Source organism: Lepus europaeus, chromosome 2 (assembly GCF_033115175.1).
Source record: "Lepus europaeus isolate LE1 chromosome 2, mLepTim1.pri, whole genome shotgun sequence".
NCBI lineage: Eukaryota > Metazoa > Chordata > Mammalia > Lagomorpha > Leporidae > Lepus > Lepus europaeus.
Window position 1 is genome coordinate 96,392,238 of NC_084828.1, and position 268,697 is coordinate 96,660,934.

Genomic DNA, 268,697 nt, shown 5'->3' on the forward strand with positions numbered 1-268,697 from the left:
CTCTTTCTGACCCACTTTCCCCTAACAAAGTCCCCATGTTCCTGTGTATTTTTTTTCACTTTCCAAATAAATCCTAAACTTTACCATGTTGCATGTCTTGTTTGGGCCAGTGCTCAGAATTCTTGTCTAAGTAAATGGCAAGAACCCAAAATATTAAATTCTGGCTCAAGGTAAACCATAAGGCACTGCTGACCCTTACCTGTGCTGTGAACTTGTACCAGTGGACGTCATCCCACATCCTCAGGGTTTTCTCCTGCATCTCTTGTCCCTCCCTTTCAGGCTCCAATCAGGTTGCTCTCCTCTGGCTCAGCTCTCAGATGCCACTTCCCTAACTGTCAGTCCTAACAAGCTAATGCACATCCTTCAATGTCAAGTCCTAGTGATCAAACAATCAGTGGTTTATAACTTGCTAACACAAATCCGCTGAAACTTTAGCAGGTCAGCATTTGTAGTCAGGTGGCGTTAAGAATTAGCACTGATGAAGCTTTGAAACCATGGAGAAATGGACAAAAGATCTGAACCTTACCAAAAAGGACAGGAAGATGACAAGTTAGCATATGGAAAGATGCTGAAATTGCACTCATGTCATCAAGGAAATACAAATTAAAGCAATAAAATGCAAGTACACACCTGTTAAAATATTCAAAATCCCAACCACTGACAATATCAAATGCTGGTGAGGACCTGGAACAACAGGAACCCTCCCATTCTATCACTGATGGGAATACAAAATGGTACAGCACTTTGCAAGGAGCTTTGGCCACCTCCTCCAAAACTAAATACTCTTGGGGCCGGCGCTGTGGCACAGCGGGTTAACGTCCTGGCCTGAAGCGCCGGCATCCCATATGGGCGCCGGTTCAAGACCTGGCTGCTCCACTTCTGGTCCGGCTCTCTGCTATGGCCTGGGAGAGCAGTGAAGGATGGCCTGGGTCTTTGGGCCCCTGCGCCCGCATAGGAGTTCCAGAGGAGGCTCCTGGCTCCTGGCTTTGGATGGGCACCGCTCCGGCCGTTGCAGCCGTCTGGGGAGTGAACCCTCGGATGGAAGACCTCTCTCTCTCTCTCTCTCTCTCTCTCTCCTCTGCCTCTCCTCTCTCTGTGTAACTCTGACTTTCAGATAAATAAATAAATATTTTTAAAAAAACCTAAATACTCTTAACCATACAATCCAACAATTAGATTCCTTAGATTTTATTCAAATAAGTTGAAACTTATGTCCATGTTCACACATGGAAGTTTATAGCAGATCTATCCCTAATTGAAAGCAACAAGGTGTTTTATAGGAGGTGAATAGATAGATTGTAGGCCATCCAGATAATGCAGTATTCGGTGTAATTCAGGCTCAGAAAACAATACCCTGACATATGTCACTACGACTTCAAACAGATCCCCCAGGAAGCAGCAAATGCAGGCAAGGGTGTTCCCTATGTCCCTATCTCCCACAAGACCAGTCTGCCAAACAGGAACCCAATTGCCTTCAAGTCTCCTTGCTGAAATGTTAGCAAACCAGGAACATTAAACTCCTGTCAGAGAGGAAGAGACTGAAAACCGCACACCACGCCCAGAGCCCAGGGCGCTTTGTTCCAGGACATTGTTCTTTGGCCCCTAAAAATCATTCACTTCCCCTCTGAGACTGCCCATGGCCACCTACTTCCCTCCCTACTGTGCAGAGGGTATTTAAAGCTGTTATATGGGTTTCATGCACATATGTACATTAATAAATTTGCATGTTTTTTCTCCTGTTAATCTGTCTACTGTCAGTTTGTTTCAATAGACTCCGTTACCAACCTGCAAAGGGAAAGTTGGAACTTCCCTACCACACTTTTAAAAAAGCAACCAGGAGCTATCAAGCCCTGGACAGACATGAAAGAACCTGAAATACATATAACTAAATGGGCTATGCCACTCTGAGAAGACTACACAGAGCCCAGCTCCATGCAGTGTGAATCTGGAAAAGACAAAACTATGAATCGGCAAGAAGATCGGTGGTTTGCAGGGCCTAGAAGAATGGGAGGGATGAATGACAGATGGAGCACAGAGAGTATTCAGGGCAGTCACACCGTTCTGCATGATACTACAATGGTGGGTACAGGTCATGAGATATTTGTCAAAACTGACTGTAAACATCAAGGGTGAACCCCAATGTACACGATGGACTTTGGGTGATTGTGATGTGTCATTGTAGTTCTATTGATTGCAACAAATGTGTCCTCATCCAAATGTTTATAGTGGGGGAGGCTGCCCGTGGGTGTGGGGCAGTTGGCAGGGATGTGGAAACTCTCAGTACTTTCTGCTCAATTTTTCTGTGAACCTAAAACTGCTCTGTGAAAGGAGACTATTTTAAAAAATAAATTAATAACACAGGTTCTTTATATATCTGATAAAAATTGAATATTTTTTTACAAAGTGACTCCCATTACAGAAAAATCTTGAATGTTATAAAAATTCTGTCAACTGATCAGGAGACTCCCAAAGAAATGATGAGAGCTTTGAAAGGATGTCCACTGTAGTGTTACTTATAACACTATAACAAATGACTGGAAACATACATGGTCTGGAATAAGAGAATGTTAAAAACATTAACACATATACAGCACAAAATACCACATACTCGCTGAAAATAGTCTTTTTGAAGAATATCTAACCTCAAAGGAAAATATAGTTTAAGTCATATATAACAAGGGATTGTTCAAAGTCTTTGGGAAAGGGTTTGAGTTAATGGAGATAGACCTCATTTTTATTTACAATATTCTCTAAGACTCTGTTTTTTGTTTATTTTGTGCCGGGATTATGGTTATGTTTAAAATATGCATAAATAAAACAACTCAAAATTTTTAAATCCTGAAACAAGACATAAACAGCATTTCTGATACCGACAGCCATGTGATTTTGATTAATACCTGAAAAATTAGAGTTGTAAGTGAATTAATACTCAGCCTCAGAGGAGGAACACAAAGCACTTGTCTACATAGAATATGTCCAACAATGCCAAACACACACATGGTATGTAGTCAAGTTAAAAAACATGAGGAAGGAGCCAGCACTGTGGCTAAGCCTCTGCCTGTGGCACCAGCATCCCATATGGGCACCAGTTCGTGTCCCAGCTGCTCCTCTTTAATCCAGCTCCCTGCTGATGGCCAAGGAAAACAGTAGATGACCCATGTGCTTGGGCCCCTACACCAGTGTGGGAGACCCGGAAGAAGCTCCTGGCTCCTGGTTTCGGATCAGCCCAGCTCTGGCTGTTGCGGTCATTTGGGGAGTGAACCAGTGGAAAGAAGACCTCTCTCTGTGTCTCTCCCTCTCTCCATCTGTAGCTCTGCCTCTCAAAATAAGTAAATAAATCTTTTAAAAAATAGAGAAATTGGGCCGGCACCACAGCTCAATAGGCTAATCCTCCACCTTGCAGCACCGGCACACCGGATTCTAGTCCCGGTCGGGGCACCAGATCCTGTCCCGGTTGCCCCTCTTCCAGGCCAGCTCTCTGCTATGGCCTGGGAAGGCAGTGGAGGAAGGCCCAGGTGCTTGGGCCCCTGCACCCGCATGGGAGACCAGGAGAAGCACCTGGCTCCTGCCTTCAGATCAGTGTGGTGCGCCGGCCGCAGCGGCCATTGGAGGGTGAACCAAAGGCAAAAAGAAGACCTTTCTCTCTGTCTCTCTCTCTCTCTCACTGTCCACTCTGCCTGTCAAAAAAAAAAAAAAATAGAGAAATTATGTATTACACGTAGTTGATTTTTCTCATGGTGATGGGTTTAGAGGTGAATTCTCCTTACACTTCTTGTGTTTTCCACATGTTTTGTAACGAGCATACATTCTATTCTGAGTGAAAACATTTTAGGGTAAAGATTCTGTTTGCTTTCTGGTAACGTGGTCAGGCCATCTAGGAAGCGGAGATCTACCCACATGGGGGGGGGCCGGATACCATCTGATGAAAAGTCACCATCCCCTTCTCATTTTCACATCTGAGGCCATTCTCTGGCTCTGGATTGCCCAGGAAGCATCCCTGAAGCCACGCATGACTTCCTACATCATCATGCAGTTCCTCAAGACAGAATCTCTCTCCTCCTCTCCCACTGTTCTGCCTCCTCCTGACCATCACCATCACAACCTTAATAGGGTTTCTGAGACAACTCGCCTGAAGCTACCCAGTTTCTGAGATGGCATTGTTGGCACCATCTCTAAGATTTGATAAAGTTAGGGCAGGCGTGATGGCGCAGTGGGTCTTGCCACCACTCGAGATGCCAGCACCCCACATCAGAGTGCTGCTCCAAGTCCTTGCTACTCCGCTTCTGATCCAGCTCCCTGCTAATGCACCTGGGAAGCAGTGGACGATGGCTCAAGTACTTGAGTTCCTGCCACTCATGTGGGAGACCCTAATGGAGTTTCCAACTTTTGGCTGTTGCAGCCATTTGGGGAGCAAATCAGGAGATGGAAAATCTCTCTAATCTCTCTCTCTGTCATTCTGCCTTTCAAATAAATAAATCTCTTTTAAGAGGTTGCATGACTCCCACAGGTACCTCTAAGTCTTGGCAGAGGGAAAGTACATTTTCATTCTTAGCACTTCTTTCCATCTAGCCAGTATTCCCACCTCCTGGTGTCAACCATTTATTTTTTATTTTTATTTATTTATTTATTTATTTGCCCAGGGGACCACATCAGGTGTAGCCAGTACAGCAATTACAGCAGCTATGGTTTGAGTGTGGGGTATGTCCCCCAAAGTTTCCTTTGCTGGAAACTTGATCCCCAGTGCCGCTGTACTGAGGGGTACTAAAAGGAGGAAGTGGGGCCAAGTGGTGGGTGATTAGGTCACTGGGTCATCAGCCCCAGACAAGATTAACAGTGTTCTGGTGGGAGCCTGGTTACTTCCTGAGAAAGCAGGTTTTCCTGGGACTGGCGCTGTGGTATAATGGGTTAAAGCCCTGGCCCGCAGTGCCGGCATCCCATATGGGCATCAGTTTGAGGCCCGGCTGCTCCACTTCCCATCCAGCTCTCTGCTATGGCCTGGGAAAGCAGTAGAAGATGGCCCAAGGCCTTGGGCCCCTGCACCCGAGTGGCAGACCCGGAAGAAGCTCCTGGCTCCTAGCTTCAGATGGGCACAGCTCTGGCCATTGCGGCCAATTGGGGAGTGAACCACTAGATGAAAGACCTCTCTCTCTCTCTCTCTCTCTGTAACTCTGACTTTCAAATAAATAAATAAATCTTTTTTTAAAAAGTGGGTTTTTCTAAAAAGAGCAAACCTGGCCCCAGAATCCCTCTGGCTTCCTTTCTCCTTGGAGATCTCTTCCATACATACAAGGGAAGACCCTTTCTTCCGGGTCTTCCATGTGGTTGTAGGGGCCCAAGCCCTTGGGCAGTCCTCTGCTGCTTTCCCAGATGCATTAACAGGGAGCCGGATCAGAAGTGGAACAGCCAGAACACGAACCAGTGCCCGTATGGGTGCTGGCATCACAGGTGGCGACAGCCTACTATGCCACAATGCTGGCCCCAAAGTAAATCTTTCAGAAAAAGGGTCACTCTCAAACAGTATTCAGAATGTGTTCTTTCCTTTTTAGCACTCACAAAACCAACATGTGAGTCTTGAGAGGATTGTCTACTTTTCATTACCTGCTCCCTTTTCTTTCTCTCTTCAAGGTTTTTCCTTCCCTTCGGTTCAGGCTGGAGTTCTTGTAGTGCTCAAATGTGACTGTTACCTGGAGGTTCTTGGGAACTGTAAAACTTTCAGGCCTTGGGTCCACCCACAAAGATTCAGGTGTAGCTGTTCTGGAGGGAGTCTTGGACACTAGGACTCTCATATGAAGCCGAGGCTGGGAACCACTACCCTACACCCCACAGGCACTCAGGGGTGGGAATTCAGATTCTGATCAGATTCCAAGCAAGGGCTTCTGGTCACTCTGCCCCACCTGAAGTCAGTTCCCTTCATGATGCTGATGGCCTAGGCCCTCCCTTAGATAGCACTCTACTGAGTGTGGGTGCCTAATCCAAAGAGGGGAACCACGGTGACCGTGTCCAGCTGAGAAGACAGACAGAAGAAGGCTACTTTACTCCTACTCCAGGCGCCATACCCACAACAGGCAGTGCTGTAGGCAAAAGCACACTTTGGATCCACTATGAGCCGGAAGTATCCAGATTTGTGCAGATCACGGTTTCACCTGTGGCTCAACTCTCTGCCCTCGGGACCCACTAATCATTTACAGCCTGCTGATGAGTATTTGAACCAGGGGTCAAGGTGAACAGCCCCAGTTACACAACAAAAATGTAGAAAGACTTTGGTCACATGAGTGTGTGTGTGTGTGCACGCGCGTGCGTGCACATGGTGTGGGTTTCAGAAAGCCTGTATAAAATTCTCTGCTGTTGAAGATCACATCAAAGGATGGTTTGACACAATGAAGGCGCTCACTGCAGCACTGCTTTTGGCCACACTGCAGTGTTCGTGGGCTTTGACTCCCACCGACTGCAATGCTACCAAGCCCTTGGCTGAGAAAGCTCTAGACCTGATCAATAAATGGCGACGGGATGGCTACCTTTTCCAGTTGCTGCGAGTCGCTGATGCCCACTTGGACGGAGCGGTGAGGAATCACCAATGGCAGAGCTCAGCTGGGAGATCACACCCAGGCGAATGTGACTGGCCCCCAAGCCTGCTGCTCTGCACAATGAATGGCTTTCTGTTTAGTTTTGCAGCTGCTCTAGGTTGTTCTTCCTTCAAATGTATGCTTGCTGTTCTTATGTCCTTATGGATAAGTCAATCCCTCAGTACTTACAAGTACTCGTGCAGAGAAAAGTTACAATAAACCGTGGGCCTTGCCTTCAAGGGAATAATAATCTGCTGGCACACACAGGCAAATGTATAAGAGCTATTCTAGTGCCAAGAGTGTGCTATAGCTGTGCAGCAATGTGATGAGAGGAGGGCTGAGGGCTGGGTGGGAGAATGCTTCAATTGCATGCTGAAGAATGGGGAGGACTTGAGTAGGAAAGAAGGCCCGGGTAAAGGTGAGTCCTGGGCACATTGTCTCCGGGCGGGCGGGTATCAGGTCAGGAAAAAGGGTGTTAGGCAGGAATTGAACCTAATCAGGCGCAATCCAGAAGTGTGGTATGGGCTCTGGAGCAACCAGAGGGTGCAAGAAAGACTGTGGGTTTATCTGAAAGCCAAGCAAACTGCCCGCGCCGTGGCTCAACAGGCTAATCCTCCGCCTTGCGGCGCCGGCACACCGGGTTCTAGTCCCGGTCGGGGCACCGATCCTGTCCCGGTTGCCCCTCTTCCAGGCCAGCTCTCTGCTGTGGCCAGGGAGTGCAGTGGAGGATGGCCCAAGTCCTTGGGCCCTGCACCCGCATGGGAGACCAGGAGAAGCACCTGGCTCCTGCCATCGGAACAGCGCGGTGCGCCAGCCGCAGCGCGCTACCGCGGCGGCCATTGGAGGGTGAACCAACGGCAAAAGGAAGACCTTTCTCTCTGTCTCTCTCTCACTGTCCACTCTGCCTGTCAAAAATAAAAAAAAAAAAAAAGAAAGAAAGCCAAGCAAACTACTGTCCTCACTCAGCTCTATGCTTCTTTGGAGCGAACTTGGGCTGACAAAGATTTTGGAGGGGTGCTGAAATCTCCACTCAACCCTGCCCCCAAATAACCTACCCTCTCTTCGGTGGAATGGCAGGACATTAGGGAGGCCAGACTGTGGCGTACTACTGGGAGAAGCGGAATAATCACCGTGTTAAAGTATTATAGAGGGAGGCCTGCGCCGTGGCTTAACAGGCTAATCCTCTGCCTTGCGGCGCTGGCACACCGGGTTCTAGTCCCTGTCGGGGCGCCGGATTCTATCCTGGTTGCCCCTCTTCCAGGCCAGCTATGGCCCGGGAAAGCAGTGGAGGATGGCCCAAGTGCTTGGGCCTTGCACCCGCATGGGAGACCAGGAGAAGCACCTGGCTCCTGGCTTCGGATCAGTGTGATGCACCCACTGCAGCGGCCATTGGAGGGTGAACCAACGGCAAAAAGGAAGACCTTTCTCTCTGTCTCTCTCTCTCTCACTATCTACTCTGCCTGTCAAAAAAAAAAAAGTATTATAGAGGGAGGCACTGCAGGTTGCAGAGAACAGGAATACAGGAACTGTCCCATTCCAGGCTCTCTACTACAGGTGCAGGACAGACGGGGAATCTGTTGAGCGCTATCTGGTGGGGGAGGGGAAGCAGGGAGTGGTGGGGAAGCTGGGGAGATGGAGGCAGAGACCTGAATTAGGAAGCAGGTGCATGCGTTCAGAAATGAGGAAATGAGGGCAAGCACCAGGCAGTGGGAATCAGGGCACTAACAATGAGGAATAGACAGGAAAGACATTTCAAAGAAAGACCAGTCATCATTCACTTCTGTCCAGTGGTTACCAAAAGCAAAGCAAAGGGAAAAAAATCAAAATTGCCGTACATCTTTTAATCTAGAGCTTAAGGCATTAAGTAATTAAGGGTTGCCATTGACAAAGACAAGGGAATTGAGAGAGGCAGCTGCTTTGTAAGAGAAGAGAGTAGACTTAGCTTTGGGTGAGTTGAAATCAAGGCTGGAAATTCAAAATCAGGAACAGAGCCGGACCAGCGGACACAGTTGCTAGTGTAGATTGGAGGCATTGGTGTGGCTGTCATCATTTGCAATTCTGGGCGTGTACCTTCACCACTTCCACCCAAACCCCTGCTACCATTTAGTGACTAGCTTTTTCAAGCTCATGGGTAGAAGAAACATCACAACCAGTTGAAAAGAATATTTGGGAAAAACTCTTTGTAGCTATTTATTTGAACAAACAGATCAAATGACTAAAAGGTAGGATATCAGCCAAGATTTGGAGAGGAGCAAGAATTCTGTTTAAGAACTAGAAAAATTGCATTTATTCTTAAAAATCTCTGGCTCCCACATGCTACTCACCTGTTACTCTCTTTGTGCTCCTCAGGAATCTGCCACTGTCTACTATTTAGTCTTAGATGTGAAAGAGACTGACTGTTCAGTGCTAACCAGGAAACACTGGGAAGACTGTGACCCAGATCTTACTAAACGTCCATCGGTTGACGTAAGTACACAGGGTGCCATGCCCCTCCATCCATCTACTCTGCTTCCTCCAGGTAGCCACTCCTGAGCTAATCCAGCACAAAGAGTAAGAGCAGCATGTGCCCTGAGACTCAAGAAGTTGACCTTGAGGGTGCTCTCATGAGAGCCGTCCCTGGGAACCCAGCTCAAGACAAGTCAGCAGGGTTTGTGGTCTTGTGGGACCATGCATCCTGAGATTCAACCTCCTCCACTGTAAGATAGGAGAAAGGATTTGGAGTAGGTGGACTCCAACATCCTTTCCATCGCTGACAGTTAATGGGTCTGAGAACAGTGAACTTGTCATTGTGTCCCATGAAGACTGGTCCCATCCACCGCGATGGCCAAAAGGATTAGCTGTAGCAAGGATGTGGGTCCTGCTCTGCACATTGGGAAGGATATCCAGGTAGCAGCTCTCTGCTCCACAATGGACAACACAAAGACCAAGAAGCCCAGATACGAGATTTCACTTCTGCGAAGTGAGAGATTTACACACCTGGCCGTTTTTAGTAGCTTTTCCCCCTTAAAAATTCTTGAAATATGGTCATGATCCATTTAGACAATTTCTCCCTGGTTTTCATGAGGGTTTGACTAAGAAAACGCAGGCTTGAGACAGGCTTTGGTGAAGGAAAGCCCAAGCACATTTTAAATGGATAGTAGGAGTACACTGCATGCCCTCCTTGTTCCATTCTATTAACATCAGGAAGGACTGTGCCATGACTCAAAATCCCCTCTCTTACAGGTGATTGGGCAATGTAAGGTGATAGCTACCATATATTCGGATGAATATCAGACGCTTAGAATGAATGACTTTAACTGCACCACGAGTTCCGGTAGGTCATCTATTACATGGCTGATTCATTCTAGAGCAATTTAGAATTCAATCATCTCATGGCACTCATTACATCCCACGGTGTACATGTCAGAGAGACCCTGCCGTCATGGATCCTGTTATCTCTCACTCTTGAGAACAGAAGGGAGAGAGTTTGCCCATTACTGGAATACTTTCCTTGAAAGAAACTCAATACAAAAAAAGAAAGATCTGTAAGAGACAGTGTAGCATCAGTGGAGAAACAGGCCCTGAGGCCATACTTGCTTGAGTTGGAATCCCAGCCTTATCATTAAATAGTTGTGCGGTCTTTGGAGCAAATTACTTAAAATTTTAAGTGAGTCTTCTTTGTAACATGAGGGTGATAAGGGTAATAATAGTACTAGGTCTTAACGTTCTTACTAGAATTAAATAAGATGTCCGCACTTCCCAGAGTACTTAGCATTCAATGAGCATTGACTTCAACATTTGAAAGGGATGTATTACTGAACAGTTTACAAAGCAGTTATACATACGATCTCAATCTCACTGCGGGCTATGAAGTAAAGATCAGGCTACTTTCTATTTTAGAGACAAAATATGTAGAAGCTCAAAGAGGTCCAATGACTTGGTCTGGCGACACAGCCAAGATGGAGCAAAGACATGACTAGCTTGGCAGTGTTACTCTGAGTCCTGTGCTCTTCTGATTTACTTTTGCAAAAGAAGTCATCTCAGAATTCCTTCACACAGCAGCAAATCTTAACATGACTCAATAGCTAAAAATTCAACACCCTTAAAAAAGATTCAACTGTGTCTTCTTTCTCTGGGCAAAACTTTGTGTGAATGACGCTTCTGCCTCCTTGGCAAAGACAGGAGGAGTTCGTTAAAATGTTAGCGCTCCATGAGCGTTGGATGGGGGTGCACCAAGAACAGGGGTCACAGCAGAGACTTGGGCAGTTAGCTCAGCTGCCTGTTGGCTAATTGATCTTGAACAAGTTACTAACTAAGCTTCTCCAACCCTTAGTTGGTCTATCGGTAAAATTTTGTGGCCCAGCGTTGCCATTGCTGGGTTTGTGGCTCAGTGAGTGTGACTCTGCCATTTTCTTCCTCTAGTCTCTTCAGCCCTGGCCAACACCAAAGACAGTCCTGTCCTCTTTGATTTCATCGAGGACACGGAGCCCTTCAGAAAATCCGCCGACAAAGCACTGGAGGAGTACAGAAGTGAAAACGAGGCGTATGCCTCTTTCAGAGTGGACCGGGTAGAGAGAGTCACAAGGGTGGTGAGTCTCCACTCGCGCCCAGCTGGAGCCCCAGGGCCCCAGCTCCAACCTAATAGGTGTGAGCCGGCAACACGTCCTCTCTAACTGCTCCACTTGACAGCTGCCTGTTAGATGTTTGCAGCCTTTGGGGTATGATGGATCACAAGTCTCAAAGCACTGCTTTCCTGCAAGGTTTCCACTTCTTTTTTGCGGGTGTGGGGCCGGGGGTGCTTAGGGAGGGCAGCAGATGTCTGACATAAAGGAGGAAAAAAATCCAAAAAGGAAAAGAGGAAAAACAAGAACATATTAGGGTTATGTGAGCCATTAACCTCTGCATACCTTTAATATTTTATGGGAAATGAAATTAAATGATGTTTATTTGCGTACAAGAAAGTTCTTAAATGCATGCATCATTTTCCGTAATACATGTTTTCCATGACCTTCCGAAAGACCTTTCATTGTAGGATAGAAAAGTGAGGCTTGGAGGAATTACCTCTCCACACTTGGTGATGGGGCCAGAGCTAGACTGTTCCCTGGGCTCAGCCCAAGGACTCCGGCAAGTCCCTGCCACAGTTGCCATATGCAACAGCTGGTTGATGTTTATCACACATTTTGCAAATGCAAAGTTAAACAGATTAAGGGGCACAGGAGCCATGGAATGAATACAGTGCAGTTGTTAAAAAGAATGCTGTGGACCCATGTGCATTGGGGGAAGTTGGAGATGTATTGCTAACGGGAAGAGCAGGTTACAGAACAATACCTAGGAAATTAAAGACTTAGTTGTACACATTGTAGGGCAGCATATCTGGGGAAAGGCTAGAAGGAGAAATACACTAAATGGATGTGGGGATCTGTGCTTTTTTTTCTTTTAGTTTTTTCTCTTCTGAAACTGTCTGGATCCCCTGTTTTTCTAGAGAGGAGGAGAGAGAACCAATTACTATGTGGACTTCTCCGTGAGGAACTGCTCCAGGTCTCACTTCCACAGACACCCCGTGAGTACAAGAGACGTCTGAAACCCTGGGAGCGCCCAGAGAAGCCTCCACCCCACCCCGCAGCCTTCCAAGTGCCTCACACATGTTCCTCACCCTCACGCCACCCTATGGGCCACGTGCTATTTTGAAACCTTGATTTGCAGATGCAGAAACTGAGGCACAGAGCCTTAAGTGAATCACAAGAATGTAATTTTTGTAATATACATCGCATGTGCCAAAATCTAAGCCTGAGGTTTTGAACCCATGGGGATCAAAAGCTGAGCTAACAGCCAGCCTGTGTGAAGACCCTGTCCACCAGGTGCCTTCATTCATCCCATCTCATTGACACCCACTGGGATCCCACTGGACAACAAGGAGGTAGCCAAGAAGGGGGAATAGAATTCAGTTCTCATGTCCCTACCAGTGGGATTCCCCCCAGTCACATACAAATTGCTACCCCTGCACCTGCAGGAAGATCTTAATAATACCAGACATTTGCATGGTGAATTATGGTTTACACAACACCTATTGTGTGCTGGCACATACACACACACACATCCTGTTGCCTTGTAGAAGCCTCTTAACAACCATGCTGGGAAGTAGGAAATGTCTCCTGGATTTCCTTGGGACACAGGGTCTTAGAATTGTAGCCATTTGCCCCAGGTCACTTCACTAGCGAGGGTCAGGAGGTGAGACAGTTTCAAGTTCAGGACTTCTCTGAGGTTTAACAAGACATTCTTTCTGACTGGAAGCATTCATTAATTCCTTTTTGCTTTTTCAAATTTTCAACCTGAGCCAGTTCTGGAATCCTGCTTAGGGCCACTGGAAATGATACCGCCCTCCCCTCCCCCAGACCTCCTATAAACACTTGACTGTCTTTGTGGGGGTGATGACAACCCAGTGCAGAGCTGTGGGGCTGGACACGAAGAGGCTCTGGGCAAAGTGTTCCATGGCATTTTCTCATTGAATTAGGCTCTCCCACAATCTGAGTGGATAGCGTGATGCCCAATGTACAAAGAACGATTTTCTGAAATTCGTGAAACTTGCCTGCATCCACACAGCTGGTAAATGGTGAAACCAGGTTCAACATAATTTGGAACTGGGTATTCAGTGCAGAAGGCTTGGCTCAAAGGCCAGGCAGCAGCGACGTGGAATCCCTGTCCACCTGCCGCGGGGAAGCCCAGTGCTAGTGTACTTGCAATGAATCCCTTGGAGCGTGCACTTTTCCCCAAAGTGTGATTAGGAAAGCTTGCAAAGTAACAGGAGGGGATATGTGATGTTGCCCCGATTTTTCCAAAGCTCCTGTTTCTTTCCTGAACATCTGGAATTTTATGCCTCTAGCTGGACACACACACACTAACAGGATCTCTCTCCTTCGTAGGACTTTGGGTTCTGCAGAGCAGATCTGTCCTTTGATGTAGGAGCCTCGGACTTGGAAAACCCAGAAGACGTTATTATAAGCTGTGAAGTCTTTAACTTTGAGGTGGGTTGCTAAGTAGCCATTGTCGTGAGCAGCGCCAGACTAAGTGATATTTTCACACTCATAGGCTATTTGTTTTTTATAGCTCTGTGGGCGCAGCAGAGTGGAGGTGGGGGTTGGGGGTGAGGGTACTGAGAAATAAAGAGAGAACAGGCCTCTAGGCAAAGGAGTGAAATTGCTAACATAACATAAAAGTATGTAAAAATTCTAAGAATTAGAAGGGATAAGATTTGGCAGAGCCGGCGCCGCAGCTCACTAGGGTAAACCTCCGCCTGCAGTGCCGGCACACTGGATTCTAGTCCCGGTCAGGGCGCTGGATTCTGTCCCGGTTGCCCCTCTTCCAGGCCAGCTCTCTGCTATGGCCAGGGAGTGCAGTGGAGGATGGCCCAAGTCCTTGGGCCCTGCACCTGCATGGGAGACCAGAAGAAGCACCTGGCTCCTAGCTTCGGATCAGCGTGGTGCGCCAGCCGCAGCGGCCACTGGGGGGGGTGGTGAACCAACGGCAAAAGGAAGACCTTTCTCTCTGTCTCTCTCTCTCTCACTAACTCTGCCTGTCAAAAAAAAAAAAAAAAAAAAGATTTGGCAGAAAATTAAAATCATAACCAATTCAAAGCTGCCCTGAGTGAATTTGATAATGTTCCTTGTAATCCATAGTGAGATTTGGTGATTTTAATGTTTATTATTAGGTGTAAAACCTAAAGAAAATTCATCAGCCTCAATTTTATTACTTAAAGGAATAGAAATAGCTAGCATTTGGCATAGTGGTTATGTTGTCACTTGCGACACTCACCGCCCATGTAAGAGTGCCTGGGTTCAAGTCCTGACTCCATTTCCAGTTCAGCCTCTTGATAACAAACACCCTGGGAGGCAGCAGGTGATGGTTCAAGTGGCTTGGTCCTTTCCACCCACACTTCAGGCTCCTGGCTTCAACCTGGCCCAGCTCTGGCTGAGTGAACCAGCAGAGAGAAGATACCGTCCTTCCCCCCACCTCCTCTCTCCATTTCAAATAAATAAAATAATTTTTTTAAGTTATATAAAATAAGAAACAATTTCTACATACACCCCAGAAAGTTTTGTTCTGTTTTATAGGTGACCACAAAGCTAATCTGTATAACACTTCAACTTTTTAAACTTTTTTTATTTATTTGGGGGGTGGGGTGAGGAATGAAAGCTTCTATTTGCTAGTTCAATCCCCCAAATGCTCAGAATAGACCCTGGCCACAGAAGAAGCCAGGAGCCAAAAACCCAGTCCAGGTCTCCACATGAGTGGTGGGAATCCAATTACTTGAGCCATCACCACTGCTCCCAGGGTCTGCATTAGCAGGAAGCTTGAGTCAGGAGCTGAAGCCAGCGGTCAAACCCAGGTACTCCACTGCGGGGTGGGATGTCCTGACCTTTGTCTTAACCACTGGGTAAAGCCCACCTCTACAGTATTTTTTTGTATCAGCAAAACAACCTGAAAATAATCCAAGTATCCATGTTCCAAGTGAATAAAGGAAAGGGAAACTTCCCTATGGAAGTGACTTTATAGATTTATTTTTTTAATTAAAATTTGGACAAAGAGAGTGACAAAACCAAGTGTTCATTCTTTAGGAGTAAAGGAGGTTGATATCATCAAGTCACAGAACTATGTTAAGAATACCAATGATGGCCGGCGCTGCGGCTCACTAGGCTAATCCTCCGCCTGCGACGCCGGCACACCCGGTTCTAGTCCCGGTCGGGGCGCCGGATTCTGTCCCGGTTGCCCCTCTTCTAGGCCAGTTCTCTGCTATGGCCAGGGAGTCCAGTGGAGGATGGCCGAAGTGCTTGGGCACTGCACCTCATGGGTGACCAGGAGAAGCACCTGGCTCCTGGCTTCAGATCAGCGCAGTGCGCCGGCCGCAGCGGCCATTGGAGGGTGAACCAACGGCAAAAAGAAGACCTTTCTCTCTGTCTCTCTCTCACTGTCCACTCTGCCTGTCCAAAAAAAAAAAAAAAAGAATACCAGAATACCAATGATAAGATACTCATTTTCCAAATGTTAGTCTACAGGGGGGTGCCATCCCATAATAGTTTCTCCACTTTCTGCTAAAATGACAAAAATAAGGAGAATAAAGCTTTTCGTGATATAATATTTATTCCATCTAAAAGACTCTCCTTTACGCTGAGATTTCCCCTTCCTTCCTCCCTTCCTTCTTTCTCTCTCTCTCTTTCTTCCTTCCTTCCTCTCTCCCTCCCTCCCTCCCTTCTTTCCTTCCTTCCTTCCTTCCTGCCTTTCTTTTGTCGAAATATTACTCCTTTGGTGAAATACTGATGGTGGTAGGTGACAAATTTTGTTTATATTTAAGATGTCAACTTTGTTGGATAAAAGTTTAAAAAATTGGTAACCCACTTTTTAAAAAAGATTTATTTATTTGAAAGGCAGAGTTGGTAGGTGGGGAGGCAGCGAGAGATCTTCTACCCATTGGTTCACTTCCCCAAATGGCCACAATGGCCAGAGCTGGGCCAGTCTGAAGCCAGCCTTGGCCCCAGGTAACCTACTTTTTAAACTGATTTGTGAGGAGCTGGCGCTGTGGCATAGCGGGTAAAGCCACCACCTGCAGCTCCAGCATCCCATATGGGTACTGGTTCAAGTCCTGGCTGCTCTTCTTCCAACCCAGCTCCCTGCTAATGGTCTGGGAAATCGGTAAAAGATGACCCAAGTACTTGGTCCCCTGCACCTGCATGGGAGACCCAGAGAAAGCTGCTGACTCCTGGCTTTGGCTTGGCCCAGCCCTGGCCATTGTGGCCATCTGGGGAGTGAACCAGCTTATAGAAGATTTCTCTCTCTCTCTCTCTCTCTCTCTGTAACTCTAGCTCTCAAAATAACAAGAATAAATCTTTAACAACAACAACAACAAAAAACTACAGATACGATTGTTTAAAAAATTGATGTGCGAAATCCAGAAGTTTGGGAACCAGTGTTCTAATGAAGTTAAACACCTAACTTCTCCTTTAATACCACACAATGACACTGACTTTTCTGTCCTTTACCAGGAACATGGAAACATCAGTGGTTTTCGACCCCATTTGGGCAAGACTCCACTTGGGGCTGACGGATCCAGAGATCATCATCATCCCCACAAGCCACATAAGTTTGGATGCCCGCCTCCCCAAGAAGGGGAAGATTTCTCAGACAGACCACCATCTCAAGGTGGAACGCCCCCACTCTCTCCCCCTTCAGGGCCCAGATGTCGTCTTCGCCCTTTTGGCACCAATGAAACCCATCGGTTCCCTCATCATCGTAATTTCAGTGAACATCATCACCATGGACCCCCTCCCCATGGACATCCTCCCCATGGGCATCACCCCCATGGGCCCCCTCCCCATGGGCATCACCCCCATGGGCCCCCACCCCATGGGCATCACCCCCATGGGCCCCCTCCCCATGGGCATCACCCCCATGGGCCCCCACCCCATGGGCATCACCCCCATGGGCCCCCTCCCCATGGGCATCACCCCCATGGACCCCCACCCCATGGGCATCACCCCCATGGGCCCCCTCCCCATGGGCATCCTCCCCATGGACCACCTCCCCATGGACATCACCCCCATGGCCATGGTTTCCATGACCATGGACCCTGTGACCCACCATCCCATAGAGAAGGTCCCCAAGACCTCCTTCAGCATGGCCATGGCCCACCACCTAAGCACCCAGGAAAAAGAGGTCCAGGTAAAGGACACTTTCCCTTCCACTGGAGAAGAATTGGGTCTGTTTACCAACTGCCTCCACTGCAGAAAGGTGAAGTCCTTCCCCTTCCCGAAGCCAATTTCCCCAGCTTCTCCTTGCTGAACCACACCCACCCTCTAAAGCCCGAGATCCAGCCCTTCCCTCAGATAGCCTCTGAACGATGTCCAGGGGAGTTCAATGGTGAGTTTGCACAACTCTCCAAGTTTTTCCCATCTACATTTCCAAAATGAAATCTGATTTCCTTGATGGGGAACAATGAATGATATTCTGTATTAGAACCATAAATAAAATGTGGCCGTGATGAATGCAAACCAGTTCTTTGAACTTCACTTTCATGCCCTGAATAGGAAAATGTGAGTAGAGGAGGAGAGACTGTGAGAAGAGAGACACGGGAGAGGAGAGGAAAGGTCTTGGCATTGCAGTCAGTAGGTCATTCTGCCACTGGTGTATGTCCCTGGAGGCAAATTTCTGATCCTCAGAATTTCCTTTTTTTTCTTGGACTTAACTCCTCTTATTTTGGACTGTCTCTTACTGCTTCCACTACAGCTGGGCACAGTAAGAAGGTATGTATGGTCATTTAAATGATTATTATTATAAAAGAGGCCCAAATTCTCTTCCCATAGCCATTTACAGTCATCTACCTTTCCTTTTGGAAAAGTAAATTCTAAATTCAATTACGAAGCGAACGAAACTCTGGCTACATATTGCAAAGATGGTTGCAGGCATGAATCATGATCATACATTTTGGTGCATGGAAATACCACTTTATTTTCAGAGTAAATTAATTTCTATCTCATGTAGCACTGGGGAGCATAACCCCAGTCCTTAGTGGTGTCCCCTCACCCAGCTACTCCCTATGCAAACTGTACTACAGTTCCCAAAACTCACTCAGTGCCAAGGTGTTTGGGGTGAGAACGAGAAAGAGATCTGGTTCTTGATGACGGATGCACCAAGCCCCCTGCTGAGGGATCTCACCTGCCTGTTGATGCCATTCTCTGAGTCCAGCTTTTCAGCCACTTCTGTAAAAATTGGGGAAACAGAGGACTGTGAGACAGCCCAGGGTGCTGACTGCCACCGCGTCCACATAGCTGTTTCTCCTTGGGGTCACACACCTTTCAGGTTGCATGCCCAGGAGACAAGGCAGAGAGAGGTCTCCTCAGCCTCAGAGCCCAGACCTCGCTGTTCTCCTCTCTCCTCCTCAGGCAAGGGCCTCCTTTTCTAGTCCAGATGTTACTTGATCCATTTTTTTTTTTTCCAGAAGGCTTTTCCCATAGTGTAATCCCGTTTCTTCTCCCTTCTTCCCAAATCAGGGAGTAAGCATTTAGTAACAAGCTGATAAGATTTCAGAGTCTCTCTCCCTTCAGCCACATGGTGGTACTCAAAATCTTGAATAAACAGATACATCAGCCAGTCAGAAGGGTTGCCAGCCATGCACAGCCAGTGTGGCCACGGCGGTGGGCACCAGCTGATTGTCACTCTGCGGGGTCCTGGTCCTCCTCAGAGGTATGAGCACAGGGTCAGCTTCTGGAGTGGGGAATACAGAGGGGTGAACTCCAGGGGCCCCCAAAATACACAGGTGCATAACTCAAAATGCTGTTCTACTTAGAAGCAATTACCATCTAACAGGGGTGGGAAGAGCTGGCCTGTGGGCCATATAAGGCGCATGAAATCTTTTGGCCTTGCCAAGGCAACCACAGGTGAGATTCGAAATTCACTAAATCCATAGCAGGCTAATTTTTAAGTTAGTAATTTTGCATGGCCTGCAAATGATGTTGTAAATATCCAAATAGCCCTCACAGAAAAAAGGTTTCCTGCCCATGATGGTATTTTTGCAACGTTGCTTGAGTTAACAAAAGTCTTGGAAAACACAGGGATTAAAAGCTCTCAGTTCAAGTAAATGCATTCATTATGTGCACAGTTGCTGCAGATGAGTTATGAGGTAGGAGCTGACATTCTGCTCTGGTTTTAGACACTATACCAATGATTGTTACTTTTCTAGACTCTTTGTCATTGTCATGATGGCTAAAAAACACATACAGGTTAACGTGGAAATATTCCATCAACTTTCAAAGGTGATGTGAACTGGACAACAGAATATTACTTATTACCGTCTCAAAAGTCTAAAGCCCAAACTCCTCACTCTTAGCCAGATCATTTCTTTCACTTCCTGCCACTACTCTTTCTGTCCACAGCACTACCATTCTTTAAGTCTTACAGACTAGAAATAGCTACCGCGTCTTCGCTTTTCCTTATCCCCAGTGAACACCTATGCCAGCACATACTCTGTTCGTCAGAGTCTAGCACATGTGAGGGGTTGAAGGAGTGCTTGTTTAACAAATATATAAACCTAAGGGTACAGGATTCAATCCTCTCTCATGTAACAATCAGTAAGTGGCCATCCACATGGTGATTCAGGGCCCCAGGCTTCTTTTGATTCTGGCTCTGTCCTCACTCGGAGCCCCTGCATTTTCTCCTAGATCTTCTGCACCCAGCCTACTTGGGGGAAGAGTGGAAGATCATGAAGGTGGTTTTTATGGGCCTGGCCTAGAAGTGGCCAGCATAATTTATGTTCACATTTCATTGGCTAGAACTCAGGCTTGTGGTCATACTTAGAATGCAAGGGGGGCCGGCGCAGTGGCTCAATAGGCTAATCCTCCGCCTGCGGCACCAGCACACCGGGTTCTAGTCCCGGTCGGGGCACCGGATTCTGTCCCAGTTGCCCCTCTTCCAGGCCAGCTCTCTGCTATGGCCCGGGAAGGCAGTGGAGGATGGCCCAAGTGCTTGGGCCCTGCACCCCATGGGAGACCAGGAGAAGCACCTGGCTCCTGGCTTTGGATCAGCGCAGTGCACCAGCCTCAGCGGCCATTGGAGGATGAACCAACGGTAAAGGAAGACCTTTCTCTCTGTCTTTTTCTCTCACTGTCCACTCTGCCTGTCAAAAAGAAGAAGAAGAAGAAGAAGAAGAAGAAGAAGAAGAAGAAGAAGAAGAAGAAGAAGAAGAAGAAGAAGAAGAATGCAAGGGAAATCAGGAGGTGAAGTCCAGCTGTATTCCAAGAAGAAAAGGGAAATAGGTTTGGAAAATGGGCAGCCACATAATTTTTTTAGAGATGGACAGTGAGGCCCAAAGAAGTTTAATTACTTGCATAGGACTTTAGGATTAGTAACTCTTGGAACTGGATTAGAACTCTTCCAGGGGCCAGCACTGTAGCACAGCTGGTTAAACTGCTGCCTTTGGCACAAGCATCCCTATAGGCATTGGTTCGAGTCCTGGCTGCTCCACTTCCAGATCCAATTCCCTGTTAATGCCCCTGAGAAAAACAGTGGAGGATGACCCAAGTGCTTAGGCTAGTGCACCCAAGTGGGAGACCCAGATGAAGCTCCTGGCTCCTGACTCCTGGCTCCTGGCTTTGGCCCGGCCCAACCCTGACCATTGCAGCCATTTGGGGAGTGAACCAGTAGATGGAAGATTGATCGATCTCTCTCTCTCTCTCTGTAATTCAGCCTTTCAAATAAAATAACTAAATCTTTCAAAAAATAAAGGACTCTTACTGCACTCCTGGAAATCTACATCCACATTCATCCCTCTTTATTTATTGCGCTGCCTGAACTCACCACCAAGTCCTGGTCCCGAGCCTTCATTTGAAACACCCATGCTGGTGTCCACTGTCCCCTTCAGCTCCTCCCGGATGTGCACTCATTTCCTCACCCACCCAGCTCTCAGCTCCTCCATCTCTTCTGCCTCCTCCTTCCTCTCAGCCTGAGAGCTTGCCCAACTGTCTTGCCCCCTTAATTTTGTTCCTACATCTCCCATTAGCATCTATCTCCTGCCATCACCATGCAGTTTAAGCTACTTCAGTAAGTCAGATTCCCAACCATCTCCCTCTAACATTAGACACAATTTATAACAACTAAGTACCGGGTCCTGCACGCATAAGACTTCATTCAATCCCAACCCCGAATAACCTTTTTAAGATAGGATGAGGGGGCTGGCACTGTGGTGTAGCGGGTAAAGCTGCTGCCTACACTGCCGGCATCCCATATGGGATGAGTCCCAGCTGCTCCACTTCCGATCCAGCTCTCTGCTGTGGCCTGGGAAAGCAGTGGAAGATGGCCCAAGTCCTTGGATCCCTGCATCCATGTGGAAGACCCAGAAGAAGTTCCTGGCTCCTGGCTTTGGATTGGCACAGCTCCAGCCATTGCAGCCAGTTGGGAAGTGAACCAGTGGATGGAAGACCTCTCTCTCTCTCTCTCTCTCTTTCTCCTTCTCTCTCTGTATAACTTGGACTTTCAAATAAATAAGTCTTTAAAAAAAAAAAAAAAACTAGGATGACTTTATACAAACCCTCCTTGCTCAGGGTCACATAGCTGTCAAGTAGCAGAGCTAGACTGGAATACAGATTGACCTCACTGCTGCGTTCCTGCTACACCACTCTACCGTCACCATTCAGCCCCCACCGACCCCTCTTCCCTAAGGAGTGGGGGGAGTCAGGCAAACTCAGTTGCCAAGCTGAGATCTTATCAACAGCAACAAAGAATTCAACCTTTGTTTTGGCAAGACCTGAAGGTAAACTTCTACAAGGGCTAACCCACATCTTTAACCTAACTCACAGCCTCCTCTCCCCTTTGGTTTAATTCTATCAAAAAAGTTACTCAGGCTTGGTGACTGAAAGACACCTGTAGGCACCAAACCAGAAACAAGGGCGAGAACTGCACGGCTGCACTCAACCCATCTCTTCCTATGCTTGTCTCCTGCCTCTTCCACTCTGTCATGAATTTTCCTTTACATTACCAGTGCAATTGAACTGAGAGAGAGACCAGCTTGACTGCCCATATTTTATCTTCAGTTGTGCCAGTGTTGTGGGTGGGACTCCCAGAACTCACTTGGTCCTCCTGTGCAGGGGCTTCCCGGACACGGATATCAGCTGGTGGCAGCCTGCATCTATGCAAACAGATGAGCTGCCTGGAAAGTTTCCGGGCAAAGGGACTGCACTTTGTACTCTGCTGCACTGTGTACACATGTAGTAACCTCTGTAAATGGCTTTGGGAAAGTCATCAGGGAATAACAGAGCTAGTTGGTGGTGCTTTCTCCTCCTGTATTGGATTCCGCTGTAATTTGCAATGCAAAGTGGTGCAATCGCCTACTGTAAATACGATCTGTGCTCCCACATGCTTTTCAAAGGCCACTGGGCATGTCAACAACCCCAGGGTCACAATGTTCTAGCCAGAAGTCTACTTGGGTAACCAAGTAGAGGCATTTGTCCTTTTGGAATAAGGGCAAATAGCATATGGAAGCAGGAATCCAACCAAGTCCCCCGGGTGCGGAAATAGAAGAGAAGACGACAGAGGAGACAGAGGCTGTGGACTGTTGAAATCAGCATCTGAGCGGGCCCCAGACTCTGGTGAAGGAGAGGGCGGCCGGTAAATCATGAGACTGATTGCCATCCTTTTCCTCTGCTCCAGGCTGCTGCCCGGCGGAACCCAGGAACCGCTCTCCCAGGAAATTGACTGCAATGATGAGGATGTGTTTAAGGCTGTGGACGCTGCTCTGAACAAATACAACGATAGAAACAAAAGCGGCAACCAGTTCGTGTTGCACCGCGTAACGGAGGTCACAAAGACGGTAAGTGGGCTGTGCTTCACCTTGGAAGCATTTGGGATCTGTGCTGACACTCAGACACCAGGCACCTGCCCCTACACACACACACACACACCACTAATATTAAAGGTAGAGCCTCACAGCTCTTGGAAAAGATCAACTCCACTCTCTGGCCTGGGAGGGATGGCAGGGTGTGACTCGTCCTTGGACCACCTCGGTTGGTCTTCAGTTGCTCTGAGAACAAAATCTAGGGTGAAATGAAACAAAGGGAGGTGGAGTGATGGGAAAGGGATTCTGCAAAGTGGGAGAATTCAGGAACCCAGGGAGGCTGCAGCAAGAGAATCCACTGGGTCTCTGGGACTGTATGAAAATATAAAGCCCTGAGGGCTCTAAGTGAGATGGAGCCCTTAAAAAGATCTGTCTAAGCGGAGGCGGGACCAAGATTAGCCTGGGTCTGCTGCTTCGACAAGATACCTACTGCCAAGTCCAGATGCATGAGTGTGTCCAGGCTAACAGTCGTGATTTAGCTGGTTTGTAATGTTTTTTTAAAGATTATTTGAAAGTCAGAGTTACACAGAGAAAGGAGAGAGAGAGAAAGAGAGAGAGAGAGAGAGAGAGGTCTTCTATCCGCTGGTTCACTCCCCAATTGGCCACAATGGCCAGAGCTGAACCGATCCAAAGCCAGAAGCCAGGAGCTTCCTCCAGGTCTCTCACGTGTGTGCAGGGACCCAAAGACTTGGGCCACCTTCTACTGATTTCCTAGGCCACAACAGAGAGCTGGATGAAAAGAGAAGCAGTGGGGTCTCGAACCGGCACCCATATGGGATGCCAGCATTGCAGGTGGCAGCCTTACCCACTATGCCCCAGCGCCGGCCCCTGTAATATTTTTTAATCACTGCACTGATGCACTTAGGTAGCAGACAAATCCTGGCAGTGTGTGTGATCCAAAGAAGTAAACTTTCACGGATTTATTTAAATAAGTTTCATATAAAAAAAAAACTATGTGTCTGGGGTAGTTAAGCAACTGGTAACTCCAGTGAGGGGGAAAAAAGTCCAACCATGTGAGGTCACAAAGTTAAAGAAGAAAACCACAGTGGGAAGGTTGGGGTTTTTTGGTTTGTTTTTTCCTGAGGGTAGAATCACGCCAGTCTGGTGCAGACGTGTACGGAGCTCCCAAAACCACAGTCTGCCTCTCGTGTCTTCATGGTTGATGTTTGTGGAGTTTGCTCTGAAATGTTCGCACCATCCTCTCTTTTATTTTCACTTTGCCAAGTGCAGGCAGTGCCTGCCACCTCGTGTCACAGGTCCACATCGCCAAAGCGGAAGGCACCTTGGAGACTGTCTTGGGTGACTGTCTTCTCCTGATGACCAAGCAGGCTGCAGACGGCTCTGCTCCTGAGCCCCGCCCTCCGGGGGCGCCCCTGCTGTCAGCTACAAAGAGAGGCTGCAGGATATCACCCTCTGGGTCCCTTAGATCTGAAAGCCCACCTAAAGCAGCATCTTTGCAGTGAAAGAAAAGTGTTCTGTGACAGCCTAGAAATAATAGTAGACCGGGGCCAGTGCTGTGGCGCAGCTGGTTAACGCCCTGGCCTGAAGCGCCGGCATCCCATGTGGGTGCCGGTTCAAGTCCCGGCTATTCCACTTCCAATCCAGCTCTCTGCTATGGCCTGGGAAAGCAGTAGAAGATGGACCAAGTCCTTGGGCTCCTGCACCCACGTGGGAGACCCGGAAGAAGCTCCTGGCTCCTGGCTTCGGATCGGCACAGTTCTGGCCGTTGCGGCCAATTGGGGAGTGAACCAGCGGATGGCAGACCGACCTCTCTCTCTCTCTCTCTCTCTCTCTCTCTCTGCCTCTCCTCTCTCTGTGTAACTCTGACTCTCAAGTAAAAAATAAGTAAATCTTAAAAAAAAAAAAGAAACAATAGTAGACCAACCATAAAAGGAATGAAATATTAAATGCACCCTACCACATGGCTAGCTTTAACACATCATGCAAAATGAGAGAAGCCAGACAAGTGACCAGCGGCACGGCCCACCGATAGCGAGTGGCCAAGTGCTGGCTTTGGCAGCAAAAGCGCATAGACTCAAATTGGAAGCAAGGGCCCGGCACAGACAGACACAGAATGAGAAAGTGGATTACTGGTTGCCAGGGGCTGGAGGCGAGGAGGAATTTTTATGGGAGTAACTGCTGGTGGGCACAGGGTTTCTTCCAGGGCTGATAAAATGCTTCTAAGAATACTAAAGGACATTGAAGTGTATATATGAGTGCGTGAATTGTATCTCGATACATCTATTTAATATTAAAAGAAGAAAAATTAGAAAACGAAACAAATAAAAATACTAAAATTACCCCCAAATTAACCCCACCATCCAAAGATAGCTGTTCACATTCCTTTTTTAATGAAGGTGCCTTGCTTTGTTTTTTAAATTGTCAAAAGTAATTCATGTGCATTAGAAAAAAAATGTCAGATGATGTAGGAATGTGTGTTTAAAGATGAAAGGGAAAGATGATTATAAGCTCCTCACTGAGAGACACACATTTTAACAGTTTGCTACATATCTTTCTAGTCTTTGTATTTTTTTTTTAAAGACTTATTTATTTGAAAGGCAGAGTGACAGAGAGAGAGAGAGAGAGAGAGAGAGAGAGCGAGCTTCCGTCTGCTGATTCACTTTCCAAATGGCCACATCAGCTGGGTTTGGGCCAGATCAAAAAAAAAAGTAGGACCCAGAATTCCATCTGGGTCTCCCACATGGGTAGCAAGGGCCCAAGCACTTGAACCATCTTTCTTTGCTTTCCCAGGTGCATTAGCAGAGAGCTGGCTTGGAAGCAGAGCAGTAGGGATCCAAACAGGTGTCACAAGCAGCAGCCTAACCCCCTGTGCCACAAATCCTGCCTGCTTTCTGGCCTATTTAAAGGCATACAAGGGATCTGCAGAAAGTTTGTGGACAATGCATATAATGAAAAACTATGCAAGAATTTCAAAAGTGTGTTTGGTGCAAATAAACTTAGCTTTCATTCCATTTTCCTATAAACTTTTTGAAGTATCTTCATCCGTGGACATATAAAACAATCTTCAAAAATGGGCTAATTCTATGGATGTTTCCTTGTAACCTCTGAACATAAATGTATAAGTATTTGTTTTTTTTTTTTTTTTTTTTTTTTTTTTTTGTTTTTTTTGACAGGCAGAGTGGACAGTGAGAGAGAGACAGAGAGAAAGGTCTTCCTTTTGCCGTTGGTTCACCCTCCAATGGCCGCCGCGGTAGCGCGCTGCGGCCGGCACACCGCGCTGCTCCGATGGCAGGAGCCAGGTGCTTATCCTGGTCTCCCATGGGGTGCAGAGCCCAAGCACTTGGGCCATCCTCCACTGCACTCCCTGGCCACAGCAGAGAGCTGGCCTGGAAGAGGGGCAACCGGGACAGGATCGGTGCCCCGACCGGGACTAGAACCCGGTGTGCCGGCGCCGCAAGGCGGAGTATTAGCCTGTTGAGCCACGGCGCCGGCCAATGTATAAGTATTTGATATACCTTTTTCCACATAAGTACGCGTTTGCAAATCCCTGTAATTCTAAGGAAGGCTTTGCTCTCCCTGGCTCACATGTACATCAGTCGTCCTGACTACACAAGGACCCACTTGGGGGGCTGCCCCCTGGGGAGCTGAATGCACCATAAATCTCTCTGGTTTCTTTTTCAGGTTGGCACTGACATATTTTATTCCTTAGAGTACCAAATCAAGGAGGGCGACTGTCCGGTTCAAAGTGGCAAAACTTGGCAGGATTGTAACTACAAGGACGCTCTGGAAGCTGTAAGTGTCGCACCTGCTAAACTGTTTTGCTTGCACAGTCCAAAAAAAAAAAATCATGGAGAAGCCAGAAGTTAGAGAGAGAGAAAGCCTACCCATGAGAAGGGGGCTCTAGTGACCAGCCAGTGCGTGATCGAGGGTCAGCCTCAGGAGAACAACGGAGCAACACATGAAAGCCGAAGGGCTGGTGAGGGGAGAGTGGGAGGGCTGCCATCGAACAGTCCTGAGAACAAATGTGCACCTGCTTTCCAATGAGCTTGTGCCCGCAGGCAGGTTGGCTGACCTCTCTGAAATGGTGTTCTCCCTTGCAAAAGGGAGGTGGAATTGACCTCTTCAAGGTTGTTAGAGAATGAAAGGAGGTAATTTGGTAAATGATCTTGTAAATAATAGGCCATCCCAACCAAACCCCTAACAGCTGCCTGGCACAGCACGGCTGCTCGGGAGATTGCAGTCAGCGCCTGCCGCAGCCGCAAGCGCAAACCTCTTCCCCAGCCTGTGGACAGATGTCAGATGGCCCGCAGCCTGCAGGTGGATTAAGCATAGCCGTCAGCTGCAGTTCTAAGTGGGCTCTGAATTAGGAGCCCTCAGTGATCTCCTCTGGAAAGTGGGGACAGGAGGCTGCTGGGCCCTGTCCGGCCTGCCTCCCAAGGCTGTGGAGATAGAGAGAGCCTGCAAACCCGTGGATGTGGCTGAAGAATGGCGAGGCAAGACAAAACAAATGCCACTGTTCAACACGGCAAACAGCTGCCACCCATCCAGTGCCTCCTGGGACGAGCCTCTGTTAGGCACTTCCATTGCGTCTGCACGTTTATTGCTCACGCAGCCTGTGCGATGTGGTGTGTCTCCTACAAGAAGGGGAACCTGAGACTCCAAGACACAAAGGTACCTGATGGCAGTGACCACTAGCCAGTGGCTGAGCAGGAACAAGAAGACACGGGGGCATCAAGTCTTTGCTCTCTCTCGTGAGTTAAACTGAGCTTCGTGAGAATCGCATTCATCCAGGGGAACCGAGAGGTGAGTCGGGAGATGGTTCTGAGAAGACTGGTTCTAAGGTACTGTGTATGGAACATCTGGTGAAAAAGAGGGCTCCGCAGGGCTGGAAACAAAGACACAAGCTTGGAAACCCACCGCTCACGGATCTCAGTGACTTGTGCAGAATCGTTAGGCTACAAAAGCACACATTGTCGCGTTCTCGAGGGTCAAAACTCTCTTAGGAAAAAATACGGGCAAATCTGTAGGTGTCCGTGTTTCCTAGAGAAAGCCGTGTTTAGCAGAGTCCCGGGTGGGCCCCTCCACGCGATGGATTAGGGTGAATGTTCCCTTTCTGTTCTTCGTAGGCCACAGGAGAGTGCACAGCGACCGTGGGGAAGAGGAGCAACGGGAAATTCTCTGTGGCAACACAGACCTGCCAGATTACCCCAGGTAACTGATATACCCATGGCATTGCCCTGGTGGGGGGGTGGGGTGAACCATTGCTGTGCACCAGCTACACGGCCCAGACTGGGCCCTCTCCCCTCCCAGAGCAGGCAGGAGCAATGCCACTGGCAGCAGAGGGGGGCACGTGGGCAAGGGTGGGGTGAAGTGACAGAGTGCCAGAGTTGGGCCAGGCATCCCCTCTAAGAATTATCCTAACTCTTTAGTGGGCTAGGGCCCTGCCTAAGAGTGAGAAGACTCAAGACCTGCCCTTAGTTGGTGGTGGGATCCTGTTGGGAAGCACAGACTAAGCTCAGACTCGACCTGGAATCGTTCAGGGCTCTTCGCCTTCTTGGCTTCCCTTTGCCTTGTGCAGACAAGGGAGCTGGCCGGACTTTCCACTTCCTGGGGTGGTCGTGAGACTGAAATGAGGTGGAATGGGAGGGTTCCTGTCTGGCACGTGGCACAGAGGCCAGTGCAAGCACACAGGCAACCGTGTGAGCCGTGAGCACAGAGGGATAAGGCTCAACTGGCTAAGCCAGGAGCAAGACGATCTCCTGACTGAAACCCTGGCTCTCCAAAGAGCGAGGAACTACAGGTTGAAGCGGGCTCACTTCCAGGAAAGTCATCCATAGTAAGCTGAGCGGGCATGTGTGCCCACCAGGTTCTCACGCGTGTTGCTTGCAGTCCATGTGCAGTTGTGGGTGGAGATTGAACGCCAGCAGGAGGTAGGAGCTTCACCAAGGTGAAGTGAGGGTGAGGGTACCATTGCCAGCTGTGCCAGGTTCCTCAAACCAGCCATGGCTGGATCAGGGCTTGCAACTTCCTTGTTTTAACTTTTTAAAAACTATCTATTTGTGAGGCAGACAGACAGAAAACTCCCAGTGGCTGGTTCACTCCCCAGATACCTATGACTGCTGGTGTTTGACCGGAACAGGACCAGGAGCTAGAAATTCAACCCAGGTTTCCCAGGTGAATGGCAGAAACGCAACGATTTGAGCCATCACCTGCTGCCTCTCAGGGTGTGCTGTAGCAGGACACTGGAGTCAGGAACCAGAACCAGAACACTGAACCCAGGTACTCAAATATGGGACCCTGGTGTCTTAACTGGCTTAGCTTAACCACTAGGCCAAATGCCCACCCCAGGACTCGCAACATCTTAATGAAAAGTGTTAGCCATTGAGTTGTCTCCTTCATCCATTAAGCAGCCTCCTGTTTATCTGCAGGAACATGAGGTTATTATCAATTCAGGTTTAGCCAAGTTTTTTTTTCTTTTTCTTTGAGGGGAGGGTCAAAGGCATAATGCCTACTAATCATAATAATGTATTGATGATCAGCAGAATAAAACAAATAGTGACATTATGGAGTCCTTCTGTGGCAGCCATAGTTGTAAACACAATACATGCCTTAACCTGTTTAACCCTCACATCAACTCCAAGAGGTAGAAACCAATATCGTCACGTTACAAAAGAGGAAGCTGAAGCCAGAGCAGTTAAGAAACTCACCCGGGCCGGCACTATGGCTCACTTGGCTAATCCTCCACCTGCGGCGCCAGCATCCCATTTGAGCACCAGATTCTAGTCCTGGTTGCTCCTCTTCCAGTCCAGCTCTCTGCCGTGGCCCAGGAAGGCAGTGGAGGATGGCCCAAGTGCTTGGGCCCTGCACCCGCATGGGAGACCAGGAAGAAGCACCTGGCTCCTGGCTTTGGATCGGTGTAGCACCGGCCGTAGCAGCCATTTGGGGAATGAACCAATGGAAGGAAGACCTTCCTCTCTGTCTCTCCCTGTCACTGTCTATAACTCTGCCTGTCAAATAAAAAAAAAAAACCAAGATCCCACAGCCAGGAAGTAGTGGAGTTGGGAGTGTGACTCCTCGATAAACAAAATTCCTTAAGACTATAATTACGGGGCAACAGATCAAGAGATGCACCTCCTATTAGCTTCTTTCCTAGTACAGGCGGTGACGCCTTGTACTGAGGAGCGGGCGCACCTAGGTGATGTGAATCACAAAAGCCTTTTTGGAATTGGCCTTCTTGGAGACAGGTCTGGAGCAGGCAGGGGTGGGACAGCTCAGCCTCCCTGTATAGCAATGCCATAGCAGCAGTTGTGAACAACAGCCCTAGCGATCTGGCTGGAACCCACAGAAATTCTATCCTTGGACTTCTGATTCCTGCAGGAAGTTGCATTCCAAGGGAAACAGCCCCAAACAGAAACGAAGTCTCTAGTAGTTCAAAATCTTTAATCATTAAACAGATCTCTAGAAATGTGGCGGTAGGGTGGAAAATCATTCTGTCACCCAGGAAAACTGAGTGAGCATCTTTCCTACTCTCCTCACCCTCCGTGGTTGCTCTTTCTCTTCCGCTAGTCCCGGTCAACAGCCACACACCCCCCGCCCCCGCCTTCTCTCCGTCTCCCCCTGCCGCCTCTTGTGCTCATCTTTTGTGTTCAGTAATTCTCCTACCTTTGGAACCCGTGGAACTCGCCTCCAGTCTTTAGCATCAACCATTACCGTTGGTTCACCAGAACTTCAGAAAGGAGAGGAAGGAGAAAGTTCCACGTATTCGCCCTGCAAGAGTTTCCCTGACCCACATCTTGATGGAGAGAAATGCCAGAAACAGTTGCGGGGAGATTAGATTGAGCTGCTAAGAACCAAGGGGCAGCGCGCTTCAGCTGTTGGCCTCCCGATTGCGTCTGGCTCCCGGCGCGCAGGCGCGGGTACAGGCAGGGCAGCGCCTGGGGGAGGAAGTCTTGGACTCCGGCAGCTACCTCCCCCTCTTAATGGCAATTGCCATACCGACCAATGATCAGTGAACGTTCGTGGGTGATGTGGACAGCTGCCTTTCAAATCTTTTGCATGATCTCGGAAACCCTTCAGGGGTTGCCCATTCTTACAGCACCCCACTCTCCGTCCACTTCAGGGGCTCCTACTCTGCATTTGCAAGGGTGTGTGTGGCTGCCTGGGGAGGGGGCTCCGGCTGACTTTCATCAGCTTCGTCAAGGAGCCCACGCCCCTTTGAACTACGTTAGTAACCTCCGAATAGGGTCAGTAACCCCCTGGCCAGGACGGTGAAGGTAGGCGCCAGCGCACGGGGGTCCTCTTTGCCCACCCTTCACACCCTGATGACCCCTCCCCCACCGCACACTTGAAATTCCGGGGAAATGTGTGCATGCCGCATCCCATGCTTCTATGTCTCTCTCTCATCCCGCCTCCGCAGGAGCCATGCACTTAGTCCCGCCGCGCCCTGTGCCCTCACCCCCAAGAGGACGCCTCAGGTCACCTCTGTCCTTAGCTCAGGCATCTTTCCGGACCCCGCTCTTGGGCTCCTGCCTTCCAAGCCCTCACCAAATCACGTTGAAATGATCTGCCTACAGCTCTGACTCTCCCATGTGTCATCTCCTTTACAACAGTGACCAGCACCAACACATTCATGTCCCTGAGGAGCCTAGTATGTGACAGCCGGTGCAACATACGTGCTCCTCAGGCTAAGAGAAAATAGGTGAAGCCCCGAGCTTGACTTCAAGGAGCTTTCCCTAACACTGAAATGTAAATAAGAACTATACATTTGAATTTTTTAAAAAGATGATGAATTCATACATGACTTCTATAATTAAAATTTACTCTTAAAAAAAGTTAAAACAGGTACGCACGATATTGTGCCTGTAAGATGCCCCTGAGTGAATGACAGCTTTTTTCCCCCCCTCTGCAAAAGTCTTGTATTCTCTTTTTTCCTAACGCATACAGGATTTACTGGGAACTTTATTTATCAGGGCTTTCTAAATGGTCTTCTTTGTTTAAAGCAATGTTTCCATCATTAACGTGGCCCTTTTCTTGCTCTCTGTGAAGCCGAGGGCCCCGTGGTGACAGCTCAGTATAACTGCCTGGGCTGCGTGCACCCCGTGTCAACCAAGAGCCCTGACCTGGAGCCCATTCTGAGCCATGCTGTTCAACATTTTAACAACCGCACCGATCATTCCTACCTGTTTGCTCTTAAAGAAGTAAAAGGGGCCCAACGACAGGTTTGTTCTTTAATCTTTCATGTTACACGATGTAGTATAAAAATGTTAGATCTTTCTGTTTAGGGTTTCATTACCTAAAGTAAACCAGCGCTGGTGCCGTGGCTCAACAGGCTAATCCTCCGCCTAGCAGCGCCGGCACACCGGATTCTAGTCCCGGTTGGGGCGCTGGATTCTGTCCCAGTTGCCCCTCTTCCAGGCCAGCTCTCTGCTATGGCCCGGGAGTGCAGTGGAGGATGGAGAAGCACCTGGCTCCTGCCTTCAGATCAGCACCGGCCAGCAGCGCGCTGGCTGCGGCGGCCATTGGAGGGTAAACCAACAGCAAAGGAAGACCTTTCTCTCTGTCTCTCTCTCTCACTGTCCACTCTGCCTGTCAAAAATAAAAAAAAAAAGTAAAAAAAAAAAAAGTAAACCAGCAGCCACGATTGCGTGGCTGGCAGCCAGGGGCTCTGGGTTTTTACGTTTGCAGCAGTGGAGCAAAGTGAGTAGGATGGTGCTACATGCAGGGGGAGGGGGATGATCAGGTCCACTTCCTTTGCCATTTGCTCTCAGCAAGCAAATGGGCATTAGTGTTACACGTTTGTCCTACCCATGGGGAAATGGAAAATCATCTGGCTTTACAGCTTTTGTTTTGTTTTGCTTTGCTTTGCTTTAAAGATTTATTTACTCAAAAGACAGAATTACAGACAGAGAGAGAGAGAGAGATTTTCCTTCCACTGTTTCACTCCCCAAGTGGCTGCAATAATGGGCTGAAGTCAGGAGCCAGGGGCTGCTTGCAGGTCTCCCACGTGTGCGCAGGGACCCAGGGATTTGGGCTGTCTTCCTCAGCTTTCCCAGGTGCATTAGCAGGGAGCTGCACTGGATGCCAGCGCTGGTCCTTAACCCTCTGAGCCACAGCGCTGGGTCCTGGCTTTACAGTTTTAAGAGAACTATGTAGGCCGCCGCTGCGGCTCACTAGGCTAATCCTCTGCCTTGCGGCGCCGGCACACCGGGTTCTAGTCCCGGTTAGGGCGCTGGATTCTATCCTGGTTGCCCCTCTTCCAGGCCAGCTCTCTGCTATGGCCCAGGAGTGCAGTGGAGGATGGCCCAAGAGCTTGGGCCCTGCACCCCATGGGAGACCAGGAGAAGCACCTGGCTCCTGCCTTCGGATCAGCACGGTGCACAGGCCACAGCACACCGGCCGTGGCGGCCATTGGCGAGTGAACCAACGGCAAAAAGGAAGACCTTTCTCTCTGTCTCTCTCTCTCTCACTGTCCACGCCACCTGTCCAAAAAAAAAAAAAAGAGCGAGAACTATGTCATCATTTTGTTATCATGAGTTAAACACGGTTCCAAAATGTTAAATTTTATCTTAAGAGGTTGACATGTCTTTCTGGGTACCCCCTAAATTATAGTTTCCATATCATTGAAAGAATAAAAGTAACTAAGTAACAATCTGATATTTATTTATTTATTTATTTTAAAGATTTGTTTATTTATTTGAAAGTCAGAGTTACACAGAGAGAGGAGAGACAGAGAGCGAGGTCTTCCATCCGATGGTTCATTCCCCAATTGGCCGCAATGGCTGGAGCTGTGCCAATCCGAAGCTAGGAGCCAGGAGCTTCTTCCAGGCCCCCCACGTGGGTGCAGGGGCCCAAGGACTTGGGCCATCTTCTACTGCTTTCCCAGGCCACAGCAGAGAGCTGGATTGGAAGTGGAGCAGCCAGGACTTGAACCAATACCCAAATGGGATGCCAGTGCTTCAGGCCAGGGCGTTAACCCGCTGTGCCACAGCGCCGGCCCCCAATCTGATTTTTTTATTGGCTCAGTTCATCAAATCTTTTCTGATAGTTGGCTGGGTGCTTTGTATTTTACCTTGTTACAAGCGACTCATTTTAGTCAGTAACCTTCCCTGTAATTAAAACGCCATACAGGGCGAGGCACCATGGGTTAAGCCGCCACATGGGATGCCAGCATCCTGTATTTGAGTACCTGGGATGGAGTCCCACCTCTGCCTCTGATCCAGCTTCCTGATAATGCACACTAGGGGGCAACAGATGACGGCTCCAGTACTGGGGCCCCTGCCACTTACATGGGAGACCCGGATGGAGTTCCAGGCCTCTTGATTTGGCTATTGTGGACAATTAGGGATTTAGGGAGTGAACCAGTAGATGGAAGATTCTCTCTCTATCTCTCTCTCAAATAAATAAAAATAAACAAAAGTGTATATTTCACATTTTTTAAAAAAGATCTTACAACGTGTCTTTGTGCGACCTGCAGGTATTACTCAGTTCCATTCCTGTCCAGGTACCAGGAGGCTGGAGAGATCTTACCACCTAGGAGACTGAGAACCTCAGAATCCCTTGGGAAAGGCCACTCCAGTTCCGGAGTTTTCTGTCCTTAGCAGAGCACTATTATTTCATGAAATTCAATAACGCATTTTCTCTCTGCAGCCTGGTTGGGAACTATTGTTAGGCTGTACTTAAGGACATGGTAACTCCATCTATATATTGCATTTTATTTACGGATGGATGGTGTGTGGGTGGGTGTGTGTGTTGTGTGGGGAATTCGAGTAGCTCAGGGTCCTCAGTACTTACTCAGTAATAGCTGTTGCCTAGGAATTTTAAAAGCTGCTGTTCCTTGAACATTTGCATGCCAGGCTGTGTCTTAAATGCACACCATTTACATCACATAGTGAATAATGTTCCAACTGCCCTCTAACTCCTCAACCCTAAATTGTTTCAGGTGGTGGCTGGATGGAACTTTCAAATTACCTATACAATTGCACAGACTAATTGCTCCAAGGAGAACTTTCTCTTCCTGACTCCAGACTGCAAGTCCCTTTTGAATGGTGTAAGTAGGCAACAGTTTAAGTGTAAAGCTCTTAGCATTTGCTTGCAGGATTTACAGGCATGGGAAAGATACGGGACAGTCTTATCCCTAAAATCTTAGCTGACATCTAGTGATTCATGGTCACAATCACTCAGAATTCCTGCAGCTCAAGTCACTGCCTTACCCACTGCTGAAAGACCCTGCCTGGCCAGCAATACGTGTTTACAGAACAATCGGGGGCTGCCGGGGCCTCAGAGGCACTGACGACATTGTCAAGTTGGTCTTTGTGTCACACTGTCCTACCTTCTTTTCTTCCCCACGTACTCAGTGCCCTCATGGCTTTCCCCAGCTTTACTTGGCATAATTCCTCACTTCAAGCTATTTTTTTTTTAAGATTTATTTATTTTATTTGCAAGCCAGAGTTACAGAGAGGCAGAGGCAGAGAGAGAAGTCTTCCATCTGCTGGTTCACTCCCCAAATGGCTGTAACAGCTGGAGCTGAGCCAATCCATAGCCAGGAGCCAGGAGCTTCTTCCAGGTCTCCAGGTGGGTGCAGGGGCCCAAGGACTTGGGCCATATTCCACTGCTTTCCCAGGTGCATTAATAGGCAGCTGTATAGAAGTGGAACAACTGGGGCTCAAACTGGCACACATATGGGATGCCAGGGTGTAGGTGGTGGCTTTATCTGCTACACCACAATGCTGGCCATTCTAAATTTTTTTAAAAAGTCTGTGTGGGGGCTGGAGCTATGGCATAGTAAGTTAAGCCACCACCTGCAATGCCCACATCCCATATGGGTGCCGGCTCAAGTCCCAGCCACTCCACTTCCAATCCAACTCCCTGTTAATGGCCTGGGAAAAGCAGCAGAAGATGGCCCAATTGCTTGGGCCTCTGCCACCCACATGGGGAGACCTGGATGAAGCTTCTGGCTCCTGGCTTCAATCTGGCCCAGGGGATAGAAGATCTCTCTCTCTCTTTCTCTCTTTCCCAACCCTTTCTTTTTGTAACCCTGCCTTCAAATAAAATAAATACATCTTTTAAAAAAGAAGTCTGTAGTTAAGAAGTGATACAAATTGAGAGTTATGATAGCATTGGCTGGCTCCTCTTGTCATTGGTCCTTTCAAGTTTTCTTCTTGATCTTAAGTCAGTGTTGAGCATTCATAATTTTCCAGAGAAGTATCTGTTTCATGGGATTTAAATTACAAACACTTGTTCATAATATTCTCTCACATTTTTATATTTCTTTGTATGTGTTGCTCTGTTGCCTTTTTATGCATTTGATTATTTTCTCTTACTCCAAGAAAGTGCATCTGGATATTTTTATTAAAACTAGTGCTCTCTGTTTTCCAGTTCTCTGTTATGATCCAGTTTCTCTGTTCACCAGTTCTGCTTCTGTCTTCATTGTTTCCTCCTTCTTGTCTTCCTTGTCTATTTTTTTCCCAATTTCTTGAAACAGTCACCTAGGTTTGGGGTCTTTTGGGGTGTTTGGTTTTTTGTTGTTGTTGCCTCTTTTCTCAAACTGTGACGTTCACATGACTCCATGAGTAGACTCCGAAGGCTCTCCTGCAGGTCATATGGATGTCCCATCTTTGTTGCTTTTTCATTTCTTCCTTATCCAAAGAAGACCCTAACTTTTCAGGCTTGTGTGTTTATGTTTCCAAGTACAGTGTTTTGTTTGTTTCAGCTTATGGTGTTAATTTTTAGTGATCTTGTTTTTCCTTTTTTAAAGTTGTCCAAAAATGTGACCTGTGTTCTTTCTGCTTTGCAAAATTTATGGAACCTTTTTATAACCTAGTGTAAAAGCAACTAAAAATATTTGCGTGATATTTACAAAAGTACCATTTAAAATCCATGTATCAGGCCGGCGCCGCGGCTCACTAGGCTAATCCTCTGCCTTGCAGCGCCGGCACACCAGGCTCTAGTCCCAGTCGGGGCGCCGGATCTGTCCCGGTTGCCCCTCTTCCAGGCCAGCTCTCTGCTGTGGCCCGGGAGTGCAGTGGAGGATGGCCCAGGTGCTTGGGCCCTGCACCCCATGGGAGACCAGGAGAAGCACCTAGCTCCTGCCTTCGGATCAGCGCGGTGCGCCGGCCGCGCCGGCCATTGGAGGGTGAACCAACAGCAAAGGAAGACCTTTCTCTCTCTCTCTTTCTCTCACTGTCCACTCTGCCTGTCAAAAAAAAAATAAAAATAAAAATAAAATCCATGTATCAAATGAAAATAAATCAATCTTTATGGTTACTCAAGTCTTCTATGATCTTATTTTTTATCCATTTGCCCTGTTTTAGATTTATGGTTGTACATTGCTTCTCCTCCACAATTATTTATATCTATTTCTATGCATATACCTAACATTTTCTGTTTTATTTAGATTCCTGCCTTCTAGTCTATATTTTACAAAATAATCTTTCTTACTGCCTTTATGAGTTTTTGTTACACTGAATTTTACGTTGTCCAATTTTGATTATACTCTGGCTCCTTTCTTGTTTATATTGCCCTACACAGCTTTGCTAATCCTTTATTTTTAAACCATATTATCTTTTTTTATTATAAGGTATGATTCTTAAAGCTGATACAGATTGATATTATTTTGAACTTAACCTGAAAGTTCTACATTTTTGAAAGAAAATTTTACCCAGTATCTTTAATAGTGACTATTTCTGTACAAGGTCTTCTTGTCATCTTATTTCACATTTTCTAAATGAATCTGTATTTGTGTCTATGGATGTTGGTTTTGATGCTATTACCTGTTGTTCATTCTGTCTTTTGCAGTAGGACTAAGTTTTGGTTTATTTTTTTTTTCTAGGCAATAATGTGGGAAGTAGATATCCTATTTATAATTTGTGCAGCCATTTAGAGTCTCTAACGTATTTTTAATTCATATATGTATATGCTTTTTAAACATCAGGATACTGGTGAGTGCAGAGATAATGCGTACGTGGACCCTCAGCTAAGAATAGCTTCCTTCTCCCAGAACTGCGAGCTCTTCCCAGGTGAGGCCTGACACGCTGGCACCGCACTGGCAGAACAGTGCCCAGACAAACAGCTGCATCTTTTTGTGGAAACCGACATGCCGCATAGTCTATGTAATCCTCAGCCCCTGCTGAAAACACTGGGCCCCTTCCCTGCCTGGCTGGGCTGCAGCAGGCGCAGATGAAGCTGCTCAGGAGTGGCCAGAGGGGATGTGGTGACAGAAGGGAAGTTTTATGTCCTCTGGGCAAGGCTGGCCTTGGAGTTCTAAGCCAGCTGATCTTCCTGTGTATAAGTTGTCCTTCAGTGGGGTGATTAAAAGTTAGAGAGAAATGTATCCCATTTTAACCACCAGAATAAAACACTTTCAAGTACAAGGGTTTCTCTCTCTCTCTCTCTCTCTCTCTCTCTCTCTCCTGGGAAGTTCCAATGGGAGGAAAGGAAGTTAGTATGAGTTTCCAATCACTTCAGTATTGTAACAAGAGCTGGCTTTTCTCACATTGTATATATTCCATGAGAAGAAGCAGCTTTACTGAAGGTGTCTTTACCAGGACTTAAAAATTTCCCATTAGAAAGTCGTTCCTTTAATTTAAGCATTGCTTTTAGTTTCCATCAAAAGTGCAAGGTCAGGAAAAAAGTAGTCTAGTATTGACTGAATCATTAACACTTTGGATTGAAGGTGTTTCCCTCCGGTGCTCCAGTGGGGAGAGAGTCAAGTGCTGAAGGTCAGCCGGACAACCTTCACGCACTCACGACTGGGCTAGGCTACCACGCAGGCTGGATCCTGTGCAGGACAGGTGTTCGGCCAGGCTGCCCTTCTGGTATGCATACTTACTTCAGATCTGATTCTCTCAGGGGAGGATTTTGTCCAACCGCCCACCAAGATATGCGCTGGCTGCCCCCGGGAAATACCTGTCGACAGCCCCATGCTCAAGGAGGTGCTGACGCATTCCATGGCAAAGCTTAATGCAGAGAATAATGAAACTTTCTTCTTCAAGATTGACACCGTGAAAAGAGCAACCGTCCAGGTCTGTATGTGGTGCGCGAAAGCAGTGACGCTGTAGCCTGGGTGCAAGTTGCTTCCGATTGTGTCACTGATCCTGGCTCAGGATTGGGAAACTGTGTGTGTGGGCACGGGATTTGGTAGATTTGAATTTCCAGTCCCCAGCTTGCTGCGTGCTTGGTGTGTGACCATGGACGGGCCTCTTAGGCCATTCTCTCTGCTTTCTATCTGCAAAGGACTGGGGTGAGGATCAAAGAAGGTAATGTGCGCCAAATGACTTTGCAACTTCTGAAATGTTGTGTGAATACTAGCAAGTATTACATAATCAATAAATCTCATCTCCCATCATAGTATCACCCAGTGCTGTGGGCTTAGCCACGTCAGTCAATTCATCAGTTCATCTCTCCACACTTTTCTCCATGGCATTTCTCCCTCAGCTCCCTCTGCCTGCAGTTCCCTTTCTTCTTAGAAACGCACCCTCAGGTGTTGGCACACTCTGTCAAAGCACTGTGCGCAGGTCAGAGCCTGCAAGGCTGGGTCAGGAACATCTGGAGGGAGGTCACCCCCCTACTGCCACCTCTGCACCTCTGGGTGTTGCACAGTCAGTGTTGCAGTGACATCAGCACCTCCACAACGCTAGAAATCACAGCACACCAAAAGCTGCGCCCTGGGCAGCTGCACACACGCATTCGCCCGGAAGATCTCTGCCTTTGGTTTAGTGTTCTGTTGTCTCCATGTTGAAATTCTTAACGTTATGGTTGAGCTTGTGTTTTTAAATGACATTCGAACCCCAGCTGAGGGGCTACCCTGTGAAAGGTCGGGGTACTTGTCCAAACTGTCAAAGGCTGAGTAGCAAGGAATAGCGGAGAAACTGTCACAGCCAAGAGGCACTTAGGGAGACAGGACGGCCACGTGTGATGCGGTATCCTGGATGCAGTCCTCTCGATGCCACATCGCTAGGGGGAACATGGCACGAGAGAACATCAATGAAATGTAAATAAACGCTGTGTTTTGGTTAAAGGAGAAGAGACCGCACCCTCTGGGGCGGCATGTCTCCCTCCATGCCCTGTCAACAGAGGGTTAGCAGCGCCCTCTTCTGGGAGTCTGGAGACCCTGCTCTACCCACAGCACCAGCCATGCACGTCCTGGGGGACCCGGGGTGGTCACTGAAGCTTTTTCAGTCCCCTGGCCTCATTTGTAAAATGAGTGGCTGGATTTGAAGAGCCTAACTCTCTACCACCAGCAGAGGTCTGGGACTAATGTATTTGTTAGTGGTTGGATGCCTATAACAGGGACTCCAATTGGGCTTCCCTGAAGACAAGCTAAAGAGAAGTAACCAAAATAGAATCCAACTGTTAGAACAGATTTTTATTTATTTACTTGAAAGAGTTACACACAGAGAGAAGGAGAGGCAGAAGAGAGAGAGAGAGAGAGAGAGAGAGAGAGAGAGAGAGAGGTCTTCCATCCGATGGTTCACGCCCCAATTGGCCGCAAGGGCCAGAGCTGCACTGATCAGGAGTCAGGAGCCAGGAGCTTCTTCCAGATCTCCCACGGGGGTGCAGGGGCCCAAGGTCTTGGACCATCTTCTACTGACTTCCCAGGCCATAGCAGAGAGCTGGATCGGAAGTGGAGGAGCCGGGACTCAAACCAGCGCCCATATGGGATGCCGGCATTGCAGAGGGTGGCTTTACTTGCTATGCCACAGTAGCGGCCCCAGGCTCAAACTTTTGACTCAGTAATTGAATTTTGAAGAATCGAAAATATGAGTCTACATATACAAATATATTCACTGCAGTTTTAATGAAAGAGCAAAAAATGGTAAACTGTCAAAACCATCAATAACATGGCATAGCCTTATAGCAGAGCATTAAGTAGCCATTTTTTAGTAAATATTTATTTATTTACTTAAAAGCAGACCAACAGAGAGGGGGAGTTGCAGAGAGAGAGAGAGAGAGAAATCTTCTGTTTGCTGGTTCACTCCCCAAATGGCTGCAAAAACCAGGGCTGGGCCAGACCAAAGTCAAGTGACAGGAACTCTAACCACGTCTCCCACATGGGCGGCAGGGATCAAGGACTTGAATCATCTTCTACTGCTTTCCCAGGTGCATTAGCAGGGAGCTGGATCAGAAGCAGAGCAGTCACGACTCAAACCACCATTCATGTGGGATGGCAGCGTCACAACCAGAGGCTTAGCCCACTGCACCACATGCTGGCCCCTGGGCAGCAGTTTTAAAGTACCTTTTGAAGAAATCTCAGTATAGGAAATGTGTTCTATTTTCATAGTCAGTGTTAAAAAGGAGCCATACAATTGAGTATATATTATGTTCCAATCGTGTTATAAAAAATGTACAGAGAGCAATACCGATCAAAACGGACACTTTGATTTCTCTACCACTGGGGCCCACCCTACTGTCACCCCCTCATTGCACAGTCACATGACCTGTCTATGATTACTTATGGGGATAAAAACTCACTATGGCTTGTTTCTGTCAGTTTCACCTCTCACGTCTCATTTCTGCTTTCCTATGGAATCCCTTTATGCTTTTATTTACTACTTAGTTATTCATTTGAAACAGAGAGAGACAGAGGGCAATCTTGCAGTCATTGGTTCGCTCCCCAGATGCCCTCAACAGGCAGGTCTGGGCCGGGGCGGCCAAACCTGGAGGTAATAACTCACATGGTGGCAGGGACCCTGCCTGGGCCATCACCCCCGCCTTCCAAGGTCTGCATCAGCAGGGAGCTGGAGTCAGGAGCCAGAGCTGGGACTCGAACCCAGGCACTTCACTACGAGATGTGGGCTCCTAGCCTTAAGGTGAAGCACCCACCTACCAAGGAGTTTAAATATGCATACTAACTGAAAGTTTTGTTGTGAAGCATTTGTACTTCTTGTGCACAAATCTCCAAGTCGGTGTATAATTGAAATCTCAAGATTCTCCCTTAAAATTGGTTAGAGAAAAAAATACATGTAATTTAGTATACATGCATTTATTAAGCACTTAGTTGGTGCTAATTAATTTTCCAGGTGGTGGCTGGACAGAAATTCGCTATTGAGTTCACAGCCAGGGAGACCTCGTGTTCCAAGGAAAGTAATGAAGAGTTGACGGAGAGTTGTGAGATCAAAAGTCCTGGTGTGAGTACTAACACCACTGTCTGCCTTTTCACTAGAAACCTAGTTGATGTGTTAAGACTCATTTGCTTCGGTATCTCACTAATAACAGTGATCTCTCTTTTCTGTTTTCATGGACAGCAAAGTCTACACTGCAATGCTGACATTTACGTGATACCTTGGGAGAAAAAAATTTACCCTACTGTCAAGTGTCAATCACTAGGAATGGTAGGATTCTTTTTTTCTAACAGATTTATTTTATTTATTTGGAAGGCAGTGATAGAGACAAAGACAAACAGAGAAAGAGAGCTCTATCTGCTGGTTCACTCCCTAAATGGCTACAAGGGCCAGGGTTGGGTCAGCCTGAAGCCAGGAACCAGGATTTCTACCAAGGTTTCCCACATGGGTGGCAGACACCCAAGAACTTGGTCATCATCTGCTCCTTTCCTAGGCACATTAATAGGGAGCTGGATCGGAAGCAGAGCAGCCAGAACTCAAACCAGTGGTCCAATATGGAATGCTGGTGTTGCAGCTGGTAGCTTAACCCGCCTTATCACAACACTGACCCTGAATGGTATTCTAATTACAGTCAGCTTGATGTTCAATTCTCTTCAATCTGAATAATTATATTTTGGGTTTAAAAATGGACCATTACTGAAAGGAAATGAGGGACTATCATTTTTAAGAGAGAAATCTCACATTTCTCCACTGATTTTTTTTTTTAATGGTTAGAAGTGAAAGCAACAGGTCTCACAATCACTTTCTCATACAGATCAGTAACCCATGGAAGCTTCTCGAAGCTGTCTTTGAGATGTGCTGGGGAGAGCTAACACTTGCCACATACCCTCAAGGTGTGCCTGAGGCAAGCTACATCTCGCCACTGCCCTCTGGAGAGCTTGTCAGGGATTCACTTTCAGCCCCACTCCAGTTCTAATGAATAAGAATCTGCCTCTTAATAGATCTCCCTGCCCCACACTGGAGATCCATACATGTGATCCAAGGTAGAAAAGCATTAGTTTACAATTTTTTTTAAATTTATTCATCTTTCATTTTATTTGAAAGTCAGAGAGACAAAGGCAGTTACAGACAAGAGATCTTCCATTCGCTAGTTCACTTCCTCAAATGCCCATAACAGCCAGGACTGGGCAGCGCCGATGTCTCCCATATGAGTGGCAGGGCTCCAACTACTTGAACCATTGCTTGCTGCTTCTCAGAGTGTGTATTAGCAGGAAGCTGGAATTGGGAGCAGAGCCAAGACTCCAACACAGGCAACTCTAATATGGGAGATGGACAACCAAAGGGGCATTGTAACTGCTGTGCCAAATGCTGGCACCTATTCTTCTTTTTAAGTCTGAAAAGAATCCTGGGAGGAACCACTTTCCCTGTTGTCAAAGATGAGACTCTAAAAATTAGACTCTGCACTCCCAGAGTGAACAACAGTAAGATTACCAAGCATTTCGTACACATTTTCCATTAGTCTTTCTTTCTTTCTTTCTTTCTTTCTTTCTTTCTTTCTTTCTTTTTTTTTTTTTTTTGTCTTGGCTTTCCATGCCTAAAATACTCTCATGGGCTCTTCAGCCAGATCCGAATGCCTTAAGGGCTGATTCTGAGGCCAGAGTGCTATTTAGGACATCTGCCATTCTATGAGTCTGCTGTGTATCCCACTTCCCATGTTGGATCCTGTTCTCCCTTTTTTGGTTTTATCAGTTAGTATTAGCAGACACTAGTCTTATTTGTGTGATCCCTTTGACTCTTAGACCTATCAGAGTGATCAATTGTGAACTGAAATTGATCACTTTGACTAGTGAGATGGCATTGGTACATGCCACCTTGATGGGATTGTATTGGAATCCCCTGGCACGTTTCTAACTCCACCATTTGGGGCAAGTCCGATTGAGCATGTCCCAAATTGTACATCTCCTCCTTCTCTTTTTCCCACTCTTATATTTAACTGGGATCACTTTTCAGTTAAATTTCAACACCTAAGAATAAATGTGTGTTAATTACAGAGTTCAATCACTAGTACTAGAACAACAACAACAACAAAATACTAAAAAGGATAAAGTATTACATTGTACATCAACAGTCAGGGCAAGAGCTGATCAGGTCATTGTTTCTTATAGTGTCCATTTCACTTCAACAGGTTTCCCCTTTGGTGCTCAGTTAGTTATGGCTGATCAGGGAAAACAAATTATATTTGTCTCTTTGGGACTGGCTTAATTCACTCAGCATGATGTTTTCCAGATTCCTCCATCTTGTTGCAAATGACCGGGTTTTGTTGTTTTTGACTGCTGTATAGTATTCTATAGAATACATGTCCCATAATTTCTTCATCCAGTCTACTGTTGATGGGCATTTGGGTTGGTTCCAGGTCTTAGCTATTGTGAATTGAGCTGCAATAAACATTAATGTGCAGATGGCTTTTTTGTTTGCCAATTTAATTTCCTTTGGGTATATTCCAAGGAGTGGGATCATTAGTCTTTCTTATAACCTTAATAGGCAGGAGCTGAGATTATTCCTATTTTACAAAGGGAAAAAATGAAACCAGTGGCACTTGGATGCAAATCTAGAACTAATCAGTGCCCCCCCTTTTCACCATGACGATGGTTACAAGGAGTTCCTAGCTTGTTTCCAGAGCCATGTTCTTTGTGCCACCAAACATTGCTTCCAACTGTGACCTTTGCTCTGGTAGTAGAAGTGTAGATGGAAGTAATCCACAAATCCATATCTTTGATGCAAGTTGCCGCTTCTCCTTTTCTGATTTGGGTTTTTGTCAGGCCTGGTGTATCTGTAGCCTAACACAGACGGTGTACAAAGGCTGCACGCCAAGCTTATGAACATGTCCTAACGTGTTTTGGCCCAAGACAGTAATCTGGAATATTTGCTCCCTTTGTATTCAGTGCAAAAAGCCACTCAGAGTCTTTCAGGATAAAACAGTAATAGTGATGATAAAAGTAGTATCAATTAATGAATAGTGTGCCGCATACTTGCACCATTGCAAGCTTGGTGACACTCTAACACGGATGGGGAATTTTTCCTGCCACGGGCCATTTGGATAGTTATAACATCATTCATGGGCCATACAAAATTATCAACTTAAAATTTAGCCTACTGTAGATTTATTGAATTTTGAGTTCTGCCTGTAGTTGCCTTGGCAGGGCCAGACCGAAGAATTTTGCAGGGCTTGAATGGCTCACGGGCCAAACATTCCCCACACCACTAGAGTGTGTGTAGTTGAATCAATCAACTTTCCCAGATGGAACAAAAACCCTGCAGCTTATTTTAGAGTATTACTGAAGTTAATGATCAATGTCCACAAATCTTAATGTCAATCAAAAGAGGACAAATATTACCTATTCTGGAACACTAATGCAGTACTTAAAATCTGGCAAAGACCTTCCCCCTTGTAAACCAAGGTAGCACTACCAGATCTCAGTCTCTTTTTTCTTCACTGAGACTGTGGTTTACACAGTTAATCTATTTTAATCTTACTATTTCCTGTTTAGACCTCACTGATGAAAAGACCTCCAGGTTTTTCGCCTTTCCGATCAGCACTTATGGAGCGAACAAGAGGAGGAACAACTGTAAGTGTACCCCACACTCTCATGACACCCGTACAAGATGAAGAGCAGGACCCAGAGAAAGAACAAGGATCCACTCAAGGGCATGGCTGGCACCTCGAAGAGCAAATAAGACATAGCATTGACCATGACCATAAACTTGAGCATGACCAAGGCCATGGGTACAAAAGAGGACATGGCCTTGGCCATGGACATAAAAAACAACATGGCCCTGGCTATGGACATCAACAGGAACTTGACTATGATCTTGAACCTCAAAGGGGACATGGCCCTGATCATGGACATCAAGGGGGACGTGGCCTAGCCCATGGACGTAAGCCTAAGCATGGTCATGGCCATGGAAAACATAAAAATAAAAACAAAAAACATGGAAAGCACTTGGCAAGCTCATCTGAAGAAAGTACTGCCTCTGCACAGACACAAGAGAAGACAGAAGGGCCAGCAGCCTTAGTGCAGGCAGATAGAGCAGCCACCTTCTCCAACTTTGAGGACTTAGATCTCATTGAAGCTCTGATGCCTAATACAGCACCAGCTCCCACAGAGAGTGCTGATGATTGGATCCCTGATGTGCAGATAGAACCAACTATCCTTTCATTTAACCTGATATCTGACTTCCCAGAAACGACGTCCCCCAGATGTCCTGGACGACCCTGGAAGCCAGTTAATGGAGCAGGTCCATCCACAGAAACAAAAGAAGTTCATGATTTTGATCTCTCTGAAGCTCTTAATTAATGTGTGTAGCCAGGGGTATTTCTTTAATGTTTTATCATCCCCTTTCTTCATCGTCCAAACATAAGTATCCTGATATAAAACACAAAAACTATGATGTCTCAGAATAGCCTAGAAGGAAGTAGTGAGACTCTCAATGGGGACGCTGTCAATCTCCGTGGACTACAAAAAACCACATGACACTATTCTAACTCCTTTGTGGGTTTGCTAAACTAGCACAGGAAATGCACAAACTCATGTGCCTTTTGGTCTACTGCAGTCTGCTTCTCTGATAACAAACACGTATCTTAAATCATACATCCTCGATTTTCACACACAGATTCCTGGTGTTCCAAATCAACTAGCACCTGGTCCCTGCATGCATGGGAAAATCAGGGCAGGAAAGAGACCAAATGCTGGCCTTATTCATGGGGTAAACATCACAAGGAGAACTTCTAGATGCCAAAGCAGTATAGCAAGGACGATGGGCTGGCCAAAGGGAGGGAAGGAGGAAGTAAATTCATTCATTGTCTTTCTGTTTCCAATCTGAGATAATTATATCCAATAGGTACTCTCATTTGACAAGGCTGTTCTGATAATTCCTTTTCTAGGTGAGAGTGTTTCCTACAAGTCAATATTCTCTGCTTACTCATTAACCACTCTGTGCAACAGGACTTTCAAATAGGAGTTTTCTGTTTATTTTTTGCCTAGGCTAGATTGAGTAATCCTTAGTTTGCAGAAGTCCTGAGTTGAACCATCAGGATGGAAAACAGAAACAGACTTGCCAAGGAAACCTTTTATATATATATATATATAATTGACAAGAGAAAATGGAAGATATTCAATTAAAAAGAATATAAAGCAAACTTTGTTCAGAAATAATTTTGTCAGAAAACTGCTCTCTAGCCTCACTTTACAATCACATCTTCTTTCTGCTATGGCATTGAAGGCCATTGGCTTTTGCAAAAGAGAATCATCTTTCAGTGCCTTAGAGTGCAACAAAAGCAAGTATCGTATGACCCATGCTGTGTTTCCACTTAGAGAGACCAGATATGGCTTTAAACTGCTACACGCACCTGTGGATGTCAAAGTTACTTCCTTTTGTTGGATGCATTCAAGCGTCTGAGTTTTTACTTCATTTCAGATGTGGTCTGTATTTTTAAATAAAGAACCAATGATGCCAGGAAAAGAAATCTCACCTTGTCAACTGGTTGCTTTACTTTGTGAAAAATCGAATGATGACATCAGATTAATAGAGTTTCACTATACTATACTTACAGAGGCACCTACAGTCCTGTGAGTACCTGGGCCGGCCCCCAAAGGCAGGTGCAGAGCCAACACCCGAGACTGAGGTCTCTTGACCAGGGGGCAGATTCTTCACGCCTGACACAATAGCCCCACCAACCTCTGGCTGCAACCTTGAGTGCAAGGACAAGAAGAAAGATGGGATAACATTTAAATAGAGAAGAAGGCCATCTCGATCATTCTGTTCCTGGGTGAAATAAAGTTCCATTTGACATTCTCACTCCTGTTTAATTCACAGTAGTTTTCTTTTAGCCGTCCCCACCCTGAGGCTAACTGCAGTTGGCCTGAGAGTCACGGAGGCTCCTCGCCCAGCTCTGGGACGCTCCGTCTACCCAACGCAGCAACCCTTAGGTGGACTTCCTTGCCACCAAGACCTCATCATGGGTCCCATCACATGTCCACCACTAATCCAAGGACTCTCTCTCTCTCCTTCGTCACCTTCTGACTCCCAGACCAAAGCTCAGAATAACTTGGCTGGTTTATTATGATTTGTTATAATCCAGTTAATTATTTAAAAAATCTTATTTGTTGATATGATGTTTACCACTTCCCATGATCAGAAAATATCTAACTCCTAAAACATTAAAGAAAATTTGGCATTATCTTTCTGATCAGTGTAAAGGAGAGAATAGCAAACAGCAAAATAAATTTTTCAACTTTTTAATTTTTAAATTTTCTATAATAAAAACATATATTGATGGCCAGCGCCGTGGATCACTGGGCTGGTCCTCCACCTGCGGCACCAGCACTCCCGGTTCTAGTCCCGGTTGGGGCGCCGATTCCGTCCCGGTTGCTCCTCGTCCAGGCCAGCTCTCTGCTGTGGCCTGGGAAGGCAGTGGAGGATGGCCCAAGTGCTTGGGCCCTACACCCGCATGGGAGACCAGGAGGAAGCACCTGGCTCCTGGCTTTGGATCAGCGCAGCATGCTGGCCGTGGCAGCCATTTGGGGGGTAAGCCAATGGAGGGAAGACCTTTCTCTCTGTCTCTCTCTCTCTCTTACTGTCTAACTCTGCCTGTCAAAAAAAAAAAAGAAAAAGAAAAAGAAAAAAATTTATTGAGTACCATATGTAGATATTTATTGTGCTGGACAATCTACCTTTGGCACGAAACTTAATCCTCACATGTACCCTTTCCTTACAGTGAGGAAACTGCAGCTCAGAGCGCCCTGCCCAGGGTCACACAGTAAGTGACAGAACTGGTGTTCAGAATCAGACCTTTGGAACCCCATTATGCCATTCATTTTGAGGCTTTATTATCAATGCTGTAACCACAAAAAACATACCAGGATAATTTCCAACTCCGAGAGGATCCTTGTCTCAATACAAAAACTCCCTCCTGAGACCAGGAGAAGCACCTGGCTCCTGGCTTCGGATCAGCGCGATGTGCCAGCCGTAGCGGCCATTGGAGGGTGAACCAACGGCAAAAAGGAAGACCTTTCTCTCTGTCTGTCTCTCTCACTATCCACTCTGCCTGTCAAAAAAACAAACAAACAAACAAAAAAACACCTCCCTCCTAAATCTCACCCCTGGCCAGTGCTGCTGAGACCTGCTCAGGGTGAACCACGACCGTGCCAAGCAGCGGCCATCCACTATTTACCATCCGCTTAGCACCAGGTTCTGAGACGAGAAATAAATTTTGAAGGACATCAATCCTTTCCCTGAAAGAGATTCTCATCCCTTTGGGAAATCAAGACGAAAGCAGTGGGAGAATGAATCAAGCCCCGATGCTTTGTGGAGCAGGCAGCAGTCCTGAACAATGGCAGGAGATGTTGCAGAGATGCCGGGGGCCAGCCTGGGAGGTGGACAAGCCCAGCGGGGAGCAGAATTGAAGCAGGCAGCAGAGTCCCTTCTGTAGTCCTTGACAGACTCAGAGTCCCTGAGACGGGTTGTTCCTAAGGCTCTAGGCAGCATGGATGACAATGAGATGAGACCGAGGTCAGGGTACTGTTGGAGATGACCACGTTTCAGCCCACGTGTGACCGGTCAGGGCTAGCACACAGCCCACCACTTCATGGTCCCAGCAGCAGGGAAGAGCTCCCCTTCAGGCCTCTGTTAGGGAACGCTGGTGCGCATGCGCCCTGGGACCCAGCACAGCTTAAATGCCTGCATCCTCCCTCTGCTCCCCAGCCAAAGGCAGACCCCTGGGTGTGACCTCGGCTCTGGACCCACACAGCTTTATCTTCAGTGCGGGGACTGCCCATTACCTAACCCACGCTCCTGGCGTTATCCAGGACCCACCCCTTAAGCAGGAGGCCCTCACTGGCTTTTCACCCCACTCTCCATTGCCGGATTCTGAGCCTGGTTCCAAAGCCTTAACTCCCCAGAAGACACACGCTTGTGAGCCCGTTCCGTTCTGTCCCGCATCCATGCTCCCCTCTGCAGGTGCTGTGTGCCTCCTCCCGGGGGTAGAAGCAGGGCCTCCGGAGGCTCCCATGGGAAGACTTGAGAACACCGTGTAGATACAGGTCCGTGAGCAGCACTGCTTCCAGAAGCTCCACTGTCTCTCCCTGTAGTGAGTCAGGTCATCGGCAAACAACTGTCAGCTCCGTATCTTACAAACTCTGCTTTCATTAAACTATTGAAAACTATTATTTCACCTTGATCCTACAAGAATATCCGTCTGAACACCATCAGTCTTCTGCAAAGCTTGAATAGGAGGCATTTGTTGCCCAGTGTGCTTCCATTCAATGCAGAACTGTGAAGTAGTTAAGTACCAGGGTGCTGGGGTTAGACACTCTGCGTCCAAAAGCTGACAAGTAATTTCTCGAAGCCCTAACTTCCTCATCAGAAATATTAGGTTAATAATATACTCACGCTTAAGTGTGTTATGAAGATTAAAAGAGATAAATTCCTTAACTGGCATAATGTTTAACACGTGGTAAGCACTCAGTAGAAGGTAGCTGTTATTGTATTACTGCAACATACATGGTATGTGACTTTAAGACTTTAACTCTGGGGAAAAAGTGTTTTTGGTTTTTTTCTCCAGACAATGCTGTGTGTTTACCACAGCATGCATCCCTTTCTACTTCTGCAGCCGTACCCAGGATTCAGCTGTTGCTCTCAGCCCACGTCAAGTGGCTGGTCATGTTCACTCCCTCTTTTCCTCTTCCTCGTGTTTTCAACCTTGGCTGTGCATTAAAATAACCGAGAGAGCTCCAGATGACTTGAATCTAAACCTCTGGGGGTAGTCTGAGTATCAGTATTCTTCAGACATTCTTCAATGATGCTAATGCACATCAATGTTCACTCGTGAGAACAATTGATTTTGTCTCTGTTCTCCTTCGCATATTAATGGCTCAGTTTTACATTGTTCCATTTGAGTAACCCTTTCAATTTTTTATTTTTATTTATTTATTTATTTATTTTTGACAGGCAGAGTGGATAGTGAGAGAGAGAGAGAGAAAGGTCTTCCTTTTGCCGTTGGTTCACCCTCCAATGGCCGCCGCTGCCAGCGCACCGTGCTGATCTGAAGGCAGGAGCTAGGTGTTTCTCCTGATCTCCCATGCGGGTGCAGGGCCCAAGCACTTGGGCCATCCTCCACTGCATTCCCAGGCCACAGCAGAGAGCTGGCCTGGAAGAGGGGCAACCGGGACAGAATCCGGGGCCCCAACCGGGACTAGAACCCAGTGTGCCGGCGCCGCAAGGCGGAGGATTAACCTGTTTAGCCACGGCGCCGGCCTCAATTTTTTTATTTTTTTAAAAATTTGGCCGGCGCCGTGGCTTAACAGGCTATTCCTCCACCTTGTGGCGCCGGCACACTGGGTTCTAGTCCCGGTTGGGGCCCCGGATTCTGTCCCGGTTGCCCCTCTTCCAGGCCAGCTCTCTGCTATGGCCCGGGAATGCAGTGGAGGATGGCCCAAGTCCTTGGGCCCTGCACCCGCATGGGAGACCAGGAGAAGCACCTGGCTCCTGGCTTCAGATCAGCGGGATGCGCCAGCCGCAGCGGCCATTGGAGGGTGAACCAACGGCAAAAGGAAGACCTTTCTCTCTGTCTCTCTCTCTCACTATCTACTCTGCCTGTCAAAAAAAAAAAAAAAATTCGTTTATTTATTTGAAAGTCAGATTCACACAGAGAGAGAGAGGTCTTCCATCCGCTGGTTCACTCCCCAGATGACCGATCCAAAGCCAGGAGCCAGGAGCTTCTTCTGGGTCTCCCACATGGGTGCAGGGGACCAAGGACTTGGGCAATCTTCCACTGCTTTCCCAGGCCATAGCAGAGAGCTGGATCAGAAGTGGAGCAGCCGGGACTCGAACCGGCAGCGGCTTTACCCCCTACGCTGCAGTGCCAGCCCTCAAATCTTTTAGGCATAGAATTATGAAACTCATGAGTGATGAGTGGAAGAATGGGTGGTTGGGTGGATGACTAAGTATTACATGACCGAGACTATCACAAGAACGCGGGATAAGATGGGTACAAAAGTCATTTGAAAGACATAAACAAATGACTTAGTGAGTAAGAAGAATAAAGGGCAGGAATCAAGCAAAGTAACCAAAAGTTTTCCAGTCTAGGTGCGTAAGAGAATGGGAATGCCATCACCACAGGCAAGGAAACTGAGAGCCAGTCGGTACTTTCTAGTAGTTCATTAAGAAACAGGTTGACCTAAAGTGCACATAATTTAAAACATTCCAAGAGCAAGTGGTTAGCCAGCAGTTAAGAAGCCGGATAAGACATTCACATTCCACGTTGGAGTGAGTGCCTGAGTTTGATTCCCGGCTCCTCTCCTGATTGCAGCTGCCTGCTAATGCAGACCCTGGGAGGCAGCAGTGATGGCTAAAGTAGTTGGGTTCCTGCCACCCGGGTGGGAGACCTGGACTGGGTTCCCAGCTCTGGCTGCAGCCTGGCCTGGCCTTGGCAGGCATCTGGGAGTGAGTCAGTGTACAGACGTTTTCTCTCTCTCTCACTCTCACTCCCTCCCCCCTTCCCTCTCAAATAACTAAAGTTTTAAGAACTAGATTTTAAAAGCATTTCAATAACAGCAAGAAATCTATGTACAAAGGACATATAAAACTCTGGTTTGCCCCAGCTCACACTGATCAGAGTCAAATGGTCAGTCATTTAGTTTCTCTGTTTTCTGTGGCACACAAACGGAATAGTGTCATTAGACACTCATGGCATAGGCTAATGGAAAACTGCAATCACAAGGCTCCTTATCATATAAAAAGAACGGAGTAATCTTTCCCCACAAGTAATCCTAACTTCTGTTTCTACTGCTGAATTGTATAAAATGACTCCAGCAAAAGACTCTGGTTCTAACAAGTTTTCTGTTTTATCTACTCTACATGGTAATTAGAGATGGTACCATATTGACTGTGTGTAAATAACACTATTCAATATACCTAGGATAAATGGATGAAATAGTAGTTCTTGGGGAAAAAATACAAGAACCAGTTTTTTTTTTTTAAGATTTATTTTATTTATTTGAAATTCAGAGTTACAGAGAGAGAGAGAGAGAGAGAGAGAGAGTTTTTCCATCCACTAGTTCACTCCCCAAAGAGCCACAAAAGCTGGGGCTGGGCCAGGCTAAAGCCAGAAGCCAGGAGCTTCTTCCAGGTCTCCCATGTGGGTGCAGGCCCCAAGCACTGGGGCCATCCTCTGCTGCTTTCCCAGGCGCATTAGCAGGGATCCGGATAGGAAGCAGAGCAGCTGGGATTCAAACCAGTGACCATATGGGATGCTGGTGCTGCAGACGGCAGCTTAATCCACTATGGCAAACACAGGCCCCAAGTACCAGTTTTTAAGGTAAGTAATATTCACTGGCTGGGTGATTTTGTACTGTGCCAGCAGGAAGTATTAGATTTGTAGAAAGACCCTTGCCAGGGAGGGCGTTTGGCACAGCTGTGGAGCTGCTGCCTGGGAAGCCCACATGGCAGATTAGAGCGCCTGATTCAAGTCCCAGCTCCTACACTTCCTACCCAGCTTCTTGCTACTGTGCACCCTGGAAGGCAGTAGGTGATGCTTCAAGTACTTGGGTCCCTGCCGTCCATGTAGCAGGCCCAGACCATGTTCCAGGCCCCTGACTTGGATCTAGGCCAGCCCCAGCTATTGTGGGCATTTGGGAAGTGAATCAGAATTTGGGAAGTTCTATCTGTGGATAGAAGGCAAATCTCCCCTCTCCCCACCCCCCCATCTTTCTCTCCCTTCCAAATACAGTGAAAATGAAAAATGAATCCTTTTTTATTTTTTAAGATTTATTTATTTATTTGAAAGTCAGAGTTACACAGAAAAGGAGAGGCAGAGAGAGAGAGGTCTTTCATCTGCTGGTTCACTCCCCAACTGGTCACAACAGCCAGAGCTACGCCAATCCGAAGCCAGGAGCCAGAAGTTTCTTCCAAGTCTCCCACGTGGGTACAGGGGCCCAAGGACTTGGGCCATCCTCCACTGCTTTCCTAGGACATAGTAGAGAGCTGGATTGGAAATAGAGCAGCCTGGACTAGAACTAGTGCTCATATGGGATGCCAGCACTGTAGGTAGTGGCTTTACCCACTACGCCACAGCGCCCACTCCCAAATGAATACATTTTAAAAATAAAAATTTTTGTAAAAGGAGACCATTTCCTATATGGTTCTGGGTTAGCGTTATCCAAAGGAGAAATGTGTGTGATATTTGGCAGGTGAAATGAAGAGGCAGCCATTCACAGTCTGTCACCGGGGTCAGGTGCAGTGAGAGACCGCTGCAAGGAGGCCGTAGAGTTCAAGGCCGGCCCTCATGCTCCCTGCTTTGCACACAACTCTTCCCTCTGCTGGCCATACTGACCTAATAGCCAAGCTAGACCCACAGATTTCTTCACGAACTCCCTCTGGCAGCTGGATGTGCCTGTGCGGATTTCCCCCAAAGCGCTGACCTTCCCCCAAAGGCCTGCAGAAGGCTGATTAGTTCCTTTGCTCTGCTCTTAGTAACTTCCCTTCTCCGGACCTTACTTTCCTGTCTTCTCCCACCATGGAAGAAGATTCAGTCCCTAAGGTAAGTCCCCTAAGCCTTAGTAGGCACAGATCTTCCTCCCTAGTCAAATCTAATTGACACACCAGCTGTTTTCCCCTATGATTTTGATGTGGGTTAAACAGGAAGACAGCTAGTTAGGTCTGTGGAGCTGCAAGTCACAAGCCACCATACCCTGCTCCAGGCGATCTCCTACTTGTCAGTCAAAGCACCCATCTTCCCATCATGCATCTATTGCTTCCAGGACCTGGGCACATAGGCAATAAAAGGGGCTAGAAGGTGAGTGAGCACTCCTTTCCACCTTGGACCTTGCTTGGAGGTGCTGTGTCCATCTTTTCAGAGTGTAGCCGTAGCTTTTCTTTATTTTTTTTTTTTTGTAAGATTTTATTTATTTATTTGAGAGGTAGAATTACAGACAGTGAGAGGGAGAGACAGAGAGAAAGGTCTTCCTTCCATTGGTTCACTCCCCAAATGGCCGCAACGGCCGGAGCTGCACCGATCCAAAGCCAGGAGCCAGGAGCTTCTTCTAGGTCTCCCATGCAGGTGCAGGGGCCCAAGGGCTTGGGCCATCTTCCACTGCTTTCCCAGGCCATAGCAGAGAGCTGGATCAGAAGTGGAGCAGCAAGGACTTGAACCAGTGCCCATATGGGATGCTGGCACTACAGGCAGCAGCTTTACCCGCTATGCCATAGCGCTGGCCCCAGCAAGTATTTTTTAAACGGAAATGAGCTAAACAGAATTTGTGTGTGGCACAGTGTTAAGCCCAAGGAAGGCATCACTGAACAAGTAGATGCTGTTCATGCCTTTGTTCATCTTACAGTCTAAGGCAGTTGTTCACAATCTTCATGTTCATCATAATCTCCTGGTAGCTTATTAAAAACCAGTTGCTGGGGCTGGCGCTGTGGTGTAGCAGATAAAGCTGCCATCTGGAGAGCCAGCATCCCATATGGGTGCCGGTTCAAATCCCAGCTGCTCCACTTCTGATCCAGCTCTCTGCTATGGCCTGGGAAAGCAGTAGAAGATGGCCCAAGTCCTGGGACTCCTGTGCCTACATGGGAGACCTGGAAGAAGCTCCTGGCTCCTGGCTTTGGATCAATACAGCTCCAGCCATTGTGGCCAATTAGGGAGTGAACCAGTGAATGGAGGACCTCTCTACCTCTCCTTCTCTCTCTATAACTCTGCCTTTCAAATAAATAATTTAAAAAAAAAAACAACCTTATTTATTTATTTGAAAGGCAGAGAGAGACAAAGACCTTCCATCCACTGGTTCACTCTCCAAATGCCCACAACAGCTGGGATTGGGTCAGGCTAAAGCCAGGAGTCTGGAACTCAATCCAGGTCTCCTGCGTGGGTGGCGGTTTCAGCTACCTGAGCCATGACCTGCTGCCTCCCAGGATGCACAGTAGCAGGAAGCTGGAATCAGGAGTGGAGTCCAGGACTCAAACCCATGCACTTTCATATGGAATGTGGCCATCTCAAGTAGTCTTCTTTAAAGATTTGTTGGTTTATTTGAAAGGCAGAGTTACAGAGAGACAGAGGGAGAGACAGAGTGAGACATCTTCCACCCACTGGTTCACTCCCCAAATGGCCAGGCTGAAGCCAGGAGTCAGGAGCTTCTTCCAGGTCTCGCATGTGGGCGCAGGGGCACAAGCACTTGTGCCATCCTCCACAGCTTTCCTAGGCACATTATCAGGCAGCTGGATCAGAAGTGGAGCAGCTGGTACTCCAACAGGTGCCCATATGGGATGCTCGTGTTGCAGACAGCAGCTTAACCCACTGAGCCACAGCACCGGCTCCATACCTAGTAGGTCTTAACCACTGCATCAAACCTGGCCCCACCTGTTTGTGATTTTAATGTGTAGGTCAAGGTTGAAACCAATGATGTGACCAAGAGAAGTAATTAGCATTCATTGCTTGTTTGCTCTGTACCAGCCACCACCTGAAGTTCTAACAGCACTATCTCACCTACGAAGCCCTCCTAACAGGTGAGGTCAGCTTGGACATGGCCACATAAGCAATGGTGAGGAAGGAAGGTTCCTGGGTCTCTGACAACAGAGACTGTGTTAACACTGCCAGATGACATTCCTCGGCCTCACAGACGCAATGCGCTTGGTTTGAATATTGGATGATGCGAAGTTCCCAAGGCAGGCAAATGGCTAAATGACCTTTGGAGGTGCTGCAGTAGAGGCAGCAAGTTAGAGTTAGTGTAGGAAGAGTTTCTGAGCTAGACAGGAAATCAGGAACAGATGGCCGCTGCAGCCACCTTTGTCCAAGGCAACCTTGACCCTGACCGCTGCTTCGTTTGTGAAGACCTGACACAGGACCAAAAGGAAAGGAGAAAGATATGGCTGCTCAGAGCTGCCTTGAAACAATAATGAGCATGTGTTCTTTTACTGCCTTTAATCTCTTTTTTTTTTTTTAATGCTTACCACCACTGGGTCTTGAAATCTCACCCTTCCCAAACAACTTTGTGCTAGTTTGATGCACATGAATAAGCCAGGAAAATGTGGGATGGAGGCTAGTTTAATTTAAATAGCCATTTAAATGCCAGAATTCATTATTGATTTTTCTCTGAAATCTTTCTTTTTATATACTATTTTACATTACAAACTTTATATGAATCATATATTTATATTACAAAAGTACAAACTTTTTTTAGTGTGGAAAACGTAGAAACTAGATAATAATGTCATGAAGAAAATAAACACTATTGTAATCTCACTGGCTAAAGGAGACTACTGCTGAAATTTTGGTGATAACTTCAGAAACAGCTACTTCAGGAATACAGTATGCACTCTCTATTTTTCATTCAGTATATGCCGTGATGGTTTTCATGTGTCTTGAGATTTGATTTCCACATGTGATTTTGTAATTATAATAAGTACTGGAAGACCTTTCAACAGCCATCCACTGGGGCAGATGTGCCGCTGGTAAGAAGATTCAGGAGGTGTGGTGTTGGGCCTCGGGGTTATTGTGCTGCCCTGGGGCCACCCTGTAAGGCTTGGAGCCATAAAACAGGTGGAGTGTCCCCAGTGAGTCATTAGTAACTGACTCACAAGAGGAACTAAGTGTCCTCCTATCTCAGAGGTGATTCAGCTTCAAGTGCTCGTCTTTCATCAGGTGTGCAAGGATTCGCTGTGAGCTTGGGGCACCAGGGGAGTTTTTTTCCTCCTCCATAGTACCGTGGGAGATGCCCAGGGTTCAGAACTGCTTTCCCAAGCCTGCCTGCCTTCCTTTCCAGGAAACTGCTGCCCCCTAGAGGACGAATGCATGAGTGGCGGTGCTTACCGGGGTCTCGGGACCCTGGCGAGAACGTGCTCTTTTAATGAAGGCATTTCTCTCCTTTGTGTTCTGTTCTTACAGGAATTCTGGGTATTTCAGTTTACCTGAGACTCTTCTAATGTCTTTTGTATCTATGATTTTTTTCCCCTTGAAAGTCCCATATGTACTTAAGAGGATCCAGGACACTCAAGGGACGCTGGACTTCCTGAAACCTGGAGCTCAAGGCGTACTCCTAGAGGACTGGGGAGGGTGTGTCACCACGGCACAGAGCAGGAGGCTCCCTGGCAATAGGCCTTTGAACTCCACAGGATACCTCGTCCATGCAGGAAACGAGAACTAAAGACTGGAGAGCAGCTCGAGTTCCATGGGGTGCCTAGGGTTGGATTCAAGAGACTGGAAAGCTAAGAGGGTTATGAAGAAAAGTGAGTCACTGAGCCTGAAGAAAAGCTCTTCTCCAAAAAAAGCTTTAGACCAGGAAAAGATTGCTGCCGAGTAGAAGCGTTCAAGTTCAGATGAGAATTGAAACTATAACTGATCAAAATAACATTTAAAATACATAAAGTAGGGTATAAAAATCTAAATCACTAAATACATAACTAAATCATTCATAAAATTTACATAGTTATCCTATTATTATCTAGCATAAACATTCTCAGAGTTGTTCTTAGATGAGAAAATGGAAAATTTACCTTGCACTGATTAAGCTAATCTAATTCTTATTACAAACTGTAGAATGGAGATAGGTATCTTGACATTAAGATTCAAATTAGTAGTCATAAAGAAAAGAGGGAGGGAAAAAAGGAAGGGGAGAAAATAAGGAAAGAAAGTTTAAAAATGAAGGAAGGACTAACCCACTAGCCAGTTTTTTTAATAAAAAATTATTTTATGTATTTGAAAGTTACAGAGAGAGGCAAAAACAGAGAGAGAGATCTTCCTTTTGCTGGTTCACTCCCCCAAATGGCCGCAACCAGGAGCCAGGAGCTTCTTCTGGGTCTCCCACATGGATGCAGGGGCCCAAGCACTTGAGCCATCCTCTGCTGCTTTCCCAGGCACATTAGCAGGGAGCTGGATCGGAAGTGGAACAACTGGGACTCGAACTGGCATCCATATGGGCTGCTGGTGCTGCAGTCCAGGGCTTTCATCCACTGCACCACAGCACTGCCCCCAAATAATTTTTTAAAACTGAATTAAAGCAGCCAAAACTACTGCCCATGGCAAAGATGTGAGCAGCAGTGGTGGTCTGGTAATAATATTGACGTTATTGGGCTTTTTCCTGAAATATCTAACTACTTGTGAATTTTCTTAATTAAGCTAGAAAAGAATTTTTGGCTTTTCTCCTACATTTATAGGAGTTAAAAATGAGGAAAGGCAGGAGAAAGGGGGAGGAGAGAAGACGAGGACCAAGGTCCAAGCCAGGAAGGGTAGGAGAAGGGGGAGGAGGAGGAGGGGAAGGGGGAGGAGGAGGGGCTCTGTTCCCCACCCATCCTCCACGTTTGGCTTTTTTGGTGCAGTATTTTATTCTTTTCTTAGATCCTCGGTGTTTCTATGTCTCAGGCATTTTCAGTGTCGCCATTCCATTGCTGTCTTTCAGCTGCTCCTTCAGTTTTCTAAAGTTCATGACCGTCCTTGCTGGCACCCACTCTCATGCACAGGAAATGATTCCCACTGCTTTTTGCTGAGAGAATCCTTTGTGTTCTGAGAAAGAGCCCTGGCAGATCTGTTCTCTGGGAACTTCTGCCAACTGTCTTGAGATGTCACTGCACTGGAACACATTTTGATGTAAGGTTCTCAGTTTGGATTTTGGGGGACTCCACTTGTTTAAAAAAAAAAAATCCAGCTCTAAACCCTTATGAGGAGCTGAGATGTTAACAGTGGGGCAACTGAGTGAAAGGTATCGGGAGGGGCCGGTGCTGTGCCGCCTGCAGTGCTGGCATCCCATATGGGTGCCAGTTCAAGACCCAGCTGCTCCGCTTCGATCCAGCTCTCTACTGTGGCCTGGGAAAGCAGAAGAAGATGGCCCCAAGTCCTTGGGCCCCTGCACCCATGTGGGAGACCTGGAAGAAGCTCCTGGCTCCTGGCAGCCAATTGGGGAGTGAATCAGCGGATGGAAGACCTCTACCCCTCTCTGCCTTTCCTCTCTCTGTGTAACTCTTTCAAATAAATATATCTTTAAAAAAATAAAATATAAAGGTATCAGGAACTCTGTATTTTCTTGCACCTCTTCTGCAAGCTTAAAATTATTCCAAAATCGGGGCCAGCCAACGTTGTGGTATAGTGGGTTAAGCCAATGCCTTCAGTGCCAGCATCCCTTCCGGGCACCAGTTCAAGTCCAGGCTGCTCCACTTCCAATCCAGCTTCCTGATAATGACTTGGGAAAGCAGTGGAAGATGGCCCAAGTGTTTGGACTCCTGCCACTCTTGTGAGAGACCTGGATGAAGCTCCTGGCTTCTGGTTGGCCCAGTCTTGGCCGTTGCAGCCATTTGGGGAGTGAACCAGTCGATGGAAGTTCTCTCTCTCTCTCTCTCTCTCTCTGTAGCTCTTTAAAATTTAAAAAAAAAAAAAAAATCCCAAAACAAAAAAGACAAAACAAGACCCTTACATTGCTAAAGATAGTTCAGCCCCTGGGTAACTGTAGTTAGCTCATATACTCCTGGTCCTGTTTTCACTTCCTGCTTCCTTTTGAATATCCCTTTTTCCTTAGAAGCTCCACTATGAATCTAAAGCAATTTGTGTTATAATGTACCTAGCGTATCTGGGAGTTTCTTGCTGGTAGATTTTCAAGTCATATTGGTTCAGTACATGTGGAGCTTTAATTCCCTACTTTCTCTTTAGTCCACATCATCAAGCTTTCAGCCCTACCACTGAATCTGCTCCAGCCCACATTACCAATAACACCCTTCTCACGAATCCAGTGGCCAATCCTGTCATACAGTCACGCTCTCAGAGCCGTTGGAGCAGGTGAGTCCTCCCTCCTGGAAACCATCCCCTTGATCTGTCGCACTCTCCTCTCCTCCCCACAGCTTCATTGGCCTCTCCTCAGCCTACGTGATGGACATCTACAATTCTGCTGACCCTCAGATGCTGAGTCCCTCTGGACTCGGTCTAGTACCCAGTCTCAGTTCTGCACTAACACCTTAAGTAATACCATCTAATCCAGTGATTTGGAATGCCATGGATATGTCAACGACTCCCAGAGGGAGCTCCGCCAAGCTGGTTTCTCCCTCCTGGGTCTTAGACTCACACATACAACACTACTCAACATCCCAGTGTGAATGTCAAACTTCATATGGCTCAAACAGAACTCTCAGTTTGGTGCCAACTGTTGCAGAAGACAGACCAGAGGAGTAAAGCATCGCGACCAGAAGCCCTCGGTAGGACAGCAGGCAGAGTAGGCCCAGGGGTGCACTCAGCCCTTCCCCAAGTCGAATAACGTGAAGTGGCAAACCTGTGGTTCTCAACATCAATGTGACCACCAGACCACAAATGTGCCTTCACAAGGGCTCTCGCTCAAGAGACCTTTCTCTGCTAGTCCCCGTTTGTGAAGACGAAACTTCTGGACTAACCATAGTGAAGGAAGGAAATCTGCCTGACTGCAGAAGGTAGGGGAGGAATTCCTGATGTCTAACTGCTTTTTCTTTTTCTTTTTTTTTTAATATTTATTTTATTTATTTGAAACACAGAGTTACAGAGAGAGTTCTTACAGATAGCCACAATGGCCAGAGCTGCGCCGATCCAAAGCCAAGAGCCAGGAGCTTCTTCCAGGTCTCCCACGTGGGTGCAGGGGCCCAAGCACTTGGGCCATCTTCTACTGCTCTCCCAGGCCGTAGCAGAGAGCTGGATTGGAAAAGGGGCAGCCGGGACTGGTACTGGCGTCCATATGGGATGCAGGCACTTCAGGCCAGGGCTTTAACCTACTGCGCCACAGTGCCAGCCCCCTAACTGCTTTTTCAACAGATTTACAGAGAGTGTTTCTGTTTTATTCTCACACCTCCATGTGCAAAGGTACACAGTACTACCAATTCCTGAACGTTGGTTGTTCTGAGTATGAATGAGAAATCGCCTACCAGCTTTCCTCTCTCCTAGAGTAGGACTGCACTTGTCCTGTCTGCTAATCTTGTTGTCATTTTCCCACTGGCTTTCCAACTAAAGAAACTTTGTGGCTGTTGTCTCTTGTCTAATTTTCCTTAGTGTTTAAATCTTTTAATAAGATTTTTGTACGGCACTTTGGTGAACTATCAGGAGAGAGGAGAAATATCAATCTTCTAATTTTAACTAAAAATCAAGACTTTCATCTATAAAGAAAAAGTTCCTATCTGCAGGGAGGGCAAAGCAGGGTAAAAACGTGTAGGAGCCTGAAAAAGTCTCCCCAGACCCACAAGCTACTCCAAGTTCCCTGGAGAGCTCTGAAACCTCACTGCACGCTGGCCAGCCCAAGGGATTGCCCCAGGCAATGCTCAGCTCACGGCAGCTCAGACTGGCAAAGCCGTAAAGGCCGGTGCGTTGAGAAAGATCAACCCGTACTATCCAACCCTCTAGGCAGGAGAGCCAGGCAAAGCCACAGCCAAGGTAGAAAATAGGTGCCCCGAAGGAAGACTTAGTATCTACACCTCAGTCTGTGCCCCGCGGAGCATCCGCTCAGTGATTCCTCACTGTCTACACACACAGCAGAGGGAAGATAATGCTTGTCCATCACTGTCTTATCACAGTCTTTGATCTGATCAAGATAAATTCATACAGAAATGCACTCCTTGACTCTGCCTTTTCACCTTGGACCCTCACGTAGTTCAACTGATAGATTTTTCTTTCAGTATCTACTTTAGATATTCAACAGCTAACTCCAAGCTGAAGACAAGCAGGAAAACAGAACCCCTAGCCCCCCAGTTAATCCACCTTCCAGCATCTTAGGAAGTTCAGCCTGGGATGTCGAGTTTGCTTTCTGAAAGGACTTTGGAAGATGAGTTTATCACAGCACCACTTTGTCCAAAACCCAGGTTTTTATTTTTTATTTTTTTTTATTTTTAACTTTTATTTAATGAATATAAATTTCCAGTGTACAGCTTATGGATTACAATGGCTTCCCCCTCCCATAACTTCCCTCCCACCCGCAACCCTCCCCCTCCCTCTCCCTCTCCCCCTCCATTTGCATCAAGATTCATTTTCAATTCTCTTTATATACAGATCAATTTAGTATAAAGATTTCAACAGTTTGCACCCACATAGAAACACAAAGTGAAACATACTGTTTGAGTACTAGTTATAGCATTACATCACAATGTACAGCACATTAAGGACAGAGATCCCACATGAGGAGCAAGTGCACAGTGGCTCTTGTTGTTGACCCAACAAATTGACACTCTAGTTTATCGCGCCAGTAACCACCCTAAGCTGTCGTCATGAATTGCCAAGGCTATGGAAGCCTTCCAAGTTTGCCGACTCTGATCATATTTAGACAAGGTCATAAAAGAGAGAGTGAGGATAGTAACCAATGATCCTAAGAGTGGCATTTACCAGGTCTGAACAATTATACAGCATGAAGTGGGGAAGAGGTTTTAAGGTGTGCTTCGATTGAAATCTGTTGGAATCACCAGTTACTAAGTGACACTGTAACTTATGGTTTGTTTTATTTAAATCAAGCTAAATCCAAAATTCTGAAGTTGCTTTTCAAAAGGGTGTTTAAGGAAAATAACATGAAAGCCACCCCTCCACTCTTTCTCCTTTCTGGGCAGATTCAAAGGCCTTCCCAGAGACATCTCAGAAAGCACCGGCGAGTTACCCAGTGCCACAGTATTTCAGTGGGGACAGATGGCAGAGTGGCAGTGCTAGGAGTTTTTGTTGAAGTCCTGTTGACATAACCAAAAATAATTTGCTCTAGAAGCAGCTGACAATATTTGTCTGCTAGTCACAGACTTCAGCAAGCCCATAAATCAGAATTTAAAATTGCAGGGGTTGGCACTGTGGCATAGCAGGTAAAGCTGACACCTGCACTGCCAGCATCCTATATGGGCACCGGTTCAAGTCCCGGCTGCTCCACTTCTGATCCAGCTCTCTGCTATGGCCTAGGAAAGCAGTAGAAGATGGCACAAGTCCTTGGGACCCTGCACCCACGTGGGAGACCCAGAGGAAGCTCCTGGCTCCTCGCTTCAGATAGGCACAGCTCCAGCCGTTGTGGCCATCTGGAGAGTGAACTAGCAGATTGAAGACTTTCTCTGCCTCTGCCTCTCTGTAACTCTGCCTTTCAAATAAATAAATAAGTCTTTAAAAAATAAAATAAAATTGGAAACCAAAATCTACATGGTCTTCCAAGGAGTCAGAATGTTAATAAGCAGTCAGGGCTGGAGCCGGCGCTGTGGCACAGTGGGTTAATCCTCTGCCTGCTGCACCAGCATACCATATGGGCCCTGGTTCATGTCCTTGCTGCTCCTTCTCCAATCCAGCTCTCTGCTATGGCCTGGGAAAGTAGTAGTAGATGGCTCAAGTCCGTGGGCTTCTGTACCCAGCGTGGGAGACTGGAGGAAGCTCCTGGCTTTGCATCGGTGCAGCTCTGGTCGTTGCAGCCATCTGAGAGTGAACCAGTGGACGGAAGTCCTTTCTCTCTGTCTCTCCCTCTCACTGTTTGTAACTCTGTCTCTCAAATAAATAAATAAAATCTTTCAAAAAATTAAATAAGCAGTCAGGGTGATCCCAGAGGAAATTGAGGGTGCAAAATGCTTGCTTCCCCCAAAAGTTATCTTTATTTATTTATTTATTTATTTGAAAGTCGGAATTACACAGAGAGAGGAGAGGCAGAAAGATAGAGGTCTTCCATCTGCTGGTTCACTCCCCAATTGACTGCAATGGCCAGAGCTGCGCTAATCCAAAGCCAGGTGGCAGGAGTTTCTTCTGGGTTTCCCACGAGGGTGCAGGGGCCCAAGGACTTGAGCCATCTTCTACTGCTTTCCCAGGCCATAGCAGAGAGCTGGATTGGGAGAGGAGCAGCCGGGACCAGAACCAGCGCCCATATGGGATGCTGGCGCAGCAGGCCAGGGCATTAACCCGCTGTGCCACAGCACTGGCCTCCAGAAGTTCTCTTTAGAAAGGTCAGAAGTGCCTTCCCCACTCCTTGGGAGCTTCCAATCTTATGAGAATAGCAAGGGAGTGGTGATTCTATCCTTCTGAGCTCACAGTTTACTTTGAGAACATGTTACCTATCCACCCTTCAGAGGCAAATAAGATCACAGGGCAGGTCTTCTGATGGGTTATGTCCTTGCCTTGTAACTGAATGTGAAGCTGCTGGTCAAGTTTTCTTCTTCCCCAAAACTGTGCTTAAAAACCCCAGCACCACCAGCCCCTCCAGGTTTTGCCTGTCTTGGGGATCCCCTCCTGGCCACTCTGCCAGGAGGTCTCTGACTTAAATAAATCGTGCTTTTCTCTCTGCCTTGTCCAATAGGAAATTCTTCTTCCATGTGAGACAAAGAATGGAGGTAATCTTTTCTCCACCGTGTTTCCGCTGTTACAGTCTGGCTAATGGCTGCACAGTCCCACAGGCCACACTCTGTACCTTGGTGTCCCAGCCAGAAGACTTCAGATGCACTGTATCCATACATAGTATTTATTTTAACAAAGCTGTAATTTTTTTTTATTCAGCATCAGAAAAATGCAACAAATTAAACCTGAGATTCCAGTGAAGGTAAGTAAATGCAAATTATAACCTGTGGTCACAATAATTTGTTAAGGAAAATTAGATAAAGAAGTCCAAAGGTACTCGGGTATGGCATAAATCATGAAGTCTGAATAACTGGAGGATGACTGGATTTATAGCAAGGAAATAAGGTCTCTGAGCTGCTTCACTTCCACATGTTTTGCACCACAACCTGACATGCAGGGACAGGAACTAGGAACACCTTCACCCAGAGGCAGGCTCAATTTCAAATCTGGGCAAATTCTTCATTCAAAATTGACATACGGGGCCAGTATGTCAAAACTGACATACGGGGCACAGTGGGCTAGGTCTCTGCCTGTGTCACTGGCATCCCATATGAGCGCCTCTTCTGATCTAGCTCTCTGCTTATGGCCTGGGAAGGCGGTAGAAGGTGGCCTGAGTGCTTGGACCCCTGTACCCTCATGGGAGACCCAGAAGAAGCTCCTGGCTCCTGGCTTCGGATCACCTCAGCTCCAGCCATTGCAATCATTTCGGGAGTGAACCAGTGGGTGGAAGACTTCTCTGTCTCTCCTTCTCTCTGTCTATAATTCTACCTTTCAAATAAACAAGTAAATCTTTTTTTTTTTTTTTTAACTTTTTGACAGGCAGAGTGGACAGTGAGAGAGAGAGAGACAGAGAGAAAGGTCTTACTTTTGCTGTTGGTTCACCCTCCAATGGCCACCGCACCGCGCTGATCCGATGGCAGGAGCCAGGTGCTTCTCCTGGTCTCCCATGGGGTGCAGGACCCAAGCACTTGGGCCTTCTTCCACTGCACTCCCTGGCCACAGCAGAGAGCTGGCCTGGAAGAGTGGCAACCAGGACAGAATCCGGCGCCCCGACCGGGACTAGAACCCGGTGTGCCGGTGCCACTAGGCGGAGGATTAGCCTGTTGAGCCACGGTGCCGGCCAGTAAATCTTTTTTTTAAAAAACTGACATACAACATCTGCAGAAGGAACAACCACAAAGCAACTCCTGAGGGCATAGGCACACTGAGCTTTTCTCCTTAGTGTGGTCGGGTGAAGAGAAATTTCATTTTTCAAATGTCTTTGTTGATTTTAAATCATTGCTTGTGCAATAAAAAGTAGGATTTAAAAATTGCAAGTAGAATGACAATTTCTGAACAATTTCTAAATTTTGCCTAGTTTAAAATAGTTCCTTGTTAAAAGGACATGTATGTAAATCATCAGCATTTCAGTAAGTAGATGAAAGCTTACGAAGCAAAGGGATAAAAGTAAGGGACAAACATTTAGCAGCACAGTTAAGATGCCACTGGGGGCACCCACATCCACATCAGAGTGCCTGGGTTTCAGTCCTGGCTCCACTTCTGATCCAGCTTCCTGCTATTGCACACCCTGGGAAACGGCAAGCAATGGCTCAAGTACTTGGGTCTCTGCCACCCATGGGGGAGACCCAGATGGAGTTCCTGTGTCCTGGCTTCAGCCTGACCCAGCCCCGGCTATTGTAGACAGTTGGGGAGTGAACCAACAGAGGGAAGATCTCTCTCTGTGTGTATGTCCTTTCATATATAATGAAAATAAAAAGTAAATTTTTTAGAAATAGTAAAACTGTCATATGAGCTGAAGGAACATCAGAAAAGTATCACTTTTTAGAAACTTGATTAGCGCCGGCGCCGTGGCTCACTAGGCTAATCCTCTGCCTTGTGGCGCCAGCACCCCGGGTTCTAGTCCTGGTCAGGGCACCGATCCTGTCCCGGTTGCCCCTCTTCCAGGCCAGCTCTCTGCTGTGGCCAGGGAGTGCAGTGGAGGATGGCCCAAGTCCTTGGGCCCTGCACCCCATGGGAGACCAGGATAAGCACCTGGCTCCTGCCATCGGATCAGCGCGGTGCGCCGGCCGCAGCACGCCTACCGCAGCACGCCTACCGCGGCGGCCATTGGAGGGTGAACCAACAGCAAAAGGAAGACCTTCCTCTCTGTCTCTCTCTCACTGTCCACTCTGCCTGTCAAAAAAAAAAAAAAAAAGAAACTTGATTAGCAGAATCTCTAAAATAAAGTAAAACAGAATGTTGACCTTACAAGTCAGTGTAGGAAATAGATAATATCTCTTTGCCTTTGTAGCCTTAATACTCATTCCTACTCGTTCAAAAACACTTATTGAGTGCTTACTTCTGTGCAAAAGGAATTATTGCTAGTAATGAAAGAATTTCTCCCATCAATTTGGCTTAAGAATAAAACAGGCAAAAAAATTTTTTTTTCCAGATTTGGAATCAATATTCACAACTTCTTAGAAGCTTTTCCAGGACAATTCTGTTATGTTTTAATCACTTATTTACTGTCTTCCCTCAGTTTTGATTGTATGCAAAACCCAATAAAGTTGATCGAATATTGTGGGTTGGCACAATAACGTCCTACCCTAAAGATTTCCATGTCCCGATCTCCAAAACCTCTGAAAATGTTATTTCATACAGCGAAAGGACATTTGCCGTTGTGGTTAAATTAAAGAGCTTGAGATGGAGAGAGTAGACTAGATTCTCCAAATGGGTCCAACGTGATCACAAGGTCCTTTTAAGAGGGAGGTAGGCAGGTCAGAACCAAAGATGTGACAACCATGGAAACAGTGAGTGGCTACAAGTCAAGAAGGGGGCAGCCTTTGGAGGCTGGAAAAGGCAGGGATGGATCCCCTAGATCTCTGGAGGGAACACAGCTCCGTTTAATGTAAGCCCTGTGAGACCCATTTCAGATCTACAGTCTCCAGAACAGTAAGATAACCAATTCATGTTGCTGGAAGTCACCAAGCTACTGTGAATTACAGCAGCAATTGAAAATAAATACAAGCATCAGGACTCTGTGCTAAACATTGTGAGAGGCTCAAGAGTGAATAAAATATAATCCCTCCTTTCAAGAAGTGTACAATTTGGTAGATAATAAAACACACCCACTAAACTACAGGCTGCGTCATGATGAACAGCGTAAGTGCAATACAACAGAATGGTTATGGGAACCCGAAGGAAAGAAATGGCTGTATGTCTAGGGTGATTAGGAGGGGTCTAGTGGAGGGGCAGTTTTAGAGTGAACTTTAAGAAGGGAAGTAAGTTCAAGAGATAAGAGGGGTGGGGGAAAAAAAATCACACTTTCACAAATTGAATCAGAGGGAAATTACTTTCTTTTTTTTTTTTTTAAGATTCATTTATTTATTTGAAAGGCAGAGTTACAGAGAATCAGGGGCAGAGAGAGAGAATGAGAGAGGTCTTCTGTCCACTGATTCACTAACCAAATGGCTGCAACTGCCAGAGCTGCGCTGACCCAAAGCCAGGAGCCAGGAGCTTCTTCTGGGTCTCCCACGCGGGTGCAGAGGCCCATGGACTTGGAACATCTTCTATTGCTTTCCCATGCCATAGCAGAGAGCTGGATCGGAAGTGGAGCAGACGGGTCTCGAACCGACGCCCATCTGGGATTCCAGCACTGCAGGCAGCGGCTTTACCTGCTAGGCCAGCCCTGAGAAATTACTTTCAAGTAAATCTATTAGTCATTTGAGAAAGAAAATAGTATTGTAATACAAAAGCATCAGGCTCTAACATACCTTTTGTACAAGGCAAGATATGGTTAGCTTTACTTAAATCCAAAGAATGGGCTCAATGGTAATTATCATTTTAAAGCTTATAAATGTAATATATGCTCATGGTATGAAAAACATAAAAACAGGAAAGTATCAAGTAGAAAGCAAGTCTCCCTCTGGAAGAAATCACTGTCTCCTTTTAGAAACGTTGATGGAGATAATTATGTGTAATACATGGTTCTCTGTATAAACCCAGTGTGTAGCTATCCATTTGTAACACAAACAAGATTTTACTAAATATAACATTGTTCGAGGAGCTTTTTAAGTTTACATCTTAAACATCTTTCCATATTGGCACACACAGATTCAGTGACCTCATTGTTGCCATTTTATCATGTCGACACCCAATCCCGGATGCTATGTTACATTTAGCGATGGTTCTTTTTTTTTAGTTAAACTATTTATTTTGAGATAATCACACGTTCACATGCAGTCGTAAGAAATAAAGCGGAGAGAGCCCTTGTGCTCTTCGCCCAGTTTCTAACAATGGTAACATCTCATAAGACTTCAGCTGGGAGACAAGGTGCAAACCATGTCCAATCCCCACAAACCTCCTTCCTGCTGCCTTTATAGCCACGCCCCCTTCTCTCCCGCCCCCGCCCCCTCCTCAAACCTGGCTACTACTAATCTGTTTTGCATTTCTATGATTTTTGTCATTTCAGAAATATCATTCAAATGGAATCATGCGGTATGTCACCTTGTGGGGTTGGCTTTTTGTCCTTTAGCATGATAGTCCCTAGCACCATTCTCTTACCAGTTCAAAGACATCTGGATTGTTCTCAGGTTTTGGCTATTACGCGTAAAGCTGCTATGAACGCTTGCGTGCAAGTCTTTATTGAACGTAAATTTTCATTTCTCTTGTCTAAATGTCCAAGAGTGAAACTGCTGGAGCCCGTAGGATGGTGATTGCATGCTTAGGGACACTGTCCAATGTTTTCCGGAGTGGTTGCACCATTTTACATCGCCGCCAGTAACCTCCGGGGAGAGATGCCAGCTCATCGCATCGTAGCCACTCTAATAGGTGTCCAACTGTAGTGCTATCTCCTTGTGGCTTTTCATTTGTATTTCTCATCCGGCTACTAACGCTAAATACCTTTCATGTGCTTCTTATCACCTGTATAACCCACTTCACTGAAATGTCTTTTGCTCAGCGCTAGAGCTTTGTCAGTTTGCAAGTATTTTCTCCCAGTCTGAGTCTTTCCAAAGCCAGGTTTTCCTGGCAGGCGGCTGGTGTCCTGGCGTGCCCAGTGACCAGCGGGCGGTCTGTACCCCGGCATGGCGGGCAGGACCAGACCACCATCTGGCTCCCAAGGGCTTGACCAGGAGCCCCGTGGGCTCAGCAGCTGCGTTCGCGGGGACCTAGAGCGTGGGCAAAGCCCAGATGGCCCCGCGCGCCCTTGGCTCAGCTCAGCGTCCCGACCCGCGGGCCCAGACAGCTGCTCAGAGCGCTGTGTTCTTCGAAGTGTGGCTCCTGTCTCAGTTACTGCCTGTTTGCAGCCCCGGCCTGTGGCCTTGAAGAGCAAACGGAACGCGCCAACCAGCCACCTGGCCTTCCTGATTCATCTGTCCCCAGCCCTGGGCTCCTTCCTCATCTCTAGCTCCCTGCGCAGATGCAACCGGCAGGAAAGGCTGGACTTGGCAGCCACCAGCCAGCCTGCTCCCTGGCTCATCGTCTGCTGCACGGCCGGCCACACAGTGACGGTAAGATGTCTCTGGCCGCACCCCACCCTGTCCGGTGTCCCACCTCCCGGCGGACGTTCCTGCGGGTTAAGACGCCTGCGCACCATGCTGCTGTGCTTGGGTTCCAGCCCAGCTTCCCAGCTCAGCTTCCTGCACATGCACAGCCCAGGGGGCAGCAGGTTCGTGTGCTTGGGTCCCTGCCACTCACGTGGGAGACCGGATGCAGTTTTGGGCTCCTGGCTTTCACCTGGCCCAGCCCCTGCTCCTTCATGTTGTGGGCATCTGGAAAATGAACTAGGGGACGGAAAATCTCTCTCATTCTTTTAAATAAATACGATCTTAAAAGCCCTCCATGAACCAAGCTTAAAAAAATAAAATGCACCTGCCATTGGTTAAAAAAAAAAAAAGGTTTTTTATTATGAAAATGAGACCAATTTGGAAATATTTCCTTACTTTTTCCATTTGTCTCAATTATGTTCATTAATTGATCACTGAAGCTTTGATTTTTTTTTTAATTTTTTAAATTTTTTTTGGTCATGGCTATGTTATCTGTTTTCATTAGATAATTCTAACATTTCTGTCATCTTAGTCAGCAGCTGTTGTCTTTTATTCAATTTGAGATCTTCATGATTTTTGGTATAACAAGTGATTTTTCTATTGAAACTTGTATACTTTTGTATGGTTATGTGACTCTCAGTTTTTGTTTTTTTCCCCTCACTATATTGCTTTTTTAACCAGTAGACTAACAATCACATGTTAGATGGGAGAACTCATTCTAATAGGTTCTGGGTGGGCATGCAGAGTCTACTATGGGCATTTCCACTTCAAATAGACCTTCCCATTGATTTATCATTTATTTATATTATTTGAAAGAGAGAGATCCAGTCCCCACCTGCTAGTTCACTCCCCAAATACCCACAACAGTCAGGGCTGAGCCAGGCCTAATCCAAGAACTTAGAACTCCATCTAGGTCTCCTTCATGAGTGAGAGGGATCCAGTCACTTAATCCTTTATCTGCTGCCTCCCATGGTGATCATCAGCAGGAAGCTGCATGAGGAGCAGAGCAGGGACTTGAACCCAGACACTGGATAGGGGAAGCAGACGTCCCAAGTAGCATCCGAACCACCGTGCCAAACACCAGCCTCTTTATTTATTTATTTTAAAGCATTACTAATTTATTTATTTGAAAGTCAGCGAGAAGGAGAAGTAGATAAATCAGCGAGAAGGAGAGGTAGAGAGAGAAAGAGGTCTTCCATCCGCTCAACCAGCTCCCCAGTTGGCCACAACAGCTGGAGCTGCGCCAATCCAAAGCTAGGATCCAGGAGCTTCTTCTAGGTCTTCCCACGTGGTGCAGGGGCCCAAGCTGCCTCTTTATTTTTTAAGGTCTATTTTTTTTTTTTTTCCTGACTGAAAGGCAGAGTGACACAGAAACAGTGTGATTTTTACTCATGCCACAGCTTTACATTCCCTGCTTTGAAGTATGGTAATGTACTTTTATTTTAGTCTTTCTCCAGAAGGGTAGAAAAAAAAATTTTTAAAGAGTTATTTATTTATTTGCAAGTCAGAGTTACACAGAGAGATGAAAGGCAGGGAGAAAGAGAGAGAGAGAGGTCTTCCATCCACTGGTGCACTCCCCAGATGGCCGCAATGGTAGGAGCTGCGCCTATCCGAAGCCAGGAGCCAGGAGCTTCTTCCAGGTCTCCCACATGGGTGCAGGGGCCCAAGGACTTGGGCCATCTTCTAATGCTTTCCCAGGCCATGGCAGAGAGCTGGATTGGAAGTGGAGCAGCTGGGTCTCAAACTGGCGCCCATATGGGATGCCAGCGCTTCAAGCCAGAGTGTTAACCTGCTGTGCCACAGTACCAGCCCCAAGGGTAGAAAAATTTTTATGGAGCTGGTGCTATGGTGTAGTGGGTAAAACCGCCATCTGCAGTGCTAGCATCCCATATAGGCATTGGTTCAAGTCCTAGCTGCTTCACTTCCAATCCTGCTCTCTGCTATAGCCTGGGAAAGCACTAGAAGATGGTCCAAGTTCTTGGGCCACTGCACCCATGTGGGAGACCCGGAAGAAGCTCCTGGCTCCTGACTTCGGATCAGCACAGCTCCAGCCATTGTGGCCAACTGGGGAGTGAACCAGAAGGTGGAAGACCTCTCTCTCTCTCCCCCTGCCTCTCCTTCTCTGTGTAACTCTGATTTTCAAATAAGTAAAAAAAATCTTTAAAAAAAGTAAAAAAGAAAAGAAAAACTTTTACACCTTGGTTCCACAAGAATCAAGAACAGAATTTAACAACTTTGGATAAATGGATACAACCACAGTCTTCCATTTTCTTCAGCTCTACTCATGTCTTGTCTTCATGCAAATGGAATTCTAAGTTACTGCAAAGAACGTGGCAGTGAGTGCCAACCTCTGCATTGCTTCAGGGAACACTGCCTACATTCAAAGGGCTTTGGTCCGCTAATTCCCTCCAGCAACTGAATATTAAAAGATGGTGAGTAGCATTGCCATCCCTGTCCAGCTCAAGGCAATTCTTTTTTTTAATTACAGATGTAGGGACAGCATGTAGTGTACTGTGTGCTTCTTAAGTAATACTTAGCAATCACAAGTAACAGTTAGACCCAAACCACACACCTGAACATACTTTATGCATCAATGGATTATCAAGATGCACCTTGAAATGTGTCGCTATCACTGGACAATCAACTGATGGACTTAACATAATGTCAGTACCTCAAGATGGCGTATGAATGCCCCTGAGTGACGAAAATGCAAGGTACTTTCATTAGGAAGATGTCACTACCAGCAGAACGCAGAGAAAGCCTTTTTTTTTGGACAGGCAGAGTGGACAGTGAGAGAGAGACAGAGAGAAAGGTCTTACTTTTGCCGTTGGTTCACCCTCCAATGGCCGGTGCACCGCGCTGATCCGAAGGCAGGAGCCAGGTGCTTCTCCTGGTCTCCCATGGGGTGCAGGGCCCAAGCACTTGGGCCATCCTCCACTGCACTCCCTGGCCACAGCAGAGAGCTGGCCTGGAAGAGGGGCAACTGGGACAGAATCCTGCGCCCCGACCGAGATTAGAACCCGGTGTGCCGGCGCCGCAAGGCGGAGGATTAGCCTATTGAGCCATGGCGCAGGCCGAGAAAGCCATTTTTAATTGAAAGCAGAGAGATGGCAGCATGCAGAGATCTCCCCTCCACTGGTTCACTCCGCAAATTCCTGCACTGGCAGGCCTGGGACGGGAGCCTGGAACTCACTCAGTCTGAGTTTCCCATATGGGTGGCAAGAACCCAACCACATGAGTCATCACCTGCTGATTTCATAAGCCTTATCCCGCGGGTGGGCTGAAAGTTCCCCAGAGAGTACATCAGCAAGAAGCTGGAATCAGAAGCAGAGCCAGGACTCAAACCCAGACATTCTGGAAATGGCATGCAGTTGTTCCAAACGGCTTAACCACTGAAGCCAGTGTCAGCCTCTAAGACACACTTTATTGTTGTTGTTTTCCCATGTAGCACTGACAAATTTGTGCTCATTCTTTGCTTCCTTTGGTGACCAACTGGCTTGTAACTGCTAGATGAGTTTAGAATTGCCAGCTGAGGCTACTGAAGAGCAACACTGAACTAGTTTGTAAGAATAATCTGATTTTAGCATCATTTGGTATAAATCGTCTCACACACTCCTGGTTGACAAAGAACCATCTGTAATTGAAATGGAAATGGCGATTTAATTTCAGATTCCAGGTAAAGAGATACATTCATCTGAAATGTACTTTAGTCCTTGCCACCCATGTGGGAGATCTGCTTGGAGTTGCAGACTCCTGGCCGGGACCTGGCCCAGCCACGGCTGTTGCAGGTGTTTGGGAAGTAAAGCATCTCTCTGTCTTTCCCTCTCTGTCACTCTGCCTTTCAAATAAATAAATAAACCTTTTTTTTTTAAAGAACATGCTCTATGTTGGTATGCAAAATTTGATAAAGCATACATTTTAATCTTTCATTTATTACATATTCATGCTGTTTATTATTTAGCAAGCACATGCAAATATGCTAAGCATTGCATTTATTAGAAATATACTGTATGGGGACCAGTGCTGTAGCGTAGTGCCTCCAGTGCCGGCATCCCATGTGGGCGCCGGTTCGAGTCCTGGCTGCTCCACTTCTGATCCAGCTCTCTGCTATGGCCTGGGAAAGCAGAAGATGGCCCAAGGACCTTGCACCCATGTGGGAGACCTGGGGAGGCTCCTGGCTCCTGGCTTCGGATTGTCATTGCGGCGAACTGGGGGAATGAACCAGTGGATGGAAGACTTTTCTCTCTCTGCTTCTCCTTCTCTCTCTGTGTAACTCTGATTTTCAAATAAATAAATTTTTTTTTTTTTTAAAAAGAAATATACTGTAGGGTTACAGGCACTGCAGGTGTGGATGGTGACTCCATTATGGGTTCTTAATTTGAAACTCCCTCAGCACTCCTGACCTAACTCATAGTTAGCCCTTGTCCATTTCCTCTCCTCAGCATCTAGTATAGTATCAACCCTGAAGGAGCCGCTCAACAATTAGGTGTTAATTGTTGATTGATTTCACCCCACAATCCACTAATTTCACCCTAAGACACAAGTGTAGTTAAATGGCAAGTCACTTCTCTAAATTCCTATTTTCTTCAGTTTCTTAGGTTCCAGGACAGTTTTAGATTTTTAGATGAGACTACAGTAGTCTCTAAAGTGCTATCATTCTCCGAAAATGCTTCGCATCACTACAACTCCGGATTTGAACACCGCGGGGGGAGAGGTAAGTGGCAGCAGCACCAGACGGAACGCCAGGTCTGCTGTCACCTTGCTAGTCTTCATTTTTGTCCCAGTTCCCGGCACAACCATAATCTTCAAACACATAGATGATGTCTTGAATAAGAAATAAGTGGCATTTAGAATCAAGTGCCTTCTAAAATATAGAAAGCTGAGTCAGCTTCTCCAATAATCAGGGACTAGGTTGATCCGAAATGACAAGAAAGCATTTTCCCAGGCAGTCATATCTTGATTATAGATAGGATTGTATTTTAAAAATAAATTATTAAATATATTGTTTTTGTTTTGACCCAAGGGGCCTGCGTTGCAGCTAATTGAGAACTTGTCTTGAGTTTAAGGAATCATGCAGATTATTTCAGCAGCAAGGACTGTACGGCTCTGAATTTCAGTAAATCAACATTTCACTATACACAGGCAATTAAAACTCAGAATCATTTTTAAAATGATCAATGCGGACCGGAATCAAAACGCATCTAGTCCCAAACAGGTATAGACCGATACCTCCGGAAGCACCCCTTTAGGTTCCCTCAGTACAAGGAAAATTCCTGTTCCTTAGCCTTTTTTTTTTTTCCCCCATCATTTGAAGGAAGTTTATAATGATCCTCACACCTGTTAGGTTAGAATCGCCAGCACGATTTTTACCAGAGAGGATCAGTGGAGATGGAGCACGGAGTTACTACCACAGACATTAGTCTCGACGACACTAAGATTTTTTTTTTTTCTCGCTCTGCAAAATGCACCGGCCAACCGGATTTTCAGGGACGTGCTGGGTGGCCGACATTTTCCCTAGCCGGGATCTCTCTCAAGATCTGAATGCAAGTCCAACGATCGGGCTTCCTGCCGGGCGGCTCTCGACCGCGGGACGTGGCGGAAGAACCGATGGCCCTGCGGAGCAGAACCAAGACGCCGGGACCCTGCAGGAGCCGAGCCCCGCAGGGAGCCCGGGGTGGGAGCCGCCCGCCGCCCGGGCCCCGAGCGCGCAGCGCCGCAGGCTTCCGGCCCCCGAGCGCCCGGCGCCGGGCTCGGCCTCTGCGTCAGAGCCGCGGAAACCCCGTAGGAGCGGGCGGGCGGGGCGGGCGGGGAGCGCGGCGTGCGGCCGCCGCTGCTGCAATATTCTTCCGCCGCCACGCAAAGAGTCCTAGTTCGCCTCCAGGTTTTGGGATTTCCAGCAACCCTGTAATACCGAGAAATTACGACATGTGAATTTTTCCACTGACTTCCTTAGGAATCTTTCCTGAGAGAACGGCCCCGGGATTCTAATTTTGGGGCTGACCAAAGCGCGACGACGGTATTCCTCCGCGGAAAACGGGTTCCGGCCGCGAGCCTATAAAAAACGGGTGGCACAGCGCCGCTGTCTTTTCAGTCGGGCGCTGAGTGGCTGTTCGGACATGTCTGGTGGCTCTGCGGACTATAACAGGTATGGCGGCCTCTCGGCGGTGCTGCTCTGTGCTGAAGGTCAGAGGGCGCCCAGGGAGGCTGTGGTGAGTGGTGTGAGGGCAGGAAGCCACAGGCTCACGGGTGTTTTCGTGGGCTACAAATACCCCCGAGTCCTTCGAGAAGCTTCCATGATGGGTAGGACTGCAAGGGGACGCGAGTGAACGGAATTGGAGTGGTCTGCCCTTTCAAAGACGTCTAGAAATGTCGGCCTTCACTCCTCGCCGCGCGGAACACGGCGCATATCTTCAATAAAAGCCGTGGCGCAATCCGCATTCGGAACGGGGTGGTAGGGGCCGACGCTTTCCTGGCGGCCAACGGCGCGACTTGGTCGGGCTTCAGCCTGAGGGCAGTGGGGGTAGCGGGGTCCACTCCGCCGCGCCCCGAAGGAGACGGGACCGGACCGGCACCGGGGCTGGGGGCGAACCGTTGGCATTGCCCTCGCCGGGCCGCCCCGGCCGCGTCAATCACCCCGGCTTGCGCAGTGTTAGGGGCGGAGCTCAGCGCGTGGAGCTCTCGCGAGATCTTGGTCGCCAAAACGGGAGAGCCCTGGGGGGAAGGGGTTGGTGTTGGTGGGGCCTGCGTTGGGGCTCTCCCGCCGGGACGTTGCGTGGCCCGCACACGGGCTGCGTTTGCTCTCTGGGAAGCGTGGGGGCAGGCCCCGAGGCGAGGCGGGTGGCGGCGGCTTGGGAGCTGTCTTAACTGCTGTGTTGTGTACTTGCCCGCAGAGAACATGGCGGCCCAGAGGGAATGGACCCCGATGGTGTCATCGAGGTGAGAGATGGGTGTGGATTTTGAAGCCTTGCAAAGGTGTGTGCGCGCGCATCTCATCCCGTTTAACTTCTTTTTAAACTTAACAGAGCAACTGGAATGAGATTGTTGATAACTTTGATGATATGAATTTAAAGGAGTCTCTTCTTCGGGGCATCTATGCTTACGGGTTTGAGAAGCCTTCAGCTATTCAGCAAAGAGCTATTATTCCTTGCATTAAAGGTAAAAGAAAACTCTTTAGCATTTAAAAACAGAAAGTGAATTCACTGTTAATGATAGACCTGGACCATAAAAGGGAGCGGAACCTGTGGGGGACTAGCACCTGTTTGTATTCCTTAAAGTGAAATGATGGCAATCATCTTTCGGGACTGACCTGAAATGACAGAATACTCATTGCTGATCACTTGATTATTGGGGCATAATTTATGTTCCAAATGGAATACATGGTGTGAAGTAGAAGTGACAATTTGATGTGGGATCGGTAAATATGTATCCTACTTTTTTTAGGGTATGATGTGATTGCTCAAGCTCAGTCAGGTACTGGCAAGACAGCCACATTTGCTATTTCCATCCTGCAACAGTTGGAGATTGAGTTCAAGGAGACCCAAGCACTAGTATTGGCCCCCACCAGAGAACTGGCTCAACAGGTATTGATAGTGTAGTTCAAAAAAACTGCTTGCGTGTTGCATAGGTTTCAGGTTTCACAACTGTGAAGAATTTAAAATTTAGGGTAAATTAGTCCTGTCAGAGCCCTCTTAATTGTCCATGCATGCAGGGAGTTTCTGTTGAAGGCTACATAGGAACTGGGTGTCTAGGTATGGTGCGTAGGGTTGTCTCCCCAGACTGAGGCTGGGAAGCGTTCTGTTCAGGATCCCCCATTCCCATATCCGTTTTCCTTGCGTTCAAGTGCAGTTGTGCAACATGAAAACTGCAGTGACATGTTACCATTTGACTGTCTCAGTAGTTTGTGATGCATCTGTTGCATGCTATGTTTTCAAAGCTTACTGTTAAATTGGCTTTGAAGTAAACCTCCTAATAAAGCCACAGGCTTTATTATGGTCAAGATCATAAAAAGGTACAGTTCCCTGTGGGGAAAATGACCAACATTTGTCCTAGCTGTAATTAACAGAATTTAATCAGTATTTACACCTTCCTGCATAATGGAGAATAATATAGGATGTGCTTCCCATTTTTTTCTTTAGTTGCCTAGCAGATAATCTGGGGCGAGAGGATCAGTTTGAGGCATAAGAAAGGGAATTTTATTCTTGAAGCAGTTTGCATTTAAAGCTTGGAAGTAGTTTGCTGTGCATGCATAAAAGCTATTGGCAGACCAGATACTTGCCATTATGCTTTGGCAGTTAGTCATAGAAACTGCAGTCCTACAGGATAATAATTACAGATTTTGGCTTTTAGATCCAAAAGGTCATTCTGGCACTTGGAGACTATATGGGAGCAACCTGTCATGCCTGCATTGGTGGAACAAATGTTAGGAATGAAATGCAAAAATTGCAGGCAGAAGCACCACATATCGTAGTTGGTACACCAGGAAGAGTATTTGATATGTTAAACAGAAGATACCTTTGTAAGTATCCTCCCTTAGGAGAGTTTTACATAGTAACTGTTGTAACAGGAAAGAAGTCAAATGATCTTTTTTTTAAACAGCTCCAAAATGGATCAAAATGTTCGTTTTGGATGAAGCAGATGAAATGTTGAGCCGAGGGTTTAAGGATCAAATCTATGAGATTTTTCAAAAACTAAATACCAGTATTCAGGTAAGTGTTATTTTAAGCCTTTTGATACCAAAAGTTTGTTTTAACACAAAAGTGTTTTTATTCCCCCTGCTTATACAGCATTTGATGCATAACTATCTGTCTAGCTCCATTCCATAGTAGGACAGACGCTTGGTCTGTTTTTCTAGTGTCTTAATGTGCTACCAGTATGACAGTGCCATCATTGTCTTTTGAAGGTTGTGTTGCTTTCTGCCACGATGCCAACTGATGTGTTAGAAGTGACCAAAAAATTCATGAGAGATCCAATTCGAATTCTGGTTAAGAAGGAAGAATTGACCCTTGAAGGAATCAAACAGTTCTATATTAACGTTGAAAGAGAGGTAATTTATCTGTTAAACATAAAAATGTACACTTTAACCTTCTTGTATAAGCACTGTGCTAAAATTGCAGAAACTAGGACCATGTCTTGGTTTTTGTAATAATGCTAGCAGAGTACACACAAGAAGAAGAGTAACTGCACTAGATTGTAAAGACTAGGGTGGACCTCTTTCTTAATGTCCAATGTCCTTTGTCTTAAAATTTGGTGCAATATGTTTTTGAGAGTAAATTTCATGACTGATCATAGTGAAAGAAAACAAACTGTTTTTGTCTTTGAAATCCCGTAGGAATGGAAGTTGGATACACTTTGTGACTTGTATGAAACACTGACCATTACGCAGGCTGTTATTTTTCTCAATACAAGGCGCAAAGTGGACTGGCTCACTGAGAAAATGCATGCCAGGGACTTCACAGTTTCTGCTCTGGTAAGAGGTGTTCTAGCACTAATGTCAGTATTTACATTGAAGCAGGATTCAGACTACAATATAGCTGCTTAGTGCTGTGTTGTCGTTCCCCCTGCTCAGAGTAAGGTTGTTTCTTACTATACCTGTCTGCTCTACCCCTGTAGCAGCCAGGGACGCTTGGTCTCATACAAGCTGATAAATTCAGTGACCTGAGCAGTGATTTTTGAATAAAGGTTTGTTTTATTTGCAGCATGGTGACATGGACCAGAAGGAAAGAGATGTCATCATGAGAGAATTCCGATCAGGATCAAGCCGTGTTCTGATCACTACTGACTTGTTGGTATGCCTTAATTAACTTCTTCCTTCCTAAATCTACCAAAAGTTAACATTTTTGGGGGAAGGTTTTGTTAATAACCTTTACCAACTTGGGCTATTTGGGAGAGTAAAGAAAAGACCACACTCCACAGTGGGCTTATACCATTTAGTATAGTTCACTACTACTTTGTGGCCTACAGTACATTTGGATCTTTGGGGTGGGGGGAATTTTAAACATACACCATTGTGTTTCAGGCTCGTGGGATTGATGTACAACAAGTGTCTTTGGTTATAAACTACGATCTACCTACCAATCGTGAAAACTATATTCACAGGTAAGAAGATGTCATTTTGACACTTGGTAAAATTAATGCATTGCTTTTTTTTCTGTGTATAAACGGTAATGCCAAATCAGACTAGATGGAATAAAAATGGACAGTAACTTAGCAGAATGCATCTAAAATTGTGTTGGGAAGATTGGTTTGAACAAAGTGGGAAAACTGTTGCCCAGATTGTGGACATAGATGCAGATGAGGTTGTTTTAGATCTGTTGGTCTTAGCTTATGTTTGAGTTTATTTTTAGTGATGCTCTTGTGTCCATGTGCTTTTTTCTTGGTGATTCTTCCGTAGTTGGGATTTTCTTGGTGTCGTCTGGTAGCATTTTGAGTGATCCCTGGTTTAGTTATAGTGGCTTTATCCCTAAATAAATTGAATTGTACTTTGTTATATGATGTAAAAAAAGACTTTTTAAAAAATACAGGAGTCGATAGCAGCAGTTGATGAGACGAGATGGCACTCAGAAACGGCGTTGACGTAATTTAGGACGTGGAATCATAAGCGAAACAGCACACTGTTTGAATAAAGAGCGAGTCGGTATTTATATTTGTTTTTCTTTTGTCATGATTATTTGATATTTTTTAAGTTGTTCCAGCCAGGGCATTTTGTGCTTGAGCAGTTCTATTAGGGAGAATTGCTAGGTGGTTTGTATTGTCCGGTTTCTAGCAGGAAGGAAAGTAGAGAGCTGTTTAGGTGGTAAGCACGTTTGAGTAATTTTCAGTTACAACGTGTGAAACTGAGCAAAAAAGCAGTGATAAGTTTGGGTCACCATACCAAATATTTCTTTTCCCACCGGAGAAGTTGTAAACTTCAGGAAATAGTTAACCTTTGTAGCATTTGTATTTGCAGTTTACAGTTCCAGAAGAGCGTCGAAATGGATTACATAACTGTTCTTTTTATCCCTGGTGTTTACATCTGTCCCAGGCTGACACCTGCTCTTGGCTGGCCCACTTTGGTATGGGCTTTAATTTCACTACCCCAAACACAGTACTGTCATCTGCTTTATTATAATAATGCTCAAGATGCCTGAAAATCTCATTTTGCAGCCAGAAAAGCCTTGATTGAATCCTTTTGGCACTAACTGCAAAGGAAGATTTTTTTCTCTAGATATTGATTAGCAGGTAGTGCTCCAATTAGCACGAACTATAACCTTGATAAGTAAACAGCAGCTGATGATTAACAAGTGGATCGTCATGTTCAATAGTTCACAAGTGTATGAGAAGTATTCTGATTGCTGCTTTCTTTTTCTTACACAGAATTGGCAGAGGGGGTCGATTTGGGAGGAAAGGTGTGGCTATAAACTTTGTTACTGAAGAAGACAAGAGGATTCTTCGTGACATTGAGACTTTCTACAATACTACAGTGGAGGAAATGCCCATGAATGTGGCTGACCTTATTTAATTCCTGGGATGAGATAGTTTGAATGCAGTGCTCGCTGTTGCTGAATAGGCGATCACAACGTGCATTGTGCTTCTTTCTTTGGGAATATTTGAATCTTGTCTCAATGCTCATAACGGATCAGAAATACAGATTTTGATAGCAAAGCGACATTAGTCGTGAGCTCTTGTGAGGAAAGCCATTGGCTTATTCCTCTTTAGAGTTAGACTGTTGGGGTGGGTATAAAAGATGGGGTCTGTAAAATCTTTCTTTCTTAGACATTTATTTCCTAGTTCTGTAGAAATGGTTGTATTAGATGTTCTCTATCATTTAATAATATACTTGTGGACTAAAAGGTATAAGTGCTGTATAAAATCAGCCAATTATGTTAAACTAGCATATCTGCCTTTATTGTGTTTGTCAGTAGCCTGAATAGAAAGGCCTTTAAAATTGATTTTTTTTTTAAAGAAAGCATTTGAATGCGTTTTGTTTGGTATTGTATTTATTCAATAAAGTATTTAATTAGTGCTAAGTGTGAACTGGACCCTGTTGCTAGCCCCAGCAAGCAATCATATCTTAGGTAGGGTTAAATTCCCAGTAAAATTGCCATATTGCACATGTCTTAATGAAGTTTGAATGTTAAATAAATTGTATATTCACTTTAAGGTTTTTCGTCACTTTATTTTCATTCCATATTTTACAAAATTTAACAATTCTGAGTTAGCTGCTGCATCACAGTTGCACAAAGGCTGATCAATTGCAGATGCTCATCAGCGCCATCTGCTAAGCACTTGTCCACTTCCTGTAACACAAACAAGAAGTTAGTGTTCTTCCAGGTGGACCTAAATACCTTAGCATGTGCAAAAGCAGTGCCTACTTACGGCCAATTTCTCAGTGATAATGGACTTTTGTTTGTCAGAAAGGTCATCATTTTCCACAACCACATCATGAAGTTGATTTACAACCTGAGTTGCTGCATGACCCTCATCTATTAGGTCCTACAACAGAAAGGCAGCAGTTGGTGGGATCATGGGGTCACTATCCTTTACCCAGAGTTAAGGAGCCAATCTTACCTTTACCACACCTTCTAGTTTGTCAAAAGAGCCACCTTGACATGCAGCAAATATTCCATTGATTGTTTCTGATGGTATTACCTAGAAAAGGATTGGTTTCTGAAGTTGACTACTGCTTCTGCCAGTTAATGCAATAGAAAGCTTGTGCAGCAATTAGCCTGAAAACCCTTTGGGCCTGAGTCACAGGGGGCTCCTATATGTAGTTCAAAGTCGGGAATAAGCAGCTCCTCTGGCCAGTCGTGGGGGGGGGGGGGGGGGTCGGTCTTGAAGCCCAACCTTTTCATTGATCCTGAGGTATGCCAGTGACAATTCTCCACAAAAAAGTCCCTTTTCTCCAAATTTCCCTCCATGTAAAGGTGCTACTAAGGAACTGGAAAGTCTATAACACTCCCTGATAGCTTGAAAATGAGAGCAAAGTTTACAGAGTGTACAAGGTAGTACAGCAGGCACTCAAATGACTTCTGTAAATTGGAGGTGCCTCTTACACAATCAAGCCTCTTCATCCGTGGCTTCCATACCTATACCTCCAACCAACCTCAGCTCAGTAAGGGGTGTACTTATCTGAATGTGTACAAGTTTTATCAGTGTTTACTAAGTAGTACAGTATTAACTAGTTACAAAGCATCTACATTGCTTTAGGTACTTCAAAGATGTGTATAAAGGGATTGGTAAGATTTGGGGACCCCTGGGTCCCTGAAACCAATCCTCATTGGATACACAAGGAATGACCAACTCTGGCAAAATAGTTGAAACCTATCTGCTGAAAAATCTTAAGTACCACAAAGGTACATTTACTTGTAAAATTTTAAAGTATAATTTGACAATGTTAACTGGGTGAAAATCCCCTTACAGCCACCTAAAAATTGCAGAATTATCCTATGTTCTTACCCCAGCAATGTCTGTGATTACATTTTCCGTGACCTCCTGTCCACCTGTGAGTCGAGTAGCACTTTGAAGAAAAGTAATGGCTTTTCTCAAGTCTCCTTCGGACACTTTAACAAGATAAGCTATTCCCTGAAGAGAAAAGAGTTGTTTTTAACCTGTGATGGCCAATTAAGGCATTTTCTTTTAGTAAAATGAAAAAAAAAAGGGGGGGGGGGCAGGCCATCATTTCTGTGTGTGGAGGAATACCATCAGACCTGTTGTCCTATTGTAACTGAGTTCATGGACAAAGCATGTGTCCAGTGGAAGGATTAGGGATGAGACAAAAAGACGGTTCTAACTTCTCTATCACATAAAGTAAAAGAAAATTCAAATTATAATAAATTCTCTTATAATGACTAAGGCCTTATATATTCCTGTAACTTGAGACAGCATAGTATTAGGTAGGAGACTAGAAATTTGTTGCAGAATTTGTGTTATATGTATGAAATCCCCCTCAGTTTTGGGACTCTGAAATCTCAAAACAGTGACAAAAAGCTAAACCTGTGATTCCTAGATATTCCTACTGTTGCTCATTTAACTTAGGTTTCCTGAAGAATTAACATCAGGACTGAGGCAACACATTTAATTGTTTTAGGGTCTCATGCATTCATGAAAGCAATCAGTAGTGGTAATAATAATCAGTATTTACCTCATTGCTAATTGTAACATTTTCCTTCTCAGCAATGTCCAGTAATCGCTGCTGTTGAATTTTATCTGACAAAGGCTTGAACCGGAATTTTGAACACCTAGAGGTCAGGGGTTCAATTATTCTGCAAAAGATTACAAAAAATGAGTCAAGAACAAACCTGTGCTGCGTTGTGGCGTAGTGGGTAAAGCCACCACCAGTGTCACAGGCATCTGATATGCTCCTGATCCAGCTCCCTGCTGATGGCCTGGGAAAAGCAGTGGAGGATGGCCCAAGGACTTGGGCCCCTGCCAGCTACAAGGGAGATTCAGATGAAGTTCCTGGCTTTGGCCTGGCCTAGCCTGGCTCTGGCCATTGCAGCCACTGGAGATGAACCAGTGGATGGAAGATTGGTCTCTTCTCTCGGTATATAACTTTCAAATAAATAAATAAATCTTAAAAACAAAACAAAACCCCAATTTGATGCATGACAAAGTGCAGCCTTCAAAAATTTAATTTTTTTCTCCTCCAAATTGAAGATACCAAATAAGGCTGTCTAATATCTATCTTTTGGGCTATATACCTACCGGCTTACATAGTTACAGATGAGACAGAATCGGGTGGTTTTTGATTCTTTCTCCATGGTACGTCTTAAAGCTGCTTGAGCAGCTGAGGTCATAGAATCGGCTTCATCCAAGATCACAATCTTAAAAGGAGGACATGGCTTCCCACTAATTCAGAGAAACACAGAAATTGAACACTAACATATATGTTGTTTTTAACAGCGTGGCTTAGATATAATACACATGCAATTTACCCACTTTATATGTACAAGACAGTGTTTTCTAGTATACAGTAGACCCCCCACCTCAGGTATCCCTAATGGATGCCAGGAACTAGACAGCACCGAATCTATTTTCTTCATATATAGACATACCTATGATAAAGTTCAGTTTAAAAATCAGGCAGAGTATGGTTAACAACAACTAATGACAGCAGAACAGGTATAATATACTGTAATAAAATTGCCAGCGTCCACCCTTGCACTTAGGGGCCACTATTAAGTAAAATAGGGTTACTTGAATATAAGCACTGTGATACTGCAGACAACCTGATAACCAAGACAGCTTATGAAATGTTTCTGGAATTTTCCATGTAGTACATTCAGACCGGATGACTGTGGGTAACTGAAACCCCAAAAAGCAAAACCAGGAGGAGCCTTGTGGCGTGCTACCCCATAACAGAGTGCCTGGATAGAGTCCCGTCACTGCTTCCAATCCAGCTCCCTGCTGATGCACCAGAAAGACAGCAGATGATGGCCCAGGTACTTGGGCTCCTGCCACCCGTGGGAGACCTGGTTGGAGTTCCCGGCTCCTGCTTCGGCCTGGCCCAGCCACGTCTGTTGCAGGCATTTATGGAATGAATCAGCGGACAGGTTTCTCTGTCTCCCTCTCTAAATAAATAAATCTTCAAAAATAAAACAAGCAAAACTCAACAAGGGAGATGACTGAATTCCCAGAGTTGTGTAACCATCACCACAGTCTAATTTTAGGAGAACTTTTTACTCCAGCTAAGAACTCTGTACCCATTCGGAGTCACACCTCCAATTCTCCCACCTCTAAGCTATCTCCAGTCTATTTTTTGTCTTAAAAGATTTACCTATTCTGACATCTCATAAGGCTAGACCTTATGTTTTTTTTTAAAAAAAAAAGATTTATTATTTATTTGAAAGGCAGAGTTTACAGAGAGATGGGGGGAGAGGGGCAGAGAGAGAGAGAATCTTCCATCCACTGGCTCACTCCCCAAATAGCCTCAACAGCCAGAGTTGGGCTGATCTCTGGCCCGGAGCAAGGAGCCAGGGGCCAGGAGCTTCTTCCAGGTCTCCCACCTGCGTGCGGGGGCCTGAAGATTTAGGCCATCTACTGCTGCTTTCCCAGGCCAATAGCAGGGAGCTAGATTGGAAGTGGAGCAGCAGCACTAGAACCGGCGCCCATATGGGATGCTGGTATCAGCTGGCAGCTTTAGCTGGTATGCCACAATGCCAGCCCCTCTTAAGTTATTCAGAGTTCATCCATGTTGTACAGAGTGTCGTGGCTGCAATCCTTTTTATTGCTGAATGCTATGGTAAATGGATACACCACATCTTATTCATCCATTCATCAAGTACACATTTGGGTTTTTCCGTGTTTTGGCTATCAGAAATGATGATATGATAATCTTTAAGCAGACACGTTTTATTTCTTGTAGGCATGTACCTAGGAGTAGGGGCCATAGGGTAAACTTTTTGAGGAACTGCCAAACTTTTCAGAGAAGCTGTACCATTACACGTTCCACGCAGCAATGTATGAAGTTCACAGATTCTGCACATCCTTGCCAATATTTGCTGTTTTCTGTCTGGTTAATTATAACCATACTACTGAATGCAAAGTGGCATCTCATCATGGTTTTGATTTTCACTTCCCTAATGGCTAATGAGATTGAAGATCTTTTCATGGGCTGTTGGCCACCTGTATATATCTTCTTTGGAGAAATGTTTATTCCAATCCCTTGACCATCTTTTAATTGTGTTGTTCTTCAGTTTTAAGAGTTCTTCATGTATTCTGGGTATGTATGTCCTTTTTCAGATCAATGATTTGTAAATATCTTCTCCCACTTTGTGGACTTTCACTTTCTGTGCACTGATTTTGATAATCAGCCATTAAAATTTTTCCCAACCAAAAATGTCATTAATACAGCTAAATGAAAATATTATCAAGAAAATGGATTTTTAAATATTAAAGGTGGAAGGGACTCTCAGAGATCTTACAGTTAAGTCACAGAAGAGGAAATCGAATGATGCAGAGGCTGTTATTATCTCAAATCAAGGAGGATATAAGAAATAATAAACCACTCTCTACAAATTTTGAAATGTGCTCTGATATAAAATTTAAATATATTTCCAGGTACTTAAAACTTAATCTTGGGTCCAGTGTTGTGACACAGCAGGTTAAACCACTTCCTGTGATGCTGGCATCCCATGTGAATGCTGGTCCCAGCCCTGGCTGCTCCACTTCCAATACAAATCCCTGAGAAAGTGCCTGGGAAAACAGCGGAGGACCGCCCAATGGCTCGGTCTCCTGTTACCCACATGGCAGACCAGGAGGAAGCTCCTTGCTCCTAGCTTTGGCCTGGCCCAGCCCTGGCTGTTTTGGAAATAAACCAGGAAATGGAAGATCTATCTCTCTCTCTCTCTCTCTGTCCCTCTGTATAACTCTACTTTTCAAATAAATTTAAAAAACAAACAAAAAAAACCACTGAATCTTGGGACTCTGCCACCTAAGGAGCATGAGTAGTTGACTAAATTCCTGTTTACCTCAGGCAGGACAGTCCTACTTTAATTATCAATATTATATCCTTTCATTCTAAGAGGCCCAGTTTGGTAAGAACTTAAATGGGCACTATAATGACGAAATACCACTGAGAGATAGATAGAAGATGTAACTTTTTTCCTAACACAACTATAAAACTCAGGTCTTTTATTATGAGTGCACACCACCAATCAAATTTGAGAAATATAAAGATACTTCCAGAAGTTTGTGGGAAAACAGAATTAAAAGTTTATTTTAGGGGTTGGTGCTGTGGTGTAGCAGGTAAAGCTGCCACCTGCAGTGCTGGCATCCCACATGGACACTGGTTTGAGACCTGGCTGCTCCTCTTCTGATCCAGCTCTCTGCTATGGCCTGGAAAAGCAGTAGATGGCCCAAGTCCTTGGGCCCCTGCCCCTACGTGGGAGATCCAGAAGAAGCTCCTGGCTCCTGGCTTCGGATCAGCACAGCTCTGGCCGTTGTGGCCAATTGAAGAGTAAACCAGCGGATGGAAGATTCTCTCTCTCTCTCTCATTGCCTCTCCTTCTCTCTGTAAATAACTTGACTTAAAAAAAAAAGTTTATTTTTAGTGCAAAATTTTTTTGAAATACATGCAGTTTTTTTCATAATACAAATTTTGCATGAACTTTTTAAAGAATACCGTATATGCATGGATTTCAAAATCTCTTGGCACCAAAACAAATTTACATTCTAATTCTATTTGCCATAAACTTTTTGAAGTAGCTTGTAACTTCTTAGACAAACTATCAGTAGAAACCCTTGAGAACTTAAAATTCACTACTGTAATGGAATGGTTATTTCTATTACTACCTGAGACCAGGTAATTTTTTTTTAAAAAAGATTTATTTATTTATTTAAAGGCAGAGTTACAGAGAGGCAGAGGCAGAAAGACAGCGAGAGGTCTTCCATCCGCGACAACTGGAACTGCGCCGATCCGAAGCCAGGAGCCAGGAGCTTCTTCCTGCTCTCCCACACGGGTGCAGGGACCCAAGGACTTGGGCCATCCTCCACTGCTTTCCCACGCCACAGCAGAGAGCTGGATTGGAAGTGGAGCAGCCGGGACTTGAACTGGCAACCATATGAGATGCAGGCACTGCAGGCGGCGGCTTTACCCGCTGCACCACAGCGCCGGCCCCGAAACTGAGTAATTTACAGAGAAAAAAAAAATCATCTCTCACAGCTTCTGGAAGACAGGGGGCCGCATCTGGTGAGAGCCTTCTTACTTTGTAACATGTTGGAAGGCATCACACAACCACAGTGGGCTAGTTTGTCGTCTTCTAATAACCACTGTATGCATTTAAAACATACAATGATATGCTTTGAAGAGGGAAAAGCAAGTTTACTTACTCTGAACGACTTCCTGACACAGTTAATTGAGCAAAATTTTTCACTTTCTCTCGAACTACTTGTATTCCACGTTCATCTGATGCATTTAACTCAAGAACCCTTAACCGGAAAAGTTCAGGCCTATGTAAAAAAGAAAAAAATATAAAACACGGTAGAACAAAGAATCCAAGCTCATGTACCATTTTAACACTTGTGCAATTTTCAACAGTTTGAAAACCATCTAGTACAACGTGGACAGAACACAGTCACTTCTGTATTCTCTCTTGCAGAGCCAGGCAGTTAACATTTTGGCTTTTTTCCCATGCATCACACACACACACACACACACACTTATTACATAACATATACATTTAAATCAATTTTCCACTTAGCATTGTATAATAAACATCTTGCCATGTTAACAAAACCATTTTATTGGCTGTATAATATTCCACCTTACAACTGAACCATAATTTACTTATTCTTCTATTAGATATCTAGGTGGTTTTTTTTTTTCTTTAAAGATTCATTTTATTCATTTTATTTACTTGAAAGGCAGAGCTGTAGAGAGCGAGAGCAAAAGCAAGCAAGCAAGCAAGCAATTTTTCCATCTGCTCTCCAGATGGCCACAATGGCCAGGGTGGTCCAGACTGAAGCCAGGAGCCAAGAACTTCATCAGGTCTCCCATGTGGATGGTAGTGGCCCAAGCATTTTGACCACCTGCTGCTGCTTTAACAGGCACATTAGCAGGGAGCTGGATTGGAGTGGAGCAGCCATATAGGAGGTGGCTTAACCCGCTATGCCACAATGCCAGCCCCCTAGATAGTTTTAAATGTGTTACAATATAGTATAATTTGAATTATTTCCATAGGTTGGTTGCTATAAGGAAAATTACAAGAGCCAGGCGCTGTAGAGCAGTGGCTTAAGCTGCTGTTTGGGATGCCACATGCCATATCTGAGTGTGGGTTCCAAGCCCAGATACTCTGTGCTTCTGACCTAGCTTCCTGCTAATGCACCTGGGAGGCAGCAGATGATGGCCCAAGTTCTTGGGTTCCTGCTACCCATGTGAGACCTAGCTGGAGTCTCTGGCTCCGGGACCTGGCCCAGTCCCCACTGTTGTGGAGATTTGGGGAATGGACAGAAGTCTGTTTGGGCCCCCGCTGTGGTGTAGCAGGTAAAGCTGCCACCTGCAGTGCCGGCATCCCATATGGGTGCTGGTTCAAGTCCCAGCTGCTCTACTTCTGATTCAGCTCTCTGCTATGGCCTCAGAAAGCAGTAGAAGATGGCCCAAGTCACTGGGTCCCTGCATCCATGTGGGAGATCCAGAAAAAGCTCCTGGCTCCTGGCTTCGGACTGGCTCAGCTCCGGCTGTTATGGCCGTCTGGGGAGTGAACCAGCGGACAGAAGACCTCTCTGTCTCTCAGCCTTTCAAATAAATGAATAAAGCTTAAAAAAAAAAAAAAAAAAAAAAAAGATATCTCTGTCTCTCCCTCTCTCTGTTCATAAATTTAGGAAAAGAGAGCTGTAAGATTAAAACATGAACAGGGAGTGGGTATTTGGCCCGGTGGTTAATATGCCTGCACCCTGTACCAAGAGTGTCCAGGTCTGGCAGATGCCTGCCTCTGTCTCCTGACTGCAGCTCCTGCTAATGCAGACACTGGGAAGCAGTGGACATGGCTGAAGCCCACCTGGGAGACCTGGAAAGTGTTCCCAACTCCTGGCTTTGGCTCAGCCCCAGCCGCCGGTGGCATCTGAGGAGTGAGCCAGTGGATGGGGAGCTCTGTCTCTCAAATAAATAATAAATAAATAAATAAATAAATGGGAACATGAGATTTTTTAAAATCAGTTTTTTTTAAAGGTTACTAAAAGTAACATGCATATTATGGTAGACAAGTTTGAGAAATCAAAAGAAGATAAAAATAACTGCCATATTCTCAAAACACTGTTTTGAAACTTCCAAGTCTTTTCTTCTACATATACAAAAGTACTGCAAAAAATTTACGGAAAATAAAAGGTAAGTTTATTTTGGTGCAAAAAATCTGAAATCCACATATAGTTTTTCCAGAATATACATTTACCACAAACTTTCTGATGAGCTCTTCTGTATACTTTAAATTTAAAAAAAAAAAAGTTGCTATCAAGTAAATAAAATATTAGGCTAACAGCAGTTTCTCCTTTTGTCTTTGTTTTTTTTTTTTTTTTTTTTTTTTGACAGGCAGAGTTAGACAGTGAGATAGAGAGACAGAGAGAAAGGTCTTCCTTCCGTTGGTTCACTCCCCAAATGGCCGCTATGGCCGTCGTGCTGCATCGATCCGAAGCCAGGAGCCAGATGCTTCCTCCTGGTCTCCCATGCAGGTGCAGGGCCCAAGCACTTGGGCCATCCTCCACTGCCTTCCCAGGCCACAGCAGAGAGCTGGACTGGAAGAGGAGCAACTGGGACAGAATCTGGCGCCCCAACTGGGACTAGAACTTGGGTTGCTGGCACCGCAGGCAGAGGATTAGCCTAGTGAGCCACAGCGCCACTAATTCTCCTTACACATTTGGTGCTTTTAGAGGCATCTAATTTTTTTTTTAAGATTTTTATTTATTCGAAAGTCAGAGTTACACAGAGAGAGGAGAAGCAGAGAGAGCGAGAGCGAGAGAGGTATTCCATCCCCCAGTTCACTCCTCAGTTGGCCGCAACGACCAGAGCTACGCTGATCTGAAGCCAGGAGCCAGGAGTTTCTTCCAGGTCTCCCATGTCGGTGCAAGGGCCCAAGGACTTGGGCCATCTTCCACTGCCTTCCCAGGCCATATGGGATGCCGGCGCTTTGGGCCAGGGCTTTAACCTGCTGCACCACAGCGCTGGCCCCGAGGCATCTAATTGTTTTCATGTGTAAGATTTCAAGATGTACTCTGGCCATATGCCTCATACAAAAAATACGGCTAAATTCAAGATAGCCTTTGTTATACTGGCGCATGTTTCATGGACATCAGACCTGGGCCATTATCTTTTACTTCTACGTAAAGGGCTCCTCTAGAATGGTTGCCTAAGCCAGGACAGTCATGAGGAATCTAAGAAGGTGGCTCACAGGAAGATCTTCCGGTGTATCTGGAAACATACTGCATGGACAACTACCCAGTCTGCTTATGCTCAGGCAGCTAGAGAGCAAGGTGCCGGCCTGGCCAGTCAAGGCAGGGCCTGGCAAGTTCAGAGCAGAAGGAACTCAGGAGTGGTGTAGACAGGAGCAACAGAAACAGCAGATTCTGTCACACAGCCACACAATGCGTACGTAATCCTGAAGAGGTGATGAGACTACCAGCATAACTGGAAAAAACCTGGGCCCTTGGACTCCAAAAGGATGAAGACAGAGACACAAAAAATCAGCTTCCCTTGCTGTATATCTGAGTAAGATTCAGAAGGAAGGTCATAAAAGATGTAGGCAAGCTAATTTACTGGGGAAGAGGAACAAAATGAGCCCACTGGATTAATTTCAAAAATTCAGAAATAAAAACAAATTCAATCATTCCACAGAGAAGCTAAATTCAAATCTTTAGAGAAAAATCACTAGGACCAGAGTTTTTTTGGTGCTGGGTCTGAGAGAGAGAGAGAGAGAGAGAGAGAAAATATTTCAACTTACCCGAAGAGTTCTCTAGCTGCTGCCAATATAGTGGATGTTTTCCCAGTTCCAGGTGGCCCATAAAATAACAGATTAGGGAGCTGTAGAAATTAAATTTTTTAAAAAATAAATTGTATTTTGGCACAAAAATGAAAATAATGACTAAAAGTATCTTTAAAACATTTCAATGACTTCCCTAATAGAGAGGGTACATATGACTCTCTCTTTTTTTTTAAGATTTATTTTATTTATTTGAAAGAGTTACAGAGAGGTAGAGATACAAAGAGAGGTCTTCCATCTGGTGGTTCACTCCCCAGATGGCCGCAATGGCTGGAGCCATGCCAAACCGAAGCCAGGAGCCAGGAACCTCTTCCAGTTCTCCCACGCAGGTGCAGGGAGGACTTGGGCCATCTTCTACTGTTTTCCCAGGCCACAGCAGAGATCTGGATTGGAAGAGGAGCAGCCGGGACTAGAACTGACTGGTGCCCATATGGGATGCTGGTGCTTCAGGCAGGGCTTTAACTCGCTGTGCCACAGCACCAGCCTCTCTCTTTTTTTTTTTTTTTTTTTTTTAAGATTATTTGAAAGGCAGAGATACAGACAGAACGAGAGGGAAATGGGTGGGGGGAGAGGGAGGGAGAGTGAGAGGGAGGGAGAGAGGAAGGAATCGGGAGAGAGAGAAAGAGGAAGGGAGAGGGAGAGGGAGAGGGAGAGGGGGAGAGGGGGAGAGGGGGAGAGAGAGAGAGAATGAGAATGAGAATGAATGAATCGATCTTCCATCACATGGTTCACCTACCCCGAATGGCTGCAACGACCAGGGCTGGGCCAGGCTGAAGCCAGGAGCTTCTTCTGGGTCTCCCACATTGGTACAGGGAGATGGGATGCCAGCACTGTAGGTGTAGGCTTAACCTTCTATGCCACAGCGCTGGCCCCAGTACATATGTCTTATTAAGATGTCCAATATAATTGATATCATAGGACTGACAGTTCTAAATACTGCTTTTTCATATACCCCCACTTTTTCCCAAAATATTTTTTCAAGTTTAGTTACTGACAGAGAGGAGAGGTATCTTCCATGCACTGGTTCATTCCCCAAAGGCCTGCAATTCCAGGACTGGGCCAGGCTGATGCCAGGAGCTGGGGACTCAATCCAGGTCCCCCACATGGGTGGCAAGGACTCAGGTACTCCAGCCATACTCTGCTGCCTCACAGGGTGCACAGCAGTAGGAAGATGGCTCAGAAGTGAAGGCAGGACTCCATCCCAGGCTGCGCTGGTTAACTTGCTGTGCCGTAATGTCTGCCCCAACAATGTCTTTCTAACCTCTTAAACTGAAATAGTTATGCTTGCTTCTATAACTTATCTACTTAAGTGAAATTTTCAAAACTAGAATTAGAACCATCTTATTTCTGAGGGGAACCTCAGGCCTCTGTCAGTTCTCTACATACTCCCTTGCTCAAGACTAGGTGAGATTTTATATCCTACAGAGGTGTGAGCTGTTTCAAGAGGAAGAGAGACCAAAACAGTAACTGATTTGGACAATATAGAGGAAAAAGGACTGACGGAGATAAATCAAGACACTGAATGAGCTGAAGTTCTAAGAACAGAAATACTGAAAAAGGAAACTAAACATCTAAAAAGGTACTTCATAAAATTGGTGTAAACTGGGGGGCTGGCATTGTGGTGTAGCGGGTTAAGCCACCATCTGTGACACCAGCATCCCATGGGGTGCCAGTATGTGTCCTTGCTGCTCCACTTCTCTTATTTATTTTTATTTTTTGAAGATTTATTTATTTATTTGAAAGCAGAGTTACAGAAAGGCAGAGAGACAGAGAGAGGTCTTCCATCCATTGGTTCACTCCCCCAAATGGCTGTCTGTATCTCTGCCGGAGATGGGCTGATCCAAAGCCAGGAGCCAGGAGCTTCCTCTTGGTCTCCCATGTGGGTGCAGAGGCCCAAGGATTTGGACCATCTTCTGCTTTCCCAGGCCATAGCAGAGAGCTGGATCGGAAGAGGAGCAGGCAGGCAGCACCGCAGACAGCAGCTTTACCCACTATGCCATAGCGCCAGCCCCCTGGCTGCTCCATTTCTGACCCAGCTCCCCGCTAAAGGCCTGGGAGAAATAGCAGAAGATGGCCCAAGTGTTTGGGTCCTGGTCACTCACTTGGGAGACCAGGATGAAGTGCCTGGCTTTGCTGCAGCCATCTAGGGGAATGAATCAGAGGATGGAAGCCCTAATTCATTCAAATAAATAAATACATCTTTAAAGCTAAATAAAATTTAAAAATAAAATACACTTACCTTTTATTTTCCAAAAAGTTTTTGAAGTACCTTTGTATCAAACACCAGGCCTAGTTCCACATCATGATTATGTGCTCTGTAAGGATACTTGCAAGTACCACGGAGAATTCAACAGAAGCAGAAAGGATAAGATATACGAAGCACTCTCCTATGTCTTACATGTGGCGTATGCTCTTAAAATTGATTCTTGAAAAAATTAAGCAAGTATATTCTTTTATATCTTAAAACTAGCCAACTTGGCTCCCATCAAGGAGGCAATTGATATGTAGAGAAGATTAATAAATGTACTAATGAACTCTAAATTTTAAGATTTATTTATCTGAAAGGCAGCATGAGAGAACAGACTGTCTGCTGGTTCACTCTCCAAATGGCTGCAACAGCCAGGGCTGAGCCGGGCTGAAACCAGGAGCCTGGAACTCCATCTGGGTCTGCTACATGGATGGCAGGGACCCTAGTACTGGGTCTTCATTCACCACTTTCCCAGGTGCATTAGCAGGTGGCTGTATCACAATCAGAGCATTCCGATAGGAGATGCTAGCATTGCAAGTGGCAATTTAACCCACTGTGCCACAGCATCAATCCCTTAAGCTCCAAATTCTATGAAACTACACTCTTCAAATGTTTTTTCATAGAGGGAAATTATTGTACATAGGAAACTAACCAATGAGTGTACTTGCTCCTCTTTAATCATCTACCTTCTTCTGTTCGTTCTTCTCCCAAGTCTGATACCACTCTGTTGCTATTTAAGACTATTTATTGGTTTCACATTCCACTAAGAAAAGCAAAAAAAAACAATCAAATCTATATTGCTTACCATGGCCTTTAAGGACTTCATGGAGGTGGGTGTTTGTTCAGTAGTTAAGATGCCTGCACCCCATACTGGACTGCTTGGGTTCAAGTACCAGCTCTGCTTCAGACTTCACCCTCCTGTTAATACACACCCTGGAAGGCAGCAGGTGCTGGCTGAAGGACTTGGGTCTCTGCCACCCACGTCGGAGACCCAAATTGAGTTCTGGGTTCCTTGCTTTGGACTGGTCCACCCCTGGCCATTGTAGGCATTTGGGGAGTGAACCAGTAGATAGAAGGTCTGTGTCTCTCTTTCAAATACATTTTTTAAAAAAGATTTATTTACTTATTTGAGAGGCAGAGTTACAGAGAGAGAGGTCTTCCATCTGCTGGTTCACTTTCTAAATGGCTGCAAAAAGCTGGATCTGGGCTGATCTGAAGCAGGAGCTTCTTCCAGGTCTCCCACATGGGTGCAGGAGCCTGAAATCTTGGACCATCTTCTGCTGCTTTCCCAGGCCATAAGCAGAGAGCTGGACTGAAAGAGGAGCAGCCAGGACATGAACCAGTACCCAAAGGGATGCAAGTGCCACAGGCAGTGGCTTAACCTGCTATGCCACAGCACCGGCCCCTGAATAAACTTTTTAAAACCAAGAATACTTCCGTGATCTGCCCACTACCTCCTTCACCTTCTAGACTCCAGCTTACAGTGGCCTCCAACAACTAAGTACTTCCTGGCTTCTGCATATGTTCTTTCCTCAACCTAGAAGCTAACCCCCTTCTTTCTTGTGACTATACATACACAAACTTCTGTCTCATTACATATACACACATATCCCAAAACTCCTAATGCACTACAAGTCATCAGCCTTCTCTGACCATCCAATGTAAAGTGGACCTTCTCTCCTATACTCGTATCTGTCTTTGCTGTACTTGTTGCATTTAGCATCTACTTATTGCTATTGAATAGCTGACTTAATTGTAAAATGTCTACCTCACTACATAATAAACTTAAAAAGGCCAGGAGCCTTATTTGTTTTTTTGTTTGTTTGTTTTGACAGATAGACAGTGAGAGAGACACAGAGAAAGGTCTTCCTTCCATTGGTTCACCCCCCAAATGGCCGCCACGGCCGGAGCTATGCCAATCCGAAGCCAGAAGCCAGGTGCCCAAGCACTTGGGCCATCCTCCACTGCCCTCCCGGGCCTCAGCAGAGAGCTGGACTGGAAGAGGAGCAACTGGGACTACAACCTGGCGCTCATATGGGATGCCGGTGCCGCAGGCAGAGGATTAACCAAGTGAGCCATGGTGTCGGCCCCAGCCAGGAGCCTTATTTGTTCTATTTGCATCTGTATTCTCAGAATATTAGTTATTTGCCAAATAAATGAATAAACCAAAACAAAGATAAATGTTAATTAGGAGACTACTAACATTAGTAACCTAAGGTTTAAGATATAAGCTGTAGGCGGCACCGTGGCTCAACAGGCTAATCCTCCGCCTTGCGGCGCTGGCACACCGGGTTCTAGTCCCAGTCGGGGCACCGGATTCTATCCCGGTTGCCCCTCTTCCAGGCCAGCTCTCTGCTATGGCCTGGGAAGGCAGTGGAGGATGGCCCAAGTCCTTGGGCCCTGCACCCGCATGGGAGACCAGGAGAAGCACCTGGCTCCTGGCTTTGGATCAGCTGGCCGTGGCGGCCATTGGAGGGTGAACCAACGGCAAAAAGGAAGACCTTTCTCTCTGTCTCTCTCTCACACTATCCACTCTGCCTGTCTCAAAAAAAAAAAAAAAAAAAAAAAAAAAAAAAAAAAAAGATATAAGCTGTAAGATTCATTATTTTAAAAATATTCTAGACTTCCTGGTTTTTAAGGTTATACTATTATTTTGATTTGTGAACAACTCAATGTTGTAATGATTCATCTAGGTAAATATCACATATAATTGAAATTACTTAAAACAGGATAAGGGGGCAGGTGTTATGGTACAATAGGTTAAGCTGTCGCTTGGGACACTCCTATCTGATACTGGAGTGTTGGTTCCAGTTCCAGCTACTCCACTTCCGATCCAGCTTCCTGCTAATGCATCCTGGGAGGCAACATATCATAGCACAAGTGCTTGGACACCTGCTACCCATGAGGGAAACTCAGTTGGAGTTCCAGGATTCTGGCTTCAGCCTGGCCTTGGTCTGGTTGTTAGGGAGTGAGCCAGCAGATGAGCATCTCTAATCTGAAATCTGAAATCCAAGATGTGGGGCTGGTGCTGTGGCATAGCAGGTAAAGCCACTGCCTGCAGTGCCAGCATCACATATGGGCGCCAGTTCTAGTCCCAGCTGCTCCACTTCCGATCCAGCTCTCTGCTATGGCCTGGGGAAGCAGAAGATGTCCCTAGTCCTTGGGCCCCTGCACCCACGTGGTGGACCCAGAACAAGCTTCTGGCTCCTGGCTTTAGACTGGCCCAGATCCAGCCATTGTAGCCATTTGAGAAGTGAACCAGTAGATGGGAGATTCTCTCTCTCTCTGCCTCTCCCTCTCCTTCTCTGTAACTCTGTCTTCCAAATAAAAATAAATAAATCTTAAAAAAAAAAAAAAAGGCGGAAAGGGAAGGATCTAGTCTATCTTATTCAGTGGTCTTTACTTGAACACTGTATAACGATGCCACACAGGACTGAATAGGAAGCTTAGAATTTGTTGAACTAATCACCAATGTAGGAATAGTCAGAAAAGACCTTACAACATGGTATTTATTGGAGGCAAGAGGGTACAAAGAAGGAAGAGGGTGAAAAAATTGCATCTTAAATTTCTCAGTGATGCCAAACACCATCTGCTACTCACATCAGCTCCTTCTAAAGACTTCTTCAGCACGGAAACCACTTCTTCCTGGAAAGCAACTTCATCCACACATTTCGGGCGGCTGGGGAGAGAGAGAGGTTATTTAGCATATACAACGGCTAGAGAAGTCTCAGTGTCCCTTCTGCTAAAATATCAATGATAATTCTTATATATTGGTAATGAAATGAGAACTTTTCACAATTTTAAGTAGGTGGGAACCGCATTCATATTTACGTTAAGCAAATATATATTGAAATAAAATAGGGTCTGGCGCTGTGGCGCAGCGGGTTAATGCGCTGGCATCCTATATGGGCGCCAGTTCGAGACCTGGCTACTCCAGGACTCTGCTATGGCTTAGGAAAGCAGTACAAGATGGCCCAAGTCCTTGGGGCCCTGCGTCCGTGTGGGAGACCCAGAAGAAACTCCTAGCTCCTGGCTTCGGATTTGCGCAACTCTGGCCATTGCGGCCAATTGGGGAGTGAACCATCAGGTGGAAGACCTCTCTCTCTCTCTCTGCATCCCCTCTCTCTGTGTAACTCTGACTTTCAAATAAATAAATCTTTAAAAAAATAAGAAATAAAATAATTTTCCACTTCCTATCTGTGTTGCCTGTATCTGTTATGCTTAAAAAAATTAAGCAAAAGGATTATATTTCAAATGCTAACTGGTTAAATAAAGTGAACACTTGCTGAGAAAGTGATATTATATTCTGACACAATTAAGAATAAACTTAAGCTGAAAAGGAAAAACTTAATAACCAAAGGATAGGGAATTATTTTAATATTAAATATGTATGCATAATATGTTGTTATTGTGCTAATACCAACTTAAAAGAAGGCCTACTTACTTTATGGAGAGCTAACAACAAGTTTAACCAATATGAATTTAATAATATATAATTTTCATCTTATGTCATTAATGATTTTAGGAGAAGTTAGACCAAAGTTATACTCTCAGCACTAAAATTAAGCTTTCAGCTTAATCAAACTTTCTTTGGTCCATATTCTTCCAATTAATTGGATTCATGAGGCAGGAGTTATGTCCAGTGATATCTTCTAGGGAATCCTGTGTGTGTTATAAAGCAGGGTCTCATATTCAAATCTAGCTGCAGGGATTAGGCAGATAATAAGTGAGGAGGGCAGCATGTAAGGCGTAAGAAGACAGCTGGACTGTGACACACTGAGGACACCTGGCTTTTCCCAAATGAGCAACACCTAGTGATCCTGATCTCCTGAGAAGACAAAAAAAAAAAAAAAAAAAAAAAAAAAAAAACTCCATTTCCCAACTCCCTGCATAATTTTTTTTTTATTTTTTTTTTAACTTTTATTTAATGAATATAAATTTCCAGTGTACAGCTCATGGATTACAATGGCTTCCCCCCCCCATAACTTCCCTCCCACCCGCAACCCTCCCCCCTCCCGCTCCCTCTCCCCTTCCATTTGCATCAAGATTCATTTTCAATTCTCTTTATATACAGAAGATCAATTTAGTATAAAGATTTCAACAGTTTGCACCCACATAGAAACACAAAGTGAAACATACTGTTTGAGTACTAGTTATAGCATTAAATCACAATGTACAGCACATTAAGGACAGAGATCCCACATGAGGAGCAAGTGCACAGTGGCTCCTGCTGTTGACCCAACAAATTGACACTCTAGTTTATGGCGCCAGTAACCATCCTAGGCTGTCGTCATGAGTTGCCAAGGCTATGGAAGCCTTCCAAGTTTGCCGACTCTGATCATATTTAGACAAGGTCATAAAAGACAGAGTGAGGATAGTAACCAATGATCCTAAGAGTGGCATTTACCAGGTTTGAACAATTATACAGCATTAAGTGGGGAAGAGGACCATCAGTACACACAGGTTGGGAGTAGAGCCATTGGTGGTAGAGTAGAGGTTATAATTACAAAGGAATGAGGCCCAAGTGCACTAGACAGGGCCTAGAACAAAGGACAGAGTCATTATTAGAGGAGCTAAGAAAGGTGCTGTCTAAGCTACAATTAGGTTTTCTGATTGAGAGGCAAATAGAACCTGATAGAAGGGGCTTGATAATAATCTGGTGGGCTTTAGGCCTTGTAAATTCAGAGGCCCAGACCTATCTATCTCTTCACATGGGGTATATCCTAAGGGAGGTGTGAACCTCCTAGGGGAAGGCACTCTGTTGACTTTCATTACTTGGCTGGCCTGGGAGGAGAGCTGGCCAGGCAAAGGCAGGTGGCATCTCCAACAAGAAATTTACAGTTCTGCCTGCAATGTTGCTGACCCTACTTGACCACACCCTCAGCTGCAGTGGTCACTTTGGAAGTTGGGCTGAGTGAAGGGCTTTTCAGCTTAGAGCCAATAAGATCTGTGGCTCTGACCTGGGCATCCTTCGACTCCAGGGCAGGTCCACTTCCAGTGATCCAACTCTTGGCAGAGCTGCCAGGGCTCTTCACAAGCTGACTTCTGCTGAAGCCCAGGCTTACCACATTGAAAGCCACTGCAGTAGACTGGCCTGTTGGGTCTCCTTGAGGGCAGATCACTGTACAGATCAGCCATTAATAGGCCTGCCACCCATTGCTTCTGATGCCTAGCTTGCTTTTCCTCCTGGTTTGTGTTAAAGCAGACCAGAGGATGCAAGTCAAGGGAGTGCCCGTGTCCCATCTCTAATCTTCGGTGGCCTGAACTACAAGTCTATAGTCACAGGCATGTTCTGTAATAGTTTTTCTAAGGTAGACAATGCCCATGAGGAAAATTATATTCTCACTTTAAAACTTTCTTTCCCTTTGGTCTGAAAGGGAGGTTTTTTTTTGAACAATTAGAATTTAACAGACATCAAGAGAACATAATAGATTACTTTAACACATTGCTTTAACAGAGCATCAGAGTTTAATTCTATGTCAAAGAGAAATTGAGCTTCCTGTGATCTTTTGCTGTGAGGTTTCCTTCCTTTACCTTCTTTCATATTGGTGACCATGTTTCTGTGTTTCTGTGTGTAAGACATCTTTAAGCATCTTTTGCAGGGCAGGATGAGTGGCAACAAATTCTTTCAGTTTCTGTTTGCTATGAAAAGTCTTAATTTCACCTTCATTCACAAATGAGAGCTTTGCAGGATATAGTATTCTGGGCTGGCAGTTTTTCTCTCTTAGTACCTGGGCTATGTCTTGCCATTCCCTTCTAGCTTGTAGGGTTTCTGATGAGAAGTCTGCTGTGAGTCTAATTGGAGATCCTCTAAGAGTGATCTGACGTTTCTCTCTTGCACCTTTTAGGATCTTTTCTTTATGTTTCACTGTGGTGAGTTTGATTACAACATGTCGTGGTGAGGATCTCTTTTGGTCATGTTTATTAGGGGTTCTATAAGCTTCCTGTACTAAGATGCCTCTGTCCTTCTCCAAACCTGGGAAATTTTCTGCTAGTATCTCACTGAAAATGCCTTCTAATCCTTTCTCCCTCTCCATGCCTTCAGGAACTCCTAGAACCCGAATGTTGGGTTTTTTAATAGTATCCTGTAGATTCCCGACAATATTTTTTAGATTTCTAATTTCTTCTTCTTTTCTTTGGTTTGCCTGTTTCCTTTCCTGTTCTCTGTCTTCTAAGTCTGATATTCTGCATAATTTTTTTAATTTAAAATTTATAAGCACCACTGGCGCCAAGCAAAACATGAATACTTTATTTGGCCAAGTTATCTGCAAACCCTTGGAATAACTGAGGCTACATCCAGTGGATACAATTACTTGCCATAAAATCACTTAGCTGATACTAATTTAAACACCACGTCAAGTGTTCCTGCCAAAAATAAAAGTAAAACTCAACAATCCCCACCTATTAGTACTGCAAAGGGGACTAGATTATTTGGATTTAAGGACAATCCCTGACCAAGACTTACAGCCAGGTTACAGAAACTTTGATTTCTTCACTTCTGATCCCACTCCTAAAATGGTAGATCTTATTTGTAGAAAAGATCTTAGTTCAGCCGGCGCCGTGGCTCAACAGGCTAATTCTCCGCCTAGCGGCGCCGGCACACCAGGTTCTAGTCCCGGTTGGGGCACTGGATTCTGTCCCGGTTGCTCCTCTTCCAGGCCAGCTCTCTGCTGTGGCCAGGGAGTGCAGTGGAAGATGGCCCAAGTGCTTGGGCCCTGCACCCCATGGGAAACCAGGAGAAGCACCTGGCTCCTGCCATCGGATCAGCGCGGTGCGCTGGCCGCGGCGGCCATTGGAGGGTGAACCAACGGCAAAAGGAAGACCTTTCTCTCTGTCTCTCTCTCTCACTGTCCACTCTGCCTGTCAAAAAATAAAAAAATAAAAATAAAAAGATCTTAGTTCATCTGTAAAACAAAGGAATTAAACTACAGCTCTCCCAAGTACCTGTGAGTTCCAAGACCCTCTGACTTACACTAACTGGGTGATTTTCAAGGACAACATTTAAATAAAGCAAAGTAAAAACTGAGTGATGAGAACTGGGTAGAGAGGCAACGTATTAGTCATTTCAACAGAAACGTAAGGACTCTTACTATTTCTCCACCCATGGAACAGGTTTGGCTTTCTTGGTCTCTGCACTGCCGCCTGCATTAGCAGCTACTCCTCGATCCTTGGTCGGTGGTGGCTTAGTACCGGCAGATGTGCCTTTGAGAAACGCCTGCATGGCTACTTCACTCTGACCAGCTGCAAGGTAGAAGAAGAAAAAACGTTTCTGAAACATTGTAAGAAAGCGCAGCCTAAATGCACAACCATCCTGCACAAAGGCAGTCAAGAACCACTTACCAAAGGACAGCAGCCCCAGACCTCCCGATGCTCTGAATGCATTGTCCTGTGGACTACAGGGACACACAGCAGGGCAAAGTCCTTAAGGAACTTAGACTCTATTTACAGTGAAGCAGTGAGAGAATAAAGCCCACTTGTAAGTCAGCAAAATTTACAAAGTCAAGTTGCAAGAAAAACTTGTAAGAATTTTAAGCAAATTAAACATGGCATCACTAACAGTCAAACTGTATTGAGCTTCTACGTTCTCTTCCATTTCAGTCCTGGGTCCCACTATAGCTCAAACCCTGAAATGAACCCAGCCCTTAGGAGTGCTTGGGCCACGGATGTGAAGGCATTTCTGTGTGTGTGACAGCCCCATTCAAGGCCCATTCGGTTCACTGGCTGAGCCAACGCTTGCCTTCGGAGACTTTCTTGTGGGGGAAGGGAGGGTGGAGCTAAAATGGAAACAGCTGAATTTGAAGAAATCAAAGCAAATCAAAGTAGAAAGTGAGGGAAGTTTAAAAAATTCATCCCACCCAGGTTAACTACCACTAACATGTAGGTAAACATTCTTTCAGGCTGTTTTAGGGATAAAAAAAAAAAAAAAAAAAAACAAGGCGCTGTGGTGCAGCAGGTTAATGCCCTGGCCTGAAGCGCCGGCATCCCATATAGGTGCCAGTTCGAGACCCGGCTGCTCCTCTTCCCATCCAGCTCTCTGCTATGGCCTGGGAAAGCAGCAGCAGATGGCCCAAGTCCTTGGGCTCCAGCACCCGTGTGGGAAATCCGGAAGAAGCTCCTGGCTGCTGGCTTCAGATTTGCACAAGCACCGGCCGTTGCAGCCAATTGGGGAGTGACCCAGCGGAAGGAAGACCTCTCCCTCTCCCTCTCTCTATGTGTGTGTGTTAACTTTGACTTTCAAATAAATCTTTACAAACAAACAAACAAAAATTAACTTGCCTGAAAACCCCTAGCATTAGCTATTGCATTAGCAATTCTAATTTCACTGCAGTTCCATCCCAGTGCCTACAATAGCGCCTGGTTCCTAATATTTGGTGAATGAATAGGGCATCCATGAGTCTGTTTCCCTTCCTGCAAATAAAGCCAAGGCTTACTACATAAGGCAAGTTAAATTAAATAAAAGACGGTGGGCAAACACGTAGTTCGGGGCGTGGCAGATGGGTAAATACTCGTAAAACCAAACACAGTGCTCAGACCCGCGAGCAGCCCAGCTTTCTAACCTTGCTGGGCTATGGCATCCTCGCCGCGGGCTGCTACACAGAGCACGGCCCGCAGCAGGGCGCCCTGGGCGAGGCGGCGGGGAGTCCCGCTTCCCCAGGGCTGCGGGCGCGGGATGAGGCGGTGGCCCGCCGGGAGCCGCGACGGACGCGGCCGACCGCCCTGAGGCACCGACGGCAGGCGTGGGGAGGGCGAAGGCAGCTTCCCAGTGCCGGTACCTGGCGCAGCCTGGGCCTCTCAGCCGCCGGCTCGATCCTGGGGTATCCGGGAGCGGGAGAGGAGACGCTCGCGATGGCTCAGCTCCGTCCCGCAATCCGAGAGTAACGAGCCCAGGAGACGTCCAGCCACCGCCGTGCCCAGAGCAGCCTCGGTTCCCGCCACGGAACTGCCGCCCAGAGCAGCGCGGGAATCCGCGGGCACGAAACGCGTCACTTCCGGCCAGGGCGCGCGCCGCCCGCGGAGGCCCTGGTTTCCGGGCGTGCGGTGGGAGGACACGTGCGGGGTGTTAGAGATGCGTGCACTGGAGAGTCGTGACCCTGGCCTTGGGCTCTGCTCCCACTCGAGACTGTAGGGCGAGGCACCCGAGCACGACCGTCCCCGACGGAATGGGGTCGGTGACCAGGTGCTTGGACACCGGCGGCGTGCGTGACGAGCCTCGGCAGCCCGGCGGTTTCGGAAACCCACTGTAGTGAGGTCCGGCGTGCCGGACGCTTACGTCACTGTGAACTTCAGTTGTCGCCCGGCGGCGTCTCACGGGCGTTACTGTGGCCACCCAGTTGCAACCGGCTTCGCCCCGGAGGACCTGGGGCGGGGAGAGTGGGCTCGATCTTTGGCCAGCAGAGGGCACCCTGCTGGTCCCCGTACTTCCTGTGTGCTTTAAGGCCCTTCCTCGCCCTCTTGAGGACACGGGGCTCACCTCTAGCAGTGTCAGCTGTTGTGGACTTGGTCATCCCCTTTATCTTCCCTGCATACTTGGTTCAGCTCTGGCTTGTTCTTTAGTCGTATTAACCCTAACGCTTGGGGCTGATGCTCTGGCGTGGCTGGTAGAGCCTCTGCCTGCAGTGCCAGCATCCCATATGGGTATTGGCTCGAGACCTGGCTACTCCACTTCCGATCCAGCGCTCTGCCGTGGCCTGGGAAAGCAGTAGAAGATGGCCCAAGTGCTTGGGCCCCTGCACCCGCGTGGGAGACACGGAAGAAGCTCCTGGCTCCTGGCTTCGGATAGGAGCTGCTCTGGCCATTACGGCCATCTGGGGAGTGAACCATCAGATGGAAGACCTCTCTCTCTCTCTCTCTGCCTTTGCCTCTCTGTAACTCTGTCTTTCAAATAAATAAATACAAAATCTTGGGGAAAAATAAATAAACCTAACTCTTCCTTATTTGACCTCCATAGTCCTTTGTTAGTTACTAACCCATAATGTTGATCTGGGTCATCTCCAAAGAATAACAAGCTTTTTTTTTTTTTTTTTTTTTTTTGACTCAGCATGACATTCGTGGTCAAATTCACGTTTATTCATTTGTCTTATAACAAATATTTAAGGGATTCCCACAAACTGTACTAGATGCTGTAATACAACAAGGAACAGACTTGAAGATCCCCTCTGCAATGTGATGTGTGTTATTCAGAGGAAGTAGCAGAGTGTGAGAACATACAAGGTATTTTTTTTCTGTTTTTTATTTGACAGGTAGAGTTATAGACAGAGAGAGACAGAGAGAAAGGTCTTCCTTCCGTTGGTTCACTCCCCAAATGGCCACTACAGCCGGCGCTGTGCCCATCTGAAGCCAGGAGCCAGGTGCTTCCTCCTGGTCTCCCATGCAGGTGCAGGAGCCCAAGCACTTGGGCCATCCTCCACTGCCCTCCCAGGCCACAGCAGAGAGCTGGACTGGAAGAGGAGCAACTGGAACTAGAACCCAGTGCTTATATGGGATGCTGGCGCCACAGGGTGGAGGATTAACCAAGTGAGCCATGGCCCTGGCCCCACATTCGAGGTATTTAAAAAAGTTTGTGGAGGCCTAGGTGTTTGATGCAGCAGTAAGAATCTACTTGGGACTTCTGCATCCCGTATGGATGCCTAGGTTCAGAATTGCAGTTCTCCTCCCAATTCCAGCTTTTTGCTAGTGTTCACCCTGGAAGCAGCAGGTTATGGCTCTAGTACTTGGGTCCCTGCCACCCACTTGGGAGATCCCAATTGAGTTCCAGTCTCCTAGCTTTTGCCAATCCCAACCCTGTCTGTTGTGGGCATTTGGGGAGTGAACCAGTGGATGAAAGGTCTCTCTGTTTCTCTTTCTCTCTTTCAAATAATAATAGTATTTTTATTTTTTTAATATTTTTAAATTTTTTCCCATTAATTTGAAAGGCAGAGTTACAGAGAGAGAGATAGAAATATCTTCCATCTTCTGGTTCCCTCCCCAAATGGCCACAATGGCTGGAATTGAGCTGATCCAAGGCCAGGAGCCAGGAGCTTCTTCCAGGTCTCCCACATGAGGCAGGGGCCCAAGGACTTGACTCATCTAATGCTGCTTTCCCAGGCCATAGCAGAGAGCTGGATTGCAAGTGGAGCTGCAGGGACTTGAATTGGTGTCTGTATGGGATGCCGGCACTGCAGGCGGTGGCTTTATCCACTACACCACAGTGCTGGCCCCCTGACTGTATAAATATAAACTGTACTAAGTTTACTTATTAACAGATTCACTTATCTTGGTAAGAAAAACAACAACCCAGAGCCAGCACCGTGGCTCACTATGCTAATCCTCCGCCTTGCGGCGCCGGCACACCAAGTTCTAGTCCTGGTCGGGGCGCTGGATTCTGTCCCGGTTGCCCCTCTTCCAGGCCAGCTCTCTGCTGTGGCCAGGGAGTGCAGTGGAGGATGGCCCAAGTGCTTGGGCCCTGCACCCCATGGGAAACCAGGAGAAGCACCTGGCTCCTGCCATCGGATCAGCGCGGTGTGCTGGCCACAGCGTGCCGGCCGCACCGGGGAGGGTGAACCAACGGCAAAGGAAGACCTTTCTCTCTGTCTCTCTCACTGTCCAGTCTGCCTGTCAAAAAATAAAAAATAAATAAAAATTAAAAAAAAAAGAAAGAAAAACAACCCGGTATTGTAAATATTAAGCACTAGATTTCCCAAAACATTTATATTTACAAATTATGAACTTAAAAATCATCTGCAGTGCCAGCATCACAAATAAGTGCCAGTTTGAGTTCTGGCTGCTCCACTTCCAATCCAGCTCTCTGTTATGGCCTGGGAAAGCAGTAGAAGATGGCCCAAATACTTGGGCCCCTGCACCCAAATGGGAGACCTAGAAGAAGCTCCTGGCTCCTGGCTTCAGATCAGGGGTCATTTGGGGAGTGAACCACCAGATGGAAGATTTTCTCTCTCTGTCTCTGCCTCTCTCTGTCTGTAACTCTGCCTCCCAAATAAATATGTAAATAAAATAGAATAAAAATTAATCTAAAATATTTTAGAAAGAAAAAAGAGACTGATGCCTGTGGCCCTGCATCAGCAAATTCTGACTGCGCCTGGTGATGAGCAATTTGACTGAGTCCCCTGCAAAGTGAAGCTGTCTTCGTGGAGGGATGTTCTCCAGGTATTGCCTGATTCTGAGACTTCCTGAGGCAGAAGTGCAGGACTAAAAGAGGTAGGAAGTATCGTCCCTGTCGCCACGTAGCTCTGAGTCCAGTAGAGAAGACAGAGTCGGGCCACACAGAGCGGAATGTGGTTTATGTCATAGGAGATGCCTCAAAGGCATTTGCGCAACCTCCCACCATCTCCCACAAGACACTCCTCCCACTCTGCCCCTGCCTTCATTCTCGCCCTTGCTCTTCCCACTTCCCCTCTGCTATGCTTCCTCTTCTTTCTCCCCCTGCCCTGAGCTGAAATGGTGCTTTTCTAACTGTGAGATGTAACACTTTAGCAAGTTGGTGGGTCTGGATCAGCACTGAAAAAAATGAACTAGGACACAAAGGGAGATATTGTGTTAAGGCAGCTAAGTAGGTATTCGTCTACGTGTGTACGAGGGGCTGAAGAAAGTGAGAAGTTTTAAAGAAAATGGATTTATGTGTAGTGGAATGAGGAAACAGGTCCTGAGAGCAGGACCCAGCCTCTTGGCTGTCTTCCCTGCCCAAGGTGTCCTTGCCTGTCATGTATCCAAAGGAATTCATTGAATTGAGGGAGGGAAGCAGCTGGCCCGACTGGACTGCAGGAGTCATTTGCTTCTGCAGTAGATAAGAACTTTGATAGCCAGAGTTGTGTGGAGGGGTTTGTTCAGGGGAATTCCACATCCAAAAGTCCCCCACCCAGACTTCCCCAGAAGAGTAGGGAGGGGGGAAGAAGCAGGGGACCATAAAGACCCAGTCTGAATGCAGAGTGCGCTCTCAGGCCTTCCCTGAGACCCCCGCCTGCTCTATCAGGTGTAGAAATTTCTGTCTCTTCACTTGTGCCCATAAAATTCTTTGCTAATCGCCTTCTCATCTGCTCATTCATTAAGTTCCCAGGGTTCAAATCAACAGTTAAAACTGTTGTATAAATTTGTCTTCAGATGTGTGTCTGCATGTGTGTGTGCACTGGGTCAAGACTTAGCATTTATATCTTATTTTAAGACATTAGGAAATCCCTGCTGCACACTTAACAGAGGGAGGTGCACGGTGCCTCCAGGAGTCCCAACCCTCACCCAGGCCACTAAGCGCTGAGGAGACCAGAGTAAAGGTTCTACTCTCCAAGAAGGTTCTTTGCCTTTCTCAGCAGGGATTAAATTTCAACACATGAACCCCTGGAAAGCACATTCAAGCCATACCTACACCATAATATTGAGCCTCTTATTTTCAGAAAACTTATTTTTCATTTTAATTGAAAGGCAAGAGACAGAGACAGAGAGGTCTTTCATCTTGCTGGGTCACTCCCCCCAAACACCTCCAACAGCCAGGGCTGGGCCATACTGAAGCCAGAAGATTGAAACTACATCCGGGTCTCCCACATGTGAGGCAGAGACTCAAATACTTGAAACAGCATCTCCTCTGGTTTGGCTTAGCAGGGAACTGGATCAAACCAGGCACTCCAACACTGGATGTGAGTGCCCCAAGAAGGGATTTAACCACTGCACCAAACAGTTGCCCACTATTTGCAGGAATTTGTTTCAGAGACTTTTTTTTTTTTTTTTGCTGTACATTTTTGAATTCTTTTCAGAGATATGTATTTACAATTCTTTTCTTTTAAAATTTTTCCTGTACTTTTACTTATTTCATTTTTAGTTTTATTTGTTTTCAGATTGCGGAGTTTGAGAATCACTGTCGTCCTGCTGTATCTGTAGAGGACTGATTCCAGGACCCCTGCTAAGATAACAAAATCTGCAGTTGCTTAAGTCCCATCTATAAAATTACATCACATTTGTAGCCAGCTTTCACGTCCTCCAAGACACTTGATATCATTTCTAGATGACTTGAAATACCCAGTACCACATAAATGCTATGTAGTTGTTACACTGTATTATTTAGGGAATAATGACCAAGAAAATCTGTACACATTCAGTGAAGATGCAATTTATTTCCCAAATGTTTTCTATCCATGGTTGGTTGAATCCATGGATGCAGAACCCATGAATACAGAGGCCTGATGGTACCATCTGTCAGGGTCCAGTCACTGGCAGAGATGCCATGCTGATTATTTTTCCAGAGATATTAATATGTAGCATGGTTACCTAGTTATTAGAGAACTAAAAAGGCAATAGCAAATGATATTGAAATACCACAAAGATTTCAACTGCAAGAATCAGCTACTGCCCCAGGAGCAAAGGGAACAGGGGAAAAGACTGGAATTAACAAACACTCAGAAGCTTGGGGGTGGCCCCTGCGGCTGGGGAGGGTCCTTGGAGGAAGCACTGCTGATGATATAGAGGACTCAGGGTCTTGGAAGCTGGGGTCCAGATGCGGAATCATGGGTGCAGAACTCTGAGGAGGGGACATGACCAGCTGGTGCTGGTGTCTGTGAAGGGACCTGATGAGGCTGGTTAAGAGGGTGTTGTGGCCGGCGCCGTGGCTTAACAGGCTAATCCTCTGCCTTGCCTGCGCCGGCACACCAGGCTCTAGTCCCGGTTGGGGTGCCGGATTCTATCCCGGTTGCCCCTCTTCCAGGCCAGCTCTCTGCTATGGCCCGGGAAGGCAGTGGAGGATGGCCCAAGTGCTTGGGCCCTGCACCCGCATGGGAGACCAGGAGAAGCACCTGGCTCCTGCCTTCGGATCAGCGAGAAGCGCCGGCCGCAGCGGCCATTGGAGGGTGAACCAACGGCAAAAAGGAAGACCTTCCTCTCTGTCTCTCTCTCTCACTATCCACTCTGCCTGTAAAAAAAAAAAAAAAAAAAAAAAAGGGTGTTGTGAAAATGGCAAATCAGAACCCACTGCCATTACTGGAACCAACTGGCTGTCCGGGTGAAGACCTCTTGCTGGAGAAGTGTTCCCCTGGGACCAGGCACACAAGGAAGTGTATCTCTGTCACAAGGAAGTGTGTCACAAGCATGTCTCTGTCTTCTCCTCCAGCCTCCATTAACCCAGCCAAGGACTCGTGTGGCTGCACCACAAAGCAGACATAGAAGAGCATTTAAATCCCCAAAGAGCATTTAGATTTTCCTTGCTGTGGAACAAAGTCGGTGATTATTGTCCAATGCACAGAGCAAGGAGACAGGCAGCTATCACTCACTTCGCAAGGTTACTTAGGCAGGGAGGGTGGTGAATCTCACAGAGCAGTGCAGAGTAAGCTTGCATGTGGCCCTCTTTTGGTGGGTTAGCGATTAGAGGCCAGCATGTTCTTCTGAACGTGCTGTAATGGCAATGCAGGCATCAGTCCATCTGGGGTTTACTGGGTAGACTGGTAATTACTTTGCAGGATCTGGGATTCCCATGGAGCATCTCAAAATAGAGTCTAGTTATAGGATGCTAACTACACAGGTGATGACTGGATTGAGTCTTGGGGGTCTCATGAGGATGGCCCGACCCTTGCACACTGCCCTAATTTAGTGGGTAGGTCTTTACTAAGGTGTTGACTTGTAACTATCAAAGCAGAGCACAGAACCTGCAAGCCAAGGGAGAGAGACTGAGGCCTGACAAAGTCTCCCTCTGGGGCACTGGGGATGGGGACTGAGTTTCAAGGGTAGGCTGGCAGCTGAGGAATCATGGCTTACTAACAAGCACACTTAGCTTTGGAGTTACTCTGCTTCTGAGTTGATATTGGATTTAGTTCATTTTGGAAATGTTAGGGGTGATCTGACTTTAAATTTTCGCTCAACACAGATGTGGCTGAGCCTGCGGTCTGTCTGCTGATTCGTTTCTGGGATGATGAGGGCCGACAAGCACCTGAGAGGATTCCCTTTCATCCCACTGAAGGACATCACTTTAGAATTAGAAAGCAGGAGCAGGTGTTGGGCACAGTGGTTAAGCTCCTGCTTGAGACACCTGCATCATACTGGACTGCTGGGGTTTGAGTCCCAGCTCCACGCATGAGTCCAGCCTCCAGGTAATACACACTCTGGGAGGCAGCAGTGGTGACTCGAATAGCTGGGTACCTACCACCAGACACCTGGCTCAGCCCTGCGATTACAGCACTGGTGGTGCCTACCAGAGGATGGGAAATCCCTGTCTATCTCTCTGCTTTTCAAATTCAGATAGATTTTAATCTTTTTTAATTAGAGAAAATAAAAAGTGTTTTTTATTTTGTTCATAAAGAAGACCTTGGGATGGGGCAGCATTGTGGTGCAGTGAGCTAGGCTGCCACCTGTGACACTTCTGATCCAGCTCCCTTCTAATGTGCCTGAGAAATAGCAGAGGTTGGCCCAAGTACTTGGACCCCTCCCACCTACATGGGAGACCCAGATGGAATTCCGGGCTCCTGGCTTTGGCCCAGCCCAGCCCTGGCTATTGTGGCCACTTGGGGAGTGAATCAGTGGATGGAAAATCTCTCCCTCTCTCTTTCTCTCTCCCCTTCAAATAATAAATTTGAAGAAGAAGAAGGAAGAGGAGGAGGAAAAGGAGAAAAAAAGAAGAAGAAACTTTTTTAAAAACACACAACGGCAGGAGCTGCATTGATCTGAAGCCAGGAGCCAGGAGCTTCTTTTGGGTCTCCCATGTGGGTGCAGGGGCCCAAGGACTTGGGCCATCTTCTACTGTTTTCCCAGGCCATAGCAGAGAGATGGATCAGAAGAGGAGCAGCTGGGACTACAACCGGCACCCACATGGGATGCTGGCACTGCAGGTTTTACCTGCAATGCCACAGCACTGGCCCCCGGCCCCAGGCTTTGGTTTTTTGCTGTGCTTAAGGTGAGGGCACCCTGCAAGGGCTGGAGTTTCTGTGGCTTGGACTCCCTCTCTGGTGCCGAGGGCCGAGTGGGCGCTTCTTGTCAACTGTCCCAGATCTGGGGAGGTGGGGCTTGAGAAGCTGTCAGTAATCAAACAAAAATGGATCCAGACTCTTTCCTAGAGCTACAGGGCAGGGCCACCCTTCCATGCCCACATTCTGTCCGTAGGACAAAGTGTCTTTCCTGGTAGATACCATGTGTTTCAAATTTGTAGACTATAGCAGTTCTTCTTTGCACAGTACAAATTCTGCCCAGTATTCTGCACTACCTACCAAGGGGTCCATACAGCCTTGTTCTTGATGCCCAGTGTAACTTAAAGGATGCTGTCACAATGTCCGGAGCCCTTGATGTCTACAAATGAAGGAGCAGGACGTCCTCCAATTCCTCACAGCAGGAACCCACCCAGGTGGCACCAACCTTGACTTCCAAATGGAACAGGACATCTACAGAAGGAAAAGTGATGGCCTCTACGTCATCAATCTGCAGAGGGCCTGGGAACAGCTTCCGTGGGGGACTTGTGCCATTGTTGCCGTGAAACCCTGCTGATGTCAGTGTGATATCCTCCAGGAGTGCTGGGCTGAAATTTGCTGCAGCCACTGGAGCTCCTCCTGTTGCTGGCTGCTTCACACCTGGAACTTTCCCCAACCAGATCCAGACAGCCTTCCCGGTACAGTCAGGGAAGGGTGACATCCCAGCGGTTGTGCAGGTGGACAGGAAGGAGGGTGGCATCCCAACTCAGGCACGGGGGCACGGAGGAGCGGTGAGTGGCGGGCGCTGCTGGTCAGGGGGCTCAGACAGGCACTGACGAAGCCCTGACCCCGCCTCCTGGGGTCCCCACAGAAACCCTGCAAGACGGCAGCCAGCGACCTCTGTGTCCAGCGCCTCCCCTGACGCAGCTCACACCTCTGGGAACTCACTCCTCCCTGGCTCTGTGCGCCCACCCCTGTGTTCGCTAGTCTGTTGGAGGTGAGTCCCTCCCTCCTTCGCCTTCCGATTCCTGCATTAGCAGCAGCTGTAGAGGGCGAGGGTTGGGACCAGCCAGCTGTGAAGCGCAGGTGATGTCGGCAGAGGGCAGTGGAGGCAAGGAGAGCCGCGGAGAGCTGTGGTGGGGACTGCCAGGGGCAGTTCTGCAGCCCAGCGCCTTGGGGAGTGGGCTCCTGGCATAGCCGAAGCTGACTTCCTCCAGCTGCAAGCAGCCACCCTGGAAAGAGGTGCAGCTGCCCCTCCCCGAGTGGAAGCTGCTTCAGCTCCAACCTGCACCTGTGAATTCAAGACTGGGACTTTTATTTTTTTTTAAAGATTTATTTTATTTATTTGAAAGACAGAGTTACAGAGAGAGGTAGAGACAGAGAGAGAGGTCTCCCAACTGCTGGTTCATTACCCAGATGGCCACAACAGCTGGAGCTGCGCTGAACCGAGGCCAAGAGCCAGGAGCCAAGAGCTTCCTGCGGGTCTCCCGCGCGAGTGCAGGGGCCCAAGGACTTGGGCCATCCTCCACTGCTATCCCAGGCTATAGCAGAGAGCTGGATCGGAAGTGGAGCAGCCGGGACTAGAACTGGCGCCCATATGGGATGCCAGTGCTTCAGGCCAAGGCATTAACCCGCTGTGCCACAGCACCGGCCCCTAAGACCGGGATTTTTTTAAAAAGCGTACAAACCCTTTGCTGTGTAAACCACAATGAAGATATATGCCAAGTCGAAAGAAAGTGTGGTCCTACACAACCTACGATGGCGTATCTGCACACATTTTATAGTGCACGTACATTCAGTCTCGTGCGTGTGTGTGCGTGTGTGTGCCTGTGTGTGTGTGTTTCTCAGCCGACTTCTCTGCTTATCCTGTCAATCACAGTGTGTCCATTTCTCGAGGAGAGTAGATAGGAACTTCCGACGGTTTCACGTCTTAGCTGAACAGAAGAATCTTCACCATGCTGGTCACTTGCCTCAGGAAACGCACCACTTGGCCCCTCTCAAACACGCGCCAGCCTGGCATAGGCAGCTGCTCACTAGAGAAACACAGCTCTGAGCACTCTGCCTCTGGAACTGTTCCTCTCCCTGACTCTGTGAAAATGTCCCCGCCCGCCCTCCCAGGAGTGCTGGCAGAATGCAAAGTGCCTGCATCTCCCCGGAAGAGCTCTCAGCTCTTACATCACAGCGGGAGAGCAGGAGAGCCACCTTCACCCTGGCCATTGCGGAATGTTCCCGGGTGTTGCCCTACCAGACCTCCCACTCTGGCCTCTGGTCAAAGCCCTGCAGTGCTGCTTTGCATGGGGTGTCTTTGGGGAGAAAGCTGCTGGCTTCCACTGAGCCCAAGGTAGGCAGCAGGGTGGGATGAAAACAATGGGGTGGAGTAGGCATGTATCCCAGTGGTTAAGACGCTACATGGGATACCCACATCTCATACCATATGGCCTGGATTTGAGTCCTGGCTCACTTCTGATTCCAGCTTCCTGCTAGTACACACCCGGGAGCAGCTGGTGATGCCTCAAACACTTGAACCCCTGCCATCCATGTGGGAGACCCTTTGGAGTTCCTGAATCCTGTTTTCTTCCTTCCTTCCTTTCATTTTATAGATTATTTATTTGAAAGGCAGAATTACAGAGAGAGAGCGAGAGAGAACAAGAGTGAGAGAGGTCTTCCATCCACTGGTTCACTCCCCAATTGGCTGCAACAGCCAGAGCTGGGCTGATCCGAAGCTAGGATCCAGTAGCTTCTTCTGGGTCTCTCACGTGGGTGCAGGGACCCAAGGACTTGGGCCATCTTCCACTGCTTTCCCAGGCCATAGCAGAGAGATGGATCATAAGTAGAGCAGCCAGGACTCGAAGCAGCACCCATATGGGATGCCGGCACTGCAGGCGGTAGCTTTGCTCATTGTGCCACATCACTGGCTCCTGAATCCTGTTTTCTGAATGGCCTAGCCCTGACTCTTGCAGGCATTTGAGGGGTGAGCCAGTGGATAGATCTCTTTCTGTCTCCCTCTCTCCATCTCTCTGGCTTTCAAATAAATAAATTTGGGGGAAAATAAAATAATAGTGGGATCATTCTTATAAAGTCATGCCAGGCACACAGTAGGTCCCCAGGGACATTGCATCTCCTCCTCTATGCTCAGACTTACCACTTGCTAAGGCAGTGGTAATTTTTAGAGTTCTTTAAAGCAGGAGGAAAATAGTGGCTTTCGTTTTCTTTCTTTCTTTCTTTCTTTTTTTTTTTTTTTTTTTTTTTTTTTTTGTGAGTGAAATTTGTGTCATCTTCCTGGTTGAACAATTGGAAAAGAATCCAAAGCCACCAGAGAAAATTCCTCAGCTCTCCTTAGGAATGGTTCAAGTCCTCCACAGCTTTATAATGTTGCCTGCTGCTGACTAGGGGAGCCCAAAGTTGAGCGTGCTGCCAAGGACAGGGAGTGCCATGGCCCCAGACTGAAGTCCAGGCTACAGCAGGGCCTCTAAAAACAACCCCAATCTATGAAATCTGGTAGGAGCCTACATCCATACTAAGCACCAGCCATGCACTATGAGGAATTAGAAGACTGAGAACCACAGCAGGTTAAAGCCCCGGGCTGTAATGCCAGCATCCCATGTGAGCGCACAGGCTGGAGTCCCGGCTGCTCCACTTCTGATCGAGCTCTCTGCTATGGCCTCGGAAGGCAGTGGAACGTGGTCCAAGTCCTTGGGCTCCTGCACCATGTGGGAGACCCAGAAGAAGCTCCTGGCTTTGGATCAGCTCAGCTCTGGCCATTACAGCCATTTGGGGAGTGAACCAGCAGATGGAAACCACCTCCCCCACCCCAGTCTCTACCTCTCTTTATAACTCTATCTCTTAAATAAATAAAACAAATATTTTTTAAAAAGCAGACTCAGAGAACCTCTAAACCAGCATCCCCCGAGTGCATTTGCAGAATATGCAGAAATGTGTAAGAGTTCCATGAGTTAATGCCACAATATGCTATGAAGAAAAAAGTATCTAATAATAAATACATATTAAAATATTGCACATTCTATCCCTTTTCGGTTCATCTTAATTAGCAAATCAAAGGAGCTGAGAATTCCTCCAGGAAGGAAGTCTGTATACTTTTCTTAAACTCATCCTTTCCTCACCTTGCCAGAGCACAGAACCCTTCCCTTTGTCAAGTGTAATAGCACTCACGTATGCATAAGAGGACAGGCTAAGCTGCTATACAAAAGAGACCTGTTAATACAGTGACTGACAGACTATTTCTGTCTCATGAGTTCGGTCAGCCGGGGGGGTACAGGCCGCTCTGCTTTCCAAACATTTGGGGTCCCAGTTTCCTGGCATCTGGTTTTTCCACCATCCCCTACAACATCATCCTTGTCTACAAAGTCCAGAGTGGCTCTCAGGAATGTCTGGCTCCCAGCTCCCAGGAAAGGACAAGAATTTGCAATGTTGATAAATAATGTTTTGAGGTCCAACCTGCCCGTGGCACTCAACATCTACTCTTATGTTCCCTTGGTTCCCCTATTACATTTTATATATATGTATATATATACACACACATATATGTATATATGATATATATAAATGTATATAAGATATACATTATATATATGTATGTATGTATGTGTGTATGTATGAGAGCACTATAAAAGAAAAAGCGCATGAAAGGACTACACTCACCCTCCTGAAATTCAGGCTTCGAGTCCTGCTTGGGTGCCATTTATGAGGGATTCACAGCCTCCCCCCCCCCCCCACTGCCTACTCTCTGCACCTAGCTCAGTGTCAGACGCACAGTCAGACACTGCCGGCTCTCCATCTTCATTAAGGATTTATTGGGGTGTGACTGCATCATAACTCATGGAACATCTGCATAGGAAAAGTTAAAAAGTCCAAAGAGAAATACGTTTTCAAAACCCAAAGGAGGTGCCCGGTGCTGTGGCCTAGCCAAGTAAAGCTGATATCGGGAATGACCCCCTAAAATCTATACAAAAATGTGGCCCTTAAAGTTCCCCAGAAGCGCCATCTGGGATGTCACATATGTTACCGGAATTAGGAGTGCCATACGATATCACCATATGCTTATGAATAAATCCCCAATATTAATAAGCCCGAGAGGGTTCTTGCCTAATATTTAGAGAAGAATTCTAAATACCTGCAAAAATAAATGAGGCAGCATGGTATATTTTAAGCTTTTATTTAATGAGAAAGATACGTAGGAGAGTGAAAACTTTATCTAAGAGAGGTAAATCTGGGTTCATACTGAACACCAGGAACCAGCCACATGGAGGAGCATCTAGGCCAGGAAGCCTAGGGCGGGTGGCCCGAAGGCCATGTGCCCTGGAGGTGCAGGGCTACAGCAATCCCCCCACCCCCACCCCTGGCAAGAGGCCAGGGCAAAGAAGAGAGGCGGGATACACGGTGTGCTAGGCTTTTAACCCACTTCCAAAGGGGAGTGGTTAATTAACCTGATTGGCTGGTGGGCACCCAGGTGTGGCCAGGTAGGGGCATGAGGTCACACAGGGACGTGGTGAAGGCATGGTCTTCCAGCTCACAAACCTAATTGATTTTAACCTATGCCTGCCTACTTCAAAGCCGCTGCCTGTAGTGCCGGCATCCCATATGGGTGCCCGTACGTGTCCGGGCTGCTCCTTTTCCCATCCAGCTCTCTGCTTTGGCCTGGGAAAACAGTAGATGGCCCAAGTCCTTGGGCCCCTGCATCCGTGTGGAAGAGCGGAAGAAGCTTCTGGCTCCTGGCTTTGGATTGGCAAAGCTCCAGCCATTGCAGCCATTTGGAGGTGAACCAGCGAATGGTTCTCTCTCTGCCTCTGCCTCTTTGTAACTCCGCCTTTCAAATAAATAAATAAATCTTTTTAAAAAAAAAAACCAAAGGAATGGAAAAATGTCCTTAATCTATAAACAGGAATTACAAATCATTAGCAACAGCAATAGAAAAACAAATGGGAAAAAACATGTAGCAGGCAGGAAAGAGAGCTCTCCTAAATTCATAGTTGGTGCAGTTCCCTGTAAACAGGATAGGCTAACAGCAGGAAAACAAGAAGAAGTTTCTTAGCACATGCTGAGTCCATTGTACTGAAGAGACTTCAATGGAGGGTAACTCGGAGAGGTCCTGTTGCAATGGCTTGTAAAGAATTGGTATGAGTTCTCCTTCCCATGCTTGGTAGAATTCAGTAGTGAAGTGCCAGGCTTTTCTTTGAAGAGAGACTTTATTACTACTTCAATCTCATTACTCATTATTGGTCTGTTTATAGTTTTCTATTTCTTTTCTATTCAGCTTGTAGGTTATCTGTGTCCAGGAATTTATCTACCTCTCATAGGCTTTCCGATTTCTTAGTGTATAATGGCTCGTTTCTTATGATGTGGTACCCATTCCAATGTCTCTTTTTCCTCTCCGATTTTATTTATTTGAGTCTCCTCTTTGTTTTTCTTAGTCTAGCTAAAGGTTTGTCAATTCTGCTTCATTGATGTTTATATTTCTTTTTAGTTTCCAATTTGTTTATCAATTTCTTTTTAGTTACTCAATTTGTTTATTTAGTAATTTGGGGTTTGATTTGTGCTTCCCTTTCTACTTCCTTGAGGTGCATTGTTAGGCTGTTTACTTAAATATCTTTCTACTTTTTTTTGATGTAAGCATTTATTACTATAAAACTCCCTCCTAGTTCTTCTTTTGCTTTATCCCATAGGTTTTAGTATGTTGTATTTCTATTTTTGTTTGCTTCGATTTTTTTTATTTCCTTGTTAATTTCTTCATTGACCCTTTGGTTGTCTGGGAGCATGTCATTTAATTTCTGTGAGTTTTTATGCTTTTCAAAGTTTCTCTTGTTGATTTCTAGTTTTATTCCATTGTGGTTAGAGAAGATATATGATGCATTTTTTGTTTTTTAAAACTTGTTGAGACTTGCTTAGTGGCTTAATCCATGGTCTGTCTTGGAGAACATTCCATGTCTCAGTGAGAAGAACATGTATTCTGCAGCTGTCGGATGAAATGCTCTGTAGATGTTTGTGAGGTCCCTTTGGTCTACAGTATAGTTTATTTCTTTATTTCTAAAGATTTATTTATCTGAAAGTCAAAGTTGTAGAGAGAGGGAGAGACACACAGAGAGAAAGAGAGAGATCTTCCATCTGTTGGCTCACTCCCCAGGTGGTGGCAAAGGCCAGCACTGGGCTAGGCTGAAGCCAGGAGCCCAGAGCTTCTTCCAGGTCTCCCACATGGGTGCAGGGGTCCACACACTTGGGCCATCTTCCGCTGCTTTCCCCAGGCCATTAGCAGGGAGCTGGATTGGAGTAGCTGGGACATGAACCAGCACACATATGGGATGCTGGTGTTGTGAGGCAGTGACTTTACCCACTATGCCACAACACCAGGCTCTACATATAGTTTAATGCCAATGTTTCTTGATTGACTTTCTGTTTGGATGATCTACCTGTTGCTGAAACTGAGGTGTTAAAGTCCCCAAAGTATTATTGTATTGGGGACTATCTCTCCCTTTACATTTAACATATCTGTTTCATCCATGCATATGAGGACATTTTCAAAAAGTTTATGAAAAATGAGTATTATGAAAAAGCTGTACATGGATTTCAAAGTATTTTTGAACCAAAATAAATTTGTCTCTTTAAAGTTATTTGAGAATATATATATAGAGAGAGAAGGCACGTCACTCTCATCTGCTGGTTCACTCCCCAAATACCTCCGAACAGCCGGGGACCAAAGCAGGAGCTAGGAGCTCAATCCAGGTCTCCCACATGGGTAGCAGGAACTCAACCATTTGAGACATCACCACTGCCTCCCAGGTCTTCATTACCAGGAAGCTGGGCTCAGGAGCCAGAGCCAGGAAGTGAACCTAGGTACTCGGATGTGGGACATGAGTGCCTTCACTAACCTCTTGACTACTAGGCCAAATGCCCAACTGTAAATTTTATCTTTTAATTCCACTTTCCCACAAATGTGTTGAAGTACCCCTATCTATTTGGGTTCAAGTATTGGGTACACATGTATTTACAATTGTCATAGCATTTTGCTGAATTTGCCTCTTTTTACAGTTTTTGACTTAAAGTCTATTTTTATCACATATAAATAGAGCCAATCTTACTTGCTTTTGGTCTCCATTTGCATGGAGTATCTTTTCCAATCTCTTCTCTTTCAGTTTTTTTTTTTTTTAAGATTTATTTATTTATTTGAAAGGCAGAGTTACACACAGAGAGAAGTAGAGGCAGAGAGAGAGAGTGAGAGAGAGGTCTTCCATCTGCTGGTTCACTCCCCAGATGGCCACAATGGCCAGAGCTGCGCCGATCCAAAGCCAGGGGTCAGGAGATTTCTCCTGGTCTCTCACACGGGTGCAGGGGCCCAACGACTTGGGCCATCCTCCACTGCTTTCCCAGGCCATAGCAGAGAGCTGGATCGGAAGTGCAGCAGCAGGGGCTTGAACCGACGCCCATATGGGATGCCAGGGCTGCAGGTGGCGGCTTTAGCCGCTATGCCACAGCGCTAGCCCCTCTTTCAGTTCTTACTGCTGTGTCTTTCCTAGTGAAGTGAGTTTCTGGCAAGTAGCATACAGCTTTTCATTGAGGAATTTAACCCATTGCAGTTTAAGGTTATTATTGATAAGCAAGAACATACTCCTGTCATTTTGTAAATTGGTTTCTGGTTGTTCTGTATATCTTTTGTTCTGTTCTTGCTCTCTTCTTGTTTGGGGGTTAGTGATTTATTTATTTATTGTGGTTGTAACATCTGATTCCTTTCTCTCTCTCTTTTGTGTGTCTGCTGTACCAGTGAGTTGTATGCTTTCTCATGCATCCATGATGCTAGGCACTATCTAGTTGCTTCTGGTTGTAAAACTCCTTTAAGGATTTCCTGTAAGGCCAGTTTAGAGGAGATGAATTCGCTCAGTGTTTTCTTCTGTAGGGCCAGGTTAGTTTTATTGATTTCAGTTAATTTAACTTCTCATAAAATAGTACCTCCTACCACATACTGTGATTCTCACTATTGAGTATTTTAGAAGCATGTAGATCAGTTAAGGATTTTATGACTCAAAATATTAAAATGTTGGTATTAGACTTGAAGTTTTTTGGACAGGCAGAGTGGACAGTGAGAGAGAGAGACAGAGAGAAAGGTCTTCCTTTGCCGTTGGTTCACCCTCCAATGGCCGCTGCGGCTGGCACGCTGTGGCTGGCGCACCACGCTGATCCGATGGCAGGAGCCAGGTGCTTCTCCTGGTCTCCCATGGGGTGCAGGGCCCAAGCACTTGGGCCATCCTCCACTGCACTCCCTGGCCACAGCAGAGAGCTGGCCTGGAAGAGGGGCAACCGGGACAGAATCCGGCACCCCGACCATGACTAGAACCTGGTGTGCTGGCGTCATAGGCGGAGGGTTAGCCTATTGAGCCATGGCGCCGGCCAGTTTTCAGAATTTTTTTTTTTTTTTAAGATTTTTTTTTTTTTTTTTTGACAGGCAGAGTGGATAGTGAGAGAGAGAGACAGAGAGGAAGGTCTTCCTTTTTGCCGTTGGTTCACCCTCCAATGGCCGCTGCGGCCAGCACATCTTGCTGATCCGAAGCCAGGAGCCAGGTGCTTCTCCTGGTCTCCCATGCGGGTGCAGGGCCCAAGCACTTGGGCCATCCTCCACTGCCTTCCCGGGCCATAGCAGAGAGCTGGCCTGGAAGAGGGGCAACTGGGACAGAATCCGGCGCCCCAACCGGGACTAGAACCCGGTGTGCCGGTGCCACAAGGCGGAGGATTAGCCTGTTAAGCCACGGCGCCGGCCAGTTTTCAAAATTTTTTAAAAGTTTATTTGAGCCAGGAACTCCAACCGGGTTTCCCACATGGGTGGTAGGGACCCAACTACTTGAGCTGTCATCTGCTGCTTCCTAGGATATGCATAAGCGGGAAGCTGGATCGGAAATGGAGGCAGGATGCCATCCCAGGCATTCCAATACGGGATGTGGGTGTCCCAGGCAATGGCTTACCCTGCTGCACCGTGGCGCCCCGCCCAGTCTTCAGGATTTTAAAGATGTCTTCATGGCTCCCAGAACCTTGCAATGTTCTGCCTGGCAGTAGACGGGGTGGGAGACCAATAAAGCGGCTCCTGCTGCTTTTGAAACACCCAGGTGTGGCATCTCTCCTGCGATACAAGGCTGAAATCCTGAAAACCAACTTAAATACTCTGATCCTCAAAGCACCTGCTCGGGGAGATGGGTCACAGACATCCTGCCAGTAAGTGCTGGCTGAACCAATGAACGAACCTTCTGGCAAAGCCACTCAGGCCTTACCAAGTTTCAGAATAATCTCTGCTTCCATAGTCAACACACTCTCTCGAAGCCTCCATTGTCCCCCTCCCTGCTCCCTCAACCCCATTGCTTCCTAGGCTGAGGCTGGACTCCTTTATCTGGCTTTTGCAGTATCTCCAGTGTGGCACTGTCTTAACCTTTCAGTCACATTCTCCACTGCTCCCAGTGCTCTGTGGCCACCACTCCAGAGATTTTGCTGGTCCAGCGGAAAGGGCACAGGCTTCAGGACCACACAAGCCATCATCCAATTCTTGAGCTGTTGTGTGATGCTGGGTAGTTCAATTTCCACATCAACAAAATGGAGGTTTAAAAAATTTTTACCTTCTGGAGTTGCCATATGCATTGCACAGTGTTGGACACACAGCAGGGATTCTGTATATGGAAACTGTTGTTGTTGTTATTGCTAGTCTCCGACTATTCAGATCTTCTATGGCCTTCAAAGCCTTTGCAAGTCCTAGTACCATAAAGTCATCCCTGATATTGCACTCCTCTCTAGCACAACTCTAAGCATAGCCAGTCACTCTCTGCTTATTACTGTATGTCAAAAAGTACGGCTTATCAACCAGGCAGTGAGCAGTTTGAAAGAATATATCCTATCCTAGCCTTGAACTTCTCTTCTGCAGGACTGCAGCACAGTGCTGAATGTTCTAGACTCTCAAGCCAGATAGGATGATTCCCCAGGTGACTCGGGCAAGTCCCTTGGCCTCGCTGTGCACTTTCTCCATCTGTAAAAGGAGACAGCCATAGTAATGGCAGTGCCCACCTGCAGTGACTGTGCGGCTTAAAGGGAGCAAGAAGAGTACTTGGTAGGTAGCCTCTGCTTAATTATTGTCTGTTGAATAAATTGACTCAAAGACCAGAAAGCAACTGCCGAAATTAGGTGGACTGGTACTAGTTAACCTCACCTTACACCACAAACATTCCACTTGGAAAAATTTGCAAGCTTTGGTACGTTTGAATACACTATTTGGAATAACATAATAGGGTAAAGTCATCTTTTGACTGTTTTTTTTTTGTTTTGTTTTTTTTGGGAAAAAATTTGAGACCAGGCTGAAGTTCAAACTCAGGCATCAGGAGGGTCTCTCTTTGTTTTTCTTTTTTGTTTGTTTGTTTTTTGTTTTTGACAGGCAGAGTGGACAGTGAGAGAGAGAGAGAGAGAGAAAGGTCTTCCTTTACCGTTGGTTCACCCTCCAATGGCCACTGCGGCCGGTGCACCGCGCTGATCCGAAGCCAGGAGCCAGGTGCTTCTCCTGGTCTCCCATGCAGGTGCAGGGCCCAAGCACTTGGGCCATCTTCCACTGCCTTCCCGGGCCACAGCAGACAGCTTGCCTGGAAGAGGGGCAACCGGGACAGAATCCGGCGCCCGACTGGGACTAGAACCCAGTGTGCCGGCGCCGCAGGCAGAGGATTAGCCTAGTGAGCCAAGGCGCCGGCCAGGAGGGTCTCTTAATATGCTGCCTGCATTGTATTTATTCAGTCTCAGCCCTAAGCCAACAGCTGCTTTGTCTAATTAATAGGGGAAGAAGGTTGCCTTCCTAAGATATTGAGTATCTTCCGTCTTGCAGGGATTTGGGGTTTGCAGAAGCACCCGGGAGTAAGCATTGTACCCATTTCACAGGAGGTTCAGAGAGGTTACCCAAGGTCAGACAGCCAGGGCGTTAGCAGAGCCAGGTTCAAACCCAGATTTCTCTGTCAAATTCAAGCTCTTTCTGCTTCCCACCAGCGAGGCGGCCTGGGACCCTCTGTAAAAGTGCCAGAGACTGTGCGTCCAGCCACTGTCTCAAGCCTCCTGCTCCCTCTGGAGACTGAGGGACGGTTTTCTCGTGGGCTTCCAGAAATGTTCCCAAGCGGTTAGACAAAAGAGGGAGCGAGAAAGCCCGGCGGCCCTGGCCCTTGGTCGACCCCACGGCGTCCCCGCCCGCGCAAACCCCGAAGGCCGCGAGGAAAGCACCGGCTTTTGCACCCGGGGCCCTCGTGGCTTCCCGCCCGTCCGCACGCCCCTGGGGCGGGCCTCTCCGCCACTTCTCATAAAGTGGGTCCCTGGTTCTTCGCCGCCCGTGGCCGAGGGACCGGGAGCCGGGTGTTCCTGCGCGTTCGCGCCGTGCGCCAGGAGCAGCCCCGCAGGTTCGGAAGCCGCCGCTGCGCGCAGCCCGCGCCCGCCTGCGCCCGCCAGCCATGCTCCGACCCTCGGCGGCGGCGGCCGCGCTCCTGGTGTCTCTGGCCGGTGAGTGACTTCCCTGGGTAGCCCTGCCAGGTCGGGTTCTCTTGAATCGCGTTTGGATGTCCCTGACTTTGGCCAGGCAGGACGGGCTGCAGATCCCGCGCCTGAGGTTGTGGATCCTTCCTCCGGAAAACGCCTCCAACTTGCCCCTTCCAGGTGTGGGGCGCCGCTCGTTCCCGCCAAGGGCTTTCGTAGCTGGACGTGTTTTAGGTGAAACAGGTAGAGTAGAAGAGGAGGCTCAAATGGATTCTGGGCACCCATCAGGGAGAGTCTGCGAAATCACTTAGGTTTAGGAGAGGGACATAGAGCCCGGGCTTAGAAATGGGAGCTCTCTGTGATCTGGAAAAAGCATAGCTCGCTTTTCCTATTTTTCTCCCATGGAGGGGCTGTGCTTGTATCAGAGCACAGGGAACTGCGAAGATGCTTCATCGGGGTGGTCTAACTTGCCTTTTCAGACAGGTGTAAGCCAGGGCCTCAAGATGGAAACAAACTGTCGAAAGCTGCTGTCGCACGGAAGATTCAGGATGCTATCTGGGAAGCAGAGCTTATAACAATCTGAGAGGTCTTCAGAAAGTTTATGGAAAATGCGTATTATGAAAGAACCGTGCATAGATTTCAAATGGGTCTTTGGCATCAAAATAGAGTTGTCCTTTTTTAAGATTGATTTTATTTATCTGAAAGGCAGAGTGACAGAGATAGAGGGAGAGACAGAGATCTTCCCATCTGCTGGTTCATTCCCCCAAACCGCCTCAACTGCTGGGACTGGGATGGGCCAAATCCAGAAGCCTGCAACTCCAAGCAGGGCTCCCACGTGGGTGGCAGGGACCCAAGTACCTGGAGCATCTTCTGTGTTCCCAGGCATATTAGCAGGGAGTTGGATCAGAAGCAGAGCAGTTGGGACTTGAACTGATGCTCTGATATGGGATGCTGGTGTCACAGGCAGCGGCTTACCTCACCCTGCCACAATGCCAGCCCCCTTAGGCTTATCTTTTAATTCCACTGTCTATAGTACCCTTGTGTATGTGTGTGTGTGTGTGTGTGTGGTTTTAAGATTTATTTGTTTATTTGAAAGGCAGAGCTACAGAGGGGTAGATGGAGAGAGAGAGAGAGAGAGAGAGAGAGAGAGAAAGTCTTCTACCCACTGGTTCACTCCCCAAATGGGTGCAATGGTCTGATCTGAAGCCAGGAGTCAGGAGCTTCCTCCAGGTCTCCCAAGCTGGTGCAGGGCCCAAGGACTTGGGCTATCCTCCACTACTTTCCTAGGCCTTAGCAGAGAGCTGCATGGGAAGTGGAGCAGCAGGGACTCACCAGCACCCATATGGGATGCCAGCACTGCAGACGGCAGATCTACCCACCACCACCACAGTGCCGGCCCCCCATACCCTTGTGTTTTATAAACCCCAATCCCTGGCTTTCACTGGAGCATTTTTCTAACTAGGATGTTGGGTGCTGTTACTGTGTTCACTAGTTCATTCCCAGTTCCTCCCAGAACCACTGGAATTGGCTGTGTGGGACGACTTGCTTTATCCAGGCTGCCCTGTAACAGGCTCAGATGAGGCACATGGTGGCCCGTGGTTGTGACATCAATGTTGGGTGTTGTCACAGCAGTGTGAAGGGTCGTGCCACTGCCCTACTGCAGGCTGGCTTTCCTGTGCCGTGCTTTCAGAATTAAAGGGCCATGTTCTCTGAACAGAAGAAGCCATTGCTGCATTTTACAGGGCAAGCAAGTCAAAAAACAAAGCAACAATTCCAGCTAGTAGTAACCCCACACACACAATGGCCGCCAATTGGCTGACAGGTGACTGACAGGTCCAGGACCCCAGGGACTTCTGACAAGTGCAAGGCCAAGAGGAGGAGAAACGGCCCCTTCTCCTTCCCTGTCTGAACGGTAGTACTCAGAGGTGAGCAAAGCAGAAGCTGAGAGGTTCCTCCTCAGAAGTGACCTCTCTCTGCCCTGGGACAGATGGTGCCTGCATGGCCTTTGAGGGGTTGACGCTCATGGCAGGCAAGCCCACCCACCGTGCCTGGCCTGTTGAGTGCTCAGCTCCCTCCCTGACCTCTCCCAGGGGTGCTGGGAAGACAGACTGAGCCAGCATCTGCCGAGAGCAGCCCTGCTGCCTTCGCTCAGCTCTGTCCATCCCACTTCTCCCCCTTCACCTGTGCCACCTGCTGACCGCACGCCGTGGGAACAGTGATGGCCGCCACTTCCTGTGTGCCAGCACTGTCCTGGGCGCTGTATCACACAACCAGCTAGTGAGGAACACACTTTGCTTGTGAGGAAGTGGAGGCAGAGGAAGAGGTGTAATAATTTGTCCGCTGTCACATAGCTGGCCAGTGACAGAGTTGTGCTCTGAACTAGGGTCTGCGCCTGCAGCAGCTGTCTGCTCTCTGCTAGCCTGTCTTACTTCTAAGAATCCTGAAAATAGGTGCTATCATTGTCCCATTTTACAGATGAGGGTGCTGAGGCAAAGGCTCGTGGTTTCCCAGTTATCAAGTGGCAGCCCTGTGACTGGCATTTAAGAAGTCTGGCTTTTGGGTTCCTGGTCTGCACAGGTGTCCTACATGGTACTGGGTGCCTAGATTCAAGAAATGCTTGTTGAGTTGGATATGAACAAAGGGCACTAGAATTTTTGCAAAGGGAAGCCTAGCTTCTAGGTGAACTAGAGGAGTAATCTTTATGCTGTCACTTGTCTTCCCTGCTCTCAAATTCTTCCCCGTTGAAGTTCATATCAGTGAACTCAGCTGTGTGTCCGGGACAAGAACAAAATAACAGTGGCTTAAGCCAGACAGCTGTTTGTTATTCTCTCATATGCAAACACGACCACAAGAATTCATACTGCTTTCAGCGAGGGGGCTCATCGTCGGCGATCTCCCATCATACGAGTATATATAACTTCCAGCTTTGTGGTCTCCTCGTGGTTCCATATGTCTGTGGGATCTCCAGCCATCACAAACAAGGTTGAAGAAGGCAAAACAGTAAGAAGCAGGCTACCTGGGTAACTGAGCGCCCTTCAAGCAACCTTTTCAGAAGGCCCGCAGGACCCTGTCACTTGTATTGCTTTGCCCAAAACTCAGTTGCACATGCCCAAGCCCAGAGAGGAGGCTCGGGCATGGCGCTCTGTAAGTACTCAGCTTAAACTCAACGTTCTGCAAGGAAGGAGCAAGGGGAGTCTGGATTTGGCACGGCAGCCCAGAGCGCCTTCTGTTCTAGAGTTTCCTTTCCCTCTTGGCTGTGCTCTGCTGGGGCTGCTTGGGCTCTGGGCAAGGTGCTTGGGGGTGGGGATGGACTCCAGCCCCACACCTGGACATGGCCATGAACCTCCAGTTACCACCCCCCCCATAAGAGCACTGCAGGCAAAGTGCAGTCTCCATGTCCTGCTCGGCCTGTGCCCCCTCTGCCCGCTGCTCCACACTCCCTGTGTTCTTGTCACGCTGAGCCCCAACAGCCCACCCGATGCACCAGGCTGCTGAAGCCTCCATGTTTTATCCTTCCTCTTCCTCCTGTCTGGAAGACCGTCTCTCCTCCCTTGACTGCCTGAAGACTTTCTCCTTGTGTTGCATTCCTCGCCCCCACCCCACACTCCCGTCGCACTGGGGCTGGATGATAACCCTTGTTCCAGTGAGGAGTGTGCAGGGGCTTAGAGCTCCCTGCACCAGTGCCTGGCATGAGCCTGCCTTGAAGGCCTTTACAGATCCAGTGAGCTGGGTGCGGCAGGGAGGCCGCTCGAGGGCAATCCGGGGAGTGACTGCTGGTCAGGGAAATAACCGAGGAAAGAGGTCATCCTGAGCCCTTGCACGATCGCTGATTTCCCCCGGGGACTGGGCAGTGACTCATCTCAGCCCCTCCTGCCGGTCACAGGGGAACCAAAACCTTCTCACGCCTCGTGCTGCAGGTGGCCAGCTAGAAGAGTCCGAGCAGTGCACCAAGACCCTGGGTTACTACTCGGGATTTGAGTTTCCCGAATCCTGGAGAGGGGATGCTGAGGTGGGGAAGGTTGGTAGATCAGTGAGTGAACTCCAGTGCTGTGTTATTTTTGTTTTAAAGATTTATTTATTTATTTGAAAGTCAGAGTTATACGGAGAAAGAAGGAGAGAGAGAGAGAGAGAGAGAGAGAGAGAGAGAAAGAGAGAGAGAGAGAGAGGTCTTCTATCTGCTGGTTCACTCCCCAAATGGCTGCAATGGCCGGGGCTGAGCCGATCTGAAGCCAGGAGCTTCTTCTGAGTCTCCCACATAGGCGCAGGGACCCAAGGATTTGGGCCATCTTCTACTGCTTTCCCAGGCCATAGCAGAGAGATGGATGGGAAGTGGAGCAACCTGGACTCAAACTAGTGCCCATATGGGATGCCAGCACTGGAGGTGGCGGCTTTACCTGCTATGCCACAATACCTGCCCCCAGTGCTGTGTTCTTTTAATACTGGGAAGGTCAAGACAGATTTTGAGCTATGCCCTAAACTTGCTTCTGCCCCCTTCCCTCTTACATAAGACCAGTGACCTTGAATGAACTTGTGGCAATTAAAGGTCCCATTTAAAAACCATGCCCCAGTTTTGGCCTACTCCATATAAACCCTGTCAGTTTTCCATCTCATCACCTGCCCATCTTCTGTAACCCACACAAGGAGAAATTCTTTAGGCAGACAAGAGGGTAGATGGTATTCCAGACAGGAGGAAGAGTACTGGCAAAACATGGAAGCTTCAGGAGCCCTGTATACCTGGAGGGGAGGAGAGAGTCAAGGAGAAGAAGGAGAAGGGGACTGTGAGTGTGATTCAGTCCCTAGTGTGATTTGGTCTGTACCACAGCAGTGAACTTGGCTCCTTGGTGCAGCTCCCTGCCAACCCAGCCTTTTGTCCACCATCCACACTCATCCCAACGGCACACCTGCATGCCAGAGCAGACACCACGACTACCATCCCCTCCAGTCGTCTGCCAAGGCTTCCTACACGCCAAACTCATACCCTGATGGGGTACCATGAGTTTCCTTGACTGGTTTGAGTGCTATTCATTCATTTGTGAGTGACAAAGTGTTTTTTTTTTTCTTTTTCATTTGAGTTCATTCATCACTTCTGAAAGGGGAGTTCTAATTGCATCTCATAAAGGTGCCCGCTTTTTAAAGGGTGTGCTGTTGCGTTTAGTTATTTCTACTTGGTTGAGATAATCTGCTTTAATTTACAAGGAATTTAGCAAGCATGTGATAACCTCCCAAAGAGAACACCAGGCATATGGTTCCCAGGCTGTGGAAGCTCTCTGTGGCAATCTTTACTTCTTATCGGCAGATATTTCTAGAAATCACATCTGACAGTGATTTCTCTTTCTTTGTAGTAATAGCATATACCAAGTGCAGTTCTTATTGGCTCCTGATCAAAGAACCAGGAATTCATATTTAGCTCAAATTAATTGTTAAAATAAATCTTCAACAGAAGTCACCTCCATAACAACTGTGGAGGTGAAAAATCGTCCTCCAAGCTCTACGATGTAGATGTCAAGGTCCCATCTATAGTAACCTTAAAATCTACAACTGTCAAGTTGCATTTAATTTATTCAAGTGCATAAATTAGATACAAAGAAGACTCCTAAACAGTAATCTCAAATCACTTCATGGCAATAACTCTTTTTAAAAAGTTATCCAAGGCTATTTGAACTGATGCTTTTATCTTTCCCATTTTGCAAACCAGGTATACAGAAATGAGTATGCGGGTGAGGGCCTGTTTTGTTTTTTTTTTTTTTTTTTGACAGGCAGAGTGGACAGTGAGAGAGAGAGACAGAGAGAAAGGTTTTCCTTTGCCGTTGGTTCGCCCTCCAATGGCCGCCGCGGTTGGCGAGCTGTGGCCAGCGCACCGTGCTGATCTGATGGCAGGAGCCAGGTGCTTCTCCTGGTCTCCCATGGGGTGCAGGGCCCAAGCACTTGGGCCATCCTCCACTGCACTCCCTGGCCACAGCAGAGAGCTGGCCTGGAAGAGGGGCAACCGGGACAGAAACTGGTGCCCCGACCGGGACTAGAACCCGGTGTGCCGGCGCCGCAAGGCGGAGGATGAGCCTAGTGAGCCGCAGCGCCGGCTCATGGGCCTGTTTTATATCAGAAGGACAAGGAAGACTTTTAGAGAGCTGGGATTTAAGCCAAAGCAGGAAGCACAGCCCACCTAATAACAGAGCAATTATGACTTAATTTCTTTCTTGGATGAGAAAGGCCAAGCCACTCAAAGAGTGGAGTAAGGAAGTGGCACACACTCGCCTATATTTAGAAAAACAACTGGTGAATGATAAAAAGCAGAAGGGACCAGTGTTGTGGTGCAGTGGGTTAGGTTGTCTGTAGTGCCGACATCCCGTATGAGTGCTTGTTCAGGCCCTGGCTGCTCCACTTCTGATCCAGCTCCCTGTAATGCTCCTGGGAAAGCAGTAGACCATGGCCCAAGTGCTTGGGTCCCTACTACCCACATAGGAGAACTGGATAGAGTTCCAGGCTCCTGGCTTCAGCCTAGTCCAGCCCCAGCTGTTGTGGCCATTTGGAGAATGAACCAGCAGATGGAAGATCTCTCTCTCTCCTTCTCCCTCTCCCTTTTCCTCTCTCTCTCTGTAACTATGCCTTTAAAATAGATAAATAAATAAATAAATAATGTTAAGAAGCAGAAGGGACTATATTGTAAGGAAATGAGTCTCCCATCATTGGGGGTAATTAAGCTTAGCTTGTGTAACACATAGGAAAGATTCCTAGGAACCATTCATGCATCAGGTTAGTGTTTGTGCAAGATGATCTTTAAGACTCCTTGCAGATCTCAGGTTGTTTGATATGAAGCTATGAAACTCTATAAAACCTGTAAATTGTCATTATCCAAGGTGCCGGATCATCAGCGCAGCTGTTTACCTAGGAGCACTGTCGGGGTGGGTACTTCACAAAGTCTGTGGGGAAAATAGAATTAAAAGATAAATTTAGGCCGGTGCCGCAGCTCACTAGGCTAATCCTCCGCCTTGCGGTGCCGGCACACCAGGTTCTAGTCCCGGTCGGGGCACCAGTTTCTGTCCCGGTTGCCCCTCTTCCAGGCCAGCTCTCTGCTGTGGCCAGAGAGTGCAGTGGAGGATGGCCCAAGTGCTTGGGCCCTGCACCCCATGGGAGACCAGGAGAAGCACCTGGCTCCTGCCATCGGATCAGCGCAGTGCGCCGGCCACAGCGCGCCTACCACGGTGGCCATTGGAGGGTGAACCAATGGCAAAAGAAAGACCTTTCTCTCTGTCTGTCTCTCACTGTCCACTCTGCCTGTCAAAAAAAAAAAAAAAGATAAATTTATTGTGGTGCAAAATTTTGCAAAATCCAAGCATACAGGGAGTCTTCAAAAGTTCATGGAAAGTTATGAAAGAACTATGCATGGATGTCAAGTTGGTTCCTTTATTTTTTTTTTTTTGTTTTTGCATCAAAATAACCTTATGTTTTAATTCTGTTTTTGCATGCTTTTTAAAGTACTTATTTGGTGTTGACTGGTTTCACATTTGAAGGTGGGTAGTGAAAGATGCATTGACACTTAGATATTTAGCTGAGTGCAATCGCTTTGTGTATTAGGACCAAGCCCCATCCAGACAAAGGGGCTGAGTGCAGACAAATGTGTGCAGTATGATCACTCCCCTGTAAAAAACCTGAGTACAACCGAAACATTACAGTTGTAGCCTAGTGATGGAGTCTCTGGCGATCTTCTGTTTGTGGTTATAGCCTCGTGAATGTCCCTCAAATCTAAAACTATGCATGTTATTATTTTTTTTTTAATGACCAATAAGTTGTTGTTCTAACACTTTTGTTTCCTAATTCCCAGTAACTTTGCAGGATGGCAGCCAAATGAGTGCAAAGGCTTTTCCAGAAATCAGAGGCCATCTTCAGCCCACGACAGCAGCAACAACACAGGCCAGAGCACAACCTTCTCTCCAGCAGCCAACTCGCCAAGTGCCTTACAACACTTCACCGGCAAGTTCAACAGAGGGGCTCATCACCTCTCCAACGACTGCCACTGGCACCGCCCCTGAGAACTCAACAACACACACAGTAGAAATCCCAACTGCCCCAGCAACTACCAAAAGTACCCCGTCTACCATCCCAACTGCTATCTATACCCTCGTCACAACTCAGGCCACACCCAACAACTCACACACAGCTGCTCCAGTCACAGAGGCTACAATTGGTCCCAGCTTAGCCACTCATTCCCAGCTACCCACCACCATCCCACAAGGCCATACAACCAGAAGCAGTCCATCCACTGTCAGCCACACACCTGGGAAAACCACCCAACCCAGTAAGCAGACCACTGTTGTGACAACTCGGACCAAAGCACCACAAAGAAACACAACCAGTCAGAAGTCTATCCAGCCCTCCCAGGCCCCACGAACAGCTACAACGGCACACAATGACACCTGGACCACTTCCCCTGCCTATATACCTAGTGGGCCCACCCTTGCACCTCAGCCTTCGTCAGCCAAGACTGGAATTTATCAAGTTCTAAATGGAAGCAGACTCTGTATAAAAGCGGAGATGGGGTTAGAGCTTATTGTTCAAGACAAGGAGTCGGTAAGCTGGGGTCGTCGGGCTGTAACACCATCTGCAAAAGGCTTGAGTGGAGTTTGTCTTGCTAGACGTGAGCACTCTGGTGCATCTGTGCCTTTGAATGAAAATAAATAGCTATGAGCTCATCTTTCTCCACAGTGCTCCATTAGAAGATCTGGGGTAGTGATTAAGATGTTGCTTGGGACACCCTCATCATATTGGAGGGTCTGGGTTTGAGCCTCAGCTCCACTTCTGATTCTAACTTCCTGTTAATGTGCAATCGGGGAGGTAGAAGTGATGGCTCAAATGGTTATGTCCATGCCTTCTATGTGGGAAATGTAGATTGAGTTCCTGGCTTTTGGTTTTGGCCTCACCCAGTTATGACTGTTGTGGAAGTCTAGGGAGTGAACCAGCGGATGGAAGACCTCTGTCTGACATTCAAGTAAATAAATAAGTGAAGACTTTTTTAAAAGATTTATTTATTTATTTGAAAGCCAGAGTTACACAGAGAGAGGAGAGGCAGAGAGAGAGAGAGAGGTCTTCCATCCGCTGGTTCACTCCCCAATTGGCTGCAACAGCTGGAGCTGCCCCAATCCAAAGCCAGGAGTCAGGAGCTTCCTCCAGGTCTCCCATGCAGGTGCAGGGGCCCAAAGACTTGAGCCATCTTCTACTACTTTCCCAGGCCACAGCAGAGAGCTGGATCAGAAGTGGAACAGCTGGACCCATATGGGATGCTGGCACTTCAGGCAGCGGCTTTACCCGTTAAACCACAGCACCAGCCCCCAGTAAGTGAAAACATTTTAAACAGTGACTACGCGCTGGCGCTGTGGCTCACTTGGCTAATCCTCTGCCTGCGGCACCAGCACCCCGGGTTCTAGTCCCGATTGGGGCGCCAGATTCTGTCCCAGTTGCTCCTCTTCCAGTCCAGCTCTCTGCTGTGGCCCGGGAGGGCAGTGGAGGATGACCCAAGTGCTTGGGCCCTGCACCTGCATGGGAGACCAGGAGGAAGCACCTGGCTCCTGGCTTTGGATCGGCGCAGTGCGCCGGCCATTTGAGAAGTGAACCAACAGAAGGAAGACCTTTCTCTCTCTCTCACTGTCTAACTCTGCCTGTCAAAAACAAACAAACAAACAAAAAAAAAACAGTGACTATGTCTTAGAATATGTGTGAAAATAGAACCCAGTAGTGACTGGAGGCAGGAAGGCACACACCTAAAACTTAAACATGCACACACTCCCTTCTAGCTAGCTAACATGGGTGGTGTTGGGGGATGTTCAGTGTTGATCCCAGCCTGGCCTGACCACTCCAGATGACTTCCAAGCCCAGCTCCTTCTCTGTGAAATGAGCGATGGTCTTTGTAGTTCTGGGCAGCTGTGACATTAATATGGAAAAATCTAGATGAACAAAAAGATCATGGAAGAATGGGTACGATTATTGGAGTTACTAAAGGATTCATCATAAAAATAACTTTCCCTTTTTGCACATTTTTTTAATGATTTCAAATAAGTCTTCCACACCTGGATTGTTATTTGAGACAGAAGTACCTTGGAGAGCAAACCCTCCCCGGGGTAACTTTCAACTTGCTTAAGGAAAGTCACATTCCGTGCAGTTTATCAGGAATACAGCTGCCATGAATTATCTATCAAACAACTCCTCTTGGTAAGTAGGAGAAATCTCTCCTTAAGAAAGCTTTTTTTTCAGGGGCCGGCGCTGTGGCGCAGCAGGTTAACACCCTGGCCTGAAGTGTCGGCATTCCATACGGGCGCCAGTTCTAGTCCCGGCTGCTCCTCTTTCAATCCAGCTCTCTGCTATGGCCTAGGAAAGCAGTGGAGGATGGCCCAAGCCCTTGGGACCCTGCACCCACGTGGGAGACCCCAAGGAAGTTTTTGGCTCCTAGCTTCAGATTGACGCAACTCCGGTTGTTGCGGCCATCTGGGGAGTGAACCAGCAGATGGAAGGCCTCTCTCTGTAACTCTGTCTTTCAAATAAATAAATATTTGGAAATAGAAAAAGAAAAAAAGAAAGCTTTTGGAGGTAACAGTTTGGAAGTGCGAGGATGGGGACTTCGCGGTGCTCAAGGGAATACCCTCTCAGCCTTAGCTTTGGGCTCTCTGTGCCTGCAGTTCCCTCGCCAGGGTTTCCTTCTAAACCTCACTGAGCTCATCTGTCTTATTTATTCTAGGTTTTTTCACCTCAGAGATACTTCAACATTGACCCCAACACAACCCAAGCTTCTGGGAACTGTGGCTGCCGAAAATCCAACCTTCTCTTGAGTTTCCACTGCGGATTTGTGAATCTGACATTTACCAGGGTAAGGCGAGAGCTCCTTGGTGGTAACCAACTCCAGCGTGGCTTCCCCTCTGCCACACCCTGGGACCCGGTGATGCAATCCCACACTTGAGTTTAAGGCCCAGAAGAATAAATCTGAGAGCCTTTTGAGGTCTGTGTGATAAGATGAGGGCCTGGGGAGGGAGAGGAGGGAAGTGTCGACATCTCCTGTTTGCCTTCCTCTCCCTCAGCCCCCTCTGTGTAGCCCAAGGAGGCCTTCAGTGCCTCTTAGGGGAGACTTGGCCTCGGGGCACCAAACCACCCATGCCCTTTGCAGCCGCCCAAAGGAGGAAGTTGTACACATCAACAGATCCCTAGAAATTCCTGGTGAACCCCAGAGAAACAAGATCATTCTAAGACCAAAAGCAAATGTCAGAATGGGTTCTTTCCAACCATGGTGGGCAAAAATCAGGGACTAACCAGGCACTGGGCTTTCCAGACCATCTTCCGGAAGTGTGTTGACAATGAGGGGGAGTGGCCAGAGCGTGGGCCTTGAAGTCAGTCGGTCAGTCACCAATTCAGCTCTGTCACTTGCTCTCCTTGTGACACTGGACAGGCAATTTAACCCTTCCAAGCTGAATCGTGTTATCTGACAAATGAGGGCAGAGGAATTAGTAGTCAGCTCTGTAAAGAGCATGCGCATAGACAGCCAGTGGCTGTAACTGCAGTGAGAGAGATGGGCAAATGCTCTGGGGCCTGGGTGAAGCCGTGCCCTCACTCTGCAGGGCAGACTTGCCCCTGCTTGCCCCAAGGTGTCTCTGAGTAGGCCAAGTGAGAGTCGGGGAGGGAGGAGGCATGGTAGCACCCTTCAGCTGGGATCTGCTGCCTGATCATGGGCTAGCTGAGGACTGTTCCCTCATGTTTAAAATGGCAACACGGCCGGCGCCGCGGCTCACTAGGCTAATCCTCCGCCTTGCGGCGCCGGCACACCGGGTTCTAGTCCCGGTCGGGGCGCCGGATTCTGTCCCTGTTGCTCCTCTTCCAGGCCAGCTCTCTGCTGTGGCCAAGGAGTGCAGTGGAGGATGGCCCAAGTGCTTGGGCCCTGCACCCCATGGGAGACCAGGAGAAGCACCTGGCTCCTGGCTTCGGATCAGCGCGGTGCGCCAGCCGCAGCGGCCATTGGAGGGTGAACCAACGGCAAAAGGAAGACCTTTCTCTCTGTCTGTCTCTCACTGTCCACTCTGCCTGTCAAAAAAAAAAAAAAAAAAAAAAAAAAGGCAACACTCACACCTACCTAGCAGGACGCCATGGAGGATTAGAAATGGAGTGTGTAAACTGTCTAGCACAAGGTGTGGCACTTAACCACCATCCAAGGACACAGTTAGAACAAATTCAGTTTAAAAGTCTCGCTTGGCCTTTATTTGTGACACTGGGATTTGCTGTGATGTGTCATTCTATAGAATAGAATGCGTGTTCTGAGGAACTGAGCCAAGGAGGTTGGCTGTACTGACAGAAAAAGGCTAAAGAGAGCAGAAATAAGAAGCGGTTTGGTCATGTCAAAGTTCCTTTTCCTGTAGAGGCTGGGGCGGGGTGGGAGGGTGGGTACTTCCTTACCAAGCTAACTAAAACTGGCTTGTTTAGGGATTCTCTCTCTCTCTCTCTCTCTCTCTCTCTCTCTCTCTCTTCCCTGATCTCTTGGAAGGTCAAATAAACAACCAAGTTTCAACGTGCTGGCCTGGAATTTCGGCATGAGTGGCTTCATTTTGGTGTAACCTGTTGGGCCTGGTGCAGGAGCGAGCCCCATCCAGACCGATGGCCTCCATACATTTTATTATTTAACACCATGTTCAGGAAAGGGTGTGGCTATGGTTGTTGTTGTTAATAACTTGGTCTCAAAGGCTTTATCCTCCTGGAGGACGCTTTTCTCCAAAAGTAGGGATGAACTTGAGAAGTCAGAGATTCCCTTTGGGTGCCAAGAGGGAAAGACATAACCCCCCACATCAGAAGAGGGAGACTTCGTGCTCTCTCCCTGGGCATTTGAAATTAAACTGTAGAACAACAGAGGTGTCAGGAATTTCTTAAAAAGCCACCAAATGGCAGAAGAGACAGACATAAGCATTTGTGCTTTAGTTCAGGGCCCAATCCCACCTGTACCACTGCCCGGACCCCTGTGTGCGTAGCGGCCTACGGGAAGGTAGCAGAAACCCCCAGCATTTGTGGATGGCAGGCCTCAGGTGGAACTGCAAACAGGCTCTCCTTGGACCCTTCAGCCTCTCCTTTTGTTACTTTCCTCTGTCTCCTTTTGCTCCGGTCTGGCCTTCCCGATGCCTCCTGGCTGGATTCAGTTGGATCAAACTCCACCCAAATGTTGAGTTCTTGCCTTTCTTAAAATTCTATGTGCCTTACCTGCCCCTCCCTCCCTCTCTCCCTCCCCCCCCCCCCCCCCCCGGCCAGGCATGAGTGATGAGATAGAGCTAGAAGAACAAGCAGGTTCTCCCTTCCTCATGACCTCTTCCAGCCGCCTTCAGAGCTGCAGTCGTTGCATTTCCTGCCAATTTGCCTTTTTCCTACCATTCTCCAGTCCCATTCCCCAGCACTTGACCTTATCCAGAGCAGGTAAGCAAAGAGGCTCACAGAAGGTGAAAATGCTCACAGCCTTAGTGCTCTTGCAGCATTTCTGCGTTTAAAAAAGGAACTTGCATATGAACCCTGCCAGAGAAGTCTTTGTGTCTTGGATTAGCCCTAAAAAGCTTGATTCTTGTGGAACAGGAAATATCTTCTAATGAGGGCTAGCTTCACGGGCATGCAACCTGTGTGTTTAGAAGGGTTCATGCCTCCTTTAATATTTTTTGCTATTGCCTTTTGAAATTCTGAATGATTTTTGAACCAGAAACTCTACATTTTCACTTTGTACTGGGCCCAGACCTGCTTTCTATAGAGGGCTTTAAGCTCCAAGTGCATTTCAGGGAGTGTCTTAGAAATGTCTCACATAACGAATTTTTGGTCTATACCCACATATCCCAGATCGCATGGAGGAAAACTTAGGACAGGATCCTGAAGGCAGGATCTTGCTTCCTGACCAGCAAGCTAGGTAACTCTGAGGTGGATTCTGAACTCTTCTGAGCCTCTTTGTTCTCAGCTGTAGAATGGGCTGATGATATTTGTCCTGACTTGTTGTGATGGTCAGTGAGACGGTGAGGTCAGGTGAGTGCATGCACCTGGCCAACTGTGAGATCCTTACCGAATGCCAAGCCTACTTTCCTTAGGCAAGAGCAGATCTGGGAGATGCGAAAGGGAAGGGAAGATTCTAGGAGGTCTCCTGGGGGGGTTGCCTCATCAGTCATTGTTCTCCTGCTGTTCCTTAGATCGTTCTCACAGTGCAGCCCAATCAGTTTCTAAAAGCGAAGGCCTGCTCCTGTCACTGTCCTCCTGTCAAGTCCCTTTAATGGAGCTTCTTTGCCCTTAGGATGGGGAGAGGGCCTTGTAACTGTGGGCCCTGGAGTACAGGTCTCTCTTAGGCTAAAAAAGAGCCCCAGACAAAGAATAAGCTGAATAAATGGTATGTGAAAGCAAACCAAAAAGGAGTTGGGTCACAGATGTTTCGCTGTTGGACCACAGATGCTCCAAGCATGTTGTTCAACTGCTTTTGAGACCCTGAGACTGAACACCTCGAGGGGCGCCACCAGGTCTTCTCCAAGGACCTACACAGGAGTTTCAAAAAGTTCTTGGAAAATACATATTAAGGAAGAAGCATGCATGGATTTCAAAGTGTTTGGCAACAAAGTAAGCTTATCATTTAATTCTACTTTCCACTGACTTTAAAAAAGATTTATTTATTTATTTATTTTATTTGAAAGGAAGAGTAACACACAGAGAAGAAGAGAGAGATTGGTAGTTTGTTTCTCCTGGTTCACTTCCCAAAAGGCTACAAAGGCTCAGGCTGGGCCAGGCTGAAACCAGGAGCCTGGAACTCCAAGTGGGTCTCCCAGGTGGGGTCCAAGTACATGGGCCCTCATCTGTTGCTTTTCTGAGGTGTGTTAGCAGGGAACTGGATCAGAAGCAGAGCAGCCAGAAATGGAACCAGCACTCCAAGATGTGATGCTGGTCTTGTGAGCAGTGGCTTAATCTGCTACAGCACAACACTGGCCTCTCCATGAACTTCACAAACCCCTTCCTAGAATGCCTGGCGTGGGTGACTATAAAAGAGTGAAAGCCGGACTTGAGGGCGGGCATTTGGGTGCAGTGGTTTAGATGCTGCTTGTATCCTGTATCAGAGTGCCTGGTTCAAGTCCTGGCTCTGGTTTGAATCCAACTTCCTGCTAATGTGCACCCTTGGGAGGCAGCAGATGGTGACACAAGTAGTTAAGTCCCTGCTGTGCACTGGGAGACCTGGATGGAGTTTTGAGCTCCTGGCTTTGGCCTGGCCCAACCCTGGCTGTTGTGGGCATTTGGGAAGTGAACCAGTTGGTACAAGATCTCTGTTTCTCAGTCTTTCAAATAAAATAAATAAATGAAAAAGCTAGACTTGGATACACTCAGCTTTGAGGTAATATCTTTTATGTTTGTGACCTTGGGCAACTCATTGAGTCTCTTTTGCTTCTCATAGTTATTGCGAGGAGTAAATAGAGCCAGGCACAGAAGTACCCGCAAAACATTATTGAAATCCATGCATCGCTCTTTCACAACATGCATTTTCCGAAGATCCTCATGGTCTTCAGATCCATGTGCATGGATCTCAAAAATGCCTTGCAAAACAATAAACTTGTCTTTTAACGGAAAGATTAACACACTCTGTTTTGCAGGATGAAAAATCATATTACATCAGTGAAGTGGGAGCCCTTTTGATGGTCTCCAATCCAGGTTAGTACTTAGAGAATGGCTGATCTGCCCATGATGATGCTGTATCTGCTGTCAACTCATTTTTCATCCAGTTGAATCTGCTAATCTTTGATGCTGTTTTCAGAAAGCAGAGAGAGTAACCAGCAATATAGCTCTGGGGGAACTTGCTCCAACTTTGTGTGCTTCCGTTGGCCACCTGCTCATGAAGGAGGTTGGGTTAGATTATATCAGAAATCATTCTGAGCAACAATCGTTCAGTGTCTTTTTGACAGATTTGCTGTTGATCGTTCAATTTACTGTATAGTCTTGGAAAGGTGCCAAGCCCGGTCTGTATTAGGCAAGGGGGATCCATAATTATCTGAACCAATAGCTTCTGCCATCATGGAGCTTACATGCTAGAAGGAGGAGAGGACCAAAAACAAGCACATCAAATTATATGCTGTTAAGTTCTACACCAGCAGGGGAAATGGAGAGGGATGGAAAGATACTTTAGATAGAACCTTGGAGGAACCCTCAGCGGAGGAAGGCCCCTTTGAGAGGTGGGATTAAGAGAGATGTATCTCCCATTAGGGCCTGGGGAAGCTCTTTCCAGATGGCAGCACAGCATTTGCACAGACCCTCAGGAGTGAGTTTGCCAGGATGTAGAAGGACCAGCAGTGTGCCCCGAGAGGACAGCTAGGCCTCAGCCTGCAGGGCCTGTTTGCAGGGCAAGGTCAGGACTTTGGATTTCATTCTAACGTGTGAAAGGATGCCATCAGAGGTCCTGGTATAGGTTGAGCATCTCTACCCCAAAAATATGAAATCCAAAGTGTGCCAGAGTCCAAAATTTTTGGAGCACTAAATGATGTGGCAAGTAGAAGATTCTGCATTGGATACCATGGGGTGGGACCCAGTCAAAATATGCACAAATAATTAAAATATTATACAGAATTACCTTCAGGCTATATGTGTAAGGTATACATGAAACATAAATGAATTTTGTGTTTAAACTTGGGTCCCATCCCCAAGAAAGCTCATTAAATATCTTCAGATATTCCAAAATCTGAAAAGGTCTGAAATGTGAAACAATTCTGATCACCAACATTTAGGATGAGAGATACTCAGCTTGTATCAGATCTACATTTACAGTTCCACTTTGGTGCTATAGGGAGAATTGCCCTCGGTGGGGCAAGTTAAAAGAATTCCTACAATGTTTGATTGTAGAGAAGTAAAGCTTCCAATCAAGTCTGATGTACTAGGAGTATTCGTGTCTGTTTTCTCCTTTCCAAAGTTGTATCTTTGGCCCAGCTTAAATACTATTCTATTAATTAAGAAACCTATAAAGAAACTTCCTAAGAAATGAAAATATAGAGCAGTGTGTACTTAAAATATAAACTATATTATATTGATACTGGCCAAAAGGATTTCATCACTGATTATTGCTTACACATAAGTAAAAGGTCTTAGTTGAGAACTCATGGTAATCCATATTAACTCACCTAGATCTATCTTTTCATATGGGCCAGGGAATACATAGTGTGAGTGCTAGCATGAAGGACCTAAGTTATCATTTGCCATGACCAGATTTTACTGATAAGGTAGCTATCCCTCAAGAGGCAAGGGCAGGAATCATTAGGATAGAAATTAATTTAGAGGTTGAAGGAAAGAGGGGGGCGGCTCTTGGTCCTGATGATGAAGGTTCAGCAGCAGCAGCAGGAGTGCACTAGTCCCAGGAATGGTTTCCCACGGCCACAGTGCTGGTGGTATCAGTCACAGTTATCGGCTGTGACGGCAGCTGTGGTGTCAGTGAGGACGCCAGTAGTAGATTATTGCAGCATAGAACACACAATACGGTGGTGCACACACAGAATCCAGTGTATCACGTGGGGCACCTGCAGGAGTCGGTGCCAACTCGTTGACTTGTCATGTGAGTATTTCTTACTATCAATTTTAAGGGAGATCAGATGGTAGGCTCCTCTGACCAGCGAATTTTTCTCCCATTTAAGAAGCCAAAGTATAGTCAGAAGGGTATTGTTGAGCATGGAATTAGAGCAATGGAGTTCACTGTATGATTAAAATGTTTAACTCCATCTGCCTTGAAGCAACTACTGCCTTGTAGGGTGAGGCGAGCCTGTGAGCAGGTCCTTCCCCCCACCGACAGCACTCTGATGGAAAGAGGTGGGCCTCTCCTGTCTGTTTCTGTGGGTTGGTTTTTCTTTCTGCTATATTCATACATTCCATCTGGTTGCACGCAAATTCTCCATTGCTGACTCTGCTGTCTCTGTTCTGATTCACTAGGGGTTCATGTGACTGAATGTCTCAGAGAGCAATTTCACTTCACTTACTCCTAAAGTTTTTTGTTGGTGCATCTCTGTAGCCCCCAGCCATCAACACTAGCTCCTACCAACTCTGTCCCCAGTGATTGAAAATAACTGAAGAGGGTTGGGTGTCTGGCCTAGTAGTTAAGACTCAGCTGAGATGCTGGCATCCTACATTGGAGCACGTGGGGTCCATTCCTGGTTCCAGCTCCTGATTCCAGCTTTTTGCCAACACAGACTTGGAGGCAGTGGTAATGGCTCAAGTAATGGGGTTCCTGCCACCCATGTGGGAGACCTGGGTTGAGTTCCCAGTTCCTGGCTTTGGCCGCAGCCCAGCCCCTGGCCATTGTGGGCCTTTGAGGAGTGACTGGGAGCATGCACACTCTCTGTGTCCTTCTCTCTCTTTCCCTCCTCTCTTTTTCTCCTCCCCCCCACCCCGCCATCCCTCAAACAAAAATAAAATAAAATATAAAACAACTGGGGTTTGGAGTTGTGGTGCAGCAGGTTCAGCCATCACTTGGGGAGGCTAGCATCCCATATATGAGTGCAGGTTCAAGTCCCAGCTTCTACCTAATGTACAGGGGAAGGCTGTGGGTGGTGGGTCAAGTGCTTGGTTCCTGATCCCATGTGGGAGACCTGGATGGAGCTCTTGGCTCCTGGCAGCAGCCTGTCCCAGCCCTGGCTGTTGTGGCCATTTGGAGAGTGAACCAGTCGATGGAAGATCTCTCTCTCTCTCTCACTCTCTCTCTCTTTGTCACTCTGCCTTTCAAATAAATAAGTAAATATACCTACATCTATACAACAGCTGAAGGAAACATGCCCCAGAGTTTTCACCGCAGTATTCTCCTGTCCACTCCAAACACTACCTGGAGGTCTCTGACAGCACGCAGTGTCTCCCTGGGGAGAAGGTGGCTGCCCCCGCAGAGAGCCCCGTGGAAGGAGGGCTTTTCACTGCCCTGGGCAGCCCGGCAGCAGTGGGAACGTGACAGATGGCTGTGTGGATCCTCATGCCTCACTGTTTCTTCTCAGAGAAAACATACCAAGGGATGAAGAGTGCCGTGGTGTTCGAGACGCTGATCGGGCATTCCTTCAAGTGTGTGAGTGAACAGAGCCTCCAGCTGTCGCCCCTGCTCCAGCTGAGAACCACCAACGTCCAACTCCAGGCCTTCGATTTTGAAGGGGACCGCTTTGGAAATGGTAAGTCGAGGGTGCATCAGGTCAGAAAAGCAAACTTTGGGGACTCAGGGACAGGTTCAAGGTGTGTTCGGTCAGGGGCAAGAATCCCCGTGAGCTTCCCGGCAACATATATTCCACATGGTTCTTAGGGCCGAGTTTCTCTGGCCACCTCTCCCTCCCACCCCAAAACCACCAGACACCTGCACCCATGCATGCCCACAGCTCGCCTGCAGCAGGGGACATCTCCCCTGTGGGACCGACACACACATTCTCACTCATAGAAACACCCACCCTGCCTCGGACCAGCACAGAGCACAGTCCCCAGTCTCCCCGGGACAAGCTCCCAGACCTGGTAACACTCAAGCATGCTTGGAAAACAAAGATCCCGAGTATCCGTGATGTCAGAATGGACCCTCCCCAGCCACAGAGGGCAGAGAGCCAAGTGTGGTCGTTCAAGATGGGGACCAACGTGACCCGCTCTGCTTGGTTCCGAGCTGCTTTTTCTTAGTGTAGAGTTCATCGCCTTCTGATTTCTGCTCTGAGTTCCTACTGCCACACTCAGAAGGAAACTGGGCTTTGGCGGAGCGCCAGGGATGGTCCAGGGTGACTTTCCAGAAAAGTCCTTGTCTCCCTGCCGGGCAGTCAGTGTTGGCTGGGTTTCTCCGTGTGATTCTTTTCTACATACCAAGTCATGGACGTCAGTCTCTGTGACACCCTCTTGTAAGAACCCAATCTGTTATAAGTTCTCGAGGATCAAAACCAGATTTAGCTTGAGGTGTAGTTGATTTGCTTTGAGTTCCGTGATAAAGCAAGAGGCAGGTGTAGCGGAAAATGTTTCCTTAGTGCCAAGTGTTTCAGGAAGGAAGCACTTGGGCGCTGCTCGCCTTGGGCCCCCTGATTTCCCTAGGACTTTTCTGAGTCTTGCAGCCTCTGCTTTCGGCCTGCACCTTTCTCATAGGGGCGAAGATTCAATATGAAAGCTGGCTAGTAGGCATAGTCCCACTCTGTCTCTACCCTCAAAACGTCTCAGGTTGGGAAAGGGTTATTTTTACAATCCACTGGGAAGCTTTGGAAAGCCTCCGAAACCAACGATGGGATCTCGGCATCAGGTGTGCACCTGCTCTTCTTGCTGTCGGCACCGCCGAGAAGCAGCGAGTGAGCAGGTCCGGGAGCTCACTGGGCACACGTGGCCTGCCCTCAGCGGTGCTCACAGGGAGATGCAAGCAAGCTCCGCCTTCACCGGTCGTCGGGGCACAGCGCCCCAACACAGGCTTCCCGGCTGTCCCGCCTCCTCCGCACAAAGCCCTCCGAAAGATTTCTCTTGTTCACTCCTCATCCATGGCGTCAGCTCAAGCCCCTGTGCAGAGCCTTTGCGCTTTAGATTTCACTCACATTGCTCAAATGTGAAGACGTACGTCATTCCGTAAATAGCAGTTGCTTCCAGAGGGAAGAGATGGGGGCCGGGAGCACGTCACTCTACCACGTGGTGTTAGGAAGACGCCAGCGGAAAGCGTGGGTAACACTGCGTTGGGTGGCGAGACGGGGGTGCAGAGAATCCTGACGGGCGGGTGACATTTAAACAGGGGCTCGAGGGACCAGGGAGGAGTGAGCCAACGTGAGAGCTCAGCCTTGTCGCGGAGACTGTCCCCAGCTGTGGACTGCTGCCTTTCCATCTCCCCAAATCCTGGAGCCTGCGGAAGGTTTTCTTTAGCCTTCCTTGCCTTTCGCTGGCCAAGCCGCCCTTCGGAAAAGCACCAGGTTTGAGGAGCCCGCCTGGGCTCGGCGGCTCTGCGCAGGACCAGTCTGTCTCCGCAGAGGCGTACCTGGGCTGCGCCCACCACCTCTGAGCCCAGACTCGGATTTCCTTCCCAGCAGCGCCCCCTGCCCCAGACCCGCGGAGTCCTCATTCCTCCGGCGTGCGGTCTGGGGTCCGCCCCTGAATGGCCTCCCTCAGGAACCACCAGCGCCACCCATTTCAGACCCACGGGAAGGCGACCCTTTCTCCTCCCCGTCTTCAGCTCCCTGTTGAGTGAGGCAGCAGGTGGGAGGCCCGGGCGCTCCGGCTCCCCCTCGGTGTCCTGGCCTGGGAAGCTGAGGCAGACAGGGGCGGTGCCAGGCGCAGCATTTGGGGCCGGCCTGTAACACCTGTTACTCTGACTTCAATTACAGCGGATGAATGCTTCCGTGACAGAAACAGGAGAGAAATCCCCGTGGCTATCGGCCTGAGTTTCACGGCTTTGCTGGTCATTTTGCTAACGGCGTGCCTGGTGGCCAGAAAGAGGCCCAGTAGAGGATATGAACGCATGTAGAGACCTGCCTTCAGACGCAGCAAGGTCCAGGCGCTGGGGAACCTGCGCCCCCCCACCCCCAGGCCCTTGGGGAGCCCTCAGTTTCCGCCCCACGGCTCCTCTGCCGGCTCTGGCGAGGCCAGCGCCACCCCCCCCCCCCCCCCCCGCCTTTGGCTTGGACACCATAGTCCACACCTAAGTCAGACCGGCTGACTTCTAGAATTAGGGAGCAAGAGGCACACACGTGAATGAGAAGGAGAAAGCAAAATCCCAAAGTGAAATTATTGCAGAGGACATTTTCAAGTTGCGTTGATTTTTCATATACATTTTAAAGAATCTACTCTTCTGGTTTCTTTTAAATAACACTTTTTAAAAAAGCAATCCCTTTCAAAATAGATTATAAAGTGAGTTTAAACTCTTGAGTTTTACTCCAATTTTTGGGGGGGGGGTAGGAAAAGAAAGGACATCTTTACTTAGCATTTTCTTTTTCCCAGAAACCTTTTATTTAAGGAGTACAAACTATACATTTCATAATTACAAGTTTAGGAACATGGTGATTACTGCAATTTTGATTTACTTACATTGTAGATGCTCTTCATATGGTAGGTTTTTTTGTAATAAAGGACATAGTGTACCCTATGATAATGTATTATTAGTTAAAAAAGAAAAGTCTTAGGGAGCTGCCTCATTTCACTTCCTAAATGGGAAACACATACGAAAGATCTTGGCAAACAAAACAGATTCAATAGATGTTAGGTCTCCAATTCCTTCTGTTTTATTTGTCGTCTGTCTTATGAACACGTCCTCCTGGTGTGTCTCCGTTTTTCTTGGCTACTATCCTGTCCTTGTCAGTTTATTCATTTGGGCCATGGCAGGAGAGCAGGCAGGTGGGAAACGGGGAGCAGGAGGCAGACCTGCCTGGGGGAGGCTGAGTACAACCGGCTTTGTTTTTTAGCAAACAGTCACACAAAATTGCTACACCAGAAAGCTCCTGAGTGGGAGTGATGGGTAAAGGAGGACAAAAAACTATTAAAATACAGCTGGGGATGTTATTTTTCATTTTCTGTTGCACTGACAGTTTCGTTTGGGGCTTTTGTGAGAAAAGGGAAAATAATGGATTTCTAGAAATTCTTAGCTGATTTTATGACCAGGAAGTTTTCTGGGTGGTTGTTGTTCTACATTTTCCAGAGGTGCCACTCATTTTTAATAGGAAGTTTATGAAATTTAGCAACATCTCTAACTATTGCTTATCTAGGAAGAGTACTGGCTCCCCCCCACACCCCGAGGTATTCTAGTTCTCCCCCACTTTCTTGGAAGTGAGGGGGTGGAGAGGGCATAGGGCACTTTTAAGAGAACATTAAGAGCCCCTTAAGACGCGTGGAGTGTCAGGAAATGGCCCCCCTTAAAGCAGGAGAGGTTGATGAGAACCTGAGGCCTGAGGTCGAGTGATCCAGCCTTAGCCAAGGCGTGGCTGCGGAGAGAGGCAGCCTCTTCCTCCCCTTCAGGCAGCACCTGCTCCGCACTCTCAGGTGCCCAAGGTGAAGGGCACTGGAAGAGCTTTGTAGTGCCCAGCGCAAGGTGTTTATTTGCTGTGCTGCTGACCATGTGCCCCAGAAAGGTGCGTTTCCAATCTGTGGAAATGCCTCCCACAGCAGAGAAACGAACAGGCAGAACTTAAGAGGAGGGGGCTGGAGGTTCGTGGAGCAGCAGCCCCCACCCTCAGTTCCAGTTTCCTGCTAATGTGCCTCCTGAGAGGCAGCAGCTGATGGCCCAGGTCGCTGGCCCTGCCACCCACAGAGTAGACCTGGGTTGAGTTCCTGGTTCCTGGCTCTGGCCCAGCCCAGTCGTAGCCATGGCAGGCATTTGGGGGAGTGAACTAGCAGATGGGAGACCTTTCTGTCTTTGTCTATCTCTCCTTCTTTCTATTCCTCTCAAATAAATAAAATACATAATTTTTTTTTAAAAGTGGGGGCCGGTACTGTGGCATAGTTTGTAAAGCCGCTGCCTGTGGCGCTGGCATCTCATATGGGCACTGGTTCTAGTCCCGGCTGCTCCACTTCTGATCCAGCTCTCTGCTATTGCCTGGGAAAGCAGTAGAGGATGGCCCAAGTCCTTGGGCCCCTGCACCTGTGTGGGAGACCCAGAAGAAGCTCCTGGCTCCTGGCTTTGGATCAGCACAGCTGTGGCCATTGCAGTAATTTGGGGAGTGCACCAGCAGATGGGAGACCTCTTTCTCTGTGTTTCCTTCTCTCTGTCTGTAACTCTGCATTTCAAATAAATAAAATAATTCTTTAAAAAAGTGAAGTGAAGAGTAAAGGGATAGACGGTTCATTTTAATTTTCCTAACATCTTGAATGAGTTCTTTTGGGTGACCGCTACTGCCTAGGCCCTGGTTATCTAAACCACCACCTCTAATACCAACTGTTCTTTTTTTTTTTTTTTTAAAGATTTATTTATTTATTTGAAAGGCAGAGTTATACACAGAGAAAGAGAGAGGCAGATCCAGAGAGACAGAGAGATCTTCCATCTGCTGGTTCACTCCCCAAATGGCCACAACAGCTGCAGCTGAGCCCATCTGAAGCCAGGAACTAGGAGCTTCTTCTGGGTCTCCCACATGGGTGCAGGGTCCCAGGTACTTTGGCCATCTTCTACTGCTTTCCCAGGCCATCAGCAGAGAGCTGGCTCAGAAGTGGATCAGCGGGACTTGAGCCGGCACACCCATATGGGATGCTGGCACTGCAGGCGGTGGCTTTACCCACTATGTCACGGCGCCGGCCCCATCATCTGTTCTTAATCCAGTGATGAAGACCGACGATTTCATCGGAAAGGGCAGTGAAGAAATGCTCAGGTGCATTGTCCACTTGCATTGTCCCACTTTGTGCAGGGGAGAATGGAAGGCGACAGAGCCAGGCTTCTCGTCCTGCCTCCCCCTCTCCCCACCACAAATATCCACCCCAAGAAGCCTATAAGGGAAGAAATTCTGTGAGCTTGTGCTTGGCTTCCTAAACCTAGAGAGAGAAAAGGAATGGGTTTCTCTGTCTTCCTTTCTAACCTAGGAGGCGCACATGGTTCCCAGGAGGTCTAGGAATGGTGAGCACAGGAACTGAGGCCACTGAACTAGGGGACTAGTCCCAAACCCAGGGAGAGCTCCAGGCTGCAGCCATCTCCAGGCTACAGTAAGAGGTAGAATCCAAGGTCTAGCTTAAAGGAAACCTTAACGGGTCGCAGGTGCAATGGGCAGAAAGACCGTAGGAAACTCCATTTCTGCACTGACATGCATGAGCACGAGGGAAACAAGTCGAACGGCCACTTTGCAGAACTACGGCAGCCAAGGCCCGCGCAGTAAATCGCAGTTAATCAGAGGAGGGAGGGTGTACTAATTTTCGAGGCCTGTCCTAACCAGGCACCACGGACTGTTGCCCTAACAACACCTGGACGCCTCCAGCAGCAGACATCTGTGCTCTCCTAGTTCAGGAGGCTCGAAGGCCAAGGGCAAGGTGTTGGCAATGTCGGGGGCCCCGGAGGCCTCTCTCCATGGCTGCGGGTGGCCTGCATCCTCACGTGGCCTTCCTCTGCCTATTCTGTCTCCAAACAGCCTCTTCTTAGAAGGACAGCACTCCTGCTGGGTTAATGGCCTCCTTAGAGACCTGCAGCCCTGATAGGGTCATGTTCTGTGGTCCTTTGGTTAGGGCTTGAACAAAGGAATGGCAGAGGAGACACAGTTGTTTTCCTTCTATGAAATTCAACTAAGATCCAAATCAACAACTTATAAAATCACACTTGTCTGATCCTGTTTAAATGAAAGTACTTGTGTTTCTCTACTCGTTTATAATTCCAAAGAAAGATGCCTGAAATAATGTTTGTGTTAGCAATGACAGTTTCTGGGTGCATGTTTTTGGGGTGACAGGCTCTTACTTTTCATTGGTGATTTTCTTGATTATTTTAATGATTTGTAATGTGCACAAGCTGCTCATTAAAAATAAAATGACTTTTCTTTAAGTATGCACATGAGTACACACACACACACACAGAAAGCAAATCCCTGGAAAGGGATGGTGGTTCATTGAAGTAGAGCTTCAGTGATTGAATAACAACTTCTCCTTATGTACTCATCTGCATTTTAAAAAAGGTTTAAACAATGTTAACTTAGACAATTGAATAATTTAACAAAATTACATGGAAGGTAAAAGTTGCCTTCTAGTTCCATCTCAGATTTTTGTGTATCTTTTCACAGTGGACACACACACACACACACACGTATCAGTTTTGGTTCATGTGATGCTTCATGGATCTTGGAGAAATTTTTTCATATCACACTGGGACTACCACCTTCTTTCAGTGGCTGCATTGTATTCCATTGGATGAATACCATTTAAAATTTTCAAAAAACTTTTAATTTTTAATTCTCTCTTTAAATGGACATTATTGTAAATGCCTTTTATAATTGTGTGGCCATGTCTTTAGTGTAAATTCCTAGAGCTGGAATAAATAGATATGTGCTTTCTATTTTTAATTTTGTGGCTTTTTTCCAACTCATTTTAGTTTCTTGTCAAATTTCTTCCTTATTTAGAAAATTTAGATAATAACCAGAGTACCATGAACTCCACCAGATTCTCGTGAAAAGCAGCACCCCCCACCCCACCCGGGGAGACCAAGCACTTTCAGCTAATCTTAGCAATGTCTCCTGGTGGTTGGCTCTATAATTCTACAAAATTAAAAAACTTATCACACTATTCCTTAACTTGCCAGCTTTAGACTTTCTGCTGTGGCACATAAAGTTTTTTGGTTACAGCCCTATTTTTGGTTAAATCAAAAGCTATATTATAACTAAGCAAATGTTGTCTGTTGCCAAATCAAGTAGTGTACTAACAGCTTTTTTTCCTGAAATCTCCCATCTCCCCTGACCTCCTCTGACACTTGTTTTTGGACCCCAGGTACATAGAATTGGGTTAATGGTGATTCTTGGTTCAGGATACAAATTCAGTATTGGACCATGCAAAGACCTTACACATACATCTTCTTATCTATCCCTGAAGAGAGAGAGTTAGGTCTGCACCTGCTTACCCTTCTCTCCCAAACATCCCCCACACTGAGTATTCTATCAAGTTCCCCCTCTCCCCAGGCCCCTGCATCTTTCTCCAGTTTATTCAAGTTGTTTTTGTGAAATGCATGAAGTTTGTATTTCTTAAACAGAAGGTTTCGGGGTGGGGGGGTGACTAATTAGTGGCTGATCCAATCAGTGACAGCTTTAAATGAATTAAGCAATTGCTCTCTAATGGAATAAAGAAAAACCAGTCTTGATAAGTTCTCCAATTTCATTTCTAAATCATTTGGTCTATTTTCTAACGTTAGCTAAAAGTAGCACAAGAAAGCGTCAGAAGCCCTGAAGAAGGTTTTAAAAGTGGGGAAGCATCACAGGTTGTTGAGAGATCATCTGAAACCTTGTGGCAGAATTGGGCTCTAGGGTGGGCACCCTCCGCTCTGCAGGAGACATTGCCCGGGCTTCAGGAAAGGGGGCTAACGATTAGGGGACAGTAAGTGCTGAGAAGATGAGGTTATTTTACCTACCTGCAGACACTCACTTATTGTCTACTTTATACATGAGGTAAATGAAGTGCCCAAGGTCACATCGTTTGCTGGAGTTGGAATTGAAAGTCGAGTCCGGAGCACTGGTTCTTCCAGCTCCAGCCCGCCTCCTGGTCTGTCATCGCCATCTCACCTGCATGTCGTGTTTGTTTTTTCTCTTAGTGGATGAGTGTTCGTCTGACTACACAGTTGTGCTGCCCATCATTGGGGCCGTCGTGGTGGGTCTCTGCCTTGTGGGTATGGGTGTCTATAGAATCCGCCTAAAGTGCCGAGCATCCGGATACCAGAGAATCTAATTGGTGCCCAGGGGAGATGAAAATCGTGGCGTTTGGAGGATTCTTTCATCGTGTCCAGAATGGTGGGGGCTTCTCTGAGAGTGTGGGTCCCCCAGAACATGTAAACTCCGATCTGCCGCTGAAACCAATGAGCCATTTGTTATCGAAGTTCACGCGGCACATCAGCGATGTCCAGTTTGGGGTTTTTTCTCATTTTGTGAAAGATTTCGCGAGCTCTTTAAGAGGATTTTCCAGTTTCCTTCAGCTTAGTTTAACCCAAGTCCACATGTGACATATGTTGAATTAACAGCAGGTATGTGAAGTGGCGTGTGCTTCCAAACGATGTCCCAAAGTGTCCATTTTAATTAATCTGCACGAGAGTTCTATTTTCCCTTTGATCCTTTCCACTTCAAAATGTCTTCTCTGTGTCTGTCAGTTGGCCTTCAGTGCTTTTGCTGTGTTTTGTGTGACGCACATACGATGCTGTGATACTTACCTCCTTTACCACTTTGAATGTTTTTTCTTTTTTTAAAAAAATTGTCAAAAAGAATAACATAACTCAGGTTGTGTAGGTTTTAATATGAAACTAACAAGGGGACCAGATCAGCTTCTGTTTCTTAGTGTGATGCCTCCTGCTCCAGATAAGAATTTGGTGGCTACAGATATCAGAAGTGAATCGTAAGCAAGAAACTAGCATCATGGCCCTTAATTACTGAACACATGTGTCCCAGACATTAGGCTAAGCAGCATATATATGTATGTATATACATACATACATATATATATATATATATCTTATTTAATTCTCACAACTTACAGATGTGTGAACTTAGGCCTCAGGGATTGAAACCACTTACACATCACCCACCTAACAGGTGGCAGAGCCAGAAGCGGAGCTCATGCTGGTCTGGTCCCAAGGTCTTTGGTCTTTTCAGCATACCAGGTTGTCTGCAGGAGCGATGGCACTAAGCACTTCCTGAAGCCACAGCCCAGCATTTGCCCCATTTTCACAGCGGACATAGATTTATCCAGAGTCCTAAGACGCTGGCATAGATCAAAGGAGCACTTTGCAGATGGTAAAACAGCCTTTCTTTAGTAAGTCCTCCGCTCCCGTGAGGGATCCAGAGAGGGCTCTGCAGCACCTAAGCCCCGTTCTCATTTCTATGGGCTTGTTTAGCTGTGGCTTTAAAGATGAAACAATGGAGTAAACGTCTCGAAATATTTCAGTGAGTGCCTTCAAAAACAGAAATCTCACAGTTACATTTCTTTCTTGAAGCACCCTCCGCGCGCGCCACCTTGTGGTCGTGTGCTGCTCCTGCACGTTTATATCCCCAAGTTCTGATGCCGTTTGGGTCATTCCCCAGAGCAGCCTGACAGGAATTTTGGCCCTGCTGGGTTTTGCTGCTAAAGAAAGGAACTCAGTCAAGATTTCAGCAGAAAAGACCAGGTAACACTAGACTTCTTCAGTAAAGGAATAATTCTCGCCAACCTGGAGGACAGACTGACTTTCCTGAGGTGTTCCCCTATGAGGCAATAGGGTTGGGGAGATCCTGGCTTTAGTTTTAATAGACTATGAACTGTACAAAAGTTTTTGTAATAAAAATGTTGTGGAGATTCGTTCATGTCATTTCTTTCTTACGATTTGTCTTTTGTTCTACTGAAATTTTTGCTTCCAATCTCAGTGGTAAGCCTTTCTTACGAAGTTTGCTGCTTAACAAAGTCATCTTGCTGTAGAGAATTTATTTTTTAAAGATTTATTTATTTATTTGAAAGTCAGAGTTACACAGAGAGAGGAGAGGCAGAGAGAGAGAGATAGAGAGGTCTTCCATCTGATGGTTCACTCCCCACATGGCCGCAATGGCCAGAGCTGTGCTGATCTGAAGCCAGGAGCCAGGAGCTTCTTCCGGGTCTCCCACACAGGTGCAGGGGCCCAAGGACTTGGGCTGTCTTCTACTGCTTTCCCAGGCCATAGCAGAGAGCTGGATTGGAAGTGGAGCAGCCGGGTCTCAAACTGGCGCCTATATGGGATGCCGGCACTTCAGGCCAGGGCATTAACCCCCTGTGCCACAGCGCCAGCCCCTGATAATTTATTTCTTATTCTCTTCTCCCTCACCACATTATTACTAGGTAGGAAGGCCCTGTGCAGGAGAAATGAAATTCCTGAGAAGATAAACCTCTTTAAAGTCACAAACCACAATCTCTCAACTCTTAGTCCAGACTAACCAACCATGTTACCATTTGTTTTGTTGTTCATATTATTCTTTTTCTCTCAGATAGAAAGAGACAGGTAGAGCTCCAACTGCTGGTTCACTCCCCAAATGACTGCAGCACCTGGGGCTGGGCCAGGCCAAAGCCAGGATCCAGGAACTCACTCCAGGTCTCCCATGTGGGTGGCAGGGACCCAACTGGTTGAAACATCCCTGCTGCCTCCCAGGGTTGGGTGAGTGGGAAGCTGGAATTGGGAGCCAGATGGATGTTGAACCCAGGTGCTCTGATACAGGATACAGGTGTCCTCAACCAGGTCTTAACCGCTGTGCCTGCGGCCTGCACACACACACACACACAATTACTGCTTCGCTTAAATGCTGCCACAGTTTTCCCACTCATTCAACCAGCGCCCGTTAAGGACCGAACAAGTGCCAGACCCTGTGGCAGGGGCTGAGATGAGTAAGAAGAGATCGTGCGTTAGTTCTCCATCGTGATCAAGAGAAACACTGAGCAAGACAGAAGTGGCAGTGACCTCTGCCACCCAGTCAGGCAGGCGACATCCCAGCACTTCTCTGTATTCTGCTGATCACATAGCCCATGCCTGCTGCAGTGTGGGAGGGTGTGCAGCCGGGGCGAGGACGCCGGCTACCACAGCTCCCTATGGTCAAGTGCACACTGTGGAGCTAGTGCTTCTCTCTCTCTCTCTCTCTCTCTCTTTTTTTTTTTTTTTTGAAAATGCAGGCGAATGAATTCCAGGGTACATACAAAGAAAAGTGGCCCGCCAGGAACCTGCTCAGAGTGGTGAGAGCAGAGCCCTCCCCAGCCTGCTCCCACCCCCACCTCCTCAGGAGGGCGGTCCCTGGCCTGTCGCCCATGAACGCTGGTTGTTGACCCAATGCTCTAGGGTGCAAATGCTGGGACTTCAGCATGGCAAGTGGCCAGGACCCCCCCACACCACTTCCACCAACACATCCCAACTTGCTGCTGCTGATTCCCACACACGTTGTTAGCTAGCACATTGTCAGGTGTTAGTAACTGCACCGGAGTGACACGTTATCCCTCCCAAGGCCACTTGCATTTCGTCCAAAGGCTTCAGGCCAGAGCATGCGATTGGCAAGGGAAGTCTTGCAAGGCAGCGGGATCTCCTGACCTCCGTCAGTTCCCCTCACCTTCCAGGGCCCCGGATAGACAGCTCTGATTGTGAGGCTGATCTGCAGCCATATGGAGGCCCCAGCTTCCTCCCTACTCGCAGGGCCTGGTTCTGTCACCTTGGCTCACCATGCCACAGCAGGCCCCACTTGCTCATGCCTTCCGTGTTGACCTCCTCCTTGGGGGGCCTGTGCCCTGCTCCTCCTCGGAGCTTCTGTTTCATTCCTTTTCTCTCAGGGCAGGACACAGACTTTCTCCAGCTTCCCTACCCACGGCAGATCCACCCCACACACCCAGCCACCCTTGATCTCATTGCTCGGTTCATTTTCTTCCTTCACTCAATCCCCAAGTGAAATGATCCAGCTTGTTGGCTTAGTTTGCTACCCAGCTGTCATACGAGTTTCATGATGGGGTGGGGGAAGACAGGGCAGGGGAGTGGCATCTAGTCTCTGTTCCAGCCTGTGACGGCCACGAGAATGGGTCTCACACACCTCCACCTCCAGGACGCATCGTGCACCAAGGACCCCGGCTGCTGCACCACAGCTACAAGGTCCTCCGCAGGCAGCTTCCAGGCAGCCGCTGAGCATGCCGGGAGCCTAAGGCAGAACCATTCTTGGTGGACACAGGACCCACTGACAGCTGGCTTTGGCTGGGGAACTCCACAGGGGCTGAACTTTCCTTAGACTGTGCAGCAAAAGGGTCCCCTGACCCACCTTTCGTTCCCCTCTGCTTCAGTCGGATTCCAACCTGCACCATGATCCGGGACCTCCCCTGCCCCCTCCAGCTCCCTTAACTTTCTCTCCCCCAGGCTTTTCCCCTAATAACATTCCCACATGCTTACTCCCATCTTGGCACCTTTTTTCTGGACCCAGATCAACACAAGTGGTACTGAGCATGGTCCCTAAAATGAGTCAGCCAGGAGGGGATTTGGAACTGGTTCACACACCACACAGCTTCTACAGGGGACACTGTCCTGGTTGACAGGTGGGCCTTGCAAGTGCCTGGTGCCAAATGATAGCTCATTTGCTAGAGAGTTCATTGGTGGTACCCTGAGCAAATGTCTTCTTGGAGGAGAGTGCTGTGGAGGGGTGATTTTGCAAACCTTTCACAGATGGGGGAACAGTGGCCGTGGGACAGTTCAGTGGGCTGGTGCCGGCTAAATGCTGCCGAAGACGCTGCAGAAGAAAAATGAGACACAAGAGGCAGGTGACAAGCAGTTAAGTGATAAGTGTGAGGACCACAGAGCCTTGGTGGCCTCCTACAAAACTGGCGTTATCTCCCATAGCGGAAAAATGGGCGCAGGGTTTCAGAGGCGTTTGAATGCCCGGCCCAGGCTGATCTGGTATGGGAAGGGCCGGGTCTTGGCCTCCTTGGTGCGGTGGCAGGGAGGGAGGAACCTAGATTCCTGTGACATGGGACAGAGGCAGCTGGGTGGATGCCTCCGGGAATGTCTGACTCTACAAAAGCACAGAACTTCTGGGATTTCAAAGGCAGCCCTGCTCTCACTAATAGGTCCCAGCCCTTCAGCTGCCAGGAGGCCACTACCACAGCCTGTCACACACACAAGGCCAGAGTGGGGCCTCTATGGGAGATGTCTCAGGCTGAGAACCAGGGTTAAATTCCAGGCGGAAACATGCTGGGCCTGATAAGAGGGGGAGAGACCATATATCAAAGAAACTGCAAGAATTAGCAGGCTGGTACAGCAGGAACTAGGTGCACACTCCTGGGGTTGAATTTTGAAGGTTCTTTTTTTAAGATTTTATTTATTTATTTGAGAGGTAGAGTTACAGACAGTGAGAGAGAGAGACAGAAAGGTCTTCCTTCCATTGGTTCACTCCCCAAATGGCTGCAACGGCCAGAGCTGCGCTGATCTGAAGCCAGGAGCCGGGAGTTTCTTCCAGGTCTCCCATGCAGGTGCAGAGGCCCAAGCACTTGGGCCATCTTCTACTGCTTTCCCAGGTCACAGCAGATAACTGGATGGGAAGAGGAGCAGCCGGGACTAGAACCAGCGCCCATATGGGATGCCGGTGCCGCAGGGGAGGATCAACCTACTGTGCCATGGCGCCAGCCCCTTGAAGGTTCTTGAGCAAAGAGGCCAGAATGTTAGTCTTAATGAGCAAGAATTCATTGAGTTGAGGGAAGATTCTTGGAACATGGTGTTTAACACCTAAGCAAGGACCCCAGAAAATGGGCACACTCTCTACAGGATGGCCCTTAGGAACCTGAAAGAAATGATGGCCAACTCTCAGCGAGGTGGGAATGTCGAGGGAAACTGGATGGATGACGTCTGTAAGGCCAGGATGGGATGAATGTACTTTGTCAGGTCAAAAGACACACTGGAGACTTACGTCCCACAGGCGGCATCAGAGGACACAGCACTCACCAAGGCATCAGGCGTGCAGTGGTGAGATAGATGTTCATCACCGACAGCCTCAGAGTGGCTCTCCTCCATAGCGCAGGGGTGACGGCAGGAGAGGGGTCCTAGAGCCCAGGTGCTGGAATGATGGATTCTTCTGAACACTGTGGGCCAGGGGGCAGCCATTAGCCTCTACGCGCCAGGAGGTACCACTACCATAACCATTTGCAAGGTCAGAGCATTAGTCAGCAGGGCTTGAGCTGCAGCAATTGCAGATATGGTTGATGGAGGATGCTATGCTCAGGAGAAAATATGGGCAGCACATCTGTAAGCAGCAACAGAAGCACAAGAATAGGCGAGCAGGTGGCTGAGATGGTCACCGTAATCCCTTGCTCAGTTCCCAGGCCTGAGTCAGTTTTCAGACCTGGAAGCCATCAACTGAAGGAGTAGCTGTGTCCTCAGGAGGGAGGACCTCCATAAATTCTTCCAGATCTTAGTGGGCCGGCATGGTACAGCGGGTAAAGCCGCTGCCTGTGACGCTGGCATCCCATATAGCACCAGTCATGTCCTGGATGCGCCACTTCTGACCCAGCTCCCTGCTAATGGCCTGGGAAAAGCAACGGAAGATGGCCCTTGAGTTTGGGCTCTTGCCGCCCACGTGGGAGACCTGGATGATCCTGGCTCCTGGCTTTGGCCTGGCCCAGCCCCCAGCCATTGTGGCCATATGGGGAGTGAACCAGCGGATAGAAGATCTCTCTCTGTCTGTCTGTCTGTCTCTCTTCCTCTGCATAACTCTGATTTTAAAATAAATAAATAAATAAATTCTAAAACAACATATAGCCATTTATTTTAGTAGCTGTACATCAAAGAAAGGAAATAATTGAGTATTTCAAGCACTATTGGATATGGGACGTTGATACTGAAGATCCAAACTCTCATAACAGCACTCCTGATAGATTCAGGGGTAACAGAACCAAGTAATAGTGTCCTGGCTCAAATGTGGCTCGTTGGTGGGCTCACTGGGTCTGCAGACCCATCCAGTGGTTATTTCTACAGTCCCTAGGGGAATTAGAATTGATAATTCGGCAACTGGAATAAGCCTCCCACTGAGTCCATGATCTGTAGAGCTATTTGTAAGAGCTGTCATTGCAGGAAAAGCCCAGTGGAGAGGCTGGCACTGTGGCATAGTCGGCTAAGCCTCTGCCTGTGGCTCTGGCATCCCATATGGGCACCAGTTGGTGTCTTGGCTACTCTTCTTCTGATTCAGTTCCCTGATGATGGTCTAGGAAAGCAGTAGAAGATGGTCCAAGTCCTTGGACCCCTGCACCCTGTGTGGTAGACTGGGAAGAAGCTCCTGGCTCCTGGCTTCAGATTGGCACAGCTCCAGCCATTGCAGCCATTTGGGGAGTGAACCAGTGGAGGGAAGACCTTTCTCTGTCTCTCCCTCTCTCTATCTGTAACTCTACCTCACAAATAAGTAAATAAAATCTTGAAAAAAAAAAGCCACATGGAAATCTCTGAAATGACTTTCCTTTTGTCCTCTCAAAGGTATTACAATTTAGAAAGTACTGCAGGGGCCAGTGCTGTGGCACAGTTGGTTAATCCTCTGCCTGTGGCGCCATCACCCCATATGGGCACCGGTTCGAGTCTTGGCTGCCCCTCTTCCAGTCCAGCTCTCTGCTATGGCCTGGGAAAGCAGTGGAGGATGGCCCAGGTCCTTGGGCCCCTGCACCCACATGGGAGACCTGGAAGAAGCACCTGGCTCCTGACCTGGCTCCTGGCTTCGGATGGGTGCAGCTCTGGCCGTTGCGGCCATTTGGGGAGTGAACCAACGAAAGGAAGACCTCTCTCTCTGTCTCTCCCTCTCACTGTCTGTAACTCTACCTCTCAAATAAATAAATAAAATCTTTTAAAAAAATGTACTGTATTCCTGAGCAGAATGGTGGGATTGGTACCAGAGACTTCCCAGTCCTGTCTGCACTTACTCCGTCAGTTTCGGTGTCTGCAGAAATGGGATGGCCTCCAGGGAACACCAGTGGATTCCTTCAAGCTTAGAGAGGAGCCCTGATGGCAGCTGCTGTGTCTGGTGTGGCGTCATTGCTGCAGAGGAATGAGGACTCTGGTGTGTGGCACACAGCCATTGCCTTGGCATGTACGTCCTTTGCCATTCCAACTCAACAGAGGGTCAAAATCAGTTTCATCACATGCAATAGACAATGTTATCCATGTGTAGTTTTGCTTCAGGGGCTGGTAGATCTTCTGTCATCACATAATCCAAAGAGACCTGGGCCATGGGTTGCCCTGTGGCTCCATCATCTCATATGGGCTCCCAGCTGTTTCATTTCTGATCCTGTTCCATTTGAGTCCCAGCTGTTCCATTTCTGATCCTGTTCCTTCTTAATGTGCAGAAGATATCGTCAGTGCATGGGCCCCTGCCGCCCATACAGAAGACTCGGAAGAAGCTCGTGGCTCCTGGCTTTGGCCTGGCCCAGCCCTGGCCGTTGTGGCCATCTGGGGGGTGAACTAGTAGATGGATGATTTCTCTCACTTTCTCTGTCTCTGTAACTCTGCTTTTCAAATAAGTAAATCTTAAAAATAAATAAATAAAAACAAAGACCTGGGCCACACAGACATCCCACTGGACATGATATTGATCCATTCAAGTGATGACAACATGCAAATAACACAGGATAAACAAGAAGTCGTTAGCATGCTGGAGGCCTTAAGACACAGATGATCCTGGAGACAGGAGATAAACCCTCTGACCATTCAGGAGTTAACTTCTTTAGAGAATTTTTTTAACTCTTATTTAATAAATATAAATTTCAAAGTACAACTTTTGGATTATAGCGGCTTTTTCCTCCCATAACCACCCTCCCACCTGCAACCATCCCACCTCCCACTCCCTCTCCCATCCCATTCACATCAAAATTCATTTCCAATTATCTTTATATAAAGAAGATCAATTTAGTATATATGAAGTAAAGATTTCAACAGTTTGCACCCACACAGAAACACAAAGTATAAAGTACTGTTTGAGTACTAGTTATACCATTAGTTCACATAGTACAACACATTAAGGACAGAGGTCCTATGTGGGGAGTAGGTGCACAGTGACTCTTGTTGTTGATTTAACAATTGACACTCTTGTTTATGACATCAGCAATCACCTGAGCCTCTTGTCATGAGCTGCCAAGGCTATGGAAGCCTCTTGAGTTTGCCAACTCCGATCTTATTTAGACAAGGCCATAGTCAAAGTGGAAGTTCTCTCCTCCCTTCAGAGAAAGGTACCTCCTTCTTTGATGGTCCCTTCTTTCCGCTGGGATCTCACTCACAGAGATCTTTCATTTAGGTCATTTTTGTTTTTTTTTTTGCCACAGTGTCTTGGCTTTCCATGCCTGAGATACTTTCATGGGCTTTTTAGCCAGATCCGAATGCCTTAAGGGCTGATTCTGAGGCCAGTGGGCTGTTTAGGACATCTACCATTCTATGAGTCTGCTGTGTATCCTGCTTCCCATGTTGATCGTTCTCTCCTTTTTAATTCTATCAGTTAGTAGTAGCAGACACTAGTCTTGTTTATGTGATCCCTTTGACTCTTAATCCTATCACTATGATCAATTATGAACTGAAACTGATCACTTTGACTAGTGAGATGGCATTGGTACATGCCACCTTGATGGGATTGAATTGGAATCCCCTGGCACGTTTCTAACTCTACCATTAGGGAAAAGTCCGATTGAGCATGTGCTGAACTGTACATCTCCTCCTTCTTTAGAGAAGTTTTTAAGGTCTCAGGAGGTCAGAGGCATGCCAGAATATTCCTTTCAAAGTAAAGTATGGATTTTTAGATTTTTTTTTTTTTAATATTGCTCCTCCTCCACATGAAAGGAAGCACAGGGCCTGGGAGACTTCTTAAGGTTCTAGAAGCAGTACTCCATACCTAAGAATATTCCTCTGGCCCATTTTCTAGGCGACATAGACAGTTATCATTTCGATGGCACTGGAGTTGAAGGTGGTAGAATACTTCTTTGCCAGCATTCTCTAGTTCTTCTGTGATAACCATTTGCTGAGATGTTTTTCTCTCTTCCAGGATCTATTTTGGTAATTATATTTTAACATTATAGACTTTATCCAGAGTTTTGAGTTTGTTTAAAGTTGAAAACAATTAGCCTCTTGCAAATCTAAAATTTGTTGTATCTGTGATCGCATTTTTGCTTTTATCATGTCAAGTGTGCGTTTTTCTCCCTTTATTTCTGAGCAAGTAGCTATTTTTTGTTTCCCCCCCGAATCCATCTTTGATACCAGTTTTCTTAATTCATTAATTTCTTCATCTTATTTCTTCTACTTCCCTCATGTTCAATTTTGTGTTTTCTTACAACCTTTGATTTCTATGTGTACTTTCCATGAATTTTTGTATGAGCCTTGGCTTAGCTGCAACAAGCACAAACGTACAGTGTCTTCGGTATTTTCTAGACAGTCTGCAATTTTGGTTTTGACCGCCTGTATTTCCCAACAGCCAATGAGAACACCTTTTAAAGCTCAGGCGATTTAAAACTTTTCATTGAATTAATTAACTCCATTCTTGAGAACATCAGAGAACTCTGCATTCTCCGCTCCACCCCCCAGCTCCGGCTCCGCCACGGCCTCAGCGTTTTACGAGAGAGGTCATGAGGAGGGTTCCTCTCCTAGAAACCCGACGACGGCGAAGGAACGCTGCGGTCCCCGGAGAGAACCGGCCATGGGACCCCGGCTCCGGGGCACAGCAGCACAGACCCTTCCCCGAGTAGGCGCAGACCCCAAACGCCGGAGCGGAGACCACGCCCCCGCGGGCACGCACTCCGACTGGCCAATCGTCGCCACGGCAGCCCAGATCTGCCCTCTGATTGGTTTTACTGGAGACGCCCCCCAGCTGCACTTGATCGGACGGTGGCCGGCCGGGGACAACAGGCTCGCAGATTGGAGGGACGGGTTTGCGTGTGTGGACCCAGCTGCCTATCCACTAGCTGCCGGGCTCTGGGGGCATGGCGGCTGGCTCTGCAGTGTCGGTGCTGCTGGTGGCGGCGGAGAGGAACAGGTGGCAGCGTCTCCCGAGCCTTCTGCTGCCGCCGAGGTAATAGTGGTTGGAGGAGCCGCGTGTCCGTGCGCGGCCCCCGAGGCAGCTGGCGAATGGTGGGAGGTGCGGAGGCACCGACGGTCGGGGTAGGGGGAGGGGACGGAAGGGCAACCCGCGCCCTCCTCGGGGGCCCTGCTGTCAGTCCCACTTCTGGATGGGGGCTTCGCCTCCTCCCGCCCGCCCCGTTCTCCCCCTTGGCCGCGTGCGTTCAGCCCGCGTGGGCGTCTGTGTTTCCATTTATGAGGTCGGGGAGAGGTGGAGCTGGGCCTGCCGTCCTCCGTGCGCGCGCCTCGCCCGAACACTCCTACCTCTTCACGTTGTGCTTGTGCGGGGAGCCTACTGATCAAGCCCCTCAGGCTCAACGACTTGCCTGCCCGTGGTTACACAGCTTGTACGACCCCACAGTCCATTTCAGTGCGGCGCTGCCCCTGCGCTCGGAGAAAAGACGACTGGACTTGTTGCCGTGAATCAGATGAGCACGAACAGACTGACCTTCCAGAGCGCTGGGAAGTTGTTTTGCAGAAGTTCCTGTACAATTGTTTGAGCAGGTGACGCTGGGTGACCCGACTGTGCGTCCGCTTCAGCTGTTGAGCTCTAAGGTTGAGTGGTGGTCAGGCGCAGGCGGTCAGGGGCAGGCAGCTTGCTTCTCCGCCTCCCTTTGCCTCTCGGTGTCGTCACCCTATATTGTTCTGGAATGACAGCGTAGCTTACTAGAGCCCCAGGGTAGAGACAGCAGGTGCAAAGCTGAGGTCTCAGGCTGCTCACTTAGGCGTGAGACTGGGGGTGAGTTACTTCGTGTCTCCCTTTCCTCCCCTCGGAGGTGGTCATCCAGTCTCAGGAGATAATACTAGTCCTTTTGCTTGTGAAGAGTAAAAGAGTTAACACCTGGAAAGAGGTTAAAACAGAATCCGGCACAGAGGACTCAGTCCACACACAGCCTTCAGACTTCTCCACCACGTGGATCGGCTTGTTGTTGTTGTTTTGCTTTTGTTTTGCACGCGTTCTTGTAGATGCTGTGGATTTGCAGTGACTTAACTGTAGGACTGGCCTCAGAGCAGAATTAAATTTTGGTGAGAGTGGTGTCAGTGCTCTTCTCTTTCTCTTGGTTTTGCTTTTCTTAGGTACTTAGGGCTCTTCCGGATACTGTGCCTTCATCAATTTCTGTCTCTCCCCTCTCCAAGTTTAGCTGCTGCCTATGGAACCATTCTCCAGTAGCCCTCACCCTGGAGAGTGTTAGAGTTGTTGATGGCTTCTAGAATGAAACGTCTTAGTACAGGAGATTTAACGTTTATTTGCATGCCGTGATTCTCTAGCAGCTCAGAGGAATGAGTCTCTAGAGGTGGAGTTACAGACATTTGCAATAGGCTGGCATAGAAACTATGCTGAGTCAGAGTGCAGTTATTTCATGGAAGCAACTTCTTGTGAGTTAACTTCTGTTTTAAGTTATAGCTTAAATAATTGTGAACAGATGCAACACAACCACCACAACATACTTGGGATAAGGATTGAATTAAAAGATAGGGTAGGCATTGGTACAGTGGTTAAAATATCAGATGGGGTTGGCCTTGTAGCACAGCGGGCTAGGCCACCTGTGACACTGGCATCTCATATGAGTGCCGGTTTGGCTTCTGTCTGCTCTGCTTCCAGTTCAGCTCCCTGCAACTGTGTCTGGGAAAGCAGCGGAAGATGGCCCAAGTCTTTGGGCTCCTGCACCCACATAGGAGACCCAGATGGAATTCCAGGCTCCTGGCTTTGGCCTGGCCCAGCCTGTGCTGTTGTGGTACAGTGGGTTAAGCTGGTTCACGTTCCAGCTACCCTGCTGCTGTTCCAGCTCCATAGTAATGTACCTGGGGAAAGCAGCTGAAGAAGCCCAAGTGTTTGGGCCCTTGCCACCTATGTGGGAGATCCAGATGAAGCTGTTTTGACTTTGGCTTGTCTCAGCCCTGGCTGTTGAGGCCACTTGGGGAATGAACCAGTGGATAGAAGATCTCTCTGTCTCTCCCTCTCTCTCTGTAACTCTGTCTTTAAAAAAAATTTTTTTTTTACATCAATAAGTAGAGAGTGGAGTTGTGGCATAGTGGGTAAAGCCACTGCCTATGATGCCGGCATCCCATATGGGCGCCATGTCATGGCTGCTCCACTTCCGATTCAGCTCCCTGCTGCTGGCCTGGGAAAAGCGGCAGAAAATGACCCAAGTACTTGGGCCCCTGAACCCATGTAGGAGACTCACATAAAGCTCCTGATCCTGGCTTTGGTCTGGCCCAGCCCCAGCATTGCAGCCATCTGGGGAATGAACCAGTGGATGGAAGATCTCTGTTTCTCTCTGTCTTTGTCTCTGTCTCTTCCTCTCTCTGCATAACTCTGCCTTTCAAATAAATAAATAAAAGATAAGTTTATTTTGGTTCAAAAAATTTTTGAAGTTCATTCATAGTTTTTTTCATAATATGCATTTTCATGAACTTTTTGAAGATCCCTCACAAGCATGTACTTATTTATTTGAGAGGCAGAGCTGCAGAGAGAGGGAGAGACAGAGAGGTCTTCCATGTGCTAGTTCACTCCTCAGATGGCCTCAGTGGCTAGAGCTGGGCTGATCTGAAGCCAGGAGCCAGGAGCTTCTTCCAGGTCTCCCACAAGGGTGCAGGGGCCCAAGCGCTTGGGCCATCTTCTGCTGCTTTTCCAGGCCATTGCAGAGAGCTGTATTGGAAGAGGAGCAACTGGGACACGAACTGGTGCCCATATGGGATGCCGGCACTGCAGGTGGTAGCTTTATGCATTATGCCACAACGCTGGCCCCCAAAACTTAATTTAAAAACATTTCATTTAATTTAACAGAGAGACAGACACAGAGAGATCTTCTGTCCACTACTTCATTCCCCAAATGCCCACAACAGCCAGGGCTGGATCAGACCAAAGCCAGGAGCCCAGAACTCCATCTAGATCTCCCGCAGGGGTGGTAGGGACCCAAGTATAAGGGCCATCATCTCCACCTCCCTGGATGCACATTAGCGGGGAGCTGGCTCAGAAGCAGAGTAGGCAGCTCTCAAACCAGGCACCCCCAGATGGGATGCTGCTGTCTCTACAGGGACCCAAGCCACTGCAGCAATTAAAGTTTTCTAGTCTACACTAATGCTATCCAATAGTTACATGGTCTCTAACACACACACACACTGTGCTTTTCTACGTGGTTACATAGTGTCTGTGTGCTTTTTATCTTTATGAAGTATAATCCTGGTTTCCCCATATCTTGGGATATAGACTGAAAAGACTAGGATAGAATTCCTCCTTGAATTGGTTGGTTTCCCAGCTTTTTTTTTTTTTTTTAAGATTTATTTCAAAGGCAGAGTTACAGAAAGAGAGAGAGAGAGAGAGAGAGATCTTCCATCTGCTGGTTCACTCCGAGAGAGAGAGAGAGAGAGAGAGAGAGAGAGAGAGAGATCTTCCATCTGCTGGTTCACTCCCCAGATGGCCGCAACGGCTGGAGCTGTGCCAGTCCAAAGCCAGGAGCCAAGAGCTTCTTCCAGGTCTCCCACACAGGTTCAGGGGCCCAAGGACTTGGGCCATCTTCACTGCTTTCCCAGGCCATAGCAGAGAGCTGGATCGGAAGTGGAGCAGCTGGGATTTGAACCGATGCGCACATGGGATGCTGGCACTGCAGGCAGTGGCTTTATCTGCTATGCTACAGCACCAGCCCCCTACCTTATTCTTTCTAGCTGAAAACTAGTAGGTTTTAGACCTTTTTTGGTTATTGTTGCCCAGGTGAATCTGGCCTGCATTCTGTCAGCTTTTGGTTAAATAAAGTTCCAATGTTAATTTATTGTATAAATCAAGGTATTGTGGAACTGAATTTTTTTTTTTTTAAGATTTTATTTATTGGAAAGACAGAGTTGCAGAAAGATGTAGAGGCAGAGTGAGAGATAGAGAAAGTCTTCCATCTGCTGGTTCACTCCCCAAATGGCTGCAATGACCAGAGCTAAGCTAATCCAAGGCCAGGTCTTCTGGGTCTCCCATGTGTGTGTAAGGGCCCAAGTACTTGGGCCATCCTCTGCTGCTTTCCCAGGCACATTAGCAAGGAGCTGGATCAGAAGTGGAGCAGCTGGGACTCGAACCAGGGCCCATATGGAATGCCAGCACAGACTGTGCTTAACCTGCTATGCCACAGTGCAGCCCTTTCCTTGGCTTTTTAATCATCTCTGACTGTGGTCGTTTGCCAGCCTCAGGAGCAAACAGGTTAAGTGACTCTTTCACAGGTATGTAGGGCAAGAGGAACAGGCCAGAGATCTACCTTCTGATTTCTATATTAGACTTCCCACAAAGGAAGTCTTATTAAATCACTTTGTTAGCAGGATTAAGGTTAATTTAGGATGGACTTGGACTTGGTTTCTTTTTTTAATTGAAAATCTTTATTTAATAAATATAAATTTCATAAGTACAGCTTTTGGATTATAGTGGTTCTTCCCCCCATACCTGCCCTACCACCCCCAAACCATCCCATCTCCTACTCCCTCTCCCATCCCATTCTTCATTAAGATTCATTTTTAATTATCTTTATATACAGAAGATCAATTTAGTATATATTAAGTAAAGATTACAACAGTTTGCACCCACAGACCCACAAAGTATAAAGTACTGTTTGAAGGCTAGTTTTACTGTCAATTCTCATAGTACAACACATTAAGGACAGAGGCCTTACATGGGGAACAAGTGCACAGTGACTCCTGTTGTTGATTTAACAATTGACACTCTTGTATATGGCATCAGTAATCACCCGAGGCTCTGTCGTGAGCTGCCAAGGCTGTGGAAGCCTCTTGAGTCCACAAACTGACATTATTTAGACAAGGCCATAGTCAAAGTGGAAGTTCTCTCCTCCCTTCAGAGAAAGGTACCTCCTTCTTTGATGGCCTGTTCTTTCCACCGGGATCTCACAGAGATCTTTCATGTAGGTCATTTTTTGCCACAGTGTCTTGGCTTTCCATGCCTGAAATGCTCTCATGGACTTTTTAGCCAGATCTGAATGCCTTAAGGGCTGATTCTAAGTGCTGTTTAGGGCATTTTGGACTTGGTTTCAAACTGAAAAAAAAAAAAAAATACAAGTTCCTTTCAAAGAATAATGACTGATCTTGCATATTCTGTTTAGTTATAATTCCACTTGGATTTATTTTACAGGAGATGGGCTTGGAAGCAAAGAACCATGAAATATGCAACAACCACAGGTACTGAAAAACTTTGTTTTACTATTTGGCTTTGCTTCAGATTGCAAACTGAGAAAGAAAAATGTTTAATTCCTTAATATGCATAATTGATTATTTCTCATAAACCTTTAACATTTTGGATTTTCATGGTAATTTTCTTAGTAAGCATTGAGTCATGGTTTTTACCTCATATATCAAATCTCTCTTGCTGTTGAGTTTAAAATATAGAGAGCAATAATGGAGATGTTTTATACTTGTATTTTTCTGTTTGACTCTCTTGGTATGTATTGTATACCCATGCTGGTCTAAATTATTGTTTTTAAAACAGAAATTTTAAATAGCAAGAATTTTTTTCCAAATAACATTTTACATGAAATTCCCAACTATATAGAATTTGTGAAAGCGTAACTTCTGGTTGATTGGGTCAACTCCCTGCCAACCCCGTCATCACCACCAGCTCCTTCCATGCTCTCTGGCACACACATCCTAATGTCCCTGTGACTACTCCTGGGCTCCTTGGATCACCACTGACAAGCACTGTGTGTGTTAAATTATATGAAATCTGGAGCAGGCATTTGGCCTAGAAAGTAAGACAGCCGCATCGTATATCAGAGTACCTGGGTTTACTTCCCAGCTCAGGCTCCTAACTCCAGCTTCTTGCTAGTGCAGAACCTGGGAGCCAGTGGTGATAGTGCAAGTAGGGAGGTACCTGCCATCCCTGCGGCAGCCCTGGATAGCCTTCCCACCCACTGGCTTTGCCTGGGGGGCCTGGCCCAGTCCCAACCCTGGTGAGCATTTGGGGAGTGAACTAGTGGATGGGATGTCTTTATTTGTCTGCCTCTCAAATAAATAAGATTTAAATTATATTAGATTTTATGTTTTTTAGAAAAGAAATAATTTCTTGGCTGGCGCCGCGGCTCAGTAGGCTAATCCTCCGCCTTACGGCACCAGCACCCCGGGTTCTAGTCCCGGTTGGGGCGCCGGATTCTGTCCCGGTTATTCCTCTTCCAGGCCAGCTCTCTGCTGTGGCCCGGGAAGGCAGTGGAGGATGGCCCAAGTGCTTGGGCCCTGCACCCGCATGGGAGACCAGGCACCTGGCTCCTGCCATCGGATCAGCGCGGTGCGCCGGCCCCAGCAGCCATTGGAGGGTGAACCAACGGAAAAAGGAAGACCTTTCTCTCTGTCTCTCTCTCACTTTCCTCTCTGCCTGTCAATAAAAAAAGAAAAAAGAAAAAAAAAAGAATTTCTTATAAACTCAAAGAATATCTCATGTGTAATGACAGAAGTGCATTTTCTATATTAATGCTATAGCATGTCATGGCACTGATGCCAGCAGACTGGTGCAGTAGTCATTTGTATTGCAAGAGAACCACATATAGAGGCCGTGGGTCAGAGTGACTAAGAAGCTCCAGTGTTGTTTTTTTTTTTTTTTTTTTTTTTTTTAGATTTATTTATTTGAGAGGCAGAGTTACAGAGAGAAGGAGAGACAGAAAGAAAGGTCTTTCATCCACTGGCTCACTCCCCAGATGACTGCAACAGCCAGAGCTGAGCCCATCCAAAGCCAGGAGCCAGGAGCTTCTTCCAGGTCTCCCATGCGGGTGGAAGGGCCCAAGCACTTGGACCATCTTCTACTGCTTTCCCAGGCCACAGCAGAGAGCTGGATGGGAAGAGGAGCAGCCAGGACTAGAACTGGCACCTATATGGGTGCTGGCGCCACAGGAGAAGGCTTAGCCCACTATGCCACAACACCAGCCCCAGAGCTCCAGTTTGGGAGTGAGGCAGACCGGGATTCAAATCCTGAACCTGTCACTTCTACTTAGCTGTATAATTTTGGGAAAGTAATTCGTCTTTCAACATTAGTTTCATCTTTAAAGTGGAGATAATGATAACAGTATCTACTTTATTAGGATTGTGAAAATTTGAGTACAGAGTCTTTTTTTTTGTTTGTTTTGTTTTGTTTTTTAATTTATTTGACAGAGTTAGACAGCGAGAGAGAGCGACAGAGAGAAAGGTCTTCCCTTGTTGGCTCACCCCCAAAATGGCCACCATGGCCAGTGCTGCGCCCATCTGAAGCCAGGAGCCAGGCGCCTCCTCCCGGTCCCCCAGCGGATGCAGGGGCCCAAGCACTTGGGCCATCTTCCACTGCCTTCCTGGGCCACAGCAGAGAGCCAGACTGGAAGAGGAGCAACCGGGACTAGAATGGGATTCTGGGTCTAGAATGGGGATTCAGCCCAGATGGGATGCCGGCACTGCAGGCGGAGGATCAACCTAATGAGCTATGGTGCTGACCCCCCGAGAGTCTTTTTTTGAAAGATTATTTACTTATTTGAAGGTCAGAGTTACAAAGAGAGAACGTGGCTCACTTGGCTAATCCTCTGCCTGCGGCACCAGCACCCCGGGTTCTAGTCCCGGTTGGGGCGCCAGGTTCTGTCCTGGTTGCTCCTCTTCCAGGCCAGCTCTCTGCTGTGGCCTGGGAGGGCAGTGGAGGATGGCCCAAGTGCTTGGGCCCTGTACCCGCATGGGAGACCAGGAGGAAGCACCTGGCTCCTGGCTTCGAATTGGCGCAGTTCCGGCCATTGCAGCATTTGGGGGGGTGAACCAATGGAAGGAAGACCTTTCTCTCTGTCTCTCTCTCTCACTAACTCTATCTGTCAAAAAAAAAAAAAAAAAAAGAACAGAGAACAGAGAGAAAGACAGATCTTCCTTCTGCTGGTTCTTTCAGGTCTCCCATGTGTGTGCAGGGGCCCAAGCACTTAGGCCATCTTGTGCTGCTTTCCAAGGCACATTAGCAGGGAGCTGGATTGGAAGTAGAGCAGCTAGGTCTCTACAGGCCCCGATATGGGATGCTGGCAGTGCATACTGTGACTTTACCTGCTATGCCACAATGCTGGCCCCCAAATTGAGTCTTCAGTATAGGACTTAGGACATTGAAAGTACTTATTAAAGATTAGTTATTATTAATTAAAATTTTTTAAAAGATTTTTTAAAATTTATTTGAGGGGTTGGCGCCATGGCTCATTAGGTTAATATTCTGCCTGCGGTGCCGGCATGCCATATGGGTGCCAGGTTCTGGTCCCAGTTGCCCCTCTTCCAGTCCGGTTCTCTGCTGTGGCCTGGGAGGGCAGTGGAGGATGGCCCAGGTGCTTGGGCCCTGCACCCGCATGGGAGACCGGGAGGAAGCACTCGGCTCCTGGCTTCGGACTGGTGCAGCGCTGGCTGTGGCAACCATTTGGGGAGTGAAGAAGCGGAGGGAAGACCTTTCTGTCTCTCTCTCTCATTTTCTATAGCTCTACCTTTCAGATTAAAAAAAAAAAAAGAAAAAAGAAAAAAATTTATTTGAAAGGCAGAGTTACAGAGAGAGAGGGAGAGATATAGAGAGATCTTCTATCCACTGGTTCAGTCCCCAAATGACCACAATGGCTAGAGCTGGGCTGATCCAAAGCTAGGAGCCAGGAGCTTCTTCTGGGTCTCCTATGTGGATGTAGGCTCCCAAGCATTTGGGCCATCTTTACTGCTTTATCAACCGTAGCAGAGAGCTGGTTTGGAAGAGGAGCAGCTGGGACTCCAAACACTACCCATATGGAATGCCGGCTCCTCAGGCGGAGGCTTAGCCCACTATGCCACAGTGCCAGCCCCTAATTATGATTTTTTTTAAGCTTTACAATTAGAATTTTGACATAACAAAGCATCTTTTAATTTTCTGTTTATTTTAAACTCAAAAATCAGAATAATGTAAGCATTTATGTGGGTTAGAGCATCTTGAATTTCAGTGGAAATGAATATACTAATATCAGTTAAAATGGTAATTTTAAGCTCTGTTACGCTGAATTTAGAAAAGAAATTTTTTGTCAGCTGGTTAATATTTTTCTTATTCCTTCCTCCCCAGTAACATTTGTGTATGGTTTTCGTGGTATTTTAAACAGGAAGAAACATTACCAAGGTCCTCATTGCAAACAGAGGAGAAATTGCCTGCAGGGTGATGCGAACAGCCAAAAAAATGGGTGTTCGGTCCGTGGCTGTTTACAGTGAGGCCGACAGGAATTCCATGCATGTAGATATGGTATGTTGTTTCACACCGACAAGCAATCCTCTGAGTGATCACAGTGACTTGTTTATCGTGTCAGTATCTTAGCCCTTTCCAATGACAGTTGATATTTTCCTAGAGTTGACAGGGTTTAAGTTGTTCGACTGCTCACGAATATTTCCACTTGGGAATGTTTTCCAGATGTAACACGCTTTGAACTAAACAGCGTGCTGAATGGCGAGTTACAGGCAAGTCCTTATCTCTTCAGGGAGTGCTCAGGACAGTTCAGAGGGTGGCTGATCCACAGACCACACTTTTAGTAGTTCATGGCCACATCCCTGCTGTGCGAGGACCAGGTTCAAGGCTAGGGTTTGTTTATCTATCTATCTGAAAGTCAGAGTTACACATACACAGAGAGAGGAGGGGCAGAGAGAGAGAGAGAGAGAGAGAGGTCTTCTATCTGCTGGTTCACTCCCCAATTGGCCACAACCGCTGGAGCCTTGAGTTTCTTCCAGGTCTTCCACATGGGTGGAGGGGCCCAAGGACTTGGGCCATCTTCTACTGCTTTCCCAGGCCATAGCAGAGCGCTAGATTGGAAGTGGATTATGGGGCTGGCGCTGTGGTGTAGCAGGTAAAGCTGCTGCCTGCAGTGCTGGCATCCTATATGGGCACTGGTTTGAGTCCTGGCCACTCCACTTCCAGTCCAGCTCCCTGCTGTGGCCTGGGAAGGCAGTGGAGGATGGCCCAAGTCCTTGGGCCCCTGTGCCCGCATGGGAGACGAGGAAGAAGCATCTGGCTCCTGGCTTCGGATCGCTGCAGCTCCAGCCGTTGCGGCCAATTGGGGAGTGAACCAGCAGATGGAGGACCTCTCTCTCTTTGTAACTCTGACTTTCAAAGACATAATTAAATGGTTTTTTTTTTTTTTTTAAAAAGGAAGTGGAGCAGCCAGGTCTTGAACTGGCACCCATATGGAATGCTGGCACTGCAGGTGGCAGCTTTACCCACTATGCCACAGCACCGGCCCCCAAGGCTGGGTTCTTAACAACTGCTGTGGACTGGCTGAGTGATCTCAGGCAAATCACTTCATGTTTCTGAGCCTTGCTTTATCTGTAAAATTAAATATAACTAAAATGAGTGGACTCCCCTGGGGTTTGTAAATGTTGTCTGTTATTACTGGCTGTTATCTGCCAGACAGAAGCCCAGTCACAGATGAATTCAACTAGTGGCTTTCACTGTGTCTGCAGTGGGGCCCCAAGCATCAGTGTAAACTCACGGTGCTCAGTGTCACCTGCCTTCAATACCGCACCACAAGCCCTCAGGGCTCTGAGCTGCTTTTCTTTCCCGATTTTTGGTCATGCCTGTTTCCAACCAGTTTTACTTCATTACAACCTCTGATTTTCCCTCTACTCATGTATTCTCAGCAGATCATATCTATCTATCTATCTATCTATCTATCTATCTATGTATCTATTTGAAAGACTCAAAAGAGGAAAGGGGTGGGGAGGGGGAGAGAGATCGCCTCCGTCTGCTGGTTCACTCCACAAACCCTCACAACACCTGGGGCTTGGCCAGGCTGAAATCAGGAACCTTCTAATGCAATCCAGGGGGCCGATGCTGTGGCATAGTGGACTAAGCCTCCACCTGTGGCATCGGCATCCTGTATGGGTGTGCCGGCTTGTGTCCTGGCGGCTCCTCTTCGGATCCAGCTCTCTGCTGTGGCCTGGGAAAGCAGTGGAAGATGACCCAAGTCCTTGGGCCCCTGTATCTATGTGGGAGACCTGGAAGAAGCTCCTGGTTTCCTATCAGCCCGGTTCTGGCTGTTGCAGCCATTTGGGGAGTGAACCAGCAGATGGAAGACCTTTCTCTCTGTAACTCTGCCTCTCAAAGAAATAAATTAAATCTTAAAAAAAAAAAAAATGCACTCTAGGTCTCTCACATGGGTGGCAGGGACCCAATGACCTGCTGCCTCCCAGGGTGTGTATCAACAGGAAGCCAGCGTTAGGAGTCGAGCCAGGACTCGGACCCAGGACTCCAGTCATAATGTCAGTGTCCCAGCCGCCGCAGCGGACGGCCTTGACTTCACAGAGAAAACAACTGAGCGTCCTCCGCACTCTACTGACCCACCTTTGTCTACATGCGTCCTCTTCCCATCCAGGTCCGCTTGTCTGCCTGAGCTCCCCGATCCTTCTCTTCTCACCTGTTTAAGAGTTTTCTCAGATGACTGAGGGCGAATTTCACATGTCTCGCCATCAAAACTATCCATGAGCTGTGTAAACTAGATTGATTCAGTCCTTCCACATGGTGTTCATGCATCAGAGCACCACATTGAACCCATTCAAGTATACGATTGATTTGATTAAAATATTAATAAGTAAAATGTTGCATTCCTTCCTCAAATATTAACCAGTCTCCTAGATCCTTCCTAACGCATTTAAAATTTTTTTTAATGCATGAAATATTTCTTTTATTTTTCCCCCAGTAAAAAACTTCTATTTAAGGAATACAAGCTTCATGCATTTCATAAGTACAACTTTAGGCACCTAAGCATTTAAATATGGTGTAGTCTGTCCGTCTTCACAGTACTGCTAGCCCCACATCCCCCTCTACCCGCCTAGCACCCTCTTCCTTCTCCCTTTTCTTGCCAGCTTAATCATTACTGGCCCCTTGTCCTGTCCTTACCTCCCATTCTGTTCTCGAGCCACTTCTGTTGAGTTTACATCCTTGCTCCTCCATTGGCATAGCTCTGCAGAGCCATTCCTTGTGTCCGTGCTCCTCGGTCTGATGCAGTCTTTTCCTGCCCAAGCTGATTTGACCCCTTGGCCTTACATAATGCTGTGATCAACCACGCTCTCCTTTTAGAAGTAAATACTTCCTTTGGCTTTTGTGACCTCCGTCTCTTCTGTCCTCGGCCAATGTCCTTTCTCCAGCCCCTGCCCACGTGCCACACCCTTAAGACTTGGTCTTCGGCCTTCTGGTCTCACAGTGAGCTCTCGTTCTAAGTCATTTCACCTCCTCCCTTGGCTTTGCAAAAAGCTCCCAAATTTCTGTGTTTAGCTCAGACTTTTTTTGAGCATGATACATGCTGTGCCAACTGCCCATTCCCTGTCTCCCCTCGCCTGTGTCACAGGTACTGAACTAATACATCTGAAACTGAACTCCAGGCTTTGCATCTTACTGAACCTGCTTTTTTGGCACGTGTCCTTTACCCAGTAGATGGCCATGACGTTGCTCATAATAATATAATGCCAGAGATCGGGGTGTCTTTGAATATCTCTCTCTCTGTCTCCCTGCTCCAGTATTTCACCCCTCACCTCTCCATCTGAAAAACTCCCTGAGTGCTGTTAATGCTACTTCCCAAGCAGTTCTTTCTGCCCTCTTCTGCCTGTACCTTAGGTCACAGTCACTGTCATCTCCTGGGTGGCCACGTGCTGTACTCCAAAGTCATCTCCTTATTCCACTTGCCCGCCTCCCACCACCTGTTTTTTGTGCTTCAGCCAGACTGAGAATTTAAAATAAAAATTTGATCATGTTATTCCTTGACTTTAAACCTTTCTATGTCAACAGGCTAATCCTCCACCTAGCGGCGCCAGCACCCTGGGTTCTAGTCCTGATCAGGGCACCGGATTCTATCCCGGTAGCCCCTCTTCCAGGCCAGCTCTCTGCTGTGTCCAGGGAGTGCAGTGGAGGATGGCCCAAGTGCTTGGGCCCTGCACCCGCATGGGAGACCAGGAGAAGCACCTGGCTCCTGCCTTTGGATCAGTGCGATGCGCCGGCCGCGGCGGCCATTGGAGAGTGAACCAACGGCAAAGGAAGACCTTTCTCTCTGTCTCTCTCTCTCTCACTACTGTCCACTCTGCCTGTCAAAACAAACAAACAAACAAACAAACAAAAAAACCCTTTCTTTGGGGCCTGGTGTTGCAGCACTGTGGGTTAAGCTGTGGCCTGTGATGCCAGCAATCTATACAAGCGCTAATTTGAGCCCCATCTTCTCCACTTCCGATCTAGTTCCCTGCTAATGTGGCTGGGAAAGCAGTGGAAGTACTTGGGCCTCTGGGTCTCCATGTAGGAGACTCAGATGGAGTTTCTGGCTCTTAGCTTTAGCCTGGCCCAGCTGAGGCCGTTTTGGCTATCTGATGGGGAGGGGGTTGAATCAACAAATCGAAGATTTCTCCCTCCCTCTCCCTCTCTCTCTCTCTCTCTGTGACTCTGCCTTTCAAATAAATAAAAAAAAAAAAAAAAAAACAAAAAAACTTAGGGGCTGGCATTGTAGCATAGTGGGTAAAGCTGCCACCTGTGACACTGGCATCCCATATGAGTGCTAGTTTGAGTCCCAGCAGCTCCATTTCCAATCCAGCTCCCTGATAATGCACCTGGGAAAGCAAGGGAAGATGGTACAAGTGCTTGGGCCCCTGAACCCATGAGGGAGACCTGGAAGAAGCCCCTGGCTCCTAGCTTTGGCTAGGCCCAGCTTTGGCCATTGTGGCCATTTAGGGAGTGAACCAATGGATAAAAGATCTCTCTCTCTCTGAACCAATGGATAAAAGATTCTCTCTGTAACTCTGCCTTTCGAATAGATTTTAAAAAACTTAATAAAAAATTTTAAAAATCTTCATATGATCCAATGAAATAGCCATAACTTAGAAGATAAATAATATTCAGTATTGATTCAGGTGGTTAGAAATCGATAAAATCATTTCGAGAGCTGATTAAACATGTGCGTATCATTCAGCTCAACCCTGCAGATATTCCTCAGGTGTCTGTCACAGAAAGATGCTCATATAAATGTGCAGATCCTCGTGGTAGGGTCTTCCCCTTAAGGGTTTTCACAGGAATCTGTGTCTTGGGGCTGGCGCTGTGGTATAGTGGGTAAACCCATCATCTGCAGGGCTGGCATCCCATATGGGTGCCGGTTCGAGTCCTGGCTGCTCCACTTCATGTCCAGCTCTTTGCTATGGCCTGGGAAAGCAGTAGAAGATGGCTCAAGCCTTTGGGCCCCTGCACCCATGTGGGAGACCCCGAAGAAGCTCCTGGCTCCTGGCTTCAGATCAGTCCAGCTCTGACTGTTGCGGCCATCTGGGGAGTGAACCAGCATCTGGAAGACCTCTCTCTTTCTCTGCCTCTGCCTCTCTGTAACTCTGCCTTTCAAATAAATAAATAAATCTTAAAAAAAAAAAAAAAAAAAAACCCGTCTTGGCAACAGTTCCACTGCAGATGGTGGATCAGAAAAAAAGCTACATGGAAGTTTCAAAGGACAGTATAAAATAATTAACAAATATGTGGAAGAAGCAGTGTCATCATACTCTCCTAACTATGTAAACTAGTAAACTTTCTTTTTTCAAAGATTTATTTATTTATTTGAAAGGCAGAGTTACAGAGAGGCAGAGCCAGAGAGAGAGATCTTCCATCATTGGTTCAGCTGGAGCCAGGCCATTCTGAAGCCAGGAGCCAGGAGCTTCTGGGTGTCTCACAAAGGTGCAGGGCCCAGGGACCTGGCCCAGCTTCCACTGCTTTCCCAGGCACATTAGCAGTTAGCTGGATCAGAAGTGGAACAGCTGGGACTTGAACTGGCATCCTTATGGGACCTGTACTGCAGATGATGGCTTTACCCACTACACCACAGCACTGGCCCCACTGGTAAACTTGTAAATTTTTTCTTGCTGTGTGTATCTGTGAGTACTTTGTGTCTATTGTCATATTGTAACTTTTGGGCATTAAATACATTATTGCTTATTGCTGTTATTGTTACTGCTATTAATCATAGCATGACTAATGCCCATTTTTTTCTAAAGACACTTTCAGTTCACTCCAGTGTGTGGTTCATCTGTGAAAACCAAATTTTAGCATCCTTTCATGCAGAAGATTTCAGGACTGGCTTAGTTTTTATAACACAGACACAAGCTAGTACTTCTGCTTCTCAGTTCCAGCCTAAAGCAGTTCTCTATGCCCTCATTGTATCATCTACTGAATAGGTCATATTTCTTGAACAGGCTGACGAAGCATACGCCATTGGCCCCGCTCCCTCCCAACAGAGCTACCTGTCTATGGAGAAAATTATTCAAGTGGCCAAGATTTCTGCTGTGCAGGTAAGAGTGGGAAAGCAATTTGCTATGTGAAAGGAGTAAGTTTGTACAATACGTGCAAATTTATTCTTTATAAAAAGTATCTACTTTTTAAAAGTTTTTATTTATTTTTTTTTCATTTTATGTGAAAGGCAGAGAGACACAGAGAGGGAGACAGACAGAATCTTTCATGTGCTGGTTCACTTCCCTAATATCTGCAGCAGCTGAGGCTGGGCCAGACCAAAGTCAGGAGCTGGGAACTGACTCCAGGTCTCTCATGTGGGAGGCAGGGACCCAAGAACTTGAGACCATCTGCTGCCTCCCAGGGTGTATGTTAGCAGGAAGCTGGAATCAGAAGTGGAGCTGGGACTTGACTTCAGGTGCTCTGATGTGGGTTGCAAGCATCCCAAACAGCATCTTTTTTTTTTGACAGGCAGAGTGGACAGTGAGAGAGAGAGAGACAGAGAGAAAGGTCTTCCTTTGCTGTTGGTTCACCCTCCAATGGCCGCCACAGCTGGCGCGCTGTGGCCAGCGCACCGTGCTGATCCGATGGCAGGAGCCAGGTGCTTCTCCTGGTCTCTCTCATGGGGTGCAGGGCCCAAGCACTTGGGCCATCCTCCACTGCACTCCTGGCCACAGCAGAGAGCTGGCCTGGAAGAGGGGCAACCGGGACAGAATCCGATGCCCCAACTAGGACTAGAACCTGGGGAGCTGGCGCCGCAAGGCGGGGGATTAGCCTGTTGAGCCACGGCGCCGGCCCCAAACAGCATCTTAACTGCTCTGCCGAACACCTGCCCCTACTTTCTATTTTATCCTTTCTCAGGATTTTCACATTTCCTTAGAATTTCTTGTTTATTTATTTGAGAGGCAGAGAGACTCCTCATATGTCCATAATGGCTGTGGCTGGGCCAGGTTAAAGCCAGGATCCAGAGACTCAACCTAGATCTCTCACATGGATTGCAGGAACCCAGCCAATTGAGCCATTGCCACTGCTTCCCAGGGTCCACACCAGCAGGAAGTGGGATCTAGGAGCTAGTACCAGGCTCTGAACTCAGGTTTTCCAATTTGGGTCATGGGCGCCGCAGCCAATACCCTAACCACTAGGCCAAACCCCTACTCTCCAGGATTTTTACGTTTGATTATTGGCTTGTCTTTGTCAACTAAGCATGTCTATTCTGATTCTTCAGCCACTCTACCTTTTTGCCAAGTCCTGTGCATTTGATATCTTTTGGGAAATAGGTAGAGGGAGGACTCAAATTACGAATCAAAATTGAGAGAGAATTTAGCTCTTCCACCCTAAAGACCAGATGCCAGACACAGCACATCCTTTGGGAGAAGTAGCTGGTGCTATGAATTACAAGGTGAAATGCAGTCCAGAGAAGCCTGCTTCCCCCTCGACTTCCCCGTCTTAGCCCAGGGCCCCTGTGCTGCACCTGTTTTTCTAATGTCACAGTCTCAAAACTTGACGTTATAGCATCTCTCCTTCATCTTCAAGATAAAACAGGAACCCACTTCTGTTGGATCATCCTCTGATGTCTCAGAAATAGTTCTTTTTGATTGCACAGCCAGATCTTATGATCTTTTACACAGATTTGTGAGTCTCAGCTGATTTCTCTACTTCCAAATCTCTTACCAAGTAGTTCTCTCTGCTACTGGATGAACATTTTCTTAAACACTTGATTCAGTGTTTTCTCCTGCTCGCTCTCTCTTTTTACAGTAACCTTACTCCTTCCCCATCCTATCCTCTAGTTCGTAAATCTTCAGTGGTTACAAGAGAAAGTTCACACTTTTCAGCCTACATTTAAAAGAGCTTCTAATATGGTCCCATTCTATTTGTCAAACTCCCTTCTCCAGTTCTTTATCACAGCTACAATGAACTTTTTTCCCCTCTCCTCTATATACTATCACAGCTACAATGAACTTTTTCCCCCTCTCCTTTATATACTACACAAATTTCCTCTTTTATGCATTTGCCTATACTGTTCTATCTGTCCTTGGTTCTCCATGCATTTATTCTTCCAACAACTGCTGAGTGGCCACCTGCCACGGGCCAGCCTCCTAAGCATGGATGCGGCAGTGGTTGGGGCGGACCCAGTCCTGTCCTGGGAAGCACACTGCAGTAGGCAAGGTGGAAAGTAAACATTTCAACAGATGAAGAAAGATGGCAATAAAGAGGTAAAGCAGGGGGAGGAGATGAGGACTGGAAGAGTAAATGGATACTTTTAATTAGGCTGGTGGTCAGGGGAGGCCTCTCTGGGGAGGCAACCATTGAAGGAAGGCTTATGTGATGAGAAGGAGCCAGCCTTGGGAGGAACTTAAGGAAGAAGGTGCAAGCAGCTGGGATTGCCAAGACCCTGAGTTGCAAACAAACTTGGTTCAGGGGCGCAAAAGTATTCAATGTGGTTGGAGTGAAGGCAGTGAGGGGCTGTGTTACTCAGGGTGCAGTTGATGGAACTAAAATTCCCAGTTCCACTGGGTGTTTCAACAGAGGGAATTTCCTTTAGAAATCAGTTACACGAGGTTAGAGGGCTGAGAAGGGGTAGGGGGAGAGGGCTGTTGAAATGACCCAGTGATGATGACAGCAGGGACTGACCGTGACCCTGGGGCTGGGGAAGAGGCTGGAGGAGCCACCCGCTGCAGCCCTCGCTCCGACCTGTGCAGGGCTGTACCTGGCCACCGGGGACGTAGGGAGGCTGGTGCGGAGAGTTCCAAAGAAGCTGAAGACCAACTGGCTGCTGCTGCTGCCCAGGGTGGAGAAATAGAAGAGCTTCCCCTGCTTCCGGTTTCCCTCTAGTGACCCCTGCTGACACAACCTGACAGGCAGCCCACCAGGCCAAGATGGAGGGAGAGCCCTGTCCCCGAGTGAAGCATGCAAGTTTGAGTTTGGACCTGAGAGGACCAATTCAGAGGAAGAAAGCTAGGAGACAAAGCAGAGATGGGGTAGCATTATTTAGGACATCAAAGGCCTTAATCAGGGCTTGTGTTTGCTTGTGAGTAGCCGTTGGAAGATTTTAAGAAGAGGAGCTAGTGGTCTGGTCTTCATTTTAACAAGGTGGCTGTGGTGCTGGGTGGAGAAGGGAGAGTGGCCTGGGGCAAGGGCAGTGCTAGCAAGCGGGAAGGGTGATGAGTCACCTGTGGGTGTCCCGTTATGCACCACTACCCCTGCCCTGCCGTAAGCATTCCTGCCCCTTACAAATCCTTCCCTGTCCCTCTGAATAGCACTAATCTCTCCACGTTCCTTTAGCATTTGATTTCCTCTTCCGGTCATTCTGTGTAGCTATGGCAAAGGATAGCATTGTAACACTTTAGTGTCTTTTTTTTAAAAAAAAAAAAGATGTATTTTTATTTATTTGAAAGAGTTACATAGAGAGGCAGAGAGAGAGAGAGAGAAGGGGGTCTTCAATCCGCTGGTTCACTCCCCAGTTGGCCGCAACGGCCAGAGCTGTACCTATCTGAAGCTAGGAGCCAGGAGCCTCCTCCAGGTCTCCCACATGGGTGCAGGGGCCCAAGGACTGGGGCCATCCTCTACTGCTATCCCAGGCCATAGCAGAGAGCTGGATAGGAAGTGGAGCAGTCGGGACTCAAACTGGCACCCATATGGGATGCTTCAGGCCAGGGCACTAACCCACTGTACCACAGCGCCGGCCCCACAATTTAGTTTCAGTAGCACAATTGGCTTTATTTTCCATTGTAGGATCGGGTAACACTTTGCTTCCTGTGGTAGAGTAAGTATTCCCATGGCTGAGCAGAGGATGTGCAGACAGAGTAGGGCTGGAAAAAGCCAGTGATTGGACATTTCACAGTTACTTTCTTTGTAAGGTGGGGACAGGGAGACAGAAGGAGAGTGATTAATTCTTATCAGGCTGTGTCAGGTTTCTTTTTGGGTAAGGATTTAAAATAAAGGGAACCTTGTTGTGCCAATTGAAATTGACTATTTTTTAAAAAAAGATTTCTTTATTCGTATGTGTGTGTGGGTGTGAGAGAGAGAGATCTTAAGTCTACTGGTTCACTCCCCAAAGGGCTACAATGGCCCAGGACTGGGCCAGGCTGGAACTCCATTAGGGTCTCCCATGTGGGTGCAGGGGCCCAAGCATTTGCGCATCTTCTGCTTTTCCAAGCTCATTAGCAGGAAGCTGGATCAGAAGTGGAGCAGCTGGGACACAAACTGGTGCTGATATTGCAGGCTGTGGCTTAACCCAGGACACCACAGTGCTGGCCCCTCTCTCCTAATATCTTTGAAAGTCAGATAATAGTTTTGGTTTGAATTTTAGTATGAGTGACTCCAGTTTTAATTTTAGTCTTGTCTGTTGGGCTAAGCATGATGCTTAGTCCAAAACCATGGCCTCCTATAATTTTTACTTAACAGCGGTTATCTTGTTTAACAGTTTTTTTTTTAAGATTTTTATTTTATTTATTTGAAAGTCAGAGTTACACAGAGAGAGGTAGAGACAGAGAGAAAGGTCTTTCATCCACTGGTTCACTCCCCAGATGGCCGCAATGGCCGGAGCTGTGCCGATCTGAAGGCAGGAGCCAAGAGCTTCTTCCAGGTCTCCCACTTGGGTGCAGGGCCCAAGGACTTGGACCATCTTCTACTGCTTTCCCAGGGCATAGCAGAGAGCTGGATCGGAAGTAGAACATCTGGTATTCCAACCGGCACCCACATGGGGTGCCAGCACTGCGGGCGATGGCTTCACCCACTGCACCACAGTTCCGGCCCCTGTTTAACAGTTTTAATGCATGTCTAAGCTCTTCCACAACTCCATTGTGCTCTTTTTAAGGGAAGAACTCACACGTTACACTTTTCTTTTTTTGAGATGGAGAGAGAGAGCGAGCGCGCGATGGCCCTCACATCATTGCTTTACTCCCTGAATGCCTGCGGCTGCTAGGGCTGGGCCTCATCAGAGCTGAAAACGCAACCCAGGTCTCTCATCTGGGTGGCAAGAACGCAGCTGCTTGAGCCGTCACCACTGCCTCCCTGCGGCTGCATTAGCAGGAAGCTGCAGTCAGCCAGAGCAGGAGTTGAGCTCAGGTGCTTTGATGTGGAATTTGGGTGTCTTAGCCATTAGGCCAAACACATGCCCCTTATACCTTTTTTATTTAGCTCCAAGCAATCCGAAGGATGGGTAGATAGAGGTCCTTGGTTTGAATTAATGAATTTGTGTAGTTACTTTTGTACTCCTATTTTTTGTATACCTCTATCAGTATTCTGTAGATTCAGTTCTAGAGTGAATAATTTAGGCATTACTGTATATACAGGTATTTAAAACATACTTGTTTCTAAAGCTTTCTTGTTTCTTAGTTATTGCTTTGAGTACAAGGCCCTTAGGAGGGGAAGGAGATGAGGATAATACTTCATATAATATGCGTCCTGAAGAATCCAGACACTTTCACATACTATCACTTTATTAATTAACTGTGCATTGAACCCAGGTAACCTGGTACTATTCTTCCATCTTATGGGTGTAAACTCTCCCATACAGAAAGGTCATGTGATGTTTCCCAAACCATGGAGTCAGGCTGGTCAAAGTATGGCAGCAGCAGCTTCCCTTGGGGGCTCGTTAGAAACCTAGCTTTCAGGCCTCAACCCAAACCCTCTGTAATTTGCATCTTTATGCAAAACTTAAACTTTTATCAAGATTCCCAGGTGATTTGAAAGCAAAATTTGTCTGATTATTGGAAGAGAGAGAGTTTGAACCAGAATCTTCTAACTCCCAGCCCATACCGGGTTTATTAGACCAGACTAAGTGGTGGTGGTGGTGGTGGGGGGAACGTGAGTGTGTGATATGCTAATTGCAGGGAATCAATCAACTCTGTAACTATGCGGGTTAATATTGTGGTAGAAGTTATGATACACACAATGAAGAAAGAATAAATAATATTTGTACTAAAATAGTTTGTAAATAATATTTTGAAAAGAATGTAATATTTTTTAAAGTATCTATTTTGCCTGGGTAGTCAAGATTTTAGGTGGCTTGAAAAAATTACAAATAGTGCTGAAAACAAAGGATAAAAGAGCAAAAGACAGCGACATGGGCAGATGGGGTTTGGTGTTCAATCAGAATACTGAGGCCAAGGAAAGGTACTTTAGTTCTCCTGCCAGCCCTGATGAAAAAGGAAATTTGGTTGTTTAGAGAGCGCTCCTCTGATAAAAGGATATTAGTAGAGCAAAGCTTGCTTTAACTGGGACTTTGAAGAAGAAACTCCAGAGTCATTCTGATAAAGGACGTGGAGTACCAGATGTTCAGTGATTTAAAAGTTTTCTCGGCCGGCGCCGCGGCTCACTAGGCTAATCCTCCGCCTTGCGGCGCCGGCACACCGGGTTCTAGTCCCGGTCGGGGCACCGATCCTGTCCCGGTTGCCCCTCTTCCAGGCCAACTCTCTGCTGTGGCCAGGGAGTGCAGTGGAGGATGGCCCAAGTGCTTGGGCCCTGCACCCCATGGGAGACCAGGAGAAGCACCTGGCTCCTGCCATCGGATCAGCGCGGTGCGCCAACCGTGGCGGCCATTGGAGGGTGAACCAACGGCAAAAAGGAAGACCTTTCTCTCTGTCTCTCCCTCTCACTGTCCACTCTGTCTGTCAAAAAAAAAAAAAAAAGTTTTCTCAAATAGTAGAATTGTTCTAAATGTGACTATTTGGGCCTAAGCACTTTTGTTGAAGCTAGAGTGAAATTTTCAAGTGAGCTGAATTTCTGGTGGTGCCTGGGATATGGTTATAGTGGGAGAATGTAGATGATGTAAATGTCCCTTAGTTAGTTCTCTTGATTGGCAGTTGTCTCTGACTTTCTCTGGCTGGAAAGGTGGTAGCAGGCCACCCTGGTTGCAGATTAGAGCCACCTGAGGAGCCTTTCAACGAGCATGATGATGGACTGCCTTGGGGAAGGACCCAGAGGACCTGGAAGGGAGTATGAAGAGGCTTTTGGAATACCTAGTGGCACACGGCTTCTTGAAGTGCTGGCTAACTGACAGGTGTATGACAGCGTTACTATGACAGCCATGGATACAAGAGCTGTACACATAGGCCAGATGTGCTTTTCTGAGTGTATATTATGCTTTAGTGAAAAGTGAAACATAAAAGCTCTTGCCCAAGCCTCATCCTCTCAGTTACCTGCATTAGCTCCCAGTGTGAATGTTGCATGAAAGTGCCCCAGTTTCTTTTCATGTGCTAGCAAGAATGAGGAACCCTACTACAGATACTTGAAGAATCACTGATGAGTAATTTTTTTAAAGATTTGTTTTTATGTATTTGAAAGAGTTACTGAGAGGCAGAGAGAGAGGTCTTCCAGCCAGTGGCTCACTCCCCAAATGGCTGCAATGGCAGGAGCTACGCTGATCTGAAGCCAGGAGCCAGGAGCTTCTTCCGGGTCTCCCAAGCAGGTGCAGGGGTCCAAGGACTTGGGCCATCTTCCACTGCTTTCCCAGGCCATAGCAAAGAGCTGGATTGGAAGTTGATCAGCTGGGACTCAAACCAGCGCCCATATGGGATGCTGGTACTGCAGGTGGCAGCTTTACCCACTATGCCACAGCACCAGTTCCCACTGATAAGTAATTTAAATGCATACCATGAGTTGCTTAACTAGATACAAGTAAGCTGTATGGTTGACCAAAAGGAAATCTGTGTGTGTGGGTAGGAAATTCTTGGTAATAAGAATTTAAAGAGTGACCTGTTTCCTTTTGCAAGGGAAGAGCATGTCTTTTTTCTGCAGAGACAACAAAAACTTTGGATCTGTTCATGTGCTTGACAAGTACAAGGCAGACGAAACAAGCTAAAAGACTGCAAGAAACTATGTTAGCAGAGATTTAAGGGCAGGCAATGCCAGTTCTCCATCTACTAAAAAGGTTTTCCCGCACAGTCAACCTTCTGTGTCCATGGGTTCCACATCCATGGATTCAATCAACCACAGGTCAAAGTTTTTTTTTGTTGTTTTGTTTTGTTTTATTTTTAAATTACATCTCTACTGAACATGTACAGACTTTTTTCTTTTTTTAAATTCTATGGAATAGGAGAGTAGACTTTTTTTTTTTTTTAGGATTTATTTGTTTATTTGAAAGGCAAAGTTACAGAGAGGCAGAAGCTGAGAAAGAGAGAAGTCTTCCATCTGCTGGTTCACTTCCCAGAAGGCTGCAATGGCCAGAGCTGTGCAGATCCAGAGCCAGGAGCTTCTAACAGGTCTCCAACATGGGTGCAGTTGCCCAAGGACTTGGGCCATCTTCCACTGCTTTCCCAGGCCATAGCAGAGTGCTGGATTGGAAGTGGAGCAGCCGGTACTCAAACCGGCGCCCATTTGGGATGCTGGCACTTCAGGCAGCAGTTTTACCCACTACGCCACAGCACCGGCCCCAAGATTGTTTTTTCTTGTCATTATCCTTTACACAATACAACATAACAGCTGTTTATAGAGGGTTTACATTGTGTTAAGAACTATAATCTAGAGGTAATTTAAAATTACAGGAAGACCTGATGGGTGATATGCAAATACTGCACCATTTTGTGTAAGGAACTTGAGCCTCCTTGGATTTTTGTATCCTTGGGGGCTCCTGGAGCCAGCCCTCTGGGTACTGGGGACAGATTCTGAGGGATGACTGCATTGTGTCATGAGCAAGCTCACCAGGCTTGAGTCCTGTGACCCTCCAGGATGAAGTGGCAGCTCAGTACATGCCTGATAGTCAGGGAACTGGCCCCTGGGAAGTAGTGTTCTTACTTTCCTTTCTCATCCATTTATGCACTCAAGAATATAATTATTAAATTGGTCTTCCTAAGGGAAATTAAACTTTTTGAGGCTGTTCCCAGAATGTGTAGTTGAACTTTATTCTCACCAGGAGACAGCTGCTCTTCTTTCTAGTTATGAAAGTGTCTAGGTCATTGAACACTTCCATGGAATTAAGTATCTGTTAAAAATAAGAGAGACTAGGGGCCGGCGCTGTGACGTAGTAGGTAAAGCTGCCGCTTGCAATGCCAGCATCCCATATGGGCACCAGTTGGAGCCCCGACTGATCCACTTTTGATCCAGCTCTCTGTTGTGGCCTGAGAAAGCAGTAGAAGATGGTCCAAGTCCTTGGGCCTCTGCACCCAAGTGGGAGACCTGGAAGAAGCTCTGTCTCCTGGATTCTGATCAGCACAGCTCTGGCAAGTGCGGCCATTTGGGGAGTGAACCTAAGAATGGAAGACCTCTCTCTCTTCTCTGCCTCTCCTCCTCTCTCTGTGTAACTCTGACTTTCAAATAAATAAATAAGTCTTAAAAAAAATGAGAGGCTAGCAATGAACATTCAAGAAATAAAATTAAGGAAAGAGCTACAATAGCATCAATATGAATCAAATACTTAGGAATAAAGTTAGCAAAAACATTTCAAAATGTATATACCCTTGAGAACATAAAAACACAAGCCACAGACTGGGAGAAAATATGTGCAAAGCATATAAAAGGCTTGTATACAGAATATTTAAAGAATGCTTGCCACCCAGTGGTGAGACAAACCATCAGGTTTTTTGTTTTTTTAAAAAAGATATATTTATTTATTTTAAAGACAGAGTTGGGGGGCGGGTATCTTTCATCCATTGGTTCACTCTCCAAATGGCCACAATAGGCAGGGCTGGACCAGGCAAAGCCAGGGACCTGGAACTCCATCTGGGTCTCCCTCATGGGTGATGAGGGCTCAAACACCTGGGCCATTTTCTGTTGTTTTTCCAGGTCATTACCAGAGGGCTGAATGAGAAGTAGAGCAGCTGGTTCTTGAACCAGTGCTCATATGGGATGCTGTTGTCACAGGAGGTGACTTAACCTACTACACCACAGTGTTGCCCATCCCCTACCCCCATTATCTTTTCTTTTTTAAAAAGATGTATTTATTTTTTCTTTTTAAAGACTTATTTATTTTATTTGAAAGTCAGAGTTACACAGAGAGAGAGGCAGAGAGAGAGAGAGAGAGAGAGAGAGAGAGAGAGAGAGGTCTTCCATCCACTGGTTCACTCCTCAATTGGCTAAAATGGCCGGAGCTGTGCCTATCTGAAGCCAGGAGCCAGGAGCTTCTTCCAGGTGTCCCACGTGGCTGCAGGGGCCCAAGGACTTGGGCGATCTTCTACTGCTTTCCCAAGCCATAGTAGAGAGCTGGATCAGAAGTGGAGCAGCCAGGCCTTGAACCGGCGCCCAAATGGGATGCCGGTGCTTCAGGCCAGGGCATTAACCTGCTGCGCTACAGCGCCAGCCCCAGAACTTTTTCAAATGATGGAAGTGTTCCAGAACTGTACCACAGTGACAGTTACACAGTTTAATAACTTTACTAAATTCACCAAACTATAAATAGCTGACTGTTAAGTATTGTAAATCATACCTTTAAAAAAAGCCAACAACAAAGAGCTAGACCTGTTTCATTTTGCCTAGCATATATCTTCGGCTATTTCATGTAAAATACTAAAGTCAAAATTCAACTCAAAAGAAAATGAATTCCAGAATGACAGCAAAATGTGACTAATCCAGCACTTTATCTCCTTGCTTTCCTTGTTTGTTATCAGAAGGATGTGGGTTTTCTGATTATTTGAGTTTCCTAGGCATCTGAAGCTTATTCTTTTAATTTCTAGATGTTATTTGAACTTAACTATTTAGAAATAGGGCTGGCTGATCACTGTTCTTTTGCAGCCTCTCAGTTATACTTTCCCTACAGATTTATTATTTTAGTGAACAAATGTGCCCGCAAGGCTGTTGACATGAGACAGAGCTGCTTCATCTCGCACTAAATCATCCATGCCCATTCCGCCTGTTGCTTTCTTCTGTTCCTCCCTTATTGCTGTCACTGTGTTTATTCTTAGGAATCTGACCTTCCTTGGTTGTTGATTTTCACTCTTCTTTGGGCTAGAAAGCCAGATCAGTGACTTTGTTCATGTTTGAAGAAAATTGGAGGTGACTAGGGTAAGGTCTGAGGGAGTGGTCCTCTCTCACAGAAGCATATGTAGACTTCAATACATTACTTTTGGTTTGCTCCTTAGCTTTTCTCTGGAAAGATAACCTTGGCAGATAGTGACTTGAAGATAAATGAGGTACTGCTGTGCTATTGAATACCATAGTTTAAATTCTTGGCCAGTTTTGCTAGAAACAGAGTAAACAAATCCCTCTTATCACTCTCAGACTCTTTATTCTTGACATTCTACCCTAATAGCAACAAGATTTTCAATTGAAATACTGTTTTCTGGGTCCAGCATTGTGGCGTAGCCGGGAAAGCCACCACCTGCAGTGCCAGCACCCCATATGGGTGCTGGTTCAAGTCCTGGTTGTTCCACTTCCGATCCAGCTCCCTGCTAATGCACCTGGGAAAGCAGTGGAAGATGGCACCAGTGCTTGGGCCCCTGCATCCACATGGGAGACCTGGAAGAAGATCCTGGCTCCAGGATTTGGCCTGGCCCAGCCCTGGCTTTTGCAGCCATTGGGGAGTGAATCAGTGGATGGAAGATCTCTCCCTGCTCCCTTCCCCAACCATCTCTCCCTCTCTCTGTAACTCTGACTTTCAAATAAATAAGTGAATCTTTTTTTAAAAAAAAATACAGATTCTTGTCTGCGATCTGATCCAGAATTCCACTTCTTGGTATATACTGAAAAGAATTTAAAGCCGGGACTCAAACTTGTATATAGCCTCTTATTTACCATAAAGACTGGCAGGAACCAATTAGCATGTCCGTCAACAGATGAACAGAGAAACAAAATGTAGAATATACTTGTGTGTGGCGGAATAATAGTTGGCTTTAAAGAATGAAATTCTGACACACACTACAACATGGATGAACCTGGAAAACATTATGCTAATAAGCCAGAGACAGAGGGACAAATGTAGTGTCTGAATTACTCACATTCATAGAGGTGGGAAGTGAAACAGAGGTTACCAGGGACTAGGAAAAAAAGAGGGAATGGGGAATTGTGTTTGATGCATGGTGGTTATATTTGCAGCTTGTGGATGTGCTTGATGTCACTGAATTATGTTCTTAGGTGTTTCAAATGGTAAATATTATGTATATATTACCACAATAAAAAAGTACAGTTTCTTCTGCTTTTGGTCAGACATCAGGACTATAGTATGAATATTTTAGGTAACTGTCTCTTTCTCTCTCTCTCTCTCTCTCTTTTTTAAGATTTACTTATTTATTTAAAAAAGTTTTGAGAGAGGTCTTCCATCCACTGGTTCACTCCCCCAGTTGCCACAATGGCTGGAGCTGGGCCTATCTGAAGCTAGGAGCCAGGAGCTTCTTCTGGGTCTCCCATGTAGATTCAGGGGCCCAAAGACTTGCGCTATCTTCTGCTTTCCCAGGCACAGTAGCAGGGAGCTGGATTGGAAGTGGAGCAGCTAGGACTTGAACTGGTGCCCATATGGGATGCCAGTGCTGCAGGCTGCAGCTTTACCCACTACACCACAGCACTGGACCCTTTAGACATCTCTTTGGGAATAGATTTTGGTCGCGACCATGATATGCCTATCACCAGGAGAGGCCTTCCCAGAGAAGAGAATGTCATCTGTATCAAATCTTTGCCTGCTGAGAATTAACTAGCAAGTTTTTCATATCATTTCCCACCTCTAGGCTATCCATCCTGGATATGGTTTTCTTTCAGAAAACATGGAATTTGCTGAACTTTGTAAGCAGGAAGGAATTATTTTTATAGGTCCTCCTTCATCTGCAATTAGAGACATGGGTATAAAGAGGTAAGAGTTTATATCTTTGTAAATAACCATATGAAGATCAATTGAAATTGTTTTTTCCCCCTACAACATTTAAGAGAGGGTTATTGTTGTTTAGACTGGGCTGTATTTGTGTTTTTCTTGTATAAACAATTCACAGAATCAGAGCGTCTTGTTTTAACTCCAAAGCACCTCCAAATCCATAATGGCTGCTGCTGGAGTGCCTGTGGTGGAGGGGTATCACGGCGAGGAGCAGTCAGACCAGTGCCTGAGGGAACACGCCGCGAGAATCGGTTATCCCGTCATGATTAAGGCCGTTCGGGGTGGAGGAGGCAAGGTGAGGTGTGGGGTGCTGCTGCTGGCTGTTTCCGACTGATCTTTGCTTTCCGTGTGTGGTCACTGCTGCCTTCTCCCTCTCAGGGCATGAGGATCGTTCAGTCGGCAGGAGAATTTCAGGAGCAGTTAGAGTCGGCGCGGAGAGAGGCTAAGAAGTCTTTCAATGATGACGCTGTGCTGATCGAGAAGTTTGTGGACACCCCAAGGTGCCTTGAGCTGGTTTTTCTGACTGGTTTTTAAAATTAAATTGGAAAGCAATGCATTCACAGTCTATGATATAAAATTCTGATAGCAGGTAAGTGCGTCACGTTCCTCACTCCACCGCATGCTGTAACCAGCGATCACACTATAGGAGTATGGACTCCCCAAGCAGTTTCTGTGGGAATAGAAGCCAACACCGTGGGCCTTCTGTGTCAGTTGTTCCACAGCTGTGGATTCAGCCAACCACAGATGAAAAATAGTCAGCAAAAAACATGTCAGTAACTTCTAGAACTTGAGTTTGCCATGCACCCGAGTACTGCATGGGAAACGTAAATGCGTGGTATGTAGGCATGTATTAGGTATTGTATGCAATCATGAGATGATTTGGAGTACACAGGATGAGATGCCAGGGTTGTATGTAAATCCTCATACAGTTATATACTATGTAACATTGCAATCAATGGTGGACCACATATGTAACAGTACATACCATAGAAGGTAGTGCATAGGCCATCCTACATAGGTTTGTGTAGATAGACTGTAAGATGTTCTCACAACAATGAAATTGCCTAACGACTCACTTCCCCAGAATATATCCCTGTCATTAAGTGACATAAGAATATACTACACCATTTTGTGTAAGAGGTCTGAATATCTGCTGATCTTGGTATATGAGGGGTGTCTGGAACCAAATCCCTGTGGTTATTGAGAAATGGCTATATATTTACCCATGTGTGTTTGCACTATACACACACACACACACACACATATATATATGTATATATATACATACCACATAACACAGAAAACAAAACACATACAAAAGAACAGTGAATAGAATCTTATATACTAATATTATAGACATCTTTTCATGTCAGTAGATATAGATCTTTGTTCTTTTTATTGGTGCCTTAATGCTTCCATGATATTAATGTACCGCTAAATTTACAAATTTTTCAATATAAAGAAATATTGAATAAATTAAGCTATATTTATAAAATGTTATAAGTTTTGAGGTGTTCAGAAAATCAAAATAGCTAACTAAATTTGATTATGTCATATATTAATAATGCTAACAGCCAATGCTTATATTTGCCATGTGCCAGATTCTGTGTATCTTACAGATACTAAGTAGTGTTGCTGTCCTTCCAGTTTTGAGTTAGCCCCACAGCAACTCCATGGATAGGTTTCCATCAGAGTGGTCATGTTAATTCTCTGATATAACCAGCTGCTAACATGGTGAGACTGGGATGTGAACCCAGGCAGCCTGACTTCAAAGTTCAGACTCTAAGCCTCAGGTCTAAACTGCTTGTCTAGGTATCCCTTATAGAAAATGCCTTGGGTACTACTAATTTTTTTGTTTGTTTGTTTTGGAATTTTATTTTCATTTTGTTTTGTAACATAAGATATTGATTAGAAAGTTTCCTGTTTCGTGGATTTTTATAGCAATTTAAAAGTATGCATATAACTTGTAAGTCAAATGAAAAGAATAATTCGTTTGGGAAGCATGAGCAGAAAAGGCTTTATTTTGAAGGTAATGAACTTGAGGCTTCAGGCCCTGCCCTTGTGTGAGCCTCTTCCAAGACCCTGACCTAATTTTGGATTTGTAATTTTGCATTCTTCTCCTTAGAAATACCTCCAAATTGTTTTTGAGACCCTACAAAACTTGGAACTGTCTCTGAGTATGGCATTATCAAACCCTTAGCTAGGGTTTGATAATTAAAAAAGATGTCAATCTCAAAATATGTCTGCTGATTGGTGGAACACAGGATAGGCTACCTGTTAGTGGGCAGTAAGGCACCAACAGAGGAGATTCTAGGGAAACTGAAACCTTCCTTCCACGTCACTTTGGAAAAAGAGAGTAGGCTAACCATCCACACTGGCCTGCTTTTGAGTCAGAGTTGTTGTGAGACACCAGCTAGCTGTTTCAGGGACTATAACTTAATGTCTGCAACATCTCTTGAAGATGTAAATTCTTTAGTCATGGAATGTTATCCCTCTGTGGGTGCACCTTGTAATTTATTCCCAATAGCTGGAAAGCTCCTGAGAATAAGGACCTGGTCATGTATTTCTTTTTGTTTTTCTATATTACCTGGTAAACTGCTTACCTCGTGATAGGCATTGGTGATATTTTTGAGATATAGAAGTAATATGAATGGGGTATAAACTTTTAGAAAAAAACAAAGTAACCCCTAATCTCATCCACCTAATGGAAATATTAACAGTTCTGTATATTCTTTTTTTTTTTTTGTATATTCTATAGTAATAACTTTTGACTATTATGCTAGTCATAGCGTTTATACTTCGTCTCCTGAGTAATTACCTTTGGGTTAATAGGCTGCCAGAAGACTGTCACGGGGGTGATCCGCTAACTGAGACAGGCAGGTGCCACGATGTTTTACAGGTCAGACCTACGAAGCTTCTCTGAAAGCACACTCTTTCAGAGGAGAGAAGGAAATCAGCCTCTCCCCTCAGCTCATCTTCAATACATAATCTAGATTGAAATGTAAATAGGGAGCTAAGAATATCAGAACTCTCGGAAAGTGGCAAAGACTCCTGATAGAGTGTAGCTGCATCTGTCTGTCTCTACCCAGCTGCCCAGGCTCCAGCAACAGGTGAATTGGAGCAGCTGGGGTTTGTTGCACCTCCTGGTTCTCAGACGCTTCTAGATGCTGTGGCCCTGAACCTCTAAGTTAGGTAAAGCTGCACAGGAAAGGTCAGTCAAGGAAAGGATAAGAGCCAGAGTGGTTGGATGAAGACAGAAGCCATAATATCAACCTTCGTTGAAGTTCCCTTGCAAGCTGCCAAAGGGGAAATGTTCTCCACTTCTGAGAACCCAGCCAGGAGCTGCGCTGTGCTCTCGGGGTGGCCCCCACATCTTCCCTTCATAACCTAGAATCCCCTCCTTGCAGCAGCTAAAAGGTAAGGGAGAGTCCACAGAAGTGGTAGAATTTACAAGTGGAATTTAAAAACAGTCAGTTCACCTCAACATGCAGAGAGCTTGAAAGTCGTCCCTCACATCCAAAAAGCAAGAGAAAAGCTGAACAAAGTCAAGGTCAGTGACGTTTAGACCTGCGGAGAATCAAGGGCCGAGAACACAGCACCGGTGTAAAAGCTGGCCAGGCGTGTGAGTCCAGCGGTCACTGTGCAGGTCAGCTTCCCTGGAGCACACGCTGCAGGAGGCAGAGTACTGAGGCGGGAATTCGGGCCAATGCTGGAGGCTGAGTGTGCACTAGTTGGCATGTGGGAAACTCCATGAGGCTCTCGGAATTAGGAGGCCCCCATTTTCCTGAGCTGTACCCCCAGGAACCTCAGCAGGTTCTCATCAGTGAAAATCTGAGAAAAATCCCCCGAGGCTTTGGGGCAGTGGGAGAGGAAAGGTAGCCATTTGGAAAAGGCCCAGCATCCCAGCTCCCGAAGTGCGGGTGTCCTGCCTGAAGGGGAGAACTGTCAGCACAGCCTTTTCCTTTTCTGCCTGGTGCAAGGCAGCGAGACTCCTCTAACCCTCTCTCACCTTCCCATCTGCCCTAAGTGGGGAGAAGAAAAAACAGACTAAGGGACACAGGCCTACCAGCAGACTTCCGTATCCAGCAAAATTACCCTTCAAAACAGCAAGGAGAAATAAAGGCTTTCTTAGACTTTCTTGGGGGAATTTGCCACCAGTAGACCTGCCTTGTAAGAAATATTCAAAGAAGTTCTCTAAGAAAGGGAAAATGATACAGGTCAGAAGCTGGGATCTGCACGAAGGAAGGAAGAGACTTGGAGGAAGAAGAAGTGAAGGTAAAATAGAATCTCTTGGGCCGGCGCCGCAGCTCACTAGGCTAATCCTCCGCCTTGCGGCGCCGGCACATCGGGTTCTAGTCCCGGTCGGGGCACCGATCCTGTCCCAGCTGCCCCTCTTCCAGGCCAGCTCTCTGCTGTGGCCAGGGAGTGCAGTGGAGGATGGCCCAAGTGCTTGGGCCCTGCACCCCATGGGAGACCAGGAGAAGCACCTGGCTCCTGCCATCGGAACAGCGTGGTGCACCGGCCACAGCGCGCCGGCCGCGGCGGCCATTGGAGGGTGAACCAACGGCAAAAAGGAAGACCTTTCTCTCTGTCTCCCTCTACTGTCCACTCTGCCTGTCAAAAAATAAAAAAATAAAATAAATAAATAAATAAAAAGAAAGAAAAAAAATAGAATCTCTTGTTTTTCTTATTGTGAGTTGGCCTAACAGCGGTTTGTTCAGAGTCTTAGTGGCTGCAGTGTCTTTGGGGATGACAGCTTCTAGACAATAAAAAAGAAAAGGAAATGTAGAGAAGGAAAACCCAAAAGGAAGAACTTGGCCCCAGGTTTTGTCAAAAGAATGTGTTGGACAGGTTGGAAAATTTTAAAAATGGAGCATCCAGGGAAGATGGTATGTCAGGACACAGTTAAATGAAGTGTGCTTCATGAGGCCATCAATGGCAATGGCCCATTGTGCCAGGACAGGACATTTACAGGACTTCCTGATATTTTTATTTCTTCTATGTTTGATTGTTTTTAAAAGTCAGCAGACAAACGTTTGCTGCGTACTCACTTCTGTATTGTGGTGGTGAATATGTGAGGTGAGCTGCAATGGGAACAAATCAGAATAGACCTGTGGAGAGGAGAGCACTCATGTTCAGTGGGTGGTCTGTGTTGGCCTGGTTTCCCAAAGTGTTATGTTTAATCACTATTAATGTAATTTTTCATAATTTGACTATTTTGTATTAACATTAAAGTACCTTTTTATGATTAAATGTTAGTATATTCTAACAATGCTAATGATCTATATTTATATATTATATCATCTAATTTCTTTCTTAATCCTTTTGTGAATAAGCAAGGTAAGTTAACATAATAATTGCACATATTGATGGGATACAGTGTGATATTTCAATATAGTGAAACAGTATATAGGATCAGATGATTAGCCATTTTAATTTGTAATTTTGTAGTTTATAAGAGTTTAAGAAAATATGGGTTAGAGGTGGGCTTTGGCCTAGCAGTTGGAATCCCAGGTTAGAATGTGTGGGTTTAATACCCAGGTGCCGGCCAGCGCCACAGCTCACTTGGCTAACCCTCCACCTATGGCGCCAGCACCCCAGGTTCTAGTCCCAGTTGGGGCACCGGATTCTGTCTCGGTTGCTCCTATTACAGTCCAGCTCTCTGCTGTGGCCCGGGAATACAGTGGAGGATGGTCCAAGTGCTTGGGCCCTGCACCCGCATGGGAGACCAGGAGGAAGCAGCTGGCTCCTGGCTTCAGATCAGCGCAGCGCGCCAGCCATGGTGACCATTTGGGGGGTGAACCAACGGCAAAAAGGAAGACCTTTCTCTCTGTCTCTGTATCTCTCTCACTGTCTAACTCTGCCTGTCAAAAAAATTTTAAAAATATAAATAAATAAATAAATAAATAAATAATACCCAAGTGCCACCCCCAGACTCTAGCTTCCTGCTAATGTGGACCCTGGGAGGTAGCAGTGATGGCTCAAGGGGTGGTATTCTTGCCCTCCAGGTGGCAGACCTGGGTTGACTTTCCAGCTCCCAGATTCTCCCATGGCCTGGTCCCACCCTTGGAGGGCATTTGGAGAGTTGAAGCACTGAATAGAAGCTCACTGTCTCCCTCTATCTCTCTCAAATAAACTAATTTAACAAAACCCATTTATAAAAACATTTTCATTAACCTTTTGAGAATATATGAAATGTGACTATAATTTGAACTTTTTTTTTAAGATTTATTTATTTTACTTGAAAGAGTTACAGAGAGGCAGAGGGAAACAGAGAAAAAGAGAGAGAGAGAGAGAGAGTTGTCTTCCATCCGCTGGTTCACTCTCCAAATGGCCGCAACAGCTGGAACTACACCAATCCGAAGCTAGGAGCCAGGAGTTCCCTCTGGGTCTCCCACTTGGGTGCAGGGGCCCAAGAGCTTGGGCCATCTTCTGCTTTCCCAGGCCATAGCAGAGAGCTGGATCGGAAGTGGCACAGCTGGGACTTGAACTGGCACCCACATAGGATGCTGGCACTGCAGGCAGCGGCTTTAACCGCTATACCACAGTGCTGGCCCCTATAATTTGAATTTTTTAAAAAAGATTTATTTGAAAGACAGAGTTACAGAGAGAGATGGAGATATATTCCATCCCACTGGTTCACTCCCTAAATGGCTGCAGCAACCAGGGCTGAACCAGGCAGAAGTCAGGAGCTTAGAACTCCATCTGGGTCTCCAACATGAGTGGAAGGTGTCCCAAGTCCTTTGGCCATCTTCTGTTTCTTTACCAGGAGCGTTAACAGAGAGCTGGATTGAAAATGGAGTAGCCAGGACTCCAACCAACTCTCATAGGGGATGCCAGTGTTACAGGCAGCGGGTTAACCTGCTGTACCACAATGCCAGCCGCTATAATTTGAAATCTTTATGTATCTCTATATATCACTCATTTTCTCGACAATTTCTTATTTCTGTGATAACCCCTACTGTGAGTCTCTTTATTTTTTCTCTTTTTTTGTTTTCTAGTCATTTCATATGCATACTATCTTACAAATGGACATTGTCATTGAGTTTTCACAAGACTATAGGTCTGTTTCTAACTCCATAATCTCTATTTTGAGGTAAACACATGAGCATCCGATCTTACTTAAAAATAAAATGGAGGGAGCCTGGTGACTGTGGCCAGTGGTTTGATTTAATGAATCTGGTGTTTATCACCCTTAGTAAAGGATATTCGCATGTGTTTGCTTTTCAACAGGCATGTAGAAGTCCAGGTGTTTGGTGATCACCATGGCAACGCTGTGTACTTATTCGAAAGAGACTGCAGCGTGCAGAGGCGCCATCAGAAGATCATTGAGGAGGCCCCAGCGGTAAGCGCCTTGTAAAGAAATGTGTAGGCTTCCCTGCATTGGAGACCTCATCCACTCTCACTTTCACATCAGAAATCTTGGATGTTAGTGTCTCACTCTCCAGAGTCCTGCTGGACGGCTGCTTCCCAGCCTCACTGTCCTGTTCCGATGGGGCTGGACACCACAGGGCCACGTTCCTTCTGGACAGACTCTGGGAAAATCTGCCCTGACTCAAGTAGCTGAGAGTGAGCAGCCATAGAGAGACCTTCCGATGCACATTTTAAATTGTGATTATCTAGTATTCTAGGCATGCATGGAATGGTCTGGTTAATTGAATGTATTTTGTATAAAGAAGAGTCTTATGTTTTAACTGCTGTTTCAGATGTTCCTAAAAATATATTAGTCCTCTTCCTGCCTACAGGTTATACAGTAAAAATGAGGATAGCTCTCGTCTGGTGACGTTGGCCCCCCAGTAGTAATTGTTTTCATCTCTCTGAACCTTCCTCATCCTTGTTTGGTTGTTATTTGGGTTAAGGCCTCCTACTGGGACTGCCTATTTTCAGATTCAAATTTTTGGAGCTTGCTACTGCTGTGGGTTCTTGTCCAAGGTTATATACATGTTTTGTTGATATGTATTTCCAAAATGCCACAGATCTGAGAATTCTGGCTAATCACTTTGTTTCTCTTTTAATGTATTCACATTTTAATTTCTGTTGCAGAGTATATAATACTGTTTGAAGTAAATGTTGATAATTTCAGTAAACCCTTATTTAAATAGAGATTGCTTCAATATATTATCTGTAGAGCACTCTTTTAAAATGTTAAAAACTTCACTTTTTGACTTTTTTTTTTTTTTTTTTTTTTTTAGACAGGCAGAGTGGACAGTGAGAGAGAGAGACAGAAAGGTCTTCCTTTGCCGTTGGTTCACCCTCCAATGGCCGCCGCGGCTGGCGCGCTGCGGCCGGCGCACCGCGCTGATCTGATGGCAGGAGCCAGGTGCTTCTCCTGGTCTCTCCCATGGGGTGCAGGGCCCAAGGACTTGGGCCATCCTCCACTGCACTCCCTGGCCACAGCAGAGAGCTGGCCTGGAAGAGGGGCAACCGGGACTAGAACCTGGTGTGCCGGCGCCGCAAGGCGGAGGATTAGCCTGTTGAGCCATGGTGCCGGCGACATGTTTCTTTTAATCAAACTTTCTGATTAACTTGGAATCTTAAGGCTTCCCATTATTCCAAGATAGTGATTGGATCAGCTTGCTATATCATCCTGAAAGAAAATGGGAAAACAGAACATTTTCATATCGATTCATGTAATTGTAAATGGGAATACAGTTATGACAGTAGTTATATAGGTACAAGGGACAAGGATTTGTAATTATGCTAAGTAGTATCTGTGATTCATGGAAATGATTAGCAGAATGATTAAACTGTGATATATTGACAATTAAACTGGAGTAAGACAATGTGCCTTGGTGAAGTGGATAATGTTAGCTTTTTATCTTTGTCTTTTTAATGTAATATTTAGTACATGGAAATATCATATTGTATGTTAATGAAAATTTCCAGTTAGGCAAGCTTCAAGTGGAGATTTATTTTAAATATTTTCTTCATAGCCTGGAATTAAACCTGAAGTAAGAAAAAAGCTCGGAGAAGCTGCTGTCAGAGCTGCTAAAGCTGTGAACTACGTTGGAGCAGGTGTGGTTTGTTATAACTTACTTCTAACAAAGACATAAAACAATATTTATGTTTCGAAAGGCAAGAGAAAAATAAATTTTGAGTTTGACCATTATCATGGGAAGAAAAACAATATTTTAAATTTTTATTTATTTATTTGAATGGCATGAAGACTGAGATCATCCACCTGCTGGTCCACTCCCCAGACCCCTATAGGAGTGAGGACTTGGGCTGGCATTTGTGGTGCAGAGGGTTAAACCACTGCCTTTGACATCAGCATCTCATATGCTTTTGTTTGAGTCCTGGCTGCTCCACTTCCAACTCAGCTCCCTGCTAATGGCCTGGGAAGCAGCAGGAGATGGTCCAAATGCTTGGGCCGCTGCACCCATGTGGGAGACCTAGATGAAGCTACTGGCTCCTGGATGTTGCAGTCATTTGGGGACTCAATCAGTGGATGGACGATCTGTTTCTCCCTCTCTCTATAACTTTGTTTTTCAAATTAAAAAAAAAATTAATGTTTTAAAAAAGAGTAAGGGCCATTATCAGGGGGCTGGATCAGAAGTAGGAGCAACCAGGATTTGAACTGGTACTCAAATGGGATGCTGGCATCATAGGCAGCAACTTAACCTAACTGCTGTGCCACAATGCCAACCCCACATACATATTTGAAATAAAGAGTTCACCAAACAGTACTTGCTGTAATTACATATGATTAGTTTTTATATATTTTTATTCTATTTATAATAATATCACTGAATTGATTTTTTCACTTTTTAAACATTAATAAATTTTAATTTTTTTAGAGCAATTTTTATATTCGTAGCAAAACTGAGCAGAAAGTACAGAGTTCCTATGTAATTCCTCCCCACACTCGCCACATGCCACACACACACACACACACACACTCCAGCATTATCAACATCCGTGCATCAGAATAGTTCATTTGTTACAATAGATGAGCCTATGCCAACACACCATTATAATCCAAATTCAAAGTTTGCATCAGGGTTCACTCTTAGTGTTGTACAGCCTATGGGATTTGTCAAACGTGTAATGGTATGTATCCACCACGATAGTATGATATGTAGCAGTTTCACTGCCCTAAATTTCCTCTGTACTCTGCCTATTCATCCCTCTGTATCCCCTAAACTCCAGCAACCACTAATCTTTATTTTTTTTCCTTTAAAGATTTATTTATATAATTGAAAGGCAGAGTTACAGAGAGGAAGAGAGAGAGAGAATCTTCTATCCACTGTTTTACTCCCAAATGGCTGCTAGGCCTGGAGCTGGGCTGATCTGAAGCCAGGAGCCAGAAGCTTTTTCTGGGTCTCCATGCAGGTGCAGGGGCCCAAGGACTTGAGCCATCTTCTACTGCTTTCTAAGCCATAGCAGAGACCTCGATAGGAAGTGGAGCAGCCGGACTTCCTACCGGCAGCCATATGGGATGCTGGCACTGCAGGCAGTGGCTTTACCTGCTAAGCCACAGCACCAACCCCAGCAACCACTTATGTTTTTACTAGCTCCGTAGTTTTGACTTTTCCAGAGTGTTGTGTAGTTGGAATCATATCGTGTCTAGCCTTCTCATATAGCCTTTTTTTTTTAAGTAATACAAACTTCATGTATTTCATATATACAAATTTAGGAGCATAGAGATTCTTCCAACCCTCTCTCCCTCCCTCTTCCATTCCCATTCTTATTTTTTTACAAAGACCTAGTTTCAGTTAACTTTATGCACATAAGATGAACCCTACAGTAAGTAGAGCGTTCAAAAAATAGTATGAAGAAAAAACAAAGAAAAACAAAAAAACATTGTTCCTCAACAGTCAAGACAAGGGCTGTTCAGAATCCTCACATCTCAAAATGTCAATATCACTCCTATAGATTACCTTTTAGATACTCTAGTAGTTACTACAGATCAGGGAAAACACATGGTATTTGTCAGACAGCCTTCTTACCCTTAGTAATATGCATTGATGTTTTCTCCCAGTCTTTTCATGGATTGAGAGCTCATTTCTTTGTGACAATGAATAATATTCCATTTTCCAGATGTATCAGAATTTATCCCTTTATCTACTAACAAACATCTTAATTGTTACTTAATTTTGACAATTATAAATAAAGATGCTATAAACTTTCATGTACAGGTTTTTCTTTGGATATAATTTTTCAATTCATGTGTGTAAATTCCAAGGAACGTGATTGCTGGATCATATGATAGAAGTATTTTTAGTTTTGGAAGAGACTACCAAACTGTCTTCCAAAATGGTTATACCATTTTATATTCCAACCAACAGTGAATGAGGGTTTCTGTTAACTCCAGCATTTGCTATCATCTATGTTTTGGATTTTGATCATTTTCTATCATTTTTGTTTTAATTTGTACTTTTATTTGATGTTGAATATCTCTTCATCTACTTTTTTCCATCTGCATATCTTCTTTGATAATGTGCTTGTTCATGACTTTTGCCCATTTTTAAATCTAATTGTTTATTTCTTATTGTCAAGTTCTGAACAACAGTCTTTTACCAGATGTGCCTTTTGGAAACACTGCCTCTCACTCTGAGACCTGTTTTCTCATTCTCTTGATACTGCTGTCACAGAGCAGTTTTTTTTTTTTTTATTTCAATGGGGCCCAACTAATTAATTCTTTCCTTCATGGATTGTGCCATACAGTTTATCTAGATATTCTCCTTTGTTATCTTCTAGTTTTGCATACATTTAGGTGTATTATCCATTTTGAGTTAATTTTATGAAAGGGTGTAAAGTTAGTGTGTAGATTTTTTTTTTTGCCTATGGATGTTTGCTCCATTGTTTAGCCTTCATTGCTTTGTCAAAGATCAGCTGAGTTTAGGGCAGACATTTAGCCTAGCAGTTACATCAGTGGTTAAATTAACCCCATCCTATGTCAGGGTACCTGGTTCACTACCCAACTCTGGCTCGTGGCACCAAATTTCCGCTAATGCAGTCCCTGGAAGTAGCAGTGATAACTCAGGCATTTGAGTTCCTGCCACTCATATGGGAAGCCTGGATTGAGTTCCCAGCTCCCAGCTTCTGCCAAGTCAGTCCCAGCCATTGACTGTATTTGGGGAATAAACTAGCAGATGGGAGTTCTGTCTGTCTAGTCTCGAATTTTTAAAAAGCATTAGTTAAATATATTGATATAGGTCTATTTCTGTGCACTGTATTCTGTTTAATTAATCTTTTGTCTATTCTTTCAGCAATACCAAACTGTTTTGATTATGGTGGCTTTTAGTAAGTTTTGAAGTAGGGTCATATCATTCCTCCAACTTTGTTCTTTTCCTTTATTCTTAAGTTGGCTACTTTGGGTCTTTTGATTTTCTCTATAAACTTTAGAAGCAATTTGTTGGTATCCACAAAATAGTATGCTGGTATTTTGATTGGACTCCATTGAATTCATAGATCAAGTTGGGAGAACTGATGTCTTGACAATATTGAGTCTTCTTGTCCATCACCATGTAATATTTCTCTGTTTTTAGTTCCACTAATTCATTCATTAGAATTTTATAGTGGTCCTCCTAAAGACCATGTACATATTTTATCAGATTTACAGTTAATATTTTGGTGCTAACGTAAATAGATATTTTGTGTTTTTAATTTCAAATGCCACTTGTTCATTTCTGGTATTGGGAAAAAATTGACTTTTTAAAAAATTATTTATTTCAGAATTATAGAGAGAAAGAGACACAGAGAGAGGGATCTTCCATCTGCTGGTTCACTCCCCAGATGGCCCCAATGACCTGGGGTTGGCCCAGCCCAGCCAGGAGCCAGGAGCTTCTTCCAGGTCTCCCACATGGGTGGTAGGAGCCAAGGCACTTGGGCCATCTTTCACTGCTTTTTCCCATATCATCAACAAGGAGTTGGATTGGAAGTGGAACAGCTGGAATACAAAACAGTGACTATATGGGATGCTAGCATTGTAGGTGGTACCTTTACCCACTATGCCACAATGCTAGCCCCTCAAAATTATCTTTTATGTATTAATCTTATATTCTGAAATGTTGCTATAATTTTCATTTGTACCAGGAGGATTTTTTAAATAAGTTCATTTGGATTTTCTACATAGATAATCAAGTGGTCTGAGAACATAGGCAGTTTTATTTCTTCTTTCCTACTCTATATTCATTTTTATTTCCTTTTCTTAACTTGTTGTATGTAGTATGAGATTGGAAAGGAGTGGTGAGAGGGAATGTCTTGTTTTATTCCTAATCTTGGTGAGAAAGCCTCTAGTTTCTCACCATTAAGTATGATATTAACTGTAGAGTTTTTGTAGATTTCTTTATCATGTTGAGGAAATTTCCCTCTGTTTTTGGTTTATTGAGAGCTTTTATTGTGGATAAATGTTGTGTTCTGTCGAATGCTCTTTTGCATCTATTGAAATGATCAAATATTTTTCTTCCTTAGCCTATGATATGATGGAGTATATTAATTGATTTTTAAATATTGAACTTGCCTTATACCTGAGGTAAATTCCACTTCATCATGGTGTACATTCATTTTAAATGTTGTTGGGTTCAACTTGCTAATATTTATTTATTTAAAGATTTATTTATTTATTTGACAGAATTACACAGATAGAGGAGAGGCAGAGAGAGAGAGAGGTCTTCCATCCGATGGTTCACTCCCCAGTTGGCTACAATGGCTGGAGCTGTGCCAATCCAAAGGCAGGAGCCAGGAGCCAGGAGCTTCTTCCAGGTCTCCCACGCAGGTGCAGGGGTCCAAGGACTTGGGCCATCTTCCACTGCTATCCCAGGCCATAGCAGGGAGCTGGATGGGAAGTGGAGCAGCCAGGTCTCGAACTGGCACCCATATGGGATGCCGGTGCTTCAGGCCAGGGCGTTAAACCACTGTGCTACAATGCCCACCCCATCAACTTGCTAATATTTATTATTGTGTTGGGGATTGTTACATCTGTCAGTGTTCCTGAGACATACTGATCTATGGTTTTCTTGTAATGTCTTTGTCTGGTTTGGGTATTAGAATGATGCTCGCTTTAGAGAATGAGTTAAAAAGTATTTTGTTTGATTCTGTCTTTTGAAAGAAATTGTAGGGGTTTGGTGCTGTGGTGTAGTGTGTAAAGCCGCTGCCTGCAGTGCCAGCATCCCATATGGGTGCTAGTTCGAGACCTGGCTGCTCCACTTCCAATCCAGCTCTCTGTTATGGCCTGGGAAAGCAATAGAAGATGGCCCAAGTCTTGGGCCCCTGCACCCACATGGGAGACCCAGAAGAAGCCCTTGGCTCCTGGCTTCAGATCAGCACAGCTCTGGCTGTTGCAGCCATCTGAGGAGTGAACCAGCAGATGGGAGACCTCGCTCTCTGTCTCTTTGTCTCCCTCTCTCCTTCTCTCTGTCTTTGCCTCTCTGTAACTCTGCCTTCTGAATAAATAAATCTTTTAAAAAGAAAAAAAAAAAGAAATTGTAGGTAATTTGTGTAGTTTTTGACTTAAATTATTTTTTTAAGATTTTTTTTTGTTGTTTATTTATTTGAGAGGTAGAATTACAGACAGAGAGGGACAGAGAGAAAGGTCTTCCATCTACTGGTTCACTCCCCAAATGTCCACAATGGCCGGAGCTGGCCTGATCTGAAGCCAGGAGCTTCTTTCGGATTTCCCATATAGGTGCAGGGACTTGGGCCATCTTCTACTGCTTTCCCAGGCCATAACAGAGAGCTGGATCAGAAGAGGAGCAGCTGGGATACGAACCAGCAGCTGTATGGGATGCCAGCGCTGCAAGCGGAGGCTTAGCCCACTACGCCACAGTGCCAGCCTTGACTTAAATGTTTTTTTAGGGAAGACATTTTAAGGAAAACACCTCAGGATCTGGTGCTTTCTATTTTGGAAGGTATCAATTATTGATTTTGTTTCTTCTTTTTAAATAGATAATAGCTGCTTCAGTTGTCCATTTGGCAGGTTGTATCTTTCAAGGAATTGATTGACTTACTCTAGTTATCAAATCTGTGGGCATGGAATTGACCGTAATATTCATTTATTGTCCTAATTTAAACATTTTTTAAATTTATTTGACAGGTAGAGTTATAGACAGTGAGAGAGAGAGACAGAGAGAAAGGTCTTCCTTTGCCGTTGGTTCACTCTCCAATGGCCGCCGCGGCCGGCGCATCGCACTGATCCAAAGGCAGGAGCCAGGTGCTTCTCCTGGTCTCCCATGCGGGTGCAGGGCCCAAGCACTTGGGCCATCCTCCACTGCCCTCCCGGGCCATAGCAGAGAGCTAGACTGGAAGAGGAGCAACCGGGACTAGAACCTGGTGCCCATATGGGATGCTGGTGCCACAGGTGTTGGATTAACCAAGTGAGCCACGGCACCGGCTCCCTAATTCAAAATATTTTAAAATTTCTCTTGAAATGTCTTCTTTGACGGACCCATGTGTTATTTAGAAGTGTTTTTCTTTAATATTTAAATATTTGGGGATTTTCCAGTTACCTTTCTTTCTTTCTTTCTTTTTTTTTAAGGGTTTATTTAGAAAATCAGAGTTAGAGAGCGGGAGAGACAGAGAGAGAGAGAGAGAGAGAGAGAGAGAGATCTATTCTCTGGTTCATTCCCCAGAGAGAGAGATAGATCTATTCTCTGGTTCATTCCCCAGTTGGCCACAATGGCCAGCACAGGAGTGGCATGGGCCCAGATTCTTAGGCCATCTTCTGCTGCTTTTGCCAGGCCTTTAGCATGGAGCTGGATCAGAAGTGGAGCAGCTGGGGCAGGAATAGGTGCCTGTATGGGATGCCAGCACTGCAGATGGTAGCTTGACCTGCTATGATACAATGCTGCCACCTTCCAGTTAACTTTATATTACTGATTTCTAATTTAATTCCATTGTATTCTGGGAGCATACACGGTATGATTTCTGTAGTCTCCAGCCATCACAGTGGATTCATCAAGAATACATGGATTTCAATTTTTTTGGTACCAGAATATCTTTTAACTTCATTTTCCACAAACCTTTTGAAGTACCCTATTTCTCCTTGCAGTTCTCATTTTTGCATGAATATTTTGACCCTGTGTTGTTAGGTATATAGATGTTAAGGGTTGTTGCATCTTCTTGGAGGATTAACTCCATTATCACTATGTAATGCCCCTCTCTATCCCTGATAACTTTCCTTGCTCTGAAGTCTTCTATGTCTGAAATTAAACTAGCTACTTTATTTTAGTGTTAGCATGGTATATCTTTCTCTGGCCATTTACTTTAAACCTATATGCCTTTATTTTAATAAGGTAAGTTTTGTTGTTGTTGTTGTTGTTTTGTTTTGTTTTTTAACGTGTATGAGATCTTCCCTCTACTGACTCACTCCCCTCAATGCTTAGAATGGCCAGGGCTTGGCCAGGCCAAAGTCAGGAGCCTGGGACCCTATCTGGTTTTCCCACATGAGTGGCAAGGGCCCAAGTCCTGAGCTATCCTCAGCTGCCTCCAGGATGAATTAGCAGGAAGCTGCATCAGAAGGATGGAGTAGTTGGGACTCGAACCAAGCACTCCAGTGTGGGATGTGGGTGTCCCAAGCAGCAGCTCAACTGCTCTGCCACACTGTCTGCCTCAATTAAGTGGTTTCCTGTTAACATAAGAATATGTTTTTTTTTTTTTTAAAGATTTTACTTATTTATTTGGAAGTCAGAGTTACACACAGAGAGAAGGAGAGGCAGAGAGAGAGACAGAGACAGAGAAAGGTCTTCCATCCGCTGGTTCACTCCACAAATGGTCACAACAGTCGGAGCTGCACTGATCCAAAGCCAGGAGCCAGGAGCCTCTTCCGAGTCTCCCACGTGGGTGCAGGGGCCCAAGGACTTGGGCCATCTTCTACTGCTTTCCCAGGCCATAGCCGAGAGCTGGATTGGAAGTGGAACAGCTGGACACAGTGCCGGTATGGGATGCTGGCACTGCAGGCGGCGGCTTTACCCACTACGCCACAGCACTGGCCCCAGAATATGGTCTTTTTTTTTTTTTTTTAATCTATTCTGCCCATCTCTTGTCTTTTAATTTGTATATTTAGAACATTGGCATTTATGGTGATAGTTGATATAGTTCAATTAATATCTACTGTATTTGTTGGTTTTCTATCTGTTGCCCTACCCTTTGTTCCTATTTTTGTCTTCCACACATTTACTGCCTTTTGTGATTTTAACTGAGCATCTGATTCTATTTTCTCTTTTTTCTTCCCATACCAATTATGTTTCTTTTTTTCATCTTCTCAGTGATGGCCTAGAGTTTATAAGAGTGCATTCAAATCTTCTTTCAGATAACAGTAGCACAATTACCTTATAATGACAAAATATTCCTCATTCCTCTTGCTTATCCCTTCTGTCATTTCTTTCACACATTTTATTTATATATAATCAGATACAGTCATGAGTTACTTAACAATGAGAGAATGTTCTAAGAAATGCGTCATTAGGAAATTTCATCATTGTGTGAACATCATAAAGGATATTTACAAAAACTAGAACAGCGATGGTGGTGCTCTGCTATTTTGAACAGATCATTATCTGTTAGATCATTTAAGAATAAGAAAGACAAAAGATTTCATCTTCATTTTTTTCATATTCAGTGCTCTTCCTTTCCTTATGTAGATCCAAAGGTCTAACCTATATAATCTTCCTTCTCTCTGGAGAGCTTTGAATACTTCTTGCAAGGTAGGCCTGCTGACAACTGGTTCTCTCAATTTTTATTCACCCTTCCTTGTTTTAAAAAATTTTATTTATTTATTTGAAGGTGGAGGGACGGAGAGAAAGAGAGAGGAGAGAGAAGAGAGGAGAAAGAGAGAGAGAGAAAGAAACCTTTATTCTACTGGTTCACTCCTCAAATGCTCACAGCAGCTGGGGCTGGGCTAGGCTGAAGCCAAGTGCCAGCAACTCCACCTGGGTCCCCCACACAGGTGGCAGGGACCCAAGTGCAGGAGCAGGAAGCTGGATCAGACGTGGAAGTGAGACTCCGTCCCAGAACCACAGCAGGGGATGCCTGCACCACAGTGCCGGCCCCTGTCCTTTACTTTTGAAGGTTCAGTTTTCAGGGTACAGAATTCTAGGTCAGTGCTTTTTTCTCTCAATACTTTGAATATTTCACTGTACTCTCTTCCTGTTTATACCGTTTCTCAATGAAGGTACATGGCATTGTTACCTTTGATTGTCTACAGACAAGGTGGGTTTTTTCCCTCTTGCTTCCTTCAAGATTTTTCTTTAGCTTTGATTTTCTGAAACTTCGATGTAATATACTTCCATGTATTTTGGGTGGGGCAGGGGCATTTATCCTCTTTGGGATTCTCTTGAGTTTCCTGAATTTGTGATTTGATGTCTGACAATTTGGAGAAATTCTCAATCATTATGGCTCTGGTCCTTTCTTTTTTTCCCTTGCTACTTCCATTACATGCATGCTACACCTTTTATAGTTGTCCAGCAGTGCTTGGCTATTTTGCTCTGGTGTGTTATTGTTGTGAAGTCTTTTTTGTCTGCTTGTTGTTTGGGAAGTTTCCGTTGTCTAATCCTCAAACTCAGGGATCCTTTTCCCAGTGTGTCCAGCCTGCTACTGAGCCCATCCTAGCGTGCTACATTTCTGTGCCTGCTTTTCTCAACACTAGCATTTCCTCTCGAGTCTTAGAATTTCCATCTCTCTGCTTACATTATCCATCTGTTCTTGCATATTGGCTACTTTTTCCATTAGAACCCTTAGCATATTAATCGTGATTTGTTTTTCTTTTTTTTATAACATTCCTGGTCTGATAATGCTAGCATTCTTGCCATATCTGGCTCTGGTTCTGATCTCTGGTTCTTCAGTCTCCAAACTGATTTTTTGCCTTTTAATGTGCCTGGTGAACTGAATGTCACCAGTTTTTGTTTTTATTTTTAGTTTGTTCTCTACCTCTCAGGTGGGACAGAATGGCTGGAGGGGACTGGAGCTAGGTATTTCCCTTCTCCTGATCTAATAAAATGTCAGTAATTTAGGCTCAGGTGAAAACAGTTTCTTGGGGCTGGCATTGTGACACAGCAGGCTAAAGTCCCAGCCTGCAATGCCAGCATTCCATAAGCATGCCAGTTCTTGTCCCGGCGGCTCCACTTCTGATCCAGCTCCCTGCTAATGCACCTGAGAAAGCAGTAGATGGCCCACTCTGCACCCACATGGGAGACCCGAAGGAGGCTTCTGGCTCCTGGCTTCATATTGACTCACCTCCACTCCAGCCATTGCGACCATCTGGGGAGTGAACCAGCGAATGGAGGACCTCTCTCTCTCTGTGTCTCTACCTCTCTCTGTAACTCTTTCAAATAAATAAAATTAAAAACTGAGAAAAAAAAAAAAAAGAGTTTCTCTTGTGGACAGGCCTTGTTAAGATTAGAGAAGAAGGGGCTGGTGCTGTGGCATAGCAGGGAAAGCCGCCTCCCGCTACATGGGCACCAATTTGAGTCTAGCTCCCTGCTAATGCCCCTGGGAAAGCAGTGAAAGATGGCCCAAGTGCTTGGGCACCTACATCCACTTGGCTGAGCCAGAAGAAGCTCCTGCTCCTGGCCTTGGACCGGCCCTACTCTGGCTGTCGCTGCTATTTGGGGAGTAAACCACAGATAGAAGATCTCTCTCCCTCTCTTTCTTTTTCCCTCTCTGCCTTCCAAACAAATAAATAAATCTTAAAAAAGGAAAAGAACAAAGGAGGAGGCATTCAGTTAGCAGTTAAGATGCCTGGCTCCCATTCAGAGTACCTGGCTTCCATAACTGGTCTGGCTCTGGCTCTGGCTCCAACTTCCTACTAATGCAGACCCTGGGAGGCAGCTGTGATAGTGCTCTCTCTCTCTCTGTCTCTCTCCCTCCCTCATCTCTCTCACTGTATCTGTCTCTGCATCGCAAATAAATATTTAGGGAGATTGTTTTTAAGAAATGAATATAATATACTTGCATATTCTTTTTTATTTTATTTTCATGGATTTAAAAGGCAGAGAGAAAGGCTGGTTCATTCCCCAAATGCCCACAGTAGCTAGGACTGGGCCAGGCCGAGGCCAGGAGCTGGGAGCTCAGTCCAGTTCTCCCACAAGGGAGGCAAGGATGTCGCTGTTGAGCCGTCATCTGCTGCCTCCCAGGGCCTGCGTTTGCAGGAAGCTGGGATCCGGAGGCAGGAGGTGAAGCCAGGAACTCGGATGTGGAACTTGAGCATCTTAAGGATTCCTCTTCCCTCCCTCACCTGCTGGAAGCATGAGGGAAGTTTCCTCTGAGGTTCACTGCTGACAACAGAGGACTGGGTGGAGCTCCGAGAGGTAAAACTCAGAACAGCGTGGTGATCCTGTGTACCTGGATCCCCTTGGAGTAGGTAACTGTCAGTTGTTCTCACGGAGCCGCCAGCAGCAACTGGTCCATTACTAAAAGTTGCATCTTCAGTTTGTGGTGTCCATGTCTGCCTGCCTGCCTGCCTGCCTGTCTGATTTGGGGGGCAGCGATTTGCCCTGTAACCTGATTCCTCTGACAGGTGAAGATTGTTGGTTCTTCAGTTTGTTCCGGCTTTTACTTATTGTTAGGGTGGAGTGGCTTCTTCCAAACTCTTCACTTGCCAGATCAGAAACCCGAAGTCTTTGCTGAAATTGAATTTTATAATTTGCTAATGGGTTGTGACCAATGGTTTGAAAAGCATTTTTACATTCTGTGAAACTAACTTTAGTCTGAATGAAAAAAAAAACAAAAAACAAAAAAAACGCAAGCATTACATGACAAACTATATGATTTTATTTATATGAAATTCTAGTAATAAACTTAAAGTGATAGAAAACACATCAGTGGTTGCTTGGAGCCGAGGGACTGGGGGAAGGCCTAGCTGCAAGTGGGAGGAGGGGGCTTTTCTGGGGGATGGGACCATTGTGTTTTCATTGCAGTGTTGGTTCTGTGATCATATTCCATTGCCAGAATCAGCACACATACATTTAAAACAGTTACATTTTGTTGTCTAAAATGAAGCCTTAATAAAGTTAGGGGAAATTTTGTCAGACTTAATAGAATGCCAATAGATAAGATATTAATATAAGGTTTAATTGCTAAACAACTTTTCAGTGGGTCACTGGCTAAAGGATTTTCAGAGGAAACTCAGAGAGCCCACAAGCCAGAGAAAGAAAGTCTTTTCCTGCACAGAGTTAGCATGAGGTAGGATTATCAGGGTGTGAGACCCCTGGGGAGCTTGGCCCTCTGTGCAGTAACACGTGGTCCAGCCATGTGCTCATGGCGATGGTGGCCAAGACTGATGCTGGGTTTGGGCTTAGCCATTTGCTTAGATTCCAAATAAGTATTTCAATTGATACATTTCAGGCAACTCCCTGTGTCTGAGTCACAGTGTGAGATGTTTCCTTCCTGAAATGCAGAACATTTCCCCCTGATGAAGGCAGCAGTGAAACTTGCTGGGATGTGTTCTGGAAGGTTTGATTTGTTCCTGAATCGACCCTGTTGGAACATGACCGTCATGTTGTATCTTTCAGGAACGGTGGAGTTCATTATGGACTCAAAGCAGAATTTCTACTTCATGGAGATGAACACAAGGCTGCAAGTGGAACATCCTGTCACTGAGATGGTCACAGGAACTGATTTGGTGGAGTGGCAGCTTAGGGTGAGGGTTGTTTTTCTATTAGAGATCAGTTTGGAGAATAGGTTACCCTCTGGCCCCCTCAAAAAAAAAAAAAAAAATTTGAACAGAGTTCAATTTTGGTTGTGATGAGGACAGGAAAATGGGAGGTAAAAAAAAAATAGGGCTACATTTCATGCTGTGACTTTATGGGTACTTTAGGGACTCGGATCCCTAATCTGTCCTGTGTCCTCACTTTGCCTTGGGCATGGGGCAACCAGCAAGTTGCACGGCTGTCACTAAGGCATGCGCTTGACCACTTCCTCTCAAGCCTCATGGTCTGCCTAAGACTGTAGCATTCAGAGCCAGGCCATCATTAGATTCCAGAGGCAGAACAGATGAAATGAGCTAAAGCACAGCTGGTAATGAAAACCCAAAGAAAGGTCTAGACCAATGGAACGGTCCAGTAATGTTCTGATTTACAACGTGTGGCCAGCCCATGAGCAAGCCATTCAGAGTAAATGCCTAGAAACATTTAAACCATTTTGACAGTGCTAGGACACACCCACAGTATTTGACAAAAATATATGTCCATAGCTATTCTTTTACTAAGGCTAGTTTAGGAAGCATTGATATCAAACAGGGTTCCTTCAAATTTTAACTACAACTTAGTCTACATTTGTTCTCTTAATTGGAAACAATAGATTTTTACCATAGCCTTCCTTTTAAAAATATGATAAAAAAAAACTGAATAGTAATCAATACTCTTGATTATGTAGGATTTGGGGTTCTTTATGTATCCTGAATGTAAATTGGATTTTCTGTGCTGTGATGCTGAAGTCATGGTTATCTTGGTAATTTTGTCTTTGCAGAACTTCTGTGGACAATAATAGGATGTTCTTTTTGCTGCTTCCTTGGGGGTAATTGGTGGTTTTAATTGAGCCAAAAGATTCTTCTGGGCCTCTATAGCCTGGGGAGGTAATGAAAACCAGGCACATAGAGCTAATAAGTGTTAGTGAGTGTCAGGAAAAACTATAGTGGAAACTTCTGGAAAGAGTGCTGTGATTCTAGAGTTCAAGGAATCAAGGATATTTTTTCTGAAGCAATGAACCAAGAAAGTCTAGACCTTTGAAATCATGGAAGATCAAGGTTTCTAAGGATTAAGGAACAAGAAAACTTTTAGATATTAGGGAACCAGCAGATACTTCTGAAACTCCAATTATAAGAGCTGTTGAGGCTCTTCAGAGAGAGGAGCAGGCTTCCATCATCTGAGGAGGGATTCTAGAACTTACAGGGAAGCTACTGGACCTGGCTGATAGAGTTTAGGGCGCTTTGAAGTTTGGCTGCTTCCAAGCAGAGGTAAAACAAGGGGACTCACTGTGAGTCAGGAGTTCAGACTCTAGGGCCTGCCTCTGAAGTCAAAGGATGCTTAGAAAGTGGCTTTAATAGCGTGAGCATTCAGGGCTCAGGCTGCAGATCCAGGGAGTTAACTGTGTTCAGGGGAAGCTGATGAAGATGTCTAAGGCTAGTGGTTTCCAGAGACTCAACATCTGAGCTAAAGAGAACTCAAGTGACACAGACCCCTGTAGCACCTGAAGTCAAGGTTGGCGCCAGTGTTTCCTGGACCCAGGTGGACACCAATCTCAGAGGGGACAGGCAAAAACAAGCTGTGCATCTTGGGATGTGGATACATGGTCTTCCCTTTTCTTTTTTATATTACATAGAATTCTTTATTAAAGCCTTAAAGAGAACTTCATTAGAAGACATAAGAATGGAATGACAATAGCCAATACTTAGTGATTACTGTATGCCAGGTACTTTTCTCTGAAGCATGGGGAGCTGAAGAAACTTACTCAGGCCACAGAGCAGGTGCAGAGACAAAATCTGGACACAGGCCCTGTGGCTGCAGGTGTGTGGTTTGAAATCCCACACACAAAGGCCTTTGCTTCAGCTCCTTTCCTTGCATTCTCAACTGCCGTGGTTCCTAGCTTTCTTACTGACAGATTCAAGGCGACGAGTTTGCCTCTGTTTTGTGCTTTCATGTTACGTTTAGTGTCATGCTAAGTTACTTGTGGTCTCTTTCCTGCTTCTGTATTGCTTTCTCAGGTTGTTAGTTTCTCATTTTGGAGTGAAACCTGAAGAGGAGAGTAAAGAGAGAAGCTAATGGCATGTCTTTCAGTAATAGCCTTTTTCAAGTTATACAAGGGGACTTCAAAAAATGTGTGGAAAACTGGAAATTCATGTATAGTCATCTCATAAGCTGCATTTTTCATGAACATTTTGAAGATGCCTTGTATACATGCATTTCAATAAATTTTTGTGTTTTTAATTCCATTTTTTACAAACTTTTTGAAGTCCCCTTGTACTGGTTGAACATAGAAATTTATTGTATTAATATATAATAAAAAAGGAAAAATATATAATAGCCAAAAAGTAATAATTATCATAGTGATTAATAATAATGATTTTCCTGTTTATACTCATCACATTTAAATGTAATAAAATTTATTTTTTATTTTTATTTTTTATTAGTTTTTTAAATGTTTTAATATTTCTTTAAAAAAAATTTTTTTTTGACAGGCAGAGTTAGACAGTGAGAGAGATACAGAGACAGAGAGAAAGGTCTTCCTTTTTGCCGTTAGTTCACCCTCCAATGGCCACTGTGGCAGGCGCATCTCGCTGATCCGAAGCCAGGAGCCAGGTACTTCTCCTGGTCTCCCATGCGGGTGCAGGGCCCAAGGACTTGGGCCATCCTCCACTGCCTTCCCGGGCCATAGCAGAGAGCTGGCCTGGAAGAGGGGCAACCGGGACAGAATCCGGCGCCCCAACCGGGACTAGAACCTGGTGTGCCGGCACCCCAAGGCGAAGGATTAGCCTGTTAAGCCACGGCGCCGGCCCTCTTTTTAAATTTTTTAAAGATTTATTTATTTGAAAAAAATAAATAGAGAGGTAGAGACAAAGAGAGAGGTCTTCCATCCTCTGGTTCACTCCCCAGATGGCCTCAACTGCCGGAGCTGCGCTGATCCGAAGCCAGGAGCCAGGAGCTTCCTCCAGGTCTCCTACGTGGGTGCAGGGGCCCAAGGGCTTGGACCATCCTCTACTGCTTTCAGGCCATAGCAGAGAGCTGGATTGGAAGAGGAGCAGCCGGGACTAGAACCGGCGCCCATTTGGGATGCCAGCGCTTCAGGCCAGGGCTTTAACCTGCTGCGCCACAGTGCCGACCCCATAAATGTAATAAAATTTCAAAGCCATCTCATTCCCCTTGCTATCACACACCTGCTGATGACTTTTACAATGTAGATGACCAACACCAGCCACACTTTTTCATGGCAACATAGTCCTAAACACCAACTAAAACATTTCCTATTAAAGAAAGATTTGGGGCTGGTGCCGTGGCTCACTTGGTTAATCCTCCGCCTGCAGCACCGGCACCTCAGGTTCTAGTGCCGGTTGGGGCACCGGTTCTGTCCCGGTTACTCCTCTTCCAGTCTAGCTCTCTGCTGTGGCCTGGGAAGGTAGTGGAGGATGGCCCAAGTGCTTGGGCCCTGCACCCGCATGGGAGACCAGGAGAAGCACCTGGCTCCTGGATTCAGTTTGGGGCAGCACGCCAGCCATAGCGGCCATTTTGGGGGGTGAATCCACGGAAGGAAGACCTTTTTCTCTGTCTTTCTCTCTCTCACTGTCTAACTCTGCCTGTCAAAAAAAAAGAAAGAAAGAAAGAAAGAAAGATTTGGGGGACCAGCCCCATGGCATAGTGGCTAAAGCTGCTGCCTGAGGTGCCGGCATCCCATATGGGCACTGGTTCGAGTTCCAGCTGTTCTACTTCCAGTCCAATTCCCTGATCATGCACCTGAGAAAAGCAATGGAAGATGGCCCAAGTGCTTGGGTCCCTGTATCCACATGGGAGACCTGGAAGAAGCCCCTGGCTCCTGGCTTAAGATCGGCCCAACTTCAGCCATTGTAGCCATTTGGGGAGTGAACCAGTAGATGAAGGATCTCTTTTCTCTCTCTCTCTCTCTCTCTCTCTCTGTCTGCATTTCTTTCTCTGTAACTCTTTCAAATAAATAAATAAGTCTTAAAGAGAAAGATTGGGGAAATAAGTGCTAATATTTGAGTGCTCATATATATATATTTTAAAGATTTACTTTATTGATTTGAAAGGCAGAGTGACAGAAAGAGAGAGAGAGAGAGAGATCGTCTGTCTGCTAGTTCGCTTCCCAGATAGCTGAAATGGCCAGGGCTAGGCCAGGCCAAAGCCAAGAGCCTAGAACTCTGTCCAGGGTTCCTGCAGGGGTGGCAGAGGCCTAAGAACTCAAGCCATCTTCCACTGCTTTCCCAGGCACATGAGCAGGGAGCTGGATTGGAAGGGAGCAGCTGGGGACTCACCTGCACTCTGATATGGGATGCCAGTGTTGCAGGCTGTGGCTTAATCCGTTATGCCATGTGTGAGCTCCAAGTGTTCATATTTTAAATGAAAACTGATAATGTCCGTGAGACATAAATCTTGGTTTTGATTATGTTGAGCAATCACTGATTTTTGTGTTTATAATTTAGCTTTCAGTTTCTCTGCTGTCTCCATTTCAAACCTCCAGAAAGTCATTCTAATGAATCGATTGTTCCCAGGCTACATCCGTTTATTAATTTATTTCTGTTTTGCCCAATACCAAAGTGGGAGAATAAAATACTAGTTTTCTTTGGCTGCATTGTAAAGTCTAGATGTATATTTTACGTGGGAAAAAGGGAGAAACGTTGACTTCCCAAGCTTTGTAGTTGCTATGGGGCCAATTTTCATCAAAGGCGTTGTTCTTTTACTAGATTGCAGCAGGAGAGAAGATTCCCTTGAGCCAGGAAGACATAACCCTGCAGGGCCATGCCTTTGAAGCTAGGATATATGCAGAAGATCCTAACAATAACTTCATGCCGGGGGCTGGGCCCCTAGTACATCTCTCCACCCCTCCAGCAGACAGCTCCACCAGGATTGAAACTGGAGTGCGGCAAGGTAAGGTGACGAAGGTCTCGTCCTTGATGAATTTTTAGTTGAGTTGAATCCTTGAGTCTTACGGAAATGTCTGGCATGTTGTTATTTCTTTTTTTTTTTTTTTTTTTTTTTTTTTTTTTTTTTTTTACAGGCAGAGTGGACAGTGAGAGAGAGAGACAGAGAGAAAGGTCTTCCTTTTGCCGTTGGTTCACCCTCCAATGGCCGCCGCGGTAGCGCGCTGCGGCCGGCACACCGCGCTGTTCCGATGGCAGGAGCCAGGCGCTTCTCCTGGTCTCCCATGGGGTGCAGGACCCAAGGACCTGGGCCATCCTCCACTGCACTCCCCGGCCACAGCAGAGAGCCGGCCTGGAAGAGGGGCAACCGGGACAGGATCGGTGCTCCGACCGGGACTAGAACCCGGTGTGCCGGCGCCGCAAGGCGGAGGATTAGCCCAGTGAGCCGCGGCGCCGGCGCGTGTTGTTATTTCATCAAAATCTCCACCCACTGAATGTGCTAAGGCTGCTATTTTCCTTTTATTCATTTTTATTATTCCTATTTATTTATTTATTTGAAAAGCAGAGTGACAGAAAGAAAAAGTAAGAGAGAGAGGGAGAGAGACTTTCCATCTGCTGGTTCACTACCCCAAATGAGCACAGCAGCCAGGGATGGGCCAGGCCAAAGCCAGGAGCCTGGGATTACATCTGGGTCTCTCACTTGGGTGGAAGGGACTTATGTACCTGAACCATCATCTCCTGCCTCCCAGACACAATAGTGGGAGGCTGGATCAGAGGGCAGAGGTGGGACTCGATCCCAGGCCCTTAATCTGCTGCTCTGCACACCTGCCCCAGCCTGTCTTAAAATAAAGGATTTAATTGATTTCTCTTTATCTTTCCTTTCCTTTCTGGAATAGTTATTTTTAACGAATAACTTGTATTCTAAGCAAAGTACTCTTATTTTGAAATGCAACAGTACAAACTTGACCAAGAAATGTTTTGCGTGTACTATTTCATTTTATTTTTAGTTGGTCTAGTTCCAGAAATGATTTGGAGTGATGTCTACTATACTAAAGGTACTCTTAAAGTACCTTAAAGACTAAAAGTTGGACAATTGGGGCCGGCAGCTTGGCATAGTGGGTAGAACTGCCGCCTGCAACCCTGGCATCCCATACAGGCACTTGTTCAAGACCTGGCTACCCCACTTCCAATCCAGCTCCCTGCTAGTGCAGCTGGGAAAACAGCAGAGGATGACCCAAGTGCTTGGGCCCCTGCACCAACATGAGAGACCTGTGAAGCTCTTGGTTCCTGGCTTTGGCTTGGCCCATTTTCAGCCATTGTGGCCATTTGGGAAGTGAACCAGCAGATGGAAGATCTCTCTCTCTCTCTCTCTCTGTGTGTGTGTGTGTGTGTCTCTGTAAACACTGCCTTTCAAATAAATAAATAAATCTTTGGGAAAAAAAATGTTGGAGAATTAATAGATAAACCTAGTGCAAGTAAAACAATAATGAAAGAAGTAAATTAGTGAAAGCATAGTACAGGAGGTGTCACAGCTTAGCATGTGATTAATAGCCATGGTCCTAATCGCACTCACTGCTCACTTCCTGTGCACAGGCACTGTTGTAGGTGACTTTTATGCATGAGAATTTCCCAAGAGTTGGCATTACTGTCATCCCCCATTTTCCAGATGAGGGAAGCTGGGGCACAGAGGAGTTGAGTGATTTGCCCAAGGTCACCTTTGGAGCCGGAGTTCAGGCCTGAATTGTCTGACTTCAGAGTCCGTGTTCTGAGCCCCCTGCTCCCTGCTTCGTCTTAATTTCAGTTGCTGGAGTAATTTGAACAGTGATTGGGTATGGAGTTTCTCAGGACTTTGCAGTTATGTTAGGCTGATATAATCAGGACAAGGCTTTAGGAGGAAGGCTGGAGTGGATTTAAGTAGGTGGATTTAGCAGCGTAAGGAAGAGTGAAGAGAAAGAGAGGTGTGTTTGAAGAACCATAAGAAAATGTATGCTAAGGAAGAGGATTCAGGAAGGGGAGTCATCGAAGATGTGGTGGAAACACAGGTTGAGGACAAATCCTACTGTATCTGAGAGCCAAATCGAGGAATTCGGACTACTTCTTTTTTTTTTTTTTTTTAAGATTTATTTTATTTATTTGAAAGAGTTACAGAGAGAGATAGAGACAGAGAGAAAGGTCTTCCATCTGCTGGTTCACTCCCCAAATGGCAGCAATGGCCAGAGCTGAGCTGATCCAAAGCTGGGAGCTTTTCCAGGTCTCCCATGTGGATGCAGGGGTCCAAGCACTTGGGCCATCTTCTGCTGCTTTCCCAGGCCACAGCAGAATTGGATCATAAGTGGAGCAGCCAGGACTCCAACCGGCACCCACATGGGATGCAGGCACTGCAGGCAGTGGCTTTACCTGTCACGCCACAGCACCGGCCCCCAATTCAGACTTTTTAATAACGTGAGAGCTGTGGCTAAGCCGTAGCCTAGGTGGTAAATCTATCTTACCAGCAGAGCATCTTAGAGACACAAAGACACTTGCGGTAGAGAAGACAGGAGCTCGGGAGGACTCTGGGTTTTCATCTTGGTACTGGGAGGGAGAACCTTGTCCAGGAAGCTTCCCCCAGCCCTCGTCTTCTGTGTGTGCTGAGCCCTTGTGCCTTCCTCAACCATCGCCCTTGTCCTGCACCTGCCATCTGTTATTCCTTGTCTGTATCCCCAGTAGACCCTAGGACTCTGAAGGGATAGACTGCATGTTCCATGCACAGCTCCTTGCTTAAGCTTAGGCCCAGAAGGTGAACATTGTGGATGGTGGAGTGGGTGAGTGTCTGGGTGACAGACTGTATCCCCAGCCCTTGGTTTTGTAGAAGAGGACCTGGGGTTCGGAGAGGATAGAATATCTGACAAAATTAGGAAAAAGGCCCTTCATCGATGTTCTTTGGCTACACCACATCCTTCTCCAACCAGCGAGATATGCCGTGGTTCAGGCTCTTTTTCCCTTCGACTGTTACCGTCCCAGTACCATAGCAACCATTTGTTTGTCAGCTCTTCCAGGTGTGGCACTTGCACTTTATCCTCACCCCTCCCAACAGCCCTGCAGGGTAGAGGAATTAGTTTCCTTGCTTTACTGATGAGGTAGTGCAACGCCAAGGGCACAAGTGGGTGTCATGGGAGAGGGTAGAAGAAGCTTACATTGCCTTCCAAAAGGAGAAAGGAAGAAAAGGTTCAGAGGGAGATAGGACTGGGCAGGCCAGCCTGGGAGGGCCTAGTAGCCACACCCTCGTTGGACTTTGGACAAATGTCCAGACCCCGCTGAGCCTCAGTTTCCTCCTGGATAAACCAGTGGCGCAGGGCCTTGTGTGAATTAGGTGTGGAATGTGCGTAAGCCGGTAGCTTGCTTGTCCTGTTGTATGCCTTTCAGTTTTGACTTTGAGAGGTGACCATGGTTTTGTCAATTTCAGGGGACGAAGTGTCTGTGCATTATGACCCCATGATTGCGAAGCTGGTTGTGTGGGCTGCAGATCGCCGGGCGGCCTTGATGAAACTGAGGCACAGTCTCCGTCAGTACAACGTGAGTGACCCAGGCCAGTGACCGTGAAGCTTTTGGTCAGCACCAAAAGCCAGCCTTTGGCCTTGTCAGCATGGCCGTGTCTGCTCCCTTCCACCAGTTGCCCAGAAGTCACAGAGTAATTTCACGTGAGGCCTGTTCTCTAGCATCGGAATAGCGTGTGAGGACTTCTTCATGCCAGGTAGAAAGATTGCAGAAGCAAAACCATGAGTGCCAGTGTTATATTTCAGAGAAATTCTATTTATTCCTTCTGTAGATAAGGCCAGCTATACAAGTATGGCCTGTAGTTTGAGATTTTTTTTTCCCCTAAAAGGAAAACAATTATGTTCAGTTTGTTACTCTCTATAGCACATTTATTTCCTGGTGCAGAAAGCCCTATAACCCATGATATTCAAATTTGTTAATATGTTACTAATTTGATCAAAATTCTTACTTCTGGCTCCCATCACACCGGCTTCCTAGCCATTCCTCGGACACACCCAGCATGGAGTCCTGTGTTCCTGCCCTCTCTTCCAGAATGTTCTTCCCCCACATGATTGACAGACTCCCTCCTGACTCTCCCCAGCCCTGCTGCCTTCCTGAGTCTTTTCCTGGGCCACCCCATTTAAAATGGAACCCTTTGCTGTTCTCCATCCCTATAGCCAAACTTAGTTTCCTTTCAGAATATGTGACATTATGCATGGGGGCTTTGAAAAGCTCATGGAAAATTTGCATTGTCTTTTAATTCCATTTTCTTTCTTTTTTTAAGACTTATTTATTAATTTGGAGCAGAATTACAGAGTGAGGGGTGAGAGAGAGAGAGAGATCTTCCATCTACTGGCTCACTCCCCAAATGGCTACAATGACCAGGTTAGGCCAGGCCAAAGCCAGGAGCCGGGAACTTGTGAGTCTCCCACATGGATGCACAAGTAATTGGCTCATTTCCGCTGCTTTCCCAGGCACATTAGCAGGAAGCTGGATAGGAAGTGGAGCAGCCAGGACTCAAACCAGAGCCCATATGGGATGTGGGCACTGCAGGCGGAAGCTTTACCCAGTAGGCCACAGCGCCGGCCCCTTTACTTCCATTTTTCCACAAGCCATCTCATGTAAGATATTTGTGTATAGACATGACTGTTGACCTTTTCCCTCTAATGTGAGCTCTAGGGGGTAAGGACTTGGGTCCAGTTTGTTCCTCATTGTGTCCCCAGTGCCAGGATTGGAGCCAGACACCTAACAGGTACTCTCTAAATACCTAGTGAACAAGGGAAGGAATGGATGAATGAAGCCAGGGCGCACATACCTTTGATTTTGTTTCTGGGACCATCTGCGTTTATTTGGTAACTTTTTCCCATCAGAATGTAAAAGTTGGATTTCAGTGTTGAAAGGAGGCTGCGTGGAGGCCGGTTGGTCTTGCCCGCTGCTCAGGGTGGCAGCCCGTCTGCTCTTTGCATCTTCCTGTTCTATGGGAGAGTGCAGGGGAGCAAGGCTTCAGAATCTCTTGCATGTTTCTCAGCATTTACCACTTTCCTACCTGGAGTCTGTTAAGCACCTCCTCACCACCTGCTGTACCACCGTTCTTGCATCCTTTTTCTCATATTAAAATATTCTGGAACCAGTGCCATGGCATAGCAGGTAAAGCCACTGCTTACAGTGCCAGCATCCCATGTGCACATTGGTTTGAGTCCTGGCTGCTCCACTTCCAATCCAATTCTCTGCTATGGCCTGGGAAAGCAGTAGAAGATGGCCCAAGTCCTTGGGCCTCTGCACCCTTATGGGAGACCTAGGAGAAGCTACCGGCTCCTGGCTTTAGATCAGCATAGCTCTGGCCATTGCAGCCATCTGGGGAGTGAACCAGTGGATGGAAGACCTCTCTCTCTCTCTCTCTCTCTCTCTGCCTCTCTCTAATTCTGCCTTTCAAATAAATAAATAAATAAATATTTTTTTAAAAAGTAATTCTAAGTGTTAAGTCCACATCCACAGAAATGGATACGGTCATAGTGAGGTGGGGATTTTGGGAGTTTTTTTTGGGAGTTGCCCTATTGCCACTTGGGACCTTTTTACTGTTCCCCAGTAGAGATACTGAGGACAAAGAGTGGATGTTTTCCTGAGGGGGGTGCGTTCCCCACTCAGTAGGCACTGGGGCTGCATTCTCTTCTAGATTGTCGGTCTGCACACCAACATCGATTTCCTGCTCAGCCTGTGTGGCCACCCAGAGTTCGAAGCCGGGCACGTGCACACCAACTTCATCCCTCAACACCACAGGGCGCTGCTGCCTGGCTGGAAGGCTGCTGCCAAGGAGTTGTTCTGCCAGGCAGCTCTGGGGCTCATCCTGCAGGAGAGAGCTGTGACGGATGCCTTCAACCTTCACACACAAGGTGTGGGATGCTTTTCCCTCTGCTTGTCAAAGGCCATGAATCACCATTGAACATGTTTTTATTTCTTTTATTTAACGTTTATTTATCCATTTGAAAGTGGCAGAGAGAGAGACAGACAGACAGATTATCCATACTCTGGTTCATGTAACTTGCTGCTTAGGATACCCACATCCCATATTGGAGTGCATGGATTTGGGTTCTGATTCAGCTTCCTGCTAATGCACACCTTGGGAAGCAGCAGGTGATGGCCCAAGTGCGTGGGTCCCTGCTACCTACATGAGAAACCCAGGATGAATTCTAGGCTCCTAGTTCAACCTGGCACAGCCCCAGCTGTTGCAGGCACTTAGGAAGTAAAACAGCAGAGGAAGATTTCTGTCTCTCTACCTTTCAAATAAATAGAAGCAAATAAATAATTTTTGAAAGCACAGCTCTGAGGGTAGGCATGTGTCCTAGTAGTAAGCTGCCAGTTGGATACTCACATCCTAGATCAGAGTACCTGGGTTCAGATCCCAGCTTAGTTCCTGATCCCAGCTTCCTGTGTAGCAGTGATGGCTCAAGTAATTGTTTTCCTGCCACTCACATGAGAGACCTAGACTGGGTTCCAGACTCCCAGCTTTGATCCCTGGCCCTGGGCACTGTGGGCATTTGGTAAACCAACTGAGGAAAGCTCTCTGTCTGTCTCTCCCTTCTCCCCCTGCCTCTCAAATAAATAAAGTTTTTTTTTTAAAGTATACAGCTGTTTCTTTAGGAGAGTTATGTTTTATTCCTTTGTCCTTTTATGTTAGATGAAAACTGCATCTGAGTGTGCCCCACATGATATCCCCAAGCCTGAGCGTAACATTTTTAGAATGGAGCGCTCTTGGGGCAGGTGTTTGGCAGAGTAGTGAACACGCCACTCTGGACGCCCACACCTCATATCAGCATAAACTGCTTCAGTTTAGCTATGCTGTAGCTCCTGGATTTTGTCCATGGAGAATGTGTACCCAAATCCCTACTGGGGCTGTACCAATAACATGAAGAGTAAGGGAGGCCAGGCGAAAGGAGAGAGTAAGGGGTAGAGATGGTGGTGACATCAGAGGTGTGAACACCATACAGTCCATGCCATGGGAGGTTGAGAGTTGAAGTCACAACTATTCTGAGTCTTCAAGGGAAGCTGGGGTTTCCATATGGAATTTCCCAAGATGTAAATGAAAATGTCTAATTAAAACACTGGGAACAAAGAAAACACATTCGAGCTGCCAATTCTAGGACCTGTGTTTTATGCGTTCTTTCGTAAGGCATCAGTTTAGTAAGCTTCACGTTCATAAATTTGTTGTTGAATTTTGAATTCTTTCTAGATCAATTCTCTCCATTTTCACTGTGCAATGGAAGAAGACTGAATGTCAATTACACAAGAAACGTGACTCTTAGAGATGGTAAAAACAGTAAGTAAAGTTTTCTCTAAAGGAGAGGTGTGAACCATAGAAATACGGCATCACATGAACTTGAAAAAGAAGAATAAGGCCGGCGCGTGGCTCACTAGGCTAATCCTCCGCCTTGCGGTGCCGGCACACCGGGTTCTAGTCCTGGTCGGGGCACCGGATTCTGTCCCGGTTTCCCCCTTCCAGGTCAGCTCTCTGCTGTGGCCCGGGAGTGCAGTGGAGGATGGCCCAAGTGCTTGGGCCCTGCACCCCATGGGAGACCAGGAGAAGCACCTGGCTCCTGCCATCGGATCAGTGCGGTGCGCCGGCCGCAGCACGCCTACCACGGTGGCCATTGGAGGGTGAACCAACGGCAAAAAGGAAGACCTTTCTGTCTGTCTCTCTCTCTCACTGTCCACTCTGCCTGTCAAAAAAAAAAAAAAAAGAAAGAAAGAAAGAAAGAGAAGAATAAGCCTGGTTATGACCAGGCAGTTACTTTTTTTAATTGCCTAACCTAAGCATTGGGAGGAAGCATGCCAGAATCATAGAATTATCTCTGGGTAGTAGAGTTAATGGTATTCATTTTTCTTCTTTACACTTTTTCTTTTTGTGTATGTGTTTTGTAAATATTCCAAAAATGTATCATAAAACAAACTAGCAAGACAACTGAAATGAAATACCCCAAAATGTTAGCCAAGTTCCACTGGGTGGTGAGATGTAAAGCAATCTCCCCCCGCCCCATCTCTGTATTTCTCTTTGCTTTGTAATTGTTCTGCAGTGAGAACGCATTCCTTTTGAATAAGAAAAATGATATCCAAAACTGAGTGAGGGAGAGAGCATATCTTCTCAGCAGTGGTTCAGGTGTTTCAGGGGGAAGGGAGTCACTAAAGAGCTATAACTTATTAAATGCCTTATCACATGTCAGTTTTTATCTTCACAACACGTTGTTGTGGGGGAGTCCTTGTTAAACCCACCCATGGAAGGTGAAGTGAGTAATTCAAGGACAGGCGGTGGCAGAGCCAGGATCAACACCCACTCTTGTTGACATTGATGACCATGCTATTGCCACCATTTTTCCAGTTCAAAGTTGATTTTTTGAAATAGCAAACTAATTTGAGTAGGTTTAAGATAGGACCTGATTTATTTTATTTAGCTCAAGTCAGAAGGTAGTTTATAAGCTGATGGCTGGAGCGGTGTACCTGTGGCACCAGAAAGCTGGTGACCGTACCCCTGCTGCTGCAGGACAGGCTACACAGCAGCCAGATGGGCACAGTCAGAGCTGAGAGTGCTGGGTCTCCTTGAATGTGGGCTGTCGTTGAACTGTGACAGCTCCATTGTAAAAAACATGCCTGTCAGGTAGGGTCAAACCCTCTTGCCATCTGATCACAGCACCCCCTTCCCTGGGCAGAACAGAATCTACCTTACTCCAGCTCTGTGTAGGCATCTACTCATTTAGTAAGAAATTCTTCATTCACAGCAATCGATTTGGTCCTAGCTGTTTAGTTGTTTTTTCATTTGAGCTTAGATTACCTTACATGTAGTGTGTGTGCGCGCATGCGCGCGTGTGTGTGTCTGTGTTTGTGTGTGTGTGCATTCAAGCTTTCATACGGTTGGCAAACCTCTCAGTAGCACCACACAGTAGCACCTGAAAATGGTGAGCCCATCATTTTATGCTGACATGTTTGCTCATTTCATCCTAAAAACAGCCTCCCAAGTCTGGGTGTATCACACTGTGGACTCCTAATGGGCTGGAAAGTGCAAGTATCACAAGCAGTAAAGCTCGAGTGGCCTCATCTACTGGAATCAGATAGCAAAGCTACACCTGTGGCTGTGATTCAGATGAGCCAGCTGTGTCCTTGGGCATGGATCTTCCCCAAAGCCCTGCGTGGTGTTTCTGATTTATGTAACATTTTAATTGGAATTTAATAAGAAGGATTGGTTTAGAATTAAATACATAATTGAAAAGCCAACATGACTGCTGTTCACTTCACTTTGTTGGCAGTATTCCATTAAAATAACCCAGGTGTGATTGTAGCAGCTTTCACAAATATTACAGTGAGTCTCACATCAGCAGTGACCATACCATAGTTGAGTAAGGGAGTACCCCAAACAGGAAGTCTCAGGACACAAAAGTACTTATGAATCCAAAGTAGAACCAACTCTTATTAACTTCAATGAGAAGAGCCAAGTCTTTTAAATATTTAAGGCTTGAAAAATATTCTGATTTTGGTTGTTGCCATGTTTCACAGAGCTTTGCCCAACCCCTAATAATAATAATAGTAATAATGATATTAATAATGGCTGAGATTTATTGAGTATTTTGTTTATGCCAGATTCTCCATTAAACCTTTTCCAAAGATTACTTCATTTTCAGATCAGACCAATGAGAACAGAGTTATTATTGTCAACTTTATTATTAGTATCAGCTTTATAGATTATTAATCTTATTGAACCAAGGCCAAGGATAAAAGAAATTAGTAATTTTCCAAAGGTCACATGAGAGATAATTGAGGGAGTCAGGACTAGAATCAATACTCCATGGAACATGTGCTTTGCTAACACTGCATGATGGTAAACTTCCGTACCTTATTAAATGTGTAGGAGGAGACTTAAAGTGCCCTTGGGGGAGACAAGAGACACCTGGATGTGCGAGAAACAGGATCCGTGTCCTGTAATAATATGAAAGAAATTATAGAGTTTCCTGGCAATGTCTTTCCTCTGATTCTACAAGTATTCATGTCAGTTAAATGCTTTTCTCATTTTATAAGTCAAAAGAAAACTGATCTGGTATAACAGGAGGCCTTTTCTCCTAAGGATCAAAGGTTGTTGACAAGAAAGGTAAGGGGTGAAGAAGTTTCATGCCTGGAAGTTTCTGAGAAGATGGATATGCTGAGTAATACGGAGAAGAGGGGAGAAAAATACGTCTTTTTGTCCCTGTTTTTTTCTCTGAAGGGATTGACCACTTAAAAGTATGTGTGTTGGGAAGGTAGAGGGCATCATGGGTCATAATGCAAGCCCTGGAAGTTACAGACTTAAGTAATTGACTTTTATGAACATTTTAATTTTTGTAGCTTTTAAGAGCTACAAAAAAGAGAAAAAAAATCACTCTATCATAAACCAGGATGGGGGGGATCATAATAGTGTGTTTTGTTATTATTTTAAATTATGTATTTTTAAAACAGCAGTTTTTAACATTTTGACATATTCACTTCCTGTGTAAATATTTTATAGTATACATATTATTTTCTCTTGAAAACAAGGATATTAATATATAACATGGTATTCATGGAAATGATCATAAAGTGAGGGAAGAAGAATATATTATAATGTAGAGGGTATAATTCAGTGAAGATAATATTTATAACTATATACCAAATAATGTGACCTCCTTTTTTTTTTATGTTCTGACGTATATTAACTTCCCCGTATGAGAGAAAACGTGGTATTTATCTTTCTGTGTCTGGCTTATTTCACTGAGTGTAATAGTGTTTTCTCTGCAGAAATCTAAATGTTTAGTGGGGAGAGCATTCATTTTGCACATGCAGACTGTGCCCAAGGACGGTGAGCATGAGGTGAACGAGAGACGTGGGGTTTCAGTGGCGTGTTTGGGACCAGTAACGTGGTGGAGGAGGGACACCTCCGTGGAGGAAAGGCTGGAAGCACATATGGGGACCAGTCCTTGGGCCATTTGCCCACTGGGTTGGGGAACAACAGGAAGTAAGACTGAGAGGCGGGAGCCTTCAGTACCAACCAGGTATTTTGGATGCAGTGGGGACATGAGAGAAAGCATCTCCTGGAAGGGTTGAGACAGGAAGCAGGGAGATCCTGGAGGATCTCAGGTCAGCCAGACCTGAGCCTGCTGGGCCTGGACCAGGAGGGAGTGTTGGGAATGGCATAGACCAGGTTTTCAAAGGGAAGGCTTTGTCAGATTTATGGTGACAACACGATGGGAAATCCAAGGAGAAGACTGAGGCAAGGATGGCAGGTTTCAAAGCTGGGTGAGAGGTAGAGCGGTGCCAGTGACTGGGCTCACGGTCCTGGAGGGAAGGTGACTTGTTGACCCAGCAGGTTCGTTTTCTGTTGTGAGTGGAGCGGCCGATCAAAGTTCTTCAGAAGCAAGGTCAGGGCTAGACACAGATTTGGGCTGACAGCATCCAAGTGATGGCTGACAAGTCAGAGGTTGATGAAATGGCTTTGACTATATGCTGTGCTCTACCCCACACAACTTTTAGTTCTCATCTTGCAGGGTAGTCTTCAACCATGTAATGACATGAATCATTTCTTACATTTGCATAGACTGTTACAGTCCATAAAGCACTTTCACATTTACTTAAGCATCGTTACATTCTGATACCCACTGAATGGTTCAGAAAGTCGAGATGCAGAGATTTAGGGACTTGAAGATCATAGAGATGATCAAATGGTACATTTGGGTCTTAAACCAGAATTTTTCTTTACCAGTTCATTGCATCTTCTACTTGAACAGTGTGACCATTTTTTGTTGAGAGGAAAACGTCTAAAATACCCTTCCATCTTAAATACCTAAAACTCCTTTAAAAAAAAAAGTTTAAAATTCACCTTTATTGAAACCTGCCTGACAAATATTTTTCTAAGAAAAAAACAAGCATTTATTTCCACGGAGTTAAAATATGTGGATGTCCTTTGAATAGATGGTTATCATAAAGTTGAAAGTGAAATTTTATTGAATAAGTGAAAGTCTTCTAATTTTTCTTCCATTTTCCCCCCTTTCCATAAAGATGTAGCCATAGCTGTAACATATAACCATGATGGATCATATACCATGCAGGTAAGCCTGTATGATTTTATTCTACAGTTCAGAGCTAAGTCTGATCTCTCTTCTATCCAATAGGGCTTTTTTTTACTCTCTGGTTTATCTTAAGCCTTTGACTATTATTATGGCTATGGTTAGAATATCATGTGCTTTTATTTCAGACCGGTTTGTGGAAATTACCTGCTGTGTATTTTCTGATTGTTTTCTCAGTTTTATTATGGTTCTCTTAAGAATAAAAACTTGGCAAAAAGTGAATAGTCTTGAATCGGACACCTAACAAGTCCCTTAAGTGTGTGCTCTGGGAGTAGACATCTGACATAGTGGTTCAGATGCCACTTTGGGATGTCTTTATCAGAATGGCTGGGTTTGAGTCCTGGCTCCACTTTTGATTGTGCCTCCTGCTAATGCACACCGTGGGAGGATCCGCGGCTTCACTCCCCACATGGCTGCAATGGTCAGGGCTGCGCCAGGTCACAATCAGGAGCCAGAAACTCCGTCTGGGTCTTCCACATGGGCTGCAGCAGCCTAGGCCCTTGGGCCATCTTCTGCTGCCTTCCCAGGCACATTAACTAGAGAACTGGATTGGAAGCAGAGCAACTGGGATTTGAACCGGCACTCTGATATAGGATGCTGGTGTTTCCAACTTCATCCTACGCACCACAATGCTGGCCTCTATTGTTGTTTTTAATTGTAAAATACAATATAAAATGTACCATTTAAACCACTTTAGTAGTTGTCCTTTTGTGATGGGTTTCTTTCACTTAGCATGTTGTAGGGTTCTTCCATGTTATAGCTTGTATCAGCATTGCCTTCCTTTTTAAGGGTAAATAATATTGCATTGTATGTATACACCACCTTCTCTTTATCTACTCATCTATCAATGAGCTGTTGTTACCTGCTTTTGACTATTACGGATCTATGATCATGGGTGTACTAGTATCTTTGCAAGACCCAGTTTTCAGTTCTTTTGGGTACGTATCCAGAAGTAAAATCACACAGTAATTTTAATTTTAATTTTTCGAGAATCCACCCTACTGTTTTCCATAGAAACCACATCATTTTGAATTCCCACCAGCAGTGCACAAGGGTTCAAATTTCTCCACTCTTGTTATTCTCTGTTGTGTGTGAGTGGTTTTTCCTTGTGATAGCCATTCTAATGGGGGTGAAGTGGTACCTCACTCTGACCGATTTGCATTTCTGCAATGACTAATGATGTGGAGTGTCTCTTCATATGCCTTTTGGCCATTTGCATGTCTTCTTTGGAGAAATGTCTGTTTAAATCCTTTGCCTATTTTTTAATCCAGTTGCGCTATTAGTGAATTGTAGGATAAACTGGGAAATTTTTATTATTTTTATTTTTTTTATTTTTTTAAAAGATTTATTTATTTACATGAAAGTCAGAGTTACACAGAGAGAGGAGAGGCAGAGAGAGAGAGAGAGAGAGAGAGAGAGAGAGAGGTTTTCCATCAGCTGGTTCACTCCCCAGTTGGCTGCAACGGCCGGAGCTGCGCTGACCCAAAGCCAGGAGCCAGGAGTTTCTTCCGGGTCTCCCTCACGGGTGCAGGGGCCCAAGGACTTGGGCCACATAAGCTGAGAACATTTTAAAACCTAAGATTATACAAGCACCCTTTCCATTAGCCATCAGAGCAATGACATTGTCACATGTTCAGTAGCTTCTGGAAAAGTCCACAGTGTGTGTACTCAAGCTAAAATGAGGGTAAACAAAGCAAATAACATTTTTGCCCTGTTATGAAAATAGTTGACTTCATGTGCCCTATAAAAGAGGGTTGAGGGATGGGTGTTGAACAGCTTGGAATGTCCACAGCCCGTATCAACGTGCTTGGGACTGAGTCCCAACTCCACTTCCAATCCAGCTTCATGCTAATGCACCTGGGAGGCAGCAGATGATGTCCAAATACTTGGATTCCTGCTACACACATAGGAGACCTGGATGGATTCTGGGATCCCGGCTTTGGTCTGGCCTAGCCTCTACTGTTGTGCACATTTGGGATGTGAGCCTGCATGTGGAAGAATTCTCTCTCGCTGTCTCTCCTTCTCCCCTTTCCTCTCTCACTTTGCTTTTAAATGAATAAATAAATAAATAAATTTTTAAAAAGGGTATGGGGGTCCTCAAGGGATCCACAGGTCACACTTTGAGAACCTCTATTGAAAAATTTATGAAAGTCCTCCATAGAAAGAAGCCCATTACCCTGGCATAACAAAACGCTAAAAGGTTAAAAAATAATGTGGGAATTCAAACAAATTCCTATAGGAAGGTACAAATTCAGGGAATAAAATGCATGATTAATATGATCTCGGATATTTTGAATCCTGCAAAATGGATTTATTGACAACACACAGTAGATCTCCAAACCCTTTGAACACTTTGCTCTCTGTAAGGGGCAGGAAAGCTGTGGGGAGCCTGCCTACTTTAGTGTGTGAGGGTTCTGACTCACACTGGTGCCTCTGGCTTGGGGACCTTTCATGTCCCTTGGTGACTGGTAAAATAAATTGCTGATTTGTTCCAATTTGCTCAGGGAACTAACAAATTTAGAATGCTTTTGTAAATCTTTAAACAAAACTGTTCCCAATCTAACCTTTACATCCTAGGAATTTCACAAACATTCAGATGACTGTTTTAGTTGGTTAAAAAGCAGGGTGAAATATCATATATAACTTAAGGTAGAAGAAAACCATGGATAAATACTGCAGTGTGACCTGTTTCACCTTAGCCTACATTACATGTTGGAAAAGAATAGCCACAGGACTTCTACACTAACATCATGGGAATTGAAGTGAAAAATACAGAGAGAAGATTTAAATGGATTTCTGTGTGTAAAGGAGATTTTCCCTTGAGTGTTACATGGGAGAAAATACACTTTAAAACAGAAAGGTTTCACTTCTTTTTGTCAGCTTCCGTGAAACATTAAGTGTGAAATCTGTTCTTTCACCTGTGGTCTCTTTGTGAAAATTGTTAAGGTCTATCTTCGCTAATTGATCTTTTTGAATGTCACTGATATCCATAAATTGGACCTATGTGTTGGTTAGATAAAAGAAGTACCATCTGTGGGGGCTGCTGTTGCAGTGCAGCGTGTTAAGCCACTACCTGCCACTCCAGCAACCTGTATGAGTGCTGGTTTGAGTCCCGGCTGCTCCACTTCCAATCCAGTGCCCTGCTAATGGCCTGGGAAAGCAATGGAAGATGGCCCAAGTACATGGGCTCCTGCCATCCTTGTGGGAGACCCAAATGGAATTCTGGGTTCCTGGCTTGTGGCAGTTTGGGGAGTAAACCAGTGGATGGAAGCTCTCTTTCTCTGTCCCTCTCCCTCTCCCTCTCCCTTCCTCCTTATCTCCCTCCCTCCCTCTCATTCTCTGAACTCTGACTTTCAAAAAAAATAAATCTTTGAAAAAAATTCATAAGAAATACCATACAATTATATAGTTCTGGTTCTTTTTTTATTACTGACTTCAGCATAGGAAAATTAAATTTGATTTTGCACACTCAGAAATGAGTACTAACATTAAAGATACTGAAATGAATCAATAATTTTTCTTACCTTGGTTTGTATTTTTACTTAACATTTTTATTGCTCTTATTTCTAAAATGAACCTTTATCTGTAGCATTGTAGTGACATGGATATGCTATATAACTGATGTCTTTCCTTTTAATTATTGCTGTTTTATCTAAAGCATTTTGGTTAGAAATTTGAGGAAAGTTCTCCATGGTTTTTAAAAATAGTTTTGATGTACTACCTGTTGAAATTACTAGTAACAAAGAATTGATTCTGGTTTTATTAGTTCTGGGGGGTCACTATTGATTTTAAAGATATTTTTGTTTGTTTTTCAGATTGAAGACCAAACCTTCCAAGTCCTTGGTGATCTTTCTAGTGAGGGAGACTGCACTTACCTGAAGTGTTCTGTTAATGGAGTTACTCATAAAGCCAAGCTCATTATCCTGGAAAACACTATCTACCTATTTTCCATGGTAACGTCTTTTCTTTTTGTTTGTTTGTTTGTTTTTTTTAATTTATTTATGTATTTGAAAGGCAGAGTTACAGAGAAAGAGAGAGAGAGAGAGAGAGAGAGAGAGAGAGAGGGAGGGAGGGAGGTAGGGAGGTCTTCCATCTGCTGGTTCACTCCCCAGATGTCCACAACGGCTGCAGCTGGGCTGATCCAAAGCCAGGAGCTTCTTCCAGGTCTCCCATGTGGGGGCAGGGGCCTAAGCACTTGTACCATCTTCTGCTGCTTTCTCAGGTGCATCAGCAGGGAGCTGGATTGGAAGTGGGAAGTGGACTTGAACTGGAGTGCCAGCACTGCAGGCGGTGGCTTTAACCACTATGCCACAGTGCCGGCCCCTCGTCTTTTCTTTATAATATCTTGGGGTTTAGGAGAAAGGTGCTTGACAGAGGCATTTCCCCAAGTGAGTTCAGAAAGGCCCTGCTCCCTTCCACTACTGCCGTGACTCCGCCTCCATTTCTTTGCCATTTTCCTGCCCTCTCTAGCTCTCCCTTCACTCCGTGGTCACGCAGATTCTCTCTGGTAGACACATAGCCATTTTCTTCCTTGGATTCTGAAACAAGTGCCTGCTGCACCCTCGTCAGAGAGCACCTCCTGGCTCAGTGGGCTGTGTTCTCTCGGGGATTGGTTGCCTGAACACCACCTTCCACCTGGCTCTTAGAGTCCTGTTGATTTTACAGGAGGCAACTGCTGGGACCAGATGTGCTTCCTGGGGAAGGTGGCTGGGTTCCTGGTGGTCTCTAGGCAGTCAAAGGACAGTCAAGGCTGGCTTCCAAGAATTGGGTTAGGAACCAGCCACACAACGAGTCCTTCACACTCTGCCCTGCAGAATGAACTCTCAATTACACTGTGGCCCCCTGGGGGACTGTCACCTTGTGGAACCACCTTGCGGAGCAGAGTGCTTTGTGATGATGTCTCAGTATGCTGGTAGTTCTGGAGTCTGGGGTGCTCTCACTTGCCCAGGCATTCCTTTCCATTGTCAGTGATGCTGTAGCAGTAGGATGGTGGAGGCAGTGTAAGGTGAGAAGGTAAATTGGTGGAAGGTAAATTGCTGTGGTTCAAATCCTGGCCCTACTGCTTAGCCTGGGTGGCCTTGGGCAGTTAGACACTCTGGGCTTCAAGTTTCCCATCTGTAAATCAGAATGATAATAGTACCTACCTTGTGGACTTGTGTGATGGTTAATGACATAAGTAATGAAACACTAAGAACAGTTCCTGGCGTAGACTGCGTAGACCCAGCACGTGATGATGAGGATGCTACAAAATGGCTTCTGGACATGACTTCATTCTGTTAACTGCCTGGGCGGCCTGCATGCCACTGCTTCATAATGGCAAACCAGACTGAAAGTAATTGTATATCCCTCAAAGTCACAGAAGGTAGACTAGAATGCTGATCTTCTGATTGCTAGCTAATGTTTAACAAGTAGCGTGAAAGCAATCATTTCAAGTATATTAGAAAAATATAGTGATAGGAGCTGGATTCCATGTTCTGTTTTTTTCTGTTTACAGGAAGGGAGTATTAAGTTTGACATTCCAGTACCCAAATACCTGTCTTCGCTGAGCTCCGAAGGGACTCAGGGAGCTACGGTAGCTCCTATGACGGGAACCATTGAGAAGGTAATCATTTGTAAAATGATGTCCAATAAAGCCTAATACATGCCTTTGTTGAACTTTGTCCATTTTAAAAAGCAAGAGGATTTGTTCTAGATTCCAATTCCATATTATATAATTTTCAGTGAAAAAACTCATTTACCTAGTTTATGATAAGACCACTCTTTTTGAAGGTCAGAATTTGCATCAAAGTACAAATAATCCAGGTTGTTCTCTTACATTTGGAATAGAGCATCCACCAAAGACTGTTTTGTCATGAAACAATAACATTTTTTTCCAATATGCATAATTGCCTGTATGTTAAAATGACATTCGAAAAGCTGATGTTGCTGAAGAGCAGTGTGGTTTGGTGTTGAATGCAGTGCACGTTCAGCACTGAGATCCAGCCTGTCCGTGTCCCTCTGGGCTGCCATAACAGAAGGCCGTAGACCAAGTCACTCATAAGCAGAAACGTATTACTCACCGCTCCGGAGACTGGGAAAGCAAGATCGGGACACCAACAGAGTCACTGTCTGATGCGATCTGGCTTCCTGGTGCCATACACAGCCGTCTTTTCCCAGTGTTCTCATAAGTTGGTAGGGGCAAGGGATGTCGCTCAGGCCTCTTTCAGGTCACGAATCCTGTTCGTGAGGGCTGCCTCGCCAAGGCCCCACCTCCAATTACCATCCCCTTGGGGGTTAGAATTTCAGGGTGTGAATTTTGGGGGAACACATTCAGACCATGCATCGCACATGTAGTGTAACCTCAGTGGTGATGGATCAGTAATCTCCTTTTACACCTTGAATACACTTAAATCACAGAAATGCATTTGTATCTTCTTGATACAAAAAAAAAAAGTAGCAGAAGGAAAAAGAGATAAAGATTGTTTAAGTAGTAGAGGAGGAAGGGGAGGAGGAAGCAGACGAAGTGATAATAATTATGTAAGTATGCGTGATTTCACCCACGGTTCCCCTCTTGAAGAATTTACCTCCTAGCAGACTTGGCTTTGCTTTAGCTCACTGTCTTAGTTTCCACAGACCTCTTTATAGTGTGGGCACCGCTGCACAGAGTGTTCATCTTGAGGATAGAGATGCACAGTTTTCTCGTTACTGGTCCCCTAAAGTCAGGTCACTCATTTCATCGGAGTGTGCTAAGGCACCCTGGGAGTGGGGCGTATGCGGGGCTCTCGGGGGTGCTTCCCACTTCCTAGGCTCGTCAGTCCTCACTGCCCTGAACCTAACTCTACTGCGAAACGTTTCCAAAAACTCTCTGGTAACCACATTAACCAAAAAGACAGGGAGACCTTATGGGACATACAAATTCATTTATGCCTGTAAAAAGGAAAACAAATACTTTTTTCAGCTTGCTAATAAGTTTAATTCTCCTACATGAAAATTGTCTACACACATACTGCACAGGACTCAAGACTTCAGACAGTAGCCTGGACACCCCTCAAACCAGAAAGTCAGTCGTGACCTCCCTCTGCCCTGTCTGCAGAAGACATTTAAGTACACCAGGAACATCAGAAAGTTCATGGGAAAAAATAGAATTAAAAATATGTTTATTTTGATGCAAAAAAACCCTTTGAGAGCCACACTTCTCTTTTTCATTGACACACATTTTTTCATTAACTTTTTGAAGATAACAATAGGATCCCTGTTAGTGATGTTCTTGTTTGTACACCCATGAAAACAACAAAAGGATACCAAGATATATACAATGTATCCACACCTGATTGAAGCAAAACTGGATGATCTGAGGTGGGGGCGGGGCTCTGAGCGGTGCGGCATTGAGCTGGTCGTGGCTGCTTCACACCCGTGCAGACAGCACAGTCACACAGACTCCTGCTTCTGCTCCACTTCCATGCCAGCTCTGTGGACCACCAAGACGTCTGTGTTTTTAGATAGTAACCCATCCTCTGAATCTCTAGGTGTTTGTGAAAGCCGGGGACAGAGTGAAAGCTGGAGATTCTCTAGTGGTTATGATCGCCATGAAGATGGAGGTGAGCGAAATCACACGTTCTGTTGGCAAGGGAACCTTGGGAACCTCAAGCCTAATGTTCTTTTGCATTCGTTTGTAAGTTAATGCCATTCTAAATATGGAGAGTCATGGATTACTGAAGCGTTAATTTCAGGAAACAAAACCCAGTGATCCTTCTCATCAATATATTTTCATCTTAATTTTGGGAAAGCACACCTGTCATTTCTGATTATGAAATTGTTGATAGCTTAGAAACAGGAAGTAGCCCAACTAGATGTTTTCTCTGTTGGTGTTTTCTAAGGCTGAACCCTGAGAATTCCAAGTGTCAGTTTCAAAGTGAAAAACCTCAATCAAATTGAATTAGCTGTGGAGGCTTTTAGGTGGTTGGGAATCTCAGGTCAGTGGTCATCAACCCTTGGCCAAAATTCCGGTCACCTGGAAAACTTTTACAAGCTACTTCCGCAGCCAAGAAATCTCCAAGGCTAGGGCCTTGGGACCAGTACTGTCTGAAAGCATCCCAGGTGATATTCTCATGCGAAGCTGGGTTTGGGACCTACTCGCCAGACCAGAGCTTCCTCATCATCCCTTGTCTGGGTTCCCAAGATTGATTCCTGCAACCCTCAAACATACCGTGTAACAGTGTTACCACTTTTTCTGTCAACATCATGTGTTGTTTAAACAATAATAATAAAAGGTTGGGCAGGGCAGAAAGACTAGGAATCAGCAAAACAGTTGGCTACATATTTCACTTTTTCTCTTGCAGTCCTCATTAGTGTTTGCATCATTGTTTATTGCATCTTGTGTCTCTGCAGCACACCATAAAGGCGCCGAAGGATGGCACGATAAAGAGAGTGTTCTACAAAGAAGGCTCGCAGGCCAACAGACATGCTCCTTTGGTCGAGTTTGAGGAGGAGGAATCTGACAAAAGGGAATCAGAATAAACCCCATCAGAGAAAAATGGCCAATTACGTACTATCTTACTCTCATACTGAAAAGAAAGTGCCTACTGCTTTTTCTTGGGTTCTTATAAAAGGCAGTTTTAACTAAATGATTCTATGATTATGCCAAACCTCTCTTATTTAAGAATTGTGTACTTGAGGCCCAACACTGTGGTGCAGCAGGTAAAGCTGCTGCCCATGGTGCCAGCATTCTTTACGGGCGCCGGTTCAAGTCCCGGATGTTCCTCTTTCAATCCAGCTCCCTGCCAATGCACCTGGGACAGCAGTGAAGGATGGCCCAAGTCCCACATGGGAGACCTGGAGAAGGCTCCTGGCTCCAAATTCAGATCAACCCAGGACTGGCCATTGCAGCCATTTGGGGAGTGAGCCAGTGGATGGGGCCCTTTCTCTGTCTCTCTCTCTCTCTGTATCTCTGCCTTTCAAATAAATAAATAAAATCTTAGAAAAGAATCATGCACTGAGTCACAAATATAATTATCTCAGAATATTTCATACTAATAAAATTGAATTGTACTTTGTTTTTTTACTGGAAATAGATATTGTTTCTGCCTTAGATTTTATACAATGTAGCATTTTTAGGAAAAAATTGGAAGAAAAAAAGTCCTTTAACTAAATGAATTACTTTCCAGTTACAATCATGATGAAAACGGACAGTAACATCCTTCAGACAGATGGCCACAGAGCAAAGCTCAACTAAGATTTTGTTTCATCAAAGAGTAACTTATTGGGCAGTTTAAAGACATGGATGTTTGTTTCTACTTTTTGATTGGAAAATTTCTATCTAGACTGCCACTACTTTCTAAGCTCATAAAAAATATGTGTATGAGTTGTATGTATATACTAGAATATAGTATTAATTAATTTGGATAAATTTTTAAAATATGCTTTTACAGAAAGCATGGGTAAAAGTTGAATGCCTAACTGCTGAACACTTCTTTATGAAAGCACTTTTTTCGTTACAAAAAAAAAAAAAAAAAAACCCACTTTGAATTGTAGTTCTTCACCTTTGTGTAGATTCTGTTATTACTGACACTTATACAGCCCTCTGCATTTTCATGTATTCATTGCAGCTTCAAATATTTGCCAAATTGTGCCTTCACTGAATGCATAAAACTATGTTAAATGTGGAGAATAAAAAAAAATGGATAAAAGATGATCTCTTTAAGATGCCTGTAATTTAATTGGAAAAGGAAGACATAATCATGTCAGAATTCTGTGGGGAAAGGTCTCTATCTCTTGATTGCTAAAGAAGCAGTTCCATCACCAGCGCAGTGGCAAGGAAGGTGCCAACGGTAGTACTAAAATTGGAAGTGCTGAGTTCTCAAATAAATCTGATGACACAGCCCGGTTAGAATGTCCGTCTCCCCGACCAGGCAACGTGAAACTCAATCTCTCCCAAGACGTGGGTGGAGGTGAAGACTGTGGTCATGACTGGTGCCGGAAGTAGGTATTTTAGGAGCCGGCATGAGTGAGAATTCTCTGGGCTGCCATGATCAGGCTAGGTTTTTGCAAAGAGGAACAACCCAGGGCCAGGAGTGTGGGGGAGAGGGGGGGAATTGGGGACTGGGAAAGAGGAAGGAGCAGGACTTCATTGTGGAAAATGAACAAGGTGTGTTGTGTGCTGAAGAGCAGGTTCGCACAACTGGAACGGGTGTGGCTTTTGAGAGTGGGGGCTGCCATGAGAGAAAAAGCACAGAGTTTAGGTTATGGTCAAATGAAAACCTGGCAGGGAATGTCAGGTTTGGGTTTCATCCTGCAAGTAGTGCTTACGCTGAATTACATATGGTATTTTGGGGAAATGCTATCTGGCTACTGGAGCCCCTTTGAGAAACACTGATGCCATTTTACGAGGCTGAACGTTTCCATCCCCTAGAACCTAACACCCCACTTCCACAGATGCACAAATACACGTGTGCACCAGGGACGTCCATGGCCAAACGCCACAGAATGGGAAAGCGTTGGAAGCAGTCAGAGTTGGTTAGCCAGGGCAGGTTAAGTATGGTTTGAGTCTACAGTGGACCACTATTTAGCGATAGACTAGGCAAGTTAATAGCATCAGCTTAGCTAAGTCTTGGAATCCGAATGCTAGGTGAAATAAGCCTGGCCCAGGAGGTCTGTATGATGCCTCACTGCCTCTGCAGCTGTCCAAAGTGGACAGCCTCCTCGATATGTGGCTTATTGCCTGTGATGAAACTCTATTTTTCAGAATGGAATAAAAAGTTCAAAGTTGCAGATAGGGATTACCCTGGATATTGTGCGAGGGCTGGGATATGTCAGGTTAATGTTTTAGTTGTTGGGCTGGGTGGTTGATCAGTGATGTTCATCATAGAGCTCTGGCTTTGTAACAGGCAGCACGAAAGCCAGATGGAGGAAGCAAAGGCCAGTGACCGGGCAACCATTTAGGAGGTGGTTCTTGGATATTTAGGCACGAGATAATAAAGGACCAGGCAATCTAAACCAGGGCTTTCTAACTATATTTTTAGCAACAAACTCGTTTCTCCTTTCCAAACACAACTTTCTCTGTTTAAAAAAGGGAGAAGCAGCCATGCTGTCATGAAAATTTCAGGTTGCTGTTTGTATGCTTCTGCAGAACAAGATAGAGTTCTCCCTTTCATTGTTCGTGACCCTGTCGGGGATTTGTGCATAGAAGGGAGCCCGCCCACTGACCCACATAGGGGAGAAATCCTTAGGATCATCACCAGTTGTAATGATGTGTGAATTCCTTCGCACGTGAGTACGTGTGTGTATTCTACAGTGGCTTCCAAAGCATTTGCTGTATACCAGGGCCTCTGGAAACAGGTGTAAGATACAGCTTTTGCTCTTGCTCTGTCTACAGGGAGGCGGGCTAGAGCTCTGTAGGAACGAACGTGTGGTTATAGCTGACAGCGTTGTTACCCCTGGGCAGTAGGTGCTACGAGGGGCCTAGTAGGTGGAGTACTAAATTCTACCTTGGTTAAGCAAGCCGAGGGGAGAGGCACTGACATTTGAACCAGGCCTGGAGGGGAGCCACTTGCCAGACAGAGAAAGCAGGTGAGAAATGCAGGCTTTGTGGGCAGAGGACTGGCCTGGCTGATGACAACAGCGAAGCATGAAAGCACAGGAAGTGTGTGGGGCACAGGGTGATCCAGCCTGGACCCGACCACAAGGAGTGTGGCAGAGAGGGGCAGGGGAAGAGGCTGCCCCGTAGGGAGAGGGCTTTTCCTGTCCCACAGAGAGACTGCTGGAGGCAGTGGGGAGCCCCTGGGGGGGTCTCTCCTACAACTTCATTGTGTGACATCCACCGTCTGGAGTGCAGATTGCTGAGTGGAGAGGGACTGGAGGCAGTCCAAAAGAGACCCCGAGTGTGGGGCCTGGGATGGGTGCTCGTGGCGGGGAACGTCTTGACTGGATAATGGCTGAGATCCATTTGTAGGCAGGGATCCAGACACCACAGAGTTCTCCAGATGGAAATAGCAGTGGTGCTGCCTTCTCCATCCTGGAGTCAGCTGATCAGGTCTGTAATCAGGGAGCTCTCCTCTGCAACCGAGAGAACAGCAGAATGTAAGTGCTCTGCAGGAAGAACCCATAGCACTGAAGTCAGCGTAGATTTGGAGCTAAAATTCTTGCACTTCCAGCCTGGCTTTCCTCCCTATTGGCTGTGTTGCCTTGGGCAAGTCACTTAACTTCTAGGGGCTTTGTAAAATTGAGGCGGCAATCCTACCTTAGAGGCTGGCTTTGGAGATTAAATGAGGAAAGATAGAGGTTGCCTTTAGCACTTTGCCTAGAACATCATTTATATTCGACTGATAGTGATGATTAATTTCAGATTGCACTTCTCGCTAGGGAACAATTGAAAAACTGCTCTAGATTCAGCCTGGCTGGTTCCTCTTGCCAGCAAAAATGCCAGGTCTCAGGGTGGCGAAATACCCTGCCTGGCCAGGCATCACCCTATCTCCCCTCCTGCCTTCTCTCCCCAGCTCTAGAGGGCTACAGTGTCACTCAGGCACCTGTCAACCACAGGCAGCTCGTGTTGCTGCAGCCGGCTGCCAGGCTGGCCTGTCTATACAGCCTGTGCGCTGAGAGGACGGCAGCGCGCTCAGGGACAGCTCACCTCCCTTGCACGGAGGCTGGGCCTGGACTTGCTTCCTCTGCCCCTGGTAGGGGCCGTGCACGAGTGTAGCTGGCACTGGAGGGACAGCCTTCACGTGTGGCTTCAGCCTGAGCGTGCCTGGGCACCACCGCTTCACTGGCCAGCAGAACTCTCTTCATCCTGTCAGCTTCTCTCCTCACTCTTGCACATGTAGCGTTCCTGATCCCCAATGGTTCCCTCCGGAATGGTCGAATTTGATCGGCGTCGATGCTCTGCCTAGCCGGGGCACTTCTGCTGTTGTCATGAAAATATTTACAGGTTGAGAGTGATGCTTTGCACTTCCATTGCACCTTCATCAGAGGAGCCCAGAAAGCACTCCCAGATATTCACACGACGCTTTAAAATGCCCAGCGAAAGGAAAATGTGATGGAACCACGTGGTGAGAGGGCGGAGATGGGCGCGCTCCAGTGCTTTGCTATGGGTCCAGAGCAGGGCGCCTTGGGTCAGCGGTCCCCTTCTGCTGGTGGCACACTGTTCTCTGGCAGCTGGCCCCCAGGGCGCTGCAGCCTGGGGTTGGCTGTTCTTCCCACCAGATTCTGAATAAAGGCCCTCCCAGGAGGTCCTACCCACAGCTCTCAAGTCGTGGGCTGGCTGGAAGCAGGCTTGCCTGTCCTCCCAACCCTGCGTGAGGAACCCTGGGGACACCATTCCTTCTGGACTGCAGGGTGCCTGGGCCTTGCAGAGATGAGAGCCTTGCTGTCGGTGATTACCCTGCCGCCCTGGCATTTGTCTCCCATTTGCTGGCTGCCTGGGGAATCAAAATGCCTTGGTGCCTTGGTGCAGTCTCCCACAGAGAGTTCCCAGTACAGCATACGCTCTCCTTTTAAACCTCAAGCCAGAGCATGGCCGTCAACCCCTCCCTCCCAAGAACAGCTGACTTCATTCTCTGTATGGATCCCCTGTTCATTAGCAATTGCCTAAACCTTTCTTTAAGATTAGAAATAACGCTCACTCTGAAACCAACCCTCCCCCAAAACAAAAAACAACGAACGAACACCAGATAACTTGGGACTTCTCCCTCTTCCCAATGATCCCTTTATCATCCCCGACTATATCATAATAAACATAGTGGGTCTTTTTCTTTTCCTAATACTTAAAGCAGACTTCACATTAATTACAGTTTGGACTGGCATTCCTCTTGCATTTCTTCCCCTGCTGCCCAGCTGGCCTCACTGAGAGCTTCCGTTCTTTGAGGACCCAGTCCAGCCTGGTTGATGAGCAGTGCTTGTGTTCAACCTTCTTTCCCGCCTCTCGTAGGCCTCTCCCGTCGCACATCTTAGCCCTGGGGTCACTTCACACGAATACATCAACTCATTATTGAAGATCTATTATATACAAGAAGCCCTGGGCATTCACTTCCTTAACCATGTGTTATTAGTCTCTTCCTTATGAAATATTGATGATATATTTTTTTTTAATTTGAGTGGCAGAGGGACAGAGAGAGAGAGACAGAGAGAGAGAGAGAGAGAGAGCCCTTCGTATCCATTGGTTCACTCCCCAAATGCCTGCCATGGCCAGGGCTGGGCTGCGGCAGAAGCCAGGAGCTGCAAACTCAATGCAGGTCTCTCGTGTGGATGACAGATCACCGGAGCCATCATTGCTGTCACCCAGGGTCTGCTTTAGCAGGAAGCTGGAGTCGGGAGCCAGATCCAGGGGTGGAATCCAAGTACTCCAGTATGGGATGCTAGCGTCTTAACTGACATTTTCACCACTAAGCAAAACACTTGTCCCTAATTTAATTTTTGACTAGATGGCCCATTCCCACGGTTCAGAAATGTAAAAGCAGATATGAAGAGGTAGACCGTGAAAAATCTCCTTCCTCCCCATCCAGTTGACCCCTTTGCCCTAAAGTAACCCACTCTTCCTTGTTCCCTGTGTATCTTTATGTCCTCAAGTGTCTTCAAATGTGTAATCTAATTTCTCCCTCTTACAAAAAAAGTGGCATTCTACCCTCATGCTTCTGTACTTTGGCTTTTCTACTGAGTACCTCAGGGATGCTTCCATTAACAGGGTACAGAGTTTCTTTATTCTCTCTCACAGCTGCATGGGCTTGCATTTATTCCACTAAATGGATATAATTTATTCAACTAGATTAAAGAGCAAGGACCCAGATCAAGGGGTGTGGTGCACAGCTCTGTAGAGGAGCTGACAATGCGATGCTTCTCTGTCAAAGCTGGAATTCAGACCAGCGACTGAGGAGCCCTGCAATAGTTGAAGACAGGCTTTCTGGTCTCTCCACTCAGATTTCTCATTTTTCTGTTTCCTGTGCTTATCTCCATTTTATTTATTAATGTATTCTTCCTTTAGACTTATGCATGCCACCATTAGCTTAAAATGCCCTGATGGCAAGAACCGCCTGGAGTGCTTGCCAAAAGCAGGCTTCTGAATTAGACTTTCCAAGGGAGAAGGCCTGCAATTCTGTGTATGGAACAAAGGCCACTTCCTCTTTACCAGGAAGGCGTAAGGGTGGTGAGTGAGCCCCACATAGCTCAAAATCTTAATGTGCCCACCAACCTGGAGAACCTGCTTCTACTGGTCCAGGGAGGGCCAGAGAGTCTCCATTGCTAACCAGCTGCCAGGCTGTCGGTTAGCGCCCACATGTCGAGTGGCGCCCATCAGTCAGAAAGAAGTCTGGGGCGGGTGTGGTGGTGGAGCAGTTTAGGCTGCCACTTGAGATGCCCACATCTTTTATCAGAGTGCCTGGCATGGAGCCCTACCTCTGCTTCTGAGCCAGCACCCTGCTAATGCGCCTGGGAAGGTAACAGCCCAAGCACTTGGGTCCCTGCCACCCAGGTAGGGAAACCAGGATCGAGTTCTTGGCTCCTGGCTTCAGCCTGGCCCAGCCCTGGCTGTTTGCAGCATTTGGAAAGTGTACCAGCAGTTGGAAGCTCACTCGCTCTCCTCTCTGTCACTGTGCTTCTCAAATAAGTAAATAAAGCTTTAAAAATAATTAAAAAGAGGTCTGGGACAAGCAGTGTCAGCAGTAGCGGGGGAATTTGTTAGAAAGGCGAAACCTCAGTCTGCAGATGGGCTCATGGTCTATTTTAATAAAGGCCTCTGGGTGAGATTTTGATCCATGCTAAGAGTCAAGAGCCACAAATCTATGCTTTGCTACTTTCAAATGCTTCTGGGCAGGGAGCTGTTTCACTGGAGACAAACCTCCACATTATCTCTGCTCTTGCTTTGTGCACGTTTACATAGCTTAACTCCTTTTGAGGTGTCTTGCTACCATCTTCGTGATGTGTTCAAGAAATATTGGCAAGAAAGCCAGTTTGGAGGAAACCCGTTCCTTGTCAGCTTCCAATTCAATGTTTAAGGCTCCCTGCAGAAGCGGCTATTAATAGGAGAGAATAGGTCAGAACTGGTTTTGCAGGCGCGGATGTCTAAAGAGCCCAAGGACACATACAATACCAGTCAGTGAAGTGACCTATGGGGAAAGAGACGGGAGGGGAGGTTTGGTGAGCCTGGTGCAGAGGCTGCGGGCCTCAGAAAACAGCTGCTGCTCAGCGCCTCTGCCCAGCGAGGGCCAGTGCAGGTCCTGGCTGCTCAATTCCAATCCAGCTCTCTGCTAATGGCCTGGGAAAGTAGTGCAGGACGTGCTTGGGGCCCCACCATCCTCGTGGGAGAGCTGGAGGAAGCTCCTGGCTCCTGGCTTAAGACCAGTGTAGCTCTGGCCATTGCGGCCAACTGGGGAGTGAACCAGCAAATGGAAGACCTCTCTCTCTCTCTCTCTCTCTTTCTCTCTCTCTCTCTCTCCCTCCCTCTCTCCCTCTCTCTCTGTAATTTTGAATAAATTAATAAATCTTTTTTAAAAAGAAAATAATCTGAAAACAAAAAATACCTAACAGGGCAGAGGTTCCAAGGACAGATCCCAGTTTTTTTTGGGTGCTAAAGCTTATACAATTTGGGGGGGACCCTATTTAAGAAAAATAATGTGAGGGACGGGCATTTGGCACAGCCACTTAAGTCACCCGCATCCCCTATCAGAGTGCTTGGTTTGGTCCTGGCTCCTCTGCTTCAGACCCAGCTTCCTGCTAATGAGCACCCTGAGAGGCAACAGGTGGGCCCTGCCACCCACATGGGAGACCAAGATTGAGTTCCAGGCTCCTGGCGTTGGCCTGGTCTGGTCCTGGCTGTTGTGGCCATTTGGGAAGTGATCTAGCAGATGGAAAATGTCTCTGTCTCTGTCTCTCTCTGCCTTTCAAATAAAAAAAGGAAAACAAATCAAAAGTTTTAAAAAGAAAAAGAATGTGAAGTTATGAATACAAAATTAGCTATGAAATAGTGAAGCCTTAACTGAATGTAGTAAAATATTTACCTTTGCAAACCTTATAAAAATGGCAAATGGCCAGAGCCTTGGGAGAGGCCCACAGTAGCAGTGACCCTGGAGCTCCCTGAGTTTGGTGGCACAACTGTCCCTGTCCTGGTAACCACAGGGCTGCAGGTAGGGGACAGGGTCAGGACTGAAGGGTTAGTGCTCTGGGCACTGGTAATGTTCTGTGCCTCTTTTTTTTTTTTTTAAAGATTTATTTATTTACTTGAAAGGCAGGAATACACAGAGAAGGAAATACTCTCTATTTCCTCTGCTGGAGAGAGAGAGAGAGAGAGAGAGAGAGAGAGAGAGAGAGAGGTATCTTCCATCTGCTGTCTCACTTCCCAAATGGCTACAAATGGTCAGGGCTGGGCCAAGACAAAGCCAGGAGCCAGGAGCTTCCTTTGGGTCTCCCACACAGGTGCAGGGGCCCAAGCACTTGGGCCGTCTTCTGCCGCTTTCCCCAGCACATTAGCAAGGAGCTGGATCACATGTGGAACGCCAGGAATTGATGCCAACACTGCAGGCAGAGGTTTAACTTTCTTTCTTTCTTTCTTTTTTTTTTTTTTTTGACAGGCAGAGTGGACAGTGAGAGAGAGACAGAGAGAAAGGTCTTCCTTTTGCCATTGGTTCACCCTCCAATGGCCGCCGTGGTAGGCGCGCTGCAGCCAGCGCACCGCTGCTGAACCGATGGCAGGAGCCAGGTGCTTCTCCTGGTCTCCCATGGGGTGCAGGACCCAAGCACTTGGGCCATCCTCCACTGCACTCCCTGGCCATAGCAGAGAGCTGGCCTGGAAGAGGGGCAACCGGGACAGGATCGGTGCCCTGACTGGGACTAGAACCCGGTGTGCCGGCGCCGCAAGGCGGAGGATTAGCCTAGTGAGCCGCGGCGCCGGCCAGAGGTTTAACTTTCTACACCCCAGGGCCAGTCCCAGTGTTCTATTCTCTGACCTACATAGAAAGGTGGTGACATGAGGGGGTCATTTTACAATAATGTGTTAAGCTGTACGCTGAAGTTTTCTGAAAGCTTTGTATACTCGTTAGACGAAACAATTTAAAAAATCATTTGAGGGGCTGGCACTGTGATGTACTGGGTAAAGCCACCGCCTGCAGTGCCAGCATTCCAAATGAGCAGCGATTCGAGTCCCAGCTGCTCTACTTCTGATCCAGCTCTCTGCTATGGCCTGGGAAAGCAGTAGAAGATGGCCCAAGTCCTTGGGCTCCTGCACCCCCATGGGAGACCTGGAAGAAGCTCCTGGCTCCTGGCTTCAGCTCAGCTCAGCTCTGGCCATTAAGGCCATTTGGGGAGTGAACCAGTGGATGGAAGACCTCTCTGTCTCTCCCTCTCTCTTTGTGTTTCTCTGCCTTTCAAGTAAGTAAATAAATCTTTAAATAAAAAAGAATAATACTTATCTTATGGGGTGAAGTGGATCTTCAGTAAATATTTGTTGAATAAATGAGCAAATGAATGGTGACTTCAGATCGATTCAGCCAATGTATGTCAAAGCACTCTGGCTATATATTGTGTTATTAAATCCCCTATAAAATTATTATTTAATATTTAAGTAAAAAGAAAAATAAAATTTCATAAATAAGATAAATTTTTTTTTGGCAGGCAGAGTGGACAGTGAGAGAGAGAGACAGAGAGAAAGGTCTTCCTTTTTGCCATTGGTTCACCCTCCAATGGCCGCCGCGGCCGCTGCGCTGTGGCCTGCGCACCGCGCTGATCCGAAGCCAGGAGCCAGGTGCTTCTCCTGGTCTCCCATGGGGTGCAGGGCCCAAGCACTTGGGCCATCCTCCATTGCCTTCCCGGGCCACAGCAGAGAGCTGGCCTGGAAGAGGTGCAATCGGGACAGAATCCGGCACCCCGACCGGGACTTGAACCCAGTGTGCCGGCGCCACTAAGCGGAGGATTAGCCTATTGAGCCGCGGCGCCGGCCTATCATAAATAAGATGAATTTTTAAAAGATCTATTTATTTATTTGAAAGGCAGGGTTACAGAGAGGCAGAGGCAGAGAAAGTGGTCTTCCATCCCCTGGTTCACTTCCCAAATGGTCTCAACGCCACAGAGCTGGGCTGATCCACAGCCAGGAGCCAGGAGCCAGGGGCTTCTTCCAGGTCTCCCATGTGGGTGCAGGGGCCCAAGGACTTAGGCCATCTTCTACTGCTTGCCCAGGCCATAGCAGGGAGCTGGATTGGAAGTGGAGCAGCTGGGACTCGAACCGGTGTCCATATGGGATACCGGCAAAGTAGGTGGCAGCTTTACTCGCTATGCCACAACACTGGCCCCAAAATTGTTATTTTGATTTTACTGTTTTAAAACAGTTCATCTTACTCTTTAATTATTGCTATATAATAATCAATATAGACTTTGAAGAGAAGAAAACATATTTGAATTTAAAATTCTATTATTTTTACCTCACAGCCAGTGGCTTAAACTGCTGTGCCACATTGGAAATTTTTATGTAGCTAGGATTACAAACATTTTCTTGACAATTTGTTGCTTTTGGGACTTAATCCTATTATGCCTTATTTTTCCTCTTTTCTTTCTATCCAATTATTTCATATATATATATATATATATATGCATTTTCTCTTTTTAATGTTCATCCTACAAATGGAAACATACTCTTATTTTTAAGATTTATTTTATTTATTTGAGAGGCAGAATTACAGAGAGGCAGAGGCAGGGACAGAGAGAGAGATCTTCCATCCACTGGTTCAGTCCCCAGTTGGCTGCAAGGGCCAAAGTGCTGAGCCAGACTGAAGCTGGGAGCAGCTGCTGCTGCTGCTGCTGCTTCTGCTTCTTCTTCTTTTTTAAAAATTTATTTATTTATTTGAAAGTCAGAGTTACACAGAGAGAGGAGAGGCAGAGAGAGACAGAGAGAGGTCTTCCATCTGATGGTTCACTCCCCAACTGGAGCTGTGCCTATCCAAGGCCAGGAGCCAGGAGCTTTCTTCGGGTCTCCCATGTGGGTGCAGGGGCCCAAGGACCTGAGCCATCTTGTACTGCTCTCCCAGGCCACAACAGAGAGCCGGATCGGAAGTGGAGCAGCCGGGTCTCTAACTGGCACCCATATGGGATGCCGGCGCTTCAGGCCAGAGCATTAACCTGCTGCACCACAGCACCGGCCCCAGCCAGGAGCTTCTTCCCGGTCACCAATGTGGGTGCTGGGGCCCAAGTGTCTGGGCCATCTTCTGCTGCTTTCCCAGGTACATTAGCAGACTTGGAAGTAGAACAACTGGGACTTAACCATATGGTATGCCAGCACAGCAGGTGGTGGCTTCACCCACTGAGCCATAGGACAGGTCCCTGGAAACCTTTAAATGAAATTCCCAGAGCCAGCCAGGCTGCTCTTCCTCTGCCTCTATGCTCACTTCTCAGTAACTGCCCTGAGTTCCTTGGAAACATGGACCTGGAAGAGAAATGTTGAAAGTAAGGTTTGGGGGGCCAGTGCAGTGGCATAGTGGGTAAAGCCACCACCTGCAGCACTGGCATCCCATATGGGCGCAGGTTCAAGTCCTGGCTGCTCCACTTCCGATCCAGCTCTCTGCTATGACCTGGGAAAGCAGTAGAAGATGGCCCAAGTCCTTGGGCCCCTGTACCCACATGGGAGACCTAGAAGAAGCTCCTGGCTCCTGGCTCCTGGCTTCGGATTGGCAAAGCTCCAGCTGTGTGGCCAACTGGGGAGTGAACTAGCGGATGGAAGGCCTCTCTCTCTGCCTCTCCTTCTCTCTCTATGTAACTCTGACTTTCAAATAAATAAATAAATCTTAAAAAACAAAAAGTAAGTAAGTAAGGTTTGGTTAGTGAGAAAACTTGATTGCTCAACTTCCGCCTAAGCTTTAAGGTCGGTGTTCATGTGGGAAAGAAGCAGAGTTGGTCCGCGTGTGATGGTCCTCTGGGCAGGTGCAGTTCTCAGTTCTCTTGGATTAGCTTGCTCATTGTAAGCTCCGATGGAACCCGTGGCCTGGGAACTGTTGAGCTCTTGTTCAGAAAGTTCGTGGAGAGATGGAACCAAAAGACGAGTTTATTTTGATGCAAGAGAAAATTTGAAATACAAGTATAGTGTTTTCAAAATATGCATTTTCCATGAATTTTTGAAGGACCCTTTAGTACCACCCTGAGTTAAAATAACTCTAGCAGAAAGAGAAGAATTTTGATCTGTTACCAATAGGAAGCTTTTTCCCCTTCAGCTGAACCATTTCTGTAAGGTTTTTTCACATATTGAAAGTGGACTGTGATCCATTTTGCTACCTTTGCAAACAGCAATTGGAGTAATCACTGTACTCATTAAATGATATTGTTCAGAAAGCCCATAAAATCATGTAGATGATTTCCCCCCTTGAATGATAGGAGTTAATATCATTCATTAGTATGCCACTAGTATTAGTATCATTAGTATATGTCAAAGTGCAGGCACCAAAGAATACATTTTGGAGTGCATCTTTCCTTCCTTTCTTTATTTCCTATGAAGCAGGTGGTTTGTCCACAGCCCCTGAGCTCCCGGCCAACACTCTCTTCTCCCCGTGAGTATTCAGCTCTGTTCAATCCAGTTACTGCATACCGAGTACTAAGCCAGAAGATACTGTGTAGTAGACCCCAAAGTGTCCGAAACACAGTCCCTGCCCCTGCGGAACCTATAACCTGGTGCTCAGAAGAGGAAAAATGGCCTGGGCAGATATATCCAGGATTCAAGGCACAGCAAGCTAAAGACGCCAGAGATCTTTTTTTTTTTTTTTTAAGGCTTATTTATTTATTTGAGAGGCAGAGTTACTTTTTTTTTTTTTTTTTTTTTTTTGACAGGCAGAGTGGACAGTGAGAGAGAGAGAGAGACAGAGAGAAAGGTCTTCCTTTGCAGTTGGTTCACCCTCCAATAGCCGCCACCGCGGCCAGCACACCGCGCTGATCCGCAGGCAGGAGCCAGGTGCTTCTCCTGGTCTCCCATGGGGTGCAGGGCCCAATCACTTGGGCCATCCTCCACTGCCTTCCCGGGCCACAGCATAGAGCTGGCCTGGAAGAGGGGCAACTGGGACAGAATCCGGCGCCCCGACTGGGACTAGAGCCCGGTGTGCCGGTGCCGCAGGTGGAGGATTACCCTACTGAGCCACGGCGCCGGCCAAGAGAGATATGTTTTCTATCCACTGGTTCACTCCTCAAATGGTTGCAATGGCCAGAGCTAGGCCAATCCAAATCCAGGAGCCAAGAGCTTCTTCCAGGTCTCCCATGTAGGTGCAGAGACCCAAGCACTTAGGCCATCTTCCACTGCTTTCCCAGGCTATAGCAGAAAGCTGGATTGGAAGAGGTGTAGCCAGGACATGAACCGGTATCCATATGGGATGCCGGCGCCGGAGGCAGAGGCTTAGTCCACTACACCACAGCTCCGGCCCCCAGAGTGGACTCAAGGTAGAAAATTTTCCAAACACTAAACAGACTTTCAACTGCTATTATTGGGCGTCACAATAATCACTGGACAAATACCCACTGATATTCCCTCTTACAGGACTTTTTTGGGATCACAAACTTGAGCCTTTGATCCACTTTAAGCTTGCTCAACTTAAGACATGGGTGGGACCAAGGTACCGATGTCAAGGGCAAGGAATATTCTTTTAAAAATATTAATTAATTTTTTAATTTCTTGTTCGAAAGGCAGAGTTACAGAGAGATAGGGAGAGACAAAGAGAAAGAGGTATTCTGTCTGCTGATTCACTCCCCAAATGGCTACAACAACCAGTTCTGGGCAGAGCTAAAGCCAGGAGCCAGGAAATCCATTCAGGTCTCCCATGTGGATGGCAGGTGCCCAGGTGCTTGTGCCATCCTTCACTGCCTTCCCAGTTATGTTAGAGGAAGCTGGATCAGAGTAGAGCACCCAAGACTTGAATCAGCACGCTGATCTGGGATGCCAGCATTAACCTGCTGCACCACAGTGCCAGCCTCCGACAAGGAACACCTTACGTGTAAACTTGCCTTCTTCCCCAAACACAGCAGCAAGCTGTATGCAGTAGCCCCCAAAGGCGAGTCATGGCTCTGTCATTTCCCTTTCCACTCCAGCCTCCCACATCATCTTGTCACCACTCACCTGGGGTTCTGGGCTCCAGAGTCAGGTCCTCAGATGTGTCCTGCTTACTACTGTAGTCTTATTGTTGTTAAAGAACTTTACTCTCAGGGCTGGTGCTGTGGCAGAGTGGGTAAAAGCCGCCACCTGCTGTGCTGGCATCCCATATGGGCACCAGTTCGAGTCCCAGCTGCTCCACTTCCGATCCAGCTCCCTGCTATGGCCTGGGAAAGCAGTGGAAGATGGCCCAAGTGCTTGGGCCCTTGTGCCCATGTGGAAGACCCGGAAGAAGCTCCTGGCTTCTGATTGGCTTAGCTGTGGCTGTTGCAGCCATTTGGGGAGTGAACCAGTAGATGGATGACCTTTCTCTCTGTCTGTAAATCTACCTCTCAAAAAAAAAGTCCACCCCAACTAGAAGCCAGTAGCTCACTTTATAACTTGCTTTGCCTTCAACCTAGAAAGACTAATTCATAAGAAAATAGAAAGAAGCAGAAATCACACAGAATTGCTTTCTTATTGTTGAAAACCATTCCACAATATAGTTAAAATTTTTTTCTTTATCCATTCATCAACCAATAAACATTTTAATAATTTCTGATTTTTTTAAAAAAAGATCTGTCTAGAGGTAGGCACTATGGCTTAGTAGGTTAAGCTGCTGTCTGCAGTGCCAGCATCGCATGTGGGCACCAGTTGGAGTCCTGGCTGCTCCACACCTAGGAAAGTAGTGGAAGATGGCCCAAGTGCATGGGGCCCTGCACCCATGTGGGAGACCTGGAGGAAGCTCCTGGCTCCTGGTTTCAGATCGGCCTAGTTCTGGCTGTTATGACCATTTGGGGAATGAAACGGCAGATAGAAGATTTTCTCTCTCTCTCTCTCTCTCTCTCTCTCTCTCTCTCTCTCTCTCTGTTTCTCTTTCCATAACTGCCATTCAAATAATAAAAAAGAGTAAATCTTAAAAAAATTATCTATTCATTTTAAAGTCTGAGTGACAGAGAGCAAGAAGAAAGGGAGACAGAAGAGAGAGATCGTCTGTCCTCTGGTTCACTCCCCAAATGCCCACAACAGCCAGGACTGGGCTGAGCTGAAGCCAGGAGCCAGGAACTTCATCTGTGTCTCTCATATGGGCAACAGGAACAAAAACACTTGGGTCATCATCTGCTGCCTCCCAGGTGCATAAACAGTAGCTGGATTGGAAGTGCAGAGTAACAGTTACTTCAATAAAGAATGTAAGTGCCCCAGCTGCAGCTTAACCCACTGCAGCATAACACCTGCCGAGTTGCCAGTTTTATCTACTGCACAATACCGCTATGAACATTCTTTTTTTTTTTTTAAGATTTATTTTATTTATGTAGAAGGTAGAATTACAGAAAAAGAGAGGGAGAGAGAGATCGATCTTCCATCTGAGGGTTCACTCCCCAAATGGCCAAAATGGCCAGGGCTGGGCCAGGCCCCAGGAGCTACTTCCAAGTCTCCCATGTGGGTGGCAGGGACCCAAGCACTTGGGGCATCTTCTGCTGCTTTCCTAGGTGCATTAGCAGGGAGCTGGATCAGAAGTGGAACATCTGGGACACAAACTGGCACCCATAGGGGATGTCAGCATTGCAGTTAGCAGCTTAACCCGTTATGCCACAATGCTGGCCCCTTCCATGATCACTTTTATACACATCTTTCATTTTTCTTGAATAAGTATCTAGCAGTGGAATTGCTGGGTAACTTACCTATGGTAAATTTAGGTTTTTAAGGTATACCAAACTTTTCCAAAACAGTTTCTATTTACATTCCCACCAGCAATGCAAGAGGGTTCCATTTTTTTCTGCATGCCCAGCAAAACTTAGGCAGGTCCATCTGTTCAGTGATAACCACTATGGTGGATGTGCAGTGGTAGCTTATTGTGGCTTTAGTTTGCATTTTCCTAATGACTAGTGAGAATTTTTATGTGCTTATTGGACATTCATAGGTCTTCCTTGGTGAAATTTCTATTCAACTCTTTTATGCATTACTAAATTGGTTTCTGTCTTATTGTTGAGTTGCAAGAGTTCATTATGTGTTTTGCTTTTTTTATATTCTTTAGGTATATCTGGATATAATTATGTATTTACTTTGTGCATATTTTCTTGCAGCCAGTTGTTTGTCTTTTAATTTTTTTAATAGTATTTTAGGGGCTGGCTCTGTGGTGCAGCAGGTTAACGCCCTGGCCTGAAGCACCAGCATCCCATATGGGCACCGGTTCTGGTCCCGGCTGTTCCTCTCCCAATCCAGCTCTCTGCTATGGCCTGGGAAAGCAGTAGAAGATGGCCCAAGTCCTTGGGCCCCTGTACCCATGTGGGAGACCTGGAAGAAGCTTCTGGCTTCGGATTGGCGCAGTGGCCTATAGGGGAGTGAACCATCGGACGGAAGACCTCCCTCTCTCTCTCTACCTCTCCTTCTCTCTCTACATAACTCTTTCAAATAAATAAATAAATCTTAAAAAAAATAGTATTTTAAATTTTAATAGTATCTTTTGAAGTATAAAATTCTCAACTTTTTTAGAGATTTATTTATTCATTTGCAAGTCAGAGTTACACAGAGAGAGAAGGAGAGGCAGAGAGGGAGAGAGAGAGAGAGGGAGAGAGGTCTTCCTTGGGGGTTCACTCCCCAACTGACTGCAATGGCCGGAGCTATGCTGATCTGAAGTCAGGAGCCAGGAGCTTCTTCTGGGTCTCCCATGCAGGTACAGGGGCCCAAGCACTTGGGTCATCTTCCACTGCTTTCCCAGGCCATAGCAGGGAGCTGGATCGGAAGTGGAGCAGCTGGGACTCGAACCAGCGCCCATATGGATTGCTGGCACTGCAGATGGCGCCTTACCTGACATGCCACAGCACCAGCCCCCAAATTCTCAATTTTGATGAAGTCCAATTAATCAATTTTTCCTTGTACATGTATAGAGTATGCTTTAAGGGTCATGTCTAAGACATTTAAGACAAACTCCCGATCATGAATATTTTCTTTACATGCTTTCTCCTATAGTTTGATAACTTAAGCTCTTAGATTTTGGCCTAAGATACATCTTTTAGTTAACTTTTTTGGTATGGTATAAGGTATGGTCTAATTCATTCCTTTAAATACGGTTATCCAACTATTCCAGCATGATTTGTTGCATAAACTGTCCTTTCCCCTTTGAATTGCTTTGCTATTTCTTTTAAAAATCAATTAACCATAAATATAATTACTTATTTCTGAATTCTTTATGCCAGGACTCTAGTGTTTGACTACTGCATTTTTATGGTAAGGCTAGAAATTAGGAAATAAACATTCTCCAATTTTGTTATCCTCTTAAAAAATTCTGGGCCCTTCGGATTTCCATACACATTTCAGGATCATCTTGTCAATTTCTACAAATCCTGTTTGGATTTTTATATGGATTGCAATGAATCTGTATAATAATTTGAGGGAGAATTGTCATTCTAACAATAATGAATCTTTTAATCTATGAACATGGATAGTTTTTCACTTACCTAGATCTTCCTTAATCTCTCTCAGTAGTCTTGTAGTTTCCAATGTACATATCTCACACTTTTTTTTATTAAATTCATTCCTAAATACTTTATTATGTTCAGTGATATTATGAATTAGATTGTTTTCTTAATTTCAGATTGCTGCTTCTATATGGAAAAACAACTGATTTTTAAACTATTGATCTTGTGCCCAGGAACCTTGCAGAGCTCAGTTTTTTGGTTCTAGCATTTTTTGGTGGTGGCAGGGTTGGGAGGACTCCTTAGGATTTTCTATAGATGGGATACTGACATTGGAGGATGAAGTTAGTTTTATTTCTTCTTTCCTTTAGATGTCTTAATTTTTTTTCCATATTGAACTGGCTCAATACAATATTGAAAGCAAGTAGTGAAACCAGACATTTCCTCTTTGTTCACATTTTAGGCAGAAGTCTTCAGTCTTTCACCATCAAGTATGATGCTGATACTAGGTTATTTGTAGATACTAATAACTTTTTTTATATTTGACAGGTAGAGTTATAGACAGTGAGAGAGACAGAGAGAAAGGTCTTCCTTCCCAAAGGTTCACTCCCCAAATGGCTGCTACGGCTGGCACTGTGCCGGTCTGAAGCTAGGAGCCAGGCGCTTCCTCCTGGTCTCCCATGCGGGTGCAGGGCCCAAGCACCTGGGTCATCCTCCACTGCCTTCCCGGGCCACAGCAGAGAGCTGGACTGCAAGAGGAGCAACCGAGATTAGAACCCGGAGCCCATATGGTATGACGGTGCCACAAGCGGAGAATTAACCTAGTGAGCCACAGTGCTGGCCCCGATACTAATAACCTTTATCAGTAAGGAGCTTTACTTCATTTCTAGTTTGTTGAGATTTCTTACCATGAGTGGATATTGTATTTTGTTAAATGCTTTTTCTGCTTCTATTAAGATAATTATGTAGTTTTTGTCTTTTATCATTATGATGTGTTACCTTGATTTTCAATTGTTAAGCCAACCTTGCATTCCTGAGCAATTAATTGATCATAGTGTATAATTAAAGGTACACATTATTGCATTCAGTTTGTTAATTTTTTAAAAAAAGATTTATTTATTATTTGAAAGGTAGAGAGAGAAAGAGAGGTCTTCCATCTGCTGGTTCACTCCCCAAATGGCCGCAATGGCAGGAGCTGTGCCAATCCAAAGCCAGGAGCCTGGAGTTTCTTCCAGGTCTCCCATGTGAGTGTAGGAGCCCAAGCACTTGGGCCACCTGCTGCTGCTTTCCCAGACACCTTAGCAGGGAGCTGGATTAGAAGCATAGCAGCCTGGACTCAAATTGGTGCCCGTATGGGATGCCGGCACTGCATGCGACAGCTTTACTTGCTATGCCACAATGTTGTCCCCCTGTTAATATTTTTTAAATAATTATGCATTTATGTTTAAGGGTTATTATAGTTTTTATTATCTTTGTTTTTGAAATCTGTAAAATATTGGTTTCGTACATCTACAGATATGTGTAAGTAGAATTTGCAATGTTGTAATTTCTGCATTCATTAAAATGTTCTTTTTCCTCTATGAAGCAAGCTTCACTTGTTACTTTTAAAGCGAAAATAAGACCTTTGAAGGGGGTTTGGCCATCATTTAGTCAGTGTTCCATCCGGGAGCCTGTCCAGGGTCCTCCATCCACACTATTTGTCTGTCTCACAGACATGAAGAGAGACAGATGGCATGCCAGGACCAAATGCTTCTGTGTCAAATGGCTCCACTCACTATAGACTGGAAAGGACTGGTTTCTCTTTTGCAGTTCAGAGAGGTTGACCATCTTTGGTGAGCAGCCATTGACCATTGTCACAATCCCCTATGGTAGCCCCTTGAGATTCGGAGAAGAAATGTGCTGATACATGGATATTTGTAACCAATCAAGCTGGCATTTTCAATGATCAAAGTGTTTCCAGATGTCAGAGTAACATCAATTGTCAGAAACACCTGTCGTGATCTGGTGTTTGGGCAGAGCTTATTATCTAACCAATGTTGCAGTCATGTGTAACCCTAATGTATGCTGTGACCACGGCTGATATGGGTTATCCTTCAATGTATGAAATGTAAAGAACAATTGTAATTGTAATTACAATTCTGTTTGAATTGTTTTTTGTATTAGTTGTATCTATTTGTAATTACAAATCTATTTGAGGCTCCTTTTGGATAAAGGGACATCTAAATGCACCAGGAAAAAATTACTTCTTTTCAAACCATTCTGTAAACTACTTGCTGCCTCTGAAAACAAAACCAAATCACGTCAGCTTGAGACTCGCTGGTACTCATCCTCAGCACTCCACTCACGTGTCCCCTTTTCTACAATGAGCGACCCGTACTTGCCAAGTGCCTGCCACACAGATCACATATGCTGTCTTATGTACACTTTTTTTTTTTAAAAGATTTATTTGAGAGAGAGAGTTACAGAGAGAGAATGGGAGATACAGAGAGAGAGACAGAGAGAGAGAGAGAGAGAGAGAGAGAGAGAGAGAGAGAGTTATCTTCCATCCGTTGGTTCACTCTCCACATGGCTGCAATGGCTGGGGCTGGGTCAGGCCAAAGCCAGGAGCTTTTCCCAGGCCAGTAGCAGGAAGCTGGATCAGAAGGGGAGCAGTTAAAACTCCAACTGGTGACCATATGGGATGCCAGAGCTGACAGCAGCGGCTTAACCCATCATGCCATAGTGCCCACCCCATCTTTTATTTATTTATTTATTTATTTATTTATTTTAAGATTTATTTATTGACTTGAAAGGCAGAGTTAGAGAGAGGGAAGGAGAAACAGCTGATTCACTCCCCACGTGGCTGCAATGGTTGGGACTGGGCCAGGCCAAAGCCAGGATTTTGGAACTCCATCCAGGTCTCCCATGTGGGTGGCAGGGACCCAAGCACTTGGGCCATCTTCCACTTCTGTTCCAGGCACATTAGCAGGGAGCTGGATCAGACGTGGAGCAGCGGTGACGAACACTAGTGCTCATACGGGATGCCAGTGTCGCAGACGGCATCTTAACCTGCTGTGCTGCAATGCTGGACCCAGCTTTTCCTCTGTATACAACATCGCGGAGTGGGCATTTTAGGGAATGTGGAAACTGAGGCTCAGAGTGTTAGGAAGTGTGTCAGCGTGATCACTTTCATTAATGAACAGCACAGTGTAGTTCAAGTAGTGACAGGAGGAGCCCAAAGCCCACGCTGTGCTGCAGCATGTGGCCACTGCCCTGGCTCCCCAGCCACAGATGTGGCACAGCATTCTTGGGGACACGCTCCCGTCTCCCACAGCCTCCACGCGGCTTGCTCCCAATTGCCTGGGTTGGGGGGTTGGGCAGGATGCCAGGTCTGTGTTTCTTTCTCTTCTTATTCCTTGCACTTCCCACTATTCATTGGATGTTGAAATAGACGTCTGGATGAGAACACTTCCCGAATTTCGAGCAAAGCTCAGATTCGGAGTTGGAAGGAAACCAGGAATTTATTTAATTCAAACTTCTCTGTTTACTGCCAGGCATGGACACTGAAGCTATAAGGTGGACATGATTTGCCCAGTCAGATAGTAACAGACCAGCCAGAATACAGTCATCCGATTCCACGGCGCTCTCTCGCAGTCCACCTCAGAGGCTTCCAGGCTGATGCCGCCCTTCAGGTGGTAAGTTACATAACAGTAACAAAAAAGCAAAGAGAAGGTTCTGAGGGATTCAAGTGATGAAAGAAAACATCCCAGAGGGGAAAAGCTCCAGCGACAGGGGCTTCATGACTGATATTCAATACTCTTCACCACTGCTTTTGGAAAACATCTTTCTGAAGGATTGAAATCAACTCTTAGCCCCTTCTTAGGCACCAAATCAAACCAAATACCTGGCTCTGTGATGCTGAACTAAGAACCTGGGCACTGAGCCACAGACTTCACCCGAGGTATGCAGGCCTGTTGCGTCTGCACAGACTGAATGAGGTGTCCTCTTACGCATTTCACAGCTCTGCTGTTGCTCTGTAGGACGGGATGCTATCGATCAACAATGAAAATAATCCCTTCCTCTCCCTTAACCCCTCCTGCTGGCTGTGCTTTCCAGCCAGACCTGATCTGCCAACTGTGCTGTCACCAACGCCTTCCCAGAGCTCACCTGACCGGCCTGCCCCTGACTTTGCTGTTTCCTTCCTCTGGACCCAACTCCCACTCCGGCAAGACCCGCCTACTGTGAGGTCATCAAGAAAACAAAGCTGTCTCTTTCCAGATGTTTGAAAGCTTGTGATTTTGTTTCAGTGTGGTGATTTGTACCCACAGGGTTTTCCTTTCTTTGGCCGTTGGTCAATGGAGAGCTTCCACACCACACTTATAGAATCTCATCTTCTTCTTGCTTCTCCCTGGTCTTCCACAACAGAGCAACCCACTTAGATATCTTCAATGATTTCCTCTTTCCATACAAGATACATTCTCTTTTTTTTTTTTTTTTTTTGGACAGGCAGAGTGGACAGTGAGAGAGAGACAGAGAGAAGGTCTTCCTTTTTGCCGTTGGTTCACCCCCCAATGGCCGCTGCGGCCGGTGCATCATGCTGATTCGAAGCCAGGAGCCAGGTACTTCTCTTGGTCTCCCATGCGGGTGCAGAGCCCAAAGACCTGGGCCATCCTCCACTGCACTCCCAGGCCACAGCAGAGAGCTAGACAGGAAGAGGAGCGACCGGGACAGAATCTGGCGCCCTGACCTGGACTAGAACCCCAGGGGTGCTGGCGCCGCAGGCAGAGGATTAGCCTAGTGAGCCGTGGTGCCGGCCATACAAGATACAGTCTCAACATAATCACCTCGTGTTATTAAGCATTGTTATTTTTATTGTTTTTTTTCTCTTTCACATTTTGCTATAGGTTAACCAAACCCTGATAATATTTTTAGTCTTACAGTATTTTCACAAAACATTTCCTCTCCCCAAACTCTTTTCCCTCACTTTTCTCAAATAATTTATTTGAAAAGGGTGATGGATCAAGACAGAAATAAGAAAATGGCATTTACCCGTTGACTATATAGCCCTGAAAAAAACACCTCAAAACTCTGCAGCGCGTGTGAAAGATGTTTCGGTGTTTGATACAGCTTGTTTTGACTGGAAATACCTTGTACAGAAATCACATTTAACAGGATGACATGTGCAGGGTCAGGGAAATCATTGGGATGTGGGAGACAGTTATGAGTTTGTACAGATTTTTTCCTAGTCTGCTATACACATTGAAAACGTTTATATTGGGGCCGGTGTGGTGGCACAGCAGGTTAAGTTGTTGCCTGCAATGCCAGCATCCCACATGAGCACCTGTTCCACCTCTGATCCAGCTCTCTGCTAATGAAACTGGGAAAGCAGCAGAAGATGGCCCAAGTTCTTGGGCCCCTGCCACCACATGGGAGACACAGCGTTCCTGGTTCTTGGCTTCTGCCTGGCCCAATCCCAGCCATAATAGTCTTTTGGGGAGTGGACCAACTAATGGAAGATATTTGTCGCTCTCTCACTCTGCCTTTTTTTTTTTTTTAACTTATTTATTTGTATCTGAAAGTCAGAGATACAGAGAGAGAGGAGAGGCAAAGAGAGAGAGAGAGAGAGAGAGGTCTTCCATCCAATGGTTTACTCCCCAATTGGCTGCAATGGCCAGAGCTGCGCCAATCCAAAGTCAGGAGCCAGGAGCTTATTCTGGGCCTCCCATGTGGGTGCAGGGTCCCAAGGACTTGAAGCATCTTCTACTGCTTTCCCATGTCATAGCAGAGAGCTGGATCAGAAATGGAGCAGCCGGGATGTGGGCACTGTAGGCAGTGGCTCCACCTGCTACGCCACCGCGCCGGCCCTTCACACTGACTTTCAAATAAATAATAGAAATCTTTAATGGGCTGGTGCGGTGGTGTAGCAGGTAAAGCCACTGCCTGCAGTGCTGGTATCCCGTATGGTCACTGATTTGAGTCCTGGCTGCTCCACTTCTGATCCAGCTCCCTGCTAATGTGCCTGGGGAAATTACAGGATGGCATAAGTGCTTGGGTCTCTGCACCTATGTGGGAGACCTGGCAAAAGCTCCTGGTTCCTGACTTCAGCCTAGCTCAGCCCTGGCTTTTGCAACCGTTTGGGGAGTGAATCAGCAGATGGAATCTCTCTCTCTTTGTCTCTCTTGCTCTCTCTGTAACTATGCCTTTTAAGTAAATAAATAAATAGATCTTTTAAAAAATAAATATTTTAAAAAAGAATTCTTACTGTCAACTTGCTATACTGTTAATTTCCCAAATGCTAAATATTTCTGTGTTTGTAACTGGTTATATTTATATAAGGTTTACTTTAGTTTTCAATTATTTCTTGAATGTTAGAGTACTTACTACTCCCAAGTGAGTGAATTTACTCCAGACCAGTTACTACCTGGGCCTGGCTGGCCAACATGGAAGCCATCACTTATGTGACAACTGAGCACTTCAAATGTGACTAATCCAAACTGACATACTTTCTATGTAAAATATACCTTGAATTTCAAAGACTTGCTATGAAAGTAAAAACATCAATAATTTTTTATATTGAATACATGTTGAAATGCTGATATTATGGATATATTGAGTTAATTTTTAAAAATAAATAGGTGAAGATTTTTTTAAAAATTGTATAAAACTCACGATGAGGAAATGAAAAATTTCATATTTACCCTACCCTATGGTTTGCATTGTGTTTCTCACAGATTGTTGACCTTCATTGTTCACTGAAGAGTAAATGAATGTATAGATGGATGAATGCCAAGGGCTATACTTTTTTGAGTGAGAGAAATAGATAGAAGGACAGAAAGAGAGAGAGTGTGTGTATGAGAGCAAGAGAGTTCTCCCCTGGATGTGCTGGTTCACTCCCCAAACGCCCACCACAGCTGGGACTGGGCCAGGCTGAAGCCAGAAGCTGGGAAGTCAACTCCGGTCTCCCATAGGGTTGGCAGGAACCTAATCATTGCTGCCTCCCAGGATCTGCACTGGTGGGGGTCTGGGAGAGGGAGCAGAGCTGAGAATCAAATCCAAGCACTCACCTATGGGATGTGGGCATCTTAACTGCAGGCCAAATGCCTGCCACTATTCTCTTTCTTTGAGGGCAGCTCTAGCCTACCAGGAAAGAATCAAACTTAGGGTTTGATGGAAACTTATATAACTGAACCCATTCTGATTTTGTAATTGAGAATACTGAGTCCCAGAGAAACTCCATGCCTTGAAGTGTTATCCATTGAATGAAAACAGGAGAGCAGGGGTTGATTCAATACCAGCATCCCTCTGCCATCATCATTGGAAAATGCCTTGGTGAGGATACCAGAAGTAATCCCCGGGACTCTAGAGGTTTCTCTACCCAGCTAGCTCCCTATGCATCTATTTCAGCCATTGTGGTCTCAAAGAATTCAATTTTTATAACTGAGCAGAACTATCCAGGACAAACACCCCAGACTAAGCCATGGTCTCATCTGGGAGTGACTAAGCTCACCTGGGCAGGAAGGTCCAGAAAGCTTACTCTGGGACAATGGGCCATTATGACATCATGAGTGGTGGTCTTGGGTAGTTTCCCATTGCTGGCCCTCCAGTCTCAGCTGCTACTGCCAAGTCCATTCCTCTACCATGAGTGTGGAGCAGCTAAAATCAACAGATCCACATGTACCTTGAGGTGACAGACTGGCTCTGGTGAATATTCTCCTGTTCCTATATAGATGGTGACCCATTGGAATATTGCTTTTGTTGATTCTTTCGTAAAAAAGATAACGAGGCCCAATTTTCTAGCGACAATCCCTGAGGTTAACTCCTTTGTCTTTTTTTTTTTTAAGATTTAATTTATTTGAAAGGCAGAATTACAGAGAGGCACAGGCAGAGAGAGAGAAAGAGAGAGGTCTTCCATCCGCTGGTTCACTCTCCAAATGGCTGCAGTGGTCAGAGCTGAGCTGATCTGAAGCCAGGAGCCAGGAGCTTCTTCTGGGTCTTCCACATGGGTGCCGGGGCCCAAGGACTTGGGCCATTTTCTACGGCTTTCCCAGGACATCAGCAGAGAGCTGGATCGGAAGTGGAGCAGCAGGGACTCAAACTGGCGCCCATATGGGATGCTGGCACTGCAGGCATGGTTTTACTTGCTTTGCCACAGCACTGGCCTCAACTCCTTTGTCTTCATTAAGGATTCCTCCTTTCAAAAAAATTTTATTTATTTGAAAGGAAGAGTTACAACGAGGGGGAGAAAGAGAGAGAGAGAGAGAGAGAGGTCTTCTACCTGCTGGTTCACTCCCTCAAATAGCTGCAATAGCAGCTTGGGCCAGGCTGAAGCCAGGAACCAGGAACTCCATCCAGGTCTTCCACGTGAGTGGCTGAGGCCCAAGTACTTGAGCCACCTTCCAATGCCTTCCCAGGCACATTAGCAGGGAGCTGGATTGGAAGCTGGGCAGCCAAGACTCAAATCAGTGCTCTGATACCAGTATACCAGTGTTGCGGGTCGTGGCTTTGCCTCCTGAGCCACAGCGTCTGCCCCGAGGGTTCCTAGTCAAAGCATTCAGTCTGGAGGAAAGAGTCCTGAAAGACTTTTACTTCTAACCCCAACACTGGAGAGTCTGGTGTGAACTTGGGACTATGGCTCTCATACTAGATGTCTTTGTGGCCACATGAGGGCCCATGTCTGACCTACAGGCCCAATCCTGTCTGCTTCAGCCTTTAAAACATTGTCATAATTCTGGGTTGATAAGATCTAAATGTCATGTTTTACTCAAACTAAAATAGGCTGAGTCAGTCAATCTCATTTACTCTTACATAGTTATAAATAGGTAAGTTTGAATCTGAGAGGCACATTTATGTAAATGCTGGGCAAACCTGAGTCCACCCAGGTTAAGTGTGGGAGGGCGGCGGCGGCTGCACATCCCAGACTAGCGCCTTTGAACCATCACTATGCACACACAGCTATCCTGCAGACTTAATTTTAGCTCGATGAACTACCAGAAATGTTAGCAAGCTGCCTTTTCAGACTTCTGCTCTTTCTCTCTGCTAAAGACAGATTCTAGCACTATGGAATCCTTAGTTTTACATGTTTCTTTAAACAGACCTACAATTATTTTATCAGTGAGTGTTGTTCATCCTAACATGAATTTTTAAGCTTTTCTTGTAACAACATTATTTTCAAATAACTGGATGTTTTACCTTGAAATATCACAAATCTACAAATATTCTGTATTTTAATGTGTACATAGCATTAGATGTACAGTGAACGTGTGTGGGGGGGCAAGGGAGAGGAAAGAAACAGGATAGCAGATTTCAGCTAGATATTTCCATATATCTTGTTACTGTATTAAGACTAATATAGAAAATAATCTTTAGAAATTCTGTACTTGAACGGCCGGCGCCACGGCTCACTAGGCTAATCTTCTGCCTGCGGTGCCGGCACACCGGGTTCTAGTCCCGGTCGGGGCGCCGGATTCTGTCCTGGTTGCCCTTCTTCCAGTCCAGCTCTCTGCTGTGGCCTGGGAGTGCAGTGGAGGATGGCCCAAGTTCTTGGGCTCTGCACCCGCATGGGAGACCAGGAGAAGCACCTGGCTTCTGCCTTCGGTTCAGCGTGGTGCGCCGGCCGCAGCACGCCGGCCGCAGCAGCCGTTGGAGGGTGAACCAATGGCAAAGGAAGACCTCTCTCTCTGTCTCTCTCACTGTCCACTCTGCCTGTCAAAAAACAAACAAACAAACAAAAAAAGAAATTGTATATTTGAAGTCTCATATCAAAATGTAATATGAATTTTTTACTAAGTATTGTTTTGATAATCAAATATTGTAATTTATGCTTTAACTTCAGGACCCTTTTTTCCATTTTATAAACAATCAGGAAAATTCTAACAAATATGTTTCCCTCACTAATGATGACTCAGTAATAATTTGCTATTTCACATTCAGTACTGTAGCTAGGAAATGCGGTAATGGGTACAGTTGCTACTACATTTACCATCTGACCATATGGTATAACACACATCTGCCAAGGAGAACAGACGATTCCATTACAATGATGAACGATATAGGCAGATCTTGAGACAGATCTGTAGACATCAGTTAGATATCTCCTTTCATTTATCCACCGAGTGCTGTGTTGCATATATACACACAACTCAGGATGTCAGGCACTTGCTCTGACACGGAAAACTGCAGGATATGTGCATTCAGATCTCTGGCCTGGAGCAGTGGTCTGGCTGAGGAGGTGGTCATGTAGGTAAATGATTATCATATGACATCATAAGAATACTAGAAGGAAAAACAAGCCAAACTGCTGGAATCCAGGGATGAGTCAGGACACATCGAGAAGATGGTCTATGAGTTGATTATTAAGGTCTTGGTAGAATAGACAGTGTGGTGATTAAGAGAACAGACTCTGTAGCCAGACTATTTGGGTTTAAATCTCAGCTCTACTGCTTACTTGCTATGGGAACTTAGTTATGTTACTCAATCTCTCTGCTTCAGTTTTGTCCTTAGAACAGGCATACTAAGGAGGCATAGCGGACAGGGGTTGAAGTGGGGATTATGAATTCGTATGTGTCATAGCATGATAACATGGGAAGCCCTCGGTCAGCGCCAGGGAGAATAGGATGAGACAAAGGAAGGACATACGAAGGCGATGGCAGACTTGGCTTGGTAAAAGGGAAACGTGTGCACCTGCGTCGAGGGTAGTGGAGAAGGGCAAGGGGAGAGCAGAGACTGGGGAGAGCCAAAGAGGCTCAGGCAAAGACCATCCTTGGGGAACTCTGAGGAGGAAATTCCAGAAAGACCACCCTGCACAAAGAGCAGAGGCTGACGATTAGTTAAGAAGCTACTGATACAATCAGGCAGGCTTGGATAAGGCAGAAGGCAGATTTTCAAGTTATTTAGGAGGTAAAGTCCGGGAGACTTGGGGACAGGTGAGATTAAGAGATGACACAGAGAGGCTGGCATTGTGGCCCAGTGGGTTAAGCTGCCGCTCGGGATGCTGACATCCCAGATGAGCGTCCTCGCTGCTCTAATTCCGACCCAGCTTCCTGCTAATGGGCCTAGGACAGCAGCAGAGAACACGGCCCAACTGGTTGGACCCCTGCCCCCATTAGGAGACCCAGATGGAGTTCCAGGATCCATTGTGGTCATTTGGAAAGTGAACCATTCAGATGGAAGATCTGTGCCATCCCCCCCCCCCCCCCATCCTGCCTTTCAAATAAATACATCTTAAAAAGAGCCGACATAGAAAGAGCTGTGGCCAACACAGAGATTTCTAGTTGGATGGTTTGGTGACAAGGCAGAGGAAAAGGAGGTTGAGAGTAGGATTTTGGACTTTGTTAAGCTTGATAGGCCTGTGGGACAACCAGAACTAGTGTTCAGGCTTCCTCAGGGCAGGGACAGTAGTTGACATTGTGGGAATGTGACAGCGTGACACAAGTTGTATACAGGAAGATATTCAGGGCTGGTTCTGGAAAGCCCAACATTTAAGAGTCAAAGAGACTAGAGCCAGCAAAGGAGAGTGGTCAGAGAGGAAAGAGGAGAGGTGGAGGAAAGTGGAGTTATGGAAAAGTGTGGACTCCTAAGGAGAAAGTGTTCAGACATAGACGGGAAACCAAGCAGGATGAAAACGAAGACACGTCCTTGCAGCTGGCAGTCAGAAAAAAGAGCTTAGGAGAAAAGCTGTTACTTCAATGCGATATGGCGAGTACATCTCAGCATCTTGGATGTTAGCTAATAT

At 46.3% G+C, this 268,697-nt stretch overlaps 6 protein-coding genes and 4 non-coding genes across 15 annotated transcripts; 9 read left to right on the forward strand and 1 right to left on the reverse strand.

The window, feature by feature from the left end:
* The first annotated feature begins 6,324 nt into the window (after nucleotides 1-6,324).
* HRG (histidine rich glycoprotein) lies at nucleotides 6,325-17,581 on the forward strand. The gene is made up of 7 exons (XM_062211242.1): nucleotides 6,325-6,560; nucleotides 8,913-9,029; nucleotides 9,786-9,876; nucleotides 10,965-11,131; nucleotides 12,025-12,102; nucleotides 13,463-13,564; nucleotides 16,577-17,581. The coding sequence occupies exons 1-7, from the start codon at nucleotides 6,378-6,380 to the stop codon at nucleotides 17,498-17,500; spliced, it is 1,662 nt and encodes a 553-aa protein (XP_062067226.1). The 5' UTR covers nucleotides 6,325-6,377; the 3' UTR covers nucleotides 17,501-17,581.
* A 4,867-nt stretch (nucleotides 17,582-22,448) lies between these two features.
* On the forward strand, nucleotides 22,449-47,789 carry KNG1 (kininogen 1). 3 transcript variants are annotated; one of them, XM_062211262.1, is made up of 11 exons: nucleotides 22,452-22,890; nucleotides 26,557-26,667; nucleotides 28,002-28,086; nucleotides 31,921-32,093; nucleotides 34,814-34,921; nucleotides 37,805-37,889; nucleotides 38,722-38,894; nucleotides 41,892-41,999; nucleotides 42,117-42,203; nucleotides 45,482-45,559; nucleotides 46,176-47,457. In XM_062211262.1, exons 1-11 carry the CDS (start codon nucleotides 22,696-22,698, stop codon nucleotides 46,350-46,352), a joined length of 1,380 nt encoding a protein of 459 aa, XP_062067246.1. In that variant the 5' UTR covers nucleotides 22,452-22,695; the 3' UTR covers nucleotides 46,353-47,457. The 3 variants fall into 3 exon arrangements, with proteins under 3 accessions (XP_062067236.1, XP_062067246.1, XP_062067256.1); XM_062211272.1 differs by lacking the exon at nucleotides 46,176-47,457 and adding an exon at nucleotides 47,545-47,789 and having other exon boundaries at nucleotides 22,454-22,890; XM_062211252.1 differs by having other exon boundaries at nucleotides 22,449-22,890; nucleotides 45,482-47,457.
* A 29,087-nt stretch (nucleotides 47,790-76,876) lies between these two features.
* On the forward strand, nucleotides 76,877-82,913 carry EIF4A2 (eukaryotic translation initiation factor 4A2). Of its 3 annotated transcripts, none has more exons than XR_009867958.1 (12): nucleotides 76,877-76,920; nucleotides 77,666-77,711; nucleotides 77,798-77,930; nucleotides 78,216-78,355; nucleotides 79,122-79,290; nucleotides 79,371-79,480; nucleotides 79,675-79,818; nucleotides 80,104-80,241; nucleotides 80,471-80,560; nucleotides 80,791-80,870; nucleotides 81,296-81,404; nucleotides 82,128-82,219. XR_009867958.1 is itself a non-coding variant. In XM_062211285.1 (11 exons), the coding sequence occupies exons 1-11, from the start codon at nucleotides 76,892-76,894 to the stop codon at nucleotides 82,270-82,272; spliced, it is 1,224 nt and encodes a 407-aa protein (XP_062067269.1). In that variant the 5' UTR covers nucleotides 76,877-76,891; the 3' UTR covers nucleotides 82,273-82,913. The 3 variants fall into 3 exon arrangements, 1 of the variants encoding a protein (XP_062067269.1); XR_009867957.1 differs by having other exon boundaries at nucleotides 81,296-81,408; nucleotides 82,128-82,211; XM_062211285.1 differs by lacking the exon at nucleotides 81,296-81,404 and having other exon boundaries at nucleotides 82,128-82,913.
* On the forward strand, nucleotides 78,047-78,114 carry LOC133753051 (small nucleolar RNA SNORD2). The gene has a single exon (XR_009865023.1). It is a non-coding gene; the product is annotated as a small nucleolar RNA SNORD2 (small nucleolar RNA).
* On the forward strand, nucleotides 79,855-80,032 carry LOC133753041 (small nucleolar RNA SNORA81). Its single transcript, XR_009865021.1, has one exon. It is a non-coding gene; the product is annotated as a small nucleolar RNA SNORA81 (small nucleolar RNA).
* On the forward strand, nucleotides 80,281-80,411 carry LOC133752861 (small nucleolar RNA SNORA63). The gene has a single exon (XR_009864984.1). It is a non-coding gene; the product is annotated as a small nucleolar RNA SNORA63 (small nucleolar RNA).
* LOC133752945 (small nucleolar RNA SNORA4) lies at nucleotides 80,593-80,736 on the forward strand. The gene has a single exon (XR_009865004.1). It is a non-coding gene; the product is annotated as a small nucleolar RNA SNORA4 (small nucleolar RNA).
* RFC4 (replication factor C subunit 4) lies at nucleotides 82,909-105,824 on the reverse strand. 2 transcript variants are annotated; one of them, XM_062211309.1, is made up of 11 exons: nucleotides 105,739-105,824; nucleotides 103,559-103,709; nucleotides 99,069-99,147; nucleotides 93,182-93,261; nucleotides 89,583-89,702; nucleotides 85,458-85,601; nucleotides 84,895-85,015; nucleotides 84,210-84,335; nucleotides 83,322-83,402; nucleotides 83,130-83,246; nucleotides 82,909-83,050 (listed from the first exon to the last, which is right to left on the reverse strand). In XM_062211309.1, exons 2-11 carry the CDS (start codon nucleotides 103,687-103,689, stop codon nucleotides 82,955-82,957), a joined length of 1,095 nt encoding a protein of 364 aa, XP_062067293.1. In that variant the 5' UTR covers nucleotides 103,690-103,709; nucleotides 105,739-105,824; the 3' UTR covers nucleotides 82,909-82,954. The 2 variants fall into 2 exon arrangements, with proteins under 2 accessions (XP_062067293.1, XP_062067285.1); XM_062211301.1 differs by lacking the exon at nucleotides 105,739-105,824 and adding an exon at nucleotides 105,242-105,429.
* A 19,947-nt stretch (nucleotides 105,825-125,771) lies between these two features.
* On the forward strand, nucleotides 125,772-153,100 carry LAMP3 (lysosomal associated membrane protein 3). The gene is made up of 7 exons (XM_062177683.1): nucleotides 125,772-125,836; nucleotides 133,629-133,823; nucleotides 133,857-134,374; nucleotides 136,533-136,661; nucleotides 141,421-141,478; nucleotides 144,784-144,951; nucleotides 152,967-153,100. Exons 1-7 carry the CDS (start codon nucleotides 125,788-125,790, stop codon nucleotides 153,098-153,100), a joined length of 1,251 nt encoding a protein of 416 aa, XP_062033667.1. The 5' UTR covers nucleotides 125,772-125,787.
* A 10,625-nt stretch (nucleotides 153,101-163,725) lies between these two features.
* MCCC1 (methylcrotonyl-CoA carboxylase subunit 1) lies at nucleotides 163,726-240,192 on the forward strand. The gene is made up of 19 exons (XM_062211322.1): nucleotides 163,726-163,902; nucleotides 169,069-169,115; nucleotides 173,018-173,154; nucleotides 179,106-179,201; nucleotides 191,733-191,854; nucleotides 192,020-192,167; nucleotides 192,251-192,372; nucleotides 199,106-199,217; nucleotides 200,806-200,887; nucleotides 213,322-213,449; nucleotides 218,220-218,403; nucleotides 221,839-221,948; nucleotides 224,083-224,299; nucleotides 225,637-225,723; nucleotides 230,457-230,506; nucleotides 234,340-234,477; nucleotides 236,019-236,126; nucleotides 238,030-238,101; nucleotides 238,892-240,192. Exons 1-19 carry the CDS (start codon nucleotides 163,814-163,816, stop codon nucleotides 239,018-239,020), a joined length of 2,178 nt encoding a protein of 725 aa, XP_062067306.1. The 5' UTR covers nucleotides 163,726-163,813; the 3' UTR covers nucleotides 239,021-240,192.
* The last annotated feature ends 28,505 nt before the right edge of the window (nucleotides 240,193-268,697 follow it).

Bases quoted from the DNA above. Each gene is read 5' to 3' on its own strand.
- HRG (XM_062211242.1), top strand. From the start codon at position 6,378: ATGAAGGCGCTCACTGCAGCACTGCTTTTGGCCACACTGCAGTGTTCG. The intron at 6,561-8,912 runs GTGAGGAATCAC...TGTGCTCCTCAG, and splicing joins ATGCCCACTTGGACGGAGCG to GAATCTGCCACTGTCTACTA. The intron at 9,030-9,785 runs GTAAGTACACAG...CCTCTCTTACAG, and splicing joins CTAAACGTCCATCGGTTGAC to GTGATTGGGCAATGTAAGGT.
- KNG1 (XM_062211252.1), top strand. From the start codon at position 22,696: ATGAGACTGATTGCCATCCTTTTCCTCTGCTCCAGGCTGCTGCCCGGC. The intron at 32,094-34,813 runs GTTTGTTCTTTA...AAATTGTTTCAG, and splicing joins TAAAAGGGGCCCAACGACAG to GTGGTGGCTGGATGGAACTT. The intron at 38,895-41,891 runs GTCTGTATGTGG...TTAATTTTCCAG, and splicing joins TGAAAAGAGCAACCGTCCAG to GTGGTGGCTGGACAGAAATT.
- EIF4A2 (XM_062211285.1), top strand. From the start codon at position 76,892: ATGTCTGGTGGCTCTGCGGACTATAACAG. The intron at 79,291-79,370 runs GTAAGTATCCTC...TTTTTTAAACAG, and splicing joins GTTAAACAGAAGATACCTTT to CTCCAAAATGGATCAAAATG. The intron at 80,242-80,470 runs GTAAGAGGTGTT...TTTTATTTGCAG, and splicing joins ACTTCACAGTTTCTGCTCTG to CATGGTGACATGGACCAGAA.
- RFC4 (XM_062211309.1), bottom strand. From the start codon at position 103,689: ATGCAGGCGTTTCTCAAAGGCACATCTGCCGGTACTAAGCCACCACCG. The intron at 93,262-99,068 runs GTGAGTAGCAGA...TAATTTCTACAG, and splicing joins AGTCTTTAGAAGGAGCTGAT to CTCCCTAATCTGTTATTTTA. The intron at 85,602-89,582 runs GTAAGTAAACTT...TCTCTGAATTAG, and splicing joins GTGTCAGGAAGTCGTTCAGA to TGGGAAGCCATGTCCTCCTT.
- LAMP3 (XM_062177683.1), top strand. From the start codon at position 125,788: ATGCTCCGACCCTCGGCGGCGGCGGCCGCGCTCCTGGTGTCTCTGGCC. The intron at 125,837-133,628 runs GTGAGTGACTTC...CCTAATTCCCAG, and splicing joins GCTCCTGGTGTCTCTGGCCG to TAACTTTGCAGGATGGCAGC. The intron at 144,952-152,966 runs GTAAGTCGAGGG...TTTTTCTCTTAG, and splicing joins AGGGGACCGCTTTGGAAATG to TGGATGAGTGTTCGTCTGAC.
- MCCC1 (XM_062211322.1), top strand. From the start codon at position 163,814: ATGGCGGCTGGCTCTGCAGTGTCGGTGCTGCTGGTGGCGGCGGAGAGG. The intron at 169,116-173,017 runs GTACTGAAAAAC...TATTTTAAACAG, and splicing joins GAAATATGCAACAACCACAG to GAAGAAACATTACCAAGGTC. The intron at 191,855-192,019 runs GTAAGAGTTTAT...TTAACTCCAAAG, and splicing joins AGAGACATGGGTATAAAGAG to CACCTCCAAATCCATAATGG.